General features: G+C 38.1%; 4 protein-coding genes and 1 long non-coding RNA gene across 20 annotated transcripts; 3 read left to right on the forward strand and 2 right to left on the reverse strand.

The window, feature by feature from the left end:
- Positions 1 to 6,251: 6,251 nt before the first annotated feature.
- On the reverse strand, positions 6,252 to 161,104 carry CEP350 (centrosomal protein 350). 4 transcript variants are annotated; one of them, XM_023247841.2, is made up of 40 exons: positions 160,970 to 161,104; positions 136,394 to 136,479; positions 135,324 to 135,370; positions 132,962 to 133,076; positions 131,969 to 132,128; positions 127,971 to 128,584; positions 122,188 to 122,301; positions 118,406 to 118,519; positions 114,716 to 114,862; positions 112,551 to 113,209; positions 111,653 to 111,774; positions 106,317 to 107,377; positions 104,569 to 104,719; positions 102,836 to 102,999; positions 98,267 to 98,453; positions 94,984 to 95,204; positions 94,247 to 94,410; positions 89,877 to 89,987; positions 89,278 to 89,418; positions 86,815 to 86,951; positions 85,874 to 85,996; positions 79,909 to 80,078; positions 72,493 to 72,689; positions 71,712 to 71,896; positions 71,151 to 71,238; positions 63,694 to 63,840; positions 59,852 to 60,009; positions 52,267 to 52,389; positions 50,960 to 51,159; positions 45,432 to 45,643; positions 41,520 to 41,664; positions 35,585 to 35,745; positions 32,428 to 32,564; positions 29,751 to 29,833; positions 26,760 to 28,753; positions 25,498 to 25,905; positions 25,249 to 25,395; positions 22,125 to 22,247; positions 14,815 to 14,903; positions 9,929 to 10,125 (listed from the first exon to the last, which is right to left on the reverse strand). In XM_023247841.2, the coding sequence occupies exons 2-39, from the start codon at positions 136,464 to 136,466 to the stop codon at positions 14,856 to 14,858; spliced, it is 9,351 nt and encodes a 3,116-aa protein (XP_023103609.2). In that variant the 5' UTR covers positions 136,467 to 136,479; positions 160,970 to 161,104; the 3' UTR covers positions 9,929 to 10,125; positions 14,815 to 14,855. The 4 variants fall into 4 exon arrangements, with proteins under 4 accessions (XP_023103608.2, XP_023103607.2, XP_023103610.2 ...); XM_023247840.2 differs by lacking the exon at positions 14,815 to 14,903 and having other exon boundaries at positions 6,252 to 10,125; positions 135,324 to 135,367; XM_023247839.2 differs by lacking the exon at positions 14,815 to 14,903 and having other exon boundaries at positions 6,252 to 10,125.
- LOC109495633 lies at positions 28,748 to 49,010 on the forward strand. Of its 4 annotated transcripts, XR_006591927.1 has the most exons (4): positions 28,748 to 28,895; positions 37,062 to 37,217; positions 45,264 to 45,316; positions 48,564 to 49,010. It is a non-coding gene; the product is annotated as an uncharacterized LOC109495633 (long non-coding RNA). The 4 variants fall into 4 exon arrangements; XR_006591926.1 differs by lacking the exon at positions 45,264 to 45,316; XR_002739220.2 differs by lacking the exons at positions 45,264 to 45,316; positions 48,564 to 49,010 and adding an exon at positions 45,317 to 45,454.
- A 19,842-nt stretch (positions 161,105 to 180,946) lies between the features above and the next one.
- TOR1AIP1 (torsin 1A interacting protein 1) lies at positions 180,947 to 224,714 on the reverse strand. Of its 4 annotated transcripts, XM_011290985.4 has the most exons (12): positions 224,019 to 224,712; positions 222,047 to 222,124; positions 216,179 to 216,238; positions 215,181 to 215,225; positions 204,566 to 204,607; positions 203,688 to 203,774; positions 200,831 to 200,884; positions 197,573 to 197,614; positions 196,964 to 197,032; positions 186,501 to 186,545; positions 186,080 to 186,136; positions 180,947 to 183,324 (listed from the first exon to the last, which is right to left on the reverse strand). In XM_011290985.4, exons 1-12 carry the CDS (start codon positions 224,494 to 224,496, stop codon positions 182,537 to 182,539), a joined length of 1,845 nt encoding a protein of 614 aa, XP_011289287.3. In that variant the 5' UTR covers positions 224,497 to 224,712; the 3' UTR covers positions 180,947 to 182,536. The 4 variants fall into 4 exon arrangements, with proteins under 4 accessions (XP_011289287.3, XP_019677348.3, XP_011289288.3 ...); XM_019821789.3 differs by lacking the exon at positions 186,501 to 186,545 and having other exon boundaries at positions 224,019 to 224,714; XM_011290986.4 differs by lacking the exon at positions 215,181 to 215,225 and having other exon boundaries at positions 224,019 to 224,711.
- LOC102902503 (torsin-1A-interacting protein 2) lies at positions 223,177 to 244,910 on the forward strand. Of its 5 annotated transcripts, none has more exons than XM_006942770.5 (2): positions 223,177 to 223,418; positions 242,453 to 244,910. In XM_006942770.5, the coding sequence occupies exon 2, from the start codon at positions 243,111 to 243,113 to the stop codon at positions 243,504 to 243,506; it is 396 nt and encodes a 131-aa protein (XP_006942832.1). In that variant the 5' UTR covers positions 223,177 to 223,418; positions 242,453 to 243,110; the 3' UTR covers positions 243,507 to 244,910. The 5 variants fall into 5 exon arrangements, with proteins under 5 accessions (XP_006942832.1, XP_006942831.1, XP_006942830.1 ...); XM_006942769.5 differs by lacking the exon at positions 223,177 to 223,418 and adding an exon at positions 224,040 to 224,178; XM_006942768.5 differs by lacking the exon at positions 223,177 to 223,418 and adding an exon at positions 228,938 to 229,075.
- Positions 228,942 to 260,718, forward strand: LOC101096439 (torsin-1A-interacting protein 2). 3 transcript variants are annotated; one of them, XM_045049092.1, is made up of 5 exons: positions 228,942 to 229,071; positions 252,191 to 252,367; positions 254,919 to 255,440; positions 258,635 to 258,739; positions 259,512 to 260,718. In XM_045049092.1, exons 2-5 carry the CDS (start codon positions 252,334 to 252,336, stop codon positions 260,270 to 260,272), a joined length of 1,422 nt encoding a protein of 473 aa, XP_044905027.1. In that variant the 5' UTR covers positions 228,942 to 229,071; positions 252,191 to 252,333; the 3' UTR covers positions 260,273 to 260,718. The 3 variants fall into 3 exon arrangements, with proteins under 3 accessions (XP_044905027.1, XP_019677353.1, XP_019677352.1); XM_019821794.2 differs by having other exon boundaries at positions 228,945 to 229,075; positions 258,638 to 258,739; XM_019821793.3 differs by lacking the exon at positions 228,942 to 229,071 and adding an exon at positions 251,342 to 251,987.
- The last annotated feature ends 15,766 nt before the right edge of the window (positions 260,719 to 276,484 follow it).

Raw genomic sequence — 276,484 nt, forward strand, 5'->3', positions numbered from 1 at the left:
CAGGTACAGCTTCTTGCTTCCTGTGCGGTCACATACGAATGGGCCTTGGCCTGGCACACCTCCTTCACCAGGAGATGGAGTCCTCGCGGCCTATGCCGGGCCTGTCACCTTGTGTGGGAAGGCATTTCCCCGCTTCAGACTCAGCGTGTGCGCCTTCGTTCTCCTGAAGGGCGTGCCTCGGTGGCCCCTGGGCACACCCCCAACTTTCTGCATTTCAGACCCATGGGAAGGGCCCTGGTCCTTCCTCTGCAGCACAACACGGGGTGCAGTCCCGTCTCCCCCTCTTCTGCAGGGCGGATGCGCTTGCCGTGGGGGACTTGCCACGGGAGACCCATGCATGGCCAGGGGCTGGATCTTGCGCACTTTCTTTCCTCTCCGGACCAGGAAATGAGGCACCACTGGAGCCTGGGGTGCATGTTGCCTGTTCTCAGTGACCTCATATCCTGTGTCGATCTTTTCCCTGGATGCCACTTATCTGCCTTTTAACTTTGGCTGCACAGCCTGGCCAGCGGGAAGACGGTGAGACAGATTTGGTGCCCTGAGCAGGGTTGCTGAAGATACGTCCTGAACGTGTCCCCCAGGACCCCATCCCAGAGTGACGCTGGCTCCCCTGGGGATGCTGAAGCTCTCGAGGAGGGTGAGGAACACGCTGGCCTGCCAGCAGGCAAACGTTGTCTAACAGTCTCCCCGTGAACTTGGCCGAGTTGACGGATTGGAGTAGAAGTAAAAGAAAGGAGCCCTAGGAGGGGCAGGAGAACCATGCCGGGGCTCCTGGCTCCCCTGCCACCTGCCCACTGCCCGGCCTTTCAGGGGCACAGACCACATCCCCGGGACGTCTGGGGCCCCCGTTCAGGGAGCTGTGCCAGGCCTGGGTCACTTGTGGGCCTCAGGTAAGACCTGTTTTCTCTCAACACAAAAACCGATGGCGTTGCTGAAACGAAACTGTTCAAGTGAGGTCCTGCTCTGAAAATAAAATACAGAAACTGAAGCACAGGTGTGGACAAAAGCCAGGGAGCCACATGCAGCCAGGTTAGTAGGTCTGTTTGGTAAAGGAGCATTGAAACCCACGAGTCCTGGCTGTTACAGGCATTGACGTTTGGGCCACTTTCGACGTACAACATCGAGGGTACGCCACCTGAGGGTGGATGTCCCCTCACAACACAGAGCTCCCGCCGTGACAGCAGGACAGCCGCTCCCGCCGCCCGAGTCAGCCGAACCCCAGCGGAATAGTCAGTAAACGCAGTACCACATGCCGCGTGAAAACCAGAAACCATTATTAATTCAAGTCTTGGTGCCGGCACCGCTCTGGTGCGATCTAACAACTCAGTGTGGCCCATAAAAAAGGCCTCAGGAGTCTGGAGGCCAACAGTGGACCCCCTTTGGTTCTCAGAACCAGACACCGAGTCACCTGGGTGGTGACGGTGCACGTGGGAGACCGGTGTGCAGTTACTGATCTGGCCAGTGTCTTCTTTTCAGTCCCTTGTGGGATAAGGGCCAAGACCGATTTGCATTACATGCAACGGCCTATAGTGTATTTTCACTTTGCCCCTTCGCCATATGCCAGAGTGGGTAGGGCTAGGTCTGTAGCAAGCCCAGTGACTCCCAGGAGGGCTTGGCATCCACTTTACTGAGGACAGCCTCACTGCTGGTCTGGGAAACAAGTTGGCCAGGCCCCGCCTAAGGTCACGGATACCACGACACATGCAGGTTGGGCCGTCCACCCCGGGAAGGTCCAGGACCCACTCAACAGCGACAGTTCCGGGGAGCCACATGGGCCAGGAGTCAACAAAATATTCTGGACGAGATTAAACAAAAGTTCCTGTCCTAGACAGTTCCTACCAACAAAAAGGAGACTCAACAACTGGCAGGCCCACGTGGCGACTAAAACACATACATCACATCTGGGTATTCTTTTGGTCCTTTTTTGTCAAGGTTACCCACGTGGCGGCTCCTTTGGATGGGACCTCTGACAACAGCGGGTCCCACAGGCCGTGCAACATGCGAGGCCCTGCCACTGGGCCAATGGAGCCCACCAGGCTTATGAAACTACAGGTTTCATTGACTCCTAGCCATGTGGATTAGGGCCTGTGATAACAAGAGACCGCTATCAAGGTGCATTGGTCCCTTGGGTTCTGAACGCATAAATTACTTGAGGGAGGTGCCAGACATACTCCACTCAAATGGCAACTTCTGTTCTGCCTTTGGGCCTTACTGAAAGGAGAGTGCCTGACTGCTAGAGCCTGACAGCTTGTGTGACCATAAGACCTCAGCTGCCCATCCTCATGTGGGTACCCGCTGATGCCACTAATAAAATAGGACAGGTTCAGCAAAGCTCCATCTTTAAATAAAAATAGTACAGCCAAGGCCAAGCCCACTTAGGCCCCAGTAGCTGCTTGGCCATAGGAGGCTAAACAGCTGTAGCGGCTGCTCCTGCCCCTCCCTTTATGAAGTGGGGCCACAGCTCAGAGATGTCCAGCTGCCAAGCTCAAAGCCGGCAGAGTCACTTGGGTCGCCATGCCATCTTCTCCAAGGATGACCACCTTTTAACTGAGGCTGGACAAGAATACTCTGCCCAGTGGGCCAAAGCGTATCCGATAAGGATTCTGAAGCCCTTCCACGAGCAACTCTCTGCTACTTATTTATAGACTCACAGGCTATTACAAACCGTCTAGCTCCCCTGGTGTAGGGACAGGGATGGTGTCAACAGCTTGTGGACCGGAAAAAAAAAAAGCCGATTCACCACTCATATTAATGTCTATGACAAAGAACCATTAAAAAACAAACCCAAATGGAACTCACAAGCTGACCTAACATGCACTCAGCAAACCACCGTGGGCACCTGTTGGGTCCACTACAGAATGGAACATCAAAGTCCACCTCGACACAAAAATGGACCGGATCTCAATGGCTCACCCCCCAAAACCGAAAGCCAAAGGTAACACAGTTGTCACTATTGTGTGAGTCCTGCCTTTTAATGCAGACCACGCAATATAATGAACACATCCACATCAGGTGGCCTTCGGCCCGACACAAATGTGGCAAATCAACCACTTCGGGCCACTCGTCCCCAGACGTGGATGCCAGCAATGCTCACCGTGTGGACACAGTGGGCCATAGAGACACAGAGATCACTATTGTGGCTTAAAAAAACACCATTGCCGTATGTTCAGATATTCAACGAAATTCCCATCTGATCAAGACACCACATTCACAGCCCAAAAAACAAAGTGATGGACATGTTCCTGTGACATAAGGTGGAACTTTCATGCTCCCTATCACCCCCAGACAGATTGGGGGTGGGGAGGAAACACTGTAGTGGGTGGCTTAGGCAATAACTATACAAAGACCATAAAAAAAGAGGAAAAGCCAACTTACCAGAGGTACCTCTGCTTAAGAAATGTCGTTGAACATTTAACAGGAGGCTCCACCCATGGCGGGCCTTACTTGGAGTGGGTGGAAGGCCAGACAGTCACCTGATCAGGCTGCACCAGCAGAATCCCAACCTCGGTGTACCCAACCATTCATTCTCTTTTCTCCCTTGTGACATACTTCCTAGGTGTGACTTGTCCTCGGGATCACAGCGGCAGCACAATAGGGCCCCCCAGGCCAAACGTGGAAGCAACACTACCTGCAGGTGCCTCACTCTTGAGGGACCCCAGGGAGATGGGGGAAGGGGCGAAAGAGCATTGGAGCCGTAGGGTTCCCCTGGCTGTGCTGGGACCTCCAACTCAAGTGGGTGATATTATTATGAGATACATCAAGTTCATTCAGACTGTGACTTCCCTCTCCAGGTTGGATGATTGGGCCAAGAGATTTGGGTCAAGCCATGGGCAGTGGATCCCGAGGAAGTAGGGGACAAGAGCGCCTCTGGCCCCAGGAGGTTTTTGGTGTGGAAGCGAGGTGGGAACTTTCACCTGTCTTCTCTTCACTCCGACAGGAGCCTCTGCTGTGCCTGGCACAACAACACACGACAGCACAGCCGTGGGGAGAGGAGGCGAACTCGAACAATGCTGAATTTGTCATCCCAGAATAAAGTTCCTTTTGTCCCACATTCCCATTTTAATGTCCTGCCGGGTACACAACAACTTGGACTTTCCTCTAGACCAACAAGAATCACTAGAGACGGACACCTGACTAGCCTTCAGTTATCTGCTGGCAGAATAGGGTAGCTGTTGTGTCATTTCCAACATCTCTTGCTGGGACACATCAACAATGCAGGGGAGGGGGAAGCCCCGTGCTCCCGTCCGATGGTTATCAGACTCATCTTTTGACCTCTTCAGTTGGCTTAGGCCAGGCACTGGAGGTTTCTGGCCGAGGACCATCCTCCAGAGAGGCCTGATCATCGTCCTGGGTCTGGTTCTTCCAGTGACTCTGGTAAATGTCTCAAAATGACAGGAAGGCTCTGTGAACTGTAGCCATATGCATTGTTCAGGGGCTCTTGGACCCAGCTCCGCCTACCCATTTGTGGCAAACAGTCGTCCTACCGGATCTGGTGTGCTTTATCTGCTAGTTCAGTGGCTGAGCAGGGGAGGTGGGGTGGATTGTCGGGAAAGGCAGTCATCCACAGCTTCTCGCCTCCTGCACAGTCTCATAAAAATGGGCCTTGGCCCTGGCACACTTCCTTAACCAAGAGATAGAGTCCTCACAGCCTGTGCTGAGCTTATCGCCTTGTGTGGGAAGGCACTTCCCCCGTTCAGACTCAACATGTGCACCTTTGTTCTGCTGAAGGGCGTGTGTCAGTGGCCCGCAGGCACACCCCCAGCTTTCTGTATTTCAGACCCCACAGGGAGGGCTCTGGTCCTTCAACAACACGGTGTGCGTGCAGTCCCGTCTCCCCCTTTGGCTTCGGAGTGGACCTGCTGGCCACGGGAGACCCAGGCACTGCAAGAGGCTGGGTCTTGTGCAGTCTTTCCTCTCCGTATGGAAACGCTGTACTTCGTGAGCCTGAGAGCTGTTGTCTGTTCTCAGCAACCTCGTACCACAGCATTGGTCTCTTCCCTGGGTGCCACTTACCTGCCTTCTAAGCTTGGCCACATAGCCTGGCCTCCCAGTGAAGGGAGGGACCATCCCCCTGCTTCCCACCTTTGCCTGTGGCAGTCACTATGTCCCATTCCTGAGCTTTTTCGTAGGGCACTGGCTGGTTCTCCAGCACTCGCCCCTGTAGATCACATCACTTTGGGTGTCACCATTCTTAGCTCTGCCATCTATCTACCTACTACTTTCACGTATTTTGATTCAAGGATATGGATATTTGGGTCCCCCCCCCCCAAGATTCGACCTGTCATTCCTATTGTGCCCTGAGCACCACACACAGTATCTGGCACATCATGGGCGTTCACTCACACGTCGGTTCTGGGAATCACAAGAAATATTTTAGAACCTGCCACAATTTGGGGTTAGTCCTCTTCCGAGAATTCCATTAAGGTTCACGGTTGTGTAGGGATTAAAGGTACAGCAGGGTTGGCCATCAGGAAGCTACTAGAGGAATTCAGGCGTGATGATGGTGGTTACTTCCAGTCTGTTGGACCAGAGAGGACTCATGATGCTGAGGGCCATACGTTGCAACCTTTGAAATTCTTTTATTCTTCTAGATCGCTAGCTCCATTCTTCTCCAAGCTTGTATTTCTAGAAATAAATTAGAGCCTCCACACCTAGTCATTGGATGCTTGCTTTTTTATGGCCCACTTAATTGCGTGTGACTTTTCCGTGTGTTATTTTGCGAGGATGATCAGAACTCAAGTCACCTGGGAGAAAAGAGTTTTCCCATGAATTACAGGGAAGAAACCCATCAATATAGAGCTCAAAGTTATCATTTGTCAGAGAGCTCTTCTCTGGCCCATCCCCAATCTTGCTGGTCCTTTTGTCAATAGATTCTCAAACCCCCGTGAGTGCTTCATTTCAGCACCTCCTGCAATCTGTTAGACATTGTTTTGGAAGTTCTTTTTTGATGACGCCTTCAGTAGACTTTAAGCTCCATGAGATCAGGGACCACGTCCGTTGCCTCCGCTACCTCTCCAGCCCTCTGCCCAGTGCTCAGGACACGAAGCTGTGCCCAACGACTGGACAAACGAGTGATGAACGTCAGAGCCCAGGCTGCTCAGACGTGTGCGTCTGTGAGCACGGCAAACAGGTCCTCCACACAGCTCAGCCTAGTCGGCTGTCCCGCGGGCAACCAGAAATCAGTGAACTTCACGGGGACTGGCTTTCTACACTTGGCTCCAAAGGTGAGGACGCAAACACCTGACACGGTATTAATTTATAAATCAGTTTATTTACAGATTTTCTCTTTTCTTAAAGTACATTTCAGTTAACAAATCTATTTACACAGGTATACATGGGAATCCATCCCAGTTATTTTACAGGTCATACTTACAAACCACACCCCAAGTGTCGTGTGCGAGCTGCACCGGATGTGACTATTGGCTGAAAATGGCCTGGTGACCAGGCTATTTACACATACACAGTAAACGGGTTTGTTTTTTCATGTCTGCACAGTACAGTACACACACGGAGGCCAGGCCTCCCAGAGAACGCTTTGCAACGTGTTTCCCGAGAAGGCTTTGCAAAGTCCGGAAGGAAAAGCTATTAAACATACAGGTTAATTAAAATGACAGTACCTCCTTTACATCAGTTTACATTGTTTTCTTCACATTTTTATAATACAAAGATATTTTATTGAATTGCTGCACAACCAGTTTAAGATGATTTGTAAACATGTAAGTTCCTACAATTTGCATTAAACATCATTGTAGTTTCTATCATTTGCTCTTTGAATTAATGTTTTTATTCACTAGTATTCTTAAGGTAGTAAAAGAAGATGTAAGTTTGAACTTCTTGCAGAAAAGTTATGAGTCTCTAACGCTGTGCGAGTACACACTTTATTCAAGTATTGCAAAAAGCTAAGGCCACTTTTTTTCAAGACAAGAAAGTGAACAAAATTGTTTTTATCAATAGGCCACAACACTCTTATGAGCAATGAAATCTCTTCTGAAAGATAATTTCTCAGAGACCTGTAGTCACAGAAGGAATTTTCTTTTCTTTCGGGTAAAAGAAAAACAAATTGCCTTCCTTATTAACTACTTTTGAGCTCTTCCCACTTTTCCCTAGAATAAAAATTCCTGTTTAGACCTGAAGAGGGAATCTATACCCTGTACTTATTTAACCCAGAGTCAAGTACCCTGGATAGCACAAATTATTTTGGACTCAGAAATAAATCTGAAGCCTCTATGTTGGTTTACTACTAAATTCTGATAGTGCTATTCTAAAAGATATTACTGCTGATGCAAAGATCTTTTTCTTAGAGGAATTACAAAGAAAGAGTGAAAGAGGATGGGAGCGTGGGGAGAAGGAACAAAGATTTTTAGAAAGAGGGACTATTTAGATTCTTGAAGAGGCAGAGCTTGATTAAAAAGATCCCAATATGGAACGAGTGGCTGCATATCCACAGTCATCAATCCTAATGCTAACAAGAAACACCTTTTCCATTATATCCAATAGTTAAAATAATAAGAAATCTGCTAATTATAGATTCCTCTGTTTCCTGCTACCAAACTATGGACAACCATTTCTAAGCAGGGGCAAGACGGACCGACTGCTGCCTCCCCGGTGGAGCCCGGATTTCTGAGGACCGCGCAGCCCCAGCAGCGCTCTCACCACGGAACTCTACGGGCTCCGCACTCTGATCTACTCTTTTCCTTTTCTGGAATCATAATGTCATAAAGAGTAAAGATTAACTTTCTTATTAAAAATTGATTTAGATCCAAATAATGAGAATGTAGAAAAACAACCTATATTCCTATTATATTATTTTTATATTCACTTATAAAAAATTTATAGCAGCTGTAAAGTTTCAGTATCATAAGGACAATGTAATCCTACAAACAGCCAAAGGGTGTAGACAAGATGTTTTTCTGTCTTCCAAGTAACACAGACTAAAAACAAAGGCCTTTGCTTTTCCTTGGCCGCGTGAGAACAGTATCTCCACACTACTGGTTAATAACCCCAAGAAACCCTAGCTTCTCTTAGTCAATCTGCTCGTTATGGCTACAAGACTAGAGCTCAACATCAAAAGCCCAGAAGAAATGCTGGCGATGCATCAAACTGCGCATTTCCCGAGACCCAGTCACCACATTTCAGTGCTTTCCTTATTTGTCAAGAGCTATCAGACCAGTCATTGTGCAAAATGCAAATATTCCAATGATCATTTCAGTAAGTGTCTCATGATGACAAGATGAAACCAAGGAGGAATGGAAGTGTGCATAGTGAAACACTTGAGACGCAAAGGCAAGTTGACAGGGAAGATGCAGAAATGAACGAACGTGCACACTTAAAGATTATACCATCTTTGGGGTTTTTCTAACATATTGTGAAGCTCTAACATTCCAGGATATTTGTAAATAGGAATCCAGTGGATGTCTTATATCATGCTTCTAGTCAGGACCTTCCAATATTAAGGCATTTACATTCACGCCTAAGATTATCCACATTCTTCTAGATTACTTGAAGAAGGATGGGACCGATTAAGAGAAACCAGTCGAGAAGGCAGTGTATTGAGGTCCCGGAGAGCATCATGTGTGCTCTAACGTAGCAGCTGGAGTCTATGTATTTCTTTTCAGGTACAGGTAAGAGTTGTGAGAAGCAATGCTGCAGGAGAGGCAGAACTGAATTGTGCAGTGTCTTTAAATCACCTTATTCCATTCCTGCTACTGCAGGTGATCTCGGAAAAGCTCATCTTCTCTTCACCGAATCAAACTGCCTTCTTCGATATGTGTACGGGTCTGTTTAAACCGTAGATTTCCTGTGCAAAGACTATGAACCACAGAAGCTTCAAGACGGAAGCTTAACTATTACAAGAAGAATCTTTCACTTCTGAATAGGGACACACGTTTCCAACTTAATAATTTATCTGAAAATAAATAAAAAAAAAAATGTTCCATAGCGCAACACAAGCACACGAACAACAGACAATATCTTTTTGTCTTTGGTGCACACACTCATTTCCTAAATCATTCAAGTAACAGCGTCTCTGACTTCTTGGGGGAGAGATGGGGGGTGGGGGGGGGAGTTGAACGTTTGAAGGCCAAAATGAATCATTTCCACTTTTGCCATGCCTGGATGCCTGAGATGGTCCTGAGGATCTGGGATTCTGGGAGCAGCTGGCAGAGGTTTAGAAGGAGTAAGCAAAGTGCAGGGACAGAAGAAGGGGTAGAAGAGCCGGCCCCGCATCCGTCCTTTGAGCCCGGTCTTCAGTGGGGGCATTCCTCGTTTTCATGCCCACACAGAGAAGACTAAAAATAATGCAAAGGTTTAAAATTCTGTAGATGGTGCTCAGAAAGCAAGGCTACCACTGATTTGTTAACTCGACAGGTCCACTCGGTGCTGCTCAACTGCAAGAATGGAAGAAAACGGTCTTCAAAAAGAAGCGAAAGGAATTCCAAAGTGTGAAATAGGCACACATGATTAAACTTGCCTATTTAGAAGTGGTTAAGGGTTTAATACTGTTGAGAGACTATCGTGTCCATTTATGACTTTCATGGTATAGACCAGGATTACGTCTCCAAAATGGTAGGACGCGCGTTAGCTATACACCTCACCCCGCCTGACTTCAGATTCAACGAAGAGACAGCCTCGTCTAAGCTAAGAGGTGAGTCTGGTGTTTTCAGCCCACATCTGGGACCTGGTAGGGGCGCTAACAAGAGGTGTAGGATTATACCGCGTGTCAACATCAGGAGTGCGGCCCTGCCCACCGAAAATAACCAATGGATCCAGTGGACGGTCTCTAAAGGCAAAGGCTGTCATACCAGATATACCGCATGGTCCCATGAACTCCAAACCAGTAGTCTTTAAGGAAAGGTACCAAGTCCAGGAGCACTCTTGCTATGATGGAGATGGGGTGTGTATCAGGAGGCAGAAAGGCCCAGGACTCATATTACACTCAGTGTTCGATTTATTTGCAAGATGTCACACAAGTAGCATTCTCCCCTGTTTTTCACTGATCTGATTCAGAACATCGATAGTATCTCTGATCAAGGTCTCGAAGATCCCCTCGGCGAGCTGCATCTTCACACACAGCTCATCCTCGTCATAGTTCACCCACTGCGCCTCCTCTTCGTGCAGCTCCTGCACCTGGAATTTAGGGAACAACAAGGCGAGAAAATTACTGTCGCACAAAAGCTACAAAACTAATCGTATTAATGCAATGCCTGATAGTAGGCATTATTATATATCACTGTGTATTACATGCCCGTCCATGAGAACACAGACCAAGGAAATAAGTCAGACAAAAGGTAGTTTATATGATGGTATCAAGATCCCTTTTCAAGTTGCAAGAGATTTGAAAAACTCAACTGCCAAATAAAAGTGGCTTCAAAACTGTCAGAGTAGAATTTGATGATATTCCAGTATTTTACTAAGATATTTTAGATACTAAGGATTTATATTAGATATTAAGGTATTATAGATATTAAGGATTACAAGTGTGTTGTTGTCTATGACAACATAAGCAAATGTGTATAAGGATTTAAGGGGGAGAGAAGAATGTAAACTCTTAGATGTATGGATTTACAATTATAAAATGTATATATCCAAAGAAAATACTGAATGCGACTTTAGAATATTATAAATAAATGAAGTTTAATATTCATTACAGTATTTTTATTTTATTTTTTATGTTTATTTATTTTTTGAGAGAGAGACAGAGCTTTGAGCTGTCAGTACAGAGCCTAATGCGGGGCTCAAACTCACAAACTGTGAGATCATGACCTGAGCCAAAGTCAGATGCTGAACCGACTGAGCCACCCAGGCGCCCCTTCATTACAGTATTTTTAAAATGTTATTATTGCTTAAGTTTATTTTAAAAATCAGTCATGTAATACTTGCTCTTTTTTTTTTTAACTGAAGTATAGTTGACACCCAATGTTAATTAGTTTGACACAGTGATTCACCAATTCCATACATTATACCATACTCACCATGGTAAGTGTACCTACCATCTGTCATCATACAATGTTATTACAGTATTAGTTGTGTTTTAAGGTTTGGGGATTCCCAAGGTAAACTAAAACCAATCAAGTTAGAATTAACTGTCCAAGATTTTTTTGCTTGTTTACAATTTTTAAAGACTACTCTTAAAAACAAACAAACAAACATATGAGACTTAATAGTATGTAATGATACTGTATGTGGGTTGGAGGTCAGGCGGAGAAAGTGGGATTGTAAACCCCAATCAGGTGAGAAATTCAGTGACCGGAGTGTCTAACCAGAAATCTAACTTGGTGAAAAAGCCATACAACCACAAATAACCTGACTTGCCCTGATCAGAGTTTCATCTCGAAAGACGCAGAGGAAGTGAAGGTGGGCACTTGGTACTCTGGTTCCTGTTAGGAGGAAATGAGAAGACTCCACTGCCCTGGAGTTTGAGAGCACAAGAAGAAAGAACAGCCTTGCCTGACAGGTGGCCTTGGCCAGGGCTGACAGATCTATGACACGGTGGCTGCCACATTCTTTCTCTTTGAGGAGAGTTTTTTGAAGGGTTTACAAAACATCCATTTCCTCTGTTCCCTAATTTATGATCCGTGTACACATATGCCACCAGAAAGGGCTCCAAGGTCAAATAAGTTTTAGAAAGCTCCCTCTGGGAGTTTCACAATGTAAATTAGCCTATTGAAAAGAAGTCCACCAGTAAAGAAACTTATTAAAAATTTTTTTAACATTTATTATTGAGAGAGAGAGAGACAGAGCATGAGCATGGGAAGGGCAGAGAGAGAGGGAGACACAGAATTTGAAGCAGGCTCCAGCCTCTGAGCTGTCAGCACAGAGCCCGATGCGGGGCTGGAACTCACAAACCGCGAGATCATGACCTGAGCCAAAGTCGGACGCTTAACCAACTGAGCCACCCAGGCACCCCAAGAAACATTTAATCCAGGGTTTCCCATATTTATTTGATCAAAGAATCATTTTGTATGGATGTGTAAGAAACACAATTAACCTCCCAAGGAACTGGTGTTCCTCTCATGAAGGATGCTGTACGCAACAGCCTAATGCGACACTTCTCGAACTGGTGTTGAGGGAGATCCATGTTCTGGGAAAGCTAAGAAGTGTGTCCCCACATAAGATTTCATATTGCCCATGAATTTTATCCAAACAAAGTTGCACAGCTTTCCTTTTTATAAGTTTTCTCAACCTTTAAGGTTAAATCTTTTCTCCTTCCCAGTAACAAAATTTAGGAAGCACTGTCCTGTTGCAACCAATTGTGGCCTCAGAGTAGAATATATGCTTGGGACTTCATCTGTTATCTCAGTGCACAGACGATGAGCCCCCACAGTGCCCTCATCAGATTTAGCAAAAGCTTTGCTCCTCCTTAAGAGCAGGAACCATCTCCCTTTTGGCTGGTGAGGACTAATATCATGTTTTCCATTTTGCTTTAGCCATCAAAAAGCACAAACCCCAACTCAGAACTTCAACTATGGCAACTGAGGGATCTCGTAGCCTGCAGATCTGCCTCCGTGTTTTTTTCTTCTGGCTATTGGAGCCTATTCTATTTTCTTACACATTTTCCTCTGTTCCTGCAGATGTGTTATGCATGTATGGTAAATTAATATGTATTATATAAATTAAATTACATTAGGGGCGCCTGGGTGGCTCAGTCGGTTAAGCGTCCAACTTCAGCTCAGGTCACGATCTCGTGGTCCGTGAGTTCGAGCCCCGTGTCAGGCTCTGGGCTGATGGCCCAGAGCCTGGAGCCTGCTTCCGGTTCTGTGTCTCCCTCTCTCTCTGCCCCTCCCCCGTTCATGCTCTGTCTCTCTCTGTCTCAAAAATAAATGAACGTTAAAAAAAAATTTTTTTTTAAATTAAATTACATTAAAAAGTCAGTCTAATAATTTTAATTTCTCAGTGACAAGGATGGTGCGAATAGAATGTGCTAAACATCTGGCACATGGATTTTTTACTGAGTGCTAAAAGGCTGTCTTTGGCTCTGTCCAGTTCATCGTTTGCAGCAATGACCCGGATGAATTTCAGAGGTAACAAGAAGTTGAGAACAGAACTACGTTGGAAAAACGAACTCAAAAATGTATGGGTAGCTTGGAATGAAGAGCCAAATTTAACAAGATGATGCAATAAAAGAATAAGGTCCTATATTTGGGTCCCCAAAATAACTACAGAGGGACAGGTTGAAACTTTGGTCTTGGGGGTTTCCTAAGTTTTTGTGAGTCCTGTGAGAATGATGTAGCTAAAAATAAAACAAATGTAATTATAAACTGCATTAGTCCAAGTGTAATATCTAAAAAACGAAGGGTTGCATGTCCGTACTAATTAAATACACGAAATATTATATGGTCTGTTCTGTGCACAGCATTTAAAGAGGGACACTGAAAAAAGAGGTAAAGTGAAAAGATGTTGAGGGGACTTAAAAACACTATCAGACAAGAGGAGAGAGTACCATTTAAAGGGGAGACAAAGACTCAGGTGCAACATGACAGCTGCCTCAAAGGCATGCAGGAAGAATTCAAATTGTTAGATAAAACCCCAAAGCTGGAGAAGTAAATTATAATTAATTATATGAAAGAAAACCCTTTTAGGCTTAATATGAGAAAGAACTTATCAACAATAGGTAGACCCTCAGGAGCTATCTCGTACCTTAACAGACCTTAACTTGTAAAGGAGATTCAATCATGGTGGTTTCACTACAGGATTTGTCCTTAGTGCAATTGTACCTACAGTAGAGGCAATTTCCAAGGCTACTATGTGTAAAGGATATGCAAGAGTTGGTCTAATTTCTTGCCGTTCATCCCACATCACATACACTTTGAGAATGCATTGCTAAAAATAGCTCATCATATTCTTAGCTAACCTAAGAGAAAACTTAATGTCCTTCTGGAGTGGTAAAGAGACAGAGTGAATGAGACCTGGAGCTGAAAGAAAGATTTCTGTTCTTATTTTTGGCTAATGGAGGCCCTTCTGTCTAAAAAAAAACAAAACTTTCTTTGTATTTTACTCACCTCAAATAATGCCTACTGACACAGGGAGAGTTAGACTGATTAGGGACCTTCCTAGTCTGAGCGATGACAGCTAAATTACACATTTCCTTTTGGAAAGCAACTTTTGGAGGAAGCTACTGTTCATTCTGGAATATTTACTGTAACAGATCATCCTGTCACAAGTGCTCACGTTCAGCGGGAGGGCACGTCCACGGTGTGGATGCCACCGCGCCGACTCAGGGACATGTTCCTGCCGTGCTCTCTCCTCTGCGCCATCACAATTTCTCCTTTTTCCTGTCAGCATATTTCTTTCAAGCTACAAGAATGCTCTCTTGTCACCATGTCCCCCTCCATCTTTCGCTTCACAAAAAAACTCCTTTGACATGTCCATTTTTGCTCTCACTAATCTCTTGTTCTCTCTTGAAACCTACTGCAAGGGGCGCCTGGGTGGCTCAGTCGGTTAAGCATCCGACTTAGGCTCAGGTCATGATCTCGCGGTCTGTGAGTTCAAGCCCCGCGTCGGGCTCTGTGCTGACAGCTCAGAGCCTGGAGCCTGTTTCAAATTCTGTGTCTCCCTCTCTCTCTGACCCTCCCCCATTCATGCTGTCTCTCCCTGTCTCAAAAATAAATAAACATTAAAAAAAAAAAAAAAAAGAAACCTACTGCAAATCAAACGTTTACCTCATGCACACCACCCAAAGTCTTTGTATTAATGTTAAGATCAGTAAAGACCGCCACGTTGCTAAATCCCATGGTAAATCCTTAGTTCTCATTTTACTTGACCAATTAGCTGTATCCCATGCAGTTGATTCTTGCCTCTTCCTTAAAACACTCTTACCTGGCTTCCAGGACCCCACCCTCTCCTGGCTTGCTTCTACTTCACTGGCTGCTCCTTTTTAGTTTCATTTGTTGGTTCCTCCTCATCTTCTGAATACATGAAACATTAGAGTGTGTCAGGAATTAGTCCTTGGACCTCCTCCCTTTGCGTCTACACTCTGTTGGTCTCAGGGCTCTGACTGCCATCTATGTGTCCACCACTCCCAAAGTCCTACCTCCGGCCTAGGACTCGTGCCTGAGATCTAGACTCGTATGTCCACTTGCCTCTTCAGTATCTCCATTCGGATATTTATCAGACACCTCCAATTTAACAGGTTCAGAACAGAACTCTTGATATTGCTTCCCAACCTGCTCCTCTCAGTCTTCCTCAAGTCGGCAAAGGGAAGTTCCATCCTTCGAGTTGTTCAGGCCAACCCGATGGAGTTATTCTTAATACTTTTCCCTCTCTCATATGGCACAATTTATCAGCAATTCCATTCTGCTTTGCAAATCTGTCTAGAATCTGACCACTTCTTACCACCTCAACACCACCACACTGGTGCTAGCCACTATTATTGCTTGTCTGGATTATGACAATATCTTGCTGGTCTCCTTGCTCCTGCCTTTACTACCATTCCCTCAGTCTATTCTCAACACAGCAGTCACAGTGATCCTGTTAAATAAATTAAGTCAGATCACATCACTCTTCTGCTCAAACCTTAAATGTCTGCTGATCTTATTCAGCGTAAAACCTAGTTTTTACAAGGGCCTATTAGACCCTGTATGATTCGGCCCTCTGTGCGTGTACACACACACACACACACACACACACACACACACACACACACCCCGGTACTTCTGGGACATCATCTCCTACTACTTTTTCTGACTCCCCAGTGATTTTTCCCTAATAATCAAGGCCCAATGTATCTTTTCCAGAATTTTCTTCCCCTGGATGAATGTTTGGCTCACTTCATTTCCCTCAGTCCTTTAAACAAATATCATCTTCTCAGTAAAATCTTTCCCAGCCATCCTATCTAGAACTGCAACCCCCAATATTCCCTTATTGCCTCCATAGATTTATTTTTCTTATGTATCTGTCTCCCTTACTAGAATGAAAGCTCCTTGCATTTTGTCTGGTTTGTTCACTAATGTATTCCCAGGGCCTAGAATACTACTTAGCACATAGCAGGTCCATAAGAAATGATTGATTGATTGATTGACTGATTGGGTTAATTTGAACTGGCCACAGATGCTCCTGGGAGCTCAGTGGATCTAATGCTGTAACAGGGAAATATGTGAATAGTTTTCTCTAGTTCTTCCTTATCGTTGTAAAGCATGGTATTTATGTATACATACATCAGAGTCCCTTCTCCAATTAAACTTTTCACATGATTTAATTCTGTGTTAATCTTTTCTTTCATCACACTGGACTGTGTGGTGATGAAGCAGTGTGATGAAAGAAAATACTGGAACTGGTCAAAAAGTATATTGAAAAACTTGGCGATATGGCTGACATATTATATGATCTTACAGGAAGATGGAGTCACAACATTCTGGGATTAAATCTAGCTAGTAGTGTTAGGATCTTTAGGCAGAGGTGACAGCATCTGCTTGTTCTGAGTCCAAGTGCTTTCATCTATCAGGCATAGGTAACAGATTAAAACTACTATAGCTGAGAGGCATGTACATTTTTATTCTTATTTTTTTTAAGTCTACTTATTTGAGACAGAGCGCGTGTGCATGGGAGGGGCAGAGAGAGGGGGAGAGAGAGAATTCGGAGCAGGCTCTGCACTGTCCTGACGCGGGGCTCGAACTCACGAACCGTGAGATCATGACCTGAGCTGAAACCAAAAGTCGGACGTTTAACCGACTGAGCCACCCAAGTGCCCCAGCATGTGTATTTTTAATAAAAAGATGAAATTTTTACTTTCACAATGCAAGAAAACAAAAATTTTCATAATGTACCTCATAGCACCAAGTCAAATTTCTGACCCAAGTTCTAAGTGACATAATTTAGACTCTGGCTATTTATAGACAGGGCGGGTAGGGATCAAACAAGAAAATGATTGTAAATCAATAAAAACGTTTACACTAATAATATCTACTACTTTTGAGAGCTTTCTATATGCCACTTAAGACATGCAGCACCTCATTTGGTCATCACTACAACTCTATGAGGCTGTCACTCTACAGAGGGGGAGACTGAGAGACAGAGAGGTAACCTGCCCAAAGTCACGTTGTTAATAAGTGGTAGGAGACAAGTTTGGAACCTTCAAGGAGTCTGATTCCACAGATCTGGCTCTTAACTGCTATGCCCTATTTTCTCATTTCAGTGGCACTAACATCCGTGGGAGCATTCTGGGGATCGTACATCCAAGAATATTAAATGAGGCTCAGGATATTTCAGGACCTCTAAAATCTAAAGATCCTAAGCAAAATTACCAACAGTCAAAACTCTAGAAAAACAATAAAACTCATCGATTTTATAAGAAAAGCTGGCTTCATTTTATCTATAGTATTGAGCTGACCAAAATGTTAAGCACTGACTTCTTCTGCTCTTTTAAATGATAATACCCAAATATGACTTAGAAATAAAATTTGAAAAACTCCTGGCGTACGTTAAAACACCACCCCCCCCCCCAACACCACAACTAGCTGGCAAGCCCGTCAGAGTAAAAATGGTAACATAAGAGTAAGGTGGTGCGAAAAAGTTCTCATATAAAGACAGATATATTGGATAAAATACAACAAAAAATATTTGTAATGCATAGGGAAATCTTGAGAAAAGAGGAAAATCCTGACTACCAGAACAAATAGGGATTTAAAAGAGTGGCAAGAGCTGCAACTATTTAGGGGAAGAATCAAGCACCGTGGAAGAGAGAAGGGATGTCCAGAGAGGTGCCACAGGGAACTGGAGACTTGGGGAGAGGCAATATTCTGAGACAATAGCTGAGAATTTTCCAGAATTGAGTAAAGATATGAATCCATAGATTTAATAAGCATAGTGAGTCCAAAGCAGGAAAAAAAAAAAAAAACAAGCCAAATCCACATCTAGACACATCCAGAGAAACTGAAACAAACACACAAATACACAAACACACACACGGTCTTCCACAGAAACCAAAAAGATAAGACAGATTCCCCAAAAAGAACTATCAGCAGATGTCTCAAGACCAACAAGAGAGGTCAGATTACAGGAAAATAGTATCTTCAAGCTGCTGAAGTGAAAGAACGATCGTCCTAGAATTCAATACGTAAGTAAGCCGGAATTCAGGAGCAGGGGCTGAGATCAGAGCAGACAGACAGACCTGCAGACAAAGGCTGAGAGCTGACATGATGTTTGTGGGATTAATGAAATACTAAAGTATGGACGTTAGAAAGGTGGAAACAATGGTTTCTGTATTATTTTCATTCTTTTTTGTCATTCTGAAATATGTAAGGATTAAACATGCAAAAGATTTAGAATAACCAATGAACAGGTAAAAATATTAACCACATTGATAATAAAATTAAATAGAGCAAAATGAGCTCATTCTTTTGGTAAAGACTTACAAATTGGTAGTAGCTAGTATTGGCAAAGGTGGGAACCTCCACTCTTGTACCGTGCTGGTAAGGATGTATAATCGCTACGACCTTTTTGGAGAACAATTTGACAACACATACGTAAGCCTTAACATTCCGCATATGCTTTTAATCAGCGATTCTATTTCTAGGAGTTTATCCTAAGGAAACCACTGGAAATAAGTACAAAGATCTACCATATCACAAGATGTTTATTACAACACTGCTGTTTAAAAGAGCAAAAAAATTACTGCCTGGTTAAATAAATGATGGTACATCCGTACAACAGATTACTATATTTCCACAACAATAAAATGGGATAAAGTTATTAAATGTGATATAAAATAGAAGAACATTTAGTGACAAGAAAAAAGTTCACATTTTATTGACTAAAAACAATCAGTTTACAAAAAAGAGACCATGATCTCAACTGTTTAAAAAAATCCTCTGTATAAAGACTCTAAGTCTATACATCACAATATTAAGAGCTATCTAGGTGATGAGATTATCATGATTTTCTTTTGATTTACCAATATTTTCTAAATTTCCTAAAATGAGCATGGTTGTTTTATAATAAACATGATTTTTCTTTTGTACTATGGGAAAAATTTTGGCTCATGTGATATAAAAAAATTGTTTTGAATCTCAATCTCTCTATGCAAGAGCATTAGAATCTCCAGATGCTAGGTTGGCTAAATCTAACAGTGGGAGAGGAGTTTATTTAGCATTTTTAATAATTAACTCAAGGAACTAACAGTATCATTTTGCTATACATTAAGAGTGAACTCATGAAACAAGTTACATAGGCCCAGGTCTCTCTGTAGGAAGGTGAAAAACAGTTTATGACCAACAAAGGGAATATTCACAAAATATATGTTGTTACTATTTTCCCAACTCCCAAATCTCCTGAATTGTTGTACATTGACGTTACCCTCACCCAAGCTATAATAATCTCATACTAGCAAAAGGAATTTTTGTTTGCTATTTAAGAATTTTCTGAAAACTGCTGGAGAGACCAATGTTTTCCTGTGTAAGTGATCCTATCTGGCACCTGGAAGGCCTATGCCTTCCAAGGACAAGATCTTGTTTTGTGGTACATCTAAAAAAGAGCTACAAATCAATTCATTTATTGTTCACTTGTGAGATGTATTACTTGTCATTTCTGACTAATAATTCCAGTTTGAAGATGCCTCTAAATTGTTGCTCCCCCGCCAACGTATTTAATCCTTTCACTGTGAAGATGACATTTTTATAACCATGTGAAGTGAGAGCTGTCTGTAACTAGCTGGAAGCCGCATGCATTAAGCCTTCACTCTCTGTTCATTTTGAACTGCCACACTATGCTGGTTTCCTCATTTACTTGACATGTGCTCAAGATAAACTTACCTAAGAAGTTTTGCTTCAATAAACCTTAACAGTCACCTTTGACCTACAGGCTACATCCTTCTCACTGGTCTTTTTTCCTCCACACATTTCTTTTGAAGGATTCTTCCAGCATTTTAATTTTTTTTAATTCTTTTTTTTTTTTTTTTTTGAGAGCGAGAGAGAGAAAGTGTGAGCAGGGGAGGGGCAGAGAGACAGGGAGAGAGAGAATCCCAAGCAAGCTCTGTGCCATCAGTGACCTGAGCTGAAATCAGAGTCGGATGTTTAACTGATTGAGCCACCCAGGTGTCCCATTTCCAGGACTTTTAAAACTGCAGATCTGGTCTTGTAATCTCTCTTGCTTAAACTCCTTGCTTTTACAATAAAATCCAAAATCCCTGACGTGGCTTACAAGGCACTGCAGGATACAGACTCTTCCTCTCCAGTTTATGCCACCTCCAGCCGTGCTAACATTTCAGCTCAGACCCATGCTCATTTCAGGTCTTTGCAAACGTGGTTTGCTTTCCGTGAATTGTTCTTCTATCTTAGAACCCAGTTAATGCTTACTCGTCTTTAAGGTCTCAGCTCAGATGTCACTTCCTCAGGGAAGTCTTCCCTGACCATCTTCATCAGATCAGTTTCCTCTGGGTTATGCTTGTATAAAGCTCTCTGTTCCTCTATTTTTATCACTTAATTTATAATTTATAAAATTTCTAACTTACTTATGTAAATTATATATTAATGGCTAGTTTTTCCAGCCAAGGATAAATCCATGAAGGCAGGGTCTAGGTCTGTCTTGCTTACCACTGTAACATTAGTCGTTAATTAGCACAATTCTTGACTCAGTGTGTGCCCTGAAATGATTTATAGAGGATATGATCAATTTAACTGATAGAAGGGGTACATGAATGTTTCTTGACATGCTCTCTTCTTTAACTCCTAAATAAGTGGAGGAAGTAACGACTTAGAAATTAACAAGAACACAAACTTTAAGCTGCTGTAGAACTATGAGAACAAGTTCATGTTCTTAAGAGGCAAAGAGCTATGAAAAAGTTGCTTAAAATCTTGGCTCTTATTTGCTGGGCAAGTCACTTAATATCTCTGAGTCTAAACTTTCTGTAAAGATTTATTTTTTTTTTAATTTCACTCATTTTTAGAGAGACAGGGAGAGAGCACGAACGCGGCAGAGGGGCAGAGGGAGACAGAGAGAATCTTAAGCACCCTCCACCCTCAGGGCAGAGCCTCACGTGGGGCTCGATCTCACGACGCTGGGATCATGGCCTGAGCTGAAATCAGGAGTCGGAAGCTCAACTGACTGAGTCATCCAGGTGCCCCAAGATTTTTTATTTTTAAGTAATCTGTACAATCAACGTGGGGCTTGAACTCGAACTCTGAAATCAAGAGTCACACACTCTGCTGACTAAGCCAGCCAGGTGCCCCCAAACTTTCTCATTTGTAACACAGAATAACGTGAGTCCTTCCTGCCTCATATAATTACTGTGAGGATCAAATAAGGCATGAAAAAGAATGGCAAAGTATAAAACTCTAAATAAATGTTCATCTAGTGTAGTCGTTACTGAGTAAATGAAGCAATGAAAAGGCGCATACTTGGGGAAAACTCATTAATTTAAGCCTTACATTTGTTTTTCATTATATGAATATAAATACAGACAAGATAAAATAGTTCAGAGTCAAAATGTTTAGAGATAAACCTGAATCAAGTAATGAGTTTCCCGAAGTTTGCTACTGCTTAACATTCTTTTAGGGAACAAAGAAAAGAACGACTTTTTTTTTTCTTTCCTTTTTCTTTCTTTTTTTTTGTTTGAGAAATGTTTTTCTAGTGCTAGGGAAATCTATTGCCAAATGGAATAAATCCTACCCAGCTAAAAGCTCTGGATAATAATAACGAGGAGGAAATCATAACAGCTAGTATTTACTGAGTTATTTATAGCCAGGGAACTCTTGCATACATACATATGTAAACATACTTTTAATTCTTTTAATAACTGTCTTGGTAGATTACAGATAGGGAGACGAGACACAAGGAGATTAGACAATTTGTCCAAGATTACACACCAGGTATGTGGCAGAAAAGGGATTTAAAGGCAGGCAGTCTGGCCCCAGAGCCTACACTGATCTCTTCTTAATGCCGTACCTCATCCACTCGGCTTTTTATTTCTCAAGTTTTCCACACCCACAAAATACTGTTCAGTTAAATATTCATCTGTCAAATTCAAAAGAAAGCAAGTTCCAAAACTGAGGGGCAGAAATGCAGCAAGTGAAGGCTTTACGCTTCACTATCATAGACTTAGGGTCAGTTACATTCCTTTCCTTTTTAGAATGTAACTACATTCTGATTTTAGAAGAGACAGTCAAAATAAACATATTGCAGTTATATACACTGACCAGGATATGATCCACTCGGTCTCTTTTCTTTCTTCCAAATTTCATCATTTTCTGCCAATCTGTTTTGTGGTTTGGCTCCTTTTTAAGACTAAACAACTTGAGCACTTCGGTGGCTATGAAGTTCTGTGAAAATAAGAGGAAGTAATGAACCAAACAGCCAAGTTTCTGAGAGTCAGTGCTTATAATGCAGGTGCATGCTAAGAACATAGCATTTATAATTAAAGATCATACAAATTTCTTCCACTTAACAGTTCCACTTAGCAATTTGAAGACAAAAGCATTCCAAATGCTCTGACTTTACTTACTCACTTAAAGACTTTTTCTTTTTATACAACATACAAAAGTAAAACCCACTGATGAATCTGCAAAGAAAAATCACTTTAGAGTCCCCTCTAAGAACTGCCATTAGCTAACTTCAAGCGGGCAAAACTATTAGAGAAAGCATTAAATAAATCTCTGCACTTAAAGAATCCCACATAAAGGTTCGAAGCAGTGCCATGGGAGCAAAGTACAGGCTTTGGCTGGGATAGTTTATTTTGAAGCACCATGACTGAATACGTTGAATTGTAAAAATATTAATCAGTGCTTCAATATAAAAAGCATGATAATTTTACTAACAGTATTTAAACTATCATCTTTAAAAACACCTTACAAAATGTTATTTCAATATTAAAATCGCTGGGCAGCATCACTGTGTGTTATACTGATATATGCATTTTGATGATTGTTGATATATATTATGCATCTTGTCTTTTTAAAAAATTTTTTATTTGAGAGAGAGAGAGAGAGAGAGAGAGAGCGAGCATGAGTGGGGAAGAGGGGCAGAGGGAAAGAGAGAATCTTAAGCAGGCTCCACGTAGAGCTCGATCCCACGACCCTGGGATCATGACCTGAGTGGAAATCAAGAGTTGGACATTCAACCAACTGAGCCACCCAGGCGTCCCATTATGTATCTTGTCTTATTTCAACTTATTTGTCCTTTGTTATTAATAAAACAATTGGCGCTTACAACTTTTTATGGTTGTTCCATTAAAAAAATGTCAATGGGGGGGAAAAGACACATTTATGAATCGGAATCATTTGAAAAGATTCTCAAACTACCAATGTGCCCCCAAACTCCACCAATCCACACACATTTTCTAGCTCTCTCTCTTTCAAGGATGTATCAAGACTGGAGGGCTGAAAGCAATGGAGTACACCTGTGTTTTGAAAAATCTCCCCCAGCAGTTCTGATACTTTATTCCTCAAAGCTGAAAATCATTTTAGAAGTTTTCTTTTTTTAATGAATCAAAAGTAATCTTTGCAAGCTTTTTATTTCTTCCTTACTTTAATTTAAGCGGGGATCAGCCTGTAAATATTTAAGGCTTTGTGGGCCATTTGGTCTCTGTCGCAACTACTGAAGTCTGCTGTTGTAGCAGAATGCCAGTCATACACAATATTTAAACAAATGGGTGTGGCTGTGGTCCAATACACCTTCATTTATAAAAACAGGTGGTAGGCTGGATTTGGACTGTGAGCCACAGTTTGCCTAACTTCAATGTAGGCATACATGACATCCCATAAATATCTGTTGGTGTTCTGTGAGTACAAAATATTTTCAAAAGCTTTCTGTAGTTAAATAATACTGTATTGTACATTTGAAAGTCACTAAGAGAGATCTTAAAATTTTTTCATCACACAAAACAATTTGTAACCATATGTAATGATGGATGCTAACTAGACTTGTGGTGACCTTTTTTAAAAATAATATAGACAAATACAGAATCATTATGTTGTATACCTAAAACAAATATAATTATGTTAATTATATCTCAATTAAAAAAACAGACTAAATTGTTTAGGCAATGCCTCCACATGACATACCAGAATAATGTATATGTTCTTTCCTACATTTTAATAGTCCACATACACTTCTGGATGATGTAAGAAAATACACCAGTAAGATGAGCACAGGTGACCCTTGAACAACATGGGTTTGAACTGTGTTGACCCACTTATACACAGAGTTTTTTCAAGAAATACATAACAGTACCATAAACGTATTTTCTTTTCCTTAAGATTTTCTTAGTGACATTTCTTTTCTCTAGCTTACTTTATTATAAGAATACAGTATACAAAACATGTAACATACAAAATATGTGTTAATTGACTATTTATATTATCAGTAAGGTTTCCGGTAGACTGTTAGTAGTTAAAGATTTTCAACTGAGTAGGGGGTTGGCAGCTCTAACCCCCAAAGATGTTCAAGGATCAACTGTAGCTGGAGGTATGCTATGGGGGCAGGATGCAGGGGGCAGGCTTTCTGTGATCAAATAAGTCTGGAAAACACAATTCCAGAGCCTTGTTCCTCAGGGTGGGTTCTAGGGTCAACAGCGTCCACATCACTTGGGAGTCTGTTAGAAATGGTACTCCTGACCTGCTGAGTAAGAATCTCCATTTTAACCAAATCCCCAGTGATTCATATGCACATTACAGTTCAAGAGGCACTACACTGGGAATACAACCTTTGCTATATTAAAGAAACACGTGAACGGGCAGAAATTTCCACCAATGTGACTTTGAAGTTTTGCTGGGAGTCACGGTAGCTTCAAGGCACTTAATCTTTTCAGGGGCTTCTTAGATAACAAACAATATTTTTTATATATCATATTACTATCCCACATATTTCAAAACCACATAACTAATTTGAGACCTCCAAAATCAAAGATGAAAAGGTAACACCTGTCTAGGGCTGGCATATTTGATAGAAGACATGTTTTCCGGTATACTTCTAGAATACTGTACCATGATCTCTAAATTGCCAAAAATTTACCTGGAAGTCCAATAATTTATCTCCCAGAGTATTTCCTAATTTTTTCTTAAATATTATAAATTATGTACACATAGGAAATGTTAAAAAGTTATACTTGCAAAAACTTGAGGATTCAGGACTCCCTCTCACCTCATCCCTCCACTGCTCATGGACTTCATGAATCAACAAACATGTACTGAAAACCCACTATGCAAAAGGCCTTGAGGACAGAAGGAGAATCGTACAGAAGAGTACCTGCTTTTACGGCATTTATAGATCTACATAAATGAACAGCAAGTCAAAAAAGGAGATACTCTCTAGTTTGCAGTTTACCTTGATTTCATCAAGGTTATTTGGGTTTTTCACTCGTCGGAAATAACTGGAGTTGATTCTACATGGCTTCATCCAGACGGGTTGATTCAAGTTGGGATCCTCTGCGAATATTTCCTCAAAAATCTCTTTTGTTAAATCAAAAACCGCCTTGACAGAGAAAAATGAAACAAAAATAAAATGGCTACAAATCCAAATTTCAAACAACAGAGATTAGTCTAAAAATTAAAATTATCCTTCCAGGTTACATACCTGTTTGTAGACTCTTTTACTAGTGCTTTCTATATCTAGACCCTTACTGGCACAGCCAAGCAGTTTTGCAGGAACACTGATGCTGTGGAGATCGTGACCTAATTCTTTCCATTTCCAGAGTTCTTCCACTGCATTATGTACAAGAGTTTCTACTTCCTCTGTGGTATGGGGGACTGCCAACAGTGTCTCACATGGCTTTTGGGGAGCTCTTTTAGGTTCTGCCATTAGAGGTACAATTGTTTCTTCTGCCTTGTTTTTGGGGATCTTGTGAGAAGAGCTCAAACCAAAGTCTTCATCAAACCAGTCTTGATCATCTCCTAACACGCTCAGGAACTCCCGGCTGATCTCAAGTTCAGCAAGTCTTTTAGCGAGCTCCTCCTGTCCACTGGCACCAAATACTGGACTCTCCTATGGAAATGGAACCAATCAAACAGAGCACCGTTTAGTAACCTCAGATCATTCATTTGGGCTTTTTGTTTTTAAAGACAAAGCAAATATGTTATTTGTATGTTTACTCTTTCTCTATAAGCAAAACAAAAACAACATGGTGGCTACTAATTAATAATTTAAGAAGAAAGTATCCTGCTTCCCATAATTCTGCTTACATAAGCCTTATAACTGAATTTTTATAAACTGTTTATTGATTAGTTGTTTTTTCTTTTTGAATCATCATTATTTTGTTGCTGAAGGACTCTCTCGTCTCTGGGATATGGAAACAATATATGAAATTTCTCACCTCTGGTGATTATCTGGCTCAAATTACTCAAAATCATTACTTTTGTTCAACTGTCTACGGGCAACCCGAGTTAAGTTGATGGTCTGTCTGAGTATATGTCATAGTGGATGTATTTCAGTTTTCCCAGAATCAACATCACAACTGGCAATATCTGCAGAGCAATTATGACTGAGTAGATAGGTAGACACATAATTTCATAGGCAAAAAAGAACTGGATTGAGAACCACTGGAAAGCTCCGTGGAGTAAATCTGTTCAGTGGATCTGGAAGGGAATCTAACCTCCAGACAGCACACAGGGGTCATCAATCCAGCACAAAACTGCCAGTGTTTGTGACAATCCTACAGTGACCACTCATGACATAATAGAGGACATACTTCAGACAGAAAAACAGCCACAGGGTCTTTAAAAACTAGTACAGTGATCTTTATCTAATAAATAACATGTCACAAAAAATCTATGAGGAACTACAGAATTAAAACGCACTACAGAAGGTAAATTGACATTCTTTCTAGACAAAATACTTACAGGCCTGGGGCATATATCTGGTGAAGAAATCTCTTCTTTTTCATCTTCTAAGTCAGGCCTTAAGAAGCAATCTGGAACACTTGCTGACTGTTCCTCAAGATTTTGGGATAGGCCTTGGGGTGGCATACTCTGTCGATCAGCATCAAGAAGCCCTTGATTGCTAAGCTGGATTTTCTCATTCCTAGCTTTTTTGATTTCTTGTAGTTGATTGACTGTGTCCTTCACAAAGACTGTTAGTAAACTGTCTGTCAGTAAGCTGACTTTTTCTAGCTGCTGCTTTGACTTTTCCTCATTTAGTGAGGACCTCAGCTGGGCTTCCAGTTGGTTCTTTTCTCTTGTTAAAAGATCTAGAAGTGGAGTAGACAGCTTTTCTGACACCTCAGGACATAGGTCCTCTTCCTTTTCTGTCAACTGCTGCTTCTGCTTTAATTCTTCAGAAAAGGCATTGTCTAAAGTCTCGCCTTCTACAGCAATGGAAACCTTTTCTATGGCACCAGGAACGTCTTTGTTTTCCTTTGAAGAGATCAGTGAATCCACTGAAGATTGCTGGTGAACATGGGCTTCAAGTACCCCAGAAACGTCCTGTACCTTGTCTGTTTCTATTTTAAGGCTTCTATCAAGTGAGGCTTCTATATCATGCATACTAGGTAGAGAGTTCTCATAAAAATATTCAACTGCATCCTTTTCTCTATCAAATTTGGAATCTGCTGTATCTTTTTGTTCTTGATTATAGTATTGATATCGTCCATCTGAGTAAGACTCTTCATCTTCATTTATGTCTACATAGTCATCAAAGTTTTCTGGAATGTGAGATATTTTTTGAGGGGGAGCAAAAATACCATGCTTCTCTCTGCACACAAAGTATACAATGCCATCATATGTCCCATTGTTATTTCCTTCAGCTTTATCCAACTCCACTCCAGCCCAAAAGCCTTTGGCAAAACTGGTCACGCCTTTGAATCGAAGAGTTCCTGGCTGAACATTGCCAATCAACACCCTATCGCCAATGTGGAAATCATGTAACTCATCTGCAACAGAAACTGAAACCAAGGAAGGGGGTTCCGTAACTCCCTGTTCATGCTCTACATCACTGCGCTCCTTACTTTTCATAAGCTCAGTGGGGGACTTGAGTTCTAATAGCCTCTCAGAGTGGACACTGCTATGAACAGAAAGGCTTTTCTCACTGAGGCACTCACTGATTTCATCATCACTGCCCAAGCTAGTGGCTCTACTTGTAGAGTTCTTTGTTGGCCGTGACTCATCTCTGCAAGATTGAGAGTCTTTCCTGAGTGACAACAAAGATGACACCTCAAAGTCATCTTTGTACAGTTCAGCTGAAATGTCTTTCTTGAGAGAAGACACTTCAAAATCTTCAGAGTATGATGTCTCCTTAGGAGCAAAAAGATGCTCTGACAAAGATGAGTCCCTTTCCTTTATGTTCCTTTGTTCATGAACTTCTTTTTCTGATTGGGTGCTTGTACTGTGATCAGTACCTTGATCTGACTCTCTCTCTTTCAACTGTTTTTTATGAAGATTTTCAATGGCTAATCTAACTAAGTCTTTCTGAACATTTACAGAATCTAAAGGAAGATCCTTCCTTGAAAGAATTTCAGATGAATCTCCCTGTTCCAGGTCTAGTTTCAGTAAGACACCAGACTTCCTACATTGTTTTGAATAGGCCTCTTCAATCACACTCTCTTCCAATTTTGCATAGTCCACTTCTTGTATTTCTGATTTTTGACTAGCTTCTTCAACCTTGGCATCTAACACATCCAGAATTCTATTAGGGGCATTCAATTCTTTGAGAAGAGATAATGATGGTACATTTTCTAAAGAATCGCCAGATTCTGCTCTGGCTTTCCTTGATGATCTAAGAATTGGGGATGAAGTCTGAAAATGCTCTTCTGTTTGTCTATCCAATTCAATGACTCTCTTCGCATATGCAGATAAAGACCTTTCCGATACTGATCTCTCAGAACCTGCCAATGCAGCATCTTTAAGGAAAAGAAAAAAATCTTATCAAAATTATTTAATCACAACCTTTTAACTGCTGGAACCAAAGGTTAAATAAAAGCCAAATCTTCATGAGGAAAAACTCTGGTCAATAAATATAGCCTGTTTTGGTTACCATATAAGGTAAGTTTTTCCTTTAAGAGAGTATATTGCCCCAGCAATAACCAGAACATTTAGAATGACTGGAAATTTAAAGTTTGAAATATTTCTTAAGGGCTGTCTTAACTTAGAAAGTGAAGAAAAATGGCTCTAAGTTTATGGAAACACTGATTTGTGTGATCAATTCCTCAAATCATTTGAAACCAGATAGATATTACATACACATTATTTCATATAGGAAAACAATGAAGGAGGGACAAAGATACTTTGAAAAGAATGAATTTTCCTGGGGACTTCAACTAAGCTCTCAAATGCAAATGCAAGAGAAAAAATAACAATTTCTGCAAATACAGTATTTTTTAAGAGCTAAAACTGCAGAATAAGAAAAAAAAATATTTGATGAGCTAACAAACCAAGAAGTAAAAGTTCTGAATTCAAATCTCTATTTTGTCATTGTTTCTACATAGGCTTTTTTATGCCTCAGTTTTATTTCCTCACTGAATTACACTTTATTTTCAATAATTCTTATCTTTATGTGGATTAAGTTGAAAAATATACATGTATATAACCACTTAACCCTGAGAAATAGTATAGGCTGAAAAAAATATATAATCAGTTATAAGATTTGATTAAGGGAGAATTTAGGGATGCCGATGATACACTCAACCATTTTAGATTAATGTCTTTATGCTTCAGTTTTTAAATTTATATATAACCAATAAATCACTTTTATATAAAAGTAACTTAAAATTTCAATAATTATTATCTTTAAGAAATTCATTTTTTAATCGAAACGCTGTAGAGGCAGAATTATATACGCCCTTGCATAAATTTTTAAGTCTAGTGGATACAGCGTCATTATTTTCCCTAGTTACATACCAACATGTTCAGCAATGGACTCCAACGACCCTCTGGCACGCTCTGATTCTGTTAGTGATTTCCAGTTCTTTGCTGTTTCAGATCTGAAACAAAAAAATAAAGAGTAGAAATAAATGTACTGCTGATACTGTAATAACTGGTAACAACAAGCAGTCAACTCTCAGAAAACTACTTCTTCACAGGAGGTATTCCAACCTGTCACTTTCACCAAGCCTGTTTCTGGCCTTCATCACTCTCAGTAGACAATCTTGCCTCTTTTAATGAGAAAAACAGAGCCATCAGCATGACCTTTCTTACCCTGAGCCTTTCTACCTACAAATGCTATATTCATAGCCATCCCAACTGCCTTTCCTTCTGTCTGCAGGACAGAAAGAGGTGTGTCTTTCACACATATTCAAAGCTGATTGTTTGAACCTCCTGCCGAAAATCTCACACACTGCCTCAGCCTCATTAATGGTACTCTTCAGTCATACGTTCACTTTCCTAGAACCTTCAGTCCTTCACCCTGGAGATTTTTCCCCTTCGCTTATAAGTACTCCATGAGCCTCAAAATTTTACCTCTCAATTCTTCATTCTTCCACCTCCTGGCTGCTGTCCTCTCTTATTCTTTAAGTTAACAGAAAGAGCTACATTCTTCATTTTCTTGCCTTCTCTTTATTTGCTAAGTCATAGTATTTGGCTTCCGCTTCTCTTTATAATGCCTTTAAATGCTATTTTATCATAATTAGTACTTGGCTCCCTTTTATTCTCTCTGAATGCGTATCTTCCTTGGGTGATGTTGCTATATATACGCTTTCAACCACCATCTTTATGCTCCTCACCCCATATATATCTTACACTGACATCTTTCCTGGATAATTCTCCTTAGGTGAACCATGTGCACCTCAAAATTTGTATTCTAAAACCAAAGTCATAAGCTACCCACAAAAGAACATCTGACTTTCCATTCAGGCTAATGGAATGTTGACCCAACCATTTAAGAGAAACCTGGGAGTCATTCTAGATTTCTCTTGTTCCCCTATCTAGCATTTCAGTGAAGTCTACTTCTCAAATATTTTCTTTTAAGTGTTTTTAAGAATAAATTCTTTTTTTTTTTTTTTTAAACTAAACTCTATCCCCAATGTGGGGCCTGAACTCACAATCCCAAGATCAAGAGTCACATGTTCTACCAACTGAGCCAGCCAGGCACCCCTGCTTCTTAAATATTTCTAAGTTTATTTCCTATCTCTGTTCTTATTTCCACTAATTATTTGAAGCCTGGTCTAGACTCCTGTTCTCCCTGCTTCCAAGTTTGCTCTTTTCTATTTCTCCTTCATATACTAGTCAGAAAGAGCTCTCTGAACACAAATGTGATTACATCATTCTCTAGTTAAAATCCTCCAAGAGTCTGGTTAATAAAACCGTAAAGCAATTCATTAGTGTATTATGTAGAAATCTAAAAATAAAATTTACAGTTTTGTAATATAATGGAAAAATGTATATATTACAAAAAAATATATATAAAATCTAAGCATAAGAAATCCTAAAAGGAAATACATCTAATTGTTGACATTTGCAATTCTGGGATAGTTAGTTCAGTATATGATTTAAACTTTTCTTCTTTTTACTGCTCCCCTCAATATTCTAATTAAAATAATAACAGTAACTAATACGCAGTGCTAATTGTATGCTAAGCTCTGATCTAAGTTAAGTCTTTTAATTCTCATAACAAGTTAATTAGTTAGGTGTTATTATAGGGATATAAATCCCTATTAAAAAAAATAAGCACAGAGAGATTAAATAACTTGCCCAACAAAGTTAAATAGCTAGCTGGTACTGAAGCCATGATTCAAACTGAGGTAATGAGAAATTAATTATCATGAGTCTCTATTATTTTTGTAACAGACTTAAAATTCCCTAAGTATTTTTTGGGAAAGACTTCAAAGGCTTCCCATCTTCTGAAAAGTAAAGTAGAAACTATATTATGAATGAGTGAGTACAAGGTTTTCACAATTCAGTTTTTATTTTTCCAGTCTCTTCTAACATTAGCAACATTCTATAATGTTCAGTTTCTGTAACATGCCAAGCTCCCTGCTGCTTTTGGTCATTCATTGATGTCCTTCTCTGAAATGACCCCTATTTCTCAGTCCCATTGACTGCTTACCCCCTACTCATTGCTCAAAATTCAGTTTAAATATTGCAACCTCACTTTTTTATATACAATCTCCAATGCTGCCTCTCAGTATTCTGTATTTGCACTGACTGGCTGCATAATATTCCATCCCTGGGAAGACCCTTAGGTTACTGGGCTATTCACCTATTTCTGGACATAAAGATATTGCATATTTTCTCAAACTAGGTTTCCAGGAGTGAAATTATGGAATCATAAGTTACAGGTTGTTTTTTACTTCTGAAACACTGGCAAACTGCTTTGCAAAAGTCTATTGCTACTAGCAATACTGGAGGATACTATTTTCATTGTGCCCACCAGATTTCAGGATTCAGAATATATTGTTAAACCTGTACCTTATGATAAATTTGATTTGTGATTACATCATACATAACAACTCTAGTGAAAGTAAAAATATTGGTTAAAATTAACTTCACAGTTACTTAAAAGATAGCTTCTACTAAAAGTCTTCCCTTAATTCTTTTCTCAAACAAGGCAGAACATAGAGAAGTTATCAAAAATTTCTACCTGTGTAGTGGAAGGGGCTTGATCTTGGGTTTTTCAGAAGCTGAGGAGAGCGTTTTAATTTGAGGCTTGGCTGTTGGTGATGTTTCCAAATCTCGGCTAAGCTCTGCTTCAGTTTTCTTAATGAATTCATCATATGACTAGTTTAGAAAAATCAGAGGAGTCACTATACAGAATTTTTAAAAAAAAACTATTTTAAATTAGAAAATAGTATATTTTATGGTAAAATATTCAAACAGGAAAGAAGATGTAATGTAAAAATCTTTCTCCCAGTATCCATGTCATTCCCCAGAGTGCTATCAACATTTACTTGTAGATCCTTCTTGAAACAGACTATATATAAGCATATATGTGGAACCATAATCCTAATATGAGTTAGAAAATGACAAAGTCTCATTTTACAAAAATTTAATACCTATGAAGCAATCATTTGGGTCCTGCCCCATTAAAAAACTTCTTTAGCTGACTATGTAATTATTCTTTTAAGGGTGTCCTAATACTTCCGTGTTATTTTTAAGAAGTTTAGGCATTACGCAGAGTTCAATGGCAGCTTCTTGGGAATACAAATCCTTGGGAATACAAAGCCTGAAGAAGGAAGGCTGTGATTAGAGAACATCAGCCATTCTATAAACACTAATGTGTAATTCTGATTTGGATGAAATCTAAGGGAAGTCCTTTATTATATTTCTTAGTTTTCTGGGCTAAAATCCCTACTTTTATATCTCTATTTGAGACTATAGATGTTTTGTTCAACACTGTATATCCAGTACCTACTCAGTGTTTGGCCCCAAACAGGCTGTCAGTCAACATCATAGAATGAATGAATGACCATATGGATGCTACTTAGTTGCTACAGATCCCTAAAACTTGGGCTGAAATCCCTACTTTTACAACTTTCACTATCCATATCCTCTAAATTTTCAAATGTTTTGGTAAAGTAACTTCTGGTATTAAACACACACCAAAGCTAGATGGTCTAGCTAGCTAGGTATATATGAGGACTATAACTTCTCAGATCTGAAAGCTATACTTACATGGATGTAGTTGACTTATCACATCTGTGATTAAATAAACTCCCAAAGATTTTTTATATGAAATGCTATATATATTATGTTTTTCTGCACCATATACTATAATTCTAAAACCTAAATACACAACTTTCTTTTGTCTGTAAACCATCTAGTAAAATGTTGAATGAGATGGATCCTATGGCACTTCTCTAGAGACCCTTCTGGCTGGCATATCCATTAATGAAGAATTTTGAGCAATGCTATTCAATCTAACAGTATTTCATTTAATTTTCAATGGTTCTCCATTACCTTACACTAGTGCTTTTAAATTCTGGGTCCTACCCTAGATTATTAATCCCTCTGGGAGGGAGACTGGATATTTGTATTTTTCAAAGAGCTCCCCAGTTAATTCTAACGTGTGGTCATGTTGAAGACTACTGACTTGAAGTCCAAACTCATCCGTCTGATTCTAAGACCCTGAACATGATCTTTATTTTTGAATTTTGTTTCCCACTATTTTCCACCATGAACTTGCCAGTATGGCTATTCTACCTTAAGCACTTCCCTTACTTCTAAACATCTGTGCAAGTTACAGTCCCTGTTCCCATCTCTGTATTGTGTACCTGTGTGAATGTCTATTTTCTCCACATCTGTCAGCAGCCCTGTTTTCTATGTGGAAGATAGGACACAAAATTTAGAATGAGAGATCTATTAAAATCTAGCTTTACCACTTCTGAGTGGTGTGTCCCTGAATAGCATTACTCTCCCTGAAACTCAATTTCCTCATCCGTAAAACTGTAGACAGTAAAGCCACTGTTGCTTAAGGATAAAATGAACACATGTAAAGTCATTAGCTGAATTCTGGCATACAAATAGGCACTTAAATATTTGATGACTAAATTAATAGATGTAGGAGGAATACATATTTGGTGTTACCACAACAAGGACCATTGAAAGGACAGAAATACTGACTAACAAACCAAAAGATTTTTAACATTTACAGAACCTAGAATCCTACAATGAAATCAACTGCCTTGAAATTTTGAGACTTCCTATTATTGGAAGTGTTCAGGTAGAAGCTGAATGGTCTTCTCTGGTGATGCCGTGAGAAGGGATTCTTGCGAGGAGCAGGGCGTTCAGATTAATTCTATGATGAATGTGGCATTTTAGGAACACTAGGCTGGCAGAAGGTATGCAAGTATTAGGGAAGCAACAGAGACAGGGGCATTTAAGAGGCCATGCAGAGAGCAGAGATAAGGGGTCATGAGGCCCCAGTCGGCTCGATGGCAGCTGGAATGGAAAAAGCAAGCAGACTCATAAAAAAAAAAAAAAAAAGTACCAGTGAGATCTGGTAACCAAAAGGATAAGAGAAAACAGAATGAGGAAATATCAAAACCAGGTTTCCAGCTGGGGCAGAATCAGGGAAGGCTGCTAGAGCATGGGAGAAGTCTAGTTTAGAATTATCACTTCTGAGCCATTCAAATAGGACAATGTGGCATGAAACATCATTCTGCTTTAAAAAAAAAAACAAATTGTTTTTAAAAAGGCAGTAACAGTTTCAATAGCTAGAATTATTTATCTTTTTTTACAGAATTATTCATCTAATGATTCTTTGCTTAAGAGGGCGTGAATTTCAATCTTTCACAGGCCTAATCTTTCTTATTTAAGAAAAAAACCTCTTATTTTAATTTGATTTTAAGAATATTTACTTAATACTTGATGCTATAAGATTTATTTTTTTATTTAATGTTTTATTTATTTTTGAGACAGACAGAGACAGAGCATGAGCAGGGGAGGGGGAGAGAGAGAGAAAGACACAGAATCCAAAGCAGGCTCCAGGCTCCGAGCTGTCAGCACAGAGCCTGATGTGGGGATCGAACTCATGAACCACGAGACCATGACCTGAGCCAAAGTCAGATGCCCAACCAACTGAGCCACCCAGGCACCCCAAGATTTACTATTTTAATATTTAATGCTTTAAGCAAGAGTTTGTTTAGATAAACTTGGATTTCTTTTAAAAAGAAGTTAAAATGTGGCACCAAACTAATAATGAAAAATTCTACGCCATTACTTTATTAACAACATTTAAAAAACATTTTAGGCTTCAATATGCATTAGCCTTGACACTGAACCCCCTTCCTATGTCTAACCTCTAACTGTTTGATCAGACTGGCTTCTTGGGCTTTCAGTCTTTCCTTCTGCCGTTTTCTCTGCTCCTTCTTCAGCTGGTCCACAACTGATTTTCTTTTCCGCAGCTCATCCTTCAGGGCTCTGATCCTACCTTCAATGTCACTTTGGTCAGATGTTGTTTCTGAAAGGGAAATAAAATCTTTCATTTTAACTTGAGAATGAAGTTAATTTAATAACTACTAATGAAAGCAGCAAGGTGATACTACACTTACAGTCAATCTAACATTTAAAATTAAGGAATTGGAGCTTTTGAAAATAAATTTATTAGTGATTTGCATCTCTCTTTTCCCTGAAATATAGTGGGCGGTTGGTCCTTCCTACTTATTTTCACTTTCTAATTGTACTATTTGAAACCTCAAATAAATCTTAAGATACCCTATCTTGATGAGATAAACAACCGGAAATTGAGGAACTTTTAAGCTAGTGAAATTTGGGCATTGTGAGGAATTATTTCCTGGTGACAAGAGAAACATATTTATGTTTCCTTCCCCTTAGCTATTAATAGTTTTTAAGTCCTATTAAAATAAAAATGAAACTTTGCCATTTTACACTGACTGTGAATCATCAGTTGATGTCTTAATACCATATAAAAGGAAAGAAATTATAAAGAAATATACTCTGCTATAACCTTTCTTTAGAAGCTCTTAAAATATTTAAAATAGCTAAAATGAAGCTAGTTAAATCTTATTTTCTTCCCAACAGTTCCCTACACATATACACGCACGTACAAAGTAGATGTCCAGTCACAGCAAAATCATGAAAAAGACATTTCATTATAATAAGTGTCACATACATGCTATGAAAATACTGTCATTTAAAGATGCTGCTTGGGGCGCCTGGGTGGCTCAGTCGGTTGAGCGGCCGACTTCGGCTCAGGTCATGATCTCACGGTCCGTGAGTTCGAGCCCCGCGTCGGGCTATGGGCTGATGGCTCAGAGCCTGGAGCCTGCTTCCGATTCTGTGTCTCCCTCTCTCTGCCCCTTCCCCACTCATGCTCTGTCTCTCTCTGTCTCTCAAAAATGAATAAATGTTAAAAAAAAATTAAAAAAAATAAAATAAAATAAAGATGCTGCTTATTTCACTACACATGGAAATTACGCAGAATAAAAATGATTATTCCTCACACCTCCTCCCCAAATCAAGTAATAATATCATTTCCACACACTAATGTCGAGTGAGACATTCAATAGCCATAGAAATACTATTACAATAGAAATACTACTGTATAAAATCTGAAGACTCAAATGTATGCTACAACATTAAACCATAAATAGCCAGGTTTTTTTTCAGGTACTTCAGATTAAATTGCGTAAGAACTAGTTATGGAACTTATTTAAATGCAAAAGGACTATAGTCTTTTTTAATGGAATGATCCCAATATCTGGATTAGAAATAATGAAATCTAAGTTCCTGTCACTTCTATGTTGCTAACTTTAGGTACCTCAGGAAAGTGATACCCATCTTATACCACTGGTGGCATCATCGTGAGTCCTTAGCATGGGCAAAGCTCACTATTTATCGATCAACACTCATAAAACAGCATAATAATAAAGGCCATTTTCAACTCTGGATCTGTTACTGGTAATTGGTAAGGTAAGTTTGACCCCTACTGATTTCTAGAATTGATGTGTAGATTAAATAAGGTGTACAAAGCACACAGCACAGCACCTGAACTACCATAAAAGCTCAAAAAATGGTGGTAAGAGTAATACTCATATAAAACAAACATTTTATGCAGCTATATTTTAGGTAACAGATTTTCCAATCTAAAACTAAAAATGCTGGTGGTGAGAAGAGAGCCACTGAGTATCTCCCTTATGTTTTCTTCTAATTGCTGAAGAAAAGAATCAATTGCTTTCAGGGTTAAAAGGTTCTGAGCCCTTTGCAGAGATTCAATTGATGATTCTAGTGTAATAATTTGGGGTAGGACTGCAGGTTGACCTAAAAGTTAAAATCTTTCTAAAATGAAGTATAAACCCATATCTTTGCATCTTCTAAAAACTGAGCTTCTTTTAGCTGGATAAGCTTTTATGTGCTTCCAAACCTCAAGACATGGATAAAATTTGAAGACTTTGATAAAATTGTGTGGGGGAATCACTATACTCCCACACACTTAGTTTCAACCTTGCCCCCCTCCCAAAATGATTATTTTAAATTAGCATATACATATTTAATAATTTATTGTCAAGTTAGCTAACATACAGTGTAGTCTTGCCTTCAAATTAATATATTTTAAAAATTTCACATGCCAGCAGTGATTTTTCTTTTTCTTTTTGTAATTTTTTTAATGTTTATTTATTTTTGAGAAAAAGAGCATGAGCAGGGGGAGGGAGACAGAATCTGAAGCAGGCTCTAGGCTCTGAGCTGTCAGCACAGAGCCCGATGCGGGACTCAAACCCACAAACTGTGAGATCATAACCTGAGCCGAAGTCAGACGCTTAACTGACTCAGCCACCCAGGTGCCCCGCCAGCAGTGACTTTTCTAATAAAAATATGTATCATCTATGCTTGTGAAGATTTAAAAGTAGTTGATGAGAAACTTGGGAGTTTTTAGATGAAAGACCTTGGGAAATGTTTCTATTTTTAAGTACTAAAGAAGCCAAAAGTGTACAAATGAAAGGTAGAAATTAAATAAATAAAAGTCTATGAGAATGAGTGGGAATACATTATATACCTGCCAAATATAGTATTACTGTATAATATTCATCATTAGTAACGGGGTGCCTGGGTGGCTCAGTCGGTTAAGCATCTGACTTTGGCTCAAGTCATGATCTCGTGGTTTGTGAGTTAGAGCCCCGCGTGGGGCTCTGTGCTAACAGCTTGGAGCCTGGAGCCTGCTTTGGATTCTACGTCTCCCTATCTCTCTGCGCCTCCCCCACTTGCATGTGCTCGTGCTCGCTCTCTCTCTCTCTAAAATAAACATTTTAAAAATTCATCATTAGTAACATCTAAAAATCTCTAGAATTTTTTTTTAACCCAAACAACTCACTGAATGAATTTATTGCCTTTATGGAATTATCTTCTACAAGGTTTTTTTGGGTGGTGAGGGAGAGAGGAGGGGGCAGGTAAATGATATTTCAGTTTGTTTAAACTAACGTCAAGACAGAATAACCTGATGGACAGAATGATCTAATAGAAAAAATTAAGTTTCTGATTATTTCACACAGGCAGCCTCTAATAATTTGGCTGATAAGTTCTTTATCACTTGAGAAAGGCTTATATAACTCCACTACGTTAAAACTGACCACTTCCATAAACATTGCATTTAATGATGTCATCATCAATAGGTAGATGGCATCTGGAGTTTAGAAATCTCAGAGCTATTTTTCCAAAACTATTCTCACTTGAGTATGTTTTACCAATAAAACAGTATCTTATTAACATTATTAATCCTTAGTCTGTAACTCATGCAAGGCTAGTTACAATATTAGTCCACTGAACAGATGGAAAAGACTATCCAATATGGGAAAGAAAGCTGAAGAAAGTCACCAGTAAGTAGTAGAGCTAAGATATGAATTCATAGTTTGTTTGTTTTTTAATTTTTTAATGTTTATTTATTTCTGAGAGAGAGAGACAGAGAATGAGTCGGGGAGGGGCAGAGAGGGAGGGAAACACAGAATCAGAAAGCAGGCTCCAGGCTCTGAGCTGTCAGCATAGAGCCCAACGCAGGGCTCGAACTCACAAGCCATGAGATCATGCCCTGAGCCAAAGTCAGACACTTAACCGACTGAGCCACCCAGGCACCCCTAAATCCATGTTTTCAAGTATCAAGTTTATGTCTACTGATATGTTACTACACTGGTAGTAACTTTTTGCCAGAGTACCTCAAAGCAAATACATAAAAATAATAATATTCAACAGATAAATATGATATACAACACTCTTCAACTGGCTTGAGCTAGTAATCTCATTCCTAAGAATTTATTCTTGCTGAAATATTCCACAAGAAGATGTTCATTACAACTTTACTGGCTGGGAATGCAAGCTGGTGCAGACACTCTGGAAAACACTTCCTCAAAAAACTGAAAATAGAACTACCCTACAACCCAGCAATTGCACTACTAGGCATTTATCCATGGGATACAGGTGTGCTATTTCGAAGGGACACATGCACCCCCATGTTTAGAGCAGCACTATCAACAATAGCCAAAGTATGGAAAGAGCCCAAATGTCCACCGATGGATGAATGGATAAAGAAGATGTGGTATATATATACAATGGAGTATTACTCGGCAATCAAAAAGAATGAAATCTTGCCATTTGCAACTATGTGTATGGAACCAGAGGGTATTATACTAAGTGAAATTAGTCAGTCAGAGAAAGACAAATATCATATGACTTCACTCATATGAGGACTTTAAGAGACAAAACAGATGAACATAAGAGAACGGAAACAAAAATAATATAAAAACAGGGAGGGGGACAAAATAGAAGAGACTCATAAATATGGAGAACAAACTGAGGGTTACTGGAGGGGTTGTGGGAGGGGGGATGGGCTAAATGGGTAAGGGGCACTAAGGCATCTACTCCTGAAATCATTGTTGCACTATATGCTAACTAATTTGGATGTAAATTTAAAAAAATAAAAAATAAAATTAAAAAAAAAAACATTATTGGCAATTTTGACAAAATCTAAATGATCATCACTAGGGAAATATTTAAATAAGTTATGGTATATCTACTCTTTGAAATATTATGCAGTTATTCAAAAATAAGGGTGATTTAAAAATATGGGTGTGGGAACCTCCAATGATTTATTATCATTTGAAACACTGAAAACAGGGGGTACAGAATAGGATCAAAGACCAAAAACAGAATAATATTTTTCACTTTTTCTTTATTAAATGTCTACTCTCAAATGAAAACTAAAAATGAGCTCAAAAGGCATACACTCAATATAGTGTTAACCTTCCTTGGAATTCTCATAAACTGAGCGTTGCCTGTATAGACATGCTTCCCAAGATCAGATCTTGTGTACATGGAAGTCTTACAGAATAGAGGCTGTTCATGGTTTCATAATCTAATAGCACAGAGTTTTATAGCAGAATAGAGACTATAGGAGAATAGACAATGTTCCCCACTGCCATGTGCAGTTGATTCTCTACCTTCCCTCCTTTGAAACTTAGGCTATCCTGCCCTACCTCCTCCTCTCTCTCTCCATGGTCATCATTAATTCATTCAAGAAACACTTAAGGGGCTCCTGGGTGGCTCAGTCGGTTGAGCATCCGACTTTGGCTCAGGTCATGATCTCACAGCTTGTGAGTTCGAGCCCCGAGTCAGGCTCTGTGGGGACGGCTCAGAGCCTGGAGCCCGCTTTGGCTTCTGTGTCTCCCTCTCTCTCTACCCCTAACCCACTCGCATTCTGTCTCTGTCTCTCTCAAAAATGAATAAACATTAAAAAAAAAAAAAAAGAAAGAAAGAAACATTTAATAAATACCTGCCATGTGCAATGCAAAGTACCTGGTAGGTCCTGGTGCCACCAATTACTAATAAATTAGACTCTCTTTTCCAGAAGTCTATATGCTAGTAGGGGAGACCTGCTGGGTAAAGTCTGGTTACAATTTATATGCTGTCTGGTATAAGCTGATGCACGGAGCACTATGGGAACACATAAGCAGTGTCTGGCACATAGAAAAAAATATTCAACAAATGTCTGATGAATAAATGACTTGCCCATTAACAACCCAAGAATATAACAGTTTGTCACATTTTGTGTAATTAGGGAAATAATTAATTATCAATGAAAAGCACTGAATTATGTGATTTACTCTTGGCAAGAAAAAAGCCTTTACAAATGAGAGAAAGGATAACATTACACTAACATATGGACAGACAAAGCTTATTAAAGAGGTATTCAAATATAATACAAAGAAAACTCCTTGTTATTACTCTTACCTGACTGTGTCATAGATAATGACTCATCTGACCAACTAGAACAGTGTTGATGGGACTTGATAGGTAGACGATACTGTCCTCCAGTCCTATGACTTCCTTTGCTAGACTCCTGCTTTGACACTGATGTGCAGCTTTTGGGAGGTGACTGTTCAAACGGAAAACCAAATGGGAAGTGTTTTGTGATACAGTTGTAAAATCCAGTTAGCATTTGAGATACCAAGCAGTTAATAATATATACAAAGAGTATTAAGTAACTCTATGACATAAAAAGTAAAAACAGTTTACAAATTATACAAAGGATAAATCGACCTCAATTTTTTTTAAGTTATACAAAAAAGTTACAGAGAAGCATGCTTTTTAGAGAGGTTTAAAATAAAGTAGGAGGAGGGGGCGCCTGGGTGGCTCAGTCGGTTAAGCAGCCGACTTAGGCTCAGGTCATGATCTCGCGGTCTGTGAGTTCAAGCCCCGCGTCGGGCTCTGTGCTGACAGCTCAGAGCCTGGAGCCTGTTTCAGATGCTGTGTCTCCCTCTTGCTGACCCTCCCCCGTTCATGCTCTGTCTCAAAAATAAACAAACATTAAAAAAAAAAATTAAAAAAATAAAATAAAATAAAGTAGGAGTAGCTATTGCATAAGTGATAGTTACCCTCTTATTCATTTATTTTTTTTAATTTAAAAAATTGTAAACACGGGAGTGCAGATATCTTTTCGATATAGTGATTTCATTTCCTTCAGAAGACTCCACCCAGAAGTGGAGTTGCTGGATCATATGGGAATTCTCCATTGACAGATAAATGATAAAGAAAATGTGTGCACAAGTGCACTTGCATGTGCACGCATGCACGCGCACACACACACACACACACAGGAACACACTATTCAGCTGTAAAGAAAGAAGGAAATCCTGCCATTTGCAACAGGATGAACCATGAGGGCATTATGCTAAGGGGAATAAGTTAGACAGAGAAAGATAAATACTGTATGATCTCACTTATGTGTAGAATCTAAAAAAAGAAACAAAAACAAAAACTCAACTCATAGAAAAAGAGATCAGATTTGTGGTTACCAGACGTGGGGGTTGTGGGGAAATTGGGTGAAGGTGGGAAGGGTACAAACTTCCAGTTATAAAATACATAAGTCCTAGGGATGTAATGTAAAATGGGATGACTAGAGTTAAACATTGCTGTGTGGTATATGTGAAAGTTGCTAAGGGAGGAGCATAAAAGTTCTTGTTACAAGGGAAAAATTTTTTTAACTTTATGAGGTGAGAGATGTTAACCAAACTTACTGTGGCAATCATTTCACAATGTATGTATGCCAAGCCATTATGCTATACACTTTAAACTTATACAGTGTTGTGTATCAATTATATCTCAATAAAACTGAAAAAAAAAAACTTTAAAAATACTAAATATGGGGGTGCCTGGGGGGTTTGGTCGGTTGAGCGTCCCAACGCTCATGACCTGATTTCAGCTCAGGTCATGAATCCAGCATCATGGGATTGAGCCCCACATCAGGCTCTGTGCTGAGAGTGGAGCCTGCTTGAGATATTCTCTCTCTCTCTCTCTCTCTCTCTCTCTCTCATTTTCTCTGTCTTTCCTTCTGCCATTCTCTCTTGCTCACACACTCTCTTTCTCTAAAATAAAATTAAAAAAAATTTTTTTTAAATACTAAATATGTACTATTTTGAAGAAGGAAGGAAAGAAGGGAGGGAAGGAGGAAGGGAAGAAAACAAAGTGTAAGAAGACTGTCTACAAGAGATTACAAAGGACATCATTTCCATCCTGCCATCAGGAGGAAGTGGGAATATCTAATTTGATTCCTGGCTATCATCACTTCCTGTATCTGTGAATTTGGGCAGGTTTCCTAGCCCACTGAGCTTCAGAGTGGGGCTTAAAACAGTACCTCTCGATTTCTTGTGAGGATAATCCACATAAGGCATTGGCATATTAGCTGGCACTTGGTAAGTAAGCACGAATAAGTATTAGTTTTTTATTATAAAAATCACTAGGGGCGCCTGGGTGGCTCAGTCGATTGGGGGTCCAACTTCGGTTCAGGTCATGGTCTCACAGTTTGTGAGTTCGAGCGCCGCGTCGGGCACTATGCTGACAGCTCAGAGCCTGGACCCTGCCTCAGATTCTGTGTCTCATCCTCTCTCTGTCCCTCCCCTGCTCCCACTCTGTCTCTCTCTGTCTCTCAATAATAAACGTTAAAAAAAAATTTTTTTAATAAAAATAAAAATCACTTAAACATTTTTTAATGTTTATTTTTGAGAGAGAAAGAGAGAGGCCGACCAGGGGAGGGGCAGAGAAAGAGGGAAACACAGAATCTGAAGCAGGCTCCAGGCTCCGAGCTGTCAGCACAGAGCCTGACCCAGGGTCCAAACCCACGAACTGCAAGATCATGACCTGAGCTGAAGTCGGACACTCAACCAACTGAGCCACCCAGGTGCCCCAGTTATAAAAAATCACTTTAAGACACACTAGTTTTATTTCTTTGCCATATTTGCTTGTCAGGAAAAAAACTAATTTTTAGTGTTTGATCAGCCTATTTTGAATGTCAATAACAATGCTAGGTGGGATTTAACCAATTCACAGTAAGTAATATTAAGATTGTGTCAAAAAGCATAGTTTGATTGTAAATTCCATGCTACGTTTATGTATACAAGCCTATTTTCACATAATAACTAAGAATTTGCTAATATAATTTAATTAGAAGCCTTTTATAATCTAAAAACTCTGCTTTCAAGTATGTGCCCAAGGCAATTGGAATATTTTGCTACACAGCACAGAATAGGTTCTTCATTGGATCACTGGATAAAAAATGTTTTCCCCCAAATCTTTCAGGTGCTATAACACACATAAATCTGATTTTTCAATAGAGGAAATGCAATTCATTCTTCACATCCACGGTGAAATGAAGACTCTATCAAAAGATACTCTATTTTGAAATTAAATGGGTTCCGTTTTTTAGACAGAGACTTTAACAAAGTTTATGTTCACTTAATATTTAATAATATTATGCTAATTCCTTTGTAGGCTTTATAAAATCAAATTTAAAAAGAAACACAGTTAAGTTTCTAAGCTTAAGTTTTTATCAGATAGGTTTTATTTTTGTTTTTAGTTTTATTTATTTAGTTTGAGAGGGGCGGGGGAGGAGGAGCTGGAGACAGGGAGAGAGAGAATCCCAAGCAGGCTCTGAGCTGTCTGTCAGGACAGAGCTCGACGCAGGGCTTGATCCCACAAACTGTGAGATCATGACCTGAGCCAAAATCAAGAGCTGGACACTTAACAGGCTGAGTCACTCAGGCCCCCTCATCAGATACGTTTTTTTTTTTTTTTTTTTTTTAATGAAATACAGAATTAAGGACAATGTGGAAAATCTTATTCTAGAAGTGACCATTATTCTAATTCAGAGTCAATAACCATTTCAGATCTGCCTTAAAGAAATGCAACCATTACTTTTATTCTGATTTATGAGTTATAAGGGCAACTATTAACTAAATTATAGAAAAGGCACAATGATATGGTTTAAGATCTTACTGTTTCTATTATAGGTCAGAATACAGATTTTAATAAGCACTTGTATTGTCCCTCTATAATTATCTTTAAGTTTAATTTAAATTAAGCTTAAATTATCTTTTAAAGATTTTAGAACTTCTTATCCCCTCAATATTAATAGACTTAATAATATATAATTTTACGACTGCCACTAAAGCTAAAATTTATATATTTATTAATCTTTAGGAATCTATGAAAAGCTTTATTCCTGTTCAAATGTCATATGCTGTATGTTACAGGTATGGGCAAGAGTCAACACTGTCATTAATTGCAAGAATGTTAACTGTTAATAATATAACTTTCAGAAGACTTTGTTCTAAAGAAGCTTTAAGGAATAAATGTACATTAACTTACATGTTTACTAGGAGAGGTAGAAGATTCCAGTTCTTGTGAAAAAACCATTTCTTCAGTAAGTACACTATGATCTGGACTCCCTGACTGCTCCTGAACTATAGACTCGGAGGGTATATATCCAACAGCAGGGCTGCCCAATTCTTCTGGAATAGAGCTTTCACTGTGGAGGTGAGAGTAAGAAGGTACTGGAGATTCTGCTTCACTTGCTATTTCTACAAAGAGAGAGTAAAAACAAGAAAAAGACCACAGTCTTGGTCAAAAGAAATTTTCCACAGCTACACTTTGCATTTGCTTTTGCATAATTTCACCAGTTGCATTTAGATACAATTTTAATCCCACCACTTAAGGAATCACATTACTGTAAAGTCTGTTAGTCTAAGTAAGAATTTTGGCTGACAGCAAACTGAAGGAGAGATCTGTAAACATATAATCAGCAATGACAGTGACTGACAACCTAACTGATTGGGAAGCTACAGAGCAATGACAACTCATATTCTCATATATGAGTGTAAGTTGGTCCAACCACTTTGAAAAACAATGTGGCAATACTTGGAAAAGATGACAATACTCCATTATCTATCAGTTCCACTCCTAGGTATACACCCTAGAGAAATCTTGCATATATACAGTAGGAGACATTTACACAGTTTAAAAAACACAAATATATGCAGATAGTAAAATGAATAAATTGTGGTATATTTAGCCAATAATATGTAACATAGCAACAATAATGAATGAACTAGAGCTGCATGATCGATGGAGATATACAGTGAATTTCATTTAGTGCTTCCAGAATTTTTAGCACTATCCTGTCTCTGGAATTTCCTGTCCGTTATAACACTTGCTCTTTCCAAGAAAACAAATATGTTTGACACTAAACAGAAAAACCTTGACATTATACTTGTACAATGTTAAGAATTTACATTGTTTTCCTTCTTTGTCTTTGTAGGTATAATGCCCCACAAGAATTAGATGATATCATATTTTGCATCAGTACTGCTAACATTTGATATACTCAATTCTAAAAGTCTCATTTAAGATTCTGGGTCTGAAATCTGCAAAATAAGCTTATTTAACATAAGCAATACCTTGAATAACATGGGTTTGAACTGCACAAGTCCATTTATATGTGCATTTTTAAAAATAAATACAATTCAACTCAATACTATAAATATATTTTCTCTTATGATTTTTTAAAACATATTCTTTATCTTATTTTATTATAAGAATAATACGATACTGTAATATATTATGTACTATATAATACATATACATAATACGGGCTAATCAGCTATTTATGTTATCAGTAAGCCTTCTGGTTAGCAGTAAGCTATTGCTAAAGTTTTGGGGGAGTCAAAAGTTATACATGAATTTTTGACTGTGTGTGGGTTGGCATCCCTAATCCCTGTGTTGTTTAAGGGTCAACTCAATTTTTTCTTTTAGGTTACTTTACTTTATTAAACAGCTAAACTATTCATAGGCTATATTTGATGAGATTAAAATTGCATTAAAATTGCCTCTGGCTTATCACATTTACCCAATAACACTTTTTCCATGATTAAGGAGGCCAACAGTTCTAATAAATTAGAGAGTTGAACAGGAAAAACATTGCTCTAAGACAGCAGTTAAACATTTTGGTCTCAGGACATCTTTATACTCTGAAAAATCATTGAAGACCACAAAAAACTTTTTTTGTGGTTACAGATATGGTTATATCTATCAATATTAATCATACTAGAAGTTAAAATGGAAAAAAATTAAAATATTTAAAAACAGTAATAAATCTACATGTTAACATAAATGACATTTACTAAATTTTAAAATAACTACATTTTTCGAAAAAAGGGCTTAGTTGAAAGGAGAGGGATTGTTTTACATTTTTTAAAATATCTGTAATGTCTGGCTTAACAGAAGGCAGTTGGAATCTCCTATCTGCTTCTGTCTGCAATCTGTGACTATCTGTTGTTTTGGCTTAAGCATATGCAGAAAATCTGGCCTCTCAAAGAATATATGTAATTAGAAAAGGGAAGAGTATTGTAACAGTCTGTACAGATAATTGTGGATATTCTTTTTTGATGCTACACTGAAATTTGACCATTGGTAGCTCCTTGTATTTTAGCTGGAATGTAGAATCTAAAACCATATCAATAAAATTTTTGTGATGTTACATTAAAATTCTTTGGTCAACTCTGTACTTTAAATGGGTTTTCTACCCATGCATGATTCTCTAAATCATCACTGGTCATTTGAAAAACACTGGTTCACTGAGTTCTGAAGATCTTCCCAATGTTGACACATTTTATCGCGCAATATGAAAAAATGACCCTGATTAGTCTTTTAAGTATTGGAAAGCTGTCCAGCTCAAGATGGGGAAAACGGCATTTCTAAAATCCTAAATTTTTGCTTGAAAGCTTAAATTTTATCACTGGCAATAAATGTAGCCCCTATTTTCTCTGAACAAAGTTGCTTCATTTATTTCTGAGAAATTGCCAAATACACAAGTATGAATAACCAGTTTTTTAGACACTTAAGTAAAAATGGTACTCCATGAAAAGAAAATGGCTAGTTCAGCTTGCAATTCAAACCACTGCATTATGTGCTTTTCTTCAAAGCCACCACCAACCTTCGGCACATGCAAGTGCTTTGTGCATATTTCCTATTTTGTCACACAAAGTATTAAAAAGATATGTACCCAAAGGTTGAGATTCAACAAAATTAGTACTCGTAAGTGCTTATTTCAGGGCATTCTTACATAAAACTGGCATGTTATCGTTAGTACAAAGTGGCGAAGAATACAATGGCTACTAATAACACAGTTTGGTGCCACTGCCTTGATTGATGTTAAGACATCAGCAATTTTACTCACCCTTGTTTTTGCTACATCAGCGTAATGTCAACACAGTGAAAAAGGCAAACAACATGTTGGTATCATTATAAAAATAATTTTGACCCCCACATCCTCTGAAAGGATCTTAGAGACTCCCCCAGAGTTTCCTGGGCCATATTTTAAGAACCACTGCTCTAGGATTCATACCTGGGAATGGAACCGCTGAATCATAAAATACGTGTACCTCACTTTTATGATTTTATTATTTTTAATGCCTCTTTTTTTCAACCTGTTTTCCAAACTAGGTTTAACAATTAATACACCAGCAGTTCCGTGTTCCACCTACATACCCACGGGCTTGATGCGTATTGTGAATGGGCGGAATGATGGTCCCGGAAAAGATATGTCCATGTCTTAACCCCCCGGACCTGTGAATGCAATTCTTTTTGGAAAAAAGGCTCCTTGCAGATGTAATTAAGGATCTCATGATGGGATCACCCTGAATTATCTGGGTAGGCCCTAAATCCACTGAAAGTTTCCTTATGAGACAAAAGAGGAGCAGACAGGCATGGAGAAGAGTGTGAGACTGGAGTTAGGCAGACACAAGAGATGCCGACAGCATAGCCACAAGCCGGAAGAAGGAAGGGAAGAGCTGTTCCCTGGATCCTTCAGAGGGAGCACAGCACTGCCAACACCTTGCTCCTATACTTCTGGCCCCCGGAAGTGAGAGAATAAAACTTTTTTTTAAGCTACTAAATTTGTGATAATTTGTTCCAGCAGCCCTAGGAAGGGAAGCAGTATTTCTTTATGATTTTTATGCCCTGATTACCAACACATGTGACATCTTTTCAGATGTTTATTGATGATTTGGAGTTCTTCATTGTGAATTATCTGCTCTTTCCCTTATTTTTAAAATGTGGTTGTCGTTTTATTTTTGATTCACAGGAGCTGCTTGCATGTTCTTCTACTATTCCTTTGTCAGTCGTTATGTGTGGCAAATATCTTTTTTTATTTTGTTGTTTTACTTTCTCTATGGTGTATTAATGAATACAAATTCTTAATTTATTGAAATCAAAGGTATTGGTATTTCCCTTTGTGGTTTTGCTTTGTATAACCTATTAAAGAAATCTCTCCCTCCCCTTGATGTCATATAGATATTCTCTTCTATGGTCTAAAAGTGTCATAATTCTAATTTTCACATTTAAGCCTTTTTTTTTTTTTTTTAAACCCTTCAGCTGGATCTTTCTCTATTGTCAATGTAGGGACCCAATTTCATTTTTTCCTGCCCTCCAAATTTAGTGGAGAGTCCCTCCTTCCTTCACTGCTTTGCAAAGTTACCTGTGTCAGAAGTCAACTTTCCACATATGCATGGGTCTTTTTCTGGGCTGTTTCATGGTCTATTTGTGTATCTCTGTACAAATGATCCCGTGTTAATCATTATACTTTTACAAGTTTTGGTATCTGGTAATGTAAGTTCTCCATTTTGTGGTTCGTCTTTAGCAGTGTCTTTGCTTTTTGGTCCTTTGTTCTTTCATACACATTGTAAAACGAGCTTATCAAACGCTATGAAGAAATCTTGCTGAGTTTCTGATTTAAATTGCCTTGAATCTACAAATAAGTTCAGGCAGGATTAACATCTTTAATGACACTGAATCTGTGAGAATGGAAAAGCTTTCTATTTATTTTGGTCTTCTGTAATGTCTCCTAATAACATTCGAAAGTTTTCTCCATAAAGATCTTACATATTTTTTGTTAAATTTATTCCTAGTACTTCATGTTTTTTTATTTCTATGATAAATGGCATCTCTTCAAAATTAATTTTTCTGGGAGCGCCTGAGTGGCTCAGTCAGTGAAGCATCTGACTCTTGATTTCACTCAGGTCATGATCTCACAGTCGTTGGATTGAGCCCTGCATCAGGCTCTGCGCTGAGCGTGGAGCTTCCTTGGGATTCTTTCTCTCCCTTTCTCTCTGCCCCTCCCTCACTTGCACTCTGTCTCTCTCAAAATAAATAAACATTTTTTTAATTAGATTTTTCTAACCAATTTCTGCTGGTCTATAGACGTGTAACTGAATTTTGTTTATGAACTTAGCAACCATGCTAGATTCACTTGTTAAATGCTGGATTTTCTATAATAATAAGTTTTGCTTCTTCCTTTCACTGCTTAGGTGAAATAAAAGCATCTTTATCTTCTTTCCAAATTTAAAGGGAAAGTTTTCTATGTTTTATCACTAACAGCAGTATCTTGTAGTAGGTTTGGTTTTTCATTTTTGTTCATAGATATCCCAGATCACATAAAGAAAGCTCCCTTCTATTGCTACTTTGATCTGAAATTTGTTTTATTAGAAATGCTTTTTGGATTTTATCAAGTACCTTTTCCAAATCCATTCAGATGTCATGTAATTTTTCTCCTTTGATCCGTTTAAGTAATCTGCCCTGTTGATTTTTTAGGATGTGTTAAACCCCACTTGGTCGTGGAATAGCCCACTTCCATTTCACAGAATTCACCCATTTCTTCTCAGTTCTCAGATATGTTAGCATAAAGTTATTCACAACAGTCTCATAATTCCAAGGTCTGTGGCATTTGCAGTTATATCGCATTCTTCACATTTAATCATCCACCTTTTTTAAAAATAATGAAGTCAATCTTTCGGTTACATTAGGCTTGGGTTTGCAGAGTGAATGGAGCTAACATTTATTACCTTTCTGTTCTGTTCTCTGGTCCTCAATTTCTTTCTTCGGAGTTTTAGGTTTTATTAATTCTTTGTCCCACGCAGCCAAAGCTTGTTTCTCCATTTGACGAATTTCTGCTTCCTCTGCATCCAAACGTCGCTTCCACTCCAGCAGCTCCTCTGCGTGTTGTCGCCGTTGCATTAGTTTCTGCTCTCGCTTTGTCAGAAACCTACGGTCACACCATGAGGGACAGTCAGAGAACAAATCTACAGGCAGAAAGCACTTAGAGCTCTATACCATTCACTGCCTTCGCAACAAGCTGCGTAAACACAACACACTCATACTACTCCTTTGAAAAAGCCTTGAAGTAACAGAAGCTTTGGTGAATCATTCAGAAAAGGAGAGAATTTATGTTTTACTTCTAATTGTTTGGAAAGATTAGCAAAGGAAAAATGGTGGCAAATTCAGAAAAGAACATCTTCAGAATTTCTGGACAACCAGGACTGATAGTCCTGAAATTACATATTCACTTCTCATAGGTGATTCTTTTTCATAACAGATGAAGAACTTATTCTGAAGGCTCAGACCAGAAAACACACAAAACCAAAACAACAAAGACCAAAACAACAACAAAAAACAAATCTCAAAGCCCCCAAACAAGCAAGCAAACAAAAAAACGTGTTTATGTCCCTTTTTGATTTTTATTTTCAAATTCAGTCTGGTTTTATTTCAGGTATCACTCACTATACCCCTCTTTGGTTCCTATCGCCTAAGAGATGCAAAGTCGGGTGATATTTATGGAGAGAACACAGCACCACAGTCAGATGCCTTATGCATATAAACATAACTTTATTTACTTGAGTAAAAGGATGCACCAAATGCCTCAAATTTCTCAATTTAACCTGATCTCTGAAATTCAATTGCTCGATATATCTTAGCTCCAAAGGATTTAGAGAAATTTCTGATTTAGGAAAAGTTATCTGAGTAGTTTAAAAAGCTACTATTAAACTCTCCTCAAATGTAGATGCCACAGCCAAATAAAAGGTGGGCTGCTCATGTTATTGGTGTTAGATCTGTATTGGTAGCTAATCAACAAAAATGCGTTCACACATCCAACGAACACTTAATAAAAAGCACAAAAACTGTCATTCCGCTTCTTGAACAATCAGCATGTCAAATTAATGTGGAAACAAAAAGGTACCATCTATGGGACATTTGACAAGAAGGCTCCAGGCTGTTATGAAAAAAAAAGAAAAAGAAAAAAAAGCAAACAAAACAAACAAAAAGAACAGAGCATGCTCTATCAAAGAGTGCACTGAAAAAGGTGCAAAGTTACCTGACCAACTGGTTGTAGATATACAGCTGGAATTTGGGATGAAGGTTGGGAAAACAGACACTGAGAGAGGCCCAGTGGTGAGACGTAAAGACAGAGAAGAAGTAGTGAACAGGAGAGCAGTGTCTACAAAATAAGGAGGAAGATTTTAAAACCAAGGGATCAAGAGGCAGAAGAGTGAGAAAGGGAAAGCATAAGAGCTGAGCGGAGAACTTTTCATATGCTTCCTGAATAACATTATAAGCTACTCCGTCAAAGCAAGTGTTATACTCTGTGTGACATATAAAACATGTGCTATTATAGATCTTACCCGTGATTTCTGAATAAACATGCCTTTCTCCTCAGATGTTGCTTAACCATTACTTATAGTTTCAGGTAAATTTACTTGTTTGTGAGTAAAGTACGGTGTGGAGCTAAGTAAGTTTTCCCATAAGCTTTAACACAGAGTACAACAACTATGGCTGTGAACCTAGTACATCAGCAATTATACAAACATATGTAACCCTGGGCAAATGATTTTTGTATCTGTACCTTGTCATCTATTTTAAGATTAAAATTAAATAAATAAAAACCACTGCATTTGCCTTATTTGACCTTACCATCATGATCTAGCTTGAAAATAATTTGGAAATCAAATTTATAGTAAAAATGTCTTATTCACCTCTCCCACATAAAACTTACTGCTCACAGGACCTACTGGAGGTATCGTGCTTTATATTTAACAAAGGCCCACTTTAATAAGATTGAAATACCATATCCATTCTATAAAATATGAGGATGCATAATTAAGAATAACGTAAGCTTGTTGCAATAAATACTCCCAGCAGCAAAAAATAAATAAAAAATAAATCATGCTGTGGACAGCTCAATCATAAAGTTAAAGGTAACAAGAAAATTTCATGTGTTAGAGTTATAAAAGTAGAAAAAAACCACTAGTTTCTCTTCTTTACTATTTAAATAGTAAATAAATCATATATATATATATATATATATATATATATATATATATATATATATTCGAAAGGATAACTAAGTCTAGTAATAGTTTGAAAGGTTAATTCTCTTTGACAGAGCATGCTCCTGTTCACATGCACACAACAATAACCTGTAGATCAAGGCAACGCTTTTTGCCTTGGAAGGGCAAGGAATAATATCAGTATGTCACAGAAGTGAGAAAATCTAGGTATAAATCCAGCCGCTCATTTGGATTTTAAAAGTATGTAGAATCTTGCTTACACATGTATCTTTAGATAACAGACTATTTCAATGTCTGTTTCCCCACATACAACTTAATATTTCTCCTCCCCTTCATATACTTATATATATATACACACACACATACATACACATTCGTATCTGGATTGCCTGGATTTTCTGCACTGAAGTTCAAGGAAAAACAATTTTGTCAAATTTTAGTAAGACACTGCAATCTTCCTTGCCATTCTTTATGAATGTATAATAAACTTATTTTGATGCTAATTATCAAAATATGAAAAAACAAATTACTCAGCAAATGGTCCAAAAAATCTATTCATAATATTCAAATATCACCCACCCTCTTAAGTACATAACTGCTAAATGCATGCATGACCTAGTATAAAAAGTAGAATGATATTGAAACATGTAAAATAAACTGTAAAAAAGATACAATTTAAATTTGTCTAACCCAATATAGAGAATAACAATTTTCTCTATTAGAACAAGTACCGACCATTTATTTTTCATTTATAAGGATTAAGCATATTCAAAAGCTCTAGGTTGGGAATGAACAACAAAAAAAATAGCTAATAGAAAAAGAGAAGAAAATAGTTTAAGATACAGTATGAGAAAAGTTTAACTTAAAGTTAAAACTTCTTCCCAGAAACACATGTTCTTGATTTAATATATGTGTATTCTAGTAGTAGTGTCCTTTACAAGTTAAATAAAATAAAGTTGAAATAAAAAAGGCAGTACTTCACACTACAGTTAACAATCCTCCAAGATGCTGCACAAATAAGAAAGAAATTTGTAAATGATGGAGACATAAGTGCCTACTAATAGAAAATGCTGCTAATATGCATTATGGTTGGTGTCAAGGCATCCCACAGCAAGGATGCTTAACAGAACACTGGACTGGGGACAATTAGACACAAAATAGATTTAATCTAGTATGTAAATCATTATGTTCTTATTTAATCTTAAGAAATTCATGAGTAATTAGTTCTCTTTTAAAGTCACACTTTCACACTCTAAACTCTACACATATACAGATAAACAGCCACTGAGCACTCTTCCAATTTAAACAAATCCTATTTATTTAGAAGGGTCAATTTCTACGGAGATAACTCTAAGTCATCACTGTAGTTTTTCTTTTTTTTTAAGCTAGGAGGTTGAAAGCAGATATGCTAACTTAACTCAATGTTAACTCTGGCTGGCTGGCATCCAGAAAGCAGGGTCTGAGTTCTAGCCCTGCCACTATGCAACGTGTGAGATGTGGGATGAATCACTTATGTCCATGGCCTCAATTTCTTCCTGTGAAACCAAAGGACTATACTAGATGACGTCCCTAAGAGACCTTTTAGTTCCAGCAGTTTCCAACTCTTTCTCCAAGTACCTCCTCACATTTTTTTAAATACCTCAACATACTGCTACCTCAACATACTGCTAGATCATGTGACATAAATGAGAAGCTTTTTTCCCACTGAGCTAATATAATTGTAGATTATGTTCCAACATATTATAAAACCATGCTATAATTTGAAAGAGTAAAATTACAATGTAAATTTTAAATGAAATTGTGAGTTGTAAAATCATTTGACTCTGAAAAATATTAAATGAAACAAACAAAAATCTAATACTTTAAATCATTTTAAAATTGTTTCTGGACCAAAAATTAATTCTATATTGCAAATAAGTAAAAATGAAACACAGTGTTTTATTTTTTTTTTTAATTTTTTTTTTTCAACGTTTATTTATTTTTGGGACAGAGAGAGACAGAGCATGAATGGGGGAGGGGCAGAGAGAGAGGGAGACACAGAATCAGAAACAGGCTCCAGGCTCTGAGCCATCAGCCCAGAGCCTGACGCGGGGCTCGAACTCACGGACCGCAAGATCGTGACCTGGCTGAAGTCGGACGCTTAACCGACTGCGCCACCCAGGCGCCCCTGAAACACAGTGTTTTAAATTTTAAAATGAATTAATTCTTCTAGTCTTTAAGCATTTTTAATGATATCAGGAATATGAGGATATGGATAGTACTGACAAAAGAAAATGAAGTCTTGTATTTTTCCTCAAGCAAAATTTATTCTATTACTTAAAAGTGTCTAATAATTTGCATATACTTAAATAAACAAAATGCAGGTATATTATTCCTAACCTAGAAAGTAAAGAAAATTATCAGACTATCAGGATTCATTCAGTCTAGAACCTTCTCCAAGAAAATTCTATTTCTAATTTAAGGCAATGATATTTAACACACTTTTTTTTTTATTTTTTATTTTTTAACGTTTATTTATTTTTGAGACAGAGAGAGACAGAGCATCAACAGGGGAGGGGCAGAGAGAGAGGGCGACACAGAATCTGAAACAGGCTCCAGGCTCTGAGCTGTTAGCACAGAGCCCGACGCGGGGCTCTAACTCACAGACTGTGAGATCATGACCTGAGCTGAAGTCGGACGCTTAACCGACCAAGCCACCCAGGCGCCCCAACACACTTTTTAAAATTCTAATGAAAATGTCTTCTTTAATGGAATATCAAAAGTCTTCCCTTGCAAATCCTTATTTTTTTTTATTTTTTTTAATTAAAAAAATTTAATATTTATTTATTTTTGAGAGAGAGAGAGAGACAAAGTGCGAACAGGGGAGGGGCAGAGAGAGAGGGAGACACACAATCTGAAGCAGGCTCCAGGCCCTGAGCTGTCAGCACAGAGCCTGACATGGGGCTCAAACTCACAAACCATGAGATCATGACCTGAGCCGAAGTCAGACACTTAACCCACTGAGCCACCCAGGCGCCCCGCAAATCCTTAACTTTTTAACTCAGTAGATTAATGGTGAAGATTTTGATATTTATCGGACACTACCACAAATATTTTTAGACACATCTATGTCATACAATATTTATCTGTTTAACTTTATGATTATTTAAAACCAAGTAAGTTAATTTGCTCCTTTAATGGTTTCTAAGCTAACTGGGAATATTTTAAAATATTTAAAATGAATGTTTCAGAAGTTCTGACTTCATTTTTCCATGCTACCTTGGTCTGCAATGATCAAACCAAAATATAACTATATGTTTGTGGGATTTTTTTCGCTTCTTCTTATGCTATTAAAGTACTTACTTATTCAAAAGTATATTTAACTCAGAACACTCACCCATGAAAATTGCTTTGATATATTTTTTCAGTAGAAATTTCTTCCTCTGAATTTCTGAGCAATTAATCTATATACACTTCTCTAAAGGAACCAACATTTGTTTTTTCCACCTAGACCATATACTCTTTAAGGTCAAGGTTTCTGTTTGATTCACCTTCGTATCTCTCAGACCTAGCACACTCACACATTCCCCAATAAATAATTGCTAAAAATAAGTATATATTTAGTAAATAATATAAAAGAATAGTTGCTATTAAATGAAAGAGAAAATGTACTGTATCCTATTTTAACACTTGAAGATAAACCCATTCTTTCTGTTTTATTTGCTCAGTAAAAAATTTCCCTGAAATGGAATTGGCAAATTAACAGAAGAAGTCAACTCCATTGTGTTTTCTTCATGAATATATGTTTCAGGACTACAGGCAATGCACTTATATTGTAAACAATGCCCCTCACAATGATAACCAAAACTCAGATTTCACTTGCAACAGTACCAAAAAGACTGAGGGCTATTCACTCTGTGGCTCCTGAAACATATATTATTACAAATCTTTTTCACAACTTAAATTTCTTTTGCTTTTCACTACACTGAGAAATGGAAATTATTTATATAATGTCAGATCAATAAAAAGGTCGGGAAAAGCCATAAATTAGACATACAAGTTTTAACAAAGGCATTGCTGTCTCAATGACACATTAAAGAAGGAAATCTTTCACGATAGCCGAGAACAGTTTGATTGCTTTAGAGAAATATCTGTCATAGAATCAGAGGGTTAACAATAAGCAATAGTATATAGTGAAAAAGTTCTTCTCAATAGTTAGCTAAACTTACTGAGGGAGGAATACTTTTTGACAGGTGTTTTATATCAATAAAATAGTAATCTCTTGGGAGACTGCCTTTGCAAATCTACAGAACAAATAATAGTGCCTAGAAGCAAAGGCTCAAATGATTTTGTTGACTATAAAATGAACTCATTGTATTTAATGGCATTTCTACTGACATTCCAATATTGTTGGGGTGCCTGGGTGGCTCAATATTGTTAAAAGAGATCTCATGATAAAGTTCTGGTGATCCGGATGGTATATAAAAACCAGTTTTCACATTATTTTGTTCTAGAGATCAAAAAGCATTGCATAACAATAATCTTCCTTTATAGGGCATCGCTATTTTTGAAAAATACTCCAGTTCATCCTCAAATTTCGGCACCATCATTAAACATTAAAACTAATTCCTTTGCCACCGCTGTCCTTACCTCATCCTACCCACAAACACAACCGCACTGCTTCAAACACACATCAAGTCACTGAATCTTTCGAGGCCTATTTCTTTGAATTTCTCAAATGGTTCCTGCAGCAGTTGACAAAGGTAGAACAATAATACAAAACTTCTATGTGTTTAATATTTTGGATTCTGAGAAAATAATTAATAAAACTTGGAACAAAATCAATAAGTTCAACCTTGAATTTGTTATTTAGAATTTTTAAAGCTTTAACCAAATCTGAAATAAGCAGCTACATGAACTAACTCATCTCATAAACAGACTAGGATTAGCAGTTTCTTCTTCTATGTGATCAAAATTATCAGAATATTATTCATAAAGACCAGCAATGAGTATCTTACTAATATAGATGAGCAAGGGATCAATGAAGAAATTATTCCTGAAGCTGTCTTTCCTCCAACATTTACCAAAGACATTTGGAGGTATATATAAAATGCCAGGTCAGCTATAATATAAAAATTCACGAGACTGATAATTCTGAATACAAAAATCTCTGAGGTAAAACAGTATGCCTATACAGGCTTTGGGAAATTTTATTAGGAAAGAAAGAAAGCATCTTTAGTCTACATTTCAATAAATTCCTATATTTTTTAAAAAGCCTTAGTTAGACTATCCCATGGAATTATCCAAAAGGAATACTTACACATTTGTAAATATTTGGTTTCACCTCTTTTTATTTATTTTAAAAATGTATATTTATTTTTTAAACTTATCTTCATAACCAACTTAGGTATTTTAAAGTTATGAAATACAATTTAACTAAGCAATAGGTGCCAACATATAACACTACACCTATGGTAATCAGGTTTGATTTACAACTGTCTGACTATTCAAAAGCTAATTAACTCATAGGTTGATGTCACATATAAATACAGAGCATTATTAAATTTGGTGATGTGTGGTACACTGACAAAAGATATCAATACAACTTAAGTTCAATCTGTGGTTCAAACTGTTAACAAAATAAAGATCAAACGTTTTAATGGGTCTGTCTTTCCTATTTAAAGAAGGTAGAAATTGTTATAAAGTCAAGGATAGAGTCCACAAACAGGAACTTGACAAGCATATTTAATTACACCCAGAAGAGTAGACTCTCACGTACATGTAACTTCATATGGTCAATGTCAACACACAACTGAGCTACATTTAAGTAGAAGTAGCGTTCTTTAAAAGAGCTTCTAAAAAAATAATACTTAGTAATGTTTTAGAAGAATGGTAGACTGCCAAAGCATTCAACATCCCAGGAGAATTTCAGTTTTTCTGGTTTCAACTGAACAATCCACACCTACTCACAGGTTAAAATTTCTATCTGACCTAAGCCCGGAGTGGTCAGCGAGCCACAGCATGAGATCTCAGGGATACACCATTAACTGCTTCCCTAAGTCAGTAGACACATCCACCGATTTCAGAGAAGTATAAATTTCCCACTTATTTTTAGCTTTCAATGAAAGAAAGATGGAAACATTGTCATGGGTATACGTGCAATCACTATGCTGGTTTTTATTATTTTTTTAAATTCTTTTTTAATGTTTATTTATTTTTGACAGAGAGAGAGACGGAGCATGAGCAGGGGAGGGGCAGACAGAGAGGGAGACACAGAACCTGAAACAGGCTCCAGGCTCTGAGCTGTCAGCCCAGAGCCCGACGCGGGGCTCACACTCAGACTGCGAGATCATGACCTGAGCCGAAGTCGGCCGCTTAACTGACTGAGCCACCCAGGCGCCCCACTATGCTGGTTTTTAAAATAAGAAATCTGACTGTATTAAAAACAAGAAAATTTGTTTTATAATAAGATCTATAGTCAACTGACTTCTAGGTTGATTTAATAATTCTGCTAAAATGCTACTGAATTCATAAAATATTATGTTTTATCAACCTAATCTAATGAGGTACATTAAAGACATTTGTTGCTATCATTTTCAATGTGAACAGGAGATATTTATAAAAATGAATTACTTTTCATCCATGCGGCTTCTCATTTTTTTCAGTTTCTGCATAATGCTGCTAGTTTCACTGCTGGAGATTGAAATGGGGGAAGGACTGCGGGTCTCCAAGTCAGTTGGACCAGGACTGGTTGCCTTATTATCCTTTGTATCATCGTCACTATGAGAGTCCTGTAAACAAAGGAGGGTAAAGTTTTACAATTTTACTGGAATTTAAGATCTCAAAGTGATCTTAAACACTGTTATTTCAAAATTATGTTTATCAAAATCATATTTGTAAGAAAGTAGAAATAAAAGAATTACTTAAAAGACAAGATTATATCACATATTTGAAAATGGCTAAAATATAGATTTTGTTATGTATATCTTACATATATTTATATATAATCACAAAGTGTAATAATTTCTTATAAGATGTGAAAAAAATCCAAAATCTTCTGTTGCTAGCAAACTAGTACCTGTCCTAATTTCTTTTATTTATTTTTTAATTTTTTAATGTTTATTTTTGACGGAGACAGAGACAGAGCATGAGTGGGGTGGGGCGGTGGAGGGAGGGGAGGGTGGGGGGGTAATGCTGAGACAGAGAGACACACACAGAATCAGAAGCAGGCTCCAGGCTCTGAGCTGTCAGCACAGAGCCTGACCCAGGGCTCAAACCCATGAACCGCGAGATCGTGACCTGAGCCAAAGTCAGACATTTAACCAACTGAGCCACCTAGGCGCCCCTGTCCTAATTTCTTTTAAATTGAACCACTCAAAAGAAATACAAAACTACAGACACTGTAACGTTTATACGTACAGACAAAAGAATGAAGAGCAGGGCGCCTGGGTGGCTCAGTCGGTTGAGCGTCCGACTTCAGCTCAGGTCATGATCTTGCAGTTTGTGAGTTCAAGCCCCGCATCGGGCTCTGTGCTGACAGCTCAGATTGTGTGAGCTTCAGATTGTGTGCCTCCCTCTCTCTCTGCCTCTCCCCCATTTGCACTCTGTCTCTCTCTCAAAAATAAACACTAAAAAACTTTTTTAAAAAAGAATGAAGGGAACACATAATTAATTTTAATAATACTGAGGGATGGATCTTTTTTCTTTTCATTTCTAATGAAAAAAGCAGTATTTTCTCAACTTAAAAATTACAATGAAAGGATTTAGAACAATTGGGCTTTTTAAAAAAAGTGTATTTATTCTGAGAGAGAGAGAGAGTGCATGAGCAAGTGGGGGATGGCCAGAGAGAGAGGGAAAGAGAGAGAATCCCAAGCAGCCGCTGTGCTGTGAGTGCAGATTTCAACGAGAAACTTGATCCCACAAACCCTGAGATCATGACCTGAACCAAAATCAAGAGTCGGATGCTCAACGGATTGAGCCATCCAGGCGTCCCTAGAGCTATTAGCTTGATACGTTATTTCTCATGAACAAAAAGTAACTTTATATGCTTAAGTAAGTCTTTCCCACAAATACTCATTTATGTTCATAACTTTTCAGGAAGATGAGTAGGGACAATCATGGCTGTTTTTATTCTGTGAACAATACACACAGCAGAATAAGGTGTGCTGAATGGAGCGAGATGAAGAGGGCCTCTAACACAGGAGGGTGGCCTGTGTGCCAAGTCCAAGCCCAAGTGGAACAATGCGGATGTCCATATGGAGGCAGTCCTACATGGCATGTCACAAGCCCAAACAGAGTGAGGTGGCATTCCCACAGAGAACAGAGCGCAAAGAGGGTAAGAAGAGAAGAGAGAAAGGGCAAGGAGATGGGGGGGGGGGGGGGACAGCTTGACTTGGGAGTCAGGTTCCAGGGGCGGCGAGAAGGCTATCGACATGAGGAAAGTGGTGGAGGTTATGGAGACGGGTTACATAGAAGAATGATCAAATAATTATCTATATTAAGGAAAATGTTAACCAGCTGTCTGTCAGAGAAGGAAGTTTCAGAAGAGAGAAAACTAGAATGGAAACTTATGGTGCTGGATTAGAAATTGAAGAATCAGCATGAACTCATTATGTATATATGTGTGTGTGTGTGTGTATATATATACACACACACACACGTATATGCACATATACATATGTATATATACATACACATATATGTATAACATGTATATGTACATACAGAAATATACATGTAAAATGTGTATTTTTATTATATCTACATAAAACTATATATTCTCTAGATTTCTTGCTTTTAGGAGGCCAAAACCTGAATAGCAATGAGCATGCCTACTGGTTTTTAAAGAACTTTCCTCCTTGGACAAACAGCTGATTCCAAGTCTGGGGCACAGAAGGTACAAAACGACCTGGAGACATCTTGTTGCAGGAAACATGGAAGTGCTCAAAGACTGACTGGGACATGTCACAAGGATACAGAAACTGGAAAAGAAACTTGAAATAGTCTGATTTGGGGCAAAGTGAGCATCAAAACAAATGACAGTAACAGATTCACCTTTGAGTAAAGTAGGAATCTGTCAGTCCATACTGACACAAATAAAATAATAAGTTTAATGAAAAACAAGAATTTATGTAGTCTCAAAGTAACTCATGCAGGGGAGACTGGGTGGCTCAGTTGGTTGAGGGCCAACCTCGGCTCAGGTAATGATCTCACAGTTTTTGAGTTCAGGCCCCACATCGGGCTCTGGGCTGACAGCTCAGAGCCTGGAGCCTGCTTCAGACTCTGTGTGTGTGAGTCTCTCTCTCTCTGCCCTTCCCCCATTCACACTCTGTCTCTCTCTCTCTCTCAAAAATAAACATAAAAATTTTTTTAATATATTTAATAAAAATTAAAAAATAACTCATGCAAAGTATTTATTAACTATAAAGAGAAAGAAAGTAACTTTATAGTAGAGTCTGATAGCCACCACCTTAATCAAGTGATCAAGTCAAGTCAACATCATCAGTAATGGGATAAATCAAAATCAGACACCAACTGACTGAATGCAAGGAGAACACAGCATCATGTCTGTGATATTCCAGCCAAAGATGCACAACCTGAACCTAATTATGAGGAAGTATCAGACAAATCCAAGTTGAGAAACATGCTACAAAATAACTGGCATGTGATCTTCCAAAGTGTGAAGGTTATAAGAGTCAAGTAACTTTTCCAGACTAAGGAGACAACATAGACATGAGAACTTAATGCAATATGTGATTCTGAACTCACCTTTTGATATAAAGCACATTATTGTGACAGTTGGAGAACTGTCATACTTTCAACTCAGGAAGACCGTGTTTGAAATTTTCTATAAATTTGGGGTTGTTTCAAAATTTAAGGTGTATTTTAAAAATCAAAGCAGAAAATACGAGAGACTTTATTTAGCTATTTATAAACTATATAACTGTTTATATATACATAAAACATATATATAAATATATAAAATATATAACTATTTATACAGCTATAAGTCTGGGTTCTCCAACACTATATCGACATCTCACAGTATCTCAGAATAGATCCACATTTTGCTTTTGTCTGAATACCTCCTTTCACTCCTGTATCACTGTATTAACATAGGATAGCTAACATAAGTAAAATGAGCAAAAATAATCTCTCTCATTAATTCTGAGGAATATATTTGGATTGATAAGCAAAAGCAAGGTACTCTGTTCAAACTGAGTTTATGAATGGAAAACATTTTTCAACTATTATATGAACCATGTGTTGTCCCTTTCAAAACTTGAATACTCCATGGGAAAAAAATTAAAACTGTCATTATATATAAGGGCACAGACATAGAACTTTATTCCAGTACCTTATGGTATCACAGTGCTAGAAGGAACATGTCCATCATATGAGAAACTGAGGCAGGGTTAGGGATTATTAGCAAGCAACATGAGACAGAAAACAAATAGTAACTTTATGTAATTTACCAATTTATTCTCCCCTGCTGACTTCAGCTTCTCCTGTAATTTCATGGTGGTCTGTCGGATCCTCTCTATCTCCTCCTGCTGTTTAAGAATTAGTTGTCTTTCCTTTCGAGCTGCCTTATTGGCTTCTTGAAGACGTTTAATTTCTGCCTAAGGTTTAAAGAGTTAGGAGAGGGATTGAGATTTGGAGGACACAAGTCCACAGTAATATTTTAAGAAAGCCCAATCATCACATATATCAAAAATAAAAACATACAGTATTTCAAGATAAAAGTAATAATATTGAAAAAATTTTAAATCGTGAAGGAGGAAAAAAAAGAGTCAGATAACCCCATATCATGCTAAAATAATTTAACATTATCCCTTAATTTTAAATAACTATTACTACAACAGACTAATAATTTCCTGTCCTCCTTTTAATTTTTTTTAAATATTTATTTGTGGGAGAGAGAGAGAAAGAGAAAGAGAGGAGAGAGAGAGAGAGAGAGAGAGAGAGAGAGAGAGAGAGAGAAAGAGAGAGATGGAGCATGAGCAAAGAAGGGGCAGAGAAAGATGGAGACCTAGAATCCAAAGCAAGCTCCAGGCTCTCAGCTGTCAGCACACAGCCCAACGCAGGGCTCGAACTCACGAACTGTGAGATCATGACCTGAGCCAAAGTCAGATGCTTCACCAACTGAGCCACCCAGGCACCCTCCTGTCCCCCTTTTAAACGTAAGATACCCTCCACATTTTTCCATAGTGCCACTCGGTCTTTACACTTGTTTAATAGTTGCATAACAGATAAAGTAGTTAATGGAACCATTATTCTACTGCTAAACTCGGGCCGCTTGTAATTTTTTTATCATCCCAAAGAATGCTTTCATGCCATAACCGTTTCATACTATGGATTTATGGAGAGATTCCAAAAGGTAGGAGAAACAAGTCAGAGAGGATGAATCATATTACAGCCCTCAAAATCATTTAAAGATTGCTTTCAAAAAAGAACTGTCTCTACTTAAATTGCCACTAGAAACACTTAAGACTTCATTGCACCAAACTCTCCAACCAGGGTATTAAGTTTTCTGTTAGCCATTTAAAAAGTGGGCAAAAGGTGATTCACTTCACTGTTAATAATAGTTAAAATTTAAGAGATTGTCATGGTTTTATCATAAATGTGTTTTAATCTGTGTTCCTGTCGCATAATAAAGAGGAATAATTTGCAACTTATAATTTCTTTTAATCATATTCGATTTTTGGAAACACTGAACATGTAGAAAAGTGCATAAAAATATCTAATTTCTAAAATCTCATATTAATAACTGTTAATATTCTATCATATTTTATCATAGTCTTTATTTTGTGAAGCAATAAAACATTACAGATAAAATCAGTGTATGTCCTCTGCCCTAAGTCCTTACAGGTAATCACTACCATGGTATATATCCTTCCAACACATTCTTTTAAAATTCTTCCACAAATATTTATACTTACCTGCAAAAAACATTACACTGTTTGGTTTATGTTTTTAAATATTTTAGAAATAATATCACATATTCATATTTTCAATCTTGCTTTATTTGCTAGTCATTATTTTGATAGCTCTCTGTGTTGACTTATACCTAAATGCTGCATAACATTGGAGGCATATAATATTTCATGTGTCCATTACCTCTATGTTTGGATAAAGTTGTTGTTTACTATTACAACAACGCTATAATGAAGAGGCTTACATTGTCTGTCTCCTTGGGTACATGTACGGATTTCTCTGGAGCTGAAGTTCTTGAACTAAGGTCCATGGACTCTAGAGGGTTCCCAAGGTCCTTTCAGGGGACTCTCAGGGTCAAACTCTCTTCACAATACTAAGACATTACTTGCCCTTGTTTACTCTTGCTCTCTCGTGAACATACAATAACACTATGCATTTTAAAGAAAATAACTATATTTTCCAAAAAAAAAAAAAAATTGTGAGAAGAGTAGTATTTAGATTTTTCCAAACCAAATCTCTTTAATTGTCTGGCTTGACTTTTTTTTTTTAACATCATGCATTGGTCATTTGGAAAATGTCGGTTCAATCAGTTATGCAGATCTTCCTAATGTTGACGCATTTCATTATACGGTATCAAAAAATCACATTCTTTCTTATCAGCACAGATCTCAAAAGTTCTTTAGTATTAGGTGGTGGATAGAAATTGTCCAAGATAATGACTTCTTTTTTTTCTTAAATTTTTTTTAATGTTTGTTTATTTTTGAGAGAGAGGCAGAGTGAGAACAGGGAGAGGCAGAGAGACAGGGAGACACAGAATCTGAAGCAGACTCTAGGCTCTGAGCTATCAGCCCAAAGCCCGACGTGGGGCTCGAACTCACAAACTACAAGATCATAACCTGAGCCAAAGTGGGACACTTCACTGACTGAGCCACCCAGTTGCCCCCAAAATAATGAATTCTACTTGAAAGTCTGAATTTTGTCATCGCCAACAAATACTGTCACTGCTGCTTTCTCTAAAGTGACAGGCACACTTTGTTCTTTTTTGAGAAAATGACTGTCAAATACCCAAATCTGAATAAACAGATTGCCTCTGAATAATTCTTTCAAGGAAAAATGATATTCCATAAAAAAAAAAAAAAAAGTAGCTAGTTTAGCTTGCAATTCAAACAACTACACAAATACCTTTCCTTGAGTTAATCACTGTCTTTTGGTATCTAACAAAAGTGCTTACTTCTGGGCTTCCTATTTTTGTCACACAGAGTACGAAAACGATGAGTACTCAAATGTCAACACTGAGTAAAATTAGCAATTTTTACTACTGAAGACATACTCCAGTGAAACTAGCTTTTTTTTTTTTTTTTTTTAGCTTCAAGCGTGAGGCGGTGAAAACTATGACGATTACTAAACAGTTTGGTGCCACTGCCCTGATTTGTGCTAAGGCACTAGGAGATTTACACCATTGTTTTTGTACCACTTAGCACAAATGTCAACACATGGAAAGGGTGAATTCATATCCCACTTTTGGGAAAATAGTTTTGACCTCCTTGATCCATGAAAGCGTATCAGGGACCTGAGAGTTCCATAGAGGACCTTTTGAAAAACTGCTATTATAGGTTAGGCCTGGGTTTCTGAACCAATTAATATATAAATTCACCCAATCCAAATCTAGAAGAGTGAAGAAACTGTCTGAAGGCGGTTCTTGGAGGAAAAGGTTTGCTCTTCTTTTCAGAATAAGCCATAAGGTTGTACAAGCAAACTGCTCACTTTAAAATGGTTAATGGTATAAGTGAAATACTCTTTAAAATGGTTATTCTAAGCTATGTGAATTTTATCTCAAAAAAAAAAAAAAAAGAACATAACATAGGAAAATATGTTCTCTCTTTTTTGGATACAGTTGTACAAAGATATGTGGCCAAATTGGTTATAGCCATCTCACTACCAGTCAAAATAGTTCTTACTGATACAACCCTAATATGCTTACTTCAGAAGCACATATACTAAAATTGATACAACTGTAATAAATAACTCAGTACATACGTCTTTCCAAGCTGGTATTTTTATTTCTGTAGGGCAACTTTCCAGGAGTAGACAGTTGGTTCAGAGTATTTTTTGCACATTTACTTAAAAAACATTATGAAGTACTATAAACATGATATGTAGAAAAATTTGTCACTCAAACACCAACCACTGGGATTGAACAGTTTGCCCATATATGTTTCAAATCTTTCTGTTTCAAAAATATATCATTATAGATAAAACTGAACACCCCAATCCCTTCTCCCATTCCCTCCCCAGGAATTTATCATTTTTATATGTACTTTTGTACATGTAAGAGTCCATATGTACAGGAGTGAGTCCATAAAACATACATTTCTGATTCGTGACTTAAAAAATTTATAAGAATGGTATCATACTGTATGTATTCTTTTGCATCCTGGTTTTGTATAAAAGCCAATATTACGATTTTTGATAAAGATCTACTGCTATCACTATTCAACATGGTAGCCACAGTTACATGTAGCTATTTAAATTAAAATTAAATAATATTAAAATTTCAGTTTCTCAGTTGCACTAGCCATGTTTTAAATACTTAAAAATTACACGTGGCTAGTAGCTACTGTATCAGACAGCACAGATATAGAACATCAATGTCATTTCAGAAATCTCTATTGAACATTACTGAGATGTAATGCATTCGTTTTCCTGCAGTATTGTACTTTCTGGCAGGAACGTGCTTCATTTTATCCATTCTCTTCATGAAAAAATTAAGCTGCTTCCATTTTCCTCTGTACGCATGTGAAAGCATTTCTAGGATTTATACCAAGACACAGAACTGCTGAGTCCTAGATTGTATGTGCTATCAATATAACTAGATATAATGAAACTGCTCTCAAAACGGTTACACCAGTCACCACTCTCACAGGTACACAGACCTGATGTGACAGAACTGGAGACTTAAGAGGCTTCCAATGCAGTGTCTCCTTCAAAGCATTTGCCTTTCTTAAGCAGTATAGACAGAAGACTAAGGAGCCAGAAACCTCTCAACAGCAGTCTCTTATACTGGTAAAATAAGTTTACCTAACTTTCCACTGAAATGCCTAGGGGTTACAACCTAGGGTCAATGAAAAAGCAGAGGCCCAGTAGACTGAGGCCTACTAACTCTGCAACCCAACACTAGCCCAGCTCAGTCCCTGAACGGATTAAAGTGAATAGCTGAGCACTCTAACTGCAGGGCAGAGGGAAAAATAAGCCCTCTCTGTGAGAAGATAGCATCATTTGGAGCCTTTGCAGTTACTTACACATTGTCCAGCATTGAATAAAAATTTACTAGACATGCAAAGAAAAATAATCATATGATAATAGAAAATATAAAGAGAAAACAGTAGCACACACACACACATATGTCCAAAATCTAGTTAGCAGACAAGAAAGTTAAAATGACTATGAATAACGTGTTCAAAAAAATGTGGGAAAACATAGAGAAACTGATGAAAAGGTAAAATCTATTTAAAAAAAAAGAAGAAAATAGATGTTACAGAACTAAGAAAAATCACATGAAGAACTCATCAGCTGATTTAACAGAACACATGACAGGAGAGAAGATATAACTAATGAATTCAAAGACAGATCAATAGAAACTTTCCAAATTGAAGCATAGTGTTTTTTTATTTTATTGTTTCTAAAGAGGGTGATATAAAAAAACAGAGTAGAAGAGAGATGTGGTAAATGGTCAAAAGGTCTAACATATTTCTACTTGGAGACTCTGAAGAGAATGAGGGAGAGAGGGGGAGCAGAAGCAACACGTGAAGAGGTAATTTTCAAAAACTGAAATACAACAAACAATAAATTCAAGAAGCTCAGCAAATCATAAACAGTATAAAGAGAAAAGAAACCACACCTAAGCACATCTTAGTAAAACTAATGAAAAAATCTAAGACAAATTTTTAAAAATGTTTAAAGCAGTCTTTAAAAAAACATTAAGACAGGGCACCTGGGTGGCTCATTTGGCTAAGTGTCTGACTCTTGATCTCAGCTCAGGTCATGATTTCACGGTTCAGGGGATCAAGCCCTATGGTGGGCTCTGTGCTGACAACGAGGAGCCTGCTTGGGATTCTCTCTTTCTCTCTCTCTCTCCCTGCCCCTTCCCTCTTTTCTCTCTCTCTTTCAAAATAAATAAATTTTCTCAAGAAAGTAATTAAACTCGGGGCGCCTGGGTGGCGCAGTTGGTTAAGCGTCCGACTTCAGCCAGGTCACGATCTTGCAGTCCATGAGTTCGAGCCCCGCGTCGGGCTCTGGGCTGATGGCTCAGAGCCTGGAGCCTGTTTCCGATTCTGTGTCTCCCTCTCTCTCTGCCCCTCCCCCGTTCATGCTCTGTCTCTCTCTGTCCCAAAAATAAATAAACGTTGAAAAAAAAAAATTAAAAAAAAAAAAAGTAATTAAACTCAAAAAAGTAATTAAAAAAAACCATTAAGACAACTGACCTCTTCATAAAAACAACAGAAACTAGTAGACAATGGACAATATCTTTTAAAGTGCTGACAGAAAATAATTCCATGCCTAGTAAAAATATCTTTCAAAAACGAAGGTGAAACAAGTACATTTTTAAACTAACAAAAACTGAATGTGCTATCAGCAGGCATGCAGTAAAACATTAGATGCATCAAAATCCAAAGACATGGGCTCCAAAGCACACTATTAAGTAAGTGAAGGAGCGCCTGGGTGGTTTAGTCGGCTGAGCGTCCGACTTCACCGTTTTGTCTCTTGCAGTTTGTGAGTTTGTGACTCCAAGCCCCACATCAGGCTGGCTGCTATCAGCATAGAGCCCGCTTTGGATCCTGTCATCCCCTCTCTGCCCCTCCCCTGCTTGTGCACTCTGTCTCAAAAATAAACAAACATTTAAAAAAAAAGAAAAAAGGGAAAACAACCCCACAGAATGAGAGAAAATATTTGTAAATCTAGCTTTTATTCTACTTTATAAGCAGAAAGCTACCGTAACCTTGTAAATAGTTATTTCCTTATTTTAACTAAGCATTTTAAGTTATTCTGACACCAATTTTTCTGTATTAAAAAGACATAACTTCTTTTTTTAAAAAAATACCAAATTTTTGAAGTTCATATGATCAATGATGTTTCCCGGGTGAACTTCAAAAAAAAAACAACTAGTTGAGTAATAATCCAATATATAACTTAAATGATTAATTTCACAGATGATCCAATATGGTGGCTAGTACCTTGCAACAGGTCAATAAGGGAAAAGAACTAGAATCCACTGAATACTTACCAGGCACTCTGAAACACATTTTTCACAGATAATAACAGTTAACATTTATTGGCACTTAACCACTGCGCCATGGTCTGTTGTTGTAAGTTTTTTATTTGTATTAATTTATTCCTCCCAACAACCCTACAAAGTATGTTACCATTATTATCCTCAGTTTATAAATAAGGAAACTGAGGCACAGAGAAAGTTAGGTAACTTGTCCAAGGTTATGAAACTAATAATTGGTAGATTTGGAATTTTAACCCAGGCAATCGGACTCTGGAGCTTGAATTTTTAACCACTATACCATGCTACCTCTCCAGGATTCAAATCCTAGGTGTTTCTGAATTCACTGGGCCAAAATATTAGTCAATTTGTAATGAATATGTCTTAAAAGTCTATTTGGGAAAATACAGACCAAAAAATTAATCCAAATAGACTCAACAAATATCTTAATTTTTAAAATATGCATTTCAGAAGACTATTTAACAAATGAAGGCAGGTTTGACTCTACATTGTATTAAGTTAGCAGTGACACACAATCCTAATTTAAGAGAAACACAGCAGACTACCAAGCAATTTCTGTAATTATAGTAGCATAGGCAAAACGGTGGTACGTATCAACTAAATCTCACTTTATTAAAGTAATAATAAGAAAAAGAGATTAGGCAAAATAATAGATCCCACAACACAACTTGCTGTAAATTCTCTTAAACAGTGTTTTTCCTGACATACCTTCTCTTGCTGCAACCTTAAAAGCAAACCACGCTGTTTCTTCCGAAGTGGGGGCATTTTATCATCTTCTCCTTTGTCTCGTAGATGTCTGCAAATATTTCACATTGAGACAAAGAGTAGATTAAATTTCTAATCTAATGTCAAGAATTCTTGACCACTGCAAAGTCTCTAAACTAATTTAACATTTTCAAATGTGGAAAACAACTGCTGTACGCAGCAATGGCCATCCCACCAAGTAAATATTTTACTGCACATATAAATATACAAACACTAGACTGGGTCCTTTAAAGATAAAATTGCTTTAAGGAGTTTACAACACAGTAAAGGAATTCAGTATAAAATAACAATCAGTCAAGTGATAAAAGAGAAATGCAAAGAAAATGTTATGAGTAGGAGGTCTCGAAAGCAACAGGATTTAGGGACGACTGCCCTATTTCTACGCTGAGAAACTGGGTTGATCAAATTAAATGAGGAAACAAAAACATCTTTAAAAACAAAGCGCTTTCTTTTAATGAAAGAAGAAATTAGAAAGTGAAAACTATATTCCCTGAAACAACTTACTTTTTCTGATGCTCTAACCAGGCTAATTCAGCCTTAGTTTTCTCCTTCAAGGCCTTCTCACGGAGACGCAGGAGTGAAGACTGGTGAGCTGCCCTCATTTCCTCTTCTTTCATATACTGTCGAACCATCTCCATCGTAAACTTAGAAAAACTATCTTGTCCTCCTGAGAATGGCATGCTCAGCTCCTAAAGTGAAGATTTTATTTCAAGTTTATCATCATCTAAGCCTCTGGAACTTAACGTTGTTAAAAGAGGCATGCACTTATAAACTATGTACACAGAAAGGCTGCCGACCATGTCAGGGAACATTCTTCAAAAAAGGCACATAGGAGGGAAGAACATTCATCTGCTAATTTATTCAACCAATAAAATTTTAACAAACAACTACTGTAAGTCAGGTACTGTCCCAGGGATATAAAGCAGGGTAAGAATTGTCCCTGTTACCCACAAGGCTAACGATTTAGTAAGAAGAATGATAGAAACATAAATTTTTAAATGGAATGAAGTAAGAGTAAACAAGTGAAATGCTAGAGACATAACACTGGCTCAGATCCTCGAAGGCCTTTCTATATCATTCCAAGGAATAATAAGTCCTGTGTTGTACTTCGTAAGGAAAGCAAAGCCAGATTCTATAGCAAAAGTATAATATAAAATTGCTGTCTTAGGAAAATCATTCCTGGAGATGACAACTGAATTCAAGTACAAAATGTACCCTCATATCTACGAGAGAACACATCCACAACTCTTTATGAAATAATCTCCACAGGTACACTGAAGCATACCTTAGCAGAAGACAGTGTTGTCTTTTCTGGAGAAGTTTCATCATCAGAGTCATCATGATGGCCTCTTTTCTTTTCCATGTTAAATCTGCGATGGCTCTCAGAAGGTAGTAAAGATCGAAATGATTTTTCTTCTATTTCATCTTCTGTCATAGATTCATCAAATTTCAGTGAATATTCTGTTGCAATAGAAGTTGAATCTAAAAGAATTTAGAACAAGTGGATTTTATCATTGTAACAGTTTTCAGTAAGTATTCAATTTAGTAGCCCTTGCTGCCTCTTTATGGGACGATCTAACATAAATTCACAGAGCTGATCACTAACAATTGTAGGCCTGGAATAGTTCACTTACCTTACAAACAAGGAAAAAAGTCTCTAAACTATCTAAAAACACTAGTACAAGAAATATGGCAAAAGTGTAATATACTTTATATATAAAGAGCTCTTACAAACCAGTTAGGAAAATACTAAGATTCCTACAGAAAAATGAGAAATAGTCATGATCAGATCCTTCAAAAATACAAATGGCCAAACTAAGTAAAAAAACAACAAAACAACAAAACAACATTTAATATTGCTATAAAGAAATGCAAATTAAAAGTTTTTTAGAACTCATCAATTCCATGTTTAACTTACAACAACTCTTTTTAGGCTGGTTCTTGTTTGCCTCTGACATGCACTCCCCTTCCTTTTTGTTTTTGGGCATCCTTATTTATTGGTACTACAAGATGCTCCAGGTTCATTTTGCATTTTCCCTGCCCAGTACTAGAACCAGTCTCATTTCTCCAAAGAGCTCTACTTTCTTTTATTGGACAACATCTAGAAACCATAATTATGGGCACTGGTTACTCTTGTTACTGCTAGAGTATCACGGTTTCTTCACACTGTCAATGAACAGAGCTAGGTAATATATGCATGTATACTAGCCCGTGTACACACATAATCTCTCTCTCTCTCTCTCTCTCTCTCTCTCTCTCTCTGTCTCTCTGTCTCTCTCTCTGTCTCTCTCTCTGTCTCTCTCTCTCTCTCTCTCTCACACACACACACACACACAAATTGTTCTTGTATCTATCCACCCATCTAAAGACGGATTCACACTGATGTTACTGAGTCCAGCACCACAGGATTCATTCTAGTCTTCTTTTCTTGTGTATCTAACATCCTTTTCCAACATGAAGAAACTTGACCCCTACCATCATCCAACGTCCATTTACTTATTCGTTCAATCCTAATACATATGTAAAGAACTGTGAACTTGTACCCCTATGAAAAGCTCATTTACCAATCAGAATATACTTTATATACTGTTCCTTTTATATTTAATAGGCTTACAATTTCTACTCAAAAATTCCAGTTTCCAAATTTACTTAGGTCAGCTCCTCTTCCTTCCACTCTCTTCAATGTGGTCATGCTATACATTTCTAATAAAGTTAAGATTCATTAGTCACAGACTGCATTCCATCCTAGATCCCCCAACATCCTGGTTGATGTGTGTGTATTTAGTATGCACACACTAAAGTTTGCTCTTTGTGATGTATATACAGCTCTAGGGTTTTGACAAATGCACAGTATCAGTCAATAAATAAAAGAACCATACAGGACATCCCTTATATGACATTTGCTTCACACTAAAAGTTCTCCCATGCAACCTCTTTGTAGTTAACTACTTCCTCTTCTATCTAACACCTGGGAACCATTAATCTGTTTTCCATCCCTAAAGTTTTGCCTATTCCAGAATGTCATATAAATGGAATCATATGATATGTAGCCTTTTGGGGCTTGCCTCTTTCGCTTCACTTAAAATTCATTCATGATGTTGCCTGTTCCTTTTAATTGCTAAATAGTGTTACACCAGTTTGTTTATTCTCCTCATAAGACATCTTCCAATTGTTAACAATTATGAAAAATGGTGCTGTGAACATTAGTGTATAGGCTCTTGTGAGGACCTAAGTTTTCAATATGCTTGCCTAGGCATATTGATTGCTGGGTCACTATAAGATACTGTGAAAATGTCTTACAAGATAGCCATACCATTTGGCATTCTCACCAGCAATGAATTCAAGTTCCTGTTGCTCTGCATCCTTGCACCATTTTGTTGTCAGGTTTTTGGATTTTAACCATTCTAAAAGGCATGTGTACATTCTTGTTGTGATTTTAATTTTCCACTCCCTAATGACACATGATATTGAATACCTTTCCTAAGTCTATTTGCCATTTGTAGAGTTTCTTCAATGAAGTGTCTGTTCAGATCTTATACACATTGCTTAATAGGGTTGTTGATTTTCTTGTTGTTGAGTTTTCAGAGTCCTTTATATAAGTCTGGATGTTAAGTCCTTTATCCAACATGTGATTTACAAATATTTCTAACAGTCTGTGGCTTATCTTTTTAATTCTCTTAACAGTGTCTTTCACAGAGCAGTTATTTAATTTTGATAAAGTATATCAATTTTTTCTCTCATGGATTGTACTTTTGGTGTCGCATCTAAGAAATCACTGCCAAATAAAAGGTGACCTGGATTTTCTCCTGTTTTCTTCTACATACTGGTTTTCAATAGGGTTTAGTTTCTTTGGATCTTGGTTGTCCTGTGAATTCTAGTTGCCTCAGTCTCTCCACACTCCTAACTCTACTTCTTCAATTCAGAAAGGCTGCTGGGCTTCCTGCTGTGCAGCCGGGAGACTCCCCTCAGGCAGTAAGCCCAGACAATCTCAGTGCTCCTCTCACCTGCCTTCCATCTCTCATGAATTGACAGCATTCACTGCCTGATATTCAATGTCTTAAAAATACTTACTTCACATGTTTTGTCTGATACTTGTTTTAGGAGGGAGGGTAAACCTGGTCCTATTCCTCCATTGTGGCCAGAAGTAGAAGTCCAAGTAATTTAATTTTATATTGTTTAAACAAGTTAAATCTATCAAGAAGTCATGGTTCAAGACATTTCAAATTAGTCACTTGACAATTCTACATTTGCAGGTACTGGCACCATGGCAAACACTTGAGAACAACATTAAACAAGTCACAGATGGTTACATCTACTACTCCTTCTGAGGCTCATGGACACTTTCAATAAATAAATCGGTCTTCGCCACTATAATCACAAACAACTGTTATTAAGATAAAATTTTGCAGGGGTTAAATTCATCCTATAGGAGGAACTTAACAAATAATTTCTTTATTGTTTTCCTCTATCCTTTATTTCTCTCTTTATGTGGAAGGTGTCATTATGAAGTCTGATCCTAAAATGAATTTTGTTAGTCCTGAATTCAGTAATCCATAAAACATTTTTGAAAACATTCTGAAAAACATTCATCGATCAGTATAAAAATATGAGCATGCCTCTTGATATTTAATACTATTATATTAGTCTGCTTGGATTACTATAATAGAACACCACAGACTGCTGGCTTAAACAAACAACAGAAATTTATTTCCTCACAGTTCTGGAGGGTGGAATCCAAGATCAAGGTGCCAACTGGCTTGGTTTCTGATAAAACCGTTCTTCTTAACTTGCAGGTTGATGCCTTCTGTGTCCTCACAAGGCCTTTTCTCTGTGCATGTGCATGCCTGGGGTCTTCTTATTACATAAGTGCTCACTCTTCTGACCTCACTTAACTTTAATTACTTCCTTAAAGGCCCTATCTTCAAATAAAGTCACGTTGGAAGTTAGAACTTCAACATATGAATTTTGAGAGGATACAGTTCAGTCCATAACATCCCATCCTCTGGTTCCCCCAAACTAATTCCTTCTTGCACTCAAAATACACTCACCCATCCTAAGAGCCCTCACAGTCTTAACCCATTCCAACACCAACTACAAGTCTAAAGTCTCATCTAAATATCATCTAAATCAGGGATCCATGAGACTCAAGGTATGATTCATCCTGAGTTAAAATTCCTTTTTAGTTGCGGACCTTTGATACAAGACCCAGTTATGTGCTTCCAAAATACAATGGTGGGAAAGGCATAAAATAGACAATCCCATTCCAAAAGGGATAAATGAGAAAGAAGGGTGATGGGTCTCAGGCTAGTCCAAGATTCCAGTGGAGCAAATTCCATTAGATCTTAAGGCTCAAGAATGACCCTCTTTGGCCAGATGCTCTGCCCTCAAGCCCACTGGGGTGGCCTTGCCTTCTTACCTCTGTGGGCAGAAGCATCTCCTCGGCCACTGGAAATAGTTTGCTCCTGAGGCTGAGAGCAAGGGCAGCCTGGACAAATGAAACCAAGGAGGTGGCCCCATACTCAAACCAATGAGGAGACAGCCTTGCCATGTGGGTTGTATGGCCTGGGCCTGTGGTGGCAATGGCTGCCCTGCTGATCTCTGAATCACCCTCAGGGTCATTCTTTCCTTGTTTTAAAGGATAAGGCATGTTTACAACCTAGCTCTACCGTCTCATCTGGTAGAATCCTGGAACTCTGAAAGCCTAAAGCCTTCGTATAATTTCATCCCATCTCTGTGCTCTTTAGTCCTAACCTAACTGGCAGTCTCTCTACTCGTATAATCCCATCTCTATTCCTGGCTTCTGCTGAGATGGCTGCTTAAATCCAGGGGTAATCTCTTTATGGAGTCATTATCCAGTCACATCCTTGGTGTTCTCTCCAGAACATGCTTTCTCATTTTTCACAATAGGGATAGTCTGAGAATTTTCCAAATCTTCAAGTTCTAATTCCTTTTTTAACAATTCCTTCAATTTATCTCTCCTCTCACATTTTACTATAAGCAGTAAGGAGAAACCAGGCCATGCCTTCAACACCTTACTTAGAAATTCCCTCCGCTAACTATCCACGTTCATCTCTTTTAACTTTTGCTTTCCACAAAAAAGCTAGAACACGGTTCAGCCAAGTTCTTTGCCAGTTTATAACAAGGACTGCTTTTCTGCCAGTTTCCAATACCAAATTCCTAATTTCCATCTTCATCAGACTTCATCAGAATCATTTTTAACATCCATATTCCTGCCAATAGTCTCTGCAAGGCAACGCAGGCTTTTTCTCACATGCACCTCAACACTCTTCTTGCCTCTAATCATTACCCAGTTCTAAAGCCACTTCCACATTTTTGATACTTGTTACAGCAGCACCCCATTTCTGGGTAATAAGAGCTATATTCATTAGCTAGATTGTATTTGTACTTCTGGGTAACAAGATTTGCATTAATTGCTAACCATTAATTATAGACTGCTTATGCATAAATTATATTCATTATAAAATTACCAAAAAAAATTTAAGAGATGAGAAAAATCAAAATTGAAAAATCTTCTTGTACTCTCAAGACTGCCTTGCCCATCCTGCTCTGAAGACAACAGTTCTAGACTATTAATCAAATACACTGCTTGAGAGCCAGTCATTAAAAAAAAAGATCCTTAAAGGTGTCATCTGTTGCCAAATTCTGTTTTCTTCATTATGTTGTTTACTACCCATGATTTGATAGGGATACACCTCTTGTTTATGATCCAGGAAGACATAACTAATGAGTTTTAATTTAGTTACTATATCTGACATTATCATTATCTATAAGAAATTGTATCCTTATTATATTATCTAAAATGTAAAGTTCTAATAATGTATTCTGTTTTTATGATTATATTATATATCGATAATAGGATATAAGAAAATTTTTTTAATATCTATTTTCCATTCACATGCATGCTGTCCTAGATTTACTTTGCCTCCCCTTAGGATTATGACACACATTCCTGTTTGTTTTCTTTTTTCATATGAAATTTATTGTCAAATTGGTTTCCATACAACACCCAGTGCTCATCTCAACAGGTGCCCTCCTCAATACCCCTCACCCACCCTCCTCTCCCTCCCACCCCCCATCAACCCTCAGTTTGTTCTCAGTTTGTAAGAGTCTCTTAAGGTTTGGCTCCCTCCCTCTCTAACTTTTTTTTTTTCCTTCCCCTCCCCCAAGGTCTTCTGTTAAATTTCTCAGGTTCCACATAGTGAAAACATATGGTATCTGTCTTTCTCTGTATGGCTTATTTCACTTAGCATCACACTCTCCAGTTCCATCCACGTTGCTACAAAAGGCCATATTTCATTTTTTCTCATTGCCACGTAGTATTCCATTGTGTATATAAACCACAATTTCTTTATCCATTCATCAGTTGATGGACATTTAGGCTCTTTCCATAATTTGGCTATTGTTGAGAGTGCTGCTATAAACATTGGGGTACAAGTGCCCCTAGGCATCAGCACTCCTGTATCCCTTGGGTAAATTCCACTGCTGTTGTTTAACATAGTGTTGGAAGTTCTAGCATCAGCAATCAGACAACATAAGGAAATCAAAGGCATCAAAATTGGCAAAGATGAAGTCAAACTTTCACTTTTTGCAGATGACATGACATTATACATGGAAAACCCGATAGACTAACCAAAAGTCTACTAGAACTGATCCATGAACTCAGCAAAGTCACAGGATACAAAATCAATGTACAGAAATCAGTTGCATTCTTATACACTAATAATGAAGCAACAGAAAGACAAATAAAGAAACTGATCCCATTCACAATTGCACCAAGAATCATAAAATACCTAGGAATAAACCTAACCAAAGATATAAAAGATATGTATGCTGAAAACTATAGAAAGCTTATGAAGGAACTTAAAGAAGATATAAAGAAATGGAAAAATATTCCATACTCATGGATTGGTAGAATAAATATTGTTAAAATGTCAATACTACCCAAAGCTATCTACACATTCAATGCAATCCCAACCAAAATTGCACCAGCATTCTTCTCAAAGCTAGAGCAAGCAATCCTAAAATTTGTATGGAACCACAAAAGACCCCAATTACCAAAGTAATATTGAAGAAGACCAAAGCAGGAGGCATCACAGTCCCAGACTTATTCTCTACTACAAAGCTGTAATCATCAAGACAGCATGGTATTGGCACACACAATCGTGTTTAAAATACTGGTGAGCGGGGGGCGCCTGGGTGGCTCAGTCGGTTAAGCATCCTACTTCGGCTCAGGTCATAATCTCACAGTTCGTGAGTTTGAGGCCTGTGTCAGGTTCTGTGCTGACAGCTCAGAGCCTGGAGCCTGCTTTGGATTCTGTGTTTCCCTCTCTCTCTGCCCCTCCCCGGCTTGCATTCTGTCTTTCTCTCTCTCTTTCAAAAATAAATAAACATTAAAAAAATAAAATAAAATAAAATACAATACAATACAATACAATAAAATAAAATAAAATAAAATAAAATAAAATAAAATAAAATACTGGCAAGGGTAACTGACATAACATGTAACCTTGAAATCGTTTCACGTGGATACATTTAATATCAGATACACACACACACACACACACACACACACACGCTATCATGTTCTAAGCATATCAACTAGCTCAGCCACAAACATCTCCAAGGGCTCTGGAAGCTTCCCCAAACAAGTAACTACACACACACGTGCAAGGAATGTTACCTTTCTCATCAGGAAGAGAGGGTGCACTGTCACTTCGTAGAGAATCATCTGCAGCGGTCTGAACCTGTTCATCAATAGAACTCTCCATCTTTTCACCATGAAGCTTCCTCTCATTTTCCTTAGAAGATAGAACTGAGGGACTTTCTTGACGGCTGCTACCACTGCTACTTCTGTTTATAGATATTATGGAAACAAACCAAAGAAAGGGGGGGGGGGTGAGAAAGCAAGGTTCATTACTTCAAAGTAAACTTATTTGACTAAGGGAGTGTGTCTTATGATCAAGATATGAAATGATGAAAGATGTAACACAAAACATAAAATGCTAAATAGAGAAAAGTCCGAGAAGAAACTGTTTTAGGAAAGATGAGTAGGGGAGAGGAAGGTTTGACTGTTAAATAGTCATGGGAGGCAACCACAATTCTCAGGCTATAACTTTTCTTCCCCCTTCATTTTATTTTATTTTATTTTTTTAATGTTTTATTTATTTTTGAGACAGGGAGAGACAGAGCATGAACAGGGGAGGGTCAGAGAGAGGGAGACACAGAATCTGAAACAGGCTCCAGGCTCTGAACTGTCAGCACAGAGCCCGACGCGGGGCTCCAACCCACGGACCGCGAGATCATGACCTGAGCCAAAGTCAGCCGCTTAACCGACTGAGCCACCCAGGTGCCCCGCCCCTTTATTTTAAAATCAAGCTACTGGAAAAAGGGGCTTCTGCTTGGCTATTTCAACTTTTCCACAACATCACAATTAATCACAATCTGCTTCAATCCCAACTACTCTACTGGAACTGCTCTTGTAACCTCTACCTGAATTCAATTGCCAAATCTAATAGATAATTCTTCTGCAACATTATATGGTGTTGATCTCTACCTCCTTCTTTATAACCTCCACTTGCTAAAGCAAATGTAGTAAAATGTTAACATCGGTGCAATGTGGATAAAAGATATTAACTCTGTATTATTCTTGCAACATTTCTGTAAGCTCAAAATTATATCAAAACTAAATGTCAAATAAAAGACTCTCCTTTGTTACACTCTCTGATTCTACTCTCACCAGCTTTTCTTCCTTTCTTCCGAACAAGTTTTTCTGCTTCTTTCACTTCCTTTTAAATTTTCCTGGCTTTCCTTAAAATGATGGTGACTCCCAGTGTTTTGTTTTTGGTCCCTTTCTGTTTTATGCTACATACTCTCTTTGGCAATCTTATGTATCTCTATAATCTTCTTTTAACTTGTTTTATTTTTTATTTAATTACATCCAAATTAGTAAGCATACAGTGGAACAATGATTTCAGGAGTAGATGCCTTAGCGCCCCTTACCCATTTAGCCCATCCCCCCCCACACCCCCTCCAGTAACCCTCTGTTTGTTCTCCATATTTATGAGTCTCTTCTGTTTTGTCCCCCTCCCTGTTTTTATATTATTTTTGTTTCCCGTCCCTTATGTTCATCTGTTTTGTCTCTTAAAGTCCTCATATGAGTGAAGTCATGATTTTTGTTTTTCTCTAATTTCACTTAGCATAATACCCTCCAGTTCCATCCACGTAGTTGCAAATGGCAAGATTTCATTCTTTCTGATTGCCAAGTAATACTCCAGTGTGTATATATACCACATCTTCTTTAGCCATTCATCCACTGATGGACATTTGGGCTCTTTCCACACTTCGGCTATTGTTGATAGTGCTGCTATAAACATTGGGTGCATGTGTCCCTTCGAAACAGCACACATATATCCTGTGGATATATGTGTTGTATATATGCCGTATATGTGTCGTGGATATATGTCCCGTGCTGGGTCGTAGGGTAGTTCTATTTTTAGTTTCTTGAGGAACCTCCAAACTGTTTTCCAGAGTGGTTGCATCAGCTTGCATTTCCACCAACAATGCAAAAGAGATCCTCTTTCTCCATATCCTCGCCAACATCTGTTGTTGCCTGAGTTATTAATTTAGCCATTCTGACAGGTGGTAAGGTGGTATCTCATTGTGGTTTTGATTTGTATTTCCCTGATGATGAGTGATGTTGAGCATTTTTTCATGTGTCAGTTGGCCATCTGGATGTCTTCTTTGGAGAAGTGTCTATTCATGTCTTTTGCCCATTTCTTCACTGGATTATTTTTTTTTCGGTGTTGAGTTTGAGAAGTTCTTTATAGATTTTGGATACTAAGCCTTTATCTGATATGTCACTTGCAAATATCTTCTCCCATTCTGTCAGTTGCCTTTTAGTTTTGCTGATTGTTTCCTTCGCTGTGCAGAAGCTTTTTATTTTGATGAGGTCCCAATAGTTCAATTTTGCTTTTGTTTCCCTTGCCTCCAGAGACGTGTTGAGTAAGAAGCTGCTGTAGCCAAGATCAAAGAGGTTTTTGCCTGCTTTCTCCTCGAGGATTTTGATGGCTTCCTGTCTTACATTTAGGTCTTTCATCCATTTTGAGTTTATTTTTGTGTATGGTGTAAGAAAGTGGTCCAGGTGCATTCTTCTGCATGTCACTGTCCAGATTTCCCAGCACCACTTGCTGAAGAGACTGTCTTGATTCCATTGGATATTCTTTCTTGCTTTGTCAAAGATTAGTTGGCCATACGTTTGTGGGTCCATTTCTGGGTTCTCTATTCTGTTCCATTGATCTGAGTGTCTGTTCTTGTGCCAGTACCATACTGTCTGGATGATTACAGCTTTGTAATACAGCTTGAAGTCTGGGATTGTGATGCCTCCTGCTTTGGTTTTCTTTTTCAAGATTGCTTTGGCTATTAGGGAACTTTTCTGGTTCCATACAAATTTTAGGATTATTTGTTCTAGCTCTGTGAAGAATGCTGGTGTTATTCTGATAGGGATTATGCACCTCTATAATTTTAACTATGGTCATTTAGATTGAGCCTCATATCTGTATCAGCTAGCTTTGTCCTTCCCCTGACTTTAAGCCTTAAATTTCCAAATGCTCAGCAAACTTGTTTTCGAAGTCAGTGTTTTCCTTTCTCCCCCTTTGCTTTCCTAAGTTTATTCATTCATTTAAATATACATGGAGAGACATAGCCAATCACAAGCCATGTTTTGAGAGCCTCTGCGTGAGTTCTCTCCTCTTCTGAAATGCCCTTCCTTCCCTGTCTGCCTAATAAACTGCTAATTTAAGACTCAGTTCAAGTATCATTTCTGCAAAGTGCTTGTGGATACCTTCTCCCACTCCCAAGGAAGATTTGGTCACCTCTGTATCTGTATTTATACTGGGTTTTTTTGTGTAGGTTTCTAAAATAGTATTTATCAGAATATTGTGCAATTATATGTCCAGTTTAATAATGTTTTTGAAAGTATAAATCCTATAATATAGCTATAAGGTAAAAGATATAATGCAGGAGCCAGCAAGTGCTTTAAAGTCAGAAGGATATGGGATTAACCTCAGTTATTCCATTCAGCAGTATGTACCAGTAATCACTCACTGAATAAACATGCAGTAGATTGCCTGCCTTCTGTGTGCTAGGCATTTTGCTAAGTTCTAGGGATAGCAGTCCTCATTCGAATGGCTATAATAAAAAAGACGGGCGTGTGGGTGGCTCAGTTGGTGAAGTGTCTGACTTTGGCTCAGGTCATGATCTCATGGTTAGTGGGTTCGAGCCCCAAGTCAGGCTCTGTGCTGACAGCTCGGAGCTCAGAGCTCAGAGCTCAAAGCCTGCTTTGGATTCTGTGTCTCCGTCTCTCTACCCCTCCCCCACTCACGCTCTATCTCTCTCTGTCTCTCAAAAATGAATAAACATTAAAAAATTTTTTTAAAAATATGTGTTTATATATACAATGGAATACTACTTGGCAATGAGAAAGAATGAAATCCTGCCATTTGCAGCAACGTGGATGGAACTGGAGGGTATTATGCTAAATGAAATAAGTCAGTCAGAGAAAAACAGATATCATATGTTTTCACTCTATGTGGAAGTTGAGAAACTTAACAGAAGACCATGAGGGAAAGGAAGGGGAAAAAATTAGTTACGAACAGAGAGGGAGGGAGGCAAACCATAAGAGACCCTTAAATACAGAGAACAAACAGAGGGTTAATGGGGAGGGGAGATGGGGGGAGAGGGGAAAATGGGTCATGGGCATTGAGGAAGGCACTTGTTGGGATGAGCACCGGGCATTGTATTTAAGTAATGAATCACAGGAATCTACCCCCAAAACCAAGAGCACACTGTATGTTAGCCAACTTGACAATAAATTTTATTTAAAAAAAAAAAGAAGCAGGAGGAGGAGGAGGAGGGGAAGTGATTGCTAATGGATACAGGGCTTCTTCTGGGGGTGAAGAAAATGAAGGCCTCAAAGAACTTCTAGTCTAGTCCGTAACTGACAAATAAAGGAATGGGATATAGAAGGCAGTAGAGGCTGTAACAGTTACATTTGGAGTGCTATGGGAGAACACATAGAAGGCATTATCTAGAGCAGACTGATTCTTGGAGGGGCAGTAAAAGTAAATGAAATAGAGGAGAGAAGGTCTAGAAAACAGGTACATCATATGTAATGGTACAAAAGACAAAGAGAGCATGGTTCTTGCAGAGAATTAGAATAGTTCCAATTAGTGGAATATGAAAAAGGGGAAAATGCCAAGAGACAGGGCTGGCATGAACCAAAGCCGCAATAATAAAGGAACTTTCATGCTCTACTAAGTGGCTCTAAAGAAATACCGAAGGTTTCAAACAGGTGAATAGCAAATTGACTGCAGGGGCACCTGAATGGCTCAGCTGGTTAAGCGTCAGACTTCAGCTCAGGTCATAATCTTTCAGTTCATGAGTTTGACCCCACATCGGGCACTATGCTGACAGCACAGAGCCTGGAGCCTGCTTCAGATTCTGTGTCTCCCTCTCTCTCTGCTCCTCTCCTGCTCACGCTCTGTCTCTGTCTCTCTCTCTCTCAAAAATGAATAAACTTGAAAAAAAAAAAAAAAAGCAAATTGACTGCAAATTTTAGAAAAATCACCTAGTTACCATGTGGTTGTGCAGAGACTGGGGAAAGGTAAGAGAACAGGGAAACCTATTAGGAATCCCCTGTAGTAACCCAGTGGACAGTGGACAGCCTAAATGAACAAAGTATCAGTGAAGCTTAAATGAAAATCATACAGCTCCAGAGATACAGCAGATACTTAATACCCAACAATAATGCTTTTTAGTCTCATGACTTTATTTTTTGGTATTATTTATTTTTGAGAGACAGAGAGCACAAGCAGGGGAGGGTCAGAGAGAGAGGGATACACAGAATCTGAAGCAGGCTCCAGGCTCTGAGCTGTCAGCACAGAGCCCGACGCGGGGCTAGAACCCACAATCTGTGAGAACATGACCTGAGCCGAAGTAGGACGCTTAACCAACTGAGCTACCCACGCACCCCTCATGACTTAATTTTTTTAATTGAGGTTTTACTTTGACAATGTGGGTATCCTACCTGGAGGAATGCTAGAAAAGTGGCTTTGAAAATCTTCTAACCCAAGGACAGAATTGAAAACTACAGATATTAATACCACGCAAGAACCAATGACTAAGTATTCGATCTTCTTTTATGATGATAAAAATTAGTAGATGCAGTAATGTCAAGAAATATGGATGTTAGCAAAGCAATGGACAATAAACATAGACCTTGGAGCCAGATAAACCAAGGTTCAATTCCTTGGTGTGCCACTATCTATGTGACCTTGGGTGAGTTTCTAACAGCTCCATGAGCCTCTGTTCCCTACTATAAAATGAGGGCAGTATCTGTTTTGGAAGGTGGTTAAAATTAAACGTAGGAAAAACAAACTTACATAGTGCTTGTACAACGCAGGCTCCCAAGGAATGATAGTTACATTACTACAAGGAGCAACTACTTTATAAATCAGCTAATCAAATGGGGAAGTCTGAACTTTGAAGGGGAAAAAACTATTTCATATAAAGAAATGAGATTAAAAGTAAAAAAGAAAAAGCAATGTCTAAGCCATTTATCAGATTTTACTAAATCATACTGTTTTTACCTTCGATCATGATTCTTATATCTTGATGACTCAGAATAACTATCATATGAAGGGGAATACTTCTGATGCTTTGAGTCAAGGGTCCCTTCTTTACTCTGGGAGAGTGAAACAGATGGACTTTTCCTACAAAGACAAAAAAACCTGATTAAATATTTAAAGTTTCTAATAAGAGAAGGGCTTTAAAAACCATTTAACATCAATACGAGATAAAATCTTGAATAAACAGAAATTCTGAAACAGCTATTACAAAGTATCTGAGAAAGGCATTCACGCATAGAAAATAGTATCTTCTGCTTTATGACAAATAAACACAAATCACCCCAGGTATCAATAAATATAAATAGCCTTAAAACTGATGAATCAGAGACGGTCAAAATGTGATGTGAAAAAAAAAAAAAAACACACACAAGCATGATCACATCACCCAGGCTGCCTAAAAATTCTCAAATGACTTTTCATTGTTCCTAGAATAAACTCCAAAATCCTCTGGGTCTGCAATGCCCTACCATACTCCGGTCCCTGCACTATCTCCTACCATTCATCCCTTTGCTCTCTGCCTCCAGTCACATTAGTCTTCCCTCATTTTCTCGTCCTACCTTTGCGTGTACTGACCTGCCTATTCTTTCTCCTTTACATCGCTCACTCCTTTTCACCCACTAATCTCCCCATAACTTTACTTCCTCAGGAAAATCTTCTCTGATGTCCCTGCATCCCCAAGCTATTCAAATTCCTTTGTCACATATCTCAGGAACATATGTTCTTTTCTCTTGTAACACTTAACCTGTTTGTAAGTGTGACTTCACTTAAGTGAATATTTGATTACAATATCTATCCCCCCCCCCCCCAAACTGTATGTCTGTAACTATATTCCCAGTACGCACAACAGTGCCTGGGACATAGTAGACACTCATTGCACATTTGCCGAATGACTGAATATTAACCTATCTGCTTCAGCTCTGGTCCTCAGCTGTTTCACGAAGTCGGGAGCATGCTGCCGCTGGTGGTCATACAGCGTTGCTAGGGGAGCTCCTGAAGCAGTAATGGCATCTGAGATATGAGTCCGAGTCAACTCTGCCATCTAAATAAGAACACACACAAGGCAAAAGCAGACATTAAAAAATGGTAACATCACAGAAACTGAGAAGGAGCATAGTGTCTTTGAAAGGTCACTGGATTGAGGGGCGCCTAGGTGGCTCAGTCGGTTGAGCGTCCGGCTTCGGCTCAGGTCATTCATGATCTCACAGTTTGTGAGTTTGAGCCCCGCATCAGACTCTGTGCTGACAGCTCAGAGCCTGGAGCCTGCTTTGGATTCCGTGTCTCCCTCTCTCTCTGCCCCTCTGCCACTCACACTCTGTCTCTCTCTCTCCTTCAAAAATAAATAAACATTAAAAAAAAAAATTAAAAAAAAAAAAAAAGAAAGGTCACCGGATTGAGAGCAAGTTAATTCTGCCATAATAGGTAAAGTGCCGTGGGCAAGTCATTTAGACTCTTTTAGTCTCAATAGCTTCCTTATAAAAACAAAGAGTTGGATGGAGCACATGATTTCTAAGGGTTCATCCAGTTACAGCACTATGAATTAAGACAAAATCTTCAAGTCATATAATAGGCCATAGTAAACCAAAAATTAAATCTTCCTTCAAGAATCAATTCAATTACTACTTCCTATCTGTTTTCTGACCTACAATGTCAAGTGTTTTCCCTATTATTAGGCACTTCTGCGAAGGCTCCATGTATTACTCATCTGGTATTTATTCAGTCACTGCCTTGACAACTTGAAGCGTTTTTGAAATCTTTGTTAGTGTTGTCTAAAATTTTCTTAAAATAATTCCAACTTATTTGCACAATCCCACTGTACCCAACACAGTAGGTTTGTGGCTTTTTAGTAACATCCACATGCAGCCAAAAATCCATGCATAACTTTTGACTTCCCCAGAATTGAACTACTAATAGTCTACTGTTGACTAGAAGCCTTACCACTAACATAAAGTTGATTCACACATATTTGGGACATTATATACATTATACACTACATTGTATATATGTATAATTGGGTATATATGTATAATTCTTACAATACAGTAAGCTAGAGGAAAGAAAATGTTATGAAGAAAATCCTAAGGAAGAAAAATTACATTTATAGTACCGTAAGGTATTTGTCAAAAAAATTTGCAGTTGACCTTTACAGTTCAAATGCATGTTTTTCAAGAGTCAACTGTATTCTTTCTTTTTTAAGGTTTATCTATTTATTGAGAGAGAGAGAGAGAAAGAGAGAGAGAGAGAGAGAGAGGAGGAGAGAGAGAGAGAGAGAAAGAGAGAGAGAGAGAGAGAGAGAGCATCCCAAGCAGGCTCCGCAACAGTGCAGAGCCTGACACAGGACTTCATCCCCCCCATAAGATCATGACCTGAGCCAAAATTGAGAGTCAGACGCCTAACCCACTGGGTCAACCCGGCGTCCTAAGAGTCAGCTGTAATCTATTTCTTGATTACGGTGGCATTTATAGGGATGGATAGATAGATAAAAAAGACACAGATATACATATAGATATGGTAGCTACATCTATTTGACAAATGTATCTTACATATGTATCAAAACTCATCAAATAGTGTACTTATAATGGGTATATTTTATTATTTGTAAATTATACATCATAAAATCAGTATATATATTTGAAAGATTTTATTTTTGTATGTATGTATGTATGTATTTGAGAGAGAAAGAGAGAGCGGGGGACAGGCAAAGGAAGAGGGAGAAAGAGAGGATGTTAAGCAGGCCCCACGTCCAGCACGGAGCCTGACGCAGGGCACCATCTCACCCCCATGAGATTGGAACCTGAGCTGAAATCAAGAGTCAGACACTTAACCAAATGAGCCACCCATGCCTCATAAAGTCAATATATTTTTTAAAAGCTTACTCTAGGACAGACATTTAGAGTTTCTCCATCTTTTTTTCCAGCGTCTGTATCACTCACATGTATAATATACTACAATAAATGGTGCCTCTTAATTCAATAGTGTATGGCTCCCACTGAAAGTCACTGATTAAAAGTATGTATTTGTGGGGCACCTTGGTGGCTCAGTCGGTTGAGCATCTGACTTCGGCTCAGGTCGTGATCTCGTGGTTCATGAGTTCGAGCCCCACGTCGGGCTTTGTGCTGACAGCTCGGAGTCTGGAGCCTGAAGCTTTCAGATTCTGTGTGTCCCTCTCTCTCTCTGCCCCTCCCCTGCTTGCACTCTGTCTCTCTCTCTCTCTCAAAAGTAAACATTAAAAAAAAAAAATTTAAATAAATAAAATAAATCTTTGAAAAAAAGAAAGTACATATTTGCTAGATGTTAGAAACCCATTACGGTGAAGACCAAATTTACTCAGCATGACTAAAAAGAAAAGGGCTCTCAATGGCTCTTACTTCACAGATTTGGCGAGCTGCATCTGTGGTGAGGCGAGCAGTCTCTGTTTGCTGAGCAGCTATTTTACAAGTTGCTTCCTGCAGGACTTCGGTGACTTCCCGCTGTGATTTGACCACCTGCTGTAATGATTCTGCGTGGACCTGAAAATAAAAAGGAGTAAAAAGAGAGCTTATGTTATGTTATGTCACAGTCTCTCCCTGCCCCAAATTAGCTTTAATCTGTAAAATTGTTTCATGGATCAAATGCCTTGTAAAATAAAACATTAGACTATTATCTGGGTTTCTTGTCTTAAAATCTAGAGTCTTAAAACCACTGCTGGAGTTTAATTTTTAACTCCAGTGTTCGTGAGTTGAGGTTTCTTTAAACAAGTAACTGCTATGTACCTCAGTTGCCGCTTCTCTAAATTGGGGATAAATCCTGACTAATTTATTTCACAGGAATCAAGTGACAGGAAATTACCCCATATGGCATAACGTATGAAAGCACTATTATTTACATCTTTTCTTTTATACTCCTATATAATTAAAAGAATACTAACACCATTTCAAAGATACAAATTTAGGTACAAATAACCAGTACCTGTTGCAAAAATAAGTACCTGAGCTGCTTTGTTTCGGGTTTCTTCTAATTGTCTCTGACACTCCAGAGCCTCTTGTTCAGCCTTCAATTTCAAAAGGGCCAAGTCTCTTTCATGGCGTTGCTGCTGTGCCTTCAAAAGAAAAAAATGATCGACTATTAATTCTAAGACGCTAAACTATTTTAACACAGTGACTATATTACACGTAATGCTATTTTCCTAACACAAATTTTTTGAAGCAACCAATGAGAGCTTAAAGGAAAGACAGCAAATAGGATGGACACAAATCATTTATCAAAGACTTAACGACCACCTACTATGTGTCAAATAATGTAGTAATATAAAAAATTTCCAAGGCACACAGGACTAAGAACTCATACTAAAAAGCTGGATTCAAAGCCAAATCGATAGTACCTAACTCTTTAGAAGAGATTAAAATGTCCTATGTGTGAACATAAAGATAACACCTCACATCTCAGAATTTTATGATTCCTTTATTTTGGCTGTGAAGGAGCAGTTTCATAAAAATGCTGCCCCAAAGAAGGTCTCCTTCTCACCAGGACCCTTTGTTTCCATTATTCCATACAATGCTACCTATAAATTTATATTTTTTTCATTGGTTCTGGAATAGTGCTAAATGTAGGTTTTCTAAAGGTGGTGAGGCTGTATATAAAGTTATACAATGCCCTGCACAAATACGAAAGCCCAGAATTATAATTATATTCATAAAATGGTAGAAAAACTCAGTGCTTTTTTGGATTCCTAGGTAAACATGGCTCTGGGGTCATTTCTCCATTCCAGTGACATAACCACCATAGTTGTTATAAGTCCCTCCCCCTTCTCCTGAAGGGAACATTTGGAAATGTCTGGGCAATTTTTGCTGTCATGACTGGACAGTACTACTGTCATTTGTTGGGAGAGGTGCAGGAATGCTGAACTTCTTGCGAAGTATGGGACAATTCCACACAAAGAACACTCTTTAGATATTTGGGAAGGAACAACTACAAAATAAAATCGGAAAAAAAAAATATTTACAACAGCACCAAAAGACATAAAATATTTGGGAAGAAATTTAAAAATGTGTAAGATCTTGGGGCACCTGGGTGGCCCAGCAGGATAAGTGACCAACTCTTGATTTTGGCTCAAGTCATGATTTCGCAGTTCGTGAGTTTGAGCCCCACATCAGGCTCTGTGCTGATGGTGCACAGCCTGCTTGGGATTCTCCCTCTCTCCTCTCTCTGCCCCTCCTATGTTCTCTCTCTCTCTCTCTCTCTCTCTCTCTCTCTCTCTCTCTCAAAATAAGTAAAATAAACTTTTAAAAACATTTTTTAAATGTGTAAGATCTTTACACTGAAAATTACGTTGCTGAAATATTTTTAAAACCTAAGCAGACACAGATATCACATTCATGAATTAGAAAATGCCACTGTTAAGATATAAAGTTTTGAGAATGTAAGCTGGTGCAGCCACTCTGGAAAACAGTATAGAGGTTCCTCAGAAAACTAAAAATAGAACTACCCTACAGCCCAGCAATTGCACTACTAGGTATTTATCCAAGGGATACAGGTGTGCTGTTTCGAAAGGACACGTGCACCCCCATGTTTATAGCAGCACTGTCAACAATAGCCCAAGTATGGAAAGAGCCCAAATAACCATCAACAGATGAATGGATAAAGAAGATGTGGTATTGGTATATATATGTGTGTATACACACACACACACACACACACACACACACACACACACACACACACAAAGGAGTATTACTCGGCAATCAAAAAGAATGGAATCTTGCCATTTGCAACTACGTGGATGGAACTGGAGGGTATTATGCTAAGTGAAAGTAGGGCAAGACAAGTATCATATGACTTCACTCATATGAGGACTTTAAGAGACAAAACAGATGAACATAAAGGAAGGGAAGCAAAAATCATATAAAAACAGGGAGGGGGACAAAACATAAGAGGCTCTTAAATATGGAAAACAAACAGAGGGTTACTGGAGGAGGTGTGGGAGATGGGACAGGCTAAATGGGTAAAGGGCACTAAGACATCTACTCCTGAAATCATTGTTGCACTATATGCTAACTAATTTGGATATAAATTAAAAAAATAAAATTAAATTAAAAAAATTTTTTTAATGTTATATAGCACAGAAAAAAAAAAAAAACTATAAAGTCTACCCCCAAATTGATCTGATTCTTTTTTTTTTAATAATTTTTTTAAATAAGATTTCATAACTTGGGCATTACACTTAATTGAGATTTCTAGATTTTCTTGGAAATCATCTATAGATTCAATGCCATTCAAATCAAAATTATACCAGGCATTTTTTTTCCTTTTCTTTTTTTTTTTTTTGTATAAACTGATAAACTGATTCTAAAAGTTATGTAGAAATGTAAAAAAAAAAAAAACCTAAAATGGCCAAAACCACCTTGAGAAAGAACAAAGTTGAAGTAATTACACTCTGATTTCATGACTCACTCTAAAGGCATGTTAAAACAGTATGGTGCTGGAGTTAAGGACAGACAAACAGATCAATGGAAAAGGACAGAGTCCAGAAACAGATCGACACATAAGTGACCACTTAATTGTTGATAAAGGTACCTAGGTAATTTAAGTCTTTTTAAGAAAATAGTGATGAAACAACTGAAAATCTACATGGAGGAAAAGATAAACTTTGGTCCCTTCTTCACACCCCATAACTAACTTGAGATGGTTCACACACTTAAATATAAAAGCCAAAACTATAACACTTTTTGGAAAAACATAAAAGAATATTTTTGTTACAGTACCTTAATATCTTAGGATAGGCAAAGATTTCTTAGAAAACAAAAGGGACTACCATAAAAGAAAAAAATTAAAAACTAGATTTCATTAAAATTAAAATATTCTGCACTTCAAAAGATACAGTTTAAAAATAAAAGGGCAAAAAAAGAAAAAAATTTTTTAATTAAAAGGCAAGCCAAGGACAGAGAAACAGTACTTGAAATATATCTGAAAAGGACCTGTGTCTAGAATATATAAAGAACTCCTACAACTCAACAACAACCTTATTATGAAATAGGCAAAAAATCTGAATATTCACAAAAGACAATGTGAGAATGGTCAATAAATACACAAAAAGATTATCAACCTATCAGTCATCAAAGAAACACAAATTAAAACCACAATGGGCCACTACTTCACTCTCACTAGGATGCCTAGAATAGCAAATGACAGCAAGGACAGGGAGCAACTGGGACTCTCACATGAGAGTCAGATGTTACAACTACTTTGGAAAACAGTGCAACAGTTTCATACGAAGTTAAACATACACTTTTACTTGACCCAAGCAATTACGCTCCTGGGTATTAAAGCAAGAAAAATGAAAGCATATGTTGAATACAGAGTTGTAAAAAATATTCATAACAGGAATATTTATAATAGCCCCAAACTGGAAATAATACAAATGTACATCAACAGGAGGAGGGATAAACAAACTACATTACACTGATCAATGGAATATTACTTAGACAAAAATCAACACAAACAAAACAATGGATACTGCAAGGATGAATCTTAAAAACATTATGCCACATAAAATAAGCGAAACACAACAGAGTACAAAGTATATAACCATTTATATGAAGTTTTAGACCAGGCAAAAATAAAACCACAGTGATTAGGAATCAGAACAGCAACTCTCTAGGAGAGAGGATTAACTAAAAAGGACCATGGGTGAACTTTCTGAAGTGACAGAAGTATTCTATATTTTGATTAGGGTGGTGGTTATACTGATCGAAACCAATCAAACTATGGAACACTTAAAATCTGTATATTTTAGTATATTGTAAACACTAAGTTTCATTGTTTTTGTTTTTTTTTTAAAGATAACCAACAGAACTTTTATGTAGGAACACTACGTAGACCTTTATTAGATGCTTATTCGCTAAGGAAAAGTGCACATTATCCTGGCTTTACCAAATACCTGGATCTCAGAGACTTTTCCTTCTGGTACAAATAAAACATTAAAAGCAAAAACAGGAATAAAAGGTCATCTCTGACTTGTCAGTGAAAAAGACAATAACTGAGAGCTGTCCGATTAGCTGATGTTCACAGTCATTTTAAAAAGCAGAGAACAAGGAAAATAAAGGATTTGAGAGAGAATGACCGAATTACTGTTTTGCTGCCAAATGTCAGATGTTTCGTTTTCTTTTTAGTACCCTGTGTGATAGTTTTCCCACAGTTATTTATAGGTGCTGTATGTCACGCTATTTTTTTCTACTTGGCAGGATAAAGTTTTGTGTGTTGCTGTTGTTACTGTTTTTGTTGTCTACCTCATCACTGAAACGATTTTAAATAGAAAAGAGAAAAAACCCAGAAAGCTAAAGAAGAAAACTCCACAAATACCTTTATGATCTGAGCCAGAGACACGCTCTCCTGCTGAGCCAGCGATATGCCCCTAACTCTCTCCACATCTGAGAGCTGGCGCACGGACTCCTCAATGGCACTCAAGTAACTGAGTTCTGCCGCCATTCGATGCTGGAGGCCAGCAGGAGAAAAGCGCTTAGAACCTGGAAGGCATAATAACTGTCAAACGTAAAAAAGCTCACGTGAAGCAACATCTCAGATTTCTGACATTCATTTCTTGTCTTAAGACCCAAAACGCGGGCGCCTGCGTGGCTGGGTCAGTTGAGCTGCAGACTCTTGATCTCGGCTCGGGTTGTGATCTCAGAGTCGTGGGATCGAGCCCCAGGTGGGGCTCCACACGGAGCATGGAGGCTACTGAGGATTCTCTCTCTCACTCTCTGCACCTCTCCCTGCCTCACGCGCTCTCTTTCTCACTCTAAAATTAAATTAATTAATTAATTAATTAAGAGCCAAAAGAGTTTGTTTTCCACTGTGGGAAAAGACAGTGACTTAATTAATAGTACAATGTACATTTTTCAGGTGTGTTCGACTGATGCTGACAAAACGGGGAAAATCACCACTGCTGAATCTGTCCTTCTTTTCCTGCACAGTTTTTAATACTTCAAAAAGTAATCACATTCACTTGAGATAACATTTCCCTACAGCTCGACTGAAAGAAAAAGGATTTTAAGGGGAAAAAATAGTACTTGAAATTACAACTACATGGATCTACTTGCCTGGTGCCGAGGCCATCTCTGAGGGCGTTCTGCTGGCAGGAGGGTTCGTGTCAGTAAAAGGTGCATTAGGCTTAAATCCTGTCACAGATGGAGGCATCATCACCGAGGATTTAGATCTTTCCAGTGAAGTTCCTGGAAGGTCAAACTGCAACAATTTCTGGGAACTTGGAGATAGGGGAGAAGTTGGAGTTTTCTGAGATCTTCCCTTGTCTGACGAGACACTAGAAGTTTTGTTTTATAAAGATGTTAGAGAAAGGAAAACTACTTCAAGAACCAGCTAAACATTTCATAAGAACAGCACGCATTACATTCTGTATTTAAACGCTAGCTTTTAAAGGCTGTGATTCAGGCTTTCAATCATTGAACACAGTCGCCATGTTGAGTGAATGACTAGGAGTAGGTCTCTAACTGCCAGATCTGCAGTGGTGAATGAGCAAGGCACAAACCCTGCCCAAAATAATAAAATAGAAAAGGAGTCTCAATTAAATTGGCACTTAACTCTTTCCTCTACAATGTACATATATAATAAATCACTTATTATAGTGGAGGCAAAACCTTCTAATATACTAGACCTTGTACAGCAATAAAATTATAGCTATTTATAAAAGGTAAAGTCAGTCAAGCCTATCTTATAAAAAATGTCCTAAAATATCTCTGAAAGAGAATAAAGTATAATTTTGTATTAAAAATCAAATGACAAAACTTCTCTTTTGTTATCTGTCTTAACCCAGAGCCACAGCAAAAAGTTACTTTCATATTAACCATATTTAAGTACTTTATATATATTCATTTGTTTCCATCCGCCTTTTAATGCTACGGTTCTTTCCTGAACTTTCTAATATGAAGTAATCCCTCAGAAGCAGTCTGACTGGAATAACTCTTAAGGTATTTATTTCAACAGAAGGCACAGGTCTAGTCCCTCTCTGAGAAATCTGGCTCATATTAAAGTTACTATTTCTCATAACAAGAAGATGTTGTCAAGCACTAAACATTTATTTATTGAATAAATTACTTAAGGTACTCCATAAAGCATGTTAGCCCAGTTAACATATTTCTAACACAGTAAAACAAGTTTACTTTTAGCTTTAATAAAACCAGGAGATAGTTTTCAAAGGTAGACATTTCTCCTACACCCAGCATATAAATATTTGAATTAAAGCAGTCTTAAGAGGCACTTGCTTGTTTACCGTGACCTTTAATTTACTATTCATGGTTTATAGAAATACTATTTCCAATAGTCTGACAACTTCATTTATGGAACATAAAAAGAATTTTATTACTTCTGTCTAATAGATTTCCAAGAACGAATTACAACACAATATCAAAACCAAGTACTCTGCCTGAACCTCACCTTACAGTTTTATAAGCTGAATTTTTATTGCTCTGCCCAGAAGATTTACCTAGACTAGTATTTCCAAAACTATGGTTCCAGTGATACTAACAAGTTTCCCCAAAAATAGAAAGAACAGAAAGCTAAAGAGCTGGGGACAGAGAGTGACTAAGCCAAATGAGCTAAGAAAAAAATGGGTGAAATAATTTTTTAAAAATCTGACACTTCTGGGGTGCCTGGGTGACTCAGTTGGTTGAGCGTCTGACTTTGGCTCAGGTCGTGATCTCACAGTTCCTGAGTTAGAGCCCCGCATAAGGCTCTCTGCTGTCAGCACAGAGCCCACTTCAGATCCTCTGTCCCCCTCTCTCTCTGCACCTCTCCTGCTCCCATTATCTCTCTCAAAAATAAATAAACATTTTTTAAAAATCTGGACTCTTCATCAAAGCTTCAAATCATTTTATCCACTGTGAATCTCCATGGGGAGAAGAGTTCTAGTCTATGGTATGGACCATTTATCACACTTATTTGGCTATGGATTCTGTTTCAGAAATGTTTAACTTTACAGATTTTGGTAAATAAATCATCAGAATATCTCTAAAGACAGGGAGTTGTCTGAATTCCAAAATCAATGAAAAAGAAACTAAGATTCTATTTTAAATACAGCAATGATGGTATTAACAATATAAGATATGTAGCACGAAAGCATTAAAAATGATTATCTGTATGTGACACTGCACTACTGTACTAGAAAAAGCATACAGTCGGTTTAAATTTCCAGAAGGACAAAATCAGTGCAATGGATAAAAAGCCATGTGAACAGGGGCACCTGGGTGGCTCAGTTGGTTGAGTGTGGATTCTTGATTTCAGCTCAGGTCATGATCTCAGAGTTGTGAGATTGAGCCCAGTGCCAGGCTCCATGCTGAGTGTGGAGTCTGTTTAAGATTCCACATTCTTGGGGCGCCTGGGTGGCTCAGTCAGTTAAGCATCTGACTTCGGCTCAGGTCATGATCTCGCGGTTTGTGGGTTCGAGCCCCACGTTGGGTTCTGTGCTGATAGCTCAGAGCCTGGAGCCTGCTTCGGATTCTGTGTCCCCCCCTCTCTCTGCTCCTCCCCTGCCCATACTCTGTTCTGTCTCTTAAGAAACGTTAAAAAAAATTTTTTTTAAGAGTAAAAAAAAAAAAAAAAAAAAAAAAAAGATTCCCTCTCCCTCTGCCCCTCCCCTGCTCACACATGTCCACGTATCCACTCTTTCTCTCGAAAAAAAAAAAAAAAAAAAGAAAAGAAAAGCCATGTGGGCAAAGGAATAGAAACTGTACATGAAGAAATAACTGAAGGTCATTTGTAAGCAACAGGTTAAATGTCTACTATAGAATATTAAAAAGAAGAAAAAAAGAGTATGTAAGCCCTGTAATCAATAGAAGAGTGAGATGTCAAAATCTGCTTGAGTTATCAAGTAAGTTGAACAGGAGAGAAAAGTTTGAGGAAGAAATAAACAATGAGACAAAAGGATGCTAAGTAGTTGTGTTAAAAGAGTGGAAGAACACAGATGAGAAGAATGTATGGACCAAGGGAATGAGATAGTTTGTGACAGCCTAGTGAAACACTTCAAGTAAAGTTAAGTTCTTGGGAGTTCATCTGCAGAGTAGCTGTGAGCTCGCAGAGTACCCTAAGGAGGGCAATTGCTTGGTCAAAGGATGAGTCAACATAACAACTGTGGCAATGGCATTTAGAATAGAAAGGTGGATTGTGCTAGAGGAAGAATACTCCCAAGAGAGGCTATAATAGTTTAGGCGAGAGATGACCATATATTAAAATATAAAGACTCAAACTATGAACCAAACCACAAAGGCTATTCAGAAAATACAGCAATTTATTGAATGGATTCTCTGAACATCAAAGATATTGTAACTTTAATTAAATATGAATTACAGGATAAAATACGTATTACTTTACCTCACAGAATGCCCAGAAAGATCCTCTAAAACGCTATCAGTGTCAAGAGTCTGCTCAAAGTCCTTAACAGAAACTTTGCTACTGGTCCCAGATTTCTTTCCTTGATGAGAGCCACGTTCTGAGCCAGAGTGTACTTTCTCCTCATCAAGAAGTGAGTTCTGAACATTTCCAGTGAGTGAATCCAGCCCTGTAAAGCAAATTTCTTATAAAGCTGATTCCCAATGTTAGAAGCTCCTGAGAAGTAACTGATACCTCGATTTCAACAAAGCAATAAAATGTACAGGTCAGAGTATTTAAAAACTGGCTTATTTTTAAAAGTTATTTTTCGGGGCGCCCGGGTGGCTCAGTCGGTTAAGCGACCGACTCGCGGTCCGTGAGTTCGAGCCCCGCGTCGGGCTCTGGGCTGATGGCTCGGAGCCTGGAGCCTGCTTCCGATTCTGTGTCTCCCTCTCTCTCTGCCCCTCCCCCGTTCATGTTCTGTCTCTCTCTGTCTCAAAAATAAATAAAAAACGTTAAAAAATTTAAAAAAATAAAAATAAAAAAAATAAAAGTTATTTTTCATATATAAAATAAAGTAGTCCATCCTTCTGCTTCCATCTAAGGAGACTGAAGTTTCTTCCATTAATATCCTCCACTTGCTGTTAAAAAATAAATTGTTCTTAAACCAAATGGTAAAAAAAAGACAAGCATATTAAGCAAGAATGAAGTACTACCCTATCTCTATGAAAAAGTAACCAAGAAGAAGTTTTTCAAGGATAAAACCCAGGAGTGGGAGAAAAATGGTATCAAATGCCACTGAACTACACAACCATTTTGAAGAATTTACGACAAGAACCACAGACCAGATTCATAAAACTGGTCTTATTTTCTAACTCAGAATAATCTTACTTCTAGGAGTATCTTAAATAGATTATTGAAATAAACACAAATTAGGCATGATATTCAATGTACAACTTTAAAATTTTTTAAATTTCAACCTAAACCTCCAACAACTGCAGAGTTGTCCAAATTACATAGATAATAGTAACTTGAACATTTAAATAACACTTTGTAATTTAAAATGCATTCCCCATATGTTACTTTATCGCTCTTGTAAACATGTTATGAACTGAATACCATCTGCTCAACTTACTAACGAGGTAACTAGAAATCTGTGAAGCTAAATAACTTGCCGGAGGATACATGATCAAAGACCAGAAATAGGACATAAACACAGGCCTCATGACTTTAAGTCCAGTGCATGTGATGTGTGTTTATCAACAGCAACATGGAGAAGTATTTGTTACATTTAAAAAAGCAGGGAAATGGGGCGCCTGGGTGGCTCAGTCGGTTAACCATCTGACTTTGGCTCTGGTCATGATCTCACAGTTCATGAGTTCGAGCCCTGCATCAGGCCCTGTGCTGACAGCTCAGAGCCTAGAGCCTGCTTCTTCGGATTCTGTCTCTCTCTCTTTCTCTCTCCCCCTTCCCCTGCTGCACTCTCTCTCTCTCAAAAATAAATAAACATTAAAAAAAGGGGGGGGGGAATAAGGGGAAAAATGAGGGGCACCCAGGTGGCTCAGCTGGTTAAGTGTCTTGACTTCGGCTCTGGTCATGATCTCAAGCTTCATGAGTTTGAGCCCCACATCAGGCCCTGTGTTGACAGCTCAGAGCCTGGAGCTTTCTTCAGATTCTGGGTCTCCCTCTCTCTCTGCCCCTACCCTGCTTGTGCTCTCTCTCTCTCTCTCTCTCTCTCAAAAGTAAACATTAATTAATTAATTAATTAATTACATAAATACATAAATAAACAAATAAAAAGTGAAAACAACCATAGCATATGAAAAGTATTAAGCCCAACAAGCAATCAAAGAAATGCAAACCACCTCAAATAAGATGCCATTTCTTCATTATTAGATTAGCAAATATTTTTAAGCCCCGAGTGTTATTTGGTACATACAGAAAAGGATACTCATTGTTTTCATGGGAGTGCAAACTGATACATCCTTTCTGGAGGACAACTTAAAAATGCATAAAAATAATTTTTGTTCCCCTTTGACTCCAAAATTTCACCTCATTTGTGGTGATTCATTCTAGGATGCTATGTAAAGATGTGTACCATGAATTAGATATGCTGATCACATTATCACAAGGGGGGGCTAAAAACACACAAATGATCTAAGGAATTATCAATCAGAATGGACTCTATAATCTAAAACCTATTTATGATCCCTAGGCTAAAAGCAAGCTGCTATACTGGGTATCTCTAATTTTTCCATAATAAAAAGGAATTTCTTTTTTCATTTAAATTTATAAATTTAATTATAATTTAATTCATCCATTATTCTTTATTCACTAATTCTTTATTCTTTGAAAATAAGCACACGATTTAAAACTTGCTCTTGATTTCAACCAACTAGAAATTGTAATATTTGTCCCTACTTTAAAAGATTGCCAAATGGGAGTATATTTATATATTTTAAAGTTAAATTAAGATAAAAATATTTTCTTATGATTATCACTTTAAACTACCGAGGACTTTCAACCATTATTGAGATTATTTTTGTATGAGCAGGCAGACACTCTTTTTCACCACTAGATGGAGCATATACAACAAAAATTACACTGATTTTAGAACTTGGGTATACAGGAGAAACTAAGTTTTACATGATGCAGTATAAAGTACATTATATAGGGTTTGCTTCTTTTTAAAGGCATTGTAAGAGGGGATCGGGGTAAATGAATTCCACAAAACACTACCTATATTTCATCTAATTATATTTTAGATCATTTTTAAAACCTTATGAGTATTGCTTATACTCATATTTAATATATCATAATATTTTAAGTTGTATAGTATATTATAGTAGAAGGTAAGCTGGATTTGGGAGTCAGAAGTCATTATCCAGGCTTTACCAACAACTGGCTAGTAACCTTAGGTGAGACACTAAGAAAGCAGGAGCGCCTGTGTGGCTCAGTCGGTTATTTGTCCAACTCTTAATTTTGGCTCAGGTCTTGATCTCATGGTCATGAAATCAAGCCCCACATCGGGTTCTGTGGTGTCAGGCTCTGTGCCGGGCATAGAGCCTACTCAAGATACTTTCTCTCTCCCTCTCCTTCTGCCCCCCTCCCCCCCGCACAAGCATGCACATGCATGTTCTCTCTCAAATAAAAAAAAATAAAAACAAAAACAAAAACAAAACAAAACAATTGCAAAATAAAAGAACTGAGCAAGTTCAGCACATCCCAAAATGTGTTCAGCTGAATCCAAATGACCTAACATGTTGACGGAAGAAACGATTCTGTGAACAAATAAATTTGGAAAATACTTCATACTGCTGCCTCAAGCCTCATCCTAAAATAAATAGCGCATGTTGGCATATTAAATGTGTTGATAAATCCTGTAGGAAAGAAGCTTACTTCACTCTAAAAGCATTCCCAAATTTATGGAACCATGGAGCTCTTTTATATCAGAACACTTCTGAAGCAGCCTATCCGACTGCATCAGTATTTCATAAGAAAAGACAGACACTGGCAAGTGTTGGTAAAATGATGTCTAATGTTCCCACCAAAAACTTTCAGAACAATCTATAAGAGAGTTATGCTAGGTTAATGATTAAGAAATAATTTCTCCTAGCGCTCTCATATTAGGGGTATAAAGTGGCATTAACTTTCTGAAGGGCTATTTGGCAAAATGTATCCAAATTCCTTTTTTTTTAAGTTTATTTATTTTTGGAGAGACAGAGAGACAGAGAGAGAGAAAGAGAGAGAGAGAGAGAGTGCAAAAGCAAGCGAATGGCAGAGAGAGGGAGAGACAGAATCCCAAGCAGGCTCTGCAATGTCAGTGCAAAAGCCCGATGCAGGGCTCAAACTCAGAAACTCTGAGATCATGACCTGAACAGAGATCAAGAGTTGGACACTAAACCAACTGAGCCACCCAGGCGCCACAAAATATATCCAAGTTCTAAAAATGACATACTTCTTGCCCCATTACCTCACTTCTAGGATTTTACCTTACGGGAAAGAACCAGATTAATGCATAAAAATACATTTATAAGGATATTCAATGCAGCAGTGTTCATAATGGAAAAAAGAAATAGAGAATAACCTAAATGTCCAGGAACAGGGAATCTGCTAAATAAATTACAATATTAAAACAATAAAACATTAGATAGTCATTACAAAGGGTGATCCATATTAACTGACAGAGAAAGGTATCTGTAACCCACTGACAGAACAAAACAGCATGTAAAAAAAAAATGTGACCCCATATATGTAACATCTCCTATTTACATATGCCTACAAATTGTCTGGAAGGAATCTTACTAAAAATCTTAACTTCTTTTACAACTATTCATCCATCTATAATCCTTGATTTTTTATCATTGCAAATGTATTCCTTTTGTATTAAACAAAGGTTTTATAATGTTATATATCAAAAGGCATTGTTGTAATGACAAAAAAATATGAAAACTAATTATGTTTTATCACAAAGAAATGCATCTAACTTCTTATGGAATTAAATTATACCTTTAGATCGCTACCACAAAATGACTGGTAAGAGAAAACATTACCATGTAGAATTCCACTTACATTCTTTTTTTCCTTTCTTCCCTTTAGAAGACGCAGATGAGCGAGATGATGCAGCAGACTGGGCCCCTGACGAGCGCTGGGAGGTAATGTCCACAGAGGACAGGTCATAGGCAGATTTTCTGCTACAATGGTCCTCCTGAAGGCCCACACTGCCAGCTCCGATACTGCCAAAGAACAAGCGATAGTGGTTAAAGAATGACTAAAAAACCCTAAAACCACTAAAACTGTAGATATTTTAAAATCTATTTAATCACAAGGAGAATATAACCATAATCAAAGACAACCTTCCACTTTCCTGTTTTGGTTTCTTACTACCATAAGTTTAGATTGTTCCCCATGGCTTAACTTATTACTGAAAAAAATCTAAGGGAGTTATCTACTGAAGTGAAACCAATAAAAATGGATAATTCAGACACTTAAAAGTAAAAATACAGAGGTGCCTAGATGGCTCAGTCAGTTGAGCATCCGACTCTTCGTTTTGGCTTAGGTCATGATCTCATGGTTTGTGGGATCGAGTCTCGCACTGGGTTCCCCACTGACAGCATGGAGCCTGCTTGGAATTCTCTCTCCCTCTCTTTGTCCTTCCCCCACTCGCATGTGCTCTCTTTCTCTAAGTAAATAAACTTTAAAAGTAATTTAATCTTTTCTTTAGAGTTCAAAATTTAAAACTAGACTTTGCCCACTTTAATTTTAATAATACTTATTTTCATTAGTCTAACCAGATAGAACTAATTTTCAAAACATCATCCAACAATTTTATGTGGATTACAATATGTGAAGAAAATGATATTGAATGTGATATTGAATGTGAGTAATTACAGACTACTTTACATGGTAGCAAGATTTAGGAAGGAAATTCTCCCTGGCAAAGTCTGATTCACTCACTATAGGACTGTGTACAAGTAACATAACCTGGATGCTTCAGTTTCCTCTCTATAGCAGGAATAGTAGCAATAATACTTACGACATCAGGCTATTGTAAGAATGAGTTAATACAAGCAAAGTCCCCTCAGTCCTCTCAGTGCCTTGTACATTGTGTCTAATAAATATTAACATTATAACTTTATAGTATAGTTTTATACTATATTATAATATATTATATACTATAGTATCTATTGTATCAATTAAGAATTAACTTAATTAATTAATAATACTATATTAACATGATTAATATAATTTTTCAAAGGCTTGCAAGAGTTTAGACGTTCTCCCAATTAGGAAAAAATAAATACTGATTTACTTGGGATCATGGAGTCAAGGATCTAACGGGTCATCCACAATTCTATCACAGAAAACCATTTCTTAATCCCCTTACATTAGTACACCATGAGATAGTTTCCCAACATCCTCCTCTACCAGGGGTTCGCAGATTGATTTAACAACTTACATTCTGCTTACTATGTGCCAGGCCATGTTCTAAGTACTTTCTATTTCACTGAATATTCATAACATGCTATGAGGCAGGAACGATTTTTTTCCCCTATTTTACAGAGAAGGAAACCGAAGCAGAGAGGGTTAAACAGTATGCCTGAAGACAAACAACTAGTATCAGGAGAGCCAGGATTTCAACCCAGACAGTCTGGATCCAGAGCCCATGCTCTTAATAAGTACTATGCTATGCAGCCTCTACACTGTGTCTTCAAACAAAGGAAAGTAAGAGTCACACCACAGTTCTCATTTGTAAAGTTTTCTCACTCTTTGGATTTTAGTCCATATTGTCAACATTTTCTTACTTAGGTTCAAGAGCTGATTGTCTTTCTGTCAAAGTCCCACTCCCTGGAGAGGAGACAAAGTCATCTTCATATGAAACACTGCTCACAGGGGTCGTGACGGCATTTAAAGGCCGCGAGGCTGAGCTTCCTCTTTCCAACCTGTCTTCAAACCCTGTCAAAAGCAGTAGTTGAAATATGCTTTAAAACAAAAACAAAACAACTACCAGCAAAGCATTCCACAAGATGGGGATTAACAAAGTGGATTTAGGGAATGTTTTAGTTTGCTTTTATTAGTGCTTCTTTTCAATTTATCTTTATATCTAACAATACATTTTAAACATTTTATTAATGAAATTTGCCAACATGCAAGTAGAGAAAATAGCATAATGAAACCAAGGAATCCATCACGCAGCTTCAAGAATTACTTCCTATTCCCTTCATTTCTCACTCCCCTCCCCAGGCTATTTGGAAGCAAATCCTAAGTAAGATATCATTTCAACTCTAAGTATTTCAGTTTAACTATAAAATCTTAATGAAAATCTAAAAGGATTTAAGAAAAAACACAATTTTCTTACAAAAAAATGCGGGTATTGTTTAAAAAGCATTTTGAGGGGTACGTGGGGGGCTCAGTCGCTTGGGCATCTGACTTCAACTCAGGTCATGATCTCACAGTTCGTGGGTTCGAGCCCCGTGTCAGGCTCTGTGCTGATAACTCAGAGCCTAGAGCCTGCTTCAGATTCTGTATCTCCTTCTCTCTCTGTCCTTCCCCAACTCACACTCTGCCCCACCCCCCCAATAAATAAATAAATAAATAAATTTTTTAAAAATTAAAAAATAAAAAGCATTTTGCTTTCATCAAAAATACTTTTAAAATACCCCATATAGAAATAGTGTTAATATAGAAATAAATGTTAAACAAAAGAGACCAACAGCATGTAACAGGCCTGCACAAGATCATAACAAAGTAGCTAAATACGAATTCTAGAAAAATGCACTGCAATACCCAGTTAAGCCTAAATGAACAGATGAAATCAATTCACTTATCAAATAAGTTGCTCACTGTGTAGAATGGAAATAAAAAACCCACAGATATCAATAGCTGACTTAAGGCTCAGCCTCATTCTCTGAACTGGAAATTCTAAGGTTATGTTAGCATAAAATGAGTAGCATCCACCTACAGTAGAAGAACAGAGAAAGGGATTTGAAGGAATTGAGTCTATCAGGGAGAAGAAAGAAACTTTAGAAGTTAATTGTTTCACAACCCCAATATATAGCTACATTACTGTTCCAAGTCTGAATATTTTTAAAATTAGGTTTAACAAGCAGTAGTAGTTTCCGTATTAGAAATGTTACTACAGTTGCCCCTCAGTTCTTGACCACTATATTCCCAATGACTCACCAATCACTGTATTAGGAAATACAGTTATTTTCTATCTAAATACATACCCATGGTCACAGAAAACCTAGTGTATATTTGACACATACCTATCCTAAACACCACCTATGAAGTAGACCAAAATTTCTACAACTACCTATCAACTATGGTTCATGACAGTAACAACTAAAAAATGAAATTTTAAAGATTAAATTGTAATACTCTAGTGAAACCTTGCAGATAATTTAGATTAACTTAGACTAATTTAGACAATAAGTCCCCACTATCCTCATAATGAATAATGAAAATTTGTACTTAAGTATTATCTTGTACAGAATTATTAAATGATTTATCTTAACATACAAATAGCACAAGGCTTAGTTATTTTTCTCACCTTTTCCATACAACTGATAGGATTTTGTAAAAATATTAATGACACTATGTGGACTTCCCTTTGCCAATTCTTCCCACGGTCCTTTGCTTTGTGTACCACCTATGTGCCCAAAAAGTGGCAAGAATTTTTCAGCTTCCTTCTGAAATTCTTTGATGGGTTCATAACCATTTCTTTCACCAGCACAAAATTCCTTTTCCTTTAAGATTTCTGCTACCTTCAACGGGGGCTGTCCATCATGGCCTCCCTCTTCTTCAGAGAGACTCCCTTCACTAAGAAGAGGCCCTTCACTGACTGAATCTGTGCTGGAGCCAAGAGACAATTTGGCTTTATCTTGAGAACAAGCTTGCATATCAGAGCTAGAAGAGTCGGTCTGCCTCTTACACAACTGTGCCAGCAGCCCTTCTGGTTTGGGACCGGGGGATCGCATTCTAAACCTTGATATGGCGCTGTGAGGTCTTATCATCTCAGGAAGCTTTTTAAATTCACTAAGGTTGCCTACACCAGGAAGATCGTCATCAAAAGTTGCATGAGATACACAGGTTCCCATCATCTTTTGAATTCGGGCAGAGAAAACATCTTCAGTATCCTCTTTCATAGGTGGACTTGGAGCCTTCGTCCAAGATCCATCCTCTTGGGGTGTTCGCTGTACATCATACTCAGTGCTCCATACTGACCCATAGTTAATGTTAGCCCCAGCTAATTTCTTGGCTTCACTTTCAATCCTGCTGGACAGAGAAGCAGCTGTTGCTTTCAAGGCTTCAATACGATCCAGTTTACTTTTATACTGGCTGGCACTAGGTTTTAACAAGGCATCTGGATGAGCAGCTGGTGAGGTCAGATATGGTTGAGGTGTAAAAGTTAATGGCCCTGAGGCCATATTATGATTCTTCCTGGGTGGTAAAATAGATTCAAAATCCTTATTCAAAATTCCTACATGCTCTAGACTCAAGAGATGGGAGAGTAAATTTCCAGCTGTTCCAGTAAGAGGCTGTGGTTGAGAATTGTGGACTCGTGGGCTCAATCTGTCAGGCTGCATCCAAGTAGGTTCCATCAGGTCCTTTCTAGAAATGAAAGTCACAGTATGTTAGTTAAGACAGTAACTCATGACTAAGCCACCAGTTTTTTTAACTTCTTTTTTTTTTTCTCGTAAGAGTAACACATACTCACCACCAAAAAAAAAAGGACAGGCAAAGAGGATAAAAAAGACAGCGATCTCTCATAGCTAAACAATGAGAAATAGGCACTATTAATATTTCATTTAGAATTATATCTTTTCCAAACATTTTTCTATGTGTGTGTTGTGTTCTGGCATTGTTATTTTCATAAAAATGGAATGTCATCATGCAAACTGCTTTCTTCAACTAAGACATATTTTTTAAACTATTAATTAAAGAGAAGGCTTTATAACCTTTAAAACTCTGTGAACAAAATTCTTTACAACATTGGCTCTACCCTTTCCTTTGAAAATAATGTTATATATGGGGCACCTGGGTGGCTCAGTCAGTTGAGCGTCCGACTTCGGCTCAGGTCATGATCTCACGGCTCGTGAGTTCGAGCCCCGCGTCGGGCTCTGTGCTGACAGCTCAGAGCCTGGAGCCTGCTTGGGATTCTGTGTGTGTGTGTCTCTCTCTGCCCCTAACCCACTCACATTCTGTCTTTGTCTCTCTCAAAAATAAATAAACATGGGGCGCCTGGGTGGCGCAGTCGGTTAAGCGCCCGACTTCAGCCAGGTCACGATCTCGCGGTCTGTGAGTTCGAGCCCCACGTCAGGCTCTGGGCTGATGGCTCAGAGCCTGGAGCCTGCTTCCGATTCTGTGTCTCCCTCTCTCTGCCCCTCCCCCGTTCATGCTCTCTCTCTCTGTCCCAAAAATAAATAAAAGTTGAAAAAAAAATTAAAAAAATAAATAAATAAATAAACATTAAAAAAAAAATTCAAAAATAATGTTATATAAAAGAGAAATGCTTAAGGTTGCTAACTACTAACATAGGCATGAGTCATTATTCTAATCAACAAATATTTAATAAATGTTTATGTGTAACATTGTACATACTGAAGAAACAAGGAGATTATTATGATGTCTTTTTTTTCAAGATTTTATTTTTAAGCAATCTCTACATCATAGGGCTAGAACTCATGACCCCAAGATCAAGAGTCACACTCTCCACCAACTAAGCCAGCCAGGCACCCCTATAATTTCATTCTAAAATAAAAAAATTAATGAACATCAAACCATGAATACCAATGCAAAACTATGAATACCCATTATGAATATACAATACAGAGAAGGTTGTCCATAAAATAGAGAAACCAAACAAAGATGTCCTAGATGACATTATATAATTCACCTACATTTCCAGACCATGGACATTCTGTATATTTAGAGATATTATAAAAAACAATTAAAGCTCAATGTGAACTATTAAGAAGATGCTTATAAAAAATAACTTGAAGTGTTGTTCTTGGTCTTGTCCATTATTTTTAGATGATGACATAAAGATAGTCTTATAAAATTCACAGATGACAGAAAGCTAGGATGCATGGCTAACCCAACAAATCAAATTATGATTCAAAGTTATCTGGACAGGCTGCAACCAAACTAGTATGGAGAAATGGGAAGCCTTACAAAGTAAATACAATAAAAGAATTACCTGGAGGAGGGGAAGCAGAGTGAAAAGAGAACTGAGAAGCATGGAAAGCATGTCACGCAAGGTTTAGTTAGAGGTTGTATAATAGCAATCTTTGGTGTTGAAGGGCTGCTATAAAAAGGGAATGAAGGAAGACTCATGCATAGATTCTATGCCACAAAATATGAAGTGTGAGGTTATTAGGCCTCAAACTAAGCTGGCAGTAATGGGGATACAAAGGAGGTTATAGGGGCACCTGGGTGGCTCAGTCAGTTAAGCATCTGACTCTTGATTTCAGCTCAGGTTATGATCTCACAGTTCATGAGTTTGAGCCCCACATTGGGATCTGTACTGATCGGGAGGAGCCTGCTTGGGATTCCCTCCCTCTCTCTGTGTCTCTCTCTCTCTCAATATAAATGAATAAACTTTAAAAACAAATGAACAACCAAAAAAATGAAGTTATAAACATGAAAGATATTGCTAAGTAAAAATCCAAGATCTTTAAATTCAAGTATTTCAATGCCAATTACGTGCCAGGCACTATGTTGATGATAGAGGCACAGGGGAGACAAAAATGGAAAGACTTAATCCAGTTAAGACTAAATCCTTACTCTTTAGTTTCTAAGATCTAGCAGGGATGAGACACTAAAAAATAGCTAAACTACAATGTCTTAAGTACTAACATAAAGACATATAAAGTTCAATAGAGTATGGAGAGAAAACAATAGGGGCGCCTGGGTGGCGCAGTCGGTTAAGCGTCCGACTTCAGCCAGGTCACGATCTCACGGTCTGTGAGTTCGAGCCCCGCGTCAGGCTCTGGGCTGATGGCTCAGCCTGGAGCCTGTTTCCGATTCTGCATCTCCCTCTCTCTCTGCCCCTCCCCCGTTCATGCTCTGTCTCTCTCTGTCCCAAAAATAAAAAACAAACAAACAAACAAAAAATGTTGAAAACAATAAACTCTGCTAGCCAAGGGAAGTGACTTTTGAGCTAGATCTTCAAGGTCTTCAGGGTCAGGTACGTAATTTGGAGTTTTTCACGTAGCTAATGAAGAACATGGGGCAAAAAGGGCGTGGAAAAGTAATGCCACGCTTCCAAGCATAAAGTAACTGAGATATGGTGAGACTACTAACAGAAATGGTGAACCTAAGAAATGGGTAAAGGGATGGTGGAGGCACAAGATTACATATCTCAAGGTGAAGAAATTTGATATTAAAAAAAAAGGCAAGGGGTGCCTGGGTGGCTCAGCTGGTTAGGCATCCAACTCTTGACTTCAGCTCAGGTCACAATCTCACAGTTCGTGGGATCGAGCCCCACATCAGGCTCTGCACTGACAGTACAGCCTCTCTTCTCTCTCTGCCCCTCCCCTGCTCGTACACACTCGCTCTCTCTCAAAATAAATAAACCTTAAAAAAAAAAAAAAAGGAAAGGAACATGTGCAAGCTAACAATAATCGATCTGTTTACGTTTGATTTGTTTTTAATACTGGCTAACTTGTTTAGAGTTAGAAGGAAACTCAGGAAAGGTAAAACAGAAGACATGAAGCCAGAAGACTATGTCTGACAATAATAATGGGGCTGAGATGAACTGAAGAATACACCTACTGAAGGTATTCAAATTAAAAAAAAAAAAAAATTTAAAGTTTATTTATGCTTGAAATTTGAAAGGTTATTTACAACTTTAAATAAATCATATGAAACTTATTGGGAGGCAGTGTGTAGAGTGGTTGAAAGCACAGAGTTTCTGGAATCAGACTGAAGTTCAAATCCCTCTCCACCACTAATGTTTTGATCTTGGAGAAAATTAATTAAATTCTAGACCTCAATTAGCTCTTCCGTAAAATGGGAATAACAATAATGCCCAACTCAAGGAATTGCAAGAAGAAATAAGCTAATATATGCAAAGTATGTAGATCAGTGCCTGGAAACTAACAAGTACTCAATAAATGTTAGCTATTCTTATCAGCATTTTTATTCTTTGGGGGGGCAATAAGGTGAAAGGACCACGTATACTGACCCAAATTAGGATGTGATTTGATCTTTATTTGTGCATTCTCACAAAAGAGTTCCAAATGCTTCTCTTCTCAAAATGGTTACTTTAAATTGTTTAAAACCATATAAACTCAAAATCCCCTCAAATTCCATGCATACTTTTTTTTACTTCATTGCAAACAATATATTACAGCAAGAAAAAAAATTTTAAGCAAACAAGTAAAATAGTCCTTGATCAGCAATCCAGCCCTTGTTCACGTGTTCATATGCATATCCAAATACAACTTTTGAAAGGGATGATGGATAAAATGGAATGAGTCATCTAAAGAAATTCTGAATAGTAATGGACACAGATGTGCCTTTTGAAAATTATTCACCACAAATCCTTTAAAATATTAACTTCACTGTGATTCATTCATCCAGCAAAAGTTTATTGCGTGTTTAGTTCAGAGAAAGCAAGAGTGCTTCCAATCGCCGGATCCCTGGGAGAAACTGACATTTAGGTTGGATATTAAAGGACAGGTAAAAGTGAACAACAGAATCGGGTATGCAGCAAGTACAGATGTACACCATGCTGAAGTATCCACCAGAAGATACTAACCAATTTCTAAATAAACTTCTTGCTCACACAGGAAGGTCAGTCAACAGAATTCACCGAGCTTAGGCCACTATACTAAATTTCATGGAAAGAATCTTAATCATACTTCATTCTCCCCTTTTTACCTTGCAAGAGGCTGTGGAGGTTCTGACAGAGACATGTCACTACTGGAAGATGCACTTAGGGGACGTTCCTGGACTTTGTTTTCTTTGTCAGATTCTCCAGAAGGTTGATACCCTGGTCTGGTCTAGGAGAAAAGGACAGCAAATTCATCTGACCCGCATCCCAAAGATATATTCAGGGAGTACATAAGACTAATATTAATTCACTTCAATTTACAAAGATTCATGAAATGTGAGGGCTTTTTTCTCCTAAAATAAAACCAATCCAAATTCAGTTTGTCTTAAAAAGCAGCCATTACAATTAACAGCAAAATTGCATCTGAAATCCAAGAAGGGCACCTAATACTAACTGTGTAATTTGAAGGAAATAATACTCTTCCTAAACCTCAGTTTTTTCGTCTAGAAATAGTAATAGTACTACCTTCTCAGAGTTGTGAGGACTTAGTGAAGCTTTACCCTACAAAGCCTTTAACACAGTCTGTGGTAGGTACATGGCACGTACTGAATGTTACTCTTAAAACAAGAGCAATACTCGTAAAATCATCACATACAATAGGATATTCTCTAGGTTCCGCACAGATCACAAAACTAGGCTTTTATGAACATCATCTAACTTTATGCTCAGTAACACAGTGAAAACTAAGCAAGGATGGAACTAACAACAATGATGAGCTGAACAGAAATCAGGAACACTCACTCTAGGAAAGGCTAAACTGAGCACTTCTTTCTAATCATATTTATCAAATCACTCTTCACACACAATAAGTTTCACGAAAAGATCATCATTATTAAATACCGTCTGGGCGTCTGTCTGAATATTCGAAATGATGGCAACAAAGTGGTGAATAAGGTTTTTCCAATCATGACTGACTTCCCTTTGTATTTCTGACACTACTATTACCTGCGTTTCCTGTGTGACCTGTTGGTGAGGCGGCTCTTCAAGCAAGGTCTTTTCTAGTAGCAATTTGGAGTAAGTTTCCTGCAGTCGCCTGGTTACTGATGGCTCAGAAGGAGGCACATTTTTGACTTTAGTAAAGGCTTCTTTCTGTTTCCGATAGAGCTCCTGTAATCGTTTGTTCTTTTGCTCGGTGGCCTCCTTTTGAGCCTTCTTCTCTTCATTTTGCTTCCTCTTCCTTTCCTCCTGCTGTCTAACAATGTACTGCCGTACCTCATCTGTGTCATAGTGGCGCTTTTTGGAAATAACAGGGGGATCTTCATTAGCTGTTATTTTGTCAGGTTTTCTTTTTACTGGGCTGTGACTCCTAGGAGCTTGTACTGGTGCTGATGACTTCGGATTCTGTAACTCTCCTATTTCTTGCCTTGCAGCCTGAACTGTAGAATCCAGCTGTAGGTCATCAAGAATTCCACGAATTTCAAGAGGTAAAAAGTCCTTATTTAAGGCAGTACTGTCCTCCTGTTTATTATCTGGAAGAGATGGAGCTAATTTCTTTGTATTAGTCTCAGACCGAGCTCTACTTCTCGAACGTTCTGAGTTTCGTGGAAGATGTCTATGCGAAACATCCAATCTAGGATCAGATTCTGCTCTTCCAATATGACCCCCTGCAAAATATGAACTGTTAGCAATGTATGAAAATCCTAAATTCATTCCTAAGATTTACTGCAGTAAGGACAAAATTAGGGAATGTTCCTTTATTCTAAACTCAAATTCAAGTATCCGATAAAGTTGTGTAAAGACTATAATAGAAGGAAAGAAAAACACCTTTTTTAGAGGAGAATAATTTCAATCTTTTAAAAAACTAGACTTCCAGTGTGCCTGGGTGGCACAGTCAGTTAAGTGTCCGACTTGTGATTTCAGCTCAGGTCATGACCTCATGGTTCGTGAATTCAAGCCCCAGGTCGGGCTTTGCACTGACAGTGTGGAGCCTGCTTGAGATTCTCTCTCTCTCCCTCTCTCTGCCTCTCCCCTGCTTACTCTCTCTCTCTCTCTCTCAAAAATAAATAAATAAACTTAAAAAAAAAGACAACAACTATACTTCCTTGGCATTTAAACAACGCATTTTTAATATTTTTAATATTTTTAATATTTCTAAAATAAAGACAAATCTATTGTTGATGTGAATATTTAAGTATTAATAGAGAATTATTATTTCTCTCCCATGTACATATTTAATATTACTATCTCTCTCCATCCCCAAACCATCAAATCAGGAGTTCAAAACCCAACAATGTTTAGCTGCCACAACTCTCCAATGAATAACAGAAAAAAAATTAAATAGATAGAAAAACAATGATTTTAAAATCTAAATGCTTATTGACATGGCTTGATTTTAAACCAAGAATGCATATGAGCTTATTTATAAGCTAGTGAAAGTACAGAGGAGTAAATACAAAGTGTATATTGATTTCTATATCCCAAATTATAGTTGTGATTGCATTTCTTACTGAATCCATTCCAGACGCTCAAATTAATTAAAGCAAATTTTGTTCCTGAAAAGGAAAGCTGGCCTGTAGTTAGCTTATGTTTCATTTCCCAAAATTAGTGTTCATGAAACAACTAGTTATCTCAAAGAGCATTTAAGATACTTCACAAAGAGAAAAGTAATGGACTTGAGGGTCAAACCAAAGAGTTTTAGATTCTAGATCAAATTTTGCCACCCACTGAATATATACCCTGAGAAAAAAAATCACTTCTCTCTCAGGGCCTGTTTCATAATCTGTCAAATAAAAAAAGCCAATATTATGAATGTCTGCCTATGTTTGTGTAGAGAAAGACAAATCGGACTTAGTCTCTTAAGGTCCCTAAAAGTCTAATAAAACCTAATTAAATGATGCTTTTCTATGCAGCTGGCAGCTAAATGTAATTAACATAACAAGTAGAATCCTTAATAAAAGTCATCATAACATCTATATATGGAATTATCCACAGACAAGCCCAATAGAACAGTTCTTCTTTTTTGAGCTACATTCACAATTATAAACCAAATTCCGAAAGCATTCTCAAGAGTACTTTCACCTTCTCTACGTACTTATACAAGCAATCTTTAATTGCTTTTCTCAACAATTTTAATTACTGAAACAATTTAATTTAATAATTTAATTACTCACCAGATTTAGTAGTTCTTTCTCTTCCACTTCTGTCACTTGATGCTGTTCTTCGCTCTTTTTGCTCCAATCTGGGTGCAGGCCCCAGAATCTTCTTTACTAATTTTTGTCCATCTCGCCAAGAAGATGTACTTATCAGACGACTGCTACCTAAAAAAATATATACATACACATACCGGGTTGAATTTAAAACTTCAAGTATATCTACTCAACCATACAGGTTTTGTAATTAATCTTATGCTGATCTTATGCCAAAATCAGAGGGTTTACAACCTAATTTTTAACCCAACGTCCCCAAAATTAATGAGCAGTTTGTTTAAATCTTGATTTATCCACACATCTCAAATAAGTATAAAATGCTATGGACATGGGGCACCTGGGTGGCTCTCCATCAGTTGAGTATCCGACTTCGGCTCAGGTCATGAGCTCATAGTTTGTGAGTTCGAGCCCCACGTCAGGCTCTGTGCTGACAGCTCAGAGCCTGGAGCCTGCTTCGGATTCTGTGTCTCCCTCTCTCTCTGCTCCTCCCCTGCTCACACGCTGTCTCTCTCTCAAAAATAAATAAAGATTAAAAAAAAATTGAAAAAAAAAATGCTTTGGACGTTAAGTACCAAACATTAATGATTCTTGAATCCTCAAGAAGCAGAGCACTGAATTCAACAGTTTGGGCACACAACAAAAAACATACCTTAAGTATAGTAAGTGTTTGGTTTACCAAAGGTACCTGGCACATAGTAAAGTGTATGTCTGCTGAATGAACAAATGACTTCAGCTAAGCGTAGGAAAAAAATCCCAAGAAACATGTCACAGTTACCAGTGATTACTGTTAAGGGAATGGTATTATAAGGAATTTCACATTATATTTTATAGATACATAGTAGAACTGTACATTACTTTTCTATGCATAAAACAATGACACTCAAAAAGCAAACATCGCCAACAGTATAAACTGCCCTCATTATAAAAGTTCATGAAAGTATGGTCCAATAAACACAGCTGTTGATTAAGAGAAAAACTCTTCATTTACTACTTTCAGACTGTAAAAAAATTAGATCATCATACACCAACACAGGTGGAATACTGTGTGGCTATTGCAAATTATAATTTCCATAAGAAATAAGAAAAAAGTTCTGGTGGTACAGTGCTAAGAGAAAAAGACAAAATGTTATGTATGCAATGATTACATCACCTACTATTATGATTTTTAAACTACTATAAGGAAATAAACAAAACACTAGTACTTTAAGTGAGGGTAGTGGTTTTCTGTTTTCTTCATTTTTCAAGCTTTCTGTAATGCTATTTTATTGCATTTGTAATAAAGGACATCCAATTTAGAGTTCTTTTTAAAAGGCTTCAATTTAAAAGTTTCAATTAAACCGCAGTTTTAATAAAACATCTAGTATTAAGAAACATGAATTATGAATCAGTGTTTACTTTTTAAGTGTTTTTGCACCTTGTTATTAACCTTAAGTGATCTAAAATATTTAAAAGGCTTTAAGTCTACTGTTCAATCTATTTATAAGAAACTATGTTCTTAGGCAAAATGAAAGAACAGGCTTCTCTTGGAGTTCAGCTTCTCTTGATTTCTGAATCAAAAGCAAGCAACCATGAATATACTGGGTAGTTATTTATAAATGTTGGCTTCTGAATATGCTGTGTGGTTATTTCTAAATTCTGGCTTTCTAGAATAGTCTCACTGCAGTCGCTGGTGGTAAAAGGGACTTTCAGTTATTGATAAACTATTAACACAGCTTTAGCACATTTAATGATTCTCTGTCAGTCACTGCACAGTGCATACATGGGAATTAGTCTACCACAAAACTGGAAAAACACAATCCAAGATCAGTGTTTACAAGTTACAATGGTCCCAGTGCTTCATCTCAAACTATGCCCCTGGCAAGAGTATTACATAATACCACATAAAAATAACACTTTGACATATTTTTTAATGTAAAAATTAGCTTAGTTTGTGTTCAGATAATTCACGTTCTTATAAAATTTTGATTTGTATATAGTCAGGGTCATTCTGACATCTAGAGGTTAACAATGGGTGTCACAAAATCTGTTACTTCACATTCCATAGATTAGTCTATGATCAGAAAAACAAGTGTCTGGTTAAAAACCAGTGCCTCTGGGGCACCTGGGTGGCTCAGTCGGTTGAGCGTCCAACTCTTGATTTCAACCCAAGTCATGATCTCATGGTTCATGACATCGAGCCCCTTGGGATTCTCTCTCTCTCTCTCTCTCTCACTCACTCTCTCTCTCTGCTCCTCCTCCATTTGTACTCTCTCTCTCTCTCTTAAAATAAATAAATAAACTTAAAATACATATATTAAAAAAAAAACACCAGTGCCTCATCACTCCTGCTCCATGTTCCTATAATTCCCTATCATACATCAGTCACATTCTATTATAACTGTGTATCTACTATCTACTGTTTTCCTGACCAGATTATAAATTCCAAGAGGGTAGGGGCCATGTGTATCCTGCTTACCACTGTATTGCCTAAGCTTAGTATAGCACAGGGCGTCACATGTATAAAGTGCTCAAAAATATCTGCATAATGAATGAATGAATGATTGATTCTGAATGTCTCCAAACTGAAAGTGACAAATTCTCAACCTCCTCCACTCTCTCAGGCCAAATTACTCACTAACATAAATATGACAGCTAAATAACCATTTTCAATATACCAGAAATAATAATTATTATTAATGGAATCATACCTAACATTTGAGTGCTTACCATGTGCCAAATACTACATACTGAATGCTTTTAGGTATTAATTATTTTAGTTTTCACAACAACCCTGTGAGAAAAATACTACTGCTTTCCCATTTTACATACGGGGAAACCAAGGGACACTAAAATTAACTTACTCACCAAAAGAACAAAGCTAGACATAACAGAACAGAACAGGTTATAAATGCAGGCAACCTAGACTAGGCCTGAAGTGTTAATAACTACAAAACTAGGGAATTCTCTTTTTCTCAGTCCTGATCTATTTAGAGTCTGGCCTGGCCAGTATTGGCATGGACTGCTATATTTTTCTCATGCCACATTTATTCTCTTTTGAGAGTAAGTGAAGGGATGTAGTGACAGTCATAGGCAATCCCTTTATATATAAAAGTTTACTACATAAAAATCATTACCTGTAATCTGGTTAATTTCTATTAAAAATAATGATTAAACAATTGGGCTGGGGAGATATGTTTACTATTATGCTGAACATAAGGTTTCATGAGTACATACATATGTGAAAACTCATCAAACTAACATTCTAAATATGTACAGCTTATTCTATATCAACTATACCTCAATAAAACATGTATACAAAATAATGATATGTAAAATGTACTGAATTTTTCTATGTGCCAAACAATGAAAACATCTGGTTAACAAGTATTTATTTCCAGCGCACCTGGGTGGCTCAGTCGGTTAGGCATCCAACTCTTGATTTTGGCTCAGGTAATGATCTCACAGTTCGTGAGTTCGAGCCCCATGTCAGGCTCCTGCTGACAGTGGAGCCTGCTTGGGATTCTCTCCCTCTCTTTCTGTCCCTCCCCCATGCATGCGCTCTTTCTCTCTTTCTCAAAATAAATAAACTTAAAAAAAAAAAAACCACTTATTTCCATATAGAATGCCACTTCAGTATTATGTAATGGGGATGGGCATGATATTGAGAAAACCAACCTGTTTTGCCTTCTGGACTTGATAACTGTGTTACCTTTTGGACTTTTCGCACTGGCTTGACCACTTTTTTCTCTTTACTTTTTTCAGCAGGTTTCTCTTTCATAGAGATATCATCTGAAAAGCAGAAACACTTATAGCAAACATTATAATGATTCCTACCCACCCATTCGTCCTCTTCCCGGTAAGAAAAATCAGCATAAAGCATGATTCAGGTAGGGGGGAAAAATCTTCACTGAGGCTACTTCTGTGACCCATAAGCTACCAATGCCAACTCCTCTTATGGAAAGGTCTAAAGATTACCACTAACTACCCTACAGTTTGAGTTCTAAGTTTTCATTTTTTGTTTTTCATTTTTGCTTTGTTTTGTCGTTGTGTTGTTTTGCTGTTGTTGTTGTTTTCCAGAAAACCCTCGAAAAATTTTCCTCATTTTCACAATTTCACCAACTGGAAGAAGTTACAAAAGTAATGCTTTCCAAGCCAGGGTTGGATCATTTATAGAATCTCACAGGTGAGTACTTTCACAGATTCTTATTTCATTTAAAAATTCCTACACATCTGAGATATTCATGAACTTCCAGAATAAAACTTCATAAAATAATATTCCCAAATATTAACGCTTTTATGGTTATGCTCGTGAAATATGTCAAGCCATTTCACATATAAATTACTACTCACTAATTTTTTTAAATTCCAATCTGGGGAAATAGACTAGCTATACATATAAACTTGAAAATCAACCTCAATTACAGATCTGAAGAAATGTAAACTTTAATACACATATAGAGCTCTGCACTCTGAACAGAGTGGAAGTGTGAGTCAAAGGTCCCAAAGTAGGAACATACCTGAGAAACAGCAAGCAGGCCAGTGTCCGTGAAATGAACACAGTGTAGAGAGAACCACGGTCAGAGACATAACTGAGGGCCAGATTGTGTGGGGCTTTACGAGTCACTGAAAGAGCTTCAGGTTTTACTTAAGAATGAGATCGAGAGGTTTTTGGAAGTTTTAGGGCAAAGGAGTGATATGATCTAAACTAAATCTTAACAAGCTTACTCTAGCAGTTGTGATGATAACGGGCTTACTAGAAGGGCAGAAGCAGGAAGACCAATGAGAGGGCTATTGCAATAATCCACACAAGAGACTGATGGTGGCTTGGACCTAGGTAGTAGTTAAATGTAAACTTTAAAATACATATAGAGCTCTGCTCTTTCTCTGGAGAAAGGTGGTGAGGTGGAGAAAGTGGTTATATTTTAGATATATTTTGAACAACATGAAACATAAGGTCTGAGAGAAATAGAGGAGTCAAGGATGACTCAAGATCTGGGGCCTGAAGTAGAAAGATAGAATTAACAGAGATAGAGGGACTACCAAAGGAGTAGGTTTAAGGGGTATCATGACCCCATTTAGTTAGCTCCATTTTGGATTTATTAAGTTTGAGAAATCCATTATATATCCAAAGGGAGAGGTAGAGTTAGCAGTTGGATACAAGTCTGAGTGCAGAGGAAAAGTCTGGACCAGAGACATAAATTTGGGAATCAACGGCAACAGAAAATATTTGAAGTCCTGAGACTAGACGAGGCTGCCTAGAGTGTACATAAATAAACAGTAGTAGTAGCAGTAGTAGTAAGGGAAGAAAAAGAAAAAAGAGAGAGAGAGGAAGAGAAGAGAAAAGAGTGGGGAAAAAAAGGATAGACAGACCCAAGTACTGAGCTGAGCCCAGGGCATGACTATGTTCAGATATCAGGGAGTTAATTAGGTAAAAAAAAAAAAAATCTGAAAAAGAGTAGCTAGACTCAGGAGGAAAACCAAACACTTAAGGAACCCTAGATGTCAAGTGAAGCGTTTCAAGAAAGAAGTAATCTATCATGTCTAATGTCGCAGGGAGATCAAGATGACAACTGAGAATCAAACACTGGATTTAGCAATGTGGGAGTCACTGATGACCTTGACATTAGCAGTCCACAGAGAAGGCGGAGCAAAACCCAAATCGAAAAGGGTTCAAGAGTGAAAGGGAGGAGAAAAACCGGAGACAATGAGTATAAGGCAACTTTCTGAAGCTGTGCCACAAACAGGAGAGAAACAAGGCAATAACTGAAGAGAGTAGGGCCAAAAGCAGCATTCTTTTATGATGGCTGAGATAACAGCATGTTAGCAAACAGTCTGTTGATGGGCATGACCTTGAGGAGAGGGAAAGTTTGATGATGCCAAAGAAAGGAAATAAGGACAAAGTGATGTCTTTAAACTTTTACAAGAGTAAATGGAACCTAAAACACAAGTAGATGGGTCAGTCCTAGCTAGAAGCTAATGGACAGAGTTCAACCACCATGAAAGAGAAGGCAGTCTTACTAGACAGACTTTTTTTTTTTAATGTTTAGTTTTAAGAGAGAGAGATAGCATGAGCAGAGGGAGGGGCAGAAAGAGAGGAGGACAGAGGATCCAAAGTGGGCTCTGTGCTCACAGCAGCAAGCCCCACATGGGGCTTGAACTTACAAATGCTGAGATCACGACCTGAGCCAAAGCTGGACGCTCAAACAACTGATCCACCCAGGTGCCCCAACAGACAGACCTTTTTTTTTTTTTTTTAAGTTTATTTACTTATTTTGAGAGGGACAGAGAAAGCACGAGCAGGGTAGGGGCAGAAAGAGAGGGAGAATTCTAAGCAGGCTCCGCGTGGTCAGCACAGAGCCTGACATGGGGCTCAAAGTCATAAAACCACAAGATCATGACTTGAGCTGAAATCAAGAGTTGGATAACAACCAACTGAGCTACCCAGGCACCCCCAGGCAGACTTCTTAAAGAATTCATTGACATACATCATTCGACTGGTCTGTAAAGATACTGACCTATAGAGGTATATTATTATTATCCCTCTTTTACAGATGAGAAAAACACAGGTAGTATATACATAAGTAATAAGAGGCAGAGCAAGAATTTGAACCTTGTAAGCTAATTCCAAAATCTTTACTCTTAACAATTACATTATACTCCTTTTCCATCTCAGGAAAAAAAGAAAAAAAACCTGAATACACTGTCCCAATAATAATACTAGGAAAACTGGACTGGACACTTAATACCACAAAATATATTAGCAAAATCTCTATGGGGGCTTAGTAGAAAAATCTCAGGCTGTAGAGTCAGACAGAGTTGGCTTTGAATTTTGGCTTCCATTCTCAACTACTCTATCTATAGATACAAACTTGGGGGAAATTACTCAGTAAGCCTCCATTTCCACAACTGTAAAACAAAAGTACAGAAGACTACGAATGCATCACCTTACTCCAAATTGCACTAAGCATTCCATAACATTACAGTATCACCTTCCCATTTCCCTCTTCAACCTTCCGTAAATTCCTCCTATTTCCAATTCTCTAAATGTATTCCGTTCCTATAACGTTGATTTTTCTTGCTGCATTTTGCCCTCATGGTAGTATCATCTTATCTGCTGCCTACCAAATTACTGACCATCTCAAAGATCTCAGTCTAGTAGAAGTAAACTTCAACTAGACTCTGCTATGTTTCCTTCAAATCAGACAGGCCTGACTCAGAGAGTCTCTGAAGTTAAAAATAACCTAGTTTCTGTCTCATCAGCCATGTATGCTAATTTTAATCCTGGAGCAGAGCCTAGACGCTAAGAGAGCCTTATGACTGAAACCACAACTACTTTGGTATACCATGCAGTTAAAAAAGGGAAATACTTTTATTTTGGTGACAATTTTAGGTTTAAATATGATGTCAGACAGCATACATGATAAAACATGCAAAATCTAAGAACGCTCCACTCTCACCTGCAAAGTGAAGTGCTAAGTCTCGATACAGTTCTCGACTCATGTTTTGAAATTCAGCCTCCTGCCACACTTTCCCATCAGGTGTTCGAATCTTGGTCTCTGAAGGATTGAAGCCTAATATATACCAACAATACAAAACAGTCTTATCAAAGTTGCTTTATAAATTGAGATATAATTAACATAACCATAAAATTCACTGTTTTAAAGAACACAGTTCAATGGTTTTCAGTATACTCACAAAGTTATGGACCTATCAACACTAATTTCCTGTACCCATTAGCAGCCACTCCTCCATCATGCTATTCCCTGGGAACTACTAACCTCCCTTCCATCCTCACTTGCTCATCCTGGAAGTGTCATATAAATAGAATCCTACAATATGTGTGTGACCTTTTGTGTTTGGCGTCGTTCAATTAACATAATGTTTTCAGTCACCATGTAACATGTATCAAAGCTTTCTTCTTTTTTATTGTTGAATGATATTCCATTGCATGAATATAGCAGCATTTATTTATATATTTATCAGTTGATAGGTACCTGAACAGTTTCTACTTTTTGGCTAGTATTAACAATGTTGCCATGAACATTCATGTACAAGTTTTTGTGTGGACATATGTTTTCAATTTCCTTGGGTATCATACCTAGGAGTTTGAATTGCTGGGTCATATGGTAACTCCATGTTTAACTTCTGAGGACTGCCAAACCATTTTCTAAAGGAGCTCTACCATTTTACATTCTCACCAGCAATGCATGAGGCTTCCGATTTCTCCACAGCCTCACCAGCACTTGTTATTGTGTTTTTGTTTGTTTCTGTCTTTTTTATTACAGCCATCCTAGTGGTTGTGAATGGTATCTCACTGTGGTTTTGATTTGTGTTTCCCTAAAAAATGCTGGTGAGCAGCTTTATACGCTTTTAAAAGAAGGATGCATAATTAGCTACCACATAATGTGCTGACAAATACTGTTGGGAAAAAGTAAGCTTCAGTGAGATGAAGCAATATCCATTTCTTCAAAAGTACTAGAAATGGAGAAGCACTCAATTAAATGATAAAAGAACGTCAATTGTAAATTACGGATTTCAGAGAAAGAACTACTCTTCTCAGGAGTAAGAGAGAGACAACACTACTTCCTCTGAAGACAGGCATTAATTGCTACCATCTGGCTGATTTTGCCTATGGCTGAACAAACCCACAAGCTGCTATCTACACAAGCAAAATGCACCCAAGGTGTAGAAAACAGGTCTTTAAAACATACTTGTTCAATCTTGCAACAAACATTACACATGTGCTATTTCCTAGGGATTAACAGTCTGATTTCCTACTTCGAATTTATCTTAGAAGGCTATTTTAAAAAATCATAAAAATGATGAATATGGACGATAACTGGAGTAGTATAAAGATTTCTATTTTCAGATGGTCTCAACTTATCAAAGAATTGGCACCCAATAAATGTTTGTAAAATTAAATCAATATAAAGAACAGACTGGAGTCAAAAACTGATAAAAGCACTCTAGAAGTGTTAAATAAAATGCACTGGTAAACTAATTGCATGTCTAATAGAAATGAATCTATTCAGCTTTTAGCACAAGAGCAGAAGTTTAATTTCACCTGACATTTGTGGCAAGGGGCATGCAATTATGCCTATGCAACAAAAAATTTGTAAACGTAGTTTCCAAGCTATTGCAAGCTACAGTTTGTAATAAGAAAGTGTGGCAATCCCATGCAAATCTCTCGCTCTCTCAACTTTTCACCACCATCATCCCCACCCCATCTCTCTGCATTCAACTCCATCATTTTTTCTCCTCTCCTCTTCAGGAAACATTTATCTCCATGGGAGCCTTTCATTATATCTGCATTTTTATTTATAAGTTAAGTTTAAGAAGCTTTCAATATCTACACCAGTTCCCTTTTCTGTCCCCCAATTTTACAGTAGTCCCCCCTTATCCGCTGTTTCACTTTCTGCAGTTTCCATTACACACTGTCAACCATGGCCCAGGATCAGATGATCAGAAGGCCAACAGTAGCCTCATGCTACGTCACAGTGCCTATGTCATTCATTTCATCTCATCACACAGGGATTTTATCATCTCACAGCATCACAAGAAGAAGGGTAAGTGAGGACAGTACAATAAGATTTTGAGAGGGGTGTCTGGGTGGCTCAGTTAGTTAACCGTCTGACTCTAGATTCTGTCTCAGGTCATGATCTAACAGTTTGTGAGTTCGAGCCATGCCATCGGGCTCTGCATTGCCAGTATGGAGCCTGCTTGGGATTCTCCCTCTCCCTCTCTCTGCCCCTCCCCAGCTTACAGTAAGTAAAAATTTTTTTTTAAACTTAAAGGAAAACTTAAAAAAAATTTAAAGATTTTGAGAGACCACATTCACTTAACTTTTATTACAGTGTACTGTTATAATTGTTCCAGTTATTTTCATTAATGTTACTGTATCTGATTTATAAATTAAACTTTATCATAGGTATGTATGTATGTATAGGGAAAAAATAATATTTATAGGGTTTGGCACTATACAGTTTGAGACATCCACTGGGAGGCTTGGAACGTATCGCCTGAGGATGGGGGAACTACCATATTTCTATTCTTTGTTCCCTTTTTTCATTACTAGTTGAATTTATTGACTAGAATAAAAAAGCTACTGTGCACTTATGCTCAAGACAGTGTACTAGGCTCTGAAATAAAATAAGGATGATCAATATAAGGTCTTAAACTTCATGGGCATTTACACCAGGGAGAAAAATGTATGCAAACAACTAAGTATAAGACAAAAATCACATACACACTGTTTGTGTTCACTACTTTTTTTTAATTTTTTTTTTCAACGTTTATTTTATTTTTGGGACAGAGAGAGACAGAGCATAAATGGGGGAGGGGCAGAGAGAGAGGGAGACACAGAATCGGAAACAGGCTCCAGGCTCTGAGCCATCAGCCCAGAGCCTGACACGGGGCTCGAACTCACGGACCGCGAGATCGTGACCTGGCTGAAGTCGGACGCTTAACCGACTGCGCCACCCAGGCGCCCCTGTGTTCACTACTTTTAAATTGAAATTTTAAAGCAGAATCATAGAACACTTTTCGTGTCTTTAAATTTAAAAAAAAAAAAAAAAAACCAGGGGCACCTGGGTGGCTCAGTCATTTAAGTGTCCGACTCTTGATTTCAGCTCAGGTCATAACCTCACAGTTTTTGAGTTTGAGCCCCGCCATCAGGCTCTGCACTGACAGTGTGGAGCCTGCTTGGGATACTGTCTCTCCTCTCACTCTCTGCCCCTCCTCCACTCACTCTGTGTATCTCTCTCAAAATAAGTATATAAACGTTAAATAAATGAATGAATGAATGAATGAATAAATAAATAACATAAAAAACATAAATGGAAAACCAAGGTTTAGAATGGGTTTAGTATACTAACAACTGCATAAAAAGAGAAAGAAAATAATTAAACACACACATACTATTTGTGTACGCAAAAATTATCTGGAAGAATATACGAACTGTTAACACAAGTAATAACCTGAAAGGGGACCAGGGAGCTGCAGAACAAGAGATTTTCCTGGTACATCCTTTTCATCTTTTGAATTGTGAACCAAGTGAATTTATTACGTATTTGAACAAATGAAAGTAAAATGTCACTTTAGAATATAGTATATTACGATCCTTTTCATTTACATTGGCAAAAAGTTGACAAGAATAGTTTTTCAGTGTTGGGAAAAATAAATCCATTGCTCAGGACGTTGGAAACCATATTCTGTTATAATTTCACAAATGTATGCTATAGTTCATAAATTAGCCCCCAAAAGTTCTATTTATAAATTTTTTTTAAGTAGGCTTCACTCCCAGCAGGGAGCCCAACGTGGTGCTCAAACCCACAACCCCAAGACAAGATTCAAGCCTAGATCAAGAGTCAGATGCTTAACTGACTGAGCCACCCAGGTGTCCCTATAAAACATTTTAATATGAAAACTAACAGGTTAAAAAATTATTAAATAAAAGGTAAGTGCGAAATCCAATCACCAACTCAGAGGAAGTTAAGATTTTCACTCAGGTTCGTTTGGGTTGTGTTTGTTTTGTTCCGTCCTATTTTTAATTTTTAGATTTTTGTAAATTATTAAATAAAATATGGATTTAGGTTGATCATCTTAGCTTTGCCTTACTGGAATAACTTTTGGAATTTCAGAACTTTGATTTCTAGAATAAACACACCTTAAATGTACAATCTTTATTTAATGGATCTGACATTAATATAGCAAAAGTTTTGGATAATCACTATCTCACAACCAATAAGAACATTTGCTATTTGCTCTGTCAACGGTGTGGACAATTACTACATTGTACACAAATGACTAGAAGGATATGAAATAATTTAATTAACAATACAGTAGACGAATCCTGAATAACAAAACAAGTTTTCAGTATTCTAAAGGGAACTGCTCACAAGTTTATCACAAATTAGCAAGGATAAAATGCAAATTATCCACCTTTTATCTAATTCACAATTATCATTATCAAAATATAATAAGCAACACAAAATAAAACTGATAATTGCTCTGGGGCACCTAGATGACTCAGTTGGTTGAGTGTCCGACTTAGGCTCAGGTCGTGATCTCACAGTTCGTGGGTTCAAGCCCCGCGACGGACTCTGGGCTGACAGCTCAGAGCCTGCTTCGGATTCTGTGTCTCCCTCTCTCTCTGCCCATCCTCACCTGCTCTCTGTCTCTCATTCTCTCTTTCTCTCAAAAATAAATAATAAACATTAAAAAAATAATAAAACCAATAATTGCTCTAACCGCACATATAAAATTCATTCTGGAGAAGAAGACCTTAGGACTACAAAAAAACTGCAAAGCTGGTCAGAGAAAAGTTAGACTTGGTAGACAAATACAAAACAAAATTAACTATAGCAAAAACTGTCCTAGTTTGTTAATAACTTAAAATTAACAGAAAAAATGAATCTTGACAATTTTTGATCTTCATACACTTATCTAGAAAAACTGAACTTTGACAAAAGAAAGGCTATGGTAGCAGAAGTTTTAATGACAAAAATCTAACACAGACTGATCTGATCAATGAATCAACTCTTTAATTAAAAACTTTACATGAATAACTCTGTGAAAATAAGTTCAGGAACATAAAAATACAATCTCCTTAAAACCACCATATATAAAAACTTGAGTTGGCTACAAAGCAGAGATTCTCTTTGAAAAGGATTTTCTCAATGAAAATCTATGTTGGTATAAATCTGATTTAAATATTTGTTTTCTCAAACATGGGGGCGGGGGGGGGGGGAATCCCTTACTGTCAAAACTTAAGAGCTTCAAATAACAGGATCAAAATATCAGTGCCAAAATATTCTGTAACCAACTGTAACTGGAATTAACTCAATTATAATTTTAAATATTTACTTTTGAAAGAACTCCTAATAACAATCCAAATACAATGGTGGAATAAGAGTAAAATTCTGGCAGTTCTCTAAAAATGACACTAATTCGTATTTTCTCTTTTTTTCAGTTTATTAACTACTCAGATGGGGTTCTTCATCTCCTGAGGGACTTGTTAAAAAATCTAATTCTGGACTCTATACCGAGAAATTCTGATTTAGATCCAGTGTAGCATCCAGGAATCGGTATTTTTAACCTGCACCTTGAATTAATTTCTTAAGCATTTGATTTGAGAATCACACCCTGTTCTAAAGATGACCTTCTCTATTCAAATGCACCCTAGGGAGAAAGGGGGACAAGAAGGCAGGAAGAGAGAAAGATACAAAGACTGACTACAAACCTTTATATGTTGGAGCAGGTGGTGCTGTTGCCACTTTCCTGACTTTTGCTGTCACTGAGTTATCAACATTAACAACCATTACTGGATGGTCAATATGACCCAGATTCTGGCCCCGGCCATTTGTTTCTTCTGAGTGTTCCCACTGTTTCCTAATTCGCTCCTTGAGTTTTTCCAGTTTGACATCATGTTGTCGCTGCTTTAAAATATCTAATCTTTGGGAATTACAAGTACTCGTAGAGGACGGAGAAGAGTCCGTTATCCGTAACACTTTTGGATCAACATCATGGCCCATGTTACTTACAGAAGCCTTCTCATTTCCTTTTGCTCTACTAGGCTTTTCTTCCTCAGTTCTCACAGGACCTGCCATCTTAATCAAACATTCAGAATTTTGCAACGCATCAATTGCTGGTCGATCATTTAAAAACCTAACCACTGTATCATTGATGACAGATGATTGGGAGCTCTCAAAATCACAGCAATGTATGTTCCGTTCTTCTCGATGGCAGATCATCCGGTTCCCACTCTCAGGCTTTTCTTCATTAACATCCACACAATATACATGCTTTGACTCTAGATGGCTAGGACTTATATTGGAAGGTGTGCCATGGATTTCCCTATTATTAAAAAATAATAAGCTTTAAATAAAGAGCACAAAAAACAAACTGAAACCAAACTGAAAGAATTCTATTATTAGAGATTTTTTTTTTAATCTAGAAATTCCAGTAGGTTAAAAAACAAAATGCTCATCACTAACATTAAGATTCAATGCTCAGTGCCCCCTCTATCAAATTAGATAGCAAACAATCTAAATCATAATGTGCATATGTAAAATAAGAAACACGCAAAACATGGAGAGATTTCCTTAAGAACTCCAGAAAATATGATTATAATCTGACTTTAGAAATTCACTTGATACCTATTACCAAAATATGCATTTTACTCCTCTATGAAATCTTAAGTATGGGAAAAAAGTTCTCAAATTCTGTGTTTGTAACTTCTAAATAATGTACCAAATTAACAAATAGATGGGGAGTACAAATAAAGTGGAGGTATGATAAATATTTTCCTTCAAATAAATGTAGTTAAGTAAAGTTAAACCTCTCTAAACCATAGATCACTTTTTTTGGTAGCTTCAAACTCTGTATAGCACATCTGGAAATTGTGGAGTAAGCAAAGACAACTAGGCATAGCCAAAGTACGTATCACAAAGTCCATATTCTTTATTCATAAAAACATTAACAAAAGTCTTCCTCCAGAGATTATTTTTATTTTATACATCATTCTAATAAGTTATATTTTAGGAACAGAAGTAGTTTATTAAAAGCTAAGTTAATGAAGACAAGCCTCAGCAGTAACAACAGCACATGATTTATGAAAAAATAGCCAACAAAATTATAAAATTTGGATCTGCAATGTCTCAAAGAGTAGACATTAGCTACATGTAGCTACTGAGCCCTTGAAATATGGTTAGCCCCAATGGGAGATGTGCAACAATGTAAATTACATACCAGATTCTAAAGACTCAGGATGACAACAGAAAAAGAATGTAAAACATCTTCATGTGTCTGTGTATGTGACTAGTAAAACTGTTTAAATTGTACGTATGGCTTACATTACTGGTTCTATTATACAGCACGGATCTAGATGTTTCCTGGAAAGGCACAAAACTCTAAATATCGCAAAAATTCTTAAAGCCATAACTCTGTTGCAGTATAATATGGTAATTATATCTATTGTCAGTCTATGAGTATATGCATTTTTCTAAGGAGATAGTCTGCAGCTTTCATCAATTCTCACTGGAATCCATGACCCAAAAAACATCAGACCCCGTTCTGAGTGGTTGATTATTAAACAAGATGGGGACTGAGAAATGACTCATGTAGCTTCCACTAGAGATCAAGACTAAATTCAGTTATTTGCACAACTTTTACCAGACCAGAACAATTTATAGTTAGAAGGATTTAGGTATAAAATTAGCAAATGTAAAGAATAAAAGAAAGCATAAAACAGTAGTTTGCATATCATGTCACAATCTTCAAAAGGGAAGGACAGTTGATCTTCCCTCCCCACCAGAAAAAGAAAATCGTATTTTTAGTTTTCATTCACTCATTCATTAAATATTTACTGAATACATAGAAGGGTGTTTATTGTACAATTCTTTCAACTTTTCTGTAAATATAAAAATTTTCATAATAAATGTTAGGGAGAAATATTTATGGAATACTTAGTAAATGATAGGCATTAAGCTGATGTTCTGAGAATAAGACAGATTTATAGCCTTACATAACTAATGTAATGGTTAGATATGGAATCAAAATATAAAGCAACACGAAAATATATATAACAGAAGAAGTTATATTGTATTATTAGAGCATACAGGAAGAGCTAAATAGGCTGTGGGAATGGAATAGGATAGAAACACATCTGGCAATGTTTCAGATAGAAGGTGCCAAAATCGAAGTTTTGACTGATGAATGGAGTCAGCCAGGTGAAGGACATTCTATTCACAGCTTCCCTATAGGTACTTTTTCTTATCTTAAAAGATACATAATTTATAAAATTTTAAATATCAAGTAGTATTCTTTTCTTTTCAAGTAGTATTCTTTGCAGGAAGAATATTAGAATATGAATAAAGAGTAATTTAGTTTCAATTCCGATAGTGATTATTTTTCTAGGCAAGTTGTTTTTGTGCGGTTAAAGATTTCTGAACTCCGATTATTTTCCACATTTTTCTTTCTCCTTTTACTAAACTATGAACTTTTACACAGATTAATTCCCTGGCCTTCTCCCCTATATTTTCTTCACCATTTTTATTGCTTCAACACTAGTGACAACTCACAAATTTACATTCCCAGCCCTTTTTCCACACACATTCCTACCCAAATTTTCAAATGCCTACTGAATATTTTCACTTAGATATTTCAAAACTGCATCAAATCAAATATTGATGTTATAGACTGATATGAACTCATGATCTACCTCTATCTCCCAAATTCTTTATCTCAAATTTAAGAGCACAAACATATACCCACTAGTATCTAGCACCATCATGAAACTCCTTGATTTACTGGTTGACATTTTACAACACTAAAAATGTTAATGAAACAAAGAAATATAAGGCCCAGTGTTTATCACCTATTACTATTTTTTATACTAAGAGCATTAATACTTTTATATCATTAGTAAAATATTCCTCAAATATAAAATTCTCTAATTTTATCTACTGAAATCCTAAATTATCAGCTAACAAAAATACACATTTTATATTATCCATTCTATCAAAATTCACACATCAATCCTGAACATCTGACAATAAGTTGCTGAAAGGAGCCACTGGCAACAAATTAAAATAAGAAACCAATTCACATTCTCAGTAGGAAAGAAATTTCAGGTAATTGATAGAAGAAGAAGGAGAAGGAGAAGGAGAAGGAGAAGGAGAAGGAGAAGGAGAAGGAGAAGGAGAAGGGGGAAGGGGGAAGGGGGAAGGGGAAGGGGAAGAGGAAGGGGAAGGGGAAAGGGAAGGAGAAGGAGAAGGAGAAGGAGAAGAAGAAGAAGAAGAAGAAGAAGAAGAAGAAGAGGAAGAAGAAGAGGAAGGAGGAGGAGGAGGAGGAGGAGGAGGAGGGGAAGGAGGAGGAGGGGAAGAAGGAGAAAACTAAGCTATACAAAGTTCATTATGTAGAATACTTAATCTGAGATATTAATGAAGAAAAAAAAAAAAAAGCCACACTTCCAGAGACTGAATAATCTGTCTGTAGGAAACATATATTACAATGGTGGTAGCCTGGAGTCACTACTTCTTCCTCCCAAATATTTAATCTGTGAAAGAGTAGAAAGTCAATATTTCATCATATACAAGACTTTTGCTCTACATTTTTGGGAAATGAAAAAGGTAATAATACTAGAGCTACAGTGCTATGAAAAACTCAGAAAATAAACCATAATCTTAATGTAAATATTACAGGCTAATCCTAGTCGATAATTTACTGTTAAACACTAACCTGTAAGAAACCAAAGGTTCACGAAACTCCACGCGGTTATTTTTCCTTATGTTACTCTCCAGGGTGGTAACTCTGAGAGGGCTGCGAGATTTCTCTTTTCGTGATTTTGAAGATTTGGAGGTTGGAGCATTAACCCAAGAGTCATCCAGGAATCTACCATCTGAAGGAAAAGAAAGTCTGTAAGAACATATGATATAATCTACGATTGCCTCTGAATTTGGGTAGTGTTTATGAAAATAAGTATCTATTATTTCTGGCATCTCTAGTTGGATATCATATACGTGTACAGAAAACATTCAAATTAAACTATTACAAACCACTCAATCTATAGAGGAAAAAACTGCATTCTGAACAAAAAAAATGCAAAACAGATTCTACATACAAAATTCCTTTTGGTCAAAGGCTCTCACTCAAACAAGGAATTATCGAATAAAATCCAACAGACTCACAGGTTTAAAAAAAAATCACAGTTGTAATGGAAAGTACTAACCTCCAGGTTCTAGTCCACTAATTAAGTAAGAAACCACACAATTACATGTATGAAAGGTAACCAGAGAAAAGTAATGGCATTGTGTCAATTTACCTATGAGATACATAATTCCAATTATGATTTAACCCCCTAAACAATATGTAAATCTTATTAAATCGACTAAATCTCAAAGTGATATATCTGTGAATTTAAAATACAGACATAATCCCAAAGGCTTAAAATCAAATTCTTATCACGAAAAACAAATGAAAAGTCACTGTCAAAGGTGATGCAATGATGCTAAAGTCCCTCATCAAAAGATAGTGAAAACATCATCAGTAGTCACTGAATATGAAGCTTCTTCATAACTACTCAGCACCGAAGACAAAACACCTAAATGTTGATGAGGTATGGTCTCTGACAAAAGAGCAAGCAAATATACCAGACTATAGAAGGAAATTAAATTGAAAGAAAACATCAAAAATGTAATATATCTGTAATTCTGGAAGCAACAACACACATACCTTTTCTACTTATTTTTCTGGTAGCAGTTGCAGAAGATTTCTTGGTATCCATGACAGAATCAAACACAGCTGTACTTGTAGGGACAACTTCTAATTTGTTTTCAATGTGTCTCAGCTAAAGTTCAAACACCATCACAACAAATAGGTTAATTCTGTATATAAATCAGCTACTACTGATTTACACAGTCACAAATTATATTGTCCGACACCTTTCTCTAAAGTAGGAAAAATTCAGGACTGCCTTTTTGTAGTATTAGCTTTTTCATTGTTTGTTACTTCAGCTATAGTAACAAGTAGTACAATGCTGCCCACATTTGGACAAAAATCAGAAAGATTCGGAAGAGGGGAACCTGGGTGGCTCAGTCAGTTGAGCACCCGACTCTTGGTTTCAGCTCAGGTCATGATCTCAGTTTGTGAGCTCAAACCCCTTGTGGGGATTTTGTGCTGACAGCACGGAGCCTGCTTGGGATTCTCTCTCTCCCTCTCTCTTTCTGCCTCTCCCCCAATTCCTTCTTCTCTCTCTCCCTATCTCTCTCAAAAATAAATACACATATTTTAAAACTTAAAAAAAAAAGATACTGAAGAATATCAAAGAGTTTCTATTTGTTTTGTTGACCTTTTTTTTATTATTTTTCAAAACAGTACATTTTCTAACATTATATGTTGCACATCATCGTTACATAGCCTGTGCAATTTACAGGCAAAAATTAGAAAAGAACAACTCAGATGGACTCAAATTTTAGAATTGTTCAAACAGCTACAACTTTTTAAGTCTTCTGTCTATAAAATAAGTTTCACAATAAAAACAAAATTCACGAGATAGAACTCAGGTTTCCATACACTTTACAGTAGAAGTCAATTTCTGGTATAACCACCAATGTTCTCAATGATTTAAAAACCATTTTCCCCTAATGATATGCTTACAGGAGAAAGCTTGTAAAGCACAGAAAAGGTATAAAAAATGAAATTAAAATCATCAAAATTCCACCACACAGAGATAAACGCTGTGTAAAATTCTGATTTATCTTCATTCAGATTTTTGTGGTACAATGTACTCACAAAACTGGAACAATCATTGATATTCTGTTATCAGGCTTTTTCTCCCATTTATATTATAAGCCCCCTGTCATCCTTGAAAGTTATTTTTAGGGGCACTTGGAGGACTCAGTCGGTTAAGCGCCCAACTCTTGGTTTCAGCTCAGGTCATGATCTCATGGTTTGTGGATTCAAGCCCCACATCGGGCTCTGTGCTGACAGTGCAGAGCCTGCTCGGGATTCTCTCTCTGCCCCTCCTCTGCTTGCGCACCCTCACGCTCTCTCTCTCTCTCTCAAAAATAAATAAACTTAAAAAAAAGTTATTTCTAAAAACACAATAGTTTTGAAAAACAACAACTGACAGTTCAGCTCTAAATTAGGTTCAGTTAAACTGGGGATAAAAACTATTCCTACATTGTAGATATATAATGCTCATATGGAAGAGAGAGAATATATATAATGCTGCATTTGACCCTACATTGTGACCAAATCTAGGTTATAGTACCTTTTCCAGATGCATTTTCAAACCAGTTCTGAAGATTAGGGTACAGAGAATACCATATTCACACAGTAAAGAAATAAGTGACTCAAATTCAGGTAGGATACAAAAGAAAACAAAGAAAGGACAGATCAGGAGAGTAATTTTCCTGGACAGCAAATGAAAAAAGAAAAAGGAAAAAGGCTCCCTTTGAAGGGACTATGCACCACTTGCCAAATTTGGGTTCCTAAACTGCAGACAAGACTGGACAGAACACAAATGAAAACAGGTTGCCTATAGACATTCTTCAACACTACTGACAGAAAACAGCCTGCTATTGCCACAAAAGAGGCAACTCACAGTCCATTAAAGAAGCTGTGTAAATGGTGAGTCACCAAATTCTACTCCTAAAACCAATACTACACTATACATTAACCAAATAGAATTTAAATAAAAATTTGTTCCTTTCATTTCCTCTCTGACTCTGAGCCTTCTACATAGACATAGCCCTATATTCCCAAATTCATTTTGTTTTATATCTTCATTTCAACATACCAGATGAACAAATTTATTAAAGGAGAACAAATAGCACAAATTATTTTAATATTTTATATGCCATAGTGTTAATGTTCCTGACACCTAAAATAGTGTCTTGATTATCCCTTTATTATTTAATAGCTGTCATTAATGTTCATTTTGTAATATATGGTACTTAATTTCCAACCAAAATCTTTGACTTTATTTTCCTATCACAAAAGCACTATAGAAAAAAAAAATGTAATCTATCCAATCATAACAGGAAATCAATTTTAAACCAGAAAGAAATAAATGGAAGCTATAATTACTTACAGCAGCCTTGGTCTGAGAAAGTGCATTCCACGATGTGGTTATATCTGCTAGGAAACAGTGATATTTACTGAATCAGAATCTCTGAAAAAGTCTTCAAAATCTGCATTTTAATAAGCTTCTAAATGCACTTGATTTTGAGGACCATTTTATTAGGCAGAACTATTCCTCAGCAACTGCTTTATTATATTGAACCAAAACATGGTTCTTTTCCCATCCTAACGCCAAGTTTCCTAGTTTATGTTTTACAGTTGTATTAGACATTGATCCTATTAGTTCTTGGGACAGCTGGACCAACACCCCCACCCGCAGCTCCATCAGACGTCCCCAACAATAAGCAGTATCCTCAATTTGCCCCAATGACCTGCACACATACAAAGTTTTATATTGTGATATATTTCACATTACGATGCTGAAAAGATTAGAAAAGTACTCCAGACTTAAATCTACCAACAGAAACAAAGGTAAAATCTAGTCTTTCAGATAATAGCCCTACAAATAACATAAGGCCACATAGTTCCTTGAGTCATCCTTCTCTAGGAAATTTCATTTCTGCCAAATGTTCCTTATGTGACATGATTTCCAGATCCTTCACAAACCCAATAATCTTCCTTCAGATGTACTCTAGCTTGTCAATATACCTCAAAATATATCATGCCCTAAATTAAAGTTACCCCCAATGCATCATTTAAAACAAAACAAAAAAAAAAGAGTTCAGTGAGACTTTTCCTTTTCTTATCTGTGTACTACAGAGTCTAAGACTATATTAGGACCTATATTATACCACTTACTGACATTACCAGAATTTTTCAGAATTTCTAAGAAACTGTGTAAAACTAATTTTGCATGCACTGCTTCTTTTTTAAAAAGAATGTTTTCCTTTCTGAAAGTTTACCATAGGACACCTTTGAAGGTGAGATCCCTTGTATATTTAAAAGAAATTTCATTTAAAAATTTATCTACCTTTTACAAACCAAAGGATACATGTAATTTTCATTTACTGATTAGCCCAGAATTTTATAGACACGACCTAAACAAGGCATTAAGTTCAATTTAAAGGAAACAGATCATACCTTGGACAGTATCCTTGCTTTGCGAGTTCCTTGGATTTGGTAAAGGCACCTCTTTTGATTTGCTGCTCTTCATCTTGCCAATTTACCTGCAATCATACCACCAGCATTCATTGAACAGCAATACTATCACATTAGCAAAGGAAAATGCTATCATTTATCTTAACGTTCATGAAAGTCAGCAAGGGATTTTGTCAACTCTAAGTTACCTTCATGCCCTGTTAAGAGTCCCTGATAATCTGATAACTTTATTTTTCTTTGGAAAACTAAACCATTAAAAAGTCTATTGTGACTACCTCACACCAACTAGGATGGCAATATCAAAATGCCAACAACAACAAATACTAAGTGTTGATGCGGAGAAACTGGAACTCTTGTGGCCTGTTTGTGGGAATGTCAAATAATATAGCCTCTGTGGAAAACAGTATGGCAGTTCCTCAAAAAATTAACAATAGAGGGGTGCCTGGGTGGCTCAGTCAGTTAAGCATCTGACTCTTGATTTTAGCTCAGATCATCACCTCACAATTTGTGAGTTTAAGCCCCGTGTTGGGCTCCACAAAGAGCCTGCTTGGGATTCTCCCTCTTCCTCTCTCTGCCCCTCCCCTGCTCACGTGCTTGCTCTCTCTCTCTCTCTCTCTCTCCCCCCCTCTTAAAATAAACTTTAAAAGGGGCGCCTGTGTGGCTCAGTCGGTTAAGCGGCCGACTTCGGCTCAGGTCACGATCTCGTGGTCCGTGAGTTCGAGCCCCGCGTCAGGCTCTGTGCTGACAGCTCAGAGCCTAGAGCCTGGAGCCTGTTTCGGATTCTGTGTCTCCCTCTCTCTCTGCCCCTCCCCTGTTCATGCTCTGTCTCTCTCTGTCTCAAAAATAAATAAACGTTAAAAAAAAAATTTTTTTAATAAACTTTAAAAAAAAAAAGAGGACAATTTTAGAATACCTGAGTGGCTCTGCCAGTTAAGCATCTGACTCTTGATCTCAGAGTCATGAGTTCAAACCCCATGTTAGGCTCCACATTGGGTGTGAAGCCTACTTAAAAACAAAAAAAAACAAAAAAACAAAAAAACAAAACAAAACAAAAAAAACAGGGCAGGACGGAGCCTGGGTGGCTTAGTCGGTTAAGCATCTGACTTCGGCTCAGGTCATCATCTCATGGTTTGTGAGTCTGAGCCCCTCGTCGGGCTCTGTACTGACAGCTCAGAGCCTGGAGCCTGCTTAGGATTCTGTGTCTCCCTCTCTCTCTGCCCCTTGCCCGCTCACACTCTCTCTCTCAAAAATGAATAAACATTACAAAAAAATTTTAAAAGGGAGGGCAACTTTGACATATTCTATAGTAGAGATGAACTTTGAGTACATCAGCTAAGTGAAATGGGCCAGTTACAAAGAAGAATACTATATGATTCCACTCATATAAGGTACCTATAGTAGTCAAAATCATAGGGACAAAAAGTAAAACAGTGGTTACCAGAAGCCAGGGAAGGGGGGAACATGGAGCTATTGTTTAATGGGTATAGAATTTCAGTTTTGCAAGATGGAAAAAGTTTTGGACATGGATGGTGATGATGCACAATGCTATAAATGTACTTAATATTACTAAATTATACACTAAAAATGGTTAAGATGGTACATTTTATATTATGTATTTTAATGTTTGTTTGTTTATTTGTTTATTTATTTATTTATTTATTTATTTATTGAGAGAGAGAGAGAGAGAGAGAGAGAGAGAGAGAGAGAGAAACAGGGCTCAAGTCAGGTAGGACCAGACGGAGAGGGAGACACAGAATCTGAAGCAGGCTCCCAGCTCTGAACTGTCAGCACAGAGCACGACACAGGGCTCGAACTCATGAGCCATGAGATCAAAACCTGAGCCAAAGACCGACTGAGCCACCCAGGTACACCTATATTATCTATTTTAGCACAATAAAAAATACTGAAAGAAAAAAATTATATCATGACTCAAAGAGTAAGATCACGATCTGCTTATGCTGACTCAACAGCTTGATAATAGTCATATTTTCTTATCAATATAGAATTATTTTGTGGGGCACCTGGGTGGCTCAGGTCATGATCCCGCAGTTTGTGAGTTCAAGCCCACCTCGGGCTCTGAACTGACAGCTCAGGGCCTGGAGCCCATTTCTCATCCTCTGTCCCCCTCTCTCTCTCTGCCCATTCCCCATTTGCACTCTCTCTCTCCAAAGAGACAAATAAAACATTAAAAAAAATAAAAATAAATAAAAATAAAAATAAATGGGTGGCTCAGCCGGTTACACATCTGACTTCGGTTTAGGCCATGATCTCATGGTTCCTGTGTTCAAACCCTACATCGGGCTCTGTGCTAACAGCTCAGAGCCTACAGCCTGCTTTGGATTCTGTGTTTCCCTTTCTCTCTGCCCATCCCCTGCTTGCACTCTGTCTCTCTCTCAAAAATAAATAAAACATTAGAAAATAATAATAAAATAAAATAATAAAACTAAAAATAGAAAACAGATAGAAAAACTAAAATTAACACATATGCAAGTAGTTTAAAATTTTTCCAACCATAAAAACTCCCATCAGAGATGCCAATGTAGTTCAAAACATTAACTCACTTTACTTTCCTTCTCATAAAGATACTTTCCTTCTCATAAAGATACTTAACCAACTGCATGGCTCAGTCGGTTAGCGCCCGACTTAGGCTCAGGTCATGATCTCATGGTTCTTGGGTTCTAGCCCCAGGTCGGGCTCTGTGCTGACAGCTCAGAGCCTGGAGCCTGCTTCGGATTCTGTGTCTCCCTCTCTCTCTGCCCCTCCCCACTCATGCTCTGTCTCTGTCTCTCAAAAATAAATAAAAACATTTTTAAAAGTTTTAATAAAATAAAATGCTAACAAACCTGAGTTATTGTATATTAGTAAATAATATGTCAACAATTTGACAAAAGTTTTCTTTGGGCAGACTTCTCTTTTCTTTAAAACTAAAATAAATGCTTAAATACACAGTGATCATCCATTTTCCAATGAGAAGGAAGAATAGATTAAATAATCAAAACTGCATTTATGTCCATCATCTCTATGTTTAAGGGCTAATGCTGATAGGCTGAGACAAGGTAGATAAATAAAATGAAAAGCATTTAAATCTACTCCCAAATAAAAACCTTCATAAGACTTACTCATCTTCAAATGCAAAGGACTAAATGTTTCGAGTGTGACATTTATGTAAAATTTCATCTTGTAAAGAAATGCTAGTATATTCACCATTTAACAATGAGAATGAACTAATTACAACAACATGTAACAAGATAGTTGAACATCACCAACATGTTAAGTGAAGAATGCCAGAAACAAGAGTACATGTTGTATAATTCCATTTTATAAACTTTATAAAATTTTTTTTTTAAAGGGGTGGGGACAGCCTGAGTGGCTCAGTCGGTTGAGCGTCTGACTTCAGCTCAGGTCATGATCTCCCAGCTTGTGAGTTCGAGCCCTGCATCAGGCTCTGTGCTGGCAGCTCAGAGCCTGGAGTCTGCTTCGGATTTTGTGTCCCTCTCTCTCTCTCTCTGCTCCTTCCCTGCTCATGCTCTCTCTCTCTCTCTCTCTCAAGAATAAATAAAACATTAAAAAAACTTTTTTTAAAGTATCAAACTTCCCTGGTGTTAAAAAGACAGTGGTTATGTAGGTTATGTAGGTTTGGGCAGGGGGGTGATGACGGGAACTAGAGCAAGGAACAGCTTTTGAGGTACTGATAATATTGTTTATTGATATGGGTGCTGATTACACACATGTATTCTGTTTAAAGGATTTCCATCAAGCTGTGCACTTACATTCTTTTTCAATGTATATTACACATCAAAAAGTATTTTCAGATAACATGCCTAGTTGAAGTTTATAATTACAGTTTTAATTCAGTTCTATATGTCTAGTCTCATGAATGTCAGTTTTTCAATAATCCACCCTTCAAAATCCCTGGTTATCCCATACCAGTAAGTGGATGTTATTAATAGAATCTATTTAAGTAGTTCTGTTCTTTCTGTGAGAATATATATGTAAAATATCACCATTTTTTTATAAAAATAGAAAAAAATGAGGAAAAAGTACAATGAAAAAAACCTTCATAGAAAGGAGAGAATCTAATCTATCAAAACTCTTACTATCTTTAAAGTATAAATCTCAATCCGCAAAATGCCTTTTCCAATTATTTTAAGGTTACCAAGTCAAACAGATCAAACTTATTCAAGATGATTTATTGGGCAGTAATGAAACTAACCTTCTCAGTTCAATGAACATGGCTTTATTCTACAGCCATATGGAAATTTTGGAATTATTTACTGAACACTTGTGTATTCTCTTTTGCCTACTTAATCTGTTAAGAATTAAGAATTAAGGTAAGTAAAAATGTACTGTAACTTTTTGTTTCCTCTTCATATTTCTATAAACTAATGTTTATATAGCTTGATATGATTATTTAGTGCTTAGGTTATTAGGAGAAGTACGTTATTATAGATAAAATATGTTACATATATTGCTTAAAAAAAGAGGAGTGCCTGGGTGGCTCAGTCGGTTAAGCTTCCGAATTCAGCTCAGGTCATGATCTCACACAGTTCGTCAGTTCGAGCCCCGTGTCGGGTTCTGTGCTGACAGCTTGGAGCCTGGAGCCTGCTTCGGATTCTGTGTCTCCCTCTCTCTCTGCCCCTCCCCAACTTGTGCTCTGTCACTCTTACAAAAATAAATAAACATTCAAGAGAGAGAGAGAAAATACAGAAAATTTCAATGACAATTTCTATGACAATTCTTTTGAGAGAGAGTTATCTCTGGTCACCAGAAAACACTTTTTTCAATCCATTGATAAAATTTCGGCTTTGTTCTTCAAATTCATTTTCTTATAAACAATCCTTCGACTAAAAAGTCCATACTTTCTAAAGTCTAAAAAATCATTTTTTCCTGACCCACAAGTTAGTTTTTATGAAGATAAAACAGGAAAAATAATTAAAACTAAGTATATACGTATATATGTGTATGTATATAATCTGTATAACACAATTTTCCAGTAAGGTATTATAACACTATCGCATTGGGTTTTTAAGCTTTCATCTTGAAATGCTCACTACTCTTGGAATCAGTAAAACACATCTGTCCTATTTTCCTTATCTTCTTGATTTTTTTTTTCCCCTTAACTGATGGCTTCTCTACTTTTGCCCAATTCATCAATGGTAACATTTCAAAAGGTTCCATTCGTAAGTCTCTTCTTTCCCAGCTCCTTCTTCCCAGGCAATCTCACACATTGTCATAGTTTCAACCACTTCCTAAATGTCATATTTCTGTGCTAGGTCTTTGTCTGAACTCTAGACCCAAGTTTTCAGTCTATTAGACAGGCCACCTTCAAATCCCACTGGAATTTCAAATTTATCAAGTTCAGAACCAAATTCATTATTGTTGATCTTCAAAATAGTTTCTTCTTTTTCTCATAGCGAATGGGGTTGTCATGCATCCAGTTAATCTTTGACATTTCTGCCTCTCCTTCACCATCATTTACTGAGTTACCAAGTCAATACTATCTTTTAAGACATTTCTGTTATGATATATAAAATATGCCTCCATAAAGCTGTTGAAAAAACTTAAGATATTTCTAACTTCTCTCTCCCTCTCTCTCTCTTCCCCTTGCCTCTGTTCAGAGAATTATCTTTAGCCCAAATTATGGTAAAAGCTTCCTAAATTATTCTGTTCCTAACCTATTCTCTATACTGCAACCACAATTATCTTTCTAAAAAAAGAACCTAGCAACTCTGCTTCTAAAGCTCTTCAATGACTATCACCTATGGGATAAAATTCCAGATTCCTTAGCATGATAAACTTAAGTTATAGTCTTAGCCTCTTTGCTATCTTCACTGTATACCAACTGTTCCTGTCAAAAAGTCGTATCTAGAATGCATTCTCTAAACATCCAGAAATTTCTTTACCTCCACATCTTATTTCCTAAATTTTGGGGGGCAGTAATATCCTTCAAGTCCAACGTTAATGTCATCTAGTACAAATCTTTCCCCAACTGTTCCTTAACAGAACTATTACTACTTCATCTATTTCCGCAATAGCACTCTGTTAACTTTTTAGAGCCCTTATCGTTGCCCGCGCGCGCGCACGCACACACACACACACACACACACTTCACTCATTCATTCATTCATTCATTCATTCAATGAACATTCCTTAAGCACTTAATGTTCACAATCTAGTGAAGGCACACATATAAACAAATAGTATACAATGTGCTAAATTATATAATAAAGTTACAAATAGCATGTGTATCAGTCTCTCCACAAGGTTGTATGGATTTTAAGGACTACGTCTTCTTATTTACCTTCCTATCAACAGAGACCGTCCATGAACAAAAAAGCAAATGGCAATGTTGAAAGCTGTTATGATCTCAACTTAAACAGAAAATAATAGAGGGATCAAAGGCAAGGCTGCCAGTGAAAGGACAAACAGGGAAGGAAGGGGGTGTAAATCAATAGCAGTAACAATAAACATGATCACAGAAGGAGAAGAGATGGTTTAAAAAGCCAGGCTGGAAAACACTTAAGAAAGAAAGAGGAACACAATTAAAATACATCACTAGGCTAGTAAGCTGGGAACAAAAGAGAGAACAAGGGAGTGAAATTCATATACTATTTTGCAAGTAGCCTATAAGAATAACTGGTAAAATAAACTACACACCACATACACAAAAAGCATAATTGACCTTGCTGATAACAGTGTCAAGAAGAGGGCTACAGGTGACCATATAATAAACTAAATGTATGATGCCATGGAAATAATGGGAGTCATTTGATAAAAGCATACCATCATTAATGTGCAATGAATCAGATGGCTGGAGCAAAAGATAATGCTTATCCTCTGTATTTACTTGCTCAAGTAAAAGCCTTGCTATGATTACGCCAAAAAAAAAAAAAAAAAGTTCAGAAAGTTTTGTATAGTTCAAAAAAAAGTTCAACAACTATGTATAAACTGCACTGGAGGCTCATTTATTCACTCTGGACATGATGTAATGAGCAGGTAAAGTGGAGCAGTAAAACATTACCATCTAGAGTCAGTGAACAGCAGAAACTACTCAGAAAGAGAAGACATTTCTCCCAGCTACTCACCCAGAGCAAAGATTAACTACTAGACATATGGCTTCAACCTCATATAAAGTCTGAGTGTTTCTCAGAGGGGAATGGGGTGGCCCCATCTGAACAGATTAGTTGTGGTAATTAACAGAGGTGTACCACTAACTCCCAGGCTACAACCTGACAAACAAATCTGTCTTGTTCAGAATTACACTGTTAGCAATCAAGTTCCCTGATTTTGGAAGTATGGTGATATCGCGGAGTGCCATCCTCAAGAGACCTTAACTCTACCTGACTTCCAGTGAAACCCAGTAACAAAGATTCCAAGCTGCCAAGAGTCTCTAACAGACAGTAAGAAGCCAGAATCCTAAGATAAAAATTGAAATAACTGGAATTAGATCTAGGCACACTATCCTAGATCTTATTCAATTAAGTCCATCAGTAAACAATGCATTCTTTCTCCTAAAACCCATACCATACCATTCCTTCTTCTAAAATCCTACAGGCTAAAGCGAGCTGAAAGGCGAAGGTGGGTTTCCTGATACTCTGTTATCATCTCTGGTTCTTTCATTCACTAGTACATTCTTACTTAAGAAAGTCCGCTTAAAATTAAAGAAACATTTATATTCATTCCTTAAAAAACAAATTTGTTATAATCTCTTCAAATATTATATTTTCCTTTTTTTCCCTATTTACCTCCCATTTTCTATGATATTTTTCCCTCTTCTGTTTTCTGTATTAATCACATATCTGACTTCCTCTCCTCCCTTATTTTTAGTTTCCCTATTTTTATATCTACTGTTCATATTTATATCATACATGTTTATGGCTAATTTTCTATATCTAAAAAAGGTATTACCTCCATGAATAAACCTACAACATAATAAAATTTCTCTCAAAACCCAAAAAGCACCTGGGTGGGTCAGTCAGTCAAGCATCCAACTTCGGCTCAGGTTATGATCTCAGGGCTCATAGGTTCGAGGCCTGCATCGGGCTCTGGGCTGACAGCTTGGAGCCTGGAGCCTGCTTCAGATTCTGTGTCTCCTTCTCTCTCTGCCCCTCCCCTATTCATGCTCTCTCTCAAAAATAAATAAACATTAAAAAAAAATTTTTTTTAAAGATAACTCTCTCCCAAATAATCCATACATACATTCCCAATCATTCCTGCTGCAAGAGAGTTTCAGAGCAGCCACATAACGCCCTCCTCCAAGCAGCTGCAGAGTTCCTGTCTCCTGAACCTGCTTTCTCAAGCAGCTCTAGGAGGAGAATCACCTGGATGACATATTAGAAACTGAGATGCTGAGGCTCCACCCCCAAGAGCTTCTGAATCAGTGGGTCTGTGAAGAGGCCAAAAATCAGTATTTTTAAAGGTCCACAGGAATCCCAATACCATGTCAGCCTTGAGAACTACAGCTCTAAAGACTATTTTCAGTTCTACTCTTCGAAGCCCGAAGCCTCCAAAACCACTGTTGATTTCCATAAAGATGAGCATCAGTGGAGAGAACTAATCCTATTCCCCAACCACCTGAGACCATCTCTCTTGCGAAGATCCAGAACACTTAAGAACAAAAAAATACCTTTAAACCAGAAGCTAAAATTACAGACCTCTATGGGGGGTGACCATGAAAGCAGTTAATAGTTAATAATTGTAGCTACCATTTTCTGTGTTCCTTCTATGTGGGCCAAGAACTAAGTCTCCATCACAACCCACAATCCTTTTCCTTATTTGCCTTTTACTCCTCCCCTTAATCTAAAAGCTCTGTTCAATGCAGCTGGAAATCTGTATCCTTCTCTCTCCCCTTATATACTCTCTTCTTATATACTCAGGCTATATACTGAGGAGAAAAGTACACAACGCATCACCCTTTCCTTTCCCCTATGTATTAAGATCCCTTATTTACCCTTTTTCTCCCCTCCCATTTCTTCCCACTCCTAGCAAAAAAGGAGGCTTTTCTTCTTTGTGACCCTAGGAACATACTGCGCAGGGGAAATTGCCCCCATCTGAACCTGGCTCCACTCGGGTTTCTCTTGTCCTCTTCTGTTCTCTTCCTGGTGTTCTTTTTCTCAGTACGGTATGCATAATAGAACAGACATGGGATTTGGGGGACATTTATTTTATTTTTTTTCACTCTTGTTTATAAAAACACTTAAGCATTCAATCCCAGAGAACCAAAAATCCCACCTCCCCACTGAACACTACTAAGGGGCAGGTCTTCTGCTCCATACCTTTTCTGTTTTTCTTTCTCTCTGTTAATGCTTTTAAAAATGAATGAGTTTTTTTTATATAAATAAAGTTTTTAAAGTATGGAAAAACTATTCATATATCCATTTCACTGGTGAAGAAACAGTATCAGACAGGCTATGGAAATAATCCAAGGTCATTCAGTGACAGATCTGAAAATTAAATCTAGAGCTCTCTCTCTCTCTCAAACCTCTGAAAGCCTCTAACAGGCCATTCACATAATGCCTCTCATAATATTCAAACTCAGCTACCATCCATAACATAATCCCCTATACTCTCTCAAAATTTCATCACAAGGCACTTGGCTTTCCCACCTCAATTCTATCCTCAATTCCCACCTCTAATGGAATCTCTGCTCCATAAACTTCAATGCACTTTAACTTCTTTAGAGAATACTCATTGAACCAATATGTCTTGACTCTTATCAAACTCACACCAAAGGACAGGGCTTGCTCACAAATGTCTATGGATGAAACGTTTTATTCCACCCTCTCTTCTACACAGGTAAGAGGTTTCAGCAAACTCTCTGGTGTTGCATCAGACTATGCTCTTCCACACTGAAGAAAGACCTTTTCCTCAAATTGACCCATGTCCTCCACTCATTTATTGTTTGCTGAGTGCCATGTATGTAGTAGAAATGAAAAGTGGTAAGCAGTGGGGAGACAGCAGTGAGAAGGAACATACTCACCAATTAAAGAAATCTAAAGATTTACTCAGAAAGTTGATATTCATAAAGATTACAAATGAGATGAAAATAATTAAGGGGAAAAATAGAAATGCCACAGAAGCATATAACAGAAAGAAATTCATCTAATCTGGGAAGTGAAGAGGAAAGTGTCATTAAATCTAAGACCTAAAGGATGAATATAGGGCAGCACGGAAGAGCTTTCCAGGCAGTAAAACAGTACATGGAACAGCCCTGAGACAAAAAAGACACGACACAGTTTAAGAAACCAAAAAGCCCCATGTGTTGAAAAGGACAAATGTCAAGAAATAAATCTGAAGAAGAAAAGGAACAAGATCATGTGAGGTCTTCAACACGATTTGTTTTTAAAGGATCAATTATTGGCCACTCCTCTCCATGACCACAGTTTTGAGAAACCAATAACAGAGAATCTATACCACTCTGTTGCACTTTTCAGAAAACTTTAAGAATACTTTTATTACTGGGAATGCAAGCTGGTGCAGCCAATCTGGAAAACAGTATGGAGGTTCCTCAAAAAACTAAAAATAGAACTACCCTACAACCCAGCAATTGCACTACTAGGCATTTATCCATGGGATACAGGTGTGCTGTTTCAAAGGGACACATGCACCCCCATGTTTACAGCAGCACTATCAACAATAGCCAAAGTATGGAAAGAGCCCAAATGTCCATCAACAGATGAATGGATAAAGAAGATGTGGTATATACATATATGTATACACACACACACACACACACACACACACACACACACACTGGAATATTACTTGGCAATCAAAAAGAATAAAATCTTGCCATTTGCAACTACATGGAAGGAACTGGAGGGTATTATGCTAAGTGAAATTAGTCAGAGAAAGACAAAAATCATATGACTTCACTCATTTGAGGACTTTAAGAGATAAAACAGATGAACATGGGGGACAAGACAGAAGAGACTCATAAATATGGAGATCAAACTGAGGGTTACAGGAGGGGTTGTGGGAGGGGAGATGGGCTAAATGGGTAAGGGGCACAAAGGAATCTACTCCAGAAATCATTGTTGTACTATATGCTAACTAATTTGGATGTAAATTTTTAAAAAATAAAATATAAAATTTAAAAAAAAGAATACTTTTATTACTCATTTAAGTGACTCGAGTTTCATTCTAGTGTCCATTTTATAATGAGTTTAACTGGCATCTTTTAGAGAAACAAGTTGTTTCATGCAAAAGTCAAAGCATAAATGAATACTGCTTTGTTCAGACTAAAGTCAAATATCATGAGGACTAAAAAAGAAACTATATTTGACATGTTTCTATTTACATCACATAAAATATAAAAAGCCTCCAAAAGTTAGCTAAGGATGACTCTAACTTGCCAACAGAAAACAGAAATAAAACTTCATTAAAGCTATGAAAATAATATAAAAGTATCTGGTTAAGATGATACATATAAAGGGGTACCTGGGTGTCTCAGTGGGTTGAGCACCCCAACTCTTGACTTCAGATCACGATCTCACGGTTCAGTTCCAGTTCAGTTCAGTTCGTGAGTTTGAGCCCCGTGTCGCTCTCTGCCCCTCCCCCACTTGCACACTCTCTCGCACGTGCTCGTACTCTCCCTTTCTCTCTCTCAAAATAAATAAATAAAAACTTTAAAAAGAACTCTATGGAGAACCATCTTTTTAAAAAAAGTACGATATATATAAAAGGCAGAAGCACCTTATCTCATAAGCATGCAACTTAAAATAAATTACTTGATAGCAAACAAGGGATCCACACTTCAAAGTATCACCCAAATACTCATCTCATAAGAGAGGCGCAAGGCTCAAAGAAAACTAACAATAGCCAAGAAATTTTAAAGAATTATATTTACCATTTAACTTCCCCACTTACTGTACAGGCTAAGAATTCATAAAGAGGGGGAATAGGAAAAGAACACAAAAAGTAACTTTTAGGGGAAAGGAGCCATAAGAATACATCTGTTTTAAGATCTCCCCACCTCCAGGTTCTTACAAGAAACTTCAACCATCAATTACATTTTCCCTCATGTGTATCTCTAGCGTCCTCCTCTCTCCAAGATTGTTCCTATCAGCACTTATACTTAATCAAGTCTTCTTACTTAAAACAAACACAAAAGTCTCTCAACCCAGCACCCTCCTCTACTACTGCTCTTTTTCCTTTACAAACTTCTCATAAAAGTTAATTGAATACACTCACTCTTCAAGCAATTCCTGGGTGCTTCGCACCCTCCAATTCTCCCCAACAGCGCTCATTAAAATCACCAAAGATCTCTCAATCTGCTGTGCATTTTCAAATAAAAAGTCCTCATCGTGCTTGGCCTCTTGGCAGCATTTATCACAGTTGACTACTCTCTTGAAACACTCATTTCCTTTGGCTTCCATATACCACACTCTGATTTTCCACTTCCTCTCTAGTTCTTTCTTAGTATCCTCTGCTAGCTAGCCCTTCTCTTTTAAATCTAGAGGTTCAAGAGGGTTTGAACATTGGCTCTTTTCTAACATTATACTCTGGGCAACGTCACCATGTTCAAGGCTTCAAATACCATGTACGTATATGCCAATGACTGCCAAAACTCTAGTCCCGATCTTATCTCTGCTATGCTAACCCATATATCCAACTGCTTATTCAGAAACCTCAAAGGCACATCAAACTCAACATCTCCAGAAGTCAACTCATGATTATTCCCAAAAACACGAGCTTGAGGTATTCCCTATCTCAGTCCAGATGCATAAGCCAGAAATATCCACAAGAGGTGATTAAAACTACATGACCTCTAAGGTCCTATTCTACTCTAAATTTATAATCTATACCACCAGTTCCAAATGTGGTCCAGGGATCTCTGAGGGTCTACCTATCAGGGGGAATCTTTGAAATCAAAACTATTTCCATAATAATATTAAGATATTAATTCTCTTTTTCACTTTCATTCTCTTTTGAGTATATATAGTGCAGTCTCCCAAATGCTACATGACATATGGTATCACAACAGGTTGAATGCAGAAGGAGATATGAGAATCCAGATGTCTTCTATTAAGCTAGATATTAAAAAGATTTGAAAATGTCAAACAATGTTATTCTTTTCACTAAATGCTTTTGTGTTTTGTGTTTTGGAAAATACAGTTACTTTTCACTTAAAAATGTTATTTATTTTAATACAGGTTTATTGTTATTTTAAATAAATTAATAAATATGTTTAAAACTTCCATGCCGTGCATGTTTTCCAACCAGAATGCTATGAAACTAGAAATCAACTGCAAGAAAAAAATCTGGAAAAAACACAAATACATGGAAGTGAAATAACATGCTACTAAAAAATAAATGGGTGAACCAAGAAATCAAAGAGGAAATCAAAAAATACAGAAACAAATGAAAATGAAAACACAACAGTCTAAAATTTTTGGAATGCAGCAAAAGCTGTTCTCAGAAGAAAGATTATAGCAATACAGGTCTGCTGCAAGAAGTTGAGAAAAATTTCAAATAAACAACTAACCTGACATGTAAATGAGCTACAAAAAGAACAACAAACAAAACCCAAAATCAATAGAAAGAAGGAAATAAAAAAGAACAGACCAGAAATAAATGAAATAGAAACTAAAACTAAAACAACAACAACAACAACAACAACAACAACAACACAATGTAACATACCAATAAACCCAGGAGCTAGTTCTTTGAAAAGATCAACAAAACTGATAAACCTTTAGCCAGACTCATGAGAGAGAGAGAGTGACAGAGAGAGTGAGCGAGCAAATAAAATCACAAATGAAACAGGAGAAATGACAACCAACACCACAAAAACTATAAAGGATTATGAGAGAACAGTATGAACAATTATACACCAACAAACTGGACAACCTAGAAGAAATAAATTCCTAGAACTGTATCACTTCCCAAAACTGAATCAGGAAGAACCAAAAAATTTGAATTTGATTACTAGCAATGAAACTGAATCAGTAATCAAACACTCTCAACAAACAAAAGTCCAGGACCAGATGGATTCACAGGAGAATCCTACCAGACATTTAAAGAAGAGTTAATAGAAAAAGAAGAGGAAGAAAAGCTTCCAAATACATTCTATGAAGCTGGCATTACTCTGATACCAAAACCAGATAAAGACATTACCAAAAAAAGAGAACTACAGGTCAATATTTCTGATGAACACAGATGCAAAAAGCCTCAACAAAATATTGGCAAACTGAATCCAACGATACATTAAAAAAATCATTCACCGTATCAAGTGGGATGCATTCCTGGGATGCAAGTGTGGTTTAATATTCACAAACTAATCCACGTGATACATCACATCAACAAAAGATAAAACCATATGATTTCAAGAGATGCAGAAAAAGCATTTGACAAAGTACAACATCCATTCATGATAAAAACCCTCAACAAAGTAAGTGTAGAACATACCTCAACATAATAAAGGCCATAAAAAAAAAAAAAAAAAAACACAGCTAACATCATACTCAATGGTGAAAAACCAAAAGCTCTTCCTTTAAGATCAGTAACAAAACAAGGAGGTCCACTCTCACCCCTTTTATTCCACAAAGTACTGGAAGTCCAAGCCATAACAGTCATACAAGAAAAAGAAATAAAAGGCACACAAATTGGTGAGGAAAAAGTAAAACTTTCACTATTTGCAGATCACATGATGTTATATATAAAAAATCCCAAAGACCACCAAAAAATGACTACAACTGATAAATGAATTCAGTAATGTGTCACAAGACACAAAGACACAAGACACAAAATCAATGTGCAGAAATCTGTTGCACCTATGCACTAATAATGAAGCAGCAGAAGGATACATTAAGAAAACAATTCCATTTACAATTGCACCAAATATAATAAAATACCTAGGAATAAACTTAACCAAGGAGGTGAAAGCTCTGTCTTCTAAAAACCATAAAACACTGATGAAAGAGATTGAAGATCACACAAACAAATGGAAAGATATTCCACGCTCATGGATTGGAAGAACAAATATTGTTACAATGTCCGTACTACCCAAAGCAATCTACAGATTTAATGCAATCCCTAGCGAAATACCAAGAACATTTTTCACAAAACCAGAACCAAAAAACCCAAATAGCCAAAACAATCTTGAAAAAAAAAGAACAAAACAGAACAGAGGTATCACAATCCCAGATTTCTAGATATACTAGCAAGCTGTAGTAATCAAAACAGCATGGGAATGGCACAAAAACCAACATATAGATCAATAGAACAAAATAGAAAACCTAGATCCAAACCCACAATTACATGGTCAATTAATCTTCAACAAAGAAGAATGGTAAAAGTCTCTTCAAAAACTGGTACTGGGAAAATTGGACAGCTACATGCAAAAAAATAAAATTGAACCTCTCTTACAACATACACAAAAATAAAAACTCAAAATGGATTAAAGATTTAAATTAAAGACCTGAACCATAAAATCATACAAGACAGCACAAGCAGTAATGTCTCTGACATCAACTGAAGCAACATTTTACTAGATACGTCTTCTGAGGCAAGAGAAACAAAAGCAAAAATAAACTATTGGCACTAAACCAAAATAAAAAGTGTCTGTGCAGCTAAGGAAATGACCATCAAAACTAAAAGATAAACTACTAAATGGGAGAAGATATTGCAAATGACATATCCAATAAAGGGTTAGTATCCAAAATATAGAAAGAACTTCTACAACTCAGCACATACACAAAAACAAATAATCAGTTAAAAAATGGGCAGAAGACATGAAACAGACATTTCTCCAAAGAAGTCTCACATATGGCCAACAGACACATGAAAAGATGCTCAACATGACTCATCATCAGGAGAATGCAAAACAAAACAATGAGATGTCACCTCACACCGTCAGAATGGTTAAAATCAAAAACATAAGAAACAAGTATTGGCACGGATGTGAAGAAAAAAGAACCCTTGTTGTACTGTTGGTGGGAAAGCAAACTGGTACAGCCACTGTGGAAAACAGTAGGGAAGTTCTTCCAAACATTAAAAGTAGAATGACCATATGATCCAGTAATTCTACTACTGGTTATTTACCCAAAGAATACGAAAACACTAATCTGAAAAGATACAGGCACTCTGATGTTTACTGCAGTATTATGTACAATAGCCAAATTATGGAAGCAGCCCAAGTGTCCACTGATAGATGAATAGATAAAGAAGAGGCGGTATGTGTGTGTGTGTGTGTATGTACATATATATATATATTTATGTATATATAATAGAATATTACTCAGCCATAAAAAAGAATGAAATCTTATCATTTGCAACAACATGAATGGATCTACAGAGTAGAATGCTAAGTGAAATAAATTAGAGAAAGACAAATACCATTAGATTTCACTCACATGTGGAATTTAAGAAACAAAACAAACAGAGAAAAAGAGACCCTTAACTATAGAGAACAAAAAGATGGATGGGTGAAATAGGTGACGGGGATTAAGAGTACACTTACCAAGAGGAACCCTGAGTAATGCACAGAACTGCTGAATCACTCACTATATTGTACACCTGATAGTAATGTAACACTGTATGTTAACTATACTGGAATTAATTTTTTTTTTAAGGGGCGCCTAGGTGGCTCAGTCCGTTAAGCCTCCGACTTAGGCTCAGGTCATGGTCTCACGCTTCGTGGGTTCAAGCCCCATGTCTGGCTCTGTGCTGACAGCTCGGAGCCTGGAGCCTGCTTTGGATTCTGTGTCTCCCTCTCTCTCCGCCCCTCCCCTGCTTGCACTCTGTCTTTCTCTCTCTCTCTCGCTCTCAAAAATAAATAAACGTTAAAATGTTTTAAACTTATATATTTAAATCTTCTAATACAGTAAATATCAATAGACGTAGCCCACATAAACAAGAGCTCTTTAAGTTTTTAAAAAGTCATGAAGTGCTCTTGACACCAAAAAGTTTGAGAAATGCTAATCTGTACTTACGGTATATACACAAATAAGATACAAGATGATATTTTTAAATGGCCAATTCTCAAGTATCCTCTAGAAGCAAATGACAGGGCTCTCATTCAGTCACATAGATTGGGTTCCATTATTCACTGGACTCCCACTATGTGCCTGGCACTAGGGATAAAATGAAATTATATTGTTTTGGCTCTCACAGAGAATATTTTCCATACCTTTGCTACATTTCAGTTCTCTCATCTCTATCAGATCCTATGTAACAATCATGGCTGCCTGAAAGAATGAGAAAAAACAAGCCTGCAATAGTCATACTATCTAGTCTAAATATAAAATGGACAAATTTAGTAGGGACCAGGCTAGAAAAAAAGGAGAAAACTTTCCAGCTCTAGGTCAGACCCATTACACTGTTCCAAGTAAACTTCCAGAATAACCAACACCCCCATAATATAGTATAATACACAGATACAAGTGACCTGCGGATTCAGCCTCAACTCTTTTCACATTTAAAATACAAAACCCGGGGTGCCTGGGTGGCTCAGTCGGTTGAGCAGCCAACTTCAGTTCAGGTCATGATCTCACTGTTGGTGAGTTCAAGCCCCATGTTGGGCTCTGTGCTGACAGCTCAGAGCCTGGAGCCTGCTGTGGATTCTGTGTCTCTGGCTCTCTGCCCCTTCCCCACTCATTCTCATTCTCTCTCTAGCTCGCTCTCAAAAAAAATAAACATTAAGAAAATATATAAATAAATAAAATTTTAAAACCCCAACAACTACTTTTACAAATATAAGGCAGATCTACTGTAATCTATGAAATCCAGAAGGAACTATGTAACATTTGGTACCAGTTTGGCCCCTGGAATATGAGGCAGGGTGAGGATCTCAAAGAACATAATGTCTCCCACTGATAAGAAATGAAGAGCTATCGCTTCTCGGCCTTTTGAATGAAGAGCTAAACTAGAGCTTGACTAGAGGTGGTCCTAATCTTTTACTTAAGGAGAACTGAAGACAACGAACAAGACTGGGAATAATGAGGAAATAAAAAAAAAAAAAGCCCTAGGAATAGGAACTTAAGCTTTGCTTACCCACCATCTAGTTATCCTGAATACTTATTCTTCCAAATTAATTTCAAGGAATACATCCCTATAAAAGTGTTTTATAGCTTGCGAGTCAGGATTATTTTTTGGCCTAAGTATGAAATTTTCATGACAAAACCTTCCCTGATACCTAAGAAATTGCTAAACCTGGTTAACTCTGAGTGAGGATCAAGGAGAAAAAGCAGATTTTTCTATGAATATGTTTTTGAATTGTGTTAAAGCAGAGGCACGTGTCACTTTTTGAGGAAGGAAAAAAAAAACAAGAAAAAACAAACAATTTTGAAAAGTTTCCTTCCATATTCAATAACTTACTAATTTAAGCTAAGGCTGTAAAGGAAAGAAAGACAACTACTTTTTCTTTCATTGGAAGCGTTTATTGACTCCTTAAGGCAGTGTAGTTGCTCCCACTTTGTGGATCCACAGTACTTTAGCATTCCTCTTACCACCTTGTGCTATTATTTACATATCTGTCGCTTACATGGAACTGTGGAGATGTTTTAGTCCCCTATATATCCCTAGTCCATGCAGAGTACACACTAGGTGCTCCAGACCTACTTGCTGACTGATGGATGCTCCCATTGATAAGTCTCAGGATCCAATTCTTACATGCAAACAGGCAAAAAAAAAAAAAAAAAAAAAAAAATACAGGAGTCTCATACAATATGAAGAGGTTAACCATTCCTAAGCAGGTAATTTATTTTGACAACATGTGAAATAACTAACTAAATAATAGTTACATGCATACATATATGCATTTATAATTCCAAACAAGCCTGGAACTACAGAGAAATTCTTTAATAAAATACTGTTATAGGGGCACCTGGGTGGCTCAGTTGGTTAAGCATCCAACTCTTAATTTCAGCTCAAGTCATGATCTCAGTGTGTGGGTTCGAGCCCCACACTGGGCTCTGCACTGACGGTGCAGAGCCTGCTTGGGATTCTCTCTCTCTTTCTCTCTGTTCCTCCCCCACTTGGGTTCTCTCTCTCTCTCTCAAAATAAATAAATTTAAAAAAAAATAATTCACAATACACAAATGTAGCATCTATACAAATTTTCAGAGATGCATCAATTGAATAAGTGTAGTCCGATTTCATTTATAACCAATCAGAAAACAAAGCACATTAAAGCTAGAAATTAGAGGTCATCTGGCCTCATGCTCTTCAAATTTGTAGTTAACAACCCATTAGTAGGTCAAAAAAAAAAAATCTGATAGATTGGAGCTAGCATCTTTTAATAAAATCAAACGGGACTGAATTAAAAATAACAGGGTGTGTTAAAAGTAGTAGGATATTATTTAGTGGAACTTACAATTCATTTATATTTATACATATATGTAAATTATATCCCTAAGAAAAAATAAATTTCTTATTGTAAGTGTCCTAGTCAAAAGAGTTTGAGAGGTTCCCAAGCTTTTTCATTTCACAGAACTCTGTGTCTCAGTAATTTTTTCAAGGTTCCCCCTCGGCACCAAAAAATGACTTCTATTTCCATTTATTAGATCCATACAATCTATTAAGTATTTATGTCCTAACAACTTAGTAGCAGTTTGAAAAATACATATAAATTGAAAGAAATATTTTATTACTAAATAACCACAGTTGCTTATTAATGGAATGAATGCACCTACTACACACAACTTCTCAAACCTTGAAAACACTTTGGACACTGCCACTTTCATTTACCGTTCATATGGATTTTTGCACAGTACTTTTTTTTATCACAGTAGCCCCCAAACCTAGTTTTTTGAAGACTTCCTGTCATCAAAAGGAATACAGCACAATGTCACAGACACTACCTGAAACTAATAGTTTGAGCAGTGTCCCACAGATGTCAAATATCACACAGATACCCCACAGCTGTGAAATATTACCGTGTTTCCCTCAAAAATTTTTAAATATTCCACAGTGCCTGTGTGAGCTCACTATAGTGCTCAAAGGTACCTGACAGCACAGTTTGGGAATCCTGGGTTTAAGAAACAACTGATCTAGCCTGTATGCTTACTTTGCAAATTAAGAAATGACACTTAAGGTCACAAAACTAGTAGAAAATAAAAACACTTAAGGGTTAACTGCATCAACAAAAGTTTTGAAACAGAATCTAATCATGTGATAGCATGTTGATGAAATCTACAGTTCTCTGAAAAACAACTAAATTCAAAAATACATTTAGGGGCGCCTAGGTGGCTCAGTCGGTTGGGTGTCTGACTTCGGCTCAGGTCATGATCTCACTGTTCCAGAGTTATAACCCCACTTGGGGCTCTGTGCTGACAGCTCAGAGCCTGGAGCCTTTTTCAGATTCTATGTCTCCCTCTCTGTCTCTGCTCCGCCCCCGCTCGTGCTCTGTCTCTCTTAAAAAATAAACATTAAAAAAAATTTTTTTCAAAAATACATTTATATGATTGTATAATAAAAGGAAATTGTTTTGATTTTTTTAGAAAAAAAGCTTCAAAAATTATAAAAGTGGAAGTTATAATAAACAGTACAAAAGTGTCTAAAGTAAAAAAAGGAAAGTCATCCACTCCCTCAGGGATAACATAGCTGATAGTTTAACATATATCCTCACAGACCCTTTCCTACGGACATACGAAATAATAACAAAATCAAACTACATTTCTTTGTCCGTGTTTGTTTTTTCAAAACTGAATCATATTCTACAGTGTAATGCAACTTTTTTCTTTCACTCAGGATTATATCATGAACATTCTTCCATGTCAGGACATAATAGTAATTGCAAACACTCAAACATTTATGTGGTGCTTACTGTGCTTGCTTGAGGCTTAAATAGTAAGTCATTTAATTCACACAACAGCCCTGTCAGGTGAGAAACTATAATTATATCCAGTTTACAGATGAGTTTAAGTAATTTGCTAATGGCTGCATCTAATAAATGATGCATTTGGGATTTGAACCCAGAAAGTTAGCTGCATGGTCCTTGCACTCAATGATACACTCAGCTGCTTCTCATGAAGTAAATCTAGCTATCCCTCAACCTGTTAACAAGTGCATAGCACTTCAAAGCGTAAGTACACTAGAATTTTAACTATTCCTCTACATTTAGGACTATTCCTGACATTTAATTTTTTAATACTATTGGCATTTACTTGTAATAATGTTAAAATGAACTCCCTATAGATTTACTCTTATGCTTTTGTGTTAAAATTTCTGTAAGATAAACTCCCTAAAAATGAGGTAACTCTATCAAATATGCGCACTTTTAATTTTGATAGATAATACCAAATTTCCTTCCAGAACACTGTCCTACTTGTACCAACTTATAGTCCCAATGACAGAGGGGAGGGTTGAGGTTCATTTTTAAGTCAACAAATATTTTTGATTCATGGAGAGGTCTGAGTTTTTCACTCTGACGCAGAATGAACAGACTGCCAGGTTGTTCACAATCATCCTCTAATTTGATAATTATCTGACTTTAAAGAGGTGTAGACTGTATAGTGAATTCTTCATCCAGTTATGAAACCACCTATGGGTGAGATATTTCCCCTATACGATACTGTTCACTTATGTATAAAACGTGGGAATTGGACTACCTGGCCTTTCAGATTTAAAACTCTCAATGCTGTAATTAAGAAGTGACTTCAAGTTATTAAAAGCCTATAATTATAGTACTAATTAGGCCAGGGCCTTAAACCTTCTATTTTCTTTAAATTATAATAACTATTGCCAGAAGACCTAGGCAAATCATTAAAATAGCCAATAAAGTTTTTAGGATCCACCTGTGGCTTATTCTCAGTGGTTTTTTAATCCCAGGCTGTAATTCCTTGCAACCTAGCAAACGTGAACATATCTCTAGAGTATATTTCTAATAAGAGTTGATATGTGCCTAGGAACATGAACCAGTGTTGTGTTTTTTTAAATATTATGCCAAGACCACTCTTAAGTCAATTTATTCAACTAATATTTATTGACTGGTTTACTATGTACTAAGCACCGGGTGCACAATAGTTAACAGAGTAACTCTGCCATCATGGAACTTACAGACTAGACAAGAAAGGCAAATAACAAACCAAAATAACCACTAGTAAATGTAAAGTTACACTTCTGATAACAATAAACAAAAAGCTATTAGTGCAGAAGAAAGAAAAAAAAACCCACTATGCAATCTTTTGATTATTTGTGGGGTTTTTTTTGGACTATTTGCAACACTAGAAATTGTTTGACATGAGAAGAAAATGTCAATAAAGAAATTATTTCACAACCTCTCCTGCACTGCAAAAACTAGCAATCACAAGTGTCGATGACAAGTTAACTTTTTAAATCACCAGTACTAGAATAAAGTCACCAAGATGTCACTACTTTTCAGTTATGCTACTATGTGGCCCAAATATTGGTTTATCATAACCAAGACTATAAATGCTTTGAATTTCAAAGACATAACTATGAGTATCCAAACAAAATGAAAGATGACAAATCAACTACAGTTTCTTAGGAGTACTGTTCAAGCAAAAAGTACATACAGCGGTAAAGCCATTCATTATAATAATTCATTACTTGTTCATAATTAACAAAATTATTGAAAATACTATTTTTAAAGAACAACAATCATTAAGCATTAAGGAGTTAGTGGTATGTCAAAAGGAACAAAAATAGATTTTTTTTTAGATTTTATAAAACCAAGTTCCAGAGTATCTATATTAATATCCAATTTTAAAATAAAACTAATTCTACAATGTTAACTAGACTTGTGATCATTTCACAATACAAACATATGAATCATTATGTTGTACACCTGAAACTAATATAATGTTGTGTCAATTATACCTCAATAAAAACAAAAAACACTTGTTCAGGAATAAGAGCATCATTCATCACACTTCCTTGTGTCAATTTCCACAACTGCAAAACAAAAATATTTGCCAAACCTACCTCACATTGCTACGAAGATTAAATAAAATAATGTATGTGGTGATACACTGAAAAATGATGTCAGTTATTTTAAACAGTTGCTTCTTTTTTGCTGCCACTATAACACAGCAATTTAAAAAATAACAAAATTGGTTAGATAAGGACTCCATCTCCTTTCGTCTGTCCATAAGTATTTTAAAAGGGGCAAAAAACTGGCAATCAAAAAAAAGCACTAAGAAAAAATTCAAAACTTCATAATTCCTAAATTGATTACCCCCACAGGAGGCTGGTTGTTTAAGTAGTAACACTCTTACATAACAATATATCTCAGAGAATCAGGGAAATTGTCTCACATATGTATGAAATTGTTTACTGACTAGATGTCACCATCATCACAAACACAAGTCCTGCTACTATGAGAAAATGAGATACATGTATTTATCCACACATACAATGTATTTTAGCTTGATGTTTATTTTCTGATTAAAGCATCTTCAATGCAATGACGCTCCAATGGTTCAGATTTATTTTATTACACTGAATGGAGTTGGTCAATTTAGCACACCAAAACTAATTTCATGTTACACACCCATGGGTTTGAAGCAACTTCTACCATGGGTCTAAAACCAATCCCCCAAAATCTCATGTTAATGGCAGCACACGGCCTTGTTTAAAAACTGTGTTTTAAACCAAAAAATTTTTAAAGTGGAGAGCAGCTCTCAGTATTTTATCACTGCTTCTACAAACCGTTTCAGGCTGTTGCTAGGTCCGCCTAACATAGCCTTTCCTTTAAAACCTTTAAATGCAAGAGGAGGAGGTATCGTTAACATGGCAACATAACCATTAACGACTTTTCCAAATTCAAAACAAGGATCGCCATCAAAACAAAAATATCAAACAATCAGGCGGAGTGCATGGATACTGATTACTACTCCTGACAACCTGTCCTATATGAAGGATCTTTTTCTTTTATGAAAGACTTGCTACTACACTAAAACCACATTAAAATGTTATACCAATGGGCAACTTCCTATCTGAAAACTAAAAATCCAGCGAAATTCCAAACCGTATTTGGGACATCAGTTAAGTATTGTTTACCATGCTGGGTTACATTTAAAAAGAGGGCGGGGAAAAATACTGACAACTTTGAAAGCGTAAAGCTTTTTAAATCTCCCACTAAATCATTTGTGAATATATCGGTAGACTACATTCAGCAGCTGCTAGACTGGAGCAGAAGATCAAAGTTTTCCCTATACTTGAGAATGCTTATCCCCACCAAAAAGGAACAGAAACCAGTCATCCTTGCCACTGGAGCCAGTTGCCCGGAATTTCCTAAAATATGCCTGATCTGCAAGCGAAGGAGGAGCACTTCTCCGGAGACCAAAGGCGAGAGGTATCTTACATCTTTTGCAGACGAGAGGAGGGGCGGGAGCAGGGAGAGCACTAGCAGGTAAGGAAGGAAATCCGTCTTCGGCAGGCACCGGTGGGACCTGAAATCCAGGTCTCAGGATGGCCCTCCCCGCAAAGGCTCAGGACACGGGGAGGTTCCCCGAGGGGGACGCCAGGCTGGGCCAGGACTCCCGGCGCCCCGCCCCGCCTCTCTCGCCGCCACCGGGGACCCGGGACCGCGGACAGAGGCAGCAGAAGCTAAGCGAGCGTCCGCGGTCCCAGCCACGTCCTCCCGCGGCTCACCTGAGAGTGTCGCCTCCGCCCTCGGCTCCCACGGTGCATCCCGCGGGGCCTGGCGGAGGGTGCAGTGATGCCGCCCCGACCGGCCCCAGGGCTGCCGGGCCTGGCCTCCCCGCTCCGGGGACGCACCGGGTGCCCGCCTCGCACCGGCTCCCGGGATCCGCCGGGCTGCAGAGAAGGAAGGAGAGGCAGAAAGGCTGCCTCCCCTCCCCCACAGCAAGCCTCCCCCTGAGCTGCGGCTCTCTGCAGTTCCCTCTGGCGCAGGTCCGGCCCCGCTCCCCCGCCCGGGAGTCACTTCGGCAGCGGCGGCCCAGTCGCCATTACAGCCCAACAACTGACACGGAGGAGGAGCGGCGCCGGCGGCAGTGGCAGTGGCGGTCGCGCGAGGCAGGGCGGGAGCAGTCGGGGCCCAGGCAAACCTCGCGAGAACTGTCCCGACACCGTTCTACAGGAATACAACCTTCGGTTAGGGCCATGTTGAGTGTGGCCGAAAGGTGCGGGAGAGAGAACGAAGAAAGGACACTCGAGAGCGCCATGTTTAGTGTGGCGAGTTTGTGCCTTGCAGGACTCGGGAGGAGCCAAAGTAGATCCGCAGCGGAGACCTCTCTCCACCCCCACCCCCCACCCTCCTTCCTCGGACGCTGATTGGGCCTTTTGGCTGCGCATTTCACCCCGGGCCAAAAAAACAAGCTGGGGGTTTGACCAGGGTGCGCTCAGAAGTCGAAATTACAGCTTCTCAGAGTTTACGATGTTTCACCAATTGTCGTCCAAGTAAATCTTCTTTACCCCAATCAGTTTCAGAGCAATTGCAGCGCTGCGGCTGCTGCAGTTACCCACTGCTGTCACTGGCCGTTTTGTTCGCGAGGGTTAACGATTGTGTTCAGCATGCAGTCTGTCCAATGGCTAGAGACGCCAGAGCAAGGAAAACGGAGTTTCCTCCCGTTTAGGTATAGGCATTGGTAGAACTGTGCTTTGAGAGACTTTGTGTGATCAACATATCTTCTAATATCTTTATCCTCTTTCCCCAGTCTCCGAATGGTGAATTCTAATGTGTGTCAGGACTTAGCTTAAATGACATGTCTTCTGCAAATAATGCCACCTTCCGCTAGGTGCTCACTTCGCACAAGCTCTCTGCCCATCACTTTCCTACACCTTCTGAACTCCCACAACTGTTTACCCAGAGACTATTTCTCATCTTTAAGTATCTTGAAGACGCTTGTCTCTCTGTACCCCAGTAGGGCCTAGCTCATTTTAGGTGCTGGATAACTGCTAACTGCTAGGTGTAACTAGGACATTTTAGGTGCTGGGTAACTGCTTATTGGGTAGACCTCATCAGTAAAAGCAGAAGGCAGTAACCGCTCCTTCTCTGTAGGGCTTTTAACTGTGCCTGAATAGGACGTATGTGGATGTGCAGAAATGGTCCTGCACATATGTAAAATCTTTACTGTGTCTCCAGGAGGCTGTACCGGAGGGAAGAACAGGAAATGTGGGTATCCCAGTGGTGCCAGGGGTAGTGAGAAAACAACATAAGGAAAAAGTTATTTTTCTCATCCTTTCTGTGTAAAGCAGTGGGATAGATGTTTTTCATATGTTATTTTCCTGAATTTATACAACCACCTTATTAAATATTATACTCACGTTTTTAAAAAGAGGAAATGGGAAGGGGGCGCCTGACTGGCTCAGTGGGTGGAGCGTGGGGCTCTTTATCTCGAGGTTGTGAGTTGGAACCTCACTTTAGATGTAGAGATTACTTAAAAATAAAATCTTTAAAAGTGGAAATGCGTTGTGAAAAGTTAAGTAATTTGCCCAATATTATGCCATCAGTAAAAGGCAAATGTAAGATTTGAGGTCTCCCTTACTCTAAAGCCTATTTATACTTCTCCACCCCCATGCTGCCTCCTGGGTAACAGAGAAAACACCAGAAGTTTCTGTCACTGTGTGGGGAGCAATGTTATCCTCATATCAGCCTATGCACAATTTCCATCTCTCATACTGCACGCTGACCCCTGCCTCTCCTTCACCTCCCGAATACCCCAAACACACCAACCTCTCTTCTTTTTGACATGCCATAGCTCTTACTATTTATACCCTACAGATTGGCTCTTGCAGCATTTTACCACATTTGACTATAATGAATATGAAATTGCAGTTGTTGCGTGAGGTCCTGAGACAAACTGAGAGCAGCAAGTAAATTATGAGACAGGCGTCCAAGAAGCACATTTTCAAAGGAGTAATATGATACCAGTAATGCAATTCTTTGGCCCCTCTCTCAAGACCCTTCAACCCGGTCAGTGATATGAAAGGATTGAGAGAGGCTTCTGGGTGGCTCAGTAAGTTGAGCGTCCAACTTCTGCTCAGGTCATGATCTTACAGCTCATGAGTTCAAGCCCCGAGTATGGCTCTCTGCTATCGACAAGAGCCCGCTTCAGATCCTCTGTCCCGCCACCTCTCCCACCCCTCCCCAGCTCGTACTCTCTCTCTCTCCCAAAATAAATAAATCAACTTAAAGAGAAAAAGGATTAAGGGATTGTAGATTCACAGGATTTGAGAGGAAGATTTTTGGAGAGAATAGGCGGAGAGGTGCAGAGGTGGCTTCTTCCTTTCCTCAAGCTAGAGAGAAGGGCTTTGAGGAGACAACATGGAAAGGTTGATGTGTGCACCAGAATCTGGAAGCCAGAGTAGCCTGAGGCTGGATTCAGCCTTGAAAAGGTACAGCAGCCTCAGCAGTCAGGTAGAGAATGGTGCCTGCCCAGGTTGAGTGTTCCTGCTCCAAAAGAGGAGTCAGAGATAACTGAACCTGAAGTCAGAACCCACGTAAATAGTATTCTACTATTCGAGTTAAGGAAAGGTGGAGAGAAATATAATACTTGCTTGTACATGTATAAATGATCTCTACATGGATACAGAGGACACTGCTATCACTGGCTGTCTGTGTGGAAGGAAACGGATGACTAAAAGTAAGAGGGAGATTTATCAGTTGTACTCTTTTGTACTTTAACAATTTTGAATCATGTCACTATACTAACCATTTAAAAATAAGTATTTTAGGGGCGCCTGGGTGGCTCAGTCGGTTGAGCGTCCGACTCTGGCTCAGGTCATGATCTCACAGTTTGTGAGTTCGAGCCCCGCGTCTCTCTGCTGACAGCTCGGAGCCTGGAGCCTGCTTAGATTCTGTGTCTCCCTCTCCCTCTGCCTCTCCCCCACTCGTTCTCTGTCTCTTTCTGTCTCTCAAAAAATAAATAAAGGTTAAAAAAATAAGTATTTTAAAATGAGATTAGGTATTTTCCTTATAAAAAAAAAAAAATTAAAATTGAAGGAATCCTCCTGAAAGGGTGGCCTGCCAGGGTGAGTGGAACCCAGAGAAAGACGAGAATTTGGCAGGGGGCAGAAGATGAGGGGACATTGGGAGTGACCAGCTGAAGGAGAGTCACAGGCATCAATAACATTCCGCAGGTAAGAATAGAATGGTCAAAAATGGGGAAAAAGAGGAGGAGATTCAATTTCTTTTAAATGTTTATTTTGAGACAGACGGGGGGGGGGGGGGGGGGGGGGGGGAGGGGGGGCCTCAATTGGGGGAGGGGCAGAGAGAGAGAGAGGCAGACACACAATCAGAAGCAAGCTCCAGGCTCTGAGCTGTTAGCACAGAGCCCGACCAGGGGTTTGAAATACCAAACCGTGAGATCATGACCTGGGCTGAAGTCAGACCCTTAACCCACTGAGCCACCCAGGCGACCCTGTAGCAAAATATTTTTAAATGCCAAAGAATAAGAAAGAGTACATTCAGAAATGTGATTACCTCTGAGGGAGCAGAAAGGGAAGTTATATGTAGTCCAGATGAACTCAAGAAGCTTCAATGGTGTTGGTGGTAATGTTTTATTTCTCAAGCTAGGTGTGGGTGTTTGTATTGTTATTCTTCATAGTTTTTGTATTTCCAAAATATTAAATAATATATTTTAAACATAAAAATAAATGAGAATTTTAAAATACATGTAGGGAATAGGAGGAAGAACACCCCAGAGAGAAAAGTAAAAGAACACAAGAATGTAATTTCGAACAGTAGAAATGATATCTTACTGATTTGGGGTTCAAGAAACTTTTGAACTTTGTAGCACTGAACAGAAAAGTACACTCTTTTTATCAGAGTTTAAGCCAAGACAAGAGTGTATATCCAAGAAAAAGCTGCAGCAACTTCCTTGGAGGTAGATTAGCCACAGTTCACATAAAGGGCAACCACCACCAAGGGGAAGTTTGTGCAGAATCAACTCCAACCTGTGTCCTGCCTCCAAGCTACTCTTCCAGATCAGCAAAGAGAGGTCATCTCCTCTCCTCAGCCCAGCCCTCCACTATGCACATTCCTGGGAGAGGAAGATAGGTCAGTGAAAACGCAGTACAGCTGGTTCTAAGTAAAAAGAAACTCAAAGTTAATGCTAACATTGTTCAATTTTTGATTAATTCAAGTCAAACAAATTATTTTCTTTTTTTTTTTTAAGTTTATTTTGAGACAGCGTGAGTGGGGAAAGGGCAGAGAGGGAGACGGAGGATCCCATGCAGCCTCCACTGATAGCACCAAGCCCGATCCTGGGCTCAAACTCACAAACCGTGAGATCATGACCTGAGCTGAAACCAAGAATCGCGGACACAACGAACTGAACCACCCAGGCGCCCCTGTGTCCCCTCTTCTTGAGCCTGGATGGAATTTTGTAACTGTCTCAACCAAGGGAATACAACTGAAATGATAAAATGTGATTTCAGAGGTTAGGTCATAAGAAGCAATATAATTCTGCTTAGTGTTTTGTCTCCAGGGACACATGCCTTGGAAATCCTGTCTGACACGAAAAAAGCCCAGTTGAAGCTCCATACTGGAAGACCATATAGAGATAGAAATGCACAAAGAACCCTAGGTATTCCTCCTCCCAACTGTCTAAGTCTTTCCAGCATTAACTACCAGACAAATGAGGGATTGATAATTCCAGATGGTTCTGGATCCTATCTGTATTAGTCAGGTCTAATAGAACCAATAGGATGTGTAAATATGTATATATATATACATTAAAATATGTAACAAAATATGTACAAATGTAATATTATAATATGTGTGCAATATAATATATAGTATATGTAATTTATATATATTACATATATATATGTGTATATATACATATACATACAGTATATTATATATACTGTAACATATAGAAGTATGTTTTTACATATATACTTTAAAAAAATTAAAAAGTCTAACTTTTAAAAAATCTTAAAATTCCAATTCCGAATACTCTATAAATACAATTAACATTGATTTTGCATAAACCAGTTGCTGACAATGGAAAACTTGTAATAAAACAGAAAAGAAACTTCCATATTTGAGTAGCAGGGCATTGTTGATCCAACCTCCATCTTCTCTCCCTCTGTGTCTCTCTCTTTATACACACACACACACACACACACACACACACACACGTCATTCACTTTTATTGTCACATTTGTTTCAGGCAGGAGTGTTACTACAACTTTACAACAACCAGTAAGGTGGGGAGCCAATCAGAATGGAGCAGGGTTAGAGGCTTCCCTTTTTGGTGGGTATAAACACCTTAGTTGTTAGATCTTGCCAATCAGGTTGCTGAAGGACAACAGCTATTTAACAACCAGTACAGAACTATGTTTTTTAAGTTTGTATTTAAATTATAGTTAGTTAACATGCGGGGCAATGTTAGTTTCTGGTGTACAATGTAGTGACTCAACACTTAACATACAACACCCGGTGTTCATCACAAGTATACTCCATAATCCTCATCACCTATTTTACCCATCCTCCCACCCACCTCTCTTCTGGCCACCATCAGTTTGTTCTCTATAGTTAAGAATCCGATGGGGCACCTGGGTGGCTCAGTCAGTTAAGTGGCTGACTCTTGATTTTGGCTCAGGTCATGATGTTGGTTGGGCTCCATGCTGAGCATGGACCCTGCTTGAGATTCTCTCTCTCCCTCTCCCTCTGCCCCTCCCCAGCTCACATGTGCGTGTTCTCTCTCTCTCTCTCTCTCTCTCTCTCTCTCTCTCTCAAAAATAAATAATAAAAGAGCCTGTTTCTTGGTTTGCCTCTCTCTCTTTTTTTTTTTTTTTTTTTTTTTTTTTACCTATGGTCATTTGTTTGGTTTCTTAAATTCCACATATGAGTGAAATCATATGGTATTTGTCTTTCTCTGACTGATTTATTTCACTTAGCATAATACTCTCTAGCTTCCATCCACATCATTGCAAATGGCAAGACGTCATTTTTCTTTGATGACTGAATAATATTCCATTGTGCATATATACCACATCTTCTTCATCCATTCATCAGTTGATGGACATTTGGGCTTTTCCATAATTAGGCTATTATAGATACTGCCGCTATAAACATTAGGGTGCATGTATCCCTTTGAATTAGTACTTTTGTATTCTTTGGGTAAATACCTAGTAGTACAGTTGATGGATTGTAGGGTAGTTCTATTTTTAACTTTTTGAGGAAACTTCATACTGCTTTCCACAGTGGCTGTACCAGTTTGCATTCCCACCAACGGTGCAGGAGGGTTCCCCTTTCTCCACATCCTTGCCAACACCTGTTGTTTCTTATGTTTTTGAGTTTAGCCATTCTGACAGGTGTGAGGTGATACTCACTGTACTTTTGATTTGTATATCTTTGATGATGAGCTATGTTGAACATCTTTTCATATGTCTGTTGGCCATCTGTATGTTTTCTTTGGGAAAATGTCTGTTTATGTCTTTTGCCCATTTTTTAATTGGATTATTTGGGTTTTCTGGGGTGTTGAGTTTTATTAGTTCTTTATATATATATATTTTGGATGCTAATCCTTTATCAGATATATCATTTAGTGCAGAACTATTTTAATATTTAAACAACCAAACCAGATGTCAGTTTAGAATTAGGTATGATGTTATTGCAGGATTTGCAGTGAACTTTGGCCCACTAGTTTAATCATCATTACAGCCCTATAAGAAAACCATGGCAAAAATTTGCCTTTGGTAAGAACACACTGGACCGTCCTAGCAGAGTCTATTTTTTACTGGACAAACCTGTCAGTATAAGTGTATTGCTAACAACACTGTGTTTCTCATGCTCGATGCCATTCAGTCCTGAGACTATGACTCAGTTCAGCAGAATTGCCCTGAGATTTTGAGATTCTGTGAGAGGGCACATGAGGAAGCCTATTGCTGCCAGAAATACATAATGTGGAATGTACCTGAAAGTTCTCTGAGGATTCAGCTATTCATAGTCACAGATTTTTAAAAAATAAATAAATAAATAAGGGAGCAAGCAGTATTTGTCTACCTCCTCGAAAAAGAGGAATCGGGATTTGAGCTCATTCGTGACTCAGGATCACATTCTTCTTAAATGTAGAAAGTTACCTGACCATTGCAAAAATCCATAGCTTGAAAGGAAAGAAATTCTAACAAATAAGTTCTAGTAAAGTTAAAACAGAGCCATTTACTTCACTTACTTTACTTACAACCTCTTGAGTAAATATTAAAACAGATTGGTTCTGCTTTATTGCTAGGTAAAACGTTTATCCTTATCTGGGAAGGTCAAGACATCACTCGTAAGAAAGAAATCAGAGAGACTTTCAATGAATTTAGCAGCAAACAAGCCTAAATAAGCATAGAATTATATTTATATGGTCTGGGAAATTATTTTCCAACACTAAAAAAGATCTTAACCCCACTCCAAATAATCTATAAATGCAGTTAACATTGATTTTGCACAAACCAGTTGCTGAGAATGAAAACTTTGCAATAAAGCACCACAGGGTTTTAAGGGCTTGAAACTTTCATATTGAGTTAGCAGGACATTACTGATCCAACCTAGATCTGATTCCAAAGCCTCTACTCACACTGACTTGCCCTATGACTTGCCCTATGACTCTAGAACAAGGAATTTAACCTGGATGGACTTAACATTAGCAGAGATTCTGCTTTTATGGTACTTTTTTTTTTTTTTTTTTTGATGTATAGGATATGGTTTGAAGATTTAATGGAACTGTAGGGCAAACAGTTAAATCAGTGGTGGGATCTACACTTTCTCCCACCCTGTTTTCGAGTTACTCATTCATACTGGTTGGTAAAGGTAGCTGGAATTTAGGAAGTATATCTTGCGTAAAGTTAACATGAAAAGGATAAACATGTCCTTGACAAAGAGCATGCCCTTCCTCATGACCACAAATAAAACAAACCTGTTTTTAAAAACCAGACTCAGGGGCGCCTGGGTGACTCAGTCGGTTTAGCGTCCGACTTAGGCTCAGGTCATGATCTCATTGTTCGTGGGTTTGAGCCCTCTGTCGGGCTCCACACTGACAGTATGGAGCCTGCTTGGGATTCTCTCTCTGTCCCTCTCTCACACTTTCTCTCTCTCTCTCTTTCTCCTTCTCTCTCTGTCTCTCAAAATAAATAAATTAATTAAAAAAAAAAAAACCAGACTCTTGGATGTAGAGAACAAACTGGTAGTTACCAGAGAAAAGGTGGGTGGGAGTATGGGTGAAATAGGCAGAGGATTAAGAGTACACTTATTGTGATGTGAGCACTGAGTCACGTATAGAATTGTTGAATAACTGTATTGTACACCTGAAACTAATATAGCACTGTATGTTTTACACTAGAATTTTTAAAATAAAAAATAATATAAATAAATATAACCATTTAACCTAGTGCTATGCATTTAGCTCTAACAATTAATAAAAAAACTCATTGAATGGATAGATGGATGAATACATTACATCAATAAAGTAGACCAGGAGAACTAGGTGGAAATTTAAGGAAGAACAAAGTCCACTCCTTAAACATGTGGCTATTGAGCTCAAAGTAGCTTTTTGGGATTGGATTATCTGGAAGATTGCTTCAAATCCACATTTCATTTTTGATGGCTAATCCCCCCTTAAAATGAGTAATGAAGTGCTGTTGGAACAGAGCCCAGCAATGGGGTTAGTGAATTTCTTCCTCTTTCTATTTCTGATAAGGTCAAAAGCAAACTAGGATTTAGGACAAACCTGACACTGACTTTTTTTTTTTTAATATAGAGGCTTAAAATCATAAACTAATTTATTGTAGTAATTGTGAGACATTGGAAACAATGGGTACATCTCAAAAACATTTCTTTTGTTTTTGAGTTTTTTTCTTTTTTTAATTTGTTTTTGAGAGAGAAAGAGTGAGCAGAGGTGGGGGGAGGAGCAGAGAGAGAGGGAGACACAGAATCCAAAGCAGGCTCCAGGCTCCGAGCTGTCATCACAGAACCTGACCCAGGGCTTGAACCCACGAACTGTGAGATCATGACCTGAGCTGAAGTCAGTTCCTTAACTGACTGAGCCACCCATGCGCCCCTTGGTTTTTTGTTTTTCATAAGGATGCTAGCTGGGCTTGAAAAAAAAGTTAGAGAGGGAGGGAGCCAAACCAAAAGAGACTCTTAAAAACTGAGAACAAACTGAGGATTGATGGGGGGTGGGAGGGAGGGGAGGGTGGGTGATGGGCATTGAGGAAGGCACCTGTTGGGATGAGCACTGGGTGTTGTATGGAAACCAATTTGCCAATAAATTTCATATTAAAAATTAATTAATTAAAAAAATTTTAAAAACATTAAAGAAAATTTCTTTTTACTTTTATTTGTTTATTTTCAGATAGAGAAAGGGAGGGAGAGGGAGCGTGCACAAAAAAAAATTTTTTTAATAAAAACATTGTTGGGGCACCTGGGTGTCTCAGTTGGTTAAATGTCTGACTCTTGATTTCAGCTCATGGTCTCATGGTTCATAGGTTTGAGCCCTGAACTGAGTTCCACACCGACAGTTCGCAGAGCCTGCTTGGGATTCTCTCCCTCTCTCTCTCTGCCCCTCCCCTGCCTGTGCTCTCTCTCTCTCTCTCTCTCTCTCTCAAAATAAATAAATAAACTTAAAAAAAATTCTTGAGTGTAATAAAGCAACTTGTTTAAACAACATCTGTAGTCTGACTTTTATGTAAATAAAATCAAAATAATTCTATACATATTCTGTGCATATCCACAGCATATAAAAAAGGTAAACTCTGGTGTTGGGGAATGGATCAGGATTAGGTGAGGCTGGTCATTTTATTTCCAAGATTTGCTTCCATCTTCTCAGGTTTCCTCAACAAGATTTGTGAGTGGACAAACAATATATTTACATCTCAGCCCCACGTCTTTCCTATTTTCCCCAAATTAAGTTTTATACTTAAGAGGAAGAATACTTCTGAATGGGTGATTTTGAAATGTTTTTAAGCTTTAAAAAATTATATTTTCCTATTTTTATCTCCATGAACCTTCAAAGAGTAGTCTCTTCTAATGTTCAGCACCTTCTTTTTGGTATTTTCCCTATTGGCATTTCTTTTAAACAGCTTAGCTAACAGACATGGAAATCCCTTTACTGTACAAAGACAACCTCTTTTTTCTCAGAACACTCTAAAGAGAAGGGTATCTCTTTTTAGGGCATCTCTCTGTTTCGATGCTGTTTTATGGACCAATAATACAAATGAAATATGCAGTGGAACATCTCATAGCAAGACAGCTGCAACTTAAAAAAAATTTAAAAATTAAAAAAAAAAAAAAACGCTAAAGAATAGAAGTCAGAATAAGGTTACATGTAACCAAACCAGGTTATATTTTGAAAGGGGTGAACCACCTATTTGCAGGCTGTGGAAAGTTTTAAACTCTTGACAGAAGATTTTCTGTGGCCCTTCCAAAAATAGAAAAAGGCAGCTGGGTGCCCAGCCTGGAAGAAGACCCACAGATTTAAATGAGGCTTATCAGCCACTAAAACCACTCCTGGAATCCCAGGATTGGGTTCTCCCCACCTGTTGGACAAGAAATGAGAACATGTGAGCATTTGGTTACAAATCCTACTGCATTAACAAAATATTATAAGGGGCCAAGAGCAGCTGGAACTGCCTTACAGAAAAACTGACAGGCAGGAATAAGATTGATGGTGAAGAGAGAGCTGGTTTTGGAAATATAAGTGATTGCATACATTAAGCAGGAACTGAAAAATTTGTCCACTCTCACACACACAAAAAAAGGAAGTTGGAGAGGGCACCTGAATAGCTCAGTCGGTTAAGCGCCCAACTTTTGATTTCTGCTCTGGTCATGATCTCACAGGTTCATGGGATCGAGCCCCCTGGTGGTCGGCTGTGCATAGAACCTGCCTAATATTCTTTCTCCCTCTCGCCCTATCCCTTCCCTGCTTGCATGTTGCATGTGTGTATATGCCTGGTCTCGAAAGAAAGAGAGAAAGAAAGAAAGAAAGAAAGAAAGAAAGAAAGAAAGAAAGAAAGAAAGAAAGAAAGAAAGAAAGAAAGAAAGAAAGAAAGAAAGGAGAGAGAAAGGGAGGAAGAAAGGAAGGAAGAAAGAAAAATAAAAATTTGTCCAAACATGAATACTATTCTAATACATGCTGATACTTGTTTTACATATATAAGTGGTTATAACTAATACATATGTATTTTATGTAACTAATTTTAGATAACATGTATGTATAAATAACTCTTGCACAAACTTTAATAACCTCAGTTATTCACACACATTGTCTTGTTTAATTCTCACCAACTCCTGTGGTGTATCACCATAATCCGTCTCTCAGAGAGGGGAAGCTGAAGCATGGCGTCATGACATGGCTTGCTTTCGGTCACAGGTTGAAGAGTGGTAGGGCTACCCGTGGAACCTCCATCATTTGAATCCAGAAGGCATGCCTGTTCAAAGGTGCTCAAAGCAGTTGGATTCTCTTTAGAGAGAAGACTGGCATGTGGATTTCTGTGCTTTGGCTGAACCAATAAGATAGGAGTTACCTAGTGACAAATCGTTCTATTTGCTGGGTTCATGATTTCTCTGTTTCCCCAACTCTCAGGTCACCAGCCCACACAGGTGGGATGGGTATAACTGTGGATGTTTATATGCAGCTCTCTGCCCTAAATTCACCTGATCTCCCATCAGTAACCTTAACCCCAAATTCAGGCCAAAATGAAGGAGAAATGTATTATTTCTCCATTTTGAAATATACAGTTTACATGCAGTTAATATTCTCAAACTTTATTTTTGTCCTGTGATTAGTTTGCTTCTAGCACAAGTACTTGCAATTAGTATATAAACATATATTTGTGTTTGTGATTTTTGCCAGTTTCTGTTTATGGAGCAGACTATAACAGATTTATAGGAGCTTGGAGATGGGGACTAAAGTCAAAATAACATTTTTGAAAGGGCAACAACCAAGAACCACTCCCTCCTCTCATAATTTGTTCCCATAAAAATTACAGAATTTTCAGGGATAATTCTTTCTTTTTTTTTTTCTTAAGTAGGCTCCATGACCCTGAACTCACACTGCTGTGATCAAGACCTGAGCTGAGATCAAGAGTTGGATGCCTAACCAACTGAGCCACCCAGGAACCCCTTCAGGGACAATTCTGAGTTGAGTGGGAGTAGAAAGTATAGAATAATCCCTAGACCTTTCCTATTCATGCCCACCTTACCAAAAATAATGTATGACACACAAGCACAGAATAACCATTAGGACATCGGATACTAACTGATATAATTTCATAGGGTTCTATATTAGATACCTAAAATAGGTTGTACTAAATGACCTAAACCTAATGTGGATACTTTTTGGAATCTGGGATAATTTATTTTTGAATTACCTCTTAAATATCTCCCATGAAAAGTTTTGTTGTGACTTACAACAAAAGCATTTTCATTTAATTGTTTACAGAAGATAGTATCAGTTTTAAAAATACATTTAATACAAATTTACACCAATAAATGCCTTTTGAATCTGGAAAGCTGACCTAGTGATATGAACAGAAAAGATTAGATTCCTGACATAAATTTCTGGTTCCATCACCGACTCGTTGTGCATGCTTAAGGAAGTTATTTAATCTCTTGGTATCTTAGTTTCTCCACCTATAAAATTGGGGTAATAATATTTGCTATTAGATAATGTCAACAAAGCACTTGGAGCACCTCAGAAGAAAGGCACCACAAGTATTTTGCTATCTTAAGCATGACCTCATACTGTCTGAAGAATGAACATTACCAGGCTTGGTGATTATCCCACCACCTTAATTCCAAACTTTTCCCGTTCAACTGCTTTCTGGCTTTACTCATTTCTGTTTATACTCTTTACATATTTTAACTTCATTGTGCTGTGTGTATTGTTTTGAGAAAATTTGGTTCTTTGAGGAAACCATGAGACCATGCTTCAATTTGTTTGGTTTGGGTTGTTTGTTTGTTTGTTTGTTTAAACTCATATGCCTATGTTTAAGGTTTGAAACAAACACAGAGCACTTAAACAACTTTCCAATCATAGGAGACAACTATAGCTATGCAAATCATATTAGCCTTATCCACTCACTGCTCTTGTTTGTGTTCTTCGTATTTCATTTCATATTAAAAGGTCATTTTTAGCATGCACATATATATTTATATTCCTCCCTGAACACTGTGTGCAAGATTTAAGGCAGATGTTGAGACTATTGTAAAGTTTGACGTTTGTGTCACTTTCCTAGGGGAATGAGATAACATGATAAAAAGGCAAAAGATTAGTTGCTTAGGACTAAATCTGAGCATAACCTATAGTCCAATCATCTAATACACATTGATCTCCTTGGGGAAAATGGTGAGGGTCAAATAGTTACTTCAAGAACAACCACATGACTCAAAAAGCAGACTGCTAATTCAATAACAATTAACACTTAGATGAACAAACCTTCGGTTTGGGGACCTACCAGCTAATGATAGAAAATCTAATTCTCTGAGACTATTCCCAAAGAGAAAGACTTCATTGGAACGTACCCATGAAGATGTTATATTTCATACAGCAAGTATTACACTATACAACCACAGTGGGAGTCATCTGTTGAACTATAGACAGAGTATGGCCTTCTAGAGATAAAGACTCTTTCAGAGGAGACATCAAGTGAAATACTTTGGGGTTTACAGTATTTTCAGATATTAGAAACTTTGCCAGTTTTATAGAATCAGCATTGACAGAGATTTTAAATATCTAGTTCAATGTAAGCTCAAGTTGGGAAATCAGAACCATAGTCTGCCTTTGTTATTGGAAAGATACTCTTTCAAACAGAGTCCTAAACATTTTTGCCAGATCTTATCTCTATAGAGAGGTGTAAATTTCATCAGGTAATGAAGTGATCCCATAGGTCAGGCACTATGTTTCCCTAAATTGTACCCATTATATGTATAAAAAAAAAAAAAGAAATGGATATTATGATGGGATAGAATGTAGTGTGATGGTTAACAATGTAAGTACAATGTAAGTTCTGGAGTCACATGGTCTGAGTTCAAATTCTATCTTCAAAGTATAGCTTTGTGTTCTTTGTTTTCTCAACTATAATAGGGAGAGAGTAATAGTATTTACGTCAAAGGATTATGAAAATTAAATGAGATACTATATGTATGGTGCAAATCGTGGTGCTTGGCACACGATAAGTGCTCAAAAAATGTTAGCTGGGGCGCCTGGGTGGCTCAGTTGGTTGAGCGTCTGACTGTATCTCAGGTCGAATCTCGCAGTCTGTGAGTTCGAGCCCCACGTCAGGCTCCGTGCCCATCTCCCGGAGCCTGTTTCCGACTCTGTGCCTGCTGTCTGACTCTCTCCCGTCCGTTGTCTGTGCCAAAAAAATAAAGGTTAAAAAAAAAATTAAAAAAAAATGTTAGCTATCATTCACTCCATTTATAGACTACACTAAGCTTGAAGTGTGACAGTTTGGGATCTCTGAGAAGCAGACTCTAACAAAATTTAATGTGCTAGATGCTTACTAGGGAATGCCTTTGGCGTGAACACCTATGGAAAAGAGGTGAAGGAAGAAGGATGGGGTTGAGGGGGGAGTCACATTATAATACAGGTACTATAGCCTCATCTAATCCCATGGGAAAGCTCTAGAGTGCAAATGGTTCGTCCAAATTGTACTATGATGGACTGAGAAGGCCTGGCCCCTATATTCCCTTAATCAGTCATTGGATGTGTACCACTCTCCCCCTAACCTGGCATGACCTTGGGCAAAATGACTCTCTGCAGCTGAAGTAATCCATGAAGTGACTGACAGTGAAGGCTCTTCACTGACCACATGCCCCGTATTCGGTGCAACACATCCTTCCTTTAAGGTGATCTAGGTGGCACATCTTTGTGTTCAACACCGGGTAGTCTGTGCAGCACTTGGGAAATAATCTCAACCAGTTATAATTGTTTGAATAGAAGTGAAGTCTTTAAAAATAAAAGTAGGATAGTGAGGTCGAACAAGCCATGGAAAGATGGGAGAAAAGTCTATATATGTGACAAAAAGCTTTCTCGTTCTTTATAAAACCCCCAGATTTTTACAGACGGGGTTTCTGGTGACTAGAACTGCGATGGGTTGGGGTTTGTAACGGAGGCGTAAACTAGGAGAAAGTCCAAATACTCTGCATAAGGGTCACTTAAGAGGGTGGAAATAGAAGCCAGCCGGCTGATGTCACACAGAAAAGAATTGATAATAAGAATTTAAGTGAACAAAAATAACTGACATTGTACCCTTTGATGTCCTCAGCACTTTCAAAGTGCTTCGCATAAAGCAACTGACTGCATCCTCACAATAACACTGTAAGATTTATTTACATTATTTCCCCCATTTTAGAGATGAGGGAACTGAGGCAGAGAGAAGTTAAGTGATTCGCCGATGTCGTTGAGCAAGAAAGGTATGGAGCTGGGATTTGGACCCAGGAGGTCAGACTCCAGACTCCAGACAGTGGGACTTGTGCTCTTAGTCATACGTTCCCTTCTGTTTCTGTGCAATTACCAATGTTTTTGATGCAAACGGACTCTTTCTCAGCAAGTCAAAGAAGTGCCATTTTGCATCTAGGCTGAGAGAGGACGAAAACAGAGGCTGTGCGGTATGCAGAGACAGCTAAGACCTGGGTTACATATAGGTGTTTCAAAAAAGACGAACTGTGAATCCACACTGCAGGTCTTTAGTTACAACAGCACGATGCCAGTATAGGCGAGTATGAGTCAACAGGACTGTGTGACGACGGTCTTCAGACTTTTGGTGCGGGTAGTACTTGGATTCCACAAGCTGAACAAGCAGGAAAGAAAGAAAAGGGTTTAAAGGAGAGCCACGAATAAGAACCTACAAATTGGAAAAATACTCCAACCTGTATAGAGCCTGAATAGATTGGGGGGAAAGTACGGCATATGGCGTTTCTAGAGACTAGGCGCTTAGTGGTTGACAATAGATGTTTTCAAACCAGACTGCCCAAATTCAAATCTCTGCTTTGTTACTTTTTACTTGGATATTCTTAAGTGTCACTGTACCTTTCTGTGCTTCCGTTTCCTATTAAATGGGAGTAACAGTTCTACCTCACAGTGTTATTATGAGACTTGAATCTGTTAATACACATGAAGCACTTGAAACGGTGTTTGGAGCATGAATAAACACTTAGGCAAATAGCTGACAAAAAGTAAAAAGGGTGACAGGCAACTTAACACGTATTCAAATATAAAGACCTTTATGTAGATCTGTTCCATCTATTTTGTGACACAATGAGAGAAGGCCACTTAAACTAGGAGAGATTGAACGAAAATTGCCCATCCAGAATAAATACTGAGTGAATGTTCTCCATAAAGGAGTATATAGCATGGAGTAGATTCTCAAGTTTAGCCTAAGAATGGTACTGTCTACAATTGGGGGGCAGGGAGGGACTTAAAGAATCAAGTTTGAATCAGGTACATAGTCTCCTACCATTACACTTGCCCAAGAAACAGTCTGAAAACTAAAGAAGGTTCTCAGTGTTCTTTTGAGGGACTTATAACAAATTAGTAATAGCTATTATATATTAAGATAGTACCTGAAGTGTTAATAACTGTTATTTCTTCAGCATAAAAAATATCAACGCAATGGGAAGAAATCAGAACACATTTGTAGCAGAGCTACAAAAAGGACAAGTTTGCCTAGACAAAAGACGCAGATTTTAAAATTTTAATAGTGTTTCCATTACCCTTTATTTCATTTTTTAAAGTGAAAATGAAATTAATTAACCAGTATAGCATCATGTCATATAAAGGTCTTTATAAATTGGAAGATGTATTCAGTTGTCCCTTAACCGTATCTGCCCACTTGTTGGCCTGACCTCAGGAAAATGCCGTTCCCCATCCCCACCCCATGGTCCCTGTTAAAGGAGTGACCTAGACAGCCATGCTTCATTATATATTCTTTTCAGGGATCATCCATACACTGGGTTGAGCCAAGCAAGTTCATTCTCTTTGTGCGTTTAAGTCACAAAGGGGAAGTTACTAAGGTGAAGTAAGCCAGAAGCAGAGGCAGGGGGGATGGTGGCTGAGCTCTCCATCGGAAATCCTCTCGTTCCCAGTCTCCTGTCGTAAGGGTCTGAAATGCATTCTTTTTTTTTTTTTTTTAATTTTTTTTTTCAACGTTTATTTATTTTTGGGACAGAGAGAGACAGAGCATGAACGGGGGAGGGGTAGAGAGAGAGGGAGACACAGAATCGGAAACAGGCTGCAGGCTCCAAGCCATCAGCCCAGAGCCTGACGTGGGGCTCGAACTCACAGACCGCGAGATCGTGACCTGGCTGAAGTCGGACGCTTAGCCGACTGCGCCACCCAGGCGCCCCTGAAATGCATTCTTACAATACCCACCCCACCCCTCTTTTTCTCTTCTGCTTGTTAGACGGCGCTGTTTTTTTTTGTTTTTGTTTTTTGTTTTTTTGTTTTTTTACAATCAAATAATCCCTGACTTATTATGTGTCTCTCTCTACTTCAAACGGCTAAAAGTCAACAATGACATACAGAGATAAGAGTTGAGTCTACCACTGTGTATTTTGTATTTGGGGAGAGAAGATACATGAGCTAAATTGAATGAAGAGTTATTTTTAGTAGTACAGCACTTTGAAGAGTCCTCTGTGAGGTATTTTCCCTAATATGACATTCAATTAACCAAGCCTTGTCATTTCTACCTAAATATTTTTTCTTATCCATTTTCTCTCCACACTCATAGCCATCACTTATTTGGATTATACCACCCTCTTAGGCATTATAAAAAGGTGTAAGGAAACTTGCTTTTTTATTATTTTTTATTTTTTTAATGTTTATTTTTTAGAGAGAGAAAAAGTGGGGGTAGGGACAGAGAAAGAGGGAGAAAAATCCCAAGCAGGCTCTGTGCTGTCAGTGCAGAGCCTGACATAGGGCTCAACCCCACGAACCATGAGATCTGAAATCAAGAGTTGGATGCTTAACCAACTGAGCCACCCAAGTGTCCCAGGAAACTTGCTTTTTATAGAAAACTCAAACTCCACATCTGAACACAAAGACCTCATGTCTTCCCAGTTTTGTCTTTTAACATTCACCTTCCCCTTGAAAACCCCTCCCTAATAATCCTTGCTTCCACCAGAAAAGAACTAGTTTCCCAGGGCATTGGTCCCCTTCTTTAAATTACTCACAGCACTATTGAATTGAGGCTGAAGTAGTTCTATCGCTTTAGAAAAAGGCTCAGAATAACAGGAAAAAGCAAAGAATATACTAAGATGTAACTTACCTATTTTTAGCTAACTAGGTAGGGCGTGCAGTTTTTATTCAACCACTACGATTGAGCAGTCTCTGTCGTTATCACTGTGCATATATTTAGGATACTCTCCCGCTCTCAAGAGGCATATGGTAGTACAAGCGTGCTAACTGTGGTGTCAGGGGTAATACATGATGAATGAGAGCATAAAAAAGAAGCACCTAAATAGTATTGGGGGAAGGAAAGTAGTGAAGATTTCAGTGAAGTTCTGCCTAAAAAACTCAGCCCTGAAGAACAAATAAGAATTAGCAAAGCATGAAATTGGGGGAAGGGAGAGAAGTGCAAAAGACAAGGGTACAATATGAAAATGTGAGGGGTTTCACCCTATTTATGCTCAGGTGACAGACTCTATCTTCCCTACAATCCAGAAGAGGCTGCAAGCACACCAGGACTTCTCTGAATCTGCGCCAAAGAGAGAGAGGTATTCAAGGCAGGAGTTTCCTTTCAGTCAACAGCAACCTCAGCCTGTTTTCCGACTCGGAACCCACATCTTCATCCCAGGTGGCTAAGGCCAGTAGAATCCTCCTACTGTAAGATGTTACTCTATGACTTTGATAAGGACAATATAGAATAGTCCATGATCTACTCAAGAGAAATGCTTCCTTACGTTGCCAACATAAAGTCCACTTTCCAAAGACCCAAGATCAAAGGGAAACTGGATTTTTAGATCTTCAGGCATTAACTAATGGCATGAACTATGCAAACTCATTTCTAAATGACAGTTCTCTTTATAGAATGAAAACCAAGTTTACTTCCAATCTTTGTCTTGAGAATTGGAGCTTTAGAAAACGTCCTTAAATACAAGATGGTCATTAAAAGAAGGGAAGCAAATTAAGTTTCTAGAAATCTGTAAGACCAGTACTGTACTGTGGTTTTCCCTGAGCCGACCTTGCCACCCAAAGTCACACTGTGCCTAATTTCTAGAAACCCTAATCCTATGTTCAAGCTGATGAATTATTAAATTTTCCCTTCATATGTATAAGGGACAAAAATGTATACAGTCCATAGATAGATATACGGTATATGCATGGTATTGAAATTTCAAGGGGGTAGATGGTTAGGGGAAAAAAAATCTGAAAACACTCTTTAGGGAGGGGAGAAGGACAAATTTGAGAAACACTGCTGCAGATTCTTTTGCCAAGTCAGGAAAACCTAAATTAATTCCAATATAGTGATAATTCAAAAATCCCTGGATGAAACAGAAGAGCATGGTTATTATATTTTTAACCAATGTACTTGTAAATGGCTACAATTCTCTGGCCTTTGTTTCTCCTAGCAGAAATTACTAAAATTGTTCAAGTGTAAAGAAAACTCTAGGATTAACTGGAAAAAAAAAAAAAGGTTCATGAATCATCATTAAGTTCACGACACACAGAGTACAAACCAAGAAAGTAAATTTATTTAAATTACTAAAATAGCTTCTAAAGTCATTTACAGATCAGCTGCTACAATTATTTCTCCTGAAAGACATAAGTAACATTAATTTCTTTAAAATTATTTTGGTCAGCAAAACATTTAATAAAAACATTTGTTTCTCCATATAATATATGTGTATAAAATAAGCCTTTTCAAAAACTCTTGTTTTTAGAATCCTCTATAAATCAGATGACCTGACTTCTGACAGTCAGGAACAATTTTCAATAAAGGGTATAAATTTATGAATACGGGTTGTCCTAGTTGGAAGGAACCGGACCACACTCTACTACCAGGCATGGGAGGATCCTCAACAGGTGAATGATAAAGCCAATGACTGCCTTTAGTATTCTAAAAACAGTATTTTCATTTAAGGTTTGTAGAAATTAAAAAAAAAAAAAAGGTGTATCTAGAATCTTACGATTTTAAGAATAACAAAGCAGTCAACAGATGAGAAAGGTCAGTTATAGATGCCAGGTTACAACTGAAATACAACAGCGGTACAGGAATGCACAGTAGTACATCTCAACATTCTCCACATATGGTAAAGTTCGCTTTCTCTTTGGCTCGAGGCACTCTTAATAAAATTTATCACGTGCATAGTACATCTTTATATTTGTAGAACTGCACGCAGAAAATCAAATCCTTCTTCGATAGCCCAGGAAAGCCGGTTAACCAGTGATTTACCAATTCCTGCGATTATATTCTTAATTCAAAACAAAGGCTTCAGGATATGTCCAAAATAAACTGCTCTGAACTGACCACACCCTTAAGAGTCAAATGAACAAATATGCTAAATCTTATTATATACATGCTTTAAAATCCTTGGGAGGACCAAAAATTTCTTAAAGGAAAAGGACACGTGAAAAACAAACCCCAGCAGAATTCACTGAGAATAGAGTTCATATGGCTATACCTGAATGACCTAAGTCTCAGTGGCTTATTTTAATTTCATCTTGAAGATTTTCCCCCTTACCTTCCTCATTCCACAATTTCTCCTTTTCCTTGCCTCCTTCTCCTGCCCTCCAAAAACAAAGAAAACAATCCAAACACACTCAGATGACCTTTCATTACTCTTGCTTCTAAAAGTGGAAACTGACTAAGGAACTCGCACCTAAATGATGGTAAAAGAGAATAATGGGAAAACCCACAGTTGCATTTATAGAGCTGCCTTACTAATAGCAAACTCTGTGAAAAATCTAACTTATAAACTTGGGAGGATTCATAGGAAGGAGCCCAATCCCCCCCAACCTGGTCTGGTCATAACACGGCAGTAATGATTCAACCCCGAGTCTAAACAGACTAGGGGACTGCATGTAAGTTGTAGTCCTCAGAGATCATTAACGCAGATCTTAATGGAAACAGGGAAATGATTCTCTCAAATAACAGATAATTAGGGTGAACAAATGAGTTAGATGTTCCATGTTTACCTAAGAATTTAACATCCTTTAAAAAGAAACCAGTTCTTTCATAAAGAGCTCTGAATTCTGTCTCTGGTTACAAAGGCTGAAAAATTCTCCAAATTTGAGACATGATTTTGTCTTCTGTCACCCTTTATAAGCAGATGCCACTTTTCAGGGCATTTTCAGGTTGGACAGGCAGGACCAAGTGAGAAATACGGCTCCAGAGCCCACTCAATTTATCCGGGTCCATATGTTTGTGGGAGTTGGGTGTGTCCGCGTTGGTGAACTTGACTTTGAGGAAATCTCTCACTTTTTCTTCAATCTCCTTTAGGCCTAGACTGGTTCCAAGCGTCTCCTCCTCCAACAAGACAGTCAGGACTAAGGCTACATCTTTGAAGGCTGCATTTTCATGGTCACAATACTTATAGAAGATCAAAGTGGAGCCTGCAGGCAGTGACTCAAAGCGATGTACCACCGCTGCGTTCTGGCCATTCGTGAACCCATTGCTCAGTTCCCAGTCTACCTCTTCTTTGACAGTATCACTGTCTTGAGTAGCTTTGTCCGCCCCATCAATCCGGATGGCACGGACACTGTGGAAAGAAGAGTAGGCATCAGCAATTTGTTCACTCAGACACTTCAGTGCTTCTTCAGCATCTCGAGCAGCAGTGAGCAGCAAGATAGCAGGCTGAGGCCGAGGCTGCGAGCTATTCAGATGTCTTTCTAGGAATGTAAGGCTCCTTTTCCACAGCTTCTCATCTTGACCTTGGTACTTATTCATAAGTTGTTTCATCTGGTTCTGGAACTCTTGAACAGGAGTGGTTTTTACCTCAGGAGTACGAACGAAGAGAAAACTCCCGATGGCGAAAGAAGCTACCAGAACGAGCAGGCACCACCACTTCATCTTGACAAAAGATGCACTTTTGGGTTGTCCAGCTGCTTCTGCTCAGGAAAAAAAAAAAAAAAAAAAAAAGAAATGCCAGCGATCATTTTCTTAGATTCAAGGACAAACGACTTGTAAGACCAATATTAATTTCCATAGACATTAAAAGTGGAAGGAATTTAAAGAACGGAGCAGGTAATTTCTTTTCTTAAAGGAAGGTTTATCACATGTATTCAAGAAAATCTCACACCCCTAGGTTTTAAGTTATGTGTGTAAATATGCGTATGTCTCTTCAATGTCAAAATGATAAAAAGTCTTAGAGTAAAAAATAGAATTTAAATGTATGAAATGACATAAGTCAGAAATAAGATAATTTCTAAAGCAAAACTATTATTACTACTATTAATATTTGAGAGATAAACAATACTAAAAGGTTAATAATACTAAAATACAAAATAGATTTTTAAATTTAGATGCTCAGAATTCATGTAGCTGATCATCCAAGGTGGAATGTTTCTGAAGTATACAAAGGGATTAAAAAAGGATGCACTGTAAGTGAATATCTTCCATATATTATAATAGGTAGCTCTCCCTTTAATTGCAGATGCCTATCTTTTGTGGAATGTAAGTTAACACCAGTAAAATTGAGTTTGCAACTCATGGAGTGCCTGGGTGGCTCAGTGGGTTAAGTGTCCCACTTCGGCTCAGGTCGTGATCTCACGGTTCTTGAGTTCAAGCTCCAAGTCGAGTTTTGTACTGACAGTTAAGAGCCTGGAGCCTGCTTTGGATTCTGTGTCTCCCTCTTTTTCTGCCCCTCCTCTGTTCCTGCATGTGCTGTCTCTTTCTCTCTCTCTCTCTCAAAAATAAATAAACATTAAAAAAATTGAGTTTGCAGCTCATCCTTAATTATTATTGGCAATAATGATACCAATTACATTTACCTAGCACTTTCCAGTTTAATAAAGGACTTTCTCATATACCACTTCATTTAACAGGAAAACAACAATAATACTTTTATACCTTCTATTTATTTATACTACAGAGTTTTTAGAGAAATAGTTCTCAAAGTGTGACTGGTGGGTACCTTGAGATCATTCCAAGGAGGTCCTTGAGGTTAAAGTTATTCTCACAACATTAAGATGTTATCCGACATTTCCCGCCATGTGGACATTTGCATTGATGGTGCAAAGAAAGCAATGGTGGGAAAAACAACTGATGCCTTAGCATGAATCAGGGTAGCGCTAATACAGTTTTTGTATTGACACCCATTCATTTAAGGGTATCAGTGAAACTGCAAAATTTTTCATTTAATTAATACTCAACTCTTGAGCACAAATCTTAATATTTTATGTGAAGAACTGGGAAATATACCTAAAGTACTTCTGCTACCTAGCACAGCACAGTAGTTGTCTCGAGGAAAAGAACTCTGTGCAGCTGAGTTGAACTGAACTAGTACTTTTAAGAACAAGTGACAAAGAATGGTTAGTCAGACTTGAGTATTTGGCAGACATTTTCTTGAAGATGAACAAAGTAAGTCTGTTGTTTCTAGAAAAACAGCTGACAATATTCGTTGCCAATTACAGAATTCGTGGTTTAAAGTGAAAATTAGGATTGTAGAAATACTGTATCTGCCACTATAAGCTTGACAGCTCCTGAATACTTAAGAACTTTTGTCTTGAGATTGGTGGCGATATCAACAAATGTTATCTTTTTATACAAGTGTCAACATTTGGAAGATCTACATAACTTAGTGAACCAGTATTTTCCGAATGATCACTACATGATATTCCATTCAAAGTATAAGAAAGACCAATGAATTTTAAGGTAACAACATAAAAAGTTCATTAGTATGGTCTCAGGTTTCACATTTCAAGTACCTTGTTGAGTTTATCAGAATATCCACAATTACCTGAAGACTATTAAAAATCTATATTATCAGGATAAAGCTGGAATGTGGCGTATACTGCAACCAAAACAACATATTGTAACATACTGAATGAAGAAGGAGATATGAGAATCCAGCTCTATTTTATTAAGCCAGGCATTAAAGAGACTAGAAAATACAAGCAACTGGTCACTATTCTTACTAAATTATTTCAAAATAAATAGGCACTTTAAAAATTTTTCAATTTTAATTTCCAGGTAAATACAGACAGGTATAACACACACACACATATACATACACACACACACACACACACACACACATATATACACACACACACATGTATGTATACATATATACATATATATACATATATATACACATATATATGTACATATATGTGTGTATATATATGTATATATATTCTTTAGGTATTTATTAATTTTGCTAGTAGAAAGCGATATGAGACCAAAGCCTGAGAGTCACTGTGAAGATTTTTCTTAGTACTTATTCAGGACAATAAGGAGGCTTAGAGAATTAAAGAAACTTGCCCCAAGGCTACACAGAAGGCTAAAGTGGTCGAGTCTGTAGACTCTAAAACCCATGGTAATCCTATTATGTCATGCTATGTGCCATCTTTCTTTTGATTCAGCAAGGTTCACTTGGTTATTATTAGTAGTGCTGCTTATTAACTTTTGCTCTTAGTCTTATGGATAGTCTTATGGATAATTGTTCTTAGTCTTATGGATGTTATTTCATATAGTTTGTCCTTAAAGAATTTCACTGCTAGTAAAATATATACTTTTTCCTCTTAAGTGTTTAAAATACAATTCTTCAAATAGCATTGTTTGCTGTCAAAAAAAAATTAAAATAATTATGAATGACCGGTTTCAGAAACTTGCTTATAAAAACTGAACAGAAAAACTTACTTTGGCTGGAAGTTGATGAAAACTGGTTTCCAAGTTCTGATTTCTGAATGCTGTCATCTAATGATAGAAGTAATAAAGACTTATCAATTTATGGTTCAAATATAAGTATTTCCAACAGAGAAAGAAAATACAAATTCTACCATGAGAATATGAGGCAGAAATCAGCCAGAAATAGAAGAAAAAGTGGAAGATCTAAGCACCCATTAGAATGACAGCTCCTTGAGACTCAAAAGTTATTTCTTTCATAATTATTCACAGCATGCCATGGTCTAGTATAAAGCATACTTTTAATACATTTGTTTTGTGAGAAAGCCTTAAATATTTGATCCAAATCATTTAATGGAAGTGGTGAAACTTATAGCACAAAGTTAATAGAACAAAGAAAATAAATACAACTAAAAGAAAATAAAACGTATTATACCATCTGAAAAACTGCCATATATTGAACTCCTGTCTGGTGATGATGCTGTAAGAAGGGGAAAAAAGGACAAAATATGGATTATGGATTATTGAGCTACTGGATAAGGGGTTTTAAGGTAAAACTCAATCTTAATCCTACTTTCTACCTCAAAATGATTCAAATATTTACTCTGGTGCTTCTGATCATTTCAAATATCAGTAATATTTTTTAAATTATAGTACAAACTTTTCACCATTTCTATTAATAGACAATTCTGTTTTATTTAGGTTTGTGGTCAGATTTCAAAAATAATTTTCTCATGACTCCATCAAATCTCTACTTCTATCATTATTTTAGCAAACAAAATTATCCTAAATTTTTCCTTTTTCCCTCAGTGCTTCTTGGCATGACCACAGATTTTAACATAAGAGAGAAGAAATGGAAGGACAACTCTCAGAAGGGAGAGAGTTACTAATTCATATGACCTACATTTGATAACACTGCCATCTATCACTTGCCTGGGATTTTATAACTTACGTATATATAAATGACCTTCCTGGTATTTACCAAGAGCTTTCATTTGAGAAACACAGGACTAACCTAGAGGTATAAAATTAGCACTGCTAAGGTATAGAAATAGCCTTATTTTTGCTTATATGACAAAAAATCTCAAATGAAACAAAATGACATCAACCTTAAGGCATATTGTTTCACAATTACTAGTGTAGCCTAGGAAATAACATCATTTAGAAACTTGTAACTTAGGTCACCAAAGTTAACAACTGAATTACTAAAACAAACAAGTAAATTCCATCAAGTGATATTTATCTTGAATACCTTACTCTATGGTTACAAAGATCAAATGAGATAGTATATAATATTATAATATAGTAATACATAAATATAATAATATAAAACTATAATACTGAATCACTAAATTCTATTCCTGAAATCATTAAATTATAATACATATTATTATATAAAAGAATCAAATGAGACATTTTATGTAACACATATAACATATAGCTACAATATATATTATACTGATTATAATATAAAATATTATACAGTTATTACATAACATGTAATATTTACATAACTCAGAGAACATCTTAAATTAAAAAAAAATTTTTTTTAAGTTTATTTATTTTTGAAAGAGAGAGAGAGAGGGAGACAGAGTGTAAGTGGGGAGGTGCAGAGAGAAAGGGAGACACAGAACTCAAAGCAGGCTCCAGGCTCTGAGCTGTCAGTACAGAGCCTGACACGGGGCTCAAACTCACAGACTCATGGACCGTGAAATCAAGACCTGAGCTGAAGTCGGCCACCCAACCAACTGAGCCATGCAGGTGCCCCAAACTTAAAATTTTTTTTAAATTAATAATCCCCTTTATAATAATATCAAAAAGAACTAAATATAAGGAATTAACTTATTAGCAAAGAAGGTAAAAGACTTGTACACTGGAAACTACGAAATACTAATAAAAGAAATTAAAGCTGACACAAATAGATGGAAAGGTACCCCATGTTCATGGATTGGAGAATTAATATTCTAATAATGTCTAGGGGAGCCTGGGTGGCTCAGTCGGTTAAGCGACCAACTTCAGCTCAGGTCGTGATCTCATAGTTCGTGAGTTCAAGCCCCACGTTCGACTCTGTCCTGACAGTTTGGAGCCTGGAGCCTGCTTTGGATTCTGTGTCTCCCTCTCTCTCTGCCCTCCCCTCCGCCAACACACATTATCCCACTCAATACACATTAAAGCAATCTATAGATTCAGTATAATCCTTATAAAAATTCCAACGGCATTTTTTACAGAAATACAAAACAATCCTAAAATTCACAAGGAAACACAAGAGACTCCAAATAGAGAAATTCTGAGTAAGAAGAACAAAGCTGGGTGCATCACACTTCCTGACTTCAAAGTACATTACAAAGCTAGAGTAATCGAAACAGTATGGTACTGGCATAAAAACAGACATACAGACCACCAGAAGAGAATAGAGAATACAGAAATAAATCCATGCAGATATGGTCAACTGATCTTTCACAAGGATACCAAGAATACACAATGGGGAAAGGACAGTCTCTTGAATAAACGGTGTTGGGAAAACTGGATATCCACAAGCAAAAGAATGAAACTGGGACTCTTATACCATACACACACACACAAAATCAATGCAAAATGGATTAAATACTTAAACATAAGAACCCAAACCATAAAACTCCCAAAAAAATGCAGGGAAAAAGCATCCTGACACTGGCTTTGGCAATGATTTCCTGTATATGACACCAACAACACAGGCAACAGAAGCAAAAACAGACCATGTGATTACAGCACACTTGAAACATGTGATGAGTTATGTGATCAAAATCACAGTAAGTTTTACCTTGCACCTGTTAGGATGAGTATTATACAAAAGTCAAGAGTGAGGTATATGGACAGAGGATGTAGAGAAATGAGAACCCTTGTGCACTGTAGGTGGGAATATAAATTGCTGCAGCCAGTATGGAAAAAGAGCATGAAGGCTCCTCAGAAACTGAAGGATGAAACTACCAATACGTCATGCTCCTCAGAAACTGAAGAATGAAACTACCAATATGATCCAGCAATCGCTCTATTGGATATATACCCAAAGGAACTGAAATTAGGATCTTGAAGGGATATCTGTACGCCTATGTTCGCTGCAGTAACATTCATGATAGCCAAGACATGGAAGTAACCTAAAAGTCCACTGATGGATGAGTGAATAAAGAAAATGTGGTATATCCAGTTAACCTTTGAACAACATAGGTTTAAACTGTGCAGGCCCACTTATATGTGGACTTTTAACACACTGAACAATTTTTTGAAGATTTATAACAATTTGAAAAAACCGTCGAAATGCATAGCCTAGAAATATTTTTAAAAATTAAGAAAAAGTTAAGTATTTCATGAATACATAAAATATATGTAGATACTACTTTATCATTGACTACCATAAAATACACACAAATTACAGTAGAGTTAAAATTTATCAAAATTTATGCACCCAGACTGTACATGGTGCCATGTGAAGCTGAGGGAAATATAAACAAACATAAATATGCAGTATTAAAATTTTTTTAATGTTTATTTTTGGGAGACAGAACATGAGCAGCTGAGGGTCAGAGACAGAGGGAGACACAGAATCAGAAGCAGGCTCGAGGCTCTGAGCTGTCAGCATAGAACCTGAAGTGGGGCTCGAACTCACAGACCGCAAGATCATGACCTGAGCTGAAGTTGGACACTTAACTCACTGAGCCACCCAGGTGCCCCTAAATATACAGTATTAAATCATAATTGCATAAAATTAACATATGTATATACTTTAATAATGCCATAATTGTTATAGAAGAAACCATCAAACCCAGAACAATAAATTCCTGCTGGAGAAAACTGTGTCCAGATGTGTGTTATCTTATAGGATTTACAACACAGCTGATCAAGGAAATCATGAGAGAGATCATGAATATGGCAGAAAGGTGGGGGGTGAAGGGTATCAAGATATGGATTTTAGATTTCACGATATACTAAAAAGCTAGAATAAGCAAAATAGTATGGTACTCACACAAAAGCAGACACATAGATCAATGGAACAGAATAAAGAGCCCAGAAATAAATTCATGATTATATGGCCAATTAATCTTCGACAAAGGAGGTGAGAATATAAAATAGGAAAAAAGACCATCTCTTCAATAAATAGTGTTGGGAAAACTGGACAGCAAAAGACTGAAACCACATCACCTTCTTACACCATACACAAAAATAAACTCAAAATGAATTAAGGACCTAAATGTGAGACCTGACACCATAAAAATCCTAGAAAAGAGCACATGTCTCTGACATTGTCCAGGCAACATTGTTTCTAGATATATTTCCTGAGGCAAGGGAAACAACAGCAAAAATAAACTGTTGGAACTACACCAAAATAAAAAGCTTCTGCACAGCAAAGGAAACCATCAATAAAACTAAAGGACAACTTACTGATCAGGAGAAAATACTTGCAAATGACATATCTGATAAAGAGTTAGTATCCAAAATATAGAAAGAACTTATACAACTCAACACACACAAAAATAATTCAATTAAAAATGGGCAGAAGACATGAACAAAGAAGACATTTCTACAAAGATGACATACAGATGGCCAACAGACACAGGAAAACATGCTCAACATCACTCATCATTAGGAAAATGCAAATCAAAACCACCAGGAGATATCACTTTACACTGTCAGAATGGCTAAAATCAAAAACACAAGAGGGGTGCCCAGGTGGTTCAGTTGGTTAAGCATCTAACTCTTGGCTCCAACTCAGGTCATGATCTTGTGGTTCATGGGACAGAGCCCTGTGCAGGCTTTGTGCCACCAGAGGGGAGCCTGCTTGGGATTCTCTCTCCCCTGGCCCCACCCCCACCCCACTCTGTGCCCCTCCCCCACATGCAAGTACCTTCTCTCTCAAAATAAATAAACTTAAAGAAAAAAAAAAACAAGAAACAAATGTTGGCATGGATGTGAAGAAAAAAGAACCCTTGTTGTACTGTGGTGGGAAAGCAAACTGGTAGTCACTGGAAAACAGTAGGGAGGTTCCTCCAAAAATTAAAAATAGAACTACCATATGATCCAGTAATTCCGCTACTGGTTATTTACCCAAAGAATATGAAAACACTAATTTGAAAAGATATATGCACCCTATATTTATTGCAGCATTATTTACAATAGCCAAATTATGGAAGCAGCTTAAGTACACATCAATAGATGAATGGATAAAGAAGATGTGGTATAAAAAAAAAAAGTGGTATATATGTGTGTGTGTAAAAGAATAAAATTGTGCCATTTTCAACAACATGGATAGATCTAGAGAATGTAATGCTAAGTCAAATAAATAAGTCAGAGAAAGACAAGTACCACATGACTTCACTCATATGTGGAATTTAACAAAGAAAGCAAAGAAAAAAAGAGCCAAACAAAAAGATTTTTTTTGTTTGTTTTTGTTCTTTCTGGAATTTTTTTAAAGATTTTTTTTAAGTTTGTTTATTTTGAGAGAGAGTAAGTGTAAGCAGGGGAGGGGCAGTGAGAAAAGGAGAAAGAGAATCAGAAGTAGGCTGAGTGCACTGTCAGTGCGGACGGAGCCCTATGTGGGGCTCAATCTCATGAACTGTGAGATCACGACCTGAGCTGAAATCAAGAGTCCACAGCTTAACTAACTGAGCCACTCAGGTGCCCCCCTGCCCCAAAAGAGACCCTTAACTGTTGAGAACTCATGGTTACCAGAGGGGAGGTGGGGGGGGTGGTGAGTGACATAGGTAAAGGGGATTAAGGAGTGCACCTGCTGTGATGAGCTCTGAATAACTGCGGAGTCATTCTATACTGTACACCTGAAACTAACATAACTAGACTGCGTGTTAATTACACTGGAATTTAAAAAAAGATATGGGTCTTGGAGAAGCTCAAAAGCTAACAAACACGCCAGAGGAATTAACAGAAGACGACTTGACGGAGAAGGTGTGCTTCTCCTTGACGGAGATGTGGCATCATCTGATGCCAGCCGATGAGGAAGAAGATGTAGAAGCAGCAGCGGCAGAAAACAAACTGACATTAGATAATGTGGCCAGTTATTCAAGACTGCTTTTGACTCAACGACAAGGACCCTTTTATGATAGAGGTACTGAAACTAAAGGAAATGGTGGAAGAAAAACTGGAACCATATAGACACACTTTTAGAGAAATGAGAAGGCAAAAAAAAAAAAAAAAAAAAAAGTGAGACAGAATTTAAGTATTTTGGAGCATGCCTGCCTCCTGTTCCATGTTCTCCACCTTTTTGGCCTCTGCCATGCTTAAGACAGCAAGACCAACCCTTCCTCCTCCTCCTCAGCCTACTCAACACAAAATGACAAGGTTGAAGACCTTTATAATGATGCACTTCCACTTAATGACTAGTAAATAACCATCACGCAGCACAATGAACTGATCTGTTGCGTGTGTATGAGTGTCTTGGTGTGAAAATCTAATAAACTGTATGGCAAGAATTGTACGAAGTGTTTTTGTGTCATCATCTTCTCCTAAGTGTTCACTGTGTAGAACACTGTGTGCAAGGCTTGTACGGAAGAGGATAGCCTATCCTTACCCAGGTGTAACAGGAGTGATAATCAATACAAAATTAATAAGGTTAGTTTTCTTACTGTTTATTAACTTTGTTTTCAAGGAATTATGATACCATATACCTCTCTCTCTAAGTCATTGGAGAAACTGCCTGTCAGCCTATCATCACAGGTGAATGTTTTGTTTTGTTCTTTAAAGTAACATTATGTTTCCAAATACTGTATTATGAATCTGACTGTAATAGTGTCTGCCATAAAAATTTTATAATGATTCATTTATTAGTGTATCAATTAGGCTACTATGAGGCAATCGTATCGATTACACGAGGCCACCATAAAACAATCATACTGCTGCTTCTTCATTATCAACTCGTGACTCGTTACACTTGCAAATAAATACAAATTGCTTTTTTACACTGCATTTTCATTTTTAATGCCTAGTGTTAATAATATGTATAAATCTACAGTGTTTTGCATCATAAAAGACAATATAGCTGTAAGTTCTGAAAATTCATTTTGTGAGGAATCTAAAATAGTCAAGTTCACAGAAGCAGAGAGGCAGAATGGTGGTTGTAGGAGGGAGGGGAAAGGGAAAATGAAGAGATTTTAGTTAAAGGTACACAGTTTCAGGTATACAAGATGCCTAAGTGCTAGCAATCTACTGCAAAGCATAGTACCTATAGTTAACAATACTGTACCATATGTTTAAAAATTTGCTAAGAGGGTAGATCTTATGTTAAGTGCTCTTATCATACACACACATAGTAATAAATAAAGAGGGTGAGAGGAAACTTTTGGAGGTGACAGATACGCTAACAGTATAGACTGTGGTTATAGTTTTGCGGATGTATACTCATCCCCAAGCATATCAAGCCTGTAATACATTAAATGTATGCCAATTATACCTCAATAAAATGTTTTAAAAAGTTACTATATGAGGACACCAAGTAGAGGAACCAATAGTGAAAGAGCATGTGAAACATAATACAATTGTCTTAGAAAAAAATCCATCAAGAAAATGTTTATCTTGTATATCTTAATCCATGGTTGCAAAGATCAAATGAGATAATGTAAGAAAATTCTGTTAAGTGCTCTTCTATGATGATTTTAATGATAAAGAATAGCTAAATAACAGTTACTATCTAACATATGTAATATATATAAAATTCATAGAACACAAACTTGTAAGCAGGGTATATACTGTTCAAGCAGACAGCATTCTCTAAGAGGTAATCTCTATCCCTCTTCTTATTAAAAATATCATCAGAAATAGTGACAGAAATTCCTAAAAAAAACCAAAAAACAAAAAACACACCACACACATACACCACACACACACACACACACACACACACACACACACACACACCTTTTTAAAAGATAAAGCTTAAGGTTTTCCAGTCAGAAGAGTATGGTAACAATCACTCTATAAAAGTCAAGTGCAGAGGACATGAATCTTTCATAGTTGTTATTACTGATTATTACACAATATATTGTTAACAATAAATAACTAATCATTTAGTAATTATTTACTAATTAGTAATTATTCATTTGGTATTCAGACTTAAAAAGTTGTGTTCACATATATAACAAGATAATTAGAATAACCAGTCATAGGCACTATTGTCTCCACGTTAAAGGTAAGAAAAGGTAAGAAAACCTTAACAAAGGTTAAGTGGCTTTACCAAGGTCACTCAATTAGTAAATAGAAGAGCTGGGACTGCAGCTCTAACTCCAAACTCTCCTTTGTATCTCTGCATTACTTTTATTTTATTTATTTATTTTATTTTTATTTTTTAATGTTTATTTTTGAGAGAGAGACAGAGCATGCACAGGGAGGGGCAGAGAGAGGGGGAGACACAGAATCCGAAGCAGGCTCCAGGCTCTGAACTGTCAGCACAGAGCCCAATGTGGGGCTCAAACTCACAAACTGTGAGATCATGATCTGAGCTGAAGTTGGCTGCTTAACTAACTGAGCTACCCAGGCATTCCTCTGTGCTACTTTCAGAGACAGGTTCTAAAACATGTATATCAATGAGGTACAGACTCATAGAGGCCTGACCTTTCCCTAGATACTCTTCCCTATTCTCACTGTTTTATTACCTGGGAAATAAGAAAAATAAAGACAGTGATTCTATCTTCTCCAAAAGATTAGAAAACAGGCAGAAACCCAAACTGGGACCTGTCTACCTAAGGAACTGTGCTATCATGGGTTGACAATAAGGATGTGAAAGTCCCAGGTTCGTGAACACCTAAATCTAAAAATTAATTTTTTTCTCACTAAAGAAGATGGAAATATAAACTTAATGAAATAATGAAATTATTAGAATGCTAAGCAAAAACCATTTTAAATGATCTTGGATTAAAGAGGAATCTGTCAGTCCATATGAAAATCACTGCAGGCCTCTACTTTCACTAAAAATATTTTCATGTTCACTGTTCTTAAAGTTCTTATGTAGCTAAAGGTCTAAAAAATTCTGTTATCTGCACCTCAGTGTGCAAACTTCTTGCATATAATTTCTATATAATTCTCAAAGCTCTGTATATGTAGTAGATGGCTATCAATCAGTATGCAGATATTTAAGCCATAATAAATACACTAAGACAAAGCAGGGACGCAAACAGACTAAGCCTTACCTATTAATTTAGCAACTAAAAAAATCTATTTCTGCATTCTAATCAGATCTTCAGTATAATTATTTTCCCTTCTCCATTGCATTTGCACAACATCTTATCAGAGGAAATAAAAATTATATATTTTTGGTAACAAAGTGTACTACAGTTACCTGGAAGAAATATATCTGTTATCAATTACCCGGAATGTATAGTAAAGAACTAAGACATAAAATAAGAACTGAGTTTTTCATAGAAAATATACTTAAACTCATCCATTTTTACTTCCAAGAGTTTATTTCTTAGATCTTCAAAGTAAGTTTTAATTTTGATACTGGTTACAAACAAAATCCTAGTAAGCTAAATAATATTTGCTTTCCTAACTATAACAGGTCAGGAAGAGCAAATTATAAGAAGAAATAGTTTTCTAACACCAGGTACATACAACAATAAGGAATGACAGCCAACAATAAGGCAAGGACAGAAAGTTTTTTCAGTTTTAGACTGAAGAACTCACATGTGGGGTAAAACTTCAACTGTTGGGAAGAATGAATTATGACCACCACTACTTTACTGATGGTAAAACAAAGCCACAGAGGTTTGTTTACACAAGCTAACTTTGTCAATTATAGTTAGTCATTTTTTGAGCAAGAGATGGAGATTTATTTTTTTTAATGTTTATTTATTTTTGAGAGAGAGAAAGTCTGAGAGTGAGCAGGGGAGGGGCAGAGAGAGAGGGAAACAGAGAATCCAAAGCAGGCTCCAGGCTCCGAACTGTCAGCACAGAGCCCAATGTGGGACTTGAACTCACGGATCGTGAGATCATGACCTAAGCTGAAGTCAGATGCTTAACTGACTGAGCCACCCAGGAGCCCCTTATATTATCTAAATAAAAGAAAAGGATGGGGCGCCTGGCTGGCTCAGTTGGTTGAGCGTCCGACTTTGGCTCAGGTCATGATCTCCCGGTTTGTGAGTTCGAGCCCCGTGTCAAGCTCTGTGCTGACAGCTCAGAGCCTGGAGCCTGCTTCCGATTCCGTGTCTCCCTCTCTTTCTGCCCCTCCCCTGCTCATGATCTATCTCTCTCTCTCTCTCAAAAATAAATAAAACATTAAAAAAAAATTTTAAATAAAAGTAAAGGAATACCAAAGAACCTTGAGATTATTGTGGTTAGAGTATAAAGAAGGGATAAAGGTGAAGGGTAACTTAATTTTTTTTTACACGGTCAAGGTTTAATGTGGAAACTGCTATAGAAATTATGATAGACACTGAATTCAAAGCATGATTATTTCATCACATCTATATATGGTATTTTTCAGATTCTGTGACACTTAATCCATCCTCAACCTAAACAAGAAAATACTATTTGTAGATTTCATCCTTTATTACTTAATATAATGGGTATGCAGAATTTCTCTGATTATTTACATAAAAGTAAATAATGTCTGCTACAAATAAAAAACAGGTATTGTCAAAAGAGTCGAATTTCATTATCATGTACAGATTGGGCTGCAGCTAGATAGAACTGAAAACTTCATCCACTAGTTTTCTCCCACCACTATTTACACTTAACACCAGACCATCTCCTGACATTCCAAGCATATGGAAATATCTTGTAGTCATAGCTCTGCTTCAGTAATGAAATCACAATCTAAATGCCTATCTGAAGAACTAAATATTTTTGTATGCTGAGTAATAAAGAAAAACAGAAAATATACGTGAAATTACTTCAGTAACAGGTAAAGATTTAGCAACTTACTTTGCATCTTAGTCCTTATTCTTGTGGATTGTTCAAACCATTCCTGAGGTTTTTTTTGATATCCCGAGCCTAAAGCAAATGCATATACCAAGATATCATTTCAATATTTTGAAAATGTATACCATACTCCTGTTAGAAGGTAAATTTATCAGAAAGGTAAAACAAAGTTGGGGAAGAAAACAATAAAAGCAATAGGTTCAGAAGTAAAAGATAATGTCAAAGGATCACACCAGTGAAGGATGAACCACTTCCTATAGCAAAATAGACAGCAAATAAATATATAATCACCTAATAGACAAAACTAGGTACCAATCTTTTTGTTCTGGTCTATGAGAATGACTGAGTTCAATAATACATGAACTTGGTTTCAATGTATTTAAGAAGAAAAAAGTTAACCATTCACTCTTGCAAATAAGTTACTTTACGTAAAATAATCCTGAACACATTTCCACATCACAGAGTAATTATACACATTTGATACTAATGTGTGGTGGATTAAAAGGCAAAGAGGGTAAAATGACTTAAAATCCTATTCAAACGTTTTGTTGGCAGAATAAGACAAGGTCAGAATTGCTTGACTGATAAAAGAACAGACAACCAACCACTTACTTAGCACTGAAGGTTGCTTATCAAGAGTTATGAAGTCTCGACCTATAACAGAAAACAAAGATAAGGTCATGGAATACTTGGAAATAAGAACAATGAAAATACTGCATAAACATTATACTTGTATACTATGGATACTATAAACCAAAAAATCACCACAAAAATCAAACCTTTCTTTCATCAGTCCCAAACATATATACTATATTCATTGTTTTCCCTTTTCTAAGCATCAAAGTGTTCAGGAATTGGATAATAAGTCAACTTTAAAATCAATACCATCAAAATAATGGAAGCATGTACTAAATGTCAGGTATCAAGTATAATTTTACTTAATTCTCACGCTTTATGTGGTCAACACCATTATTCCCATTTTACAAATATATGGAATATATATATACATATATATACATACATATGTATACACATATATAGAAATAGTACATACATATATGTAATATGGAAGTAGTAAAGCTCAGATACAAACCCACGCAGTCCATATATGTTATGCTATATACTGGTGTATATGGCATATACTATATAAGCAATTTTGTGGACATTGCAAAGTAGTTATGAAGTGAAAGTTATGAAGTAAAAAAAAGTAGTTACTTTTTTGTTTTGGGATGGTATTTAAGGACAAATGGGATGATTAGAAATGATATTTCAAACAATTATAACAAGGGAAATTTCTAAATCTGTTCTGAAGAAATGAGTTATTTCTACCCAATGATACAAGTATTATTGTAAATTTTTCGAATTTATTTTTTCTAAATACAAATGTAACATATACATGCTAACTGTAAAAGAAATGTAACATTCTGAATTTTTTTAATGTTTATTTATTTTTGAGAGAGAGAGAGACAGAGCATGAAGTAGGCAGGGGCAGAGGGAGAGAGGGAGACACAAAATCCAAAGAAGGCTCCAGGCTCTGAGCTCTCAGCATAAAGCCTGATGTGGGCTCGAACTCACAGACCGCGAGATCATAACCTGAGCTGAAGTTGGACACTTAACCGACTGAGCCACCCAGGTGCCCCAAGAAATAGAACATTCTAGAAATGTGTAACTTAAAAATTCATAAATATCTACTAAGTGACTACTACACACAGGAATACCATGTCGAATAAGACATATGAATATTCTTCCAGATTTGTTTTCAGTCTATCCCAACAAAAGAAAAACAGTAGACCTGTTTTTTAACATGTCTTTCATTGATTTGAAAAAGTAGGCTTCATGCCCAGTGTGGAAGCAAACCTGGGGCTTGAACCCACAACCCTGAGATAAAGACCTGAGCTGAAATCAAGAGTCAGACGCTTAACTGACTGAGCCACCCAGGAGCCCCAAGGAGTAGTTTTAAAAAAAACACCTCTGATGTAGGGCTGTATCTTATAATCGAGGGTATATCATAGTTTAACTGGATGATTTTTCTTTTTCAGTTATACAAAAAATAATGGTATCTTAAATTCAAGGATATATACCTCGATCACCTATTCATTAGTATACAAAGTATTCACTTTTCATAATTGTATGCATGTAGCATAATTTATATAGAGAGATACATTTAAGAGCTTCCAAATATCAAAGATTTAGAATAACAAAGGGCAAACATATAAATGATGATTCAGCAAGTAATTTTCCACAAATGATTTTTTTAATTTTTTGTTTTTATGTTTTATTCTCTTTGTTGAGAGACAGAGAGTGAGCAGGGGAGGGGCAGAGAGAGAGGGAGACAGAATCCAAAACAGCAGGCTCCAGGCTGCCAGCACAGAGCCCAAAGCAGGGCTCGAACCCATGAACATGAGCTCATGACCTGAGACAAAGTGGGATGCTCAATCGACTGAGCCACCCAGGTACCCCACAAAGGACTTATTTTTGTGTCTCAGTGGCTTTTATTTTATCTCAGTTTTATCCCAGAACCTGTTAAAAACTAAATATATATAATGTGAAATATATGGAATTATATAAATACAATGATTAATAAAACAGATTTACAAAGACTTTTTCTTTAAAAACAGTTTCATGTTTCAAGAAAGGTGATGTGGAAGGAAAAAAAAAGTCCTTGAAGATTTTACATACAAGGATATTTTAGATTGATTAATAATTAACTCAAGTTCTGGGACTTAATTGAACATGGGAAAGAGGGGCACCTGGGTGGCTCAGTTGGTTGGGTGACCGACTTTGGCTCAGGTCATGATCTCACGGTTCGTGGGTTCGAGCCCTGCGTTAGGCTCTGTGCTGATGGCTTGGAGCCTGGAGCCTGCTTCGGATTCTGTGTCTCCCCCTCTCTCTGCCCCTCCCCTGCTCATGCTCTGTGTCTCTCTGTCTCTCAATAATAAATAAATGTTAAAAAAAAATTTAAAAAATAAACATGGGAAAGAAACAGCATCATTTCTGCTTAACCTAAAAAAATACATATCTACTTTAGATAATCTGCAAAGTACAGAAAAAAAAGGAAAAGAAAAATATCACCAATTATTCTACCATTCTAAACAAATGATTGTTATCAGCACTTTAGTATATTACTTTCCAATCCTTTCTTTTGTTATATTTTTTCAACGTATTGTGAAAATTTTCAAAATTGTAAGCAAGGCTATAAGATTTTGATATACACACCACCTAGCTTTCCATTAACTTCTTATTATACTTTGCTTTATCACTTGTTTGTTCATCCTTCCAAACTTTTGCAATAGAGCTCAAATCATACTGCATATAAAATTTTATATCCTTATTAGAATATGTCCATGTAAGTAGGCTCAAACTATGTTAGTTAATTAAACTAAGAATAGTCAACAAATTTATTTATTTATTTTTTTCAACGTTTATTTATTTATTTGGAACAGAGAGAGACAGAGCATGAACGGGGGAGGGGCAGAGAGAGAGGGAGACACAGAATCAGGAACAGGCTCCAGGCTCTGAGCCATCAGCCCAGAGCCTGACGCGGGGCTCGAACTCACGGACCGCGAGATCGTGACCTGGCTGAAGTCGGACGCTTAACAGACTGTGCCACCCAGGCGCCCTAGTCAACAAATTTATATGGCAAACAAGGACATTCAACAAGTCACAGAAAGCAGATTTTTGTTTTTAAATTCGAATTCAAGGTTGAGTACAGAGATGAAGCAAATTCAAGATGCAGGATGAGTTTTTTAGCATTCACTATACCTCTTTTTCAACACTTCACATTAAAAGAGAATCTTCAAAAATAAAAACAGCATTTGACCACACACACACAGATAGAATTTCAAGAGTTTAAAACATGGTTTTACTTACTTTGTGATGACCGCCAAAGTGATTCTGGATATTGACTTGATTTTGTAGTTTGATCTGAAAGAACAAAAGAAATAAAGTGCACTATAAAGCATGTTGTACTTTTTAAACGCATATTTTACCAAGAGAACAGTAAGTAATCAAAAGAACAAAAATATTCAGTAAAACCCCAGGGAATTCAACACTTGGGGCAGTGTTGAATATTTAATTTTTTTATTTTAAGTAGGCTTCATGCTCAGTGTGGAGTGCAACGCAGAGCCCAACCACCCAGGTGTCCCAGGAACACATTTTATTTTTTTTAAGTTTCTAAAGAGCCATGTTGTATCTAAAAACTTAACTAAATAATTATCTTTTCCCTAACGACTTTCTAAAGAAAAAAAATAGAAGATGTAGAACATGACGTGAGGTAAGGAAAATAATGAAACCTTTGAGTTGGGGAACACTTTGAAAGTTTATAATGGATCTTCTTGAAATCACTAATACCCATTTTGCCTCAAATTTTTCTTGTAAATGGTTAATATGTTACATATTTTAGCCTATTCTTTAAAAACTTATTTTCATATAAAAGTGGAATTTATAACTAACTCTGTTCAAAAGTGATCAGATTGTTAACTCGGAAGTAAAAGCATTTGACACATCCAGGTGTGGTAGCTAAATATTTTTGTTAGTGTACTCCTATTATTAAAAAAAAATTTGAGCATTGATTTCTAAAACATATTTCTTTTTAATTAAAAAAATGCTTATTTATTTTTGAGAGAAAAAGAGAGAGAGAGAGAGAGAGCGAGTGAGCATGGGTGGGGAAGAGCAGAAAGAGAGGGAGACAGAGGATCCGAAGCGGGCTCTGTACTGTCAGCACAGAGCCCGATGTGGGGCTCAAACTCATGAACCATGAGATCATGACCTGAGCCGAAGTCTGACACTTAACTGACTGAGCCACCCACGCACCCTTCCAAAACATATTTCTAACATTAAATACATGTGTTATTGAAATAATGATATTAACTAATGTGTTGTATCTATTATAAAACAAAAAGACATTTTAATTGGATGAAATAAAATATAAATATACATGAAATTCTAATATTCTCTTCTTGCATTCCAACAGATCTTTTTTTTTAAGTTTTTATTTAAATTCCAGTTAGTTAACATACAGTGCAATATTAGTGTCAGATGTACAATTTAGTGATTCAACACTTCTACACAACATCTGGTGCTTATCACAAGTGCACTCCTTAATTCCCATCACCTATTTCACTCACTCCCCCATTCCCTCCTCCCCTTTGGTCACCATCAATTCGTTCTCTACAGTTGAGTCTGTTTCTTGGCTCGCCTTTCTTTTTTTCTCTATGCTTGTTTCTTCTTGAACCTCTTCAAGGGATAACTGGCTCAGAAAATAATCTAAGAAGATCAGTATTCTTAATATGCTCCCTTTTTTCTTCTTTAGCTAGAGTTTTCTTCTGCACGTGGGTATGTGTGCTTCATTAAGAATTTATTAGAATTCTTAAAGGGATCACAGACCCTTCAGTGTATGCAGTTTCAAAGAGCTATATGCTGCTAGCAATAGCATCAAACTATTGGCTATAGGAATGGCTTAGTTTTTAATTTTTAGAGCTTCATGTATACATATACCAAAACTAATAAGAACACTTAGTTTAGTGTTTAATATGTGACAGGTACCTTCTAGGTGCTTGCACACATGAATTAACCTCTTACCAACCCAGATGAGGATACTGAGGAACACAGACATTAAGCAATTGCCTGAGGGCACAAACCTAGTAGTGGAGGAGTGAAACCCAGGGATTCTGGCTCCAGAGCCCATGTTCTTAACCACTATGCTAGAATGGTGCATATCTCCTTTGGGATTTCTGTATCAAGAAAGAATGGGGAACAATGAGGAAGGGTGGGAAATATATAGAATACCAAATGCCCATAAACCAGCCTATGAGCCCATTTTTTAAATGGAATGATAAAGTAAAACATAGAATTATGGAAATTCTCAAAAGATGGTGAGGGGAAAATAGAGAATTACTCTTTCATGGGACTAAAATATAATATTATTCATTATTTACAGAGTTTCAAATTGGTTCAGCACCCTCTTAAGCCTCAATTGGTATCTTCCCCCCACGGTCAATTCTTTCCTTGAATAAACTTAAACACAAATTCACATGAACAGCCATAAACTGTTGCTACTAACTTGGTGTGAATTTGAACAATCCAGAAATAAAAGTGATTACCTAGGGATATTAAAACTTCCTAAGAGCTGACATCCCTGATAATATAAGGAATACCACTACCAATGAGATCCGCTTCTCTATAACATTTTAAACAAACTACAAGTAACTTCTTTTGAGCACAAAAATATCTTGTATTCCATAAATATCAAAGCAGGCTAAAAAGTGACTTATTTGTGGGGTGCCTGGGTGGATCAGTCAATTAAGCGTCCAACTTCGAATGAGGTCATGAACTCGCTTTCGTGAGTTTGAGCCCCAGGTCAGGCTCAGTGCTGACAGCTCAGGACCCGGAGCCTGCTTTGGAATCTGTGTGTGTCTCTCTCTCTGCCCCTCCCCCGCTTGTGCTCTGTCTCTCTCTCTCTCTCTCTCTCAAAAATAAAGATTAAAAAAAAATTTTTTTTAAAGTGACTTGTTTAGGTATTATATAGACATTACATGTTACTAATCAGATGCACACATGGAGTCAGTAATTTTAATAAATATTAAAAAGTATACTTTCTAAAAAAGTAGTTTTAATAAAATATTTTATGGAAGTATTTTTTAAAAAAGGAAATTCACAAAATACCTTTAGATTTTTACTAAAAACACAGCTCCTAAGATAAAGTCATATGAATATGAAGATATGTTACCTCCAGAATCAAGAGAATCCCCGGATCTGACCTTAAGAATAGTAATATCACTGTCAGAGCTGTCTTGATCGTCTTGTTCAGTTTCTTCTAAAAAGAAAGAAATAATACACTAGTATAGTCTTTCTTCTAATGTTCTAAAGATCTAGATTAAAACAAGTAATTCAACATTAAAATGAAGCCTCTTTAATTATCAGACATAGAATCACTATTTATTATACTTACTATTCTGGATCACAAAGTTTTATATGAGCTAAAATTGAGCTCATTAATGTTATCTGAGGCATATAATTATATCTCAAGCAAATATTCTGAGTAATATCTACAAGATTATATTCTGAGGCTTTAATGTAAAGTCAAAAAGGAAACAAAGGAGCATTAATAGTGGAGAAATTTTACCTTTTTGGGGGGGGACTACATATAGTGTGTAAATTCAGCCAAAATTAGTATATGTACATGTGTGTTTACATGAGTATCTGTGGTTGTAAAGGGGTGATGTACACACACACTCATACAAGCATTTCAGTATGCAGGTAATTAAGATTATGGTAGGTTTTAAAATGGACTAAGTTTTACTGTCCTATTCATAGACTGATTATGAGAATTTAGAAAAAATGATTATATTAATACCATAATCAAAGGCCAGTATATGCCAAAGTCTGTTTTCATTGGCTTTACTTAAAATTATTAACTTAGACAAAAGATGTTTAAAATGCATATGAAGGCTATCATCACTCACCCTATCCCATTTTATCTAAGACCCAATTATGAATTTAGATAAGCATGAACTTTTTTCCTGAAGAAAAATTTTCCTCTTTAAGTAACTATCAAAATTGTTCATGTTAATGAAAAAAAATTTAGAATATTTTAAAAGAAAATACCTCCTTCAGAAAAATTGACCTTCTGTTGGCTGCTGGTGGCTTCTAGAAAAGAAAAGCAAACACATCATACATGACATCAAAAGCTAAAGCTTAGGAATAAACAATATATAACTATACAATATATAATATGTAATCTATAACATACAATTTAGGGAAGTGAACATAAAGACAGACCAACTAAAATTTTTCTTCTGTTAAATGTTAAAAATATGTTATTTCCCTTTAGGTTATTTCAGAAATAAGTACGATACAACCTAGAATCAGGAAGAGTTTATTTTTCTTTCAGCCGCAGGTCTGTTTGTACTCTAAAACTGTAACCTGTTTGTAGAAAGCATGAGATTCTCCACTGATAAATATTCCAGTCCCTATAGGTTTACTGAATTCTCATTCTCCTATTTGCCACACTCCCCATGCCGTCTTGAGAAACCCATCATACTGGTGGAAAAGACAAATCAGTTCTTTACTGCACTAGTATGTCCAGAAGAAGAAAGGGAGAGAAACCCTAGCTCCAGCACACCCACGTACGCTATTTTTTTTCAGAGCCAGAGAATTTGGACAAAGATAAATGAGCAACGTGTATCAAACACAGTATTTTTATATAGGCTATACTGAAAAAAAAATTTTAAGGGAGATAAACCCAAAGGCGGCATTGTACAACTGGGCTAAAATATTGCTGAGTGATCTTTTGAGAAGTGGCATGAATCAGACTGCTCACAAAGCTGAAATCTTTCTTTTCAGCTTTCCCTCTGTTGCTTTTAACCCCTTTTGCTTTTCAAAAGGGGAAAACAATACTGTGGAAGGCAAGTGCCAACACATTATACGGTGAACTTGGAAATACTTTCTTCAGATCAGTTTAATTATATTAATATAACACTGGTCAAACTACCACTATGACAGGGGCAAGTGTAAATCACTATGTGAAATACATTTGCCAATATTTTTGGTATAGGAAAAAACTAACCAAAACAGCAAATACTATGTCACTCTTATAAAGCTAGGACCTGGTATATTATATTCCATTTTAATCTAGGGTCATAAGGGAAACTGTCTTTCCAATTTTCTTTTTCAAGCAGAAAAATGGAAAATCAAACTTGCCTTAGTGCTATTCTCTTAAAATTTTTTCATTAATATTTCCACTCATACAAAAAGATATCGTTCCATAACACACATATTATCCCTTTTGTAGAGTTTATTTTCATTTATATAACTATTCACATAGCATGCAAACAAAAGATGTTTTCTTAAGAGCCAATAGTTACATATTAGTCATTATCTTAATAATAGTTACTTCCTTGATATTTGCATGCTGCCAGTTAGTTTTCAAAAAAACCCTTCATATCTGCTATCTGATTTCCTAATGTCACAAGAGGACTCTCATAGGTAAGGTTTATGGTATTAAGTGACGTGTCTAAGGGTGTCAGGATGAACAAGAGATAAAAAAGGAATTGAATACAGGCTCTTCTGATTTCTAGTCTACCACCCATCTACCAATGCATCAGTCTTATTTATAATGGCATGTATTCAGCACTTAATAATTATTTTGTTTTATTAATTTTCTTTTAAAGAGCAGCTTAAGAAAGAGCAGCAAAACTGAGGGGAAGGTAGATAGATTTCCTTTGTTTCCTGACCCATACATGCATAGCTTCCACCATTATCAACATCCCCCACCAGAGTGGTATATTTGTTGAATAGTGGTAAAATTGATGGATCTACATTTACACATCATGTTCACCCGAAGACCCTAATTTACATTACAGTTCACTCTTGGTGTTGTGCATTCTATGGGTTTAGACAAACATATAATGACATGTATCCATCATTATGATATCATACAGAGTATTTTCATGCCCTAAAAATCCTCTGTGTTCCACCTATTCATCCTTCCCCTACCACCACCACCACACCCTTGATGACCATTAATCTTTTTGTTTCTGTTTTAATGTTTATTTATTTTTGAGAAAGAGAGAGACAGAACGTGAGCAGATGAGGGGCAGAGACAGGGAGACACAGAATCCAAAGCAGACTCCAGGTTCTGAGCTGTCAGCACAGAGCCTGACACGGGGCTCGAACCCACAAACTGTGAGATCATGACCTGAGCGAAGTTGGGTGCTTAACCGACCGAGCCACCCAGGTGCCCCAATGACCGCTGATCTTTTTACTGTCTCAATAGTTTTGCCTTTTCCAGAACAGTCATATAGGTTTCTCCATGTCTTTTCATGGCTTGATAGCTCAGTGCTTTATAGCACTGAATAACACTCCACCGTCTGGATGTGCCAGTTTATCCATTCACCTACTGAAAGACACATTGGTTGCTTCCAAGTAGAATAATCCCAATAATTATTCCAATTATGAATAATTCTGCTATAAACGTGTGTGCAGGCTTTTGTGTAAACATTAGGTTTTCAACTCATTTGGGTAAATATCAAAGAGTGTAATTGCTGGATCATATGGTAAGAATGACATAATGTCATGATGACATACAATGTAGGACATCTTTTCATATGCTCATTTGCCATCTGTATATCTGTTGTTGGGGTGTCTGTTAAGTCTTTAGCTCATTTTTTAAATCAGGTTTTTTTTTTTTATTGTTGAGTTCTAAGAGTTCTTTGTATACTTTGGATAATTGTCCTTTATTAGATGTGTCATTTGCAAGTATTTGCTCTCAGTGTCTTATGTTTTTATTCTCTTGTCATTCTTTTGCAGAGCAGAAGTTTGTAACTTCACTGAAGTTCAGCTTATCAATTCTTTCATGGGTTGTGCTCTTTGTTTGCATCTAAAGAAGCATCAGCATACCCAAAGTCCTTTAGATTTTCTTCTGGGAGTTTTGTACATTTTTTTTTTAAAACTTACATTTAGATCTGTGATACATTTTTAGTTAATATTTGCAAAGGTTTTAAGGTCTGTGTCTAGATTTTTTTTTTTTTTTTTTTTTTTGCATGGAGATATCCAGTTGTTCTAGCCATTTGTTGAAAAGATTTTGCCCTCCATTGTATTGACTTTGTTAAAGACCAGTAGACTACACGTGGATCTGTTTATGGGTTCTCTATTCTGTTCTATTCATCTATTCTTCTACCAATACCACACTGTCTAGATTACTGAAGCTTCACCGTCAGTCTTGAGGTTAAGTCCTCCTACTTTATTCTTCAATACTGTATCGGCTATGCTGGGTCTTTTGACTCTATATGAACTTAATCATTTTCTCAAAATAAGTTGTTGGGATTTTGATTGGGAATGCACTGAATTTACAGATTAAGTTGAAAAGAACTGACTTCTTGACAATACTGAGTCTTCCTATCCATGAACGTGGAATATCTCTCCGTTGGTTTTAAGTAAATTCTTTGATTTCATTTATGAGTTTTATAATTTTTCTCACATAGATCTTGTACATATCTTCTTAGATATATACCTGTAAGCATTTCAGTGGGGAGAAGGGTGCTAATGTAAATTGTGTTGTTTTTAATTTCAAATTTTTCTTGTTCATTGCTGGTATGTAGGACAGTGATTGGCTTTTTTATATTAACTTTACATTCTGCAACCTTGCTATAATTGCTCATTAGTTCCTATTTTTTGTCCATTCTTTTGGATTTCCTACACAGATGATCACGTTACCTGTGAACCAAGACACTTCTTCCTTCCCAACCTGTATACCTTTTGCTTCCCTTTGTCTTACTGCATTAGCTATGTTGCTCCAGCACAATGTTGAAAAGAAGTGGTGAGCAGGGGCATCTATGCCTAAATATCCATTTAGGTTCCTTCATATCATACCTTGATGGCTTATTCCTTTTTAGCACTGATATTAGTACAAAAGCTTCCAGTGTCTCACCATTATGTTACCTGTAAGGTTTTTTTTGTAGATAGTGTTTATCAAGTTGAGAAAGATTCCCTCTATTCCCAGTTTACTGAGAGTTTTTATCATGAATGGGTGTTGGATTCTGTCAAACACTTTTTCTGCATCTATTAATACTATGTGTTTTTTTCTTTTTTAGTCTGTTAATATGATAGATTCTCAAATGTTGAGCCAGTCTTTCATACCTACGACAAATCCTGTTTGGTTGTAGCGTATTTCTTTTTTTTTTTTTTCAGTTTTAAAGTAATCTGTATAGTCAATGTGGAGCTTGAACCCACAACCCCAAGATTAAGAGTTATGTTCTTTACCAAGTGAGCCAGCCAGGTGCCCCTAATTCTTTTTGTAGTTTTTTAAAATTAATTTTGCTAATGTTTTGTGAAATACTGCATCTGTTCATGAGATATTGATCTATAGTTTTCTTTTCTTGTGTTTGTCTGGTTTTAGTATTAGGGGAATGCTGGCCTTACAAAATGAGTTAGGAAGTATTTCCTCTACTTTTATCCTCTGAAAGGTACCTTAGAGAACTGGTATAATTCATTTCTTTAAATATTTGATAGTACTCACCAGTGAACTCATTTAGGCCTGGTGCTTTCTGTTTCGGAAATTTATTAAATATTGAGTCAATGTATTTAAATAGATATGGATGTATTTAAATAGATAACAGATTATCTATTTCTTCTTGTGTGTTTTAGCCGATTGTGTCTTTCATGGAAAGGGTCCATTTCATCTAGATTATCAAATTTGTGGGCTTCAACATGTTCATAGTATTTCTATATTATCCTTTTAATTTTCATGAAATCTATACTAATTTGTGTCCTTTTACCTTAGTTTACCTCTTTTCTTTTTTTATCCTTAGCCTGGTTAAAGGCTTTCCCTTTGAATGATAATTCTGCAAGATACAGAATTCTAGTTTGGTGGTTTTTTGCTCTCACACTTAAAATCATTCATTCCACACTCTCTTCTCACTTGCATGGTTTCTGAAGAGAAGTTGGATGTAATTCTTATCTTTGTTCCTTTATGGGTCAGGTGTCTTCTCCTCCTATAACTTCTTTCAGGTTTTCTTCATCTTTGATTTTCTGTAGTTTGAAAATGATAAACACCCAGGTGTATTTTTTGTGCATTTGTTCTGCTTGATGTTCTCAGAGCTTCCTGAATCTGTGGTTTGGTGTCTGACATTAATTTGGAGAAATTCTAGATCATTGTCTCAAGTATTTCTTCTGCTCCTTTTTTCTCCTCCTTCTGGCACTCCCATTATGTGTATGTTATATACAATATTTTATAGTTGTATAGTCCTTGGATGTTCCATTTTGTTGAGTCGTTTCCTCTGCTTTTTGGTTGAGAACTGTATTTTGAGAATTGACATATGACACTGTGTAAGTATGTGTAGATGTTAACTTGATACATTTATATATTGATTACCACCCTAGCACTGGTTAACACCTCTATCACATTATCATTTATTTGAGGATTCTATCAATATGCCCTCTAGCACAGAAATTTTTTCCTCAGCCAAGTCCAGTCTAATATGTCTATCAAAGGCATTCATTTCTATTACAGTGATTTTGAATCCCTTTCATTTCTTTTTGCTTCCTAGGATTTCCATCTCTGCTTACATTGTCCATCTGTTTGTGCATGCTGTCTACTTTATCCATTAGAATCCCTAGCATACTAATCATAGTCGTTTTAAATTTCTGGTCTGATATTTCCAACACCCTGGCCATACTGGTTCGGATGTTGGCTTTGTCTTTCAAATTGTTTTTTGCCTTTCATTATGTCTTGATACCATATCTTAATGTTAAGATTTTGTCTTGATGGTGGACATGATGTACTGGGTAAAAGGAACTTCTGTAACTAGGTCTCTAGTAATGTGATGATGAGGTCCAGAGAGAAAGGGAAAGGGCTTCATAGTCCTATAATTAGGTCTTAGTCTCTTAGTGAATTTATGCCACAAATGGCTCTCAATGGTTTTCTTTTCTCCTTAGGTGGGACATGTTGTCTACGGTGGCCTGGAATAGAGTATTTTCCTTTCCCCAGGCCAGTTGGGCTGATAATACCCCAGTAGGTCAGGTTCTGGGTAACTAGATTGCCCTGAAGGCAGGCCTTATTAAGAACAGAGTGCTCTGGCATATTTCACAATGATTCCCCCCCCCCCCCCCCCCCCCCCCCCCCGCTGAAGCATGAGGGGACTTTTCTCTGATATTTACTATGGGAATTTGGTCGAGCCCCTGGAGGTATACCTCAAAATCTAGTGGGGTACTCCCCATGAATGGGTCCCCTTGGAATATTTAACTCAGACTTCTGCACACCAAGCCTCCTGCAGTTCATCAGTTACAGTTCAGATTTTGCTACCCCAGAACTGGTTCCTGCAGACATCTCCACTTTTGAGCCTGAGCTCTTGATAAGCCACAATTTCCTGTATTTGCATCTCTCTCCAATTTTGAGGGCAGGGGTTTGCCCTGTGTTCTCTCCTTTCTCACAGATCCAAAAAAGAACTTTTGAATTTTTAGCTGTGTTTATTCGTTGCTAGGTTAGCTTCTTACACGTGGAACAGGAGGAAAACCAAAAGTCTCTCTCAATAATTTTTTGAATTAATGACAAAGAAAAGGCTGAGGGCTGAACTCTTCTAATACAAGAGGTTCCAATAACTTCTAAGTGTAACTCGTTTAAAATAGAGCTTTGCAGGGAGCCTGGGTGGCTCAGTCAGTTATGCATCTGATTTCAGCTCAGGTCATGATCTCTCAGTTTGTGAGTCTGAGCCCATCTGGGGGTCCCTCTTTCTTCCCCTCTGCTCCTCCCTCACTTGAGCATACACATGTTCTTTTTCTCAAAATAATAAATAAACTTAAAAAATAAGATGTAACAGTAGCTTTGCTAAAGTTACAACTATATTTGAACATTATGTTTTATATAGTTTAAAAATTATTTGGTATAGCAAAATTTTAGGCTAAATTGATTTTAGAATCTGTGTGTTTCTTCACTGAGTCACCAGAAAGAAAATGAATAGTGCAGTAATCCCTCCCTTTTTGATCCTGATATAATTTATTTCCATGTACTTTTTAAACTTCAGGTCAATTTGTTCAGAGCCAAATCACCTAGTAATTAATCACTCATATAAAAGTAAAATTAAATCTCCTTTATTGTTTATGTATGTGTTGTCCAATTAGCATGGGGAGAATTTAAGAATTTTTTTAACCAACTTATATAAGGGAGCTCCCCATTTATTTTTTATATCATTATATTTCAAGTATTTAATATATCGTGGATTTCTGAACACTTTAATCTAGTGTCCAAAGGTCTTTTCTTTAGAATTTTATGTTTCTGGGGCGCCTAAGTAATTCAGTTGGTTAAGCGTCTGACTCTTGGTTTCAGCTCCAGTCATGATCTCGTGGCTTTGTGAGTTCAAGCCCCACATCAGGCTCTGTACTGGTGGCATGGAGCCTGCTTGGAATTCTCTCTCTCCCTCTCTCTCTTCCCCTTCCCCACTCATGCTATCTCTCTCTCAAAATAAATAAATAAACTTAAAAAAAATTTTTTTAAAGAATTTTATGTTGCTAACAATATCAATAGTATTCAAAGGGTGAACAATAACTTGTTAAACAAGGCTGTCTTCAATATTATTACTAATATTGTGCCTTATGCATAATCCAATAATATCTTATGAATTACATGTTCTATACATTTGACAATAATCATCATTGTTATCAGTCTACTCCTTGTCTTGGCTATAGACTTTTTAACTGTGGTTTTCATTCTGGTACATGAAGGTCAGGAATTTCAAGTCCTCCTAAATGCCATTTCCTCCATGAAACCTTCCCAACCTCTCCTGCAGAATAAGGCACTTCTCTTCTAGGCTATCAAATACATATACCACCATTTTAACACTTACAACATTAATTTATCTAACTTGTTTTTTTTTCTTTTTTTTTTCCATTATCATGTACTCTAAGAGCTAGGGGAAAAAATTATCATGGCTTTTTATGGTTCCAGCATTTAGGCCAGTCACTGATACATACAGAAGGTGGTTAAAAATAAATGTTTGTTTAATAAATGAATAGACTTTTGTATCACAGAATAAAAACCTTTAAGACTTTTGCTAAAATTGTTCATACCGTGACAAAAAAAACATGACTTAACAACTCAAGAAAATAGTGTGAAATTAGTGCTTAATAATGAGGTTTCATGCAAGGTTTTAAACATTCTACATTTTCACCTTTTTAACCCAAGCTACAAAGAATGCATAAATATTTAAATACAATCTGATGATGAATCAGTAGCATTTAGTACCACATGAGAAGTTTTCATTTTATTTCCGTTTTGCATTCATCTTCCTTTATTTTAAACCTCTTGGCTTCTACGTGTAGAAGGTTAAAATACTTTGTTTTAAAAAAAGGTATTATTCTTCTCTATGCTTATGCAGAAGCTTTGAGAAATTCAACTCTTATGTGGAGTAATAATACCTTCAATTAAAAAAAGTTAAAATATTATAAAAGTTGTGGCAAAACAGAGAGAGAATAGGCTGGGTCACAGTAGATCTTCCCAAAGCTGGGGACATCCTGGCTAAGGTTGGTGGGGTTGCAGGGGGGTTTAGCCTTGGGCCTGGGGTGGCAGCTTCACCACCTAGGGTCCCCAGAACCCACCACTCCCCCAACTGGTGTCCCCCAGATTCACGGTGAGAACATGGCACTGGCTCTTAGTTCTGACATACTGGTCACTGACCTCACCTACACCTGGTCCACAAAGGGATGTGATTTCACCGGGCCCACAAGACCTCTGAGAAAGACGTCTTCACGGCCTAGACCAAGGGGGTCGCCCTCAACCAGCTGTGGCCGAAGGAGCTACGGACCGTCAGCCCCCTGTTCTCTGGCGGTGTGAGCCGCCTGTGGTACTCAGGCCACAACATGGAGTGGTGTGCTGCTCTGGGTGGCACGGCACACGCCAGTGAGCACTGCTATGGGCCCAGGAGGCCTAGAGCCCTCGCCACCCGGCTCCCAAATAAAGTGGGCCCAAAAGGAAAACAAAATTATAAAGGCTGTGGCATTTAGTAGACAAATGGCAATAAATAAAGGAGCTGTTAAGGAGGTACCACTTTTCCAATGATCTCAACCAACTAATAAAAGGACTTTCAGAAGACCTAGGGCACGTGTTTGTTGTAAGAATAGATCACATACAACCATCTCTTCAGGCAGAGACAAACCACTAATTATACCACTTTCTTTTCCTCAGCTACAGTTTTAAAGGAAAACACAAAGTTCCAGGTATATCTGTACTATAAGGTTTTCTATTCCTAGAGACTTATTGAATGTGTTGGTGTGAGCAGTGAAGTGAAGGATACTCAAGGAACTCATACTTTGTATTTTGTCTGGGGACAAAGACATGAAGATTTCACAAATGAGACTCTGATGCTTTCTCAAAGAGAAGACTAGACAGAACACAAGAGTCCGTGTGTCTCCCGCCTTCTTACGCTGTCAGTACAGGCTAGGGTGGAGTGCTATAAAAAAAAAATCTATGTTGAGGCAAGTATGTAACTCTCTGAATTTACTCTTAGAACAAACAAATGACTGTTTGGGTGATTTGCTGTCTTTATTCCTGCCACCGGTATAAACCAGGGAGCGGTAAGCTTTTTCCATAAAGAGTCAAATAGTAAATATATTTGAGGCTTTGCTAGCCACACAAGGTCTCTTTTCTTAGCTCACAGGCTGTGCAAAGACAAGATTGCAGGTCAGATTTTAACTAGAGGCTGACCCACAGCACAGAAACCTTTAAGAGTGGTACCTTTAAGATTATTCAATGCCAATATGCTTTTGAGAACAGAGGCAGAGTGGGGCAGCAGGAAGGAGTATAAAGAACAGTCTGGGGATATTACTAGTATTCAAGCTCCATGAACAGTCATTTTTGATATTCTAAGAGGTACTAACATTACTATAAAAAAGAATCAGAGGAGGCCATTTTCTGTTAATCCCACAGAAATGTTCTTTAAACTGGAAAGCACTTTTAAAAGTTACTTCTCACTATAAAGTACTTATAAAAATCATTTCTAACTCTAGCATAAAGAGTAAAAGTGGATTATTTCAACTTCAAGTTCTTTACCAATTAAGAAACTATGACTTAAAAATTTTTTTTTAAGTTTTTAAATAAAGCACTTGAGAAACTCTACTGGGTACCAGTACACATGATGAACTGCATACTGTAAGGATCACTTTCAGACACTATCCTGAAGTCTCCAAGAAGTCAACCCGAGTTTAACTGAAAGATGAATTTTTAAAAAGCTGCAGCTATTTTTTTAAAAAAGGGGAAGTTTCCTTCGTTTTGACTCATCTCTAAATTTAGAAAAATACTGTAACTTAAAACTAAGTCTAACCACAATCAATGTAGGTTCTCTTAACGCTGTGGATCTGGGTATCTCATGTCCTACACCAAAGCAAACACTGGAAAGTGAATCTCTAATTCACTTTCTAACTCAAGAAAAACTATGAATTGGTAAGCTGATATTCCTTTTTCTCATAGAAATGTGAATTTAACAAAGTCTAATAAAAATTAAAATGTGTTTGTATTACATGTTCCTATATGAACTTAAATAACAAAAGACATAATTTCAGACAGAATAAGAATCAGGGCAATAAGAAAGGTCATAGCCATAGGCACAGTGTCCCACAAGCTGAGAAAATGAACAAAGGAATATTCTCAAGCCAGTGACCAACTGTGTATACTCCTGTGTTCTGATCCTCAGAACCCTTGAAAAGAACCTGTAAGAATTAGAGATAAACAAACCTAATTCACTCATTTTAGTATTTCCATTTGTTTTGTATGCCGAATCTGCAAGAGAGATAGCAAGAAAATGATTAGAGCTTAAGAGGAAATGCATCATGTGGTCCTTTACCACAGGTTCATCATCAAAACCTTAACAGATCTTTGTCATTGTAATACTTAAAACGACAGTTATCAAAAAAAAAAAAAAAAAACCCATCCTAATTCTTTCTCAAAGAGAAGGATCAAGAAGTAGAAACCTAATGTGAAGATAAATAAGGTTCTTCTTTAGTTCCCATGATAAAGCACCCTTATGTGCTAATGAACTCTGACAAGGAAGCAGAAGTAGACTGCTTGGATGCCTTTATTGGTTATCTCTCACAGTCATGAAATCAACTTAAGGGCAATACTTGTTAGAGGTTTTCATCAAAAAGAAATGTAAGTGAGGCAGAAAAATTTGATAGCACTGAGCTATAAAGCCTCGGTCTTGATTTTTTTATTAGCATTATGCTGGGAAGAATAAAAAGCCGCTGATCCTAGTTTAAAATCATCATACTAACAAAAAGAATCATAGAAACCTCTTAAAAACAATGAGGAAGGCCTTTATATATGTGTGTGTGTATATATATATATATATATATACACACATATATACACACATACACATATGTATGGAAAGATGTCTCAATAGATTAAGTAAAAATAAAAACACAATAAGAAGGTACAGAAAAGAGTGTTTATTGGGCTAACATTTGTGATAAAAGGAAGGAAAATATCATTTATGCATGAATTTCTTTGTAGCTCCATTAAATATCCCTAAAAGAAGACCTAAGAAACTGAAAACACTGGTTCCCTCTAATGAGGAGGCTAGGTGGGTAAAGGACAGAGGGACAGGGAGATTTTTCACCATGTATTTATAATAACTTTTAAATTTCTAACCATATGAATACATGTACTAACCTATTTAAAAATAAAGCTATATTTATAAAACATTTAAACCAACAGACAAAACAATCTCTTACCAGGTCTTGGGCTTCTTAGGGGGCGTCTACACAGGCTGATTACAGGATCTTCACTCAGCACTAATATAGGAAGAAAGAACATTAAAAAATATATAAAATGTCAAACATACTAGATTTATTATACAATTATCTATTTATTCAACAAAGGTTTTTCTGAACCCTTCATTAAGTATGGGAATGTAAAACTGAACTACCAATTTCCTGCCATAAAAAATTTATGAACATGATAGAAAAAATATGCAATTTTTCTCAGCAGATCACATTTATATAAGAAAGGAATACTAAGTAAAACTCTTCTAAATTTCTCATATGAGAACCAAATTTGTACTGTAGCACCAACTCAATTATTCCATTTGAGGCTTATCCTCATTATGGATTATTCATGGCATACTTTAATTTAGGGGTTAACTTCCTGAGAGTTAATATAGTACCTCCAACTATTTAACCCTGTGTGTGTGTTCAGGAAATGTAAACTCTAACTTAAATAAAGTGTTACCATTAGCCAGGGTTTCAGACTGTCTATGGTTCAATGGTATAGGGCTAATGGGGAAGCCAATCCCATCATATAAAATGTTAACCTAGAAAGCCAAGATGTGTTCTCAAAAAAATCAAACAACATTATCTAAAGTCCCATATATATATATCTGAATTTGGATTATATTATGTTTGTTTCATTTGTCTTTATAAAAAACATCATGGAGCCCCTGAGTGGCTCGGTTGGTTAAGCATCAGACTCCTGATTTTGGCTCAGGTCATGATCTCATGATTTGTGAGTTTGAGCACCACATGAGGCTCTGCACTGACAGTGTGAAGCCTGCTTGGGATTCTCTCTCTCTCCCTTTCTCTGTCCCTCCCCTGCACATGTGCACATGCTCTCTCTCTCAAAATAAATGAAACTTAAAAACAACAACAACAACATTGTGTTTGGTGCTGTAGGAGAACAGTGAAAACCATTCTGAACTGGTTATCACTGGTCCCCGCCATTACACTGACTGCCTATGTTTGTTTTTACAAAACTGACTTCACGCAATTTCCCCATTAAGAGTATCCAGAAGAGATATTGTAATGGGCCAGGTACTTGTTTGTTCGAAAAACACTTATTGAACATGTTTCTATATATCTTAAAGACAGAAATGTAGAAAACAATTAAACTTCTGTAGCTCAAAAAGGCAGAACTAAGATCAACACACAGAAAGTAAGAGAAAAGTTAGCTTTTAATTACTTAAGTTATTAATGTTGTCTCCAAAACAGAACAGATAGTGAGGGAATGATTTTCACCTCACTGAAAATGATCAGGGAGTATATGAATGGATGCTAACAAAAGGATACTTGCATTGATAGAGACTTTGGGTAGATGAATTCCCTAAATCTTCCAGCTGTAAGATTCTATGAAATATCTATCTCAGTTGCTAGTATTTCAAACATCAGGTATTTAAAACTTATAAAAATAGCTTTTAAAATAAATTTTGTACATGTTCATAATCCCATTATTACAACTACTTTCCTCTTTTTCTCTTCTGCATTCTCACCTTTATCAGGCTTAATTAAAACCTAAAACTCAACTTAATCTATAGACATCAATTACTACTTTTTTCCCCTTTTAAGAAGTATTTCCTGGGGGCACCTGGGTGGCTCAGTCAGTTAAGCAACCAACTTTGGCTCAGGTCATGATCTTGCGGTCTGTGAGTTCGAGCCCCGCATTGGGCTCTGTGCTGACAGCTCAGAGCCTGGAGCCTGTTTCAGATTCTGTGTCTCCCTCTCTCTGACCCTCCCCCGTTCATGCTCTGTCTCTGTCTCAAAAATAAATAAACGTTAAAAAAAAAAAAATTTAAAAAAAAGAAGTATTTCCTGTACGCTCTATTATGTACATATCCTTAGAGAAGATGCTTCAAGGAGACAGAGTACCAAAGAGAGATATTATTAAAGAATAAAAGAGCAAGTACCCTTATTTTGTAGCAATCTTCTTCCCTTGTCTGCTTTTGCTCACCGCTGCACCCCCAGCATCTAGCATGGGGACTGGCATAAAGTAGGTACTCAGTAAAGATCTAGAGAATGAATACTCCAAAAAAATCAAATGTTCAGCAGCCAGAGAATCAAATGTTCACGACAAAATGGTAGATATTCAAAAATAATTATCTATGATTATTTAACTAGAAACCACAACTGTTGGAACAAAAATACCTATTTAACTTTAGGAAAAGTAAATGAAGTTCTCCCAATATAATTTTATATTGTAAAATTAGTTCCATGAGGGGCGCCTGGGTGGCTCAGTTGGTTGAGCACCCAACTTCAGCTCAGGTCATGATCTCACAGTTCGTGGGTTCTAGCCCCGCGTCGGGCTCTGTGCTGACAGCTCAGAGCCTGGAGCCTGCTTCAGATTCTGTGTCTCCCTCTCTCTCTGCGCCTCCCCTGCTCATGCTCTGTCTCTGTCTCAAAAATAAGTAAAAACATTAAAAAAAAAAAAAAAATTAGTTCCATGATTTCCAGAAAGGAATGAATCTGACCACAGAACAGTTATGTAAGAATACATGGACTGGGGCACCTGGGTGACTCAGTCTGTTAAAAGTGTCCAACTTTGGCTCAGGTCATGATCTCACAGTTTGTGAGTTCAAACCCTGCATCAGGCTCTGTGCTGACAGCTTGGAGCCTGGAGCCTGTTTCAGATTCTATATCTCCCTCTCTCTGTCTCTGCTCCTCCCTCACTCAAGAATTTCCTCTCTTTCAAGAATAAACATTAAAATAAATAAATAAATACATACATACATACATACATACATGGACTCAACTGAATGAACAACTCAATGACTATTTTAATGTGAAAACATTTCAATTCTGGAACTTCAAACAATAAGAGTTCAATCTGTATCCCTGTTCTAAACTAATCAGTATTTCTCATGGCTTAGAAAAACAGGAAGGCAGATGATGTAGTTGTCTTTAGTAGGTTGTTTTAGAAGGTGGCCTGTTGGCTTTGGTCTTTATTCTTAAGGGTATCTTTGGATAGATTTCTCTCAGTCCACACCAGTGGTCCTATATACAATTACAGCACTATTTTTCAACATGAAAGTTAAACAGAAAGTCTATGATTCTATAAGGGGAAAGGCCTACTTAAAGTAGTACTCCATCAAAGAGTGACTACTATTTACATAATTCCTCTGCTAGACACACATTGTAAGCATTTGTTCAATAATTCCCTAAGCTCTTTCCTTGAAGCATGCCAAGTGCTAGATGCAGGATGATTTTTTTTTAATTTTTTTCTTTTTTAACGTTTACTTATTTTTGAGACAGAGAGAGACAGAGCATGAACAGGGGAGGGGCAGAGAGAGAGGGAGACACAGAATCTGAAACAGGCTCCAGGCTCTGAGCTGTCAGCACAGAGCCCGACGCGGGGCTCGAACTCACGGACCGTGAGATCATGACCTGAGCCGAAGTCGGACGCTTAAGCGACCAAGCCACCCAGGCGCCCCTGCAGGATGATTTTTAAAAGTACCACTGAATTCTTGGGGCGCCTGGGTGGCTAAGTTGGTTGAACATCGACTCCTGATTTCAGCTCAGGTAATGATCTCACCGTTCGTGAGCTCAAGCCCCACGTCTGGCTCCATGCTGTCAGCATGGAGCCTGCTTGGGATTCTCCTCCATCTCTGTCCTTCCCCTGTTCACTCTTTCCCTCAAAATAAACAAACTTAAAAAAAAGCTCTTTTATAAATAAAGAAATAAATAAATGTACCACTGAATTCTTAATATCTCAAATCTCCCAAAGATGTAAATATCCTCATTTCTACTTATATGCACGCTACACTACTGATACATTCCAGGTAATTTATGCATAGGTTCCATCAATTTATCATCTATACTGAGAAATGTTTTTTCTTTTCCATTTCTAATTATAACATAAGCTTCTTGAGAAAAGGAAATGCTTAAGCAAAACTTTATGAACTTCACACCTCTTGTAAAGTGCCATAAGGGGCAGGGAGGGGGAGGGACTCCTTGTATCTGTGTTTTACTGTGTATAAAATATGCATGCACTGTATCATTTCCTCAGTGGCCTTGTGGGTTAGGCAGGGGAAATGATAGGATAAAGGCCCGTGTCTCAAGGTGGGTGGGTAACACAAGCAAAGTCCAGTGCGCTTTTCACAACATTATGCAGCTGTGTACCTCGTTAGTGGTCCTTAAACACAGACCTCATGTGAACTCCAAAAGACTGTTCAAGGTATTTTATTATATAACAGTTTTATAATGGTCTATAGGCTGGTGTTCAACAGTCTTCATTCTGTCAATTTACTTAAATTAACACCATAATTTTTATACGTTTACTCTAAATTTTAGAAAAGTTTGCTTCTCTAGGTGTAAGAGATAAGCAAATAAATATACTATGATAAAATTTCAAGAATATGATTTTTCCACATGGCTGGGAAAATCTATAGCATTTATTACTCAAAGCATTTTTCTAAGATAGTTTATAATCTTAACCCAGTAACATAGGCAATTCAAGGAATTAAATATAAAGGGCGTGTTTACTTAGAACTAAACTTGAACTAGATGTACCTTATTCTAAATTGAGGACAGAATAGGTCAAATCATAAAGCATAATCTTATTAGAAGCAATGGCTAAGGAAACAAGTCAAGATAGGAGTTTTACTGTTGTGGGACTTTCTTAATATCAAAAACAGCAGACTGAAAATAAACGGAACTAAAAACCAAAGGAACTAAGCATTAGCAACTGAACTAAATCCATTTCCTTGCTTTCCAAAAGAGTTTTAACAGCTTTTAAAACTTAAGTAGACTGTCAACATAGCCTAAGTTTATGTCACATTGATAATAAAATGCAAATGTTTTTACACTTTAACATCTCTGAAATTGAGGGGGGCGGGGTGCCTGGGTGGCTCAGTCTGTTAAACATCTGACTCTTGGTTTTGGCTCAGGTCATCATGTCACGATTCATTAGTTCGAGCCCCATATTGGGCTCTGTGCTGACAGTGTGAAGCCTGCTTGGGATTCTCTCACTCCCTCTCTCTCTGCCCCTCCCACATGCGCTCACTCTCTCTCAAAATAAATAAACTTAAAAAAAAAAAAAGTCTTTAACATCTCTGAAATTGGGATGCATCATACAATCTATGGGATGTTACAGTTTAACTGGCAGCATTTCTTCCTTCTAGGTGGTACATAAAACGATGGTGGATCTTACAACTGATGACATTTTAGATTTGATGAAATATTGACCATATCATGCCATGATTTTACTATACAGATCACTCAATCCATTTTATTTTTAGTTTCTTATTTATTTTAAGTAGGCCCCATGCCCAATGTAGGGCTTGAACTCACCACCCTGAGATCGAGAGTCACACGCTTCACTGACTAAGCCAGCCAGGTGCCCCCACTTAATCCATTTTAAATGGAAGGTAGTGAGACATATTCACTCACACCACACTTAATGAATTTCACTGAGTGGCTAATTATTACGTGGGAGAGTGACAATGAGGTACTTGGGGAAAATGAAAGGGTTTTGAAGAAGACAAATCTGGAGCCGATTTTGGCTGTCACATTATCATGTAAACATAGAGAAGGGTCTTAGCCTCTCTGAGCTTCAGTTTTCTCACCTATAAAATGTGCACGTCTATCCTGCAGAGTTATGCGAATGAATGACCATATCCAAAGTGGCTCGTAATTAGTAGATACTCAAGTATCCATTCCATCTTTTCTTGACATATACCTATATGGTTTAACTCAATACACTATAGAGAAGATTCACTGTAATTCTGAATAAGTTATGATTTGGGACCCTTGATGAACCAGGCTATAGTGTGTACATTAAAAAAAAGAAATGAAAAAGATGGCAGGTAAGGCAAAAAATAAAATCACTCTTCTTACCTGGAATTTCTTGTGTTCTCTGGACAGTTTTCTTTGAGACTGTTTGGCTTAAAATAGTTTGTGAAGATGGTTCATCCTCTAAAGAACAGAAATGACAACTGTCAAAATTCAGAATATATGATCTGGTACAGATTATGTACCTTAACGGTAATATAAAAGCAAAAATGCACATAATTCGTTTCTTTAGCAAAGTGTAATTAAGCCTACCAAAACTTAGGAATTTGGGTCTAACTACTCTTTTTTTTTTTTAATTTTTTTTTCAACGTTTATTTATTTTTGGGACAGAGAGAGACAGAGCATGAACAGGGGAGGAGCAGAGAGAGAGGGAGACACAGAATCGGAAACAGGCTCCAGGCTCTGAGCCATCAGCCCAGAGCCTGACGCGGGGCTCGAACTCACGGACCGCGAGATCGTGACCTGGCTGAAGTCGGACGCTTAACCGACTGCGCCACCCAGGCGCCCCGTGGGTCTAACTACTCTTGAGGCAATATAAAAACAAATTATTTACCTTTGATGCTTTACTATAAAAGTCTACTACTTTAGAAATTTAAAAGATGGGCTACAGTTTCAGAAATGACATGGGAGAAAGCAGAGGAGTGAAAAATGTTTAGACCCTTATAGATTTTTTTTTACTAAAATAGAGGTAAATCCTTCACGTGTTAAAAAAGCTGATAACACTGCACCAGGTTCTGTGGCAGAGTCCACATAATGTAACATTTATTGCCTACTTGTGCAAAGCATTCCTCAGATACTGAAGGAGGTACAACCTAACTTCAATGATGGGATCTTTGTCTTCAGGTTTCTAACCTTAAAAGAAACACACACTAACCTATATATGAGCTAAACTGTCTTGAGTACCTACACCCAGTAGTAACTTACACCTCTTTAACATAAAGTTTTGCACATCAACGCATCTTCAAACGTGTCAGCACTTCAGGTGTCAATAGGTATGTGCTGCCTCTGACTGCTCTGAGCTGAAAATCCACCTCCTTTTCCTGGCCATCAATGGTTTACCGCTAATTATGTAATCCCATTGTGATTCAAACCCTCGGATTTTTACCTCATAGGTGCCTTACGTGGGGCTAAAACAAAACTTCACCTGTGACTCAGGATTAGAAGGGGAAGAGGGAGGTGGGTGGGAGAGGATGGCTTAAGGGAGTTGATTCACCTGTGACTTACCTAAAACCATACGCTCACTTTGTCAACATCCTTTTGGCCCATTTAGATAAAAACTAAGAATCCTGTTTCGTCAAGCTACTTAACCAATGAGGTTACACTGAGGAACCTCAAGTGGCGATTTTGCAGAGACCACCACACGTGAGACAGAGCGATCAGCTCAAAGTTCAGGATAATTGACTTAGCCCACCTTGGTGTAAGTAGCTGGGAGGGGTCTCAATCAATTCATCAACTACTCTATCCCTTGAAACGCCCACTCCCCAAATTTCCCTTCCCTCTCCCCTGACCTGGGTAGCGTTGGAAAAAGACTGGAAGGTTACATTAGAACCATAACTCTCAGCTAGGGACTTCTGGCTTTTCAGAGTTAAAGGAGGAAATGGAAGTGGCTTTGGTAGCAACATCCGCAGGACAGAGGAAACTGAAGTGAAACGGAGTCCCAAGTGTTTTGATGTCGCGCCTGCCACCTAACTCGTCCACCGTCTGTGACGGCCTGCAGATAAAGGCAATTCGGGACGCCCCTGCTCCACGCACAGGGATGCGCAGAGCTCCCGGATCAGGTCGCTCAGCACGACTGCCTACCCAACCCTCAGCCGCCTGCACCTCTTGCCCGCCTGCGGTCGGGCGGACCCCGCGTGGGGGCGCCCGTCTATCCGCGCCGCGGAGCCACTGGAGCCCCGGCGGGGATGAGCTGGGCGGGAGCTTACGCCCGCCCGACACGCGCACACACCGCTCGCGCCCGCGCGCCTGCGCTCGCTCCCCGGCTCGCGGCGGAGACTGTTACCTCCGTCGGTCTCACCTTCAGAGGAATGAGAGTCCCGTAACCCTCTCCTGGTCGTAACCGGAGACGGCTCTAGCAGAGGCTGCTGTGACTGCTGCTGCTGTAGACGGGTAGTCCTTCGCGTCTTCATCTCCTCGGCTTCCTGGAGTCGCGGCTGCCTCCTCTGCCGAGAACGAAGGTAGTAGGCGCTTTCTCTCACTTCCTCTTTCTCAGAATCAGGCCGGAACTCTTCTAGCGGGACTCGTCTTCCCGCCGGGGACTTTTCCTTGGCTACCCGGGGCTCGAAGTCGCCGTACACTTCTGGCGGCTCTTCCGAGAACCTCACTTCCCGCCGGCCGAGGCGCGACGGCGAAGAAATTCCGTACGCAGGCGCGTCACTGCCGCCGCCATTTTGAGGGGCGAGCCGGCGCCTACCCTCCCGCAAGGGGGGCCGGGGTGTGACGTATAGCCCCCATCCTTCCCTCCCCGGCTCCGCCCGCCTCCCGTCGCCCGCCATAGTTGTTGACGTAGCTTGAGTCGATCGCGAAGGTGGATTTGGGGTCCCTAGATTCTCCTGCCGTGGGTGGCGACGACTTTTCGGGGGTGTCGGGCGGTGCTCGCGGCGGTCAGGGAGGCAGTTGAGAGTCGCCGGGGCCTCCGCCTGCGTCGTCGCTGCTGTGCTGCAAACCCGCCTCTGGGCCCATGGTGTGTCCTGAGGGCTGTGGGAGAGGCAGTGCCTATGCTGGGTCAGCTGCTGCGGGTCACTCCCGCCTCCTGGCTGAAGGCACCAAAGAGGAGGAGAAGAGGGAGGACGACGTCGCTGTCCTTGGCCTTGGGGGAAGGTGGGAGGGGACGACGGAGAAGGGACAACTGGCTGGGCAAATTGCCTTTCCTGAGCCCAGCTGCTCGTGGCAACTGTTGCCCGCACGCAGGAGACGCCGGTCCTGGCCCCCTGTTCCGAGTTTCTGGGGGAAGGCCGAGCGAAAGTCGGGGGTGGGGGAGAAGTTTCGGTCCTCGCCCCCAGGCTGTTGCGCAGTTTTCCTGGAACCTTTTTGATCGACGGCTACCTTAGCCATGCCTTTCCAAACTTATTACTGGAGTGATGATATAAAGATCCTTTTGCAAGGGCTATCTGTTCTTGGAAGTTTCTTAGTTTTTAAGCCCCTTGTGAAGGCAGCCAGTTTTACATTTTAAGTCACCTGTTGAGAGTGCAAAGTCGTATCTGCAGGTATACGCTCGGGTAGATTTCCATTTGCAGAATGTATGCAGCCTTATTCCTGGCTTTCGTGTTAAAGCTGTGTTCCAGCAGCACTGTTCGGAAACCTTATTAGTGCTGTGTTATGGACGTTGAGCGATGAACAAATAACTTTGATTAAATAAGAACGCTGTAATTTTAACTTATGGCCCATTCTTATTTTGATTCTGGGCATGACTTGATCTACTGACTTTGATTTAGGGTTTCTTGAGTTTAGTTTATTGAATAAGAAAGCATGATAAAAGCTGTTTGTTTCAACTCTTCATATTTACAGATGTGGATAACCTGCAGTAACTAGCCAAATTTAGACATATAGAAAGTCAATAATTGAGAGAAAAGATTGTTCCCTCAAACATATACACTTGTCTTGGAAGACTTTCTAGAACTTATTTTAGTGAGTAGGTTTAAGAAATTGTAATTTTGGAAACCAATTACTGAGTCATTCTGAATTTTGGAAGATGTTTATTTCAAGTATTTTAAATCACCTTGGAATGTTTTTCAGTGACTCGTTTGCTTAAACTGGGTACAAATTTCAATTTAATGAAAGCCTCAGGTGTATTATATTTTCACTAATTGTCCATACATTTGGCTAGATAGTTACATGCTTTAGAGAGTCACCTAGGTTTTAGACTGTTAGGATCAGTAGTTTAGTTCTGTTTACAATATACAATATAGCCAAAGAAGCGGGAGGAACAGTATCAAAGGAGATGCTGCTTTTTTTTTTTTTTTTAACTTTTTAAGGGAAAATTAAAACTCTAGTATTCTCCTTTGTCCGCTTGGGATAAATGGTATTGTATGTGGAAAATTTGTGAGTCTTAATTCTTTTCCGATAAAATGCTGAAAAGTACTGATACTTGGTAATACCTGGCTTTTAGTCACGATTTAAGTAACCCTTTCTCTGTAAGGTGCCTACTATAGTGCTCATTAACATATAATTGTAAAAATTCTTTCATGTAATTTTTAAAGGATATAAAACTTTAATAGTGTTAATATACAAAGTTCATATTATGAACATCAGTGCATATTAAGTACGTCTTTAAAACATTTACCAGTATAGTCTCTACATAGACACTTTGGATACAAACTTTAAAACTTAGGTTTGGGGACATATTTAAAAAAGGACAAGAGGTTCTACATGTTGCTGAATAATCAGAGAAGATGAGAGGTTCTACCTGTTGAATAATCAGTATGGTGGTGTTTTGAAATTTTAAAAAGCTTGTAAAAGCTTAGGAAAGAAACTAATGGCTTTCACTTTCCAAAGAAACAAATCATGAGAACATTAAGTAAAGTCAGAGGCATGGTAGCTTTAACATTAACACATATATTTGCTTCGGGTTTTCCCTCTTTGGTCTAGATAATAATCCATAATCCTCGCCCTGGCATAGGCTAGGATTGTCTCCCACTCCTAGCAATCTTACACATACCAACTTTCATCACTAACTGTGAAGTGAGGCTAAACTCTTACGAAACCAGATACTCTGCTGTAGGTGTTTTCCAAACTGTAAGAGTGGCCCCAAAAGACTTGACGTTAGAGGCAGTAGATTCATAGCCAGTAGTGGAAGGGGTTTGCTGGGTCACCATTACCAAGAGGGGGCATGAGCTCTGGTTGTTAAACAATTACTTTGGGAACGTGAGAGATGTGGAGGAATTCAGTGGCTCGAAAGAGAAGACAGGTTAGAGAAGAAATGATTATAACAAAGAATACACTCATTTAATTCATATATTTATCGAACTATTCTGTACCAACGTAGATGTTTGATAAATATATGAAAAATTAATGAGTGTATTCTTTAGCCTTAGGGTATTTGCCATATATGAGGGAAGATCTCTATTAAAAATTATAATTCAGATTAAATGGCATCAATTTGTATACCTAGCTGTTATGCCTGAGTCTAGAAATCTAGTGTTGTTGACGCTGGATTTCTAAAACAGCTCTTTTCTTTATTTTTTTAAGTTTATGGATTTATTTTGAGAGAGAGAAAGTGTGAGTTGGGAAGAGGCAGAGAGGAAGAGAGCTATAATTCCAAGCAGGCTCTGCGCTGGCAGCTTGGAGCCCAATGCAGGCTCGAACCCATGAACCGTGAGATCATGACCTGAACCCAATTGGACGCTTAAGTGACTGAGCTACCCGAGCACCCTTAAAGCAGCTATTTTAAAGGACACACAGTTTATTTTAAAATAATGTAATTTTTGTATATGAAGTTTCTTTTTGTTTTTAGGGTAAGCAGAAATCTAGTTACTTAGAAAGCATTTATCAATTCATTGTGCATCATCACCTATCTGGTCAGATAGGAAAATAACTCTATTATCTTAGCAGAAAGGCAACACTGTTCCTTTTTTTTTTTTTTTTAAACATTTTATTTATTTTTGAAGAGAGACCGAGTATGAGCAGGGGAGGGGCAGAGAGAGAGGGAGACACAGAATCTGAAGCAGGCTCCAGGCTCTGAGTTGTCAACACAGAGCCCGACGAGGGGCTTGAACCCATGAACTGTGAGATCATGACCTGAGCCGAAGTCAGACACTTAACCTACTGAGCCACCCAGGGGCCCCAACACTGTTCTTTTCTAATAAGGAAAAAATTAAAATATTAAAGCAAGTTCAAGAAATAGTAGCCAACTCCATTTATTTCCCATTCTCACAAGTAAATGGAAAGTATTTTAGACAGTTACTGCAAATGAAAATGTCTAGCTGGAAGTGTTATACTGAAATTAAGTGAAGTTAAATTCAATGAAATGAGTGGGATATAGTAAATACTGTTCCACTTATTCTTTATTGATTTAGAAATTGCAGTCAATTATTAAACAGTATTTAGGAATCCTGTGACTTTTGCTGAAACAGAATGATTGAGAAATGAAGGCACCAAAAATCACCACCACATAAAGAATCATTAATCGAATAAATATTTATCTTCTGAAATGTACTACACAATCCCTCTTCTAGGTACTGGGGATATGGTAGTGAAAAAGTAGACCAAAGACAACCCTCCCTGCCTTGGAGTTTATATTCCACGGGGGTCAGATAAAAATCAAAGCAAAATAGTGTTTTGGTCAGAAGTGTTACAGGAAAAAAAAAAGAGGAAAGGGAAACTGAGCTTTAGGAGAGTAGGTTTCTTCTGTGTTGTTTTGAGTTAGTGTACGTCAGGTACAGGAGTTTTATTTAGACTTATTTGCCCCTAACCAATCGTGTGTTCTTCGCTAAATTCTTTGCCGTCTCTCAATCTGCACATTTATGGGATTGACCAAAATAATAGCTATTTTTCATCATTTATTACTATAACTTAGCAGGTACCGTTAGGTACATTAGCATGTTTACAAATGAGGTTTGTAAGTAGCCTTGTCCCCGTTTGACAGGAGCAGACTGAGGGTTAGATTAAGCAACTCGTTTGAGGACACTCGCCTTGTAAAGGTAGCGGCCAAGTTCCAAGCCACGTCTAACTGGTACTGGGCATTATTGGGTAGTGCCCTCACAGTACTGGTTCCACGGGTTGTTCCCCGGTGTTTTGCAGAGATGCGCGGTTTCCTGTAGGATTGCAGGGATATGGTCCCAGGCGGCTCTGTGGTGCGCATTCGCCACGCCTCTCACCCTGGCATTGGCCAGCGGGTGGGGAGTGGAGAGAGGGGCGTGCGGGCTGGGGAGGAGGAGGGGCGGGCCGACTACCAGTCCCAGCATTCCGTGCGTCCCTCCCCACGAAGGTCTTCGTCACGTGGACTGGGACCGGGACGACGTTCTGATCCTCCGCGTCCGAGGTGGGGTGCAGCCCGGCGTTGTGGGGCAAAAAGAACACCGAAGGGCTCTCCAGACGTTGACAGTCGACGATTTAAGACCCTGCTAGAATTTGTAAGTAAGTAAAATGTATATACAACTTTTACATGTGTTAATATTTGATCTGAAAGCTTTTTTAGAAAGATTTTTCCAAAGCGATCCCTCCCCGCCCCCACCTCCCTACAGCAAAAACCTTAAACGGGGGAGGTGGGGGGCATATATATTTTTTTTTTTTTGATAGTAAAAGAAGAGAAGCAGAGTCTTGTAAACGTTAAACAGATTAAGGTGGGAATAAATGTTTGGGTTGGACTTTGAGACGAGAAGCAGAATTTCTATAAGGCTCAAAATGTAAACGGGATATCTGACTACCGCTGTGGGTGGTGATTACTCCCTTCACCTGCGTGCTTATTAGCAGGATCTCATCCTACGTCATCTCAATCCTTATAAAGTAGTGCCACCTCCGCGCCCCACCTTTTTTAGCCTTAATGGTGCTAAAAAGGGCCAAGGTTGAAGTTTAGTTAGACGCTACAATTACTCATTTGTTTATGTATTATGTACGTATTCTCAGTTGTATTTCATACCTCTTGAGAAAGTTTACTCTTTTCTTTCTTCAAGAAAGTGTATAGTACTCCCTAAAAAAGTGGGGCAGGGAGTGAGAGGAAAAAGAAGAAAGTGTGTAGTATTCTCTACTTTATCAGTAGTGCTTGTTAGACTTTATACACGGTTACAGGAATGAGTTATCTTAATCAGATTCTATATACCACTTTTAGTTTTACCGGTTTTTAGACTTTAAAACATTTTATTTTAGATCTGTATGAGAAATCTTTGTCTTTTTTTTTTTTTTTTTTTTTTTTTTAAGAATTAGGGCCATGGAATCTATCCATATTTACCAGTTTTATTTTTTAAGCACATGATTAGCATATAAATGGTCAGTGGAAAATCATTTAATGAGAAAAGGAATTTCATGATAGAAGAACTAAAAATCTCAGGAGTCTGTATGGATGAGAATGGCTTGAAAATCTGACGTTTGCTATGGAAACTTTTAAGTGAGCACCTCTTCTCAGTAATGTTTATTATGCTGAAGGCAGAGTCCACAACTTGATTACCAGTTTTGTTGCTGGTTTATCACATAACCATGAATGACTCATTTAAGCTCTATTTCATTTGTTTTTCTTACTAGCATAGAGATAATACAAGCCTGAGAGCTCCTATAACTCATGAATAGAGTAACTTATGAACTTAGTTAATAATATTTGAGGATTATTGAGTATTTTAATAAGGTGTTGTGTCTTGTATATAATTTGTTTTTGCCTAAGAAGTTATTTTAAACTATACCATGGAAATCTACGTTTCTCTGAAATGCCTCTTGAATTTCCTAAGGGGAAGTTGGCTCAGAGACTCCCTATCTGCTTCTGCTGTTACTCATTTCGCATTTAGAATTTTAATTGTGTTACAATTTAATTAGTATTCTACATTTTATGACTACTATTGTGTCCCACAAGAGATAATTCCATAGAGTGACTATACTTTATCACAAGTTTTGTACAGCAAATCAAGCATTTTGTGAATAAAGAACAGTGTCCCCAACATTGGTTATAAGTATAGAATTTGGAGTGAGAGCTGTGTTTGAATTCCTGTTCTGTCACTGTGTGACTTGGGCAGGTTACTGTATTGCTCTGATCGCCTTTCCTTGTCTGCAAAGTTCGAGATTCATAGGGTTATTTGGAGTATTAAATGGGATAGTTTAAGGACCCAGCAGATGGGAAATTGGGCTGTTTTCCTCTTTACTAACACCATGATTTTGGTAATCAAAATAGGAAGAAAATCCACCTATAATTATAATACTTCAAAAGATTAAATTGTGGGGCGCCTGGGTGGTTCAGTGGGTTAAGCATCTGTCCGGCTCAGGTCATGATCCCTGGTTCATGAGTTCAAGTCCCTCATGGGTCTCTGTTGACAGCTCAGAGCCTGGAGCCTGCTTCATATTCTGTGTCTCGCTCTTTCTCTGCCTCTCCCCTGCTCACGGTCTGTCTCTCGAAAATGAATAAACATTAAAAAATTTTTTCAAAAGATCACACACACACACACACACCCTCTCGTTTAGCCCTTGATCGTGGGCATGTGTAATGTGAATGTAATAACCTTTTTTGCAGAAAGTCAAATTTAAAAGATTGGTTAACTTCTGAGAGTTTTGTTTTAGTTCTGTAAATAAAGCTGTCTGGGTCTGCCTTTATTCTGATCTAGTGAAGAAACAGCATAATTTTCTTTTAACACGGTTTCCATTTGCTCTCATTTCAAAAAATACAATCTCTAGGCATCTGGATGGCTCAGTTGATTAGGTGTCCAACTTCAGCTCAGGTCACGATCTCCTGATCCGTGAATTCCAACCCCACACCGGCTTCTGTGATACCTCAGAGCCTGGAGCCTGCTACTTTGGATTCTGTGTCTCCTTCTCTTCCCCTGCCCTGCTCACTTGTGCTGTGTGTGTGTGTGTGTGTGTGTGTGTGTGTGTGTGTGTGTGTGTGTGTGTCTCTCTCAAAAATAAATATTAAAATTATTAATAAAAGCCTCTAGTGACACTTTTATTTCATAGTTTTTGAGGGCTTCTTGTGTGCCCTCATTATGGCAAATGCTGCTCGTTAACTCTTACAGTCAGTGCCTCTTTCTTCTAGGTAGTGTTACTCCTTTTTGTGGTTAAGAAAACGAAGGCATAGAGAAGAGTTCAAGCCAGGTACCGGAGCAGTCGGTCAGGCCTAGGCAGTCTTAGTTCAGAGGAGAGTGCTGCAAGGGGTTTATTTTTGCAGCTGCAGTGTGTGGAATTTAGGTCCTTTATGTAGACAGGAATTGATCCTGGAGGCTGACCTACAATTTCTCTGTATATAAAAGTAACAGTATTTGTAACTACTGTGACCACATTAAAAACAGTTTTTATAGGAAAATGATGAAGAATAGGGAAGTGTTGAGTGCCTGAACAGAAGAGGCATTCACCTATAGTTTTATTAATTGTATCAATGAAAGTATGATTTATATACAAGATGAATTATTAAGAGTAAACTTTTTTTATTAGAGATAAACATAGGGTTTATAGTGCCGGAAAACTATTCTTTAAAGCGGTGTTTCTCAGACTTTGTGGTGAAACATTAGAATGATCTGGTGAACCTCTTAAAACACAAACTCCTGCACCAGCCTCTCAGAGATTCTGGTTTAAGTAGGTCTGGGGTGGGGCCCAAAAATGTGCATTTCTAACATGCTCCAACATGACACTGATGATTTCCAGTCAATAAGTTTAGTAAGGAAACAAATACTAGTGGTGGCTGTCCAAATTGTTGGCTTGAAGTGAAACTGGTTTTTGAACACTATCTTTTGATAAAAAGAACTAAGATTTTTGGAGACATAGTTGACTCCAGGGCTGGGACAGGGAGCCTGGAACATCTTGTAGTGCTTGAAATTCAGGAAATGATCAAAAAAAATTGAGGGTCCTGGTTGAAGGCACACAGGAGCCAACTTGAAGGAGCTCCTAATGGCCAAAGTTGGAGCAACAAAATGAATGCAAAAACATTATATAAACCCAAGTTGAGGATCATCAGACAGAATAAGTGACCATTACTTTTCAAAAAAGTGTCAAGGTCACAAAGACTAAAAGGTCACAAAAGACAAGAAACTATAAATTACAGATTGAGGAACTGTCTCAGTTTGGAGACGCAGGAGAACTAACAATTAAATGCAATATGAGATCCCAGGTTGTACCTGGAACAGAAAAACAACATTAATAGAGAAACTGGTGAAATTTGAACAGTCTGTAGTTTAGCTGATAAAAACCAATGATTCTTGGTTTTTATAATTGTACTTCAATTTTATGAGATGTTGACTTTGGGAGAAACTAGATAAAGGATGTAAGAGAACTCTGCGATATTTTTGCAACTTTTCTGTAAGTTTAAAATTAGTTCAGGGGGTGCTTAGCTGTCTGTCAGTTGGTAGAGTGTACAACTGTTGATCTTGGAGTTGTGAGTTTGAGCCCCACATTGGATATAGAGATTATTTAAAAATAAAATCTTAAAAAATATATATCATTAGGGTGGCTGGCTGGCTCAGTCATTAGAGCATGTGACTCTTGATCTTGGGGTTTTGAGTTCAGGCTCCATGTTGGGTGTAGAGATTACTTACACCTCTTTAAAATGTATTCAAAATAGGGGCGCCTGGGTGGCGCAGTCGGTTAAGCGTCCGACTTCAGCCAGGTCACGATCTCGCGGTCCGTGAGTTCGAGCCCCGCGTCGGGCTCTGGGCTGATGGCTCAGAGCCTGGAGCCTGTTTCTGATTCTGTGTCTCCCTCTCTCTCTGCCCCTCCCCCGTTCATGCTCTGTCTCTCTCTGTCCCAAAAATAAATAAAAACGTTAAAAAAAATAAAATATAAAATGTATTCAAAATAAAAAGTTTAATACAAATGTGTTGACTTAGCGTAGATAGTAAAGGTGATTAGCGGAGTTGAGCTAAAACTGGGAATCCATTAGTGTACCCAAATATTAGCAAACTCTTTGATCCTCTGTGCTTTGCTTACTGCCTGTACTTAGTCCACCCAAATCTGAACTACAAGTCAGGGGAGTTGGGAGGGACTAAGAAGGGTAAAAAGGATAAGAAGGAAAGGAAGTTTCTTTACTCAGAAAATATGTGTGATATTTGAACTGTTCCAGGCATTTAATCCTTATTTAAGAAACAGTTACCTAAGGAAGTAATTGGAGTACTTTTTTTTTCTTTCTTTAGTACTTTTTCAAATTCCCTTTCAAATATATGAAAGTACCAATTAATAGAAATACTGGGAAGTTGTGGGAAATTGTGAAAATAATACTAACATATTATGACAACAAATATGGTACAGAGGAGTGGGCAAGACTTAGAAAGCCTTAGAAATTTAGTTTGAAATACAGACAAATAGCTGGTATAAGTATAGAAATACCTAAGCTTGGCACTGTGTCTCACTATTGAATGACTCATATTAACCTTAAAGGTTTGACTGCTGGTGTTTGAAATTGAAACTGTAACAATTTGAAGGATGGCTTTTGGTCCATTAGGGCAAGGTCAGTTGAAATGTACCAATAAATGCCTAAAGCAGTTGTTCCCCTTTAAGGTATGCTAGCAATCCATACATACACCTGTTTTATCTGTCAGTTCCTGGGGTGAGAGGAGAACACTCTGCAGCTGTTTTCTAACTCAGGATCGAATTTTTTTTTTTGTTCGCCTGTGTGTTCTTCAAAAGAGGGAACAGTGTATGTGGTAAGTAGCACTGAAATTGTCATCCATAGGTCTTCTCTACTGATCTCAAGACTGCCAGATTGGAGCTAGTTCCTCACAAAACAATCTGAAGACTTCTTTAAGGAGCATTTATTTTCATAACAAATTTTTAACAGAATTAGTTTAGATTATGTGAACTTAAAAAGAAGTTCCTTTTTATGCCCATACTCCTTAATCTCCTGCCATCTACATTCTAAACTAGTTACAAAATATGAAACTCAAAAGATTTGAGTTTGTGTGTGAAATGTATCAGAGATACTGTCTTCTATAAAAAATAGACATTTTTGATTATTGGTTAGCCTTAGAATATAATATTCCATGGGAAAAAATATTCAAAATAGGAATTCAGGGTTTAAAGCATTTACATTTTTTTTTTTTTTTAATGTTTATTTTTGAGAGAGAGAGAGACATCCTGAGCATGAGTGGGGGAGGGGCAGAGAGCTAGGGAGACAGTCTTGAAGTAGGCTCTAGACTCTGAGCTGTCAGCACAGAACCCGACACAGGGCCCAAACCCACGAACCTTGAGATCATGCCCTGAGCCAAAGTCGGACACTTAACCGACTGGGCCACCCAGGTGCCCTTGTGTTTCTGTCTTTTGATTTTATGTATCATGTGGAGAGTTAGCTAAGGCTGTAGTCTGAGGGATATGTTTTCCTGGAGAAGTCACCCCAATCCTGACTCAGTCTGAGACTTAGATTATCATATGATAAAAAGAATGAGACAATTCTTACCTGTCAAAGGCAGATTTGAGCTTGCTTCCTAACATCTATTCAGGAAATAGTGAAGAATGAAATAGAATCAAAATATTTAATGAAGGTAATTAGTATGTATTAAGCTGCCATTATTAGTAGATATACATTTCAGTGGATTAAATAGAGTTGCATTTTCATTTTTCAGTTAAAGTGCTGTTTTCTAAATTTTCTTCTAACAAAGTTTCAGGAAGAATTATAAATTTACTTTAGTTCTTACCAAAAAACCTGATTTGTGTTTTTCATTGTATGACATTTATGCAGTGGAGAAACTCTTTAAACTTTGGCTTTTAAAACTGTTGTTGGTTAAAAGATTTGTTTGAAAACCTTGCTTTTTCTGTGGGCCTTCCAGAATTTCCTAGGAACTCTACATGCAATCTTTTTATATCTATCTGAAGGCATTTAGCCTTTACCCAAAGTATGGTTTCCTTTCTGGATTCCCTGGACACGTAAAAGTCCTGTAAGATTTTCTCTATGTATCCATAGTACGTGGCTTTGGGCCTAGTACATGGTTGTTTTCCTCAGGAACTTAAAAAATTACGTTTAATAATCAGAGTAATTAATGGTGGTTCTCAAGGTATTTTCAGTATTTCTACAAGCCTAATAGTAATCATATTTACTTTAAATCAACTACTTTTAACTTAAGCTAATAATGGAATTGAGGAAGGAAACAAATCCAGAATATCTAAATCTTTCCAACTTGATGATAGAGGAATTTTGACTATTTATCTGTGATTTAAAATACTGAAAATTTCTTAACCAGGGCCAGTAACACTATCTTCTTTCTTTGTTAGAAGTTCTGATTGGCAGATTGACATTGGCAGATATCTAATAAATTTTTTTAATGTTTATTTTATTTTTGAGAGAGAGAGAGAGAGAGTGTGAGCAGGCAAGGGGCAAAAAGAGAGGGAGACAGAATCCGAAGCAGGCTCCAGGCGCTGAGCTGTCACCACAGAACCCAACGTAGTGCTTGAACTCTGGAACTGTGAGACCATGACCTGAGCTGAAATCAGACACTTAACCGACTGAGCCACCCAGAAGCCCCAGATGTCTAATTAATAAAAATGAGAAAATGAAATTATTACAGGAATGCTGATTGTGTAGACATCCTTCCAAAATGAGATCTGAGGAAGGGTGTGCTAGGAATAAAAATTGCATTTGGTAGTAAAATGATTGGGAACCATTAACATGTAATGGTTTTGAACTACGTCAGATTCCTTTGGGAGTCTAAAAATACCTCTTTCTAGGAAAAAAACACATGTGTACATAAAACATTTTGTATGTAATTTCAGTGGATGCAGGACCCCCTAAACGTATCCTAGATCTTATTGTGTGAAAGTGGAAAATTGCTATAGGTGATTTTCTCCACCCCTACCTCAGTATATACACACTGTTGAAGAGCAGCAAACAGCTCATATATATGAAGAGGCTTCTTCAAGCTTAACTGTTCCTACTTCAAAAAGGCTGTGTCTTATAGTAGCTAGGAGTACAGGCTGTGGAACCAGTCTGCCTGGATTCAGATACTTATTTTTCTGCAGTGACCTGTGTGACCTTTGCAAGTTGCTCAACCTCTCTGTTTCCTTACCATAAAATTGATTATTCTAAGGATTACATGAGTTAATACAGGTAAAATGCTCAGAACAGACAATGGCACTCGGCGTTAGTTATTGTTAGTAAGCATTATTATCTTACAGAGGATTACTATTGAATACCTGGCCAAATGAGGCTCTCTGGGCTACAACTTACTTAGAAGAAGGGTTCCTTTTTCTAATTTAGTACAAAAGCACCATATGAAATAATGTCCCTGCAAAACGATGCATGTCTTAATGGGAGTATGCCTAGGTAAACTTTCTTTTCCATATCAGTATTAAGTAGGTCTCATTTCTGTGAAGAGAGAGTTGTTTACAATTTTATAAGAAAAACTAAGATCTGTATCCTTCTGTAAGGCTTTTTTTGGTCTTCAGTATATTAGCCACCCTCTGGGCAAAGTAACTGCTGCGCTCTTGTGGTCCACAATGAAATTTTGGTTCTGCCTATTAATCTCTTTTTCTAGCCCATTAGTATTTCCACTCTAATCTTTTTAAAAATTATAACATTGAATAGAGATTCTGTAAGCAATTAGGTTTTATGATACAGTGAACCTTGTGCCTCCAAAGAGTTAAAAAAATATTTGTGACAATATTTGAAGTGTTCTGTATACCCTTCCCAATCCCATCCCCTTTTCTCTCCCATCAAAAGTAACAATTCTCCTTGTGCTTGTTGTTTTCTTTTTAGCTTTATTGAATATTTATTCCTAAATAATATATTGAAACTTGATGTAAATGAAAATGTGTAAGTTTGTGGGGAGGGGGGGGTTCTACTACTTTCAGTTTTTTTAGGTTAATATTCTTGAGTTTCATCTGTGTGTATATGTACGTAATACAGGCATACTTTGGAGACTAGTGAAGATTTTTTACCTACCACTGCAGTAAAGCATATATCTCAATAATGTAAGTCAAATCAGATTTTTTGGTTCCAGTGCATATAAAAGTTATGTTTATACTGTAGTACGTTAATTATGCAATAGCATTATGTTTTCTTTAAGTGTACATACCTTTATTGCTAAAAAATGCTAACCATTATTTGAGCTTTTAGTGAGTCATAATCGTTTTGCTGGTGGAGGGTCTTACCTTTATTTTTTTAATATAATTGATTGTCAAATTGGCTTACATACAACACCTAGTGCTCATCCCAACAAGTGCCAGGAGGGTCTTAACTTGATGTTGATGGCTGCTGACTGATCGGGGTGGTGGTTACTAAAAGTTGGGATGGCTATGGCAATCCCAGTGAAGTTTGATGCATCCATTGATTCTTCCTTTCATGAATGATTTCTTGGTAGCATGTGATGCTGTTTGGTAGCATGTTACCCACACTAGAACTTCTTTTCAGCACTGTAGTGAATCCTCTTAAACTGGTTTATCAGCAAAGTTTATGTAATATTCTATATCTTTTGTTGTCATTTCAACAATCTTCGCAGGAGTAGATTGCATCTCAAGAAACCATCTCTATGGATTGCTTTGCTCATCCATAAGAAGCAACTCCTTCATCCATTAAAGTTTTATTATGAAATTACAGCAGTTCACTCACATCTTCAGGCTTTACTCCTAATTCTAGTTCTCTTGCTGTTTTCTACCACATCTACAGTTAACTTCCTCCACTGAAGTCTTGAACTTCTCAGTCATCTGTGAGGATTGGGACCCACTTCCAGAATCCTGTTAATGTTGATATTTTGGCCTCTTCTCATCAATCAGGAATGTTGTTAATAGCATCTAAAGTGGTGAATCATTTCCAGAAGGTTTTCATTTTACTTTGCCCAGATCCATCAGAGGAATCATTCTCTGTGGCAGCCATGGCCTTACAAAACATACTTTTGAAATAATAAGACTTGAAAAAAAAAATAATAAGACTTGAAAGTCTAAGTTACTCCTTGATTCATGGACTGCAGAATTGACATTGTGTTAGCAAGCATGAAAGTAACGTTAATCTCATTGTACATATTCCTCAGAGCTCTTGGGTGACCAGGTGCATCATTAATGACCAGTAATATTTTGAAAAAAGTCTCTTTGAGCAGTAGGTCTCAACAGCGGGCTTAAAATATTCAGTAAGCCATATTGTAAACAGATGTGCTGTCATCCAGACTTTGTTTCATTTATATAGGAAAGACAGAGTAGCTAGCATAATTCTTAAGGGCCCTAGGATTTTTGGAATGGGGGAAAAAGAAGCCTTTTGCTTCAACTTCAAGTTACCAGCTGCATTAGTCCCTAACAAGAGAGTCAGCCTGTCCTTTGAAGGTTTGAAGCCAGGCATTGATATTTCCTCTCTAGCTGTGCAAGTCACAGATGGCATCTTCTTCCAATAGAAGGCTGTTTTAATCTACATTGCAAACCTGTTGTTAGTGTGACCACCTTCATTAAGTAAGTTAGCTGGATCTTCAGGATCACTTACTGCAGCACCTACACCAGCACCCGGTGCTTCACGCTGCACTTTGATCTTGCGGAGACGGCCTCTTTCCTTAAACCTCTTGAGCCAACCTCTGCTAGCTTCAGACTTTCCTTGTGCAGCTTCCTCACCTCTCTCAGCCTGCATAGAATTAGACAGTGAGGATTTTGCTCTGGACTGGGCTTTGGCTGGAGGGAATGTTGTGGCTGGTTTGATCTTCTATCCAGACCCCTCAGACTGTCTCCGTATCAGCAGTCAGGCTGTTTTCACTTTCATAGCACTTGTGTGTTCACTAGAGCAGCATTTTTCATTTTCTTCCAGAACTTCCTTCACTTTCACAACTCTGCTGTTTGGTGCAAGAGGCCTGATTTTCAGCCTGTCTCAGCTTTCTACATGCCTTTCTCAGTGAGCTTACTCATTTCTAGCTTTTGATTTAAATGAGAGATGTGCAACTCTTCCTCTCACTTGAACATTTAGGGATCATTGTATGATTATTAATTGGCCTAATTTCAATATTGTTGTGTCTTAGGGAATAGGGAGGCCTGAGGAGAGGAAGAGAGATGGGGAAACAGCCAGTCAATGAAGCAGTCAGAACACACACAACATTTATTAAGTTCAGTGTCTTACATGGGTGTGGTTTCTGGCACCTCGAAACACTTACAGCGGTAACATAAAAGATCACTGATCATAGATCACTGTTACAAATATAATAATAATGAGAAAGTTTGAAATATTGTGAGGATTTCCAAAATGTGACACAGAGACATGAAGGGAGCAAATGCTGTTGGAAAAATGATAGTGATAGACTTGCTTGATGCAGGGTTGCTGCAAACCTTCAATTTTTAAGAAATGCAGTATGTGAGAAGCACAGAAAAGGAAAGTGCAATAAAACAAGATATACCTACCTCGATTTGTTTACCCATTTTACCGTTCATTGTCATTTTGGCTGTTTGGCTGTTACACGCAGTACTACCGTGAATATTTACATTCATGTTTTCAAATGCAGATGTGCAAATTTTCTGGGTTATATACCTAAGAGTGGAATTACAGAGTTCTAGGAAATGCACACCTTCAGCCTTATTAGATAATGCCAAATTAATTCCAAAAGTGGTTGTACTAATTTATGCTCCTATTGTTAGAGTGTAAGGATTCAAGTTATTTGTATTTACCATTTATGTTTATTGGGCACATAAACATGAGTACTTCTCTGACACATAGTACTTTGTACGTGGCTGTGCAGTTGTTCCATACAACCTTATTTACTTGGGTAAATAAAAAGCCAAAAAGCCCTATTCTCAGGGATTTTATGTTTCAGTACAGACAAATGGCTAAAATGTTTACTATATCAGAATGGAATCAACAAAGCAAGGAGAGGGGACGTTATCTCGTCTGCTCTTGGATCTATATGGGGATTCGAGACTCAGGGGATGAAGTACCACTCCGAGGCCCTGGGCTTTATATTTAGTGGTCAGCATAAACAGACATACAGGTATGATGAGCTTGGTTGGGCCTGATGCTTTCAAGCTGATAATGTCAGTGAAGCTGTGGGTGGGGGGTGGGAGTGGAGTTTGAGAATCTTGCCAGGAGCATTTCAGGAGGCCCTCTTCACCTATCAGTGGTAAGGCTTAGGAATGAGGGAAGAGGCTGGTGATAAGTAATCTTACTCTGAGCACTTAGTGCTTTGGGGTCCCTTTTTGACTCTTGGCCCATAGTGGTTTAGAGGATCAGAGGAGGGGCTGTCTTGTCTGAAACAGGAAAACTAGAGTTCTTAAAATCAGGAATACTTGGGTCTCTAGTGCTTTGTGGACTCTTGAAGTTGAGAAATGAAGGTTGGGGGAATGGTGGGTTTATTTTGAGTACTTGGAGCTTTAGGTCTGGCTCTTGACACTGCCGGTGGAGACATGGAGTCCTGGGGGAGGGGTGGTTTTACCGAGAGTGTGCAGTCCCCATTGTCAGACTTGTTGATTTTTGCCAGTCTGGTGGATGTGGAATACTGTCTTGTGCTTTCAATTGCATATTCCCGTTTCGTGCCAAAAATCCACAATTTCTTATCTTTTCAGTGTTAGACTTAGCCATATAACTCTACTAGTGACTTTTATGTTGAGCCCCATGATTGTGTGGCTTTATTCATTTGTTCCATGTACTAGACCTGCAAGGTTTCCCAATTCAATAACTGAAACTTACTCTGGTGCTCTTGTCAGTGGACCCTCAGGTGTTCAGTGTTGTCACCATAAAGGTTGTTAAGTCAGGATCCCTGCATCCCTTCTGTTGTTCACTTCGAATGAGGAGCTGAATTGGTAGCCCGCACCCATCCATTGTTACCTAACCTCAAAAAGTACATCAGTATATTTACTGACTTTCTCACCTCATCTGGGGCTCCCATCAGAATAGGAGCCCTGTATTGCAGCACTGTCAGAAACTCTTCAGTTTCCTTTTAAATTTGCCATTTTAAAATCTGAGTATCATAGCTACCGTTGATAGTCTGTAAGGAAGATGCTTCAGCCAAACCACAACTAAGGCTTTCACTCCTCTGCTTTTCAGGCCAAATCTTTATATAGTCTTAGCACTCACACCTTTCCCTGTGTCTCTTAGTGCTCTCACAGGATCAAGCCTCAGAACTCACAAAACACTGCAGAAAAACAAGGTATATGTTGTACTCTGGCACATAGTACTTTCTAGGTGGCTATGCAGTTGTTCCATACTTCCTAGTACCCGACCTTATTTATTTGTTGCATTCAGTGTCATGAAGGAGTATAAAAATGATGATAGTATCTATAAATTCCAACTTATTTTTTAAATATTTTCCAAGAATTGCTCAGGACTATTGCTCAAGACTATACCTGACTTGCCTTATTAAACATTATAATGCGCATAAACCTATAAAGATAGATGTGGGTAATAAAACCTGTCCCTCGTGGTTTCTTTTTCAGTCTTCAAAAGGATTGCCTCCAACTTCCTATAGTTAGCTTTTAACGATATTTCCTGATGATTTTGTAAGCATTTTCCTGGATGGATTGAAGTCTTTTGTAGAAAGGCTGTCACCATTGTTAATGTTATCCCACACATTACAGGAATATCATATATGTCACCCATTTCACAGAAGAGATACACGAGAAATCTCAAAGTTTTACCAGATTAAACATGATTATATACAGACTTTATTATTACTAAAATGCAAAAGGAGTTAGCAAAAAGAAATCTAGTCCTAAGAATACTAAGCTAATACAAATCTTAAATGAACCAAAACCCTTCCTAGTGCCCAAAATAAGCATAACTCCCAACAGATACATTGGTTTGAACCCATATAAAATTGTCATGGAGAAACCCACAAGACAATTCTCATCCACCTTGACTGGCTCAAATGATTTCCAAATGCATGTTTCTAATAATATTGTGAGCAACTCAAAGCCCATATGAGTCGTCTGAAGTTTTATCATTTACAGGTATGTGAAGCATTTCCAGACCCTCCAACCAACTCAACATCAGCTACTTCTCTGTGTCCTGATTAAGGTCCTCCCAAGAAAGACTTCATTGGATCCACGCTCAAGAGGACTCTACCAGGTTTTCCTGACCCCCCTCCATCACTGTAAAGTGCCAAGGCGTTAAGACTTGGGTACCTGTGTTACAACAACAAGTGCCAGCGCCCACAAAAGACCCATTGGACCTGTCAGCTCCTCTGTTTCACCAAGCAGACGTAATAATTTACCAGCAAAGCAGAGTAAGCCAAGTGCCTCTGCATGATACCGCCAGCTGATAACACACAAGGAGAAATAACTAATTTAGACTAGAGCCCCATCTTTTCTTGAGAAGCTGGATTTCAAGGAACTATTCTGAGATCTGTGCTGCTAATAAGCGACTGACAACATTATAGACGAAATCGGTCCCTGGGTTCAGAGACTGAGTTGCAATTGAGTGAAAAACAGACAACGAAATCTTGAAGAATTGCACGGAGGTGCAAGCCAAATTTAACTCTGGTTGTCAAGTATTTTCAGACTGAGAAATTGCTAAACCAGACCTGTAATAGGACTGGTTATTTGGGTATCTGTGTCATTGTTGCCTCTTACTGTTACATTGCTTTCTGTGTTGTTTTTCTAGGCCCAGATGTTCTCAGATAATTCACATTGCCCTGACTGTGGACAACAATGGTTCCCTAGTTTAGAACTAGGCCATTGGTTGTACCAGACTGAACTTGTTGAAAATGAATGTTACCAAGTATTCTTAGACCGTATTAACAGAGCTGATTATTGCCCTGAGTGTTACCCTGATAACCCTGCTAATAGAAGTCTTGTTCTTCCTTGGTCTTTCCCACTTGAGTGGGCTCCCCAAAATCTTACCAGATGGACCTTTGAAAAAGCTTGCCACCCATTTCTTCTGGGTCCTCCATTGGTTAGAAAAAGGATCCATGACTCTAGAGTAGCTGGTTTTAACCCTGCATTGCAGTTAATCTTGACCAGAACAGATAAAACCTTGAACAAAAAACTTGGCCAAAACAAATAACTTCTTAAACATTCAAAATCATGGAGACTCTAGAGTTTTGTACTCGTAGCCCAAGGAAGATGGAAAAAAGACTCCTTTCTAAATATGATATAGACCGTCACTACCTTGGGGACCTGCTTATTAAATTGTTGGATCTGCTCCCATGGTCTACACATATTTTGTTCAGCATGAATTTAGTCAGTATTCCAGCCAGACCGTTCATCTAGAACCAGTCTTATCCATGTTCCCTATGTTTTGAAATTTGCTTACCCCTCCTAGAAAGCTCCACAGCCTTATTGTGGACATATGACAGGGTAGTCCTGGAGGAGAGGCCCTATACTGTATGTACCATAATGATACTTCTCGTGATAACTTTTGTGGGAAAGCATCCCTAATAGCTGGATTATAGATTATTCCAGTAAAACAGCTAGATATTTTAATAAGAAACTACATTGTTCTAAATTCCATCTCTTATACATTAACCCGTGGTAACATTTACATAGGTTATACAAAAACGTGCAGAAATACCATTATCTATATTCACTTGGCTCTGCATAAGCAAAGACTATCCTGTCTTTGTGGTGACTGAACTTAGAATGTCTTCCCCTGGAAATGGAAAAGTACTTATACTATGATATGAGATAGATGATGAAAGGCGGTATCAAGCTTGACTCCATAGATACTATGAACAGTCTAGGGGAAGCATCTCTCTCAGAACTAAGAATGTTTTGCTGGACATTGACCGCATTCTGGTCTTCACTTGTTTATGAGAATCATGGAACCACAGTATAGGAGAAACATAGAAATATCTGTTGAAAACATCTCAGAGGCCACTGAACAATTGTAAAATCCCTCTTGAGATCCTAGATAATTCAGTGCTTGTGTAGCGGCTCAACAATGTTTGTAAGGTCCCAGGCTCTTTCTGTTCTTCCCCCCTGGGATCCTTATGGAAGCTTTTTGTCCTTATAGTTGTTTCCCCAGTGAGTACAGTGTGGCTGTTGCTGTTACAGACATTTCATTCCCAATCAAAGGCCGGAAGTAGGATGCAGAATGCTTTTTCCTTTCAAGTTTTTTTTATTTGGGGAAAAAAATATTTCTCCAAAGTCCCTTGCAGATTTTCATCTTAAATCTCATTAGAAGGTACTGGTTCACAAGAGAGCCTGAGAGGCCTGGCAAAGGGGAATGGGGTGAGCAATGCCTGGGTAAGATATATTGTGTCCCCTAATAAAATCAGGGCTCTTTTAGGAAGGGATAAGCGAGGAATGGCTATTGGTATGCAACAAATGCCTACCACATGTTGTGCAACCTGAAGTTGTTATTCTGTATAAAGGATGTACCCTGGAGATCTACCCTGTATCTGCCTTATGTCTATCAAAATGGAACTTCTCTCTTGTTACATTGCTGAATAAAGTGTGTGGACTGCTATATTGAGTGAAGACTAGTTAGTTTATCATTAACCCTTGGTTAATAATTCCCTTCACTATCCTAAAGCTCTTTCTAAAAAGTGAAGTTTTATTTAGAGGTATTGCTTTTGATCAATATTATTGTCGCCTAAATGTTTTCAAACACATACTGACAAACACTTTACATATGTGCAATTTTAAGTATCGGCAAAATGTTTTAACCAAAGATGGTTTTAACTAATGTCTCCTTTGAATAGTAGAAAAAAATGAAATGGGTATGTACTGTTGATTTTCAGACTAATACCTAGATGAGCTTGTGAAGATATGCACATTTCTTGATCTCACAGAAATTTTGATTCCTTAGGTTGCTCTTGGGGCCCAGGAATCTGCATTTATAAATAGTGCTGCAGGAGATTCTTATGCAGGTGCTGTATGGATACTTTGAGAATTACAGTGGCAGCACCTCTGTGGTGTTTAGTTATCTGGCTTTAAAAGGAAGGAAACTGAGTACTCACAATACTGCATGGTAGTGATAATTATTGTATTTTGCTAGTGACATTTAAAGAGGTTTCGTGTCAGACTAAAGGTTGCTGTTGATATTTCTGGTTATAAGTCAGTCACATTTTTCTCGAAGTACAAATATGTTCTAAAATTAATTCTCAAGACAAATGAGCTAGAGGGTTATCCAACATTTTAGATTATGTGAGCCGAATTAATCTACTTCCATACTGTGGCAGAGTTGATACTGCTACTTATATATAATGGTGGCCATTTTAAAAATGACTTTTATGAGTACTTCCTGTTATTTGATGGCAGACTTAGGAGTGGAAAGTTAAAAGAAACATGCTGGGGTAGCCTGGGAAAGAAATATCTACTGAAGAGGAGGGTATCTTGGGTTGTGGGTGACTGAGTTAAGATCTCTAAGTGATAGGAGAAGGAAGCCCAGGCAGGCAGGAAGGCATAAAAGAATTGCGTGGAATCCGGAGTATGTGGCAATCAGCATGCTACATATATCTGTAAGAGTGAGATGAGCCATATGCCCTTCCGTCTCTTCAGTCTTTGACAGCCCTTGATTCTCCATGGAATCTTAACACAACTTGAAAATTGCTTATTACAGAGGAAAAACAGTGGCCTTTGCAGCCAGTTGACCTGTGTTCATCTTCGAATTCTGGCACTGTTAAATGACTTTGGGGGCATTTTAACCTCTCTCTTCAGTTTCTGCATCTGTCAAATAGTGCAGTAATAACCTACCTCATAGTGTTCTGGGGTTGAATGTGATAATATATGCCAGTCATATGACACATAGTAAGTCTTTAAGACTAGAAAAAGTATAGGAGAACAGGTAGAACTCAGAAGTGTAGGGATAAGGATAGAGTCTTAATTTTAGAACTGGGATTAAATCCAATTGTTAGAGCTCAATCCTGAATTACCAAAAACTTCTCAAGTCCCTTCCAATAAAGGACTCCCTTGATCTTGGTACTGAGGTTGACGTTGTAGTTGAGTCCAGTGGTGTTAGTTATAAAGATTAAGAAGCCTACGGGGATGGATGCTCTCAAGGAAATCCTTGTCACATTTTTTAGGCCCATTTATAGTCATAATTGTGGTAGATGTAGTTGCTGTGTGATTTGTTCTATCACCTGAGACTTTCCACAACACTAAAATAAGCAGTTTGAGAAAATTTGAAGGATATGTGCAGAATCACCCAGGTCATATGTGCTAGAGTCACAATTCAGACCTAGATTCAGGGTACTTTGCAGTATGTTCACTACAAGTTTTTTTTTTTTTAGTGTCACAGTTAAAAGCTTGGGTCCCACCGTCAGATTGAGTTCAAATCCTGACTCTGCCTTTACTGGTTGTGTGTTCTTGGGTAAGGTTCTTAACCTCTCTGTATGTCCATTTCCTTGTCTGAAAAATAGTAATAAGACTATTAATCCATACATCATAAGACTGTTGTGAAGATTAAATGAATTAATACATGAAATGCTTTGGATGCTGCTCGGCATAAAGAAGACGCTCAATAAATGTTAGCTATATATTTTTGTTGTAGATGTTTCATATGTTGTAGCCATGGCAGAAGTATATATTACTTGAGGGCCAAGAGAACCTGATTTTTATCCCTAGAGCCTAAAATGACAGGATTCATTAAAATAAAAGTGTTTAAAGGCAGAAGAAGGTACATATACTTATTGGTCCCGGACTACCATACATTTGTCATGGTGGCATTTATGTCTAAATTACCATCCTAGATTGACTGACTGATACTCTTGTATCTTGGCTGCTAGGCTTCTAATTCATATTCTCTCTCCCTCCTCCTCCCCCTCCCCCCCCCCCCCCCTCTAATTTACCACTTAGTGTTGCAGATGCCAGTGCTTCCTGGTCCTTGCCTCTTCCTTCTTCCCCAGGTCTCTAGGTCTCTGTCCCCTCCCGTAACTTGTTCCCATAGAGGTTACAGGATGAATAGAGGTTGGGTGAGGTCTTGCTGCTCTCCCAGCCCTGATTTTCTTCTCAACGGCAGCTTTTTCTTGTCCTGTCTCCTTTCAACTGGTTATGACAAAGTGCATGGGAGGCTGTTGTTGAAGTATACCTCTGTAACACAAATTCATTGCTTGTGAGCTCAAAAAGTTACCATTACAGGCTTTGCCTTTTGATTTTTTTCCTCACAGAGCTGATCCATTTTATTACTCATTTAACAAAAGTATTAACTACATCAAACATATAGAAAAATCCAGAAAATAACACTCACTAGGTACTCAGATCTAAAATACGTTAACATTTTGCCACATTTGCCTCCATTGTTTTGTTTTGTTTTGTTTTTTCAAGATACAGTTGACACAGTTGAGACCCATTCTTGTCCTCCTCCTATTCCTGCCCTTCCCTCAGCAGAAGCAAGCACCAAATGGAAGTTTATGTGTATCCTTTCTGTTCATGTGTTTAATTATTTTATATCTGTTTAAGCAGTGTACAGAACAATAAAAGAATTGACTGCTTTCAAAATTTTATTATTCAGTAACAGTAACATTTATACATAAATGTGATGTGTACCAATTTGTAGAGTTTCTCTTCGACACTTAATTTTGTATGTTGGAGTCTGCTGAAGTTGGTTGTATTGCTGCAGTGCAAAGGTCATGCGTTACCAGACAATGAATACATACCCAGCAGTCACCATTACCATTGGTGCAATGAGATGGAACAGAAAGGATACATGTTAAAAGAACACAAGGCAGCCACATCTGCAGAGGAAGCAGTGAGGCAAATTCGTGTCCTTGTTTACAAAAGTCCCAGGATGTGGAAATTAAGGAAGGCATCCCTCAGCCTACCATCTGGAGCATTTTCCACAAATGGAGACTAATCTGTTTAACCTGTTGCAAGCCCACATTGAGACTGTTGACGCAAATTGATACAAGTCTTGCTGCAGGTTTCAGGGTCACAGGGAAGTGCAAAAAGTGGAAAAATGGATCATAACCTCCACATATGTGGGACATTGAAAAACAACATTTTACAATGGAACTTTTCAGGGATTCACTGAAAGTAAATCTTTTGTGCCATGTGAAGCACACAGGTCTTCATCAGTTCCTTTTTGCCAAAGATCCATCAAATGGAAATGATGGTATAATCATGGACACAATGATGGAATGGTTTTTCCCACAGCTGCAAAATCTCCAAATTCCCATTTTCCATCAGGATGAGGCTCTGCCTCACTTCCATTATGCAGTCCAGAGTTTCTTAATGTACACATTTCATGGCATGGATTGGATAATGCTCAAAAAGTTGACCTGCCTCTGGAATATTGGTCTCCAGATCTCCCACCATGTGACTTCTTGTGAGGATGTGTCAAGAACCCCTGTGTTTGTACCACTTCTTGTAGCATTGAGGGAATACCATTTCAGCTATGAACAGTGTGATGTTTGTCACAAAGGGCCTAAATGAAATGGGCTACAGGAACGTGTGCCTTGTGACAAGAAAGGTATTTACTGAGCAGTTTTAAGATTAGAGAAATCCCTGTAATGGTTCCTTTTGCAGAGTGTTTATTGGCTGCATCCTAGTTAGCAAGTAATACATTTTTGAAAGCATTCAGTTCTGTTTGTTGGAAACCAAATTAATTGAGGGTATCCTACATGCAATAAAATGTACAAATTTTCATTTTGATGACAAACGTTAACTACCTTAATAAAGATACGAAACACTTTACTAAACCCAGAAGCTTTCCTCATGCCCTTTTCCAGTGAGTACTCCTTCCCCCAGTAACCACTTCTGTGTTTTCTGTCACTATAGACTACGGTAAATAACCATTTGCCTATTTTAGGACTTCATATAAATGGAATCATTTGGCAGATACTCCTATGTGTGGGTCTTTTTTCATTCACATTTCTTAAGATATATCCATGTCGTGGCTTGTATCAGTTCATATTTATGCCATTTGTTCTTCTTTTGAATCACTCTATATAGTATAAGTTTGTTTCTTAACTTGTATGTAAAAGTTATAATACTGCACTTTTACAAATTTTTGAGATATGTAATTCATTGGTTTAATTGCCACATATAATGTTACATTGTAAGAATATGCCACAGTTGTTTTTTTTTTAATCCTCTTCCTTATTCATGGACATTTAGGTGGTCTCATTTTTTCCCTCATTTTAAACAATGCTGCCACAAATATCAGTGGGCACTTGAGGGAGAGTTTGTCTACGGCATGTGTCTAAAAGTGCAATTGCCAGTTTGTAGAATCTGCGTGTCTTGTCTTTACCAGATAATTGCCATATTGCTCTCCAGAATTGAACAGCAGTTTACCTCATTGCCAATAGGGTTTAAAACTCTCTGTGTATCCATATCCTCACCAACACCTGGTGTTGCCCGACTTGTTTGCCAGTCGGTGCTTGTAAAATGGTATTGTATGTCATTGTTTATTTATTTTGCATTTCCTTAACCACTCTTATTGATTCATTAGACTGCTAGGTTTCCTCTTCATTTAACAGTTTGTTCACCTCTTTTCCCCATTTATTTTTTCATAGCATTATCTGTCTCTTACTGATTTGGGGGAGTCAATGTATTCTGGATATTAATCCCTTGCTGATTTATCTGTTGGCTGATATTTTTCTGGTCAGTGAATTTATGTTTTAACTTTGATTTTGATGATTTGTATAGAAATTAACATTTTAAAAATGTGATCACATTTGTCAGATTTTCCCTTTATGGCTTGTGTATTTTATATCTTGTTTAAGAAAACCTTGAGGTTATAAAGATATTTGGTATTTTCTTCTGAAAATTCAAAGTTTTGCTCTTTATACTTAGGTCTTTAATCTGAAATTGACTTTTGTGTCAGGTGGTATGTAGAAATCTTAACTTTTTTTCCCATTTGAGTTGTCACTTGTCCTCAAACTACTCATTAATGCGTTCTTTCTCTTTTGTCACTTAGACAATTTCCTTTATGTATGTATGCATGTATTTCCTGGCTCTATATTCTGTATATTCTCTTTGTCTGTTCTTGCACCAATGCCCTTACTGTTCTTATTTCCTATAGGTTTATAATAAGTCTTGATATATCTGATAAAGATAGCCAGCCCCCCTCCTTCGGAATTACCTTAACTCTTCCTAATCCTTTACTGCTCTTTGTGAATTTTAGGGTCAGCTTGTCCATTCTGTAAGAAACAAAACAACAATCAAAAACTTGTCTTAAGATTTTGTTTTAATTTACAATGAATCCGTAGATTAGTTTGGAGAGAATTGACATTATTGTTTTAGAGTCTTACTGTCTATGCACTTAATATATTTCTCTACTTAGGTCTTTTTTATGTCCTTTAATAAAGTTTTATGCTTTTCTTTCTAAAGTTTTTTTTTTTAGTACATTTTTATTGAGGTATAATTTACATAGCCTAAAACTCACCCCACTCCATAAAGTTCTTGCATATATGTTGTTAGGTTTTTTTTTTACCAGGTACCTTTTAATTTTTATTTTGAGATACCTTATAGTTATTGTGTGATAGCCTGTTTGCTTTCTAAAATTTTTGTCCTGGTGCCTAGGAAAGTTTTACCCGTTGTTTTCTCGGTTTGGGCTGGCAGGAAAAAATTATCTTAAGAAATCTGAAAAAGACTGAGGACCTTTTATTTTCTTTTATGAACTAGGATAGGAGAGAAACCCTCATTGCAGCATATGATGGTAATGTGAAAAGGAGAGCTGGAAGCCCAGTCTCAGGCGATTGAAGAAGATAAAAGGGTGGCAGGGAACTCTCCAAATCTTAGACGTGTTCCTAAATGTTCACACCAGCAGAAAGGAGGCCTGCCTCTAACTCCTCCCTTCCCTTCAAGTTTATAATTGGTACCACTCTATACATTCATGTATCCATTTATTTATTCATATTATTTTTAATTAAAATAGGGCGTTCTTACTCTATACTAGGCTAATACCATACATGTGGAATTAAAATATTATTTTGTAAAATTAAATTTTTACAAAAGAGTGCTGTGAAAAAGACATAAAGTTAGTTGGGTAGCCTTGCAACTAGGCTATCAATGTAACACTTTCTAAACCTCTTTTTCACATATATTTTTATATTTAGTCCTCATAGCAGTCCTTAGTCACTTTTACAGATAAGGAAAGTATTGTTCCTGACAAAAAATGATTCAACTATAAAATGATAGAACATTTTATTATGAGTTGCCTCTGATTTTGATTCCTTTCGTATATAGTTCATAGTAACTTCTACATGAGTCGTCTTTGAGCACTGCGCAGAAAGGCATTGTATAAAGCGATCTAAAAAGAATACTGCGAGAAAACCACTAAAAAGGCAGTGACATAACTCCCGTGTTTATTTCCTACACCTGACACCAAGGCAGCCACCTTAGTTTGTAGGTACTCCCTGTGCATTGTTACTTAATAATGATAAGTGAAGGCTTCTAATAGGCTGAGAGATTGATATGGGGCAGAAACTGAAGACGTAAAGGAAACCTGCAGTGATTAACTGAGCAGTGACTTAAATTTCTACTCTTAGAATTACTCTTCATTCCATTTTCAAAGAACTTCTCTTTAAGATTCTGGCCACTTGGCCTTTCTGATCCTTTCAACACAATGGAACATATTAGGAGATTATGGCATCCATGCAAGGTTAATAATCTGAAACTTTTTTTTCTACTTGTAGTTAAGGATTTGGTGATCCTCACTAAAACCAGAAAACATTTCTTCTTCACCAGAAAAGTTTCGAAGAGGAGCTACTACTCAGAGTAAACAGATTGAATAAATGAAGCTGAAATCAGCATTTCTCCCATGTATGAATAAAAAGTCATTTAATTCTTTTCATTTTATTTTAGTCACTATATATGCCTTGTTTCCTGGGTCCACGGGAAGCATGAGTCTGTTGGGACTTGGGAAAAGAAGAAAACAAGACATCTTCACAAGAAAAAACAGACATTAACAAAAAGTATCCCAAAGTCTGAAGAGCTAGAACACAAACATGGCCGACAGAGGACTTAGGGATCCTGCAGAGGGTAAGACTAGTCTGTACAGCAGGTTCATGCTGTAGGAATCTAGACCTGTACTAAGATCTCAGGTGACTGAAACCTGAAGTTTGGAAGTAAAGAAGTTAGCTTAGTGGATTAATTTGTTACAATGATGATTCTTTTTTATTTGCTGAAGTCTACCATAACATCAGACCTGAATTATAAGGAAAGTTAATGTTTTAGAGACTCCAGTAGTAGGAACCCATAGTGTTAGAAAAATGCATGCATCTTAGAAGGGGATGGCAGACCAGTTTTTAGAGCTGTATTTTTTTTTTTTTAAATCAAGAAAACAGATGTGCCATCTGTTTAGAGATCTTTCAATTCTAGGGAAAGATGAAATTTAAAGTCTTCATCCTGCTTGTATATATATATGTAAGAGCTATCAAACAGGCAAGTTATGAAGTAGATATTTCAGAAGAGAAGGGCATATTTACTTAGACCTTTTATTGAGGATATTTTAAAATATATAAAAGTAGAATACTATAATGAATTCCCATGCACTCAACATTTAGTTCCTTTTTTTAAGTCTATTTAAATTCCAGTTCATTTATACCAGTTAATAATTTATAGTGTAATAATTAGTTTCAGGTGTATAATATAGTTATTTCAACATCTAATTTTTTTTAATATTTTTTACGTTTATATTCAATTTTTTTGTGAGAGAGATAGAGACAGAGTGCAACCAGGGAGGGACAGAGAGAGAGAGACACAGAATCCCAAGCAGGCTCCAGGTTCTGAGCTGTCAGCACAGAGCCCAAGATGGGGCTTGAACTCATCAACCTCAAGATCGTGACCTGAGCCGAAGTCGGACACTCAACCGACTGAGCCACCCAGGGCCCCCTCATCATCTAAATTTCAGTTATAACCTGTATAATGTTGATCTTGTTGCCTGCCATGGAATATTTAAATACGAATCCAAGGCATTATATCATTTAGTTTATATCTCTTAAAGATAGATTTTTTTAAAGTAACTAAAATAGCATCATACCTGGAAAATATATTAATAATTGTTCCTTAATATTATCACAAATTTAATCAGTATGTACACTTCTGCAGTTGTCTCAACATCTTTTTTTTTTTTTTTTTTTTTTTTTTTGCCTCCTTAATCTTTTTTTTCTCCACAGCTGGTGTTTTTTTTTTTTTTGTTTTTTTGTTTTTCTTTATGATGGGCCACTCTCTGTATTTGATTGATTTATCTTTTAGGTTGCTTTTTTTTTTTTTTTTAAGGCTTTACTATAAAAAATACCACACATACATAAGAGTAGAGAGAGAGAGATGAAATGAATCCCATGTTCCCATCAAATGGCTCCATCTGCTGCCAACATATTGTTTCATCTGTAGTTTCTCACTCTCCTTTATCACCCATATTCTTGAGGCAAGTTGTTGACATCATGTAATTTTAGCCATGAATATGTGAATACTTACCTCTAAAAGGATGCTTTAAAAAATTATCACAATATATTGTACTTAAAGGATGACCAGTAATTCCTTAGTAAGAAGGAATATCTGGCATTCAGATTTTCCTGAGTATCTCATAAATACTTTTTCAATAATTGTTTGCCACTAGATGCAAACAGGTTACACGTTGCCTTTGATTGGTGCATTTGGTCTCTTTCATTTCTCTTAATCAGTAGGGCACCCCTCCTTTTCTTCTTTTCTTGCCATTTATTTTTGTCTCTTGCTGTTATTAAAGTAACAGAAGTCTTTTGTCCCTTTGAATTTTCCCATCCTGGGTTTTACCAATTATGTTCTGAGGCATGATTTAATATATTCCTCTATCCCTGTATTTCATGGAAACTGGTAGGTAGCTCTAGAATCTTGATCATATATCAGTTCGTTTGTTTGGCAAGAACACTATACGTGAGGGGCACCCGGGTGGCTCAGTCGGTGGAGCATCCGACTTCGGCTCAGGTCATGATCTCTCAGTCTGTGAGTTCGAGCCCCACGTAGGGCTCTGTGCTGATGGCTCAGAGCCCGGAGCCTGCTTCCGATTCTGTCTCCCTCTCTCCCTGCCCCTCCCCCACTCACAGTCTGTCTGTCTCTCTCTCAAAAATAAACATTAAAAAAAAAAAAGAATACTATACATGGTATAGTGTACTTCCTACTGCATTGAATTGGGAGGTTAATGATGTCTGGTTCTCCCTGTTTTTGTGATGTTAAAGATTGATCAGCTGGTTCAGCAGTTGTGAGTCTGGTTCATCCATTATAAAACTTCTCATAAGCCTTTTGCATAGTGGTTTTAGTTGCTACTGATGATTATTGCCTAGATACATTATTTCATCAGGGAAGAGAATGTGTTTAATACACAAAAATTGGTTCTGTTATTCAAAATAGTTTTACATTAGTATTGTTAGATTTATTAACACATAATTTGTCTTACCTTTAGTGGAAATCAAGAGAAATAATGTTTAGGAAGAGTGCCTTGCTAACCATAAAAATCTATATACATTTTACTTATTATTCAGTTAGGGACCTTGTTAAAATTCAAAAAAATAGGGATGTTATTTTCAATTAAAATTATAAATTTTTATCTCAATAGCCTCTCAAGAGGATTTGAAAAATGACCCATCAGTAAGTTCTCAGGCACAGGAGACCATAGTCACAGCAAGTACCACTGAAGAAGCTCAGACCCCAGACCCTGTCTGTGGTCTTAACAAAGTCCACCAAGAGGTAGAAAATATAGGTCCAGGAAGTGCAGACGCAGGTGATCAATCAGAAGATTCAGATGAAACAAATTATGGGAACTATCCAAAGGATAAAACAGAACATGAGAACAACCAGAGCTTTCAGGATGAAGAGCAAGGCCATCAACTCCCTGATTCAGAAAGTCCAGGTGAAAAACCCTTGGATCCAGAACCCAGCTGTTCTCCAAGTGACAAGGTGGGAAGAGATGATGTGCTCTTACAAAGCGACTCTGCAGCCCTCCCTGAGGAAGTGAGCAGCGGACCTGGAGTTGCACAGGAGCCACCTGCCGTGGACCCTCAGGATGCCCCAAGCCCTGATCGTTCCCATGCAGGGCCAGAGAACCAGAGCACAGTGCGGAGGCGACTGCTGGCACCAGGTAAGGGAGCCCACTGGACTTCTGTTTCGTATTGCTCTGTCACTGAGGACACAGCATAGGTCAGGGGCCTTTTTGTCAGCTTCTCTTTCCTTCATAGGACCAAGGCCTTTTGGCCTTGCCCAAGGTCACTTAAAGACATATGACTGAACTTAGGATGAGGTTTCTCATCTCCTAGACCAGCTCACTACACTACTTACGTAGCTTCCAATACATAAATTGCATTTTTAAACAGTATTTTTATTTACTTACTGTTTGTAGTAATGTAGTAAGATTAAAAAAGGGGGGGGGCGGTGGCGGGAGGCCTGACTCTTTAAAACTTTACTAGCTTTTTCTTTAATTCTTAGGAGCGTATTTTTTATTTACAGTTTTTTAAAGCTTTTACTTTTGGGGGAACTAAACACTACGTAAATCAAGAGATGGATATATTTAAAAACCAGCATCAGTGGTACAGTGCCCTTAACTCAGTCATATTTTAGTTTTATAAGACGTCGAGCAAATCCGTTAATTTCTCTCTGTATGATTTTCTCCTCTTGTATATTAAGGAGAATAACCATCATATCTTCTCTTACGAAGATACTGTCTTCCTAGTGGCTAAGTCCTTAGCTGGAACTCAAAAGAGACACAGATTCTAGTTGTGGCCCTGCCACTTGCTAGCTTGGGTGACCTTGAGCAAGTCTCTTAACTTCCTGGTACTTCAGTTTCCTATTTGTAGAATGAAGAATTTGGACAAGAGGTATCCAGCTCTCACTGTCTATAATTCTATATGTGGATATGTATTTTATAAGTACTTAGAAGAGCTCAGTCTAAAATGCCTATTGGCCAATGCAAACGAACATAAAATATTACACAGGGTTCATCAGGGGCTTGACTAAGGGCTGGAAATTCATGTTTCACTATAAATCAGTGACCTATCTCAAATACATGTTTCGTTCATTAATCATTAGTATAGTCTGTAACTTCAGGGAAGTCAAGAACTCTCTCTCTCTCATCCATTATGTCTCTGTGGCAGCTGGCACAGAGAAGCAACTTTATGAATAGCTGTTACATGAATGAATGAATGTGACTTGTATGAACTATTATGTCCCATCAGATTTCATCATATGCAGGTTCACTGAGTGGAGGAAGAAAATATTGTTTTAAAAATGCAGTCTGTGGGGCGCCTGGGTGGCGCAGTCAGTTAAGCGTCCGACTTCAGCCAGGTCACGATCTCGCGGTCCGTGAGTTCGAGCCCCGCGTCAAGCTCTGGGCTGATGGCTCAGAGCCTGGAGCCTGTTTCCGATTCTGTCTCCCTCTCTCTCTGCCCCTCCCCCGTTCATGCTCTGTCTCTCTCTGTCCCAAAAATAAATAAAAAACGTTGAAAAAAAAATTAAAAAAAAAATGCAGTCTGTGTATGCAGAGCAGCTTAATATAATGGAATGAACTAATCTAGCAGATGAGAAATCTTGTTCTAAGCTCAGCCACATCTCTTTTTTTTTTTCTTAAGGTTTATTTGAGAGAGAGAGACAGACAGAGGGAGGGAGGGAGGGAGGGCTGGGGTGGGGTGGGGATGGGGAGAAAGAATTCTAAACAGGCTCCACACTGTCAGCACAGAGCCCGATGCGGGGCTTGAACTCACAAACCCAAGTTCATGACCTGAGCTGAAACCAAGAGCCAGACACTTAACCGGCTGAGCCACCCAGGTGCCCCACTTAGCCACATCTTTTTATGTGACCTTGGGCAAAGCCCTTCCCATCCCTGGGCCTTTTGTCAGGATAGGTAAGGTGGGGTTACAGTAGATGATCATTAAAGATCCTTTCATATTCTATGCTATGATACCTTAAGTTCCTATATTTTAGTATTATGTGAATAAATACACTATCCTTCATAGGTGAAGATGATTCTTTTCTTTTTTTAAACTGTTTCATTTATTTTTTTTTAATGTTAATTTATTTTTGAGAGAGAGAGCCATGAGCAGGGGAGGGACAGAGAGAGGGAGATAGGATCTGAAACAGGCTCTGGGCTGACAGCAGCAAGCCTGATCCCACAGTCTCACAAACCATGAGACCATGACTTGAGCCATAGATGCTCAACCAACTGAGCCACCTAGCCACCTGTTTCTTTATGTTAATAGAGTGTACCGTTTGAGTTCTTTTTCCCGTAAGCACACACCTATACCGTAGAGTGCCTTCAAGTGCTACACAATAGTGCCCTCCTTTTTTTTCAGCCACACATTTTAAGATTGGTGTCTCACCCCACACCTACATTTTTACGTAGTTCATAAATTTTCTTAATCTTGTATTCCTTACTTTTCATGATTCCATCATTAAGAGTTCCAAACCTACTTTTGTGAGCTATTTTGTACCTGTACAGTAATCTCTCCTGTCTCAAAACTTAGGGCCTTCGTTATGTGTATGCTTGGGTCTTGAGCCATGTGACTTGAACCCTGGAATTAGAGTGTCCTTGCCCTGTGATGTTGAGTCTTGTGTACAGCTAATGCTTCTTTCTTAAAAAAATGTTTTATTATGTATGCTTTATCTTTTAATAGCTGCCACATATTTATTTATTTAAAGTAAACTCTGTGCCCAGTGTAGGGTTTGAACATACAACCCTGAGATCAAGAGTCTCATGCTCTACTGACTGAGCCAGCCAAGTGCCCCCAGCTAACACTTCTAAAATCCCTTTTTACTTATTTATTTTATTATTAATTTTTCTTTTTTTAACGTTTATGTATTTTTGAGACAGAGAGAGACAGAGCATGAACAGGGGAGGGTCAGAGAGAAAGGGAGACACAGAATCCGAAACAGGCTCCAGGCTCTGAGCTGTCGGCACAGAGCCCGATGCGGGGCTCAAACCCACGGACCGCGAGATCATGACCTGAGCCGAAGTCAGACGCCCAACTGACTGAGCCACCCAGGCGCCCCGTAAAATCCCCTTTTAATTTTAAACATTTTGTCGAAATACATTGTAGATAGGTTTGGCCGCAATATTAGGGTGCTTGTTTCTTGTCCTTGATGTAAGGGCCAGTGAGGACTTCATTTTATTGTTCTACGTAGAATAAAAGTAATAGCCTTAAGGAAAAGACAGGAAAAAAGTTAGCTTTGTATAAGAAAGTATAGAAATCCTCTCAGCCTAATAATTCTTTGATTTGGTAAGAGGCCTAGAGTGTATGATACCTCGTTAGCATATTGTCTAAAGAGAACGTTCCTTTTCCCCAGCAGAGGCTGAAAGTCATCAACAGGAAACACAAAGGTTGGAAGAAAAGAAAGAGAGTACACTGGATACCAGAAGAAAGATGAATAAAAAGGATTATTTGCGTTATGGTGAGAACAAAATTGGTCCTACTGCAGTGTCGATTCACATTCAGAAATCCTCAGAGAAAACACCTAGAAGACTAGCATTTAAACAATTTCATTGTTTTAGTATTTTTGTTTTGTTTTTATTTTACTTTGTTTTAATTCCAGTGTACTTAACATACAGTGTTCTGTTAGTTTCAGTGTGCAGTATAATGATTCGCAGTTCCATACAACACCTGGTGCTCATCACAACAAGTGAATTCTTTAATCCCCATCACCTATTTTCACCCGCTTCCCCTCTGGTAACCATGTTGTTACCATTCTGGTTATCTGGTAACCGTGATATTTTGCCATCCTGAACAAAATGAGAATTCCCATAGGAGGAAGGACTTTTCGTAAATAAGAAACTAAAATACTTTTTACAGAGTATTAACTTTCCACGTGGCATTTTTACATTTTGACCCTTTAGGAAAAAATGGCCTATTAGAAGTAATAGGTACTTTGAGAGGGAGGAGGACTATCCTGATCATTTCTAAATTGCATCATTAGTTATAGCAACAAATACATAAACTTACCTTTTAACAAAAATACTGTATCATCAAATAATTAAATCTAAGAAATTAGAGAAATGTTTCTGGTAGACCTAAATTAGCTCAAAGTTTAAAGGATTCAGGCGAAAGAAACTCACCACAATTAGTAAAATCTGGCAGTATCTCTAACTCATTTCAGTTTACCACAGATTTTATTTCTGATCCACCTTCTCTCTAATTTTGTGTTTTATTTTCCCATTCTCTGACAGGCTCCATCTTTTTTGGCTCTGTGGTCACGACTCTTGTTTTGCTAAATTGGGGTAATAGCTACTATTCCTCTTCAGCCCAGCAAGTGCCCAAAAATCCAGCTTTGGAGGCCTTTTTGGTTCATTTCAGCCAACTGAAGGATAAATTCCCAGGCCAGAGTTCCTTTTTGTGGCAGAGAGGACGTAAATTTCTCCAGAAACACCTCAATGCTTCAAACCCCACTGAGCCAGCCACCATCATATTTACAGCAGCTCAGGAGGGAAGAGAGACCCTGAAGTGCCTGAGCCACCTCGTTGCGGATGCCTATACCTCTTCCCAGAAAGTCTCTGCCATTCAGATTGACGGGGCTGCAAGAACCTTGCAGGACAGTGACGTGGTCAAGCAGTTGGTTGACACGGAGCTGAGCTCAGGATTTGAGAATGGCCAGAAGGCTGCTGTGGTGCACCACTTTGAATCCCTTCCCGCAGGCTCTACCTTAATCTTCTACAAGTATTGTGACCATGAGAATGCTGCCTTTAAAGATGTGGCCCTGGTCCTGACTGTTCTCCTAGAGGAGGAAACATTAGAAGCAAGTGTCGGCCCAAGGGAAACTGAAGAAAAAGTGAGAGATTTCCTCTGGGCCAGGTTTACCAACTCAGACACTCCCAGCTCCTTCAACCACATGGACTCTGACAAATTGAGTGGCCTCTGGAGCCGGATTTCACACCTGGTGCTGCCCGTCCAGCCTGTGAGGGACATCGAAGAACAGGGGTGCCTTTTATAAGCTAAGCACGGAGTTGGTTTTTGAGGCCTAGATTTATTAAAAAGTTAGTTGAAGAGCCTTCTGTTTCTGTTGGAAGGAGGTTATGAAAAGCCTGGAGAACACAAATGAGCTTATTTTAGAAAAAATTCTCATTTTTTACCTTTTGTAAAATCTTTCTAAGCTTGACAAAACTTGACTTTTTTCCCTGGCCTTTGAAGCAAATCAGGTTTGAAATCTGCATAGAATATATAACTGAGGCTTTTTTTTTTAAATCCAGAAATAGAGCAACAGAATGATTGCATGGGAAGATAATCTTCTCAGAATGACTAAAATGATTTTTGTTTTCTTGAGAGTCTAAGGAGTCTTTTGGGTAGTGTTTGGACTGAACTACAGCAGTTACACTTATGAAGCAAGGATAATTTAAAAAATGTTTTTTCTATCACATATTAAAACATTTTAAAAACTGATTTTAATAACCTAGTCATGGGATTACATCTTCTACTAATTTGCGTTTTTGAATAGTTTGAAAAGAAATATGAATTCAAGTACTTAACTGTATGTAAGGCACTGTGCTTTTATTCCATTAATGGGCTATGGTAAAAGCAACTGTTCTTAAGAAATGTTCTTGAAAATTGGAAACAAAGGAAGGAATTAACTATAACCATTGGAAATGAAGAAATTCCAATTGGCTGTATCTTTGCTTTCTTGAATGTTTTAGAACCATGATTTCCAAGGTATGTCTACTGGCAACCCTATTCTTTTTATCAGAGAGGTTCTGCATTTGATTGCTTCAGGTAGTGGGATTCTCCATAAGATATAATTGGAACAAAGAGTTCCACTGATAATGAAATTTGAAAATTGCTGATTAAGTGAAAAAAAATCTTAGAAGATAGGAAAATGGGTAGGAAAATGATGAATGTATTAGAACTCATGAGTTGGAAGAGGATGAAATACAGGTTTATTGTATAGACATGCTGTTTATGAAAGATAAAGACCTATAGATGAACAGCAGAATGTATAAACTAGTATTTACTAATCATATATATATATATATATACACATATATATGTGTATATATATATGTATATATATATATATATATATATATATATATTTTTTTTTTTTAAGTGAGTGTGTGCACAGGAGCGTGTGTGCAGGAGAGTGAAGGGGCAGGAGAGGATAGAGAAAGAGGCAGGGAGAGAATCTCAGGCAGGCTCCACACTCAGAGCAGAGCCTGACACAGAGCTCAGTCTTGTGACTGTGAGATCATGACCCGAGCTGAAATCAAGAGTTGGGTGCTTGAGGCGCCTGGATGGCTCAGTCGGTTAAGCAACTGACTTCGGCTCAGGTCATGATCTCGCGTTCATGGGTTTGAGCCCCGCGTCGGGCTCTGTGCTGACAGCTCAGAGCCTGAAGCCTGCTTTGGATTCTGTGTCTCCCTCTCTCTCTGCCCCTCCCCCACTGTTCTCTGTCTCTCAAAAATAAATAAACGTTAAAAAAAAAAAAGCGTGGGATGCTTAACCTATTGAGCCACCCAGGCACCTCAGTATTTGCTAAGCATCTCTCTGATGATTTTGTTAATTTCTCTTAATCATCATTTCTGTCTCCCCTGAAGGGAGTTTTATAATTGTCTAGGATGACAGTTTGAGTACAATTTAAGCAGAATAGAGTTTAATAACTAATTGAATAGGTTTTATATGGGTGTGGTAGCATAACTTTACCATGCTGGTTTACTTGCTGTGCAGTGATGGCATATTATATAATGCAGCCCATTTCTTAACTAGATGGTTAGAAATGCAAGAGATACTATACTTAGTAAAAGGAAGCAGACATGGAAAATAGATTCTAAGAGGTTTTATTTTTTTTTAACGTTTATTTATTTTTGGGACAGAGAGAGACAGAGCATGAACAGGGGAGGGTCAGAGAGAGGGAGACACAGAATCTAAAACAGGCTCCAGGCTCCGAACTGTCAGCACAGAGCCTGACGCGGGGCTCGAACCCACGGACCGCGAGAGATCATGACCCGAGCCAAAGTCGGCCGCTTAACCGACTGAGCCACCCAGGCGCCCCTGATTCTAAGAGGTTTTAATGACCAGTATTAATTGTTGGACCGTGTTCTGTGATTGCAAGTAAGATTGAGAACAGTGTTTATGGAGACAATAGTTGTTGGTTTGCCTTGCAGCTATGAAAGCAGAACTCTAGTAAAATTATCTTGACCCAGCGAAGGGTCTGTTCCATGGCATGGCATGGCATGGCATGGCATGGCATGGCTATAGGAACTATCACCATGATCCTGTAATATTTCAACTAGGTTTCGGCCTCTCTGCTGCTGTGAGAGAAGAATATGTATATATAATGTGTGTGTGTGTGTGTGTGTGTGTGTGTGTGTGTATCTTCCTAGTGTTTCCGAAAATCCTTCCAGGTTTTAATCATGTGATTTCTTTTGTACATTAATCATATTGCCAATTAAAGCATGAAAGAAGTCACATGATTAAAGCATGTAAGGATTTTCAGAAACACTAGGAAGATACAGGGATCTTTATTGATACCTAAAAAGAGATCACAAAGACATAGGGGAAGAATCTATTGGAAAATACCTGTCACAGGAAAAACACATAAATCTGTTCTAACCACGGTCTTAAGTGGTGTTCAGTTGAGTGTAGGGGCACACCTAAAGGAACTATTTTCATTTGTGACTCTGTGAAGGAATCTTTCAAATAGATTTGAGGAAAAACCTGCTTGAACAAGAAGATAAACCATAGTGAATATAGTATCAATATCAATCCAATATAAAATCAGAGGAAATTGAAGAAAAATCTATATACTAATGTTTGAATTTTTTTTTTCTGTATTTCTAGATCTCAGGTGTCAGCTAGCATTCTGTCACACAAAACCAATGGTGCCTTGTAGAATTGTTCTGTTGGTCTGCTGACCTGTGCTACCTCAGATCTATGAAGAACCAGTATAAAATGTGCATATATATCAGTGATTCGGAACACAGATGAAACAAAAATTTTAGTTTCTTCATTCAGTTGAATATGGTTTTTCATCATTTCCTTTTCATACGATTAAGAAAAAGGTTTTAAAATGGCACTTTTTTTTTTAATGTTTAGCTTGTATTAAAAAACACTTTTCCTTCCATGTGTAAGTGCAATCATCTGAAGCTGTTGTCAGTTTTCTGTTCGCTATTTCAAAGCTTATTTTAAAAAGCAGTATATTAGCTCTGGATCTATTCATGAATAAAATGATTATTTTTAAAGCATAAAACTTTATATTTTTTTAATGTACCAATTAAAATCGATTATCTAATGTACTCTTAAGTTCATTTCTATTCAGTTCTTTTTTTAAGTTTCCAGATTTTCTTTTGCATATCTAGTAGTTCACCTTTCATTACTTTTACAGTTTGTTTGTTTGTTTGTTTGTTTTGACTTAGAACAGTGACTTGTGGACCTATGATACCATACATCATCGTTTAATTATTATCACAGAACAATTCTAATGACTACATTCTATGTTAATATAAATTGCTTCTTGAGTGGTACCAGAGTTTTAGAAGAAACTGGTGTAGAATCAGACACTGTCTCTGGACTTTGGAGTTTTTTCCCCCGTGAGGTAACTTTAAGTTTCCCAGCTAGCTTCCAAGTTGGCAGAGACGTTCCAGGAAATTCCTATCACTGAAGGTAGTAATGCTTTGTTTGTTTCTATTTTTTAAAGTAATAAAACAGTTTCAATGTAGTTCATTTGAAAGCCTCCAAACTTCAGGTGGTAAGGCTCAGCAGACCTGTGACCTATCATCGTCCAGCCAGTGACCCAGTTGAACAGTGCTAGCTACTGTGGTGCTTTGGAGCCTTTCACAGTTTTTAATTGTTGGAGTTATACTTTTATCTGTTAAAACAATAAGCATAATGAGCATTGATGTTAAAATAAAACAAACATGTGAAAGTGATCATTCATCAAGGTGATCTTCACTGGGACTGTTTTTTGCATGCATCTGACCAGAATTTTTATGTGTAGCTTACATAGGTGTTGAACATTTCAAAATCTAATGTTAAATAGAAAACATATCCCATTAGGGTTATCTTTAAATGGAAATGAAGCTTATATCCATGCAGTTTATTTGTAGAGAAGTATTTAAAAATAGCAACATGAAGAAACCATTTTTTAGTGTGTTCTATCATTTCTTTTATATCACCACTTACCAGTAAGAGTCACTTGGTGGCCTTGATTGCCAGAAAAGCCTGCTAGCCCATCATGCAGCCAGTCCAAATAAGGACTGACTGGCACCCACGAGAAGCCACCGCCACATAATTTCCAGGGGTGGGGCTTCCACAGTGGAGACTGTGCAGCTGTTTGGGATGGGTGCAAGCCCCGCATGCCTTGAGAGCCCTGGCACCACATCCCTTGATGACGTGCATAGGCCACGCAAGTCAGGGCAGCCAGAGACCTGGAGCAGAACAAGTGTCTGAAGCATCTGTGTCAGAGGAGCAGGCTCTTGGGCATCTGCCAAGTCCCAAACTTTAACCTACACAAATGCACATGTTGCCCTGAAGACAGAGCTAGAGGAATCTGAAGTGCCTTGTCATGGCAGGGCTAGGCTAGCTGGCCCAGATATCCTACAGTAAGAGACACCTAGGGGGCTTCATTGGTGGAGAAACCTGGGGTTCCGTCAAGAAGCCAGTCCAAATAGGAACTGTTCCCAGTTTGAAGCTACTGCCTCAAGATTTTTGGAGGGTAGGCTCCCTTCACCCTGGAGGCTGCACCACAGGCTCTGAAGACGCAATATCCCAAGGCCTGAGAGGGTGCTGAGTGGTACTGCATATGAACGGAGTGTGCAATTTATGGTGGCCAGAGACCTGGGACAGGGCAAGGGTCCAGAGGCCACATCACAGAAGCAGGCTATTAGGGGTGTATCTGCCTAATTCAGACCTTAACCTGCACAAATGCACATATTTTCCCTTACAGCAGAGCTGGATAAATCTGGACTTCGTTGCCAGGGCAAAGCTGGAGTGAGTATGTTCCAGTTACAGACACCGAGGGGCTTGATTGCTGTGGAAGCTTGGGACCACATCAGCCACATCAAAACAGGGATTGACTATTGCCAGGTTTTTTTTAGACTTTTTTTTTTTTAACATTTATTTATTATTGAGAGACAGACACTGAGAATAAGCAGGGAAGGGGCAGAGAGAGGGGGAGACACAGAATCTGAAGCAGGCTCCAGGATCTGAGCTGTCAGTACAGAGCCGGATGTGGGGCTCAAACTCAAACTGTGAGATCATCACCTGAGCCGAAGTCAGACGCTTAACTGACTGAGCCACCCAGGTGCCCCGACTGTTGCCAGTTTCAAGCTGCAGCTTCAACGATTTCCGTGGGTGGCCTTCCACCACACAAGGCTATACAGGTGGTTGGGGACCAGCCTAAGCTCTAGGTCTGTGAGACCACGGCTGCGGCTGCCAAAGGCCAGCTGACCAGGTGAGTATGTGACCGGGCCCATATGTGGGCCATGCCGATCATGGTAGGCAGGGGCCAGGTCTCATGAATGGGCCATTGGGGTCAGTGGCATTTACTGCATTTCAAGCCCTAACCTTGACAAATACGCATATTCCCCCTGAAGGCAAAGCTGGAGGAATCTAGACTGCCTTATAAGGGCAGGGCCAGGCAGGCTAGCTGGGATATCCTCCACTAAGAGACTCCTGAGAGCCTAGACTTTTTTTTTTTTCCTCAAATTTTTATCTAGTTAGTTGGGGACGCTTGGATGATGCAGTTGGTAAAGCATCCGACTCTTGACCTTGGCTCAGGTCATGATCCCATGGTTCATGGGTCTGGGCCCCTCATTGGGCTCTGTGCTGATGGTGTGGAGGCTGCTTGGGATTCTCTCCCTCTCTCTCAGCAATCCTCTGCTTGTGTGTGTGCTCTCTCTCAAAATAAACTTAAAAATTAAATTCTAGTTAACATATAGTGTAATACTGGTTTCAGGAGTGGAACTTAGTGATTCGTCACTTACATATAATACCCAGTACTCAACACAAGTGCCCTCTTTAATACCCATCACCTATTCAGCCCAACCCCCGTCTCCCTCCCTCCACAACCCTCAGTTTGTTCTCTATACTGAAGAGTCTCTTATGGTTTGCTTCCCTCTTTTCTCCCTTCCCCTATGTTCACCTATTTTGTATCTTAAAGGCCACATATGAGTGAAATCATGTGGTATTTGTCTTTCTCTAACTGACTTGTTCCACTTAGCATAATACACTCTAGCTCCAAACACATTGATGCAAATGGCAAGATTTCATTCTTTTTTGATTGCTGAGTAGTATTCCATTGTGTGTGTGTGAGTGTGTGTGTACGGACATATATATATGCCACATCTTTTTTTTAAGTTTATTCATTTTGAGAGAGAGAGAGTGTGTGTGTGCAAGTGCACGAATGGGGGAGGGGCAGAGAGAAAGCGAGAGAAAGAGCCCCCCCCCCCGAGTGGGGGCTCAAACTCATAAACCGCCAGATCATGCATGACCTGAGTTGAAATCAAGAGTCCAGCGCTTAACTGACTGAGCCACCCAGGCGCTCCTCTAACACATCTCCTTTATCTATTCATCAGTCAGTGGACATTTGGGCCTAGATTCCTGATAAGCCCTGGATCCCATCAAGCAGACGGTCCAAATGTGGACTTAATAGTACCGGTTTAAAGCCGCCCATTAGATTTTCGAGGGGTGGCTCCCTCTGTCCTGGAAGCCATGCAGGTGGTCGGGGATGGGCTTGAACTCCACAGGCCTGTGAGCTCTAGCTGCCCAAGTCTGGCTGGCAGTGTGCGCTGTGCACATATGGGCTGTGCAGGTCAAGGAAGCCATGGAACGTGGAACTGGCAAGTGGCAAGAGAGGCAAGGTCTCAAAAGCAGGCTCCTGGGGCACCATGGCATCTGCCTAATTCCAAGTCCTAACCTACACAATTACCTATATTTCCCCTGAAGGAAAAGCTGGGCGAATTTGTACTGCCTTGCCAAGGTGGGATGGGCAAACTGGTGGCATATCCTTCACCAAGAGACACCTGGGAGCTTTGACTGCAAGAGAAGCCCAGGATGCCATTAGGCATCCGGTCCAAATGGGGACTGACTGTCGCCAGTTTAAAGCCGTCACCTCAGAAAGATTTCGAGGGGCGCAGCCTCTGCCCCGGAGGCTATGCAGTTGGTCGGGAAGGACTGCTGTTACGGTGCGTACTGCTCGTGCACTGTTTGCACTGATGAGGGGAGCCAAGGACCTGGAACTGGGCAATGTCAGGAGATCGCAAGAGGGCTCTTGCAGGGATCCATGGCCTCTAACTAATCTATATAAATGGAAATGTTCCCCCTGAAGGCAAAACTGGAGGAATGTAAATTGCCTTGTCAAGGCTGGATTTTGAAGTCGGGCCAGGGGATTTTCCAAAAAGAGCCAGTTGGGAGCCCTACTTGCTGTTGGAGCCTCACCTATCAGCTAGCCGGTCTCAATGGGTACCGACTGTGGCCAGTTTAAAGCTGCTACCTCACAAAGATTTTCAGGGCGTAGGGGGTAGGCTTTCTGCACCCTGAGTGAGACCAATCAGGCGGTTGAGGTCAGGCTGGAACTCCACAGGCCTGGAGTGCCCCTGCAGGCCAAGGCTGGCTGAGAGATATCAGGATAGCCAGGTGTCTGGAAGAGGGCAAAGTTGGGAGAGGCCTGGACAGGCAGGACTGTGGGGGGTAACTGTCATCTGCCTAGTTCTAATCCCTAACATACACACATGGGTACATTCCCCTGAAAGCAGAGCTGTAGTCCTCAGGGCTGCCTTGCCAGGGCTGGACCCCGGGGGCTGGCTGGGGTATCCACCAATAAGAGATACCTGGGAGCCTAATTACCACTGTAGCCCAGTCCACATCAGGCAGCCAGTCCTCCAGGGGCAGGACAGTAGCCCACTTCAGCGGTGCCTCAGTCTGATTTTCAGCCGGGGATCTACATCTACCTTTGAGGCAATGCAGGTGGTTGGGCCTGGGCCCTAGCCTCACAGGCCTGGAGGGCTCGGCTGCCCAATGTTGGGTGAAGGGACGTGCAGGTTAGGCTTGCCGGGGACCTGGAAGAGAGCAAGCATCAGGAGAGGCCGAGGTCTAGGAGAAGGCCTGAACGTTGGCCTGATCACAAGCTCTACCTCCCATTGTGTGATATTCCTCCAAAGGCCGATCTGGAGGTTTTTCAGCTCCTTTGTGAGGGAGAGGCTGGGCAGGCGGGACAGAGTATCTCTTGATTGGGAGGCAGTTGGGAGTCCTGGTGCCTTGTGAAGCCTGGGACCATCAGGCAGCAAGTCCGTGTGGAGAGTCACTGGCACCCTTTCACAGCTGGGGGCTCGGAGCAGTTTTCTGACGGTGGGCTTCCTCCACCCTGGAATCTATTCAGATGGTGGACATCCTGCCTGAGCTCCAGAGGCCGGAGGGCCTTGGCAGCCGAAGAAATGCTGACCGAGTGTGGATTGCACATGAGTGGGCAGTGCAGGTCCGGATAGCCAGTGACCCAGGACAGGGCAGTGTTGGGTGAGAAGAGACGGTGATAGGAATACATGGCATCTGATTAATTCCAAGTCTTAACCTACACAAATGTGCATATTCCTCTGAGGCAGTGCTGGAGGAATGTGGACTGCCTTGTTAGGGTGAGGCCGGACAGGATGGCTGGGGTACCTCCAATAAGAGACACCTGGGAGCCTTGCTTGATGGAAAAGTCTGGGACCCGTCAAGTCGCCAGTTCGTATTGGGACTGTTAACCGGTTTCAAGCTGTCATCTCAACAAGATTTTAGGGAGGTGGGTTCCCTCTGCTGTGAGGCTGATCAGGTGGTTGGGCTCCAGGTGCAGCCCAAGGCTGGACGATATAGGGTGGACAGTGTGTATTCAGTTTGCAGAGGTCAGGATAGCCAAGGATCTGGAATAGGGCAATGTCTGGTGAGGCAGATTAACAGAACGCAACTTTGGGTTATGTGGCATCTGTTTAGTCCCAAATCTTTGTCTACACAAATGTGCATACTCCCCCTGGAGGCAGAGCTGGGGGAATCTGGCCTGCCTGGCCAGGACTTGCTTCCTGAGGGCTGGGCTGGGTATCTAATAAGAGATACCTAGAAACCTTGATCGCAGCAGAATCCCAGGACTCCCATTAGGCATTCAGGCCACACGGAGCCTTATTGTCACCGCTTTAAAGCTGCTGCTTTAGAAAGATCTTCAGTGGGTCAGCTACTCTGCCAATGGAAGCTATGAGGATGGCTGTGGACTGCCTGAGTTCCACAGGCTTGCAAGGCCCTGGCTGCCCAAATCTGGTTAATGGGATGTGTATTGCACATAGAGGATGTGTAGGGCAGGGAAGGCAGGATTTGGGAGCCGGGGAAGTATGAGGAGAGACTAGAACACAAATGGGCTCTTGGTTGTCCGTGACATCTGCCCAATTCCAAGCCCTAACCTACACAGGTGTTCATATTTGTCTTCTGAAGCCTGTGCTGGAAGAATCTGGACTGCCTGGTCAAGGTGGAACCTCATGGGCTGGGCTGGGTATCCTTCACTAAAAGACACCTGGGAATCTTGATTACTGGTAAGGCTGGGACTCCATCAAGCAGCCAGCCCAAATGGGGACTGTCACCGGTTTCAAGGTGCAGGCCTCAGAAGGATGTTTTTGGGAGGTGGGTTCCCCTGCCCTGGAGGTTATGCTCATGGTTGGGGATGGCCCAAGCTTCATAGGCTTGGAGGATCTGGCTGTCCTTGGCCAACTGAGGGAGCCTGGTACATGAATGGGCCTCGCTGTTCATAGTGGCCAGAAACCTACTACAGGAAAAGTGTTGAGTTAGACCAGGCCACCAAGGTGAGTTGGCGGTACAGGGCATCTGAGGAATTCCAGGCCCTCATAACAAATGTACGTATTCCTCCTGAAGACTGTTTTCTTCGGGGAGGCAAATTAATGCTCAGAGACTGAGTTTGTCTTTGTCAACAATGTATTTAACACAAGGCATTTGCAAATTTCACAAGCCAATAGCATATAAGATAATGTGTTTTAAAAAACCATAAAGACATAATCTGAACCAACGATAGAAGAATCACACTATCATTCCAGTAAAGGGGAGATGGAAAAAAAAAAAAGTCCAAATTTAGTTGGACCTTATATAAAGGAAATGCACCTTTATATGAGCTGGTATTGGGAGAGCCAGCTTAGCCAACTGGGAGCTGACTTCCAGTTGCCAGTGCAAAAGTAAAAGTCCTGCGTTGATGGAGCCCAGAGCATGTTGCTAGGGAAAAAGGGTGATGGTGTTGATGGGCAAGATAATCCTCCAGGAGCCGCTGCATGGTTTTTGCCACTGCTGGTAAAAGAGCCTCCTGTGCTGCTGGAACTAACTGCCCCATGGTTTTCAGGTTGCTATTTCAGCCAATTGTAGCCTCCCCCAGACCAAACACGGTCCAATAGTCCTCACAAACTCTCCATGGGGCGGGCGCCTGGGTGGCTCAGTCGGTTAAGTGACGGACTTCAGCTCAGGTCATGATCTCATGGTTTGTGAGTTCCAGCCCCACACTGGGCTGTCAGCATAGAGCCAGAGCCGGCTTCAGATCCTCTGTCCCCCTCTTTCTCTGCCCCTCCCCTGTTCACTCTGTCTCTAAAACAGAAGTAAACATTAAAAAAAATGGGCAAAGTATTAAAAAAAAAAACCCTCTCTGTATTTGCAGTTCTAAATGTCTGCTTGCCATAGTTGTTTCTTCATACGTTTTTATTGACAAGCCCTAGTGGAGCCCCTCAGCAGCTGAGTGACTGAGCTCTTATCTGCAAGGACAGATGAGATGATGACATCCTGACACAACTTACTTCGTTTTGTATCACTTTGTTTTGATGCAAAATGAACAAACCTTTCAGAATTCTTAAAAAAAAAAAAAAAAAAAGGAAAAGAGTTTTATTAGAGCCCAAGGTAGAACATCTGCCCAGGATACACAATCTTCGCAAAGATCTGGGAAAGGAATATTTGGTGTAGGCTTATATACATTTTTTACAGAAAAAGTTACAGATTATTAGACAAAGGACATTTCATAAAGTTGCAGACCTTAAGTTTCTAGTATATGCAGGGCTGACTGACTTTAAGCTTATGGAAACCAGGGAAGTTTCTTCCTTCTTATCTTTTGTGTTCAGAATGCTCCATTTTGGTTACTTTCTTTAATGAAGTAGATGTACAATGTGTGCTCAGGGCAGAAATAGAGCCCATGCTTTGAGGTTTTGCTGAGTCATTTTGACCTTGTTAACTGCTGAAGTATAGCTTCCCTAGGAGCCCAGGAGCAGGGCCCACAAACATTAAAAGTTGAAAGTTTCCATAATCAGTATCAAAACAATTTTACTTCTTTAAAAAAATTTTTAAAAGTATTTATTCATTTTTGAGAGACAGAGTACAAGCGGGGAAGGGGCAGAGAAAGAGGAAGACACAGAACTCGAAGTAGGCTCCAGGCTCTGAGCTGTTAGCACAGAGCCCGACGCGGGCTCAAACTCACAAACCGTGAGATCATGACCTGAGCCAAGGTCGGACGCTTAACTGACTGAGTCTCCCAGGCACCCCCAAACAATTTCACTTCTAATGTATGATTTACATTTGTTAATTTTTTTTTTAAAGTACCTTCCTTCCCTCCCTCCCTTCTTTCTTTTCCTCCCTTCCTTCCTCCCTCCCTTCCTTCCTTCATCTCCACACTCAATGTGGGGCTCGAACTCATGATCCCAATATCTAGAGTCACATGCTCCACCAACTGAGCCAGCCAGGCGTCCTCTACATTTATTAGAGTAATTTCAGGACATCTAATATTTCTCTGGTTATTTTAATAGTTTTTTTCAATATATGAAATTTATTGTCAAATTGGTTTCCATACAACACCCAGTGCTCATCCCAAAAGGTGCCCTCCTCAATACCCATCACCCACCCTCCCCTCCCTCCCACCCCCCATCAACCCTCAGTTTGTTCTCAGTTTTTAAGAGTCTCTTATGCTTTGGCTCTCTCCCACTCTAATCTCTTTTTTTTTTTTCCCCCTTCCCCTTCCCCATGGGTTTCTGTTAAGTTTCTCAGGATCCACATAAGAGTGAAAACATATGGTATCTGTCTTTCATTTAATAGTTTCTTTATCTTCCATTGACCTAAATACCTTTTTACCTTCCATTGACATATTTATTACCTATTCTATTTTTACACATCCTATCTTGTCATGTTCCTTATTTTTCCCTTGACTCCAATAGGCTAACATGAGATTTGGCTTAGGGCATACTATCCTGGTTCAGTTTCCCATGTTATATGTAACTGGGAAAGAAGGCATCAAGGCCCTAGTCAAAGGTCCTTGTAATCATAGGTAGGTATAGTCAAAGGTCCAGCAGTTATAAAGGTATTTTGGTTCCATTCCAACAACATATCCTTACAAACATGTTTTCCTTCCATCATAAGGGACCTTTCTGTGGCCTATAGACTCCATTCTCCCTTTTGATATCAGGGAACTGAAAAAGTGTGGTACCCAATGCCATGTTTCACCCTTCAGGTGTCAATATCTGATTTCATGATTTCCCAGCTATCCAAGGAATCACAACCACTTAGGATGTGCGGTATCTACTTTACTTCTGGTTGGGTTGTCTATTGTCTCAGGTGACCAATATTGCCCTGAGATTATAGCTTTTCTAAGATTTCAATCTTCAACATTGACAATCTACAGTTAGAGAAACATATGTTATGGTACTTTTTTAAGTGTTTCATTATTTTTAGCATTTTCTCCAACTGCTTTATGTCAAATTCCCATTGCTCTGTTTACTTCCATATGAAATTCATTTATGTTTTGTAATATATTGCTAATTTTATCCATCCACATACACAATGTTGACAAAGCCGCCATGTGTGTGTGTTCAATTGAGATTGTTTGCTTTCAAAATTTTAAAAATCTAATGTGATTTGATTGATCTGAAATTGAGAAAAAGTGGCTGTCACTGTTCTTCCCATTAAACCTCGTATGAGTCCCATAAGGAACTGTAACTGTTTCTTCCCTTTTAGCAAATCTGTTTTGCGCATAGGTTGTAAACTGGGCATAAGTGAAGGTGGATAAAACTGAGCAGAATTTAGGGGCGCCTGGGTGGCGCAGTCGGTTAAGCGTCCGACTTCAGCCAGGTCACGATCTCGCGGTCCGTGGGTTCGAGCCCCGCGTCGGGCTCTGGGCTGATGGCTCAGAGCCTGGAGCCTGTTTCCGATTCTGTGTCTCCCTCTCTCTCTGCCCCTCCCCTGTTCATGCTCTGTCTCTCTCTGTCCCAAAAATAAATAAATGTTGAAAAAAAAAATTAAAAAAAAAAAAACTGAGCAGAATTTGGAGATCGATGTCTGGCTTGAAAGTTGTCTATATTAAATTTCAGGGTATAGGCTACTACTATAGGTCCGGATACAACTGGGAGAGGTTTTATTAACATAGGTTCCCATATTCTTGGAGTAGAAATCTGTGATGTGAGATAGAAGCCTGATGTATATACCATGACAGATAATGATATGAAAATTATGCTAAATTTCCTATGTGTCCTCCATATACCTTATAGGGTGTCCTTGTTCTTTTAAAGTCTGGACATAGTGACTAAGGATCTATTCCTTTTTTTTTTTTTTTTTTTTAAGTCCCCATGCCCAGTGTGGAGCCCAATGCAGGGCTTGAACTCATGACCCTAATATCAAAACCTGAGCTGAGATCAAGAGTCAGATGCTTAACCGAGTGAGCCACCCACGCACACCAGGTTCTATTCTTATTTTTATTTTATTTTTTTAAGCTTATTTGTTTTGAGAGAGAGAGTGAGCAAACATGAGCAGGGGAGGAGCAGAAAGAGAGGGAGAGAAAAAGAATCCTAAGCAGGCTCCGTGCTGATGGCAAGGAGCCCAATGCGGGGCTCCAACTCAAGAACCCTGAGATCATGACCTAAGCCAAAACCAAGAGTCAGACACTTAACCGACTGAGCCACCCAGCCTCCCCTACCCTTATTTTTGTAATAGGTGAATAGGGATTAAAGAGTATAAATTGGGAGTGTAGTAAATGATCCATTTTTTTTGTCTATTTATATTTAAAGATCTAATTGCCCATTCTGCATAATCAGCAGCTGCTTTTTTTTCCCCAAAGAAATGCTAGCACACAAAGTAAATCAGGAATTAAATTGGGTTCATGTTTATGGAGTCTCTTGCCATGTGTGCAATGCTGCATTTGATTCGGTAAGATAAGTATGAAAGTCACCGCCTGGTTGTCTTGGTATATACTCTGGGTTGTAATACCAAAAACCAGTTAGCAGTTCAGGCCAATCTTCATTCTCCACATCAATATCTCTTAGGGGTGCTATAGCAGCAGGTGCTATAATTTCCCCAGTACTATATATATCATTATGTTTTTAAATCAATACTTTTCCTTTTCATTTAGATACTGGGGGATTAATTTAGATGAACTAATTAGTGCTAATTCTTATCTCCGTGGATGCCTGCAATACTAATTTAATAGGAATTTTCCCTTGTTCAGGATCCTTGTTGATTCTTGCAGAAATTAAAGTGGAGGTTGCGACTGCGTTATCGGCTTCCCTAAGTATTTGGTTTCTCGTGGATTGAAGGTTTCCCAGAAAACAGATGGTGCCAATAATGAAGGGTGGCAGAGACAGGTGGGGCTTGGTGATGCTGGTGAGTCCTCAGTTGCAATAAGGTGAGTGGAGGGAGTGGAGCATGTCACAGAGAGTGGACTTGTATCTGGACCAGAAGGTGGCATTTCAATTGGAAATTGCTGGTGCTGTGGGAGGAGCATCCGTTGCTACCATAGTGGGTATGGTATCCAACAATGGCAACAGGCCACATGCTGTATTGCCCGCTTAGGAATATTAATAGTTAAAGATGCGGGGCGCCTGGGTGGCTCAGTCGGTTAAGCGTCTGACTTCAGCTCAGGTCATGATCTCGTGGTTCGTGAGTTTGAGCCCCGCGTCGGGCTCTGTGCTGACAGCTCAGAGCCTGGAGCCTATTTCAGATTCTGTGTCTCCCTCTCGCTGACCCTCCCCTGTTCATGCTCTGTCTCTCTCTGTCTCAAAAATAAATAAAACACTAAAAAAAATTTTTTTTAAATAGTTAAAGATGCATAGCAAATTCATGCCTGCAAAATAAAGGTAGTGTCCTATACATTTTTAATTGTTTCTTGATGTGGTTCTTGCCACTCAAGAAACCCTGTTATCATGGCCCAAAGCATGATTGTACTGCACCATGCTAGGCTAAATATTAGACACCTACTATAAAAGATGGTGTTAGTCATGCCTGAAATTTTTATAGAAGCACCATATTATTTTCTTTAATTGATGTAATATGCTTTTTCCTTTGGTTCCCCAGTAGGTTTTATTGGCAGTAGGTCTACTAATAAATAATGATCAATACTTTTCCTTTTAATTTAGATTCTGGGGTTTTTGATTTGGATTAATTAGTTAGTGCTAATTCTTATCTCTGTGGGTGTCTACAGTACTAATTCAATAGGAATTTTTCCATCATTTTTTAAATGGGTGTTTTTCTGCATTTTTATTTATTAAAAAAAAATTTTTAATGTTTATTATGTTTATTTTTGAGAGTAAGAGAGACAGAGTGCAAGCAGGGGAGGGGCAGAGATAGAGGGAGACACAGAATCCGAAGCAGGCTCCAGGCTCTGAGCTATCAGCACAGAGCCCAACGTGCAGCTTGAACTCACAAACCCACAAGATCATGACCTGAGCCACAGTTGGACGCTTAACTGATGAGCCAGCCAGGCACCCCTATTTATTTATGTATTTTTAAATGTTATTTATTTTTGAGAGCGAGTGAGAGAGAGTGTGAGCAGGGGAGGGGCAGAGAGAAAGGGAGACAGAGGATCCAAAGCAGGCTCCGCTATGACAACAGAGAGCCCTGTGCAGGGCTTGAACTCACGAACCATGAGATCATGACCTGAGCTGAAGTCGGAGGCTTCACTGACCGAGCCACCCAGGTGCCCCAATTATTCCGTCCTTTCTCTATCTATGGTTTAGAGATCTTGCCACCTCCCAGACTGTTTCAGTCCCAGCTTTCATATCTGGATCGTTAGTAAGCAACCTAAACTTCTGCTGGAGTAAGCCATTATATCTTTCAATTGACCCAGAGGCAGTTGGGTTACAGGACAAGAGGAAATTCCACATCATGCCTTGTTCCATAACCCATTCTGATATTCCTCTTTCTGTGAAGTGGGTGCTCTGCTGATTTTATGAAGGCT

The sequence above is a fragment of the Felis catus genome, chromosome F1 (genome assembly GCF_018350175.1).
Source record: "Felis catus isolate Fca126 chromosome F1, F.catus_Fca126_mat1.0, whole genome shotgun sequence".
Lineage (NCBI taxonomy): Eukaryota > Metazoa > Chordata > Mammalia > Carnivora > Felidae > Felis > Felis catus.

What these genes read in the sequence shown, in the direction of transcription:
- CEP350 (XM_023247839.2), bottom strand. Translation starts at nt 136,466, where the DNA reads ATGAAGAGCAGCAAATCAAAAGAGGTGCCTTTACCAAATCCAAGGAAC. An exon ending in TTTCTCAGACCAAGGCTGCT is followed by an intron (nt 133,077 to 135,323) that starts GTAAGTAATTAT and finishes TTTGAACTTTAG; the next exon opens with CTGAGACACATTGAAAACAA. An exon ending in TGGTTAGAGCATCAGAAAAA is followed by an intron (nt 71,239 to 71,711) that starts GTAAGTTGTTTC and finishes AAATATTTGCAG; the next exon opens with ACATCTACGAGACAAAGGAG.
- LOC102902503 (XM_006942770.5), top strand. Translation starts at nt 243,111, where the DNA reads ATGTTCTCAGATAATTCACATTGCCCTGACTGTGGACAACAATGGTTC.
- LOC101096439 (XM_045049092.1), top strand. Translation starts at nt 252,334, where the DNA reads ATGGCCGACAGAGGACTTAGGGATCCTGCAGAGG. An exon ending in ACTTAGGGATCCTGCAGAGG is followed by an intron (nt 252,368 to 254,918) that starts GTAAGACTAGTC and finishes TTATCTCAATAG; the next exon opens with CCTCTCAAGAGGATTTGAAA. An exon ending in AAAGGATTATTTGCGTTATG is followed by an intron (nt 258,740 to 259,511) that starts GTGAGAACAAAA and finishes ATTCTCTGACAG; the next exon opens with GCTCCATCTTTTTTGGCTCT.
- TOR1AIP1 (XM_011290985.4), bottom strand. Translation starts at nt 224,496, where the DNA reads ATGGCGGGCGACGGGAGGCGGGCGGAGCCGGGGAGGGAAGGATGGGGG. An exon ending in CCTAAGAAGCCCAAGACCTG is followed by an intron (nt 215,226 to 216,178) that starts GTAAGAGATTGT and finishes TCTCTCTTGCAG; the next exon opens with ATTCGGCATACAAAACAAAT. An exon ending in TTCATCAACTTCCAGCCAAA is followed by an intron (nt 183,325 to 186,079) that starts GTAAGTTTTTCT and finishes TTTCCTGAGCAG; the next exon opens with AAGCAGCTGGACAACCCAAA.